This window comes from Odocoileus virginianus, chromosome 9 (assembly GCF_023699985.2).
Source record: "Odocoileus virginianus isolate 20LAN1187 ecotype Illinois chromosome 9, Ovbor_1.2, whole genome shotgun sequence".
NCBI lineage: Eukaryota > Metazoa > Chordata > Mammalia > Artiodactyla > Cervidae > Odocoileus > Odocoileus virginianus.
The window spans coordinates 47,333,225-47,621,582 of NC_069682.1; the positions used below are offsets into that span (position 1 = coordinate 47,333,225).

Below are 288,358 nucleotides of genomic sequence, written 5' to 3' on the forward strand. Positions count from 1 at the left end.
CATTAAAGGGTTGGCACATGGCAGACTTTTGCTGAGCATTGGCTCTTTCCTTTTTGCCCTAAACACTGCACAGAGGGGACTGGTTGCCCCTCACTACCTGTAGGATTTTGGACAAATGGGTCACCTTCTTGGGGCCCCACTTTCCTCCTCTACCAAATGAGGAGCTAGTGCTTATCCTAGACTATCCCTGCTGGATAATTCATATCTAGTGCTAGTAGGTGCTCAATAAATGTTGATGTACCCTCCATAAGAATATTAACAATATGAATGACAATTATATAATGATGTCAACATAACATTTATAGTCAGTGCTTACTGTGTGTTGGCACTGTACGTTGATTAACCCTTTCGTACCTCACAAGTCCAGGTAAATAATAGTGCTGACCTCATTTTATAGACAAGGCACAGAGAGGTGATGCAACTGATGGTAGGGTCACACAGCTAATAAGTGACGCTGCTGAGACAAACTCCAGCTGCCAGCTTCAGAGACCAACTTCTAGCCACTGAGTTAATAGCATCACATTACATATTAGCACTGACTATGCGAAAGTATTAGCAATTATAAAAGCCAATACCTGCTATGGTAAGTAATATGCCAATGCTTTGTAATTATTAACTCATTTAATCCCCCAACAACCATGTGAGGTAGAAACTCTTTTTATCCCTATGTTACAGATGAGTAAGCCAAGGCACAGAGAAGTGAAGTCCTTTCCCTAATGCCCCGCAACAGAGCACTAGGAGTCTGGCCCTTCCCCATCAAGTTTAATTCTCTTAATTGCCCAATAGCAGTGGCAGCTGTGTGCCCATTTTGCAGAGAGAGAAAGTTGAGGCTCAGAAGTACCCATGACCTGGCCAATCTCACACAATGAATCTTTAGTGGAGTTCGGACTTGTACTTGAATCCATAAGCCCACTGAGGATCAGTCCTGAGATCCTGGTCTGGTCCATGTGGTCACGCAACGAACTTCCTGCGGGGCTCGGAGAGGTTGCTTGCCTCACATGCCAAGACCTTGGCAGGTGGTAGAGAATTTAGATCCCCTTCCTCAGCCCCAACCTGTGAAATTATGTGTGCCCATCGTGGGATGAGGTGTTCCAGGCAGGAATCCAGGCCCAATGGGCGGGGAAATGCCTTTGTTCTCTGGGAAGGTGGGGGCGGAGGACTGCAGGTCCAGGCAAGAGAGGTGGGGATAGAATTCATGCAGCACCTGGGCCTTGCTTCTCCACAGCCCAGATCTCTGGGGCTTAGGTTGGTGGGCAACCTCTAGTTGATGGGAGCCAAGTGACCCTCTCCCTCCTGCCAGCATTCGGCATTTATCAGGCATCTCCTCTGTGTTCCTTGAGCAAAGCAGAGTGATAACCCCCCAACCCTGCCCCACCCATGAGGACCCATTGGCCTTGATTTCTGTAGCCCCTACCCACTTTACATTATAATCAGGAAAATCTCTGCTCCTTCTCAATCCTTGACCTGGTGGCTCAACTGGTAAAGAATCTGCCTGCGATGCAGGCGACCTGGGTTCAATCCCTGGGTTGGGAAGATCCCCTGGAGAAGGACCCACTCCACTATTCTGGTCTGGAGAATTCCATGGATTGTATAGTCCCTGGGGTCGCAAAGAGTTGGACACGACTGAGCGACTTTCACTTCACTCTCAAGATTCTAATGCTCAACAGTAAAAAACCCTGCATCTTCCAGCATGTTCCCACCAGCCAAGATTCGATCTAGATTTCTTTATTTAGTTTTAACATAAGCCCTTACTGCATATTACAAAGTCTCCTAAACTCTGTCCAAATATTAACTTATTTAATATCAGTTCATCTGTCCTCTTAACAAAGCTTTAAGGTAGGTCCTATGATTTATCCCCCATTTAACAGAAAGATTAGGAGTCTTGTTCAAGGGCCAACATCTGCCTGGGCAGTGGTGCTGCTGTGGGTATGGGTGGGCACCAGATAGGCATGTTGGGGGCTGGGGGTTGCTGGTGAGACAGTGGGGACCACAGACAATGATGGGGTACACTGGGCTCTACTGGGAGCCAGGAAACACAATGTGGTCTCACCCCCAAAGTGCCAGGGTGGTCTTGCTCTCCTGCCTGGTCAACAGCCAGCCCAGGCAACTTTGGGCCTCCCCAGGGTTCAGCCTGTCACCACTGGGGTCCCCACTGTGGCCCCCTTAACCATTACACTGTGTTTGATTAGGGGCTGGATTTGTTTTCTGAATACAGGATTATGAAACTTAAAGCATTTTCCAAAAAGATATGGGTCCCAGATGTTCAGAAACAGGCAAAAGCTTGGTGACAGAGGTCAGTGGAGGCTACCCTTGGAGGAAGCAGCGGAGGGGAGGGGGCTGAGGGCCCTCTGAGGTGAGAGGAAGCTGCTCCCCACCCAAGTGGTGGTTACATGAGGACTTGCAAATGTGAAAAGCCATCAAGTACACACTCAAGGTCTGCATTTCTCTACATACAAGTCACACCTCAGAGTCTTAAAGAGACTAGTGCCCTAGGGATTCAACCCCACCCCCAAATTGATGCCTGCCCCAACCTGACACTTTCTTGGGATGGTATCAGTTCTTTATCTTTGGTCCAGGAGTCCAGCCCTGGGCCTTGCCCAGGTGAGGGCTTAGAGAGCATTGCTAGATTCCTTTGAAAAAAAACATCCAGGTGACGAAAAGAGCAGGGCTTCCCAGATGGCTCAGTGGTAAAGAATCCACCTACCAATGCAGGAGACACAGGAAATGCAGGTTTGATCCCTGGGTCGGAAGATCCTCTGGAGAAGGAAATCGTAACCCACTCCAGTATTCTTGGCTGGGAAATTCCATGATGAGAGGAGCCTGGCAGGCTCCAGGCCATGGAGTCACAGAGTCGGACACCACTGATCGTCTGAGCAGACACAACCAAAATAGCAGACAAAACAGTGATAAACCATTTATCATCTCTTGGTCTAGTGAGACTCCCTTAATTACCCCCCATCACCCTTCGCCCACACCCCTCCTCTCTCCACCTAAGGGTGTCGAGACAGCTGCTCAGAGCCCTCACCCTGTGACCCTGGACAAAGGGCTTCACCTCTGAGCCTCCATTTGGTCACCTGTGAAATGGAGCGGGGGGTGGTAGCCTTCACTTCAGGGGGTTCTGTGATGTGCTGCGCTCAGTCGATTCAGTCGTGTCCGATTCTTTGTGACCCCATGGACTGTAGCCCTCCAGACTCCTCTGTCCATGGGATTCTCCAGGCAAGAGTACTGGAGTGGGTTGCCATGCCCTCCTCCAGGGGATCTTCCTGACCCAGGAATTGAACCTGTATCTCTGGTGTCTCCTGTGTTGCAGGCAGGTTCTTTACCCACTGAGCCACCTGGAAAGCCCAGGGGTCTCTTGTGAAGGTTAAATAGAGAATAGATCAGCCCTGTGCAACCGTGTGGCACAGACAGCAGTCCACACACACACACATTCACGCTCTCACACCCACACTCACATATTTGCATATACCTTCACACACATTCATACCCACACACATTCACACCTCTACACTCACACACCACATACACAGATTCATACACACAATCACACACAAACACACATGCACACACCAAGATCAGATTCTCAGAGGAACTCAATGATGGTGGCTCTCCTCTCCTGGCTGAAATGATTTCATCAAGCCCCTCCCGCTGTCCGCCTAGGATGTCCCACTCTTACCAACTCTGGGGACTCCAACATGCCAGCCTGGTTTCCGGTGTCTCTCCCTTATACCCCACCTGGTCTACTTAAGGGCACTCCCTGATCCTCCCCAGCCCAGAATTGACTCTCCAGCCAGGCTGATGTCCCTATCCCACCAAACACCAGGCTGCCTTTGGCTGCCCTGACCCCACAGAGTTACCCTTCCTTCCTCCAGTGACTAAGTGTCCCCCCAACCATGAGCTCCCCACATCATATCTTCATTTCCTATCTTTGGAATCCAGCCCTGGGAGAAGGGGTACTGAAGCCCACAGGATCACAGGGAACTGACTTCTGTATTTCACTGAACCTTTACTCCTTCTGCAGATGGGTGCTATGATATCCATTTAACAGATAAGAAAATTGAGGCTCAGAGACATGAAGAGGTAAGGTCAAGATCACTCATTCAGCCAATAATTATTTCTCAGGCTCCTGCTGTGAAGCTGGCTGGCCCTATGCAAAAATCTGAGGATAAAATGTTGACAGAAGATAGCCACACCCTTGTGAGCTCCTGGGGGTGTGAGGGAGCCAGAGCACCTGTGGTAATCCCTACGTTGCCAGAGCACCACTAGAACAAGAGGATGTCAACTTGTAATTTCAGGAAATGATAAAACATGATGCAAATACAGAATGACAAAGTTAAACTCAGATGTATTCCCCACAGAATTAACTAATCCTTTCACGGGCCTTTTAAACAATGGTAATGAAAGGAAATACCACCTTCTAAGTTTTGGACACTTTTTCCTATAGGAGAAAGTCGCAGGCCTCTCAGCCTGCATAGAGCAGAGAGGCTTCCTGGAGGGGAAATTCCTGAGCTGAGCACTAAAGGATGAGTAAGAATGAGCCAGAGAAAGAGGGTGTGGAGGCGCTGGGCAAGGCTCTGCCTTCCCCGTGTGGGCTGGCCCTGTGTTACTCTCCCCATCTCGCCCTGCTCTGGCAACACCAGTCACCTGATAGTTCCTGGCAGGAACCACAGGGCCTTTGCACATGCTGTTCCTGTGCCAGGAACACTTGCGGGCTCTTTCCTGCTAGTCCTCTAAATCAAAGATGGCTTGGGTTCCTTTGCTGACACTACAGTAACAATCCTGTCCACAGCTTCTGCTTTGCAGCCCTGGTCACAGTTTGTAGTATACACTGACCTTGTGATGGCTTAACACCCCTCTTCTCACTGCCCTGGGAGCCGCCTCAGGGCAAGGGGCGGTCACCTTTGCTTACTAATGTAACTCCTGCACTCAGTCCACAGGGTGCATCCAATATATATTTATGAAATGAGTGAGTAGAAGGATGGGGGGATGGAGGCCTGGAGAGGAAGGAAAGGAAGAAGGAAGGAAGAGACAGAGGGAGGGAAGAAGGTTAGGGAAAGAAGAGCGTGCACAAAGACCCAGAAGTTGGAGACATCACGGCATCATAAGAGAACTGAAACCTGCACCAACTGGCAGGTTTGGAACTAGGACTCAAACCCCAGTCCGTCTGACTTTCCCTACTGAGTCTCTCTGCCTTTCATCGTGATCCTGGGTTCAGAGTAATCACTTTTTAAAAAATTGATGCACGCTTCCCAACAGACAAGGAGCCATTGACCCTTCTCTGAGCCTTTGATGTCTCATCTGGGGAAACGGGAACCGCACTTAGAAAACAGAATGAGAGATTGCAAGATCTTTCTCTCCCCCGAAATCGCACCACCCAGGCACAGCTGGCCAATGGCCCGGCTTGGAGAGCTGGCAGGGCTCGGCCACTCAGCAGACGTGTCCTCCTGGCCGCACTTCAAGGACAACAGGGCAAACCCTCGTGGTGGAGGGGCCGTTCCCAGGCGCCCAGGCCTTCTGCCCCCGCAGGCCCGCTTGGGGCAGGGTCAGCTGGTGCGGCAGCCGGCTGCGTGGATCTGGGACACAGACCTGCCTCCAGAGTGAGGCCGGGTGAGAGTTTAATGGTGAGAAGGCGGTGGCCTGACTGAGGCCATCAGCTCCGTTCTGCCCCAGCTCTCTCATGCCAGTAAATGGACCCTATGCACATGCAGATGAAGGCATTACCGCTAATATTATGTGCGCAATGCGAAAGCGCTCAGGCGGCCAGGCTGGAAGCTGCCATTACCGCAAGACCTTTCACTGGAAAATTTTTCTTGGGGCAATTAAATCTTCAGCTGTCTCCTCGCAGGGAGTGCCAGCTTGCATTTTAATTATCCTTAAAAGAGAGAAGTAGGGGAAAGGACACAAGGCAAAGAATTAAAAAATAACAATCTGCTTTATAAACATGGCCATCATCTCGCAGCTGTGCATCTATTCAGAAGGTCCTCCCCCGTCAACCCTTCGGGCTCCAGGCTCCCTGTGACATTGGAAGGGCCCCTCTCTGGGGTCCAGGGGCGGCGATGGGAGAGCTTGGTTGGGCCCAGGATGCAGGGTCCTCCATCTGGGAATCGGTGATGCGGCTATACCACTCAGTCTCGTTTCTCCTTCACCACATTCTATGAGGTGGAAATTATTAACCTCATTTCCCAGAAGAGGAAACCAAGATTGAGAAAATCACTGGCAATAGCATGAGTTACAACAGCAAAGAGGAACAAACTACTGATACATGCAACATGGACAAAAACATGATGAGAAAAAGGAACCAGGGACTACTGCAAATGGTATAAGATTCCATTTATATAAAGCTCCAGAACCATCAAACTGAGCTATGGAGACAGAGAGCAGACCAGTGGGCCGGGGGAGAGGAGGGGGTTGACTGAAGGGCAGAGGGAACATTTGTGGAGGTGGGACTGTCCTTTGATCGAGGTGGTGCTTCCATGGGTGTATATATCTATCAGAGCTCATCTAACCATATTCTTAAGATCAGTGCATTTTATTGTTTGTAAGTTACCCTTTAATAAAGTTGATTTAATAATAATAATAATAAAAGAATACGAGTTAATATTTATCTAGACTTTACTCTGTGCCTGGCCTTGTTGTAAGCACTTGCCATGCGCTGAGCCATTTATCCTTCATGCCAATCTGTGATGAAGGCCCTGCAAGGGCCCCATTTTCCAGAGGAGGAAACTGAGGCACGGAGAAGTTCAGAAACTTTCCTAAGTTGACATGGCTAGTAAGAAGCAGAGCCTGGGTTCAAACCCAGGCAGCCTCACTCCAGAGACTTTCAGCCTTGAAAGCAAAGTTCAAAGTTACCCAACTAGTCCCAGAAGCAGGATTAAATTCCAAGGCCTTCTAACATGATGAAACTGGCAGAAGGGGCAATCCATTCATTTGAGGAGTACTTACTCAGCATTTACTGTGGACACACAGAAAGCAACCGACAAGGTCCCAGACCTCTGGGGGAAGGGGAGGAGACAACGGGATATCAGCAAATATCCCAAAAATAGATGTGAATTTGAGGCTTGGGGGGAGGTGCAGGAACCCAAATGCGCAATCCACACTGGGAGCCGCCCAGAACACTCCCTCACCCACTTGTGTGGAGGCTGTGCTGCCCCGCAGATACCAAAGGCCTGGGCCGCCTGCTCCTGATTTGACTTCCTTTCCAAGCTGAGTATTCTGCTGAAGCAGGACAAGTTTTAGAGTCTCATCTTTCAAGAAAGATGCAGCAAAGGCCCTTTGAAATCGCCTGCCCTGCCCGCTCTTCACACCTTGTGCCCAGAGCTCAGCTATGTCAAGAATGATCACTGTGCGTGGTCCCCTGGCTGGGCCGTCCAAGGAGTCGCATTCCAGTACAGTGGCAACAGATGGAAGCCCTGGGACCCCACAGGACAGTGACCTTGAATCAAACACCCGAGCCCTGGGGAGATCCTCTGTGGCACTGGCTCCAAAAAATGGAGCAAGTCTTTCAGGCTGCCAAGGTCAAGTCTGCTTTCCCAAACGTTCACAGCCTTTGTGGGTGGCTACCACGTGTTGAGGGGCTTCCCTGGTGGCTCAGAGTTTAAGTGCCTGCCTGCAATGCGGGAGACCTGGGTTCGATCCCTGGGTCGGGAAGATACCACGTGTTGAGGGCCTATGCTGTGCACGCTGCCTACATTGTCCAACTCATTCTTTTCAGTGGCTCTGGACCACCAGCCTGGGTTCCCCGGTGAGCACAGAGAAGAGAGCTGACTTGCCTGAGGTCACACAGTGTTCACTCTACACCCATTTAGTGAGTATATTTTTGGAAGTCAGACTCTGGATCCATTCTATGGCTCTCAACTTTCCAGCTGTGTGACTTTGGGTGAGTTTCTTAACCTCTCTGTGCCAGTTTCCCCCCTCTTTTAGAAAGGTGCCTAAAACTGTGCGTACCCCAACGTTTCTGTGAAGATCAAATGAGATAAGACAATCAATATAAAAGTGGTTACAACTGGGCCTGAATGATCATTAAGCCCTCAAAACCTGGGAGCTATTCTTACTGTATGAAATGTTTAAAAAAAAAAAGTCTATGTAATAGACTTGCCGACCCAGGGACTGAACCCACATCTCCTGCATTACAAGCATATTCTTTACTATCTGAACCACCGGGAATGCCCTTCTATGTTTATACATTTGTTCATTTATTCATCCACTTGCCAAACATGCGTATAGTGGCAGTTTCTAGGCACCAGCTGAGGGCACACAACACATTAAGTCCTTGCTGTCAGTTCTGGTGGAAGAGACAGTTAACAGGCATACAAATTACAGATCAGTTCATCTTATGCTGAGTACTATGAAGAAAGCAAGATGGGACAAAGTGATGGAGAGAGCCTGGATTGGGGGGGGGGGGGGGAAACTAGACTCGGTGCTCTAACTCCCTAAAGGATATGGCATTTTAAATGCCAGCAGTAGAAGAAGAAAAAGGTAAGGTAAGAACCTAGTCTCAAACATTCCAGGCAGAGGGAACAGCAAGAGCAAAGACAGTGAGACTGGACTGAACTCAGTGTGGTTTGGCTGGAGAAAGTGAGCATTTTGAAATGGTGGAAAGGGAGGCTGGGCCCCAGGACGTGGGCCCTGTAGGCCTGGTGGGGAGCCAGGATTTTATCCTGAGGGAAATAGGAAGCCAGGAGAGCAGAGGAGCAGCCTGCTCTGATACGCATTTATACACACCATTCTGGCTGCTGGAAAGGAATGAGTCTCGGAGAAGTAGTAATAAAGGAAGAAGGTCTCAGATTCCCTGCTGATGGAGACTTGGGTAGTTTCTTTTCTTTCCCTACTTCCAAACAATTTTGCACAGAACGTCATTGTACAGAAACTCCTAGAAGTGGGATGGCTGGATTTAACACATGGACACTTGTTATCATATCCAGATTGCCACATCGCCTTCCATTTCACTCCTTTTGGACACAGGAGCCCCAGGTTCCAGTGGAGCTAACTTTCTCTACCTGCTTTGCTCCTGGGAACACGTCTCCCAACCTCTCCAGCCCTGGCACAAACCCAGCAGTCTCAGGTGCAGTTATATTTCTTGTTGCAATCTGGAATTACAAGCTGCTAAGAAGAAAACCTCAGAATCAGGCAAAGTGGCTAAAAAGACTGCCCAGGGGGCGGAGAGCGGTCTTTACACCCCAAAGAAGACCAATTTACCTCTATTTTTTCAACCACAGAGAATTTTCCAGCTTTTTTATATTCTGCTCAGCTGTGAAAATGAGGCACAGCACCAAGATGGCTATGGAAGCAGGCCCCGAGTTACAAATGATGAAGGGCCAGTTGGAAAACCGTTCTCCCCACCACTCTCTGGGCACCAAGAATGGAAACAGCTGAGATCCTCAGAGCCTTCTGCCGCTCACCCTCCCCGGCCCCACCCTTCTTCCCTGGCTCACACCTCATCGTGTCCCCTGGACACACCACCTGCTGGCCGGACTCCTGCCTTCTGTTCCATGCCGGCTCTATTGCCAAACTTTTCCTTCTCATAAGTGGCCTTTACAAAGAAAGTACCTTCTTCTTACAAGCAGTCACAGCATCTGCAGCAGTGTTGAAGCATAATTTTACTCTCTTCTCATCACTTAGGGCTTAAGTGCGTGGTTTATTCGGGGGATGGGGAAGGGCTGCTAGGATCTCAAAGATTCATAACTGGTGCACATGTGGTGTCTGATTTTACCCTTGGCATTTGGAAATGCTTTTGAAGGTGGTTTATGTTATCTTTCCAAGGCTGATCTAGTGAGTTAATTAAGAGAGGATTTTGGCAGCAGAATGTTTCTTAATATTTTAAGACACATGATTGCTTTTTTCATAGTGAAATAGATGGATAGCAAACTCATTGACACAAAAGGTCATTATTATTCACTAACTGATTAGAAGGTGCCAGCTGTGAGACTGGTCACCTTGTCTCACTTTATCTTCTCAGCAGCTCTATAAGGGAGGTATGAGTTTTGTATACATTTTACAGGTGAGGAAATTGAGGCATCAAGAAGTTAACCTACCCAAGATTACAGAGCTAGTCAAGGGTAGAACTGAATGCAAATCCAGTACTCCCTTCCTTTGTAATCATGATTTTCGCTGGCCAGGGGGACTTGAACTATGGAATGCTAGCAAAGCTGAACCTTCGTGTCCCAGAATTCATCTCCTGTATGGTTCTGGTTTGACACTGGTCACATTCCACATCCTGTTCAAGGTTTCTAAGGCACAGGTGAAGACGTCACCGTCATATGATGCTCTGGAGTGGGTGCACAACGCCATGCAGAGTGGCCGCCCCGCATGTTGTTGCTCATCTGCTGCTCATCTTTAGGTGTGGGGGGGGTCGAGGGCAGACCCTACAGCTCCCACCAGACCTCCCTGAGTGGCTGAAGGCTGGGCATGGTGCTTGTGTAGCCCTGAGGGCAAGAGCACCGGGTTCCCCTACCGATCACTGAGGCATCAAGGTTGGGGATGGGGGCAAACAGGTTCCTGTCTGTCCCTGCTCTCCTCTCCTCTCCACTGAGCTCCTTCCTGACCACTGGTCCATACAAACCTCAGCTCACACTAGATGCAGAGGTGGCAGGCTGCAGAGATGCCATGCCATCTGCCCTCCTATATGAGGGCGCCGTCCTATGAGGGCTCACGCCCTTGATCACTTGTAAAGGCCCTTCTTCTCTGATGAGACCCTGACTGAAGCACGGGGGGGTTGAATTTTATTTGGAAAGTGGCTTGCTCCCCCTCCCCCGTTAATTTGACAAATTTAACAAATAAAAATACAGGGTGTCAAATTAAATCTGAAATTCACACACAGATTGAATACCTTTTTTACTATGTAAGTATTTATAGCTCATGCAATACTGAGAATATGTTTTAATGAAACTCATATTTGTTGTTTATCTGAAATTTGAATTTAACTGGGCATGGGTATCCTGTATCTTCATTTGATAATAGATGCACTTCCAGGGAGACCCACATAGCTGAGCCTCTTTCACTTGCCAGAGATGACAAGAAGAACATTCAACATATTCTTCAGCTGTGAAGAACTCAGTCAGCACTCAATCAGCATGCGAGAGCCCTGGAGGATGGAGTAGGTGGAGGGCAGGCTGAGGTTGGTCCTGGAGGGCTGTTTCCCCCTCTTAGGCTACACTGTGAAGCTGGGAAGACCCCACGGAACCTCAAGTGTACACATTGATAATCACCACCTACAGAACAAAGTCTTGGCTGCTTAATGGTACATCCAAGGGCCTGGCCTATCCCCCCACCTCATTCCTGCCCAATTCACGCAACCACCTAGGACCTGATATTCCCCGAAGATGATCTCTTCTCACCTGGCTTTACCTCTACTCTGCTCCTTGCCTGAAATGCCTCTCCCTCCCTTGAATGCCATTTAAACTCCTATTGACCCTCTGCCATCTCCTCCCAGAAGCTTTCCTGACCGCCGCAGGCAGAGAGGTGCTGGCCTTCACTTCTCTGGTCCTTCTAGCTTCTTTCATACCTTGATTACACTGCAGCCGCCACTTATGCAGGATATATTTAATATGTTCTTAAGACAAAAGGAAAAAGAAAGACAAATCATTAAATAAGGCACCAGTGGCCCGGTGGACATACATATGTCCTGAGTGGATGGGAGATGAAGGTGGGTAGCTGCTCTCTGGGGCTCAGTTCCCCAGGCCTCTCATCCTACCACCATCTGAGGATTAACTTAGACTTTAAAGATAAGTGTGTTCTGTTTCTTTTTAAACCAGCAATGTATAATGAGAAATCAGGCAGACCAGATTTGCCTAAATGTAGACTCCAACTCCGGTTTACTAACCTTGAGCAAGTTGCTGATCCCTCTTGAGCCTCAGGCTCCTCATTTACAATATGGGTGTAAGAAGAGCACCAACTTCACAATGTTGTTGAGAGAATGAAACGAGCTTACAATATGTGACATGCTCACAGCATTACCACTTCATCCTACACCTGGCCCGTGAGCTCTAGGGAAGTAAAAGCAACTTCTCCGGGACTGTGGGAAAACCTGATTGCTCTGAGACCCACCGGGAGATGATGGATCCACAGGGGGATGACATGTCGGCTCCAAACTGGTGTCTCCTGAGGACATGTCGAGTGTCGTGTTGATGATGCTTGATCCTGCTTTCCAGGCTGACTCCACTGACTAACACCCTCAAAGGAGTATGACCAGCAGATAGTCCTGGGCTAGAATCCCTATTCTGCTGTTTCTAAGTGTGTGACCTTGCGCAAGTCATGTCAGTCTTGCTCATTTCACATGTCAGTAAATGCTGATGACCTATAGATATAGAGAACAGACTTGTGGACACAGGGATGAGAAGGAGAGGGTGGGATGAATTGAGAGAAAAGCGTGGAAACATAAAAATTACCATATGTAAAATAGATAGCCAGTGGGAATTTTCTCTGTGACCCAGGGAGCTCAACTCAGTGCTCCATGACAGACGAGAGAGAGGAGATGGGGTGGGAGATAGGAGAGGGATTCAGGAGAGAGGAGACATATGTATGCCTGTGGCTGGTTCACTTTAAAATATGGCAGAGGCCAAAGCAACACTATAAAGCAATTATCCTCCAATTAAAAAAAAGAGAGAGAAAAATAAATAAATTCTAATGCCCACTTTGCAGAGCTATGAGGAGTCAACACCTGGGCTAATACATTAAATACTTGGCTGTTTTGCTATTTTACTATGAGTAGTAAATGGTTGTTATCACACAGGGTTGCATTTTCAGTTTGCATATGGTTTCCTACCTCTCCCCCATCACCTTCCCTGATAAACTGGGAACGTTTCAGGAGGAGCTTCAGCTCCAGTCAGCCCAGGTTTCCAAAGTCAAGTCTGTACTCAGAATCAAGGAAGCATCCACATGCGTGGAATGAAAGAGGGAGGAAAGAAAAAGAATTGACTCCTTTCTCCTTCAGCCCCAGGCTTATCTGACAAGACTCTGATCAGAGGAATGGATCAACAGCCCCTGTTCATTCTCATATCACTTTCTGGAATCACAACTTAGGTTCGTAGCTGTCTAATTTATTATTATATGGTGCAGTGCAGGGTAATTATACGCTGTGGCATAATTTGTTATAACTTGGGCTGAGGCCTATAACTGTATAATTTATTATTATACAGTACAGTGCTGAATAATACGAAGAGTATATAATTTATTTCAGGCTTACGAGCCTAACCTGTAATCCAAATGCGGCACGCAGCCTCTGTGGATGAGTTAATGTTTCTACGGAAACCTCAACTTGGAGATTTCTTCATTCCTAGCTGCTTTCCTTGACTTCTCAGAACAATCCTGGCCAGGAGTTGCCAAGTTCCTGGGACTCTCTGTCTAGAGTCAGGCTGAAATTTCACTGGGCCAGCCTGAGTGGGACTGAGACATCAGGTCTAGACAAGGAGGCCCAGGGCTGTCTCTCTGCCCAGTGAACATGAGGAGGCCACAGCTTGCCCAGGAGGGTTCCAGCAGCAGGCACAGCTACTGCTGCCACCGTCGCTTCAGTCGTGTCTGACTCTGTGCAACCCCATGGACAGCAGCCCACCAGGCTCCTCTGTCCACGGGATTCTCCAGGCAAGAATACTAGAGTGGGTTGCCATTTCCTTCTCCAAGCAGGCACAGAACCATGGTCAAAACCCAGTTTCCGGGATCCCCAGCAGGATCCCTGGACTTGAGATTCCTCCATATGTTTATTCTTTGTCTGTTCTCAGCACTGGAAATACATCATTGACCCAGAAAAGGCTTCCCCTCATGGAGCTTGCATTCTGGGAGTTGAGGGCTCACATTTCAGTTTCTCAAAGTGTGGTTGGTCCCTGGACCTGCATCATCTGGGAGTTGGATGGAAATCCAGAACCTCAGCCACCTAGACCTGCTGAACCAGAGTCTGTGTTTTAACAAGAAGCCTTGCTGATTCATACATGATCAAGAAGCACAGCTTAAGTTTCTACATGACTTAGGAAAACTATTTCCTTTTGTACATCCCCCTACCCTGCAAATATGTACCCACTTGCTGAGGTTTAAAGGCGGGTTCCTTCTCCCTGGGGATATTTCTTCTTCTTTATTTTAAGAATTTTTTTTTCCTGTTCATAAGTGTTCATTGTGAAACTTTTGAAAATAACAAACTAATAACAACAAAGAAAACCTCCAGAAAAATCAAAATCACCCAGAATGCCATCATCCAGAGATGATGCTGTTGATACTTTAGTGACTAATTCATCAGACACTTTTTAAAATCCAAACTGCAAGAAAAAGTGCAATAGGGTAGATCCTGATAGGCTTGTTCAAACACACATCGCTGGGCCTCACCTCCAGAACTTCTGATCGGACAGCCTGGGAATTAGCATTTCTAACAAGTTCCACGTGATACTGAGCTCCTGGCCCAAGGACCACATTTTGAGAATTGACGCTGGGATCTGGTGTCAGGGGTTGAATTCCTTCACCAGCCTCCTGCCTGCAGGGAAGTCAATCAGTCTCCTCATGCTCCAGCTTTTACAAGCCACAAGGATAGCACCTCCCTCAGAAGATTACTGTAAGAACCAAATGGGTTAATTAATTAAGTAAAGCATGTGGGAAGAATTAATTATGATGGATATGCATATACTTTTATAATTAAGTTTTCTTAACTCGGCAATTGTTCATAAACATTTTTCAAGTCATTCTTCTGCATATTTGTTTTTAAAGGCTGTGGCATTGTCTTTTGAATGGATGCATTTATCAAGTCCCCAGTTTTCAACTAATATAATATAAACGGAGCTGCAATGAGCATTCTCCTGGATAAATCATGGTGCACCTGTCCGATTATCACCTTAGGATAGAATGTTCTAGTTGTGAAATTGCTGAGTCAATGGGATGAACATATTTAAGGCTTTTGATAAGCTTTGCTAAATGACTTTCTGGAAAAATAGTACTGATTTATAATGTCATCAGCAGCATATGAGAGCACCTTCTCCTTGTACTTTCATCAATGCCTGTGTTGTTTTCTTAATTATGCTAATATTTTGTTTGTTAATTTGAATTTTTTTTATGACTACTGAAGTTGAATAGCCCCTCTGCAATATCCTAGGACTTAAAATTTTTTTTAATCCCTCAAAGATCTTGTTTACATGATGTCAACCACCTCTTTTCCTCTCTAATGAACCGATTCCATCTTGGTATCACTCCATGCTCCTCACCCCTCTGGTAGCAGAGGCCTCATCTCACTGTTAACAGCTGCCTGATTTAAATCCCACCTGAGCTGCTGATAGCTCACCTCCCACTTAATAGACAGGTGTGGACTAGAGAAGGCATGAAACATTAAGAATGCAAACAAAAGGAGAAAAGTCATTTGTTCCACAAAAATTTCCTCACTTTTACCCATAGATCAGGTTCTCTGCTAAATATGAAGAGACGTGGATGAAAAGACAGGAGTTTCAAAGTCAGAAGGGGAAGGGAAGAAGTATACAGGAAAGACACAGAAAACGCCACAAAATACAGCAGTGCAAACAGGGACAAAACGGCAAGAAATGACACTGGCTTTGAAGTCAGAGAGGAACTGGGTTCAAATACTGTTCTGTCCAACTCCTCACTTCGGGTAGGTTGCCTAACCTCTCTGAGTCTTAATTTCTGCACCTGTAAAATGTGAAGACTATTTTGAGGCTTAAACTAGTTAGAATAATAAGTAAAAAAAAAAATCTAGAAACATGTAGGTTGAGTCTCAAAATGGCTACCCAAGGGCAAAATACAGCCTGTGAAATGTCCTGTTTCATTCATCCAGTGTATAAAAAAAAAAATTACAGAGGTTCTCCATCCTAGTTGCCCAATAGAAACAACTGGATCTCTATATTGATTCCTTGAGAAGAGATCTGAGCTCATTCATTGACTTTATTTCTGGCTAAGAAGGAGTTATAAGTGGAGTTTGTCCTCTCACTTGAAATCAAAAACTGGGCAAAATACATGAAACAACAGTTTTCAACACCTCGGACATCAGACAAAGAAGGCAGTGATCCTAGAGGAAGAGAAAACAACAGATAGGTGCCCCCAGCCTCATATCTGGAGGGGGCTTTCAGACCACTGTGCAGGAGCAGGAATCTAGGTGGAGGCCCGTGGTCTCCTTGAGGATGGAGCCGGGAGGCCAAGGTGGTTGCCGTTCATAGGGCAGAGTGTCACTGAGGAGAGAGCGGTACAGAAAGGGAGACGGACTGAGAGGAAAGAAAGAGCGAGAGCGGGCCTTGGATATCTGCAGAGGAGCCCGCGAGTCTTCTGAGTACCAAGGAACACATCTGCATTAGCCAGAGAATCAGAAACAACAGGATACATGTAGGGAGATATACAAGTGACCCTTGAACAACGCAGATTTGAACTGCCTTCATGCTATACTGTTTCAGTCATGTTTGACTCTTTACAACCATATGGACCATAGCCTGCCGGGCTCCTCTGTCCATGGGATTCTCCAGGCAAGAATACTGCAGTGGGTTGCCGTGCCTTCCACCAGGGGTTGAACTTCCTGGGTCTACTTACACACAGATTTTTGACTGTGCAGGGAGTTTGCACCAAAGGTCAACCATACACAAAAAGATGTGCATTTAAGATTTAACTTCTATGCAGAGTACATCATGTGAAATGCCAGGCTGGATGAAGCACACGCCAAAATCAAGATTGCCTGGAAAAATATCAAAAACCTCAAATATGCAGATGACACCATCCTTATGGCAGAAAGCAAAGAGGAACTAAAGAACCTTTTGATGAAGGTGAAAGTGGAGAGTGAAAAAGCTGGCTTAAAACTCAACATTCAAAAAACAAAGATTATGGCATCTGGTCCCATCACTTCATGGTGAATACATGGGGAAACAATGGAAACAGTGTCAGACTTTATTTTATTGGGCTCCCAAATCACTGCAGACAGTAACTGCAGTCATGAATTAAAAGATACTTGCTCCTTGGAAGAAACGTTATGACCAACCTAGACAGCATATTAAAAAGCAGAGACATTACTCTGCCAACAAAGGTCCATCTAGTCAAAGCAATGGTTTTTCCAGTAGTCATGTATGAATGTGAAAGTTGGACCATAAAGAGGGCTGAACATTGAAGAATTGATGCTTTTGAACTGTGGTGTCAGAGAAGACTCTTGAGAGTCCCTTGGACTGCAAGGAGATCAAACCAGTCCATCCTAAAGGAGATCAGTCCTGGGTGTTCATTGGAAGGACTGATGCTGAAGCTGAAGCTCTAATACTTTGGCCACCTCATGAGAAGAGTTGACTCATCGGAAAAGACCCTAATGCTGGGAAGGATTGGGGGCAGGAGGAGAAGGGGACAACAGAGGATGAGTTGGTTGGATGGCATCACTGACTTGATGGACATGAGTTTGAGCAAGATCTGGGAGATGGTGAAGGACAGGGCAGCCTGGCATGCTGCAGTCCATGGGGTCGCAAAGAGTCGGACATGATTGAGCAACTGAACAACAACAAGAACAACACATAAAGATGAGAGGAGATTTGTATAGTAATTGACTCACATGGTTGTGGAGGCCAAGAAGTCTCACAATTTGCCATGTGTGAGCTGTGGAACCAGGAGAGCCAAGGAGTAATTCAGAGTTTGAAGCCCTGAGAAGCTGGAGAGCCAACTGAGCAAAACATAACCCAAGTCCAAAAGCTCGGGGAAAAAAATGCCAAGAAGAAAACCAGGAACGCTGAAGTCTAATGTCCCAGGGCAGAAGAAGATGGAAGTCTCAGCTCAAGCAAAGAGCAACTCACCCTTCTGTCCTAGTCAGAAGGATTGGATGAGGTGCACCTGCATTGTGAGGCCATCTTCTTCACTTAGTTCAACAATTCAAATGCTAACCTCTTCCAGAAACAGCCTCACAGGCACACCAAGAAATGTTTTACCAGCTCTCTGGGCATCCATCAGCAAGTCAGGTTGACTAAAAACTAACCATCACAACATGCATGTGTGGAAATTATCTGAGGTTGTAAGTCTACCCCTTGTCAATTTGGCATACATACAGTTAATCCTCAGATAAAGACAATAAAAGATCAAAATTCTTTGTAACATAAAATAACCCTGTATAGAACCAAAAATGCATTCATCTCTTCTTCAAAAGAGGAAATGAAGTTCTTGAGTCAGTTTTACTTGTCTCTTGGTATCCCATAACTTAAATACTTTGATATAAAATAGCAATACTGAAACACTGTATAAAGTCAATACATCTTATGTTACATGATAAGGTAATAAGAAAAGAAAAAAAAAGGTATTTACTTAATACATGTGCATATACACACAAACACATTCATAATAAAAGAAGAAGGAAATATGACAACTGAAGTCCTCATTCTGTAACTGGATCTGCTGGACCACATGGCCTAAGTAACCTGGCAGCTTGCACAGCAGCCTGGACCCACAGCAGAGTGTTCTCCTGTTCAGGGCCTCACTCAAAACTAACAGCCTTTCAGGTCACCTAGTAAATGAGCTAGAGTAACAGCCCCCAAAGAGAAATATGTTTCCTTCAAAATTTAAAGACATGAGGTAGGAATGTGCCCCTTTCTTGGCTGTAGGAGAGGCAAAATGCAACAACTTATCCTTTTCCTTAGAAAGGCTATCTTGACATACTACTAGACCCCTAGAAATTTCACTGAGGTCAAAGACCCTAAATTTTTGTCAGTTACTTCCCACCCTCTGATACACAAATGTCTTACCAGTAAATCTAGAGTAGTTGCTACTTCCTCCTCACTAGGTCCTATTAGCATGTGATCGATGTAATGGACCAATGTGACATCTTGTGGAGGAGAAGGGCAATCAAGATCCCTGCAGGCTAAACTATGACACAGGGCTGGAGAGGTAATATACCCCTGAGTTAAGACAGTAAAGGTGTATTGCTAGCCTTGCCAGCTGAAAGCAAACTCTTCTGGGGACACTTTTAGGTATGTACAAATAAAAAGGCCTTTGAAAAACCAATAGCTGCATGCCAGGTACCAGGGGGTATGTTAATTTGCCTAAGGAATGAAACCACATCTGGTACAGCAGCTGCAACTGGAGTCACCCCTTGGTTAAACTGATGATAATCCACTGTCATTCTCCAAGAACCATCTGTCTTCTACACAAGCCAAATAGGGGAGTTGAAGGAGGACACAGTGGGAATCACCACCCCTGCATCTTTCAGTTCTGTGATGGTGGCACTAATCTCTGCAATCCCTCCAGGAATGTGGTACTGCTTTTGATTGACTGTTTTCCTAAGTAGAGGCAGTTCTAATGGCTTCCACTTGGCCTTGTCCACCATAATAGCCCTCACTCCACAGGCCAGGGAGCCAATGTGGGGATTCTACAAGCTGCTAAGTAGGTCTATCCCAGTTTTGCATTCTAGCACTAGGGAGATAACCACAGGATGGTTTGGGGGACCCATTGAGAGATGTATCTAATCTAAAACTCCATTGATCACCTGACCTCCATAAATCCCTACCCTGACTAGTGAACCACTGTGATATTTTGGGTCCCTTGGAATTACTGTCAGTTTAGAACCGGTGTCCAGCTGTCCCCAAAAGGTCTGGTTATTTCCTTTTCCCTAATGAACAGTTACCCTGGTAAAAGGCTGTAGGTCTCTTTGGGGAAGCAGAGAGAAAGATTAACAGTATAAAATTTCAGTAGTGTACTAGGATCCTTCCTCAAGGGGGCCTGGCCTTCTTTTCATTCAAAGAGTTCTGAGTCTGTTCATTGACTCATCTGGAGATTAACTGAGAGGTCATGACTCTGTTTCTTTGATTCAAGTTTGAATTTGGTTCACTTGACTTAGAACTCTTCTGCTTATATGGATACACCAAGAATTTAGTAGGTTCCCTATCTATTTCACTTCTAGGGACACCATTATTAACTAACCTGGTATTGGCTAGGTGTACTTGAGTCACTGGGCTTCCCAGGTGGTTCAGTGGTAAAGAATCTGCCTGCAATGCAAAAGACATGGGTTCAATCCCTGGGTCAGGAAGACCCCCTGGAGAAGGAAATGGCAACCCACTCCAGTATTCTTGCCTGGGAGATCCCATGAACAGGGGAGCCTGGCAGGTTACAGTCCATGAGATCACAAAGGAGTTGGACACAACTTAGAGACTAATCAACAACAACACAAGTCACACTATTTTGATTGCTTTGATTCTGCTTAGGGTAAGGTGGGTAACCACACCCGCCTTGCCTTTGGTGGTTGAGTGTCACCACTTGGCCCTAGCCACTCCAGGATTCAGTTGTTCCTATTGCATCCAGGTTTTCCAATTGGTTGGCTTCAGTTCCACCATAAGGTCCAGCCTACAGAGAAGCGTGATCATGGAGCTCTTCAAGGATGCTGGGACTTGTCTTACAAATTTCTTTCTCAAAGCACTGATGAAAGTTATGTCTTCTGGACCCCCCTCCCCAGTGTGAGCGAGTGGCTATTAACTGACAAATCCACTCTAACATTCCAATATCCCTAGGCCTCTGAACCCCTTCCTCTGTGCTGTACCGTGCTTAGTCGCTCAGTCATGTCCAACTCTTTGGAACCCCATGGACTGTAGCCCGCAGGCTCCTCTGTCCATGGGGATTCTCCAGGCAAGAATACTGGAGTGGGTTGCCATGCCCTGCTCCAGAGGATCTTCCCAACCCAGGACTCGAGCTCAGGTCTCCCACATTGCAGGAGGATTCTTTATCATCTGAGCCACGAGGGAAGCCCTCTGAACCCCTTCCTCTACATTAAATCAATTCACCTACCACTTTTTCATCCATGTTTCAGCTGACCAACCAAACCAATTATCTGAGGTCTTTCTGCCTCCCCAGACTGCAACATTAAATGCAGAATCTCCGCTTGTCATTGTTTTTCAGTTGCTCAGTCATGTCTGACTCTTTGCAACCCCATGGACTGCAACACGCCAGGTTTCCCTGTCCTTCACCATCTTCTGGAGCTTGCTCAGACTCATGTCTATCGAGTCGGTGATGCCTTTCAACCATCTCATCCTGTCATCCCCTTCTCCTCCTGCCTTCAGTCTTTCCCAGCATCAGGGTCTTTTCTAATGAGTTGGTTCTTTGCATCAAGTGGCCAAAGTATTGGAGCTTCAGCTTCAGAATCAGTCCTTCCAACGAATATTGAAGGTTGATTTCCTTTAGGATTGACTGATCTCCTTATCATCCCAGGGACTCTCAACAGTCTTCTCCAGCACTCTGGAGAAACTGCAACATTAAATGCAGAATCTCCACTTAGTGAGTCCATGTCAGTATATTCCACCCGGTCCAGCTTTACATTCCTTCCATCATTATCCCACTCCTTAAACAACCATTTCTACACATGTTTCCAGGGTTTTTGTTTTTATGTATAAATCAGAGAATTCAATTAGTTCTTTTGAAGTATGGCTCACCTCCTCAGTGGATCCACACTTTGTACCCCACTTTTGGGGGCCTGGTGGAACTTTAGTCTGTTTATAGGTCTAGAAGCAAAGAGGGGTCATGGGGGTGGGTCCTGAGGAGAATCAGCATCAACTTGCATGAAGACTGCCTCCTGGAAGGCCGTTATAGTTTTCTCAGGCAGTATGGAGTTAATCTCCTTAGCTGGTGGTTCACATGGTAAAGAATCTGCCTGCAATGTGGGAGTCCTGGGTTGGAACCCTGGATTAAGATCCCCTGGGGAAAGAAATGGCAACCCACTCCAGTTGCCTGGAGAATTCCATGGACAGAGGAGACTGGCGGTCTACAGCCCATGGGGTCACAAGGAGTTGGACATGACTGAGCAATTAACACTTTCATTTTCACGGGGTTAATCCCCCCAGTTGGAGATGGAAAGGCCTATACCAAGGGGGTGGAGAGGCCACTTCCTCCACTGGAGGTGGGGTGATGTCATCCACTGGCAAAAAGACCCATTAAAATTTAGGGGTTTAATGTCCCCCCTCCGTTTATCAGGGTCTTCCCACACATCCCCAAACCAATTTACAGGATCCTGCTCTTTCCCAATCAATGCCCTCACATTAATAGCACTTACTGGGTGAGGCTGAGTTCAACTTGCATTATAATTCATCCAACCATAGGATGATGTTCTGCATTTGATTTTCAGCAATTTCAGACCACTGGCTACAGGAGATAAGGCTCTCCTTCAAGTCACACATAGATGCTCTTAGGCCATTTATGCAATGCTTGAGCTGGGAATCTGAAACCCTGAGCTCATCCTTTTTCTCCACTACCTTGACCAACAGCGTTAGAAGCAACCAACCAGCATTATTATATTCTTAGTTTTACAAAAATATTTGAAAATATAATAATCAGAGTCACCTAGCTTTTTGATCCTTAGAAATGGTTGTTTAGAAGTATCCAATACAGATATTTTGTATATCTCTATAAGCTATTCACATCAAAACTACTACTGCTATAAAGAGAGCAGTACATGAGCAATACATGAGCATTGCCATACTCATGCAATCACTTCTGACTCTTTGCAACCCCATGGACTATAGCCCACCAGGCTCCTATGTCCCTGAGATTTTTCAGGCAAGAATACTGGAGTGGGTTGCCATCTACTATGAGATACAGTCATTAGTATATATAAATCTAATCATATTAGAGAATCAATTCCAGAAACCTCAGAACCGATTCACAAAACTTAAAACTCTGTTCCTATAGAACCACTCTTGGTATCAAAATCTGTATTAGTAAGGGTTCTCCAGAGAAATAGAATCAATAGAATATACAGATACACACACACACACACACACACACACACACACACACACATATATATATGAGATTTATTGGGTTGGCCAAAAAGTTTGTTTGAATTTTCTCAAACAAACTTTTTGGTCAACTCAACAGTGTAAGAATTGGCTCATGCAATTATGGAGGCCAAGAAGTTCCACTATTGCTGGCAAGCCAGAGAACTAGGAAAGCTGGTGATCTAATTCAGTCTGAGTTCAAAGATCCGAGAACCAGGAGCACCAATTTCTGAGAGCCAGAGAAGATGCTCTCAGCTCAAGTGAAGAGCAAATTTGCCCTTCCTCTGCATTTTGTCCTATTCTGCCCCTCGAGTAGTTGGGTGATGTCCATCCACCTTGGTGAAAGTGCTCTTCTTTACTCAATCTACTTACTGATCAGATGCTAATTTTTTCCAAAACCACCCTCACATACACATGCAGATATAATGTTTTACCAGTTTTCTGGGCATCCCTTAGCCAGTCAAGTTGACACACAAAATTAACCATCACAACACACATGTATGGAAACTACCTGAAGCCACCAAAAAACTACTCTAAAAGATTAAAGAGAAAGATCTCAGGAGCCCACACATAACTGGGACTTAATTTCTGTTCCCAGGAGACTGGGTGAAAAATCTCGTAATTCACAGGGCAATAAGCAGAGTATTTACAAGGTTTATGTCTCAGTCAAAGAAAGAAAGTGTTTGTCACTCAGTCATGTCCAACTCTTTGTGACCCCATGGACTGTAGCCCAACAGGCTCCTCTGTCCATGGAATTCTTCAGGCAAGAATACTGGAGTGGGTTGCCATTTCCTTCTCCACGGTATCTTCCCCACCCAGGGATTGAACCCACGTCTCCCACATTGCAGGCTGAATCTTTACTGACTAAGCCACCAGAAAGGACCTATGTCTCAATAGTGGGATAAAATTAGCTCTAAACTAAACATCACTTTGGTCCTATTTTCCAAAGCTTGAAAACAAAGATTAAACTTATTCCAAGTGACTACATGCTATGGATTTGGGGTGATAATAAGATGTCAGTGTAGGTTCGTCAATTGAAACAGATGTATCACTCTGGTGGGACACGTTAGTCGCGGCGGACGCTAAGTATGTGTGAGAGCAGAGGGCTGTGGGAAATCTCTGTACTTTCCTCTCAATTTTGCTGTGAACCTAAAACTGCTCTAAAAAATTAAGATTTTAAATATGAAAAAATAAAGTTATAGCTAAAAAGACAACAAAACAGATAAAAATAGAATAATAGGAAACATCCCATCCAAAAGAAAACAGAGGGGAAAAAGGAGAAAGGAGACAAACAACAAATGGGGCAAATAGAAAACAAATAGCAAGATGGTGTATTTAAATCCAATTATATCAATTATATAACATTAAATGTAAATGGTCTAAATGCCCCAATTAAGGAAAAGAAATTGTTAGATTAAAAATCAAGACCCCATAATATGCTTGGCTCTTTGAGGCACTGAGTTTTTCTCTCGTAACAAAGACTCAGGAAATGATAAAAGCTAACCCTTATTGAACAGCTCCAGGGTGTGTCTTGTAGGTTTTTAGGGCTTGAGATGTATTATCTCATCTAATCCTCACAAGAGCCCCAGGAGGCAGGTACTAATGTCACCCCTGCATTATGACTGAGGTTACAAACTGAGGCTTAAAGAAGTGAAGGAACGTGTCAAGGTCACCTCCTAACCCGAGGTGGACCCAGGCAGCCCCAGCAGCTGCTCTAACACCACTCGCTGCCACCTGTTGGATGTATGGGCCCTTCCCTGTGGGGCCAAAGCAGAAGGCAGGACCATTTGTGCAAGGCTGAGAAGGGAGAAGACTTCCCAGCATGTGCTACAGGAATGTCAGTATAGAATAGCAATGAGTTAGCCTTGAGAAGCAGCTGCGGGCACACCCGCATGAATCTCCCTCTGCCTCCATCTTCTTCCTGCAAGGCCTTGGTTCTGCTTCCAGAGTTCAACTGACTGACCACCCAATACCTGGGTAATCTCTCGGTGGCCTGTCCCACCCTCAGGTGTTATTCTGCCAGGCAGAGACAGGATCTTTCTGGAAAGACAAGTCCTTGGAAACCATTTCCAAATGCCACAAGCAACCAGATTGTCCTAGCAACCCCAGGTGACTCAGAATGGGTCTTTATCAAAGGTCTGCAGAACCGCTCCAGTGGCAGGAGAGACGGTCCTCGGAGGACCCAGGAAGAATATAAGGTTATTTTGTTCATTCTTTGTTTGGTGAAAAATTTGTTGAGGACCTTCTATGTGCCAGACACTGTTCTTGGCTCAAGAACACAGTGAGAACTGTGAAAAACGCTTTGCCTGCCAGGGCCTCACAGGCTAGTGGAGGGAGAAAGACAGATGGAAAATAAATATTGGCAATAAAGCATTATGACTGATGAAACAGCCATCATGACAAGGTACAATGAACACACCCAGTCACAGTTTGAAGGGTGAGCAGGAGTCTTCGGGGGAGACAGGGCAAGGAAAGCTGTCACAGCCAGAGGGCTGGCAGCTGCAGAAGCAGGGGCTTAGGACTGGGACATGGTGGGGAGCTTCTGAGGCTTCTGTAGGCGTGGAAGGTACAAGTGAGGAGGTGCAGCCAGGCAAGCCTGGAGAAATGAGAGGCGCCAGGTGAGAAAGGACTCTGAAAGCCTGGCCAGAGAGTTTGAACTTGCCCTCCTGGTGTGGAACAAGATGCCTTGAAGGGTTTCAGCAAATGAGTGCTATGAGGCTATTGGCGGTTCGGAGAGGCCACTCCGGAGGCAGAAGAATGGCCATGCAGGGGCTGAGGGAAGGCACTAAAGGCAGAGAGAGAGGAGGCTGGTAAGAAGATGCTGGCAAGAGATAACATGGGCCTGAACCTGGGAAATGTCAGTCTGGCTAAGGAGGGTGTGAATGGAGTGAAGAGGCGGAATAAGCAGGGACTAGAGGCTTATCAGATGCAGGGAGCAAAGCGGAAGCTGGCAGGGGTGGAGGTCTGTTCTGGGGTTGATCTAAAAGATATTTCTGCAGAGGCAACACTGCCCAGAGTGTGATCACAAGCAGACGGAACAGCTAAACATGACTCTTAACCACTGGCTCTGACACTGATCAGGAGAGGTGGGTGTCACTGAGGACACTGCAGGAGCCTGAGTTTCTCATAGTCTTCCAGGGCTGATAAGAGCTAATGGAGACCAGAAGCTGCTGAGGGCAGACAGAGCTCCAAACATGGCCATCCTCCCAAGCTTAAAAGCCAAAAGTCACCTGGGAGAGACGGGAGTGCTTCCAGGCAGTCGGACCCACTCTTCACTGCCTGCCTATCTTTCTCTAGGTTTATTTCTAATTTCCAGTCACACTGACAGGTCCCCTTTCACAATGCCTGCTCTGCCTTCAAGCCTGTGTACATGCTATTCCCTCTGCCTGAAATTTCGACTGCCTCTCGGATTTCTTAAACCCCACTCCAGATGACAGGATTCCTTCTGTGCACTACCATGCCCTTGTCAGAGTTCTAATCACAGTAAAGTGGTGACCTTTCTTTTATTCACTGGATTAAACTGGATTTTGTCTACTTCTCAATTTTCAGAGTCAACATGAGGCCTGAAAGGATGGAGGTTGATAGAGGCATGGATGAATAGAAGGAGGAAGTGATGGAAGAATGGTTGGAGGAATTAGTAGATAAAAAAAGTAGCTGGATGGATGAGTGGATGGATAAATGGAGATAACAGATGGAGGAAGGGATGAATGGATACATACGGGAAAGGCAAAGCAATGAATGGATAGACAGAGAGCTATATAATTAAGCGAATGTATGAATCAGCTAAAAGACCAGTAAATGAGTGAGTGAACAATAGAGTAAGAGAAAGAGCAAATAATGAGTAGGCAAATAAGTGAACAATCATAAAAATAAATGAGTGAGTAAATTGATGAGTGGGTGAATGAATAAGTAAATGGGGAAATAAGTGAAAGAATGAGTGAATAAATAAACTCTTTGCCTGAATAAAATAAAAAACAAGTAAATGGGTAAATGAGTTGATGAATGAAAGTGGTGAATGAGGAAATGCCATGGGTATCTGGGCCCCCAAGCAATGTACCTTAGGACTGTGTCAGGTGCATAGTATGTACTCAATTAAGCATCCGTTGAATGAAAAAAAGAATGTTGGTAGACCAGTTGACCAAGTGCCATGGCAAACATTGAGGCTAATTTAAAAGGTTTGGATTCTAATTCCAATTTTTTACTCTTCAATTATGTTATTTTGAATTCATCATTTTCCTTCTCTAAGCTTCTGTTTCCCCATCTGTAAAATGGGGTGATCATTTTTTTTGTCAAGGCTGTTACGAAAATGTAATAATAAAAGCCATCTGGCAATGATAGGGGTTTAACAAAAGCTACTCCAGTACCCCCACTTTTTTTGTTGGAGAAGACTCTTGAGAGTCCCTTGAGCTGCAAGGAGATCCAACCAGTCCATCCTAAAGGAGATCAGTCCTGGGTGTTCATTGGAAGGACTGATGCTGAAGCTGAAACTTCAATACTTTGGCCACCTCATGCGAAGAGTTGACTCGTTGGAAAAGACCCTGATGCTGGGAGGGATCGGGGGCAGAAGAAGAAGGGGACAACAGAGGACGAGATGCCTGGATGGACCAACTCGATGGACACGAGTTTGAGTAAACTCCGGGAGTTGGTGATGGACAGGGAGGACTGGTGTGCTGCAATTCATGGGGTCGCAAAGAGTCGGACACGACTGAGCGACTGAACTGAACTGAACTGACTGAAATATCTACTGGATATTTTTTAATATTACAAAGCCCCCAACATGTCTCGTCTCACAGAAACATACTTTCTAGCTTATACATCTGAGCAGCTGAATTTAACCCTTAGCAACTTCCAGGATATCGATCTGTACTCATGAATGCTCATCCACTCAGACGTTTCAATCTCAGTTGAGAGTCCTCAGCATTTACAGTTTATTATTGTTGCTTTTATCATCATCATTATTATCTAAAATTTCCCCCCGAGCTTTAGGTAAGGATAGATCGACAAAATTAATTGGGTCTGTTTTTATCTTATTTTAAACTTTGAGTGGAGGAAAAAATGGAACAGGTGGAGAAAGAAAAATGCTTTGTTCTCAAGTGAGGCTTAAATTTCTGAAGCCAGTTGCCCAAGCTCACTCTTTACCCTTGCAGATGGGTGCTCTGGCAAGCCTTATATCCTTTATTTTGCAGTAAGGAAATTGCTTAATCATTTGCAGCCAAAGAGAAAAGACGGCGCCTAAAAACAGCCTATTTTAATAGGAAGCACAGAGACCTCTCATCTTAATGCTAATGACTGCCCATTTATATTAAATAGGCCTCTGAGCTCCGATCTTAAATCCTCATTTTCTTCTTGTCTCCTGGAGTTTGAACCACAAGACCACCAGGACGGTGGGGGAAAAAACCCAACTCCCTCAACATGTATTGCTCTGTCTCACCACCAGGGGGCACTCCCAGATCAGACACAGGTGGATGCTGGCCACCTGCCTCTCTGCCGCCACCTTCTGTGGATGTAGCATCTTTGCAGACTTACCCAGAAGAGGTGAACCAGAGAGCTCCTGCCTTCTCAAGATGACCATGAAGGCCAGATGCTGCTTTGAAGACTGGAAGTCACTACAGAGGAACCAGATGTTCCTTGAGGCTTCTCTGGATCACTGTGAAACATACCGGGCCTCAAGAGGAGGCGATGGGAACTAAACTGAGGCCCTATTATGTGCCAGGGCTTTACACAACTCAAGTTATTCACTCCACAAACACTGAGGGCGTATGGGAGGAAGTTGAGGGTCGAGGCAGAAACTTGCCCCTCGGATGAGTTTCGTTGGCAGCCACTACCACTCCCCACCTAAGTTATTAAGCAAGAAAGCAGTCTCGGCTGCGGACTAGCCTCAGCCTAATTCCAGGTAAGCTCTGGAGCGCAAAGTGCACCACACAAGGTGAGGGGTTGGCCTTTTGCACCCCAGGCCAGGGAAGGGAAGGGTAGACTTGCCGGGGAGAGGGCAGTTTTATGGAGAAGAGGGCGCAGTGGTGAGCAATGGACTCGAAGCACTGAAAGAGGGGTGCAGCAGCCTGAAGTGTGTGGCGCGCGCAGCACTGACTGCGGAAGTCAGCGTGATCGCTCTCAGGTTATTATCACGCCCTGGATTCATCCCTTCCCAGCCACAGAGTGCGGAGGTGGCTCTCAGAGAAGCCTCTCTTTCAGAGCTCCTCTGAGGACCTCGCTGGCAGCCCAACACTTGCCCAAGCATCTCCCATGACCTTTTTCCTTGCTCCAAAGGGAAGCTTTCAGGGAGATCAGTGTGTCTGACCTCAGGAAGTTGAGATGAGTGAGATGGGGCAGTGGGGACCTGAGTGGGCTCCCTGAGCTCACACACCTGTGCTGACCTGAAAACAATTCATTCTTGATGCCTTTTCTCTTGCCTCCCCTCATCCAGTCAGTTGCCATGTCCTGCCCATTCCATCCTCTTCATGCTCCCCACCCAGCTGGCATCACTAGGTAGCCAACAGTGACTTTGAGATCACCCAAAAAATCCTCAGCTTAGCTCCTGAGTAAGCCTGGGAATTTCAGTGTCAGAAAGATTTTTTTTATATATAGAAAAGTTTGCCTATGAGTGCTTATTATTTAATTAATATTCATTGTATTACAGTAACTTAAATAAAAACTAGTCATTCTTAAGTTTGAAGTTCAATTTACAAACCATTATTCTATTTTTATGCAGTCACTTTTAAGGGGCTTTTGATTAATGACCAATCCACTCATAGTCAGTTAAATGATCCATCCCATTTGCAAACTTGGTTAATTAAATTATCTTCAACATTTTTCATAGGACTTACTACTTTAACACATTCAATTTCCTTTTTTAAACACTTTCATTGCCTGACCTGACAAGCATAACTTTCCAAAGTACTTAAACTACTTTGGAAAATCTAATTTAAAAACTTATACATACAGTTAATCTCAAGATCGTGTATACATTCTGGTATCATTTATAAATTTAGTATAAGAAGATTTGTATGCTTTTCTGCAGAAGAATCACGAGTCTAAAATCAATTATACATTTTTAAATTGGAGTCATAAGGCTAATTTGTTCATACTCTAATATGAAAAAAAAAAGTCTCTTCAATGTTATGAATACTTTAAACACCAAATACATAATGATATGGGTTTGACTTCTAACCTTTGCTGGGTTACAGGCATTTGCATAGTGAAGGGACAGCTTCCTTCCTCGATGAATTGCAGGTGACTTCCTTCAGTGTGCGAGGCCATCTCAGAGGAAAATGTTTCATGTGGCAGAAACTGCTGGGCCCCCACATCCATACTCTCCTTCCTCTTTAGAAATAGAACTTCAGTTTCTGAACTGGCATTTGGCCATCTGAAATAAAGAATGTCCCAGCCTCCCTTGCAGCTCAGTGTGACCATGTAATAAAGATCTGGCCGGTGAGAGAGAAGCAGAAATATTAAGTGGCAACTTTAAGAAACCTTTCTGAAAAGACAAATGGTGTGTGTCCTTTCACTCTTTTGTCCTTTCCTCCATCTTGCCACCCGGACTGTGGGTGTGATGGTTAGAACCTAGCTACTTTTGGACCCAAAGGACCAGGGTCTCCCTGGGGATGGTGGAGGGGTGAGCTGGAAGGATCTCCTGGGATTGGAGGACTTCATGGAGCAGAAGGTCCATCTCAGCCTGTGGTAGATTGTTGGGAAGACCCCTGCTGTCCCAATACCTCTGGGCCATGTGACTTTGCCCTCTCTCTGTCAAGAGACAAAGTCTGTTTCCCTGACCTGAATCTGGACTGGTCCTGTGACTTGCTTTGATCAGTAACATGTGGCAGAATTGGCATTGGGTGACCACAGGGGCCGCACAGCTTCCACATGCGCTGTCTCGAAGGGCTGACCGAGAACCCAAGAGAGGATGGAGGGTCTCAGCTGGGAGCTCCAGCTGCAGGGACAAGAGTGAAGCTGCCCTCCAGCTGAGGCCCGGAGAAGCCCAGGGGGAGGAATTCCAACACCACCCAGAATGGAAGAAATAAACTGTCGTTGTTTTCAGCCACTAAGTTTTAAGATAATTTGTTTATGCAGAAAAGGCTGGATAAAAGAGCCCTAGGCTGCCCACCTCTGACCTTTTCAGGAGAAAGAAACCTTGTTCTTGTTGAAGCCATTCTTGTTGCAGGTCTCAGGTGAGCCAGGTCCTGATGCACCTGTGGACCAGAGGCGTACCCTGGGATGGATGTGACACCGCATAGGCTGGGGTGATGCTCTGTGGTCGCTGACTGACAGGCCGAGCCATTTTTGAATTGGTTGCCATGACAACAAAGGACTCCATTTCCTCTAAAGAGATTGGTCTCCTAGACAATTAGATTCTAGCCATACCCATTACCTAATTCTTCTGACTGATCTGAAACTACAAACCCCCCTCACACTCTGCGCCTTGCCCGGGAGGTCAAAGCCGACTTCCTCTGCTAATCTCCTTACAACCTAATTGAATTCTTACCCTTGCTGTCTGCCCAGGCTAAACTCTGATAGATATTCAGAGGCTGCCTTTTGGATTCTGTGTCTCTTTCTGTGCTCTCTGCTACATCACCCCTGAAGCTGAGTTAGACAGGTTCGGCGCGCCTTCTCCTGCACTGAGCCTCAGTTTCTTGATCTGTAGGCAGAGACTGGATCCGACCTTATGCAGCTGCTGGGAGATCCCTCAGAAAACATCTCCAGACAGCTTGCAGCCCTCAGTCCCTTTCTCTGCATCCCTGAATGATGCCCCAGGGCACTGGCACATCTCAGGGCTCGCCAAGGCCTGGAGGACTGGGCGGCTGTCCACCTCTGCCACTGCAAGCCCCTCCCACCCTCTCCCCCCTCACCCCAGCCCCCCAGCTGGCCTCATGCCCTTCCTCAAGCCCCTGTGTGTTCCCACCTCCGGGCCTTGGCCCTTGCTGTTCCCTCTGCCAGGGATGCTCTCCCCTTGGTTCTCTGCCTGGCTCCTTCCCCACCCTTCAGGCCTTATTGTGAAAGTCATTTCCCCAGAGAGGCCTTCCCTGATCATATTGTCAAAAGGTCCAGCCTGTCCCATCTTACCCCGACCTAAGAAAATAACCTAACAATTAAATTATAACTTTAATAAAAAGTAAACCTCTTAGTTGAAAACATGTCCACACAAAAACCTGAACACAGATATTTATAGCTTTATTCATAATTGATCAAACTAAGATGTACTTTGGTAGGTGAATGAATAAATAAACTGTGGTACATCTGACAATGGAATACTACCCAGCACTAAAAGGAAATGATCTATTAAGCCATGAAAAGACACGAAGAGCTCTTAAATGCCTATGAGTAAGTGAAAAAAGCCAGTCTGAAAAGACTACCCACTGTGTAAGTCCAACTACATAACATTCTGGAAAAGGGAAAACTATGGAGACAATGAAAGATCAGTGGTTGTACAAGCTAGAAGAGAGAAAGACGGAAAGATGGACAGGAGATTTGGGGGAGTGAAACTGTCATTCCATGCAACACTGTAGTGGTGGATACACATTATTACACATTTGTAAAAACCCAAATACAGCACCAAGAGTGAGCCCAAATAATAATGTATCAGTATTAGCTCATTGTTTGTAACAAATGCATCACACTAATGTAAGACATTAATAACAGGAAACTGTGTATTGGGAGAGGTGAAGGAGTATATGGGAACTCTATATTTTGTTCATTTTTCTCTGTGAACTTAAAACTAAAAAAATAAAATATATTAATTTTTAATATATTTTTAAACTGCACTTTTAAATATATTTTTTTAACTGCACTTAATGCGTGCAGTTAAAATGGGGTTTTATTGTCACTGTTTCATCCTCTAGAGCATGAACCCCAGAAGAACAGGAGCTGGCCTTGAACCATAGGAGGGATGAGCAATGACCAAGTGAAGTGATTGACAGCTTAGGGCAGCATCCATCCCGTGGAAAGGGCCTAACCACGCTGCTTCCACACTTAAAACCCTTGGAGTAAATTCCAAACTCATTGCCAAGTGCATGAAGCCATCATCTCAGGCCACCCTAGACCTCAATGAAAATCATTCCTTCAGGTTACAATGGGCCCAGCTTTCCACCAGGAACCCAAAGGAAAAGTTTTATTTGAAACCTTCTGATTCTGTAAAGTGAAACATTCTGTCATGTGTTAGAATCATTAACATCCCTCAATGTTTGCAAAGCTGCCTTCTCACTGCAGGCTTGGCCCAGAGCTTGTCCTTCATAATATTGTTCTTTGAACGATTGTTATACCATTTTATTTCTATTAATAGAATACAATACTGGCTTTCCACTCTTGCTAGTAACATAACATTTCCTCCTTTAATCAATTCATTCACAGAAGTTTTTAAAAACTAAATTGAATTGAAGGAAAGTATTAAGTACAGGCCAGTGTTGGCAGTAGGTGGCTGAGCAGATGGCATGTGAATGTTTGAAGTTTGAGAAACACAACTAGAGAAGTTCTAAGCATCCTTTTAACAAGGATTGTTTGTGAGTATATGGTTTGTTGAAGCTGATCGGCTGAAATATATCCATCACTGGGTTATTCACAACAGCAATAACATTACTATTAATAATAATGTAAGCAACTCAAATATTCATCCCATAGGAAGGATGGCCATATAATTGTTCATCCAAGGCTCTCTTAAAAATGAAAGAAGTGCTATTAATGACAACAGAGCAAATGTACCTCGGGAAGATCAGATGTGATGTTCAGTCCCTTTATTATCAGGAAATACTTGAGTAAATTATAGTGTATCCAATTTGCGAACTATTATGATTAGGTAGATTTATAAATGACACTTATGAAGGGTATGTAAAAAATGCTTAAGACAAAAAAAAAAGAAAACCCAAAAAAAAAAAAAAAATGCTTAAGACATATAATTCTAATTGACAAAAGCATATCATTCAGTGTTCAGGGAAAAGCAGAGACCCAGCCTGGGAGGAGACATGCTGCAGTCAATTGCAACTATCGCTAAGAGATGGGATCAAAGGTGGTATTTTTTTCTTTGTTGGAGGTTTATGTAGAAATACATATGCCTGATCATGTTCCAGAAAACTCTGATTTAGTACATTTGACCATGTCACTTCTTTGCTTAAAATCCCCTACTTACTCCCTTGTTCTTAAATTAAAGCCCACCCATCCCAGCATGGCCTACAGATCTTGCATGATCAAGCTTCCGCTCCGTGTCCTTGCTCAGCACCCTGGCTTTCCTCTAGACTCTTCTGTGCACAGTGCTCCTTTCACCTCTGCCCATGCTACCCTTTCCACTGAAAACCCTCCCAGTCCCCACCCACACACCCACCTGGCCAACCCCTGCTCCTCTGTCAGATCTCAGCTTCAAAGAGGTATCTTCAGGCCCCTGTCCTCCACCTCTGCTGCTTCTTCATTACACACTCATCCCTGGAGTAACTCTTCATTTGTTTTTCATAAATGCTTGCTTTACAAGTTCTTCCCTGCTGAAATGTACACTCCTTGTTGTTCAGTCACTCAGTCATATCCGACTCTTTGCAATCTCATGGACTGCAGCACACCAGGCTTCCCTGTCCTTCACCATCTCCCAAAGCTTGCTCAAACTTGTGTCCATTGAGTCAGTGATGCCATCTAACCATCTCATCCCCTGTCATCCCCTTTCTCCTGCCTTCTATCTTTCCCAGCATCAAGGCCTTTTCCAATGAGTCAGCTCTTCACATTATGTGGCCAAAAGATTGAAGCTTCAACATCAGTCCTTCCAATGAATATTCAGGACTGTTTTCCTTTAGAATTGACTGGTTTGATTTCCTTGCAGTCCAAGGGACTCTCAAGAGTCTTCTCCAACACCGTAGTTCAAAAGCATCAATTCTTTGGCACTCAGCCTTCTTTAAGGTCCAATTCTCACATCCATACATGACTACTGGAAAACCATAGCTTTCACTACACAGACCTTTGTTGGCAAGGTGATGTCTCTGCCTTTTAATACGCTGTCTAGATTTCTCATAGCTTTTCTTCCAAGGAGCAAGCGTCCTTTCATTTCATGTCTGCAGTCACCATCTGCAGTGATTTTGAAGCCCAAGAAAATAAAATGTGCCACTGTTTCCACTTTTTCCCCATCTGTGTGCTGTGAAATGATGGGACCATATGCCAACATTAGTTCTTTGAATCTTGCATTTTAACCCAGCTTATTCACTCTCCCCTTTCACCTTCATCAAGAGGCTCTTCAGTTCCTCTTCACTTTCTGCAATTAGGGTAGTATCAGCTACATATCTGAGGTTGTTGATATTTCTCCCAGCAATCTTGATTCCAGCTTGTGATTCATCTAGCCAGGCATTTCACTCTGCATATAAGTTAAACAAACAGGATGACAACCCAGCTGTTGCTCCACGTCTGGTTCTGTTATCTCTTGACCAGCATACAGGTTTTGCAGGAGGCAGGTAAGGTGGTCTGGTATTCCCATTTCTTTAAGCATTTCCAATTTGTCGTGATCCACACAGTCAAAGGCTTTACTGTAGTCAGTGAAGCAGAAATAGATGTTTTTCTGGAATTCTCATGCTTTTCCCATGATTTACCAAATGTTGACAATTTGATCTTGGTTTCTCTGCCTTTTCTAAAACCAGCTTGTAAATCTGGGAGTTCTCGGTTCATGTACTGTTGAAGCCTAGCTTGAAAGATTTTGAGCATTACTTTGCTAGCATGTGAAATGAAGGCAATTATGCAGCAGTTTCAATACTGTTTGGCATTGCCCTTCTTTAGGATTGGAATGAACACTGATGTTTTCCAGTCCTGTGGCCACTGCTGAGTTTTCCAAATTTCTGGCATAATGAATGCAGCACTTTCACAGCATCATCTTTTGGGATTTGAAATAACTCAGCTGGAATTCCGTCACCGCCACTAGCTTTGCTCATAGTAATGTTTCCTAAGGCCCACTTGACTTTGCATTCCAGAATGTCTGGCTCTGGATGAATAATCACACCATCATGGTTATCAGGGTCATTAAGATGTTTTTAATACAGTTCTTCTGTATATTCTTGCCACCTCTTTTTAATATCTTCTGCTTCTGTTAGGTGCATACTGTTTCTGCCATTTATTGTCCCCATCTTTGCCCATCTTTGAAATGTTCCTTGGTATCTCTAACATTCTTGAAGAGATCACTAGTCTTTCCCATTCTATTGCTTTCCTCTATTTCTATGCATTGTTCACTTAGGAAGGCTTTCTTATCTCCCCTTGATATTCTTTTGAACTCTGCATTCAGATGGGTATATCTTTCTTTTTCTCCTTTGCCTTTCACTTCTCTTCCTTTCTCAGCTATTTGTAAGGCCTCCTGAGACAACCATTTTGCCCTTTTGCATTTCTTTTTCTTGGGCATGGTTTTGGTCACCACCTGCTGTGCCATGTTACAAACCTCTGCCCATAGTTCTTCAGGCACTCTGTCTATCAGATCTAATCCCTTGAATCTATTTGTCACTTTCACTGTACAATCATGAGGGATTTGATTTAGGTCATACCTGAATGGTCTAGTGGTTTTCCCTACTTTCTTCAAGTCTGAATTTTGCAATAAGGAGTTCATGATCTGAGCCACAGTCAGCTCCAGGTCTTGTTTTTGCTGACTATATAGAGCTTCTCCATCTTCGGCTGCAAAGAATATAATCAGTCTGATTTTGTTGTTGATCATCTGGTGATGTCCATGTGTAGAGTCATCTCTTGGGTTGTTGGAAGAGGATGTTTGCTATGACCAGTGCATTCTCTTGGCAAAACTCTGTTAGCCTTTGCTTGCTTCATTTTGTACTCCAAGACCAAACTTGCCTGTTACTCCAGGTATCTCTTGACTTCCTACTTTTGCATTCCAGTACCCTTTAATGAAAAAGACATCTTTTTTTTTGGTGTTAGTTCTAGAAGGTCTTTAGGTCTTCATAGAAGCATTCAACTTCAACTTCTTCAGCATTAGTGATTTGGGCATAGACTTGGATTACTCTCATGTAATCTCAATGGATTGCCTTGGAAATGAACCTAGATCATTCCGTCATTTTTGAGACTGCACCCATGTACTGCATTTCAGACTATTTTGTTAACTATGAAGGCTACTCCATTTCTTCTAAGGGATACTTGCCCACAGTAGTAGATATAATGGTCATCTGAATTAAATTCACTCATTCCAGTCCATTTTAGTTCACTGATTCCTAAGATGTCAATGTTCACTCTTGCCATCTCCTGATTGACCAATTCCAATGTACCTTGATTCATGGATCTAACATCCCAGTTTCCTATGCAGTATAGTTCTTTACTGCATCAGACTTACTTTCATCACCAGCTACATCCACAAATGGGCGTTGTTTTCTCTTTGGCTCAGTCTCTTCATTCTTTCTGGAGCTATCTCTCCATTCTTCTCCAGTAGCATATTGGACACCTATCAACCTGGGGTGGGGGTTCATCTTTCAGTGTCATATCTTTTTGCCTTTTCATACTGTTCATGGGGTTCTCAAGGCAAGAATGCTGAAGTGGTATGCCATTCCCTTCTCCAGTGGACCACATTCTGTCAGAACTCTCCACCATGACCTGTCCGTTTTGGGTGGCCCTACAGCACATGGCTCATGATTTCATTGAGTTACACCAGGATGTGATCCATGTGATCATTTTGATTGGTTTTCTGTGATTATGGTTTTCATTCTGTCTGCCCTCTGATACAGGAGTATAAGCAGCTTATGCAAACTTCCTGATGGGAGGGACTGGCTATGGGAAAAACTGGGTCTTGCTCTGGTGGGCAGGGCCATGCTCAGTAAATCTTTAATCCAATTTTCTGTTGATGGGTGAGGCTGTGCTCGCTTCCTAGAATTTGGGCTGAGGTGGCCCAGATCTAGAGTCTGCAGTCTCTATGGCAGGGCTGTAGGCTCTAGGGTAGAGGTAATGGTGACCTCCTCCAAGAAGACTTATGTTAGCATGCTGGACCTCCCAGGACTGCTGTTGCCAGTGCCCCTGGCCCTGCGGTAGGCCACTCTTGACCCACGCCTCTGCCAGAGACTCCCAAACACTCACAGGCAGTCTGGCTCAGTCTCTTGGGGGATCACTGCTCCTTTCTCCTGGATCCTGCTGCAAACAAGTCCTTGTTAGTACCCTCCAAAAGTCTCTGTTTCCCCAGTCCTGTGGAAGTTCTGTAATCAAATCCGGCTGAATTCAAATTCAGATTCCCTGGGGATTCCCAGTCCCTTTGCCAGAGTCCGCAAGTTGGGAAGTCTATCGTGGGCCCTAAAACTTTTACAACAGTAGGAGAACTTCTTTCGTATAATGGTTCTTCAGTTTGTGGATCACACACCCATTGGCTCTATGGTGGGGCTAATGATGACCTTCTCCAAGAGGACTTATGCCACACACACACAAACTCCTTGAGGCAAAGATTATTCACATTTCGATCCCCACTGGGCCTTGACACCTTGGCTGAGTAAACACCTTGATATCTGAACCCTGATGCTTTTGTGAGTTTTACAAATGTTCCTAAGTGGGCAAGGAACCCTGTTGTAATCTATAAAGTAAATAAGAAAGTTAAACGGCAATATTCCCTAGTGTATTAAAATTTGATTGCAAAAATTTGATTTATGTACTTTCCAAGAGCCATCTTTTATTTAAAGCAAGTCTCAATTCAAGGACTTTTCTCCCCGCAAAGTTCAAAGCTCAAACCACTGAGCCTATATTTTTCATGGTTGAGATGGTCAGGGGGTGGGGAGTGTTCACTGGAAGCTGGCTTCTGCAGACTGATTTCTTAAGTGCAACCCACCACCACTTCCATGATGATGGGCCTGATGCCCATCACTGTCTGTTAAGGAGAGAATGCTGTGCCTAGAGCCTTGGTCCCAAGACAGGAAAGCTACTAAGTCATTCCTGGCACCCTGTGTCCCTCGAGTTCACTTTAGAGGGTACCATTTGCCAACAGGATATTCCCTCGTGATCCCTGCAACCTGCTGTCCACCCAGAAATCAGCCCGATCCCCCTAAATCCACATCAGATAATGTCTCTCAGTCATTCTCAAAACTTTCAGAGTTCTCTCTCATCCAAGGCAGAAACTCAGGGTTCTTTCCATGGCCCATGAGTTGGACAAGAGTATAATAGATTGCCCAGAACAGGGCACTCTGAGAACAGACAGGGCTCTGTTAATCCCACGAGGTAACAGTGTAAACCAGGATGCTGTCCTGGGATCTGGGAAGCCCTAAAAGATTGGTGTCTGTCTGCTCTACAATCTGTTTCCTCCCCTCTGCCTTCACCAGACCCCGTTGCTTCCTGACTTCATACAACCACAGACCAACCCCTGGGTCTTTGCACTTGCTGTTCCCTTGCCTGGAATGCTACTCACCCACTGACACCCACAAGACTCCCCAACCTCTCACACATCTCTGATCAAGTTCTCCCCCATTCAGACAAGCCTCTGTGACCCCTCTGAGTCATCACTGGCGTCTTCCTACCCTTTTATTTTCCCGCACAGCCCTCGTGCCCACCAGAGATATTGACCCATTCCTTCGTTTATAGGCAATTGGTTTCCCCAGGAGAAAGTTAGCCTCATGAAGTATGGACTCCACTACCCCAGGGCAGGGTATACCACAGGTGCTCAATAAACATTCATCAGGTTCTGGGATGAATTTGAATGGGAAGGGCATTAGTACTAATTACCCAACAACTGTGGGCCACAGTCCCTGAGTCTTCTCATGCATCCTCTGCGCTACCTGCCAGGGTAGGACTCATTACCCTCATTTTCAGACAAGGAAGTTGAGGGTCCTTTGCTTTGTTCATCAATTGCTCAGTCAGTGCCTGAAGCAGAGCAGGTATTACATGTCAGTTCTCAAAAAGGCAGAAGTCCTTATGAAATCATCCACGTGGTTTTACAGATGAGAAACCTGTATCCTGCAGGATTCAAAACCCACCTCCCACAGCAAGTTAGCAAGGCTGGGACCACTCTCAGACCCCAGGTCCCCAGACTCTCAGCCCAGTGCTTCTTCTGCAGGTCTAATCGCAACGTGTATCTCACCTGGAACAGGAAACTGCTCCTGTCTCCCTCAGCACCATGGCAGGTTGCTCAGGAGTTATGCTGGTGCAATGGGGGTTAAAAGTGAGACAGGAGGGCATTTTCAGATGGCAAAACTCAAAGGTGATTAAGGATGAGGGGAGCCCTGGAGAAAAAGAATAATGGGGTTTGGCTTAAGTTAAACAGAGATAAGACAAACAGCATAGAAGTGAAACTCATGTAAATTTACATATTAGAAGAGTAATTATAAGTCTTTCTTATAAATCTCTTGCTTCTATAATGGGAGGCGACAGGGACTCAGCACATGAATCAGAAATGCCAAAATGACATCTATTAGGGCACCATTGTTTCTGACACTGTCATGGGGATTTTGTTGTCTTCAGCTTTGGGGCCTTTAATTAACAGACAAGGCCCATTGGCTGGGCTCTTAGTGTGAAAGATCTGGAGTTGAGTGGGGGAGGGGCGATCCAAACACGCAGGATCATTAGGATTGTCATGATCATTATGACAAGACTCTCCTCCCTGGCGTTGGTGTATGGCGTTGTCGTGGAAACGCCAAGCTTATTAGGAATACACTCTTTTAAGGCCACTGGGATGTTGGCATCCCTTAACCCATGCCTGCTCTGTGATCACTGCCCAGTGTGACCTTGGTGATGTGGACAAAGAACCAGAACTCCACAAGGCCTGTGATGTCTTTATTCCAATTCTTCCTCTGGCTTGCTCTCCACTGCCGCAAATAGCTCATGAAAAAAGATCACCCCCCAGGGATGTTAGAAATGTTCTACATTGCGATCTGAGTGGTGGTCACACGAGAGTGTACATATGTAAGAATCCGTTGAGTCACACACTTAAGATTAAGGACACTTTACAGCAAGTATAGCTTGATTTAAAAAAAAAAATTTTTTTTTAATATTCTTTTCTTACCACCAGGAGAATTTTGTCCTTTCAATAGGTGTGTGCCTTGCTCAGGTGACATCTGAAATACCATAATCAGAGTCACTGCCCCTCAAGAGGAGGCAGCAACCAGTGTCACATACCCTGGGGCATCAGGTGAGTCAGCTGTTACTAACCCCTCACCTCTGTCCAGAGAAGTCAGGATTTCTCTCCCCATTTGACGGATTGGAAACTGAGGCTCAGTGAAGCACAGTGGCTTTCCCAGAGTGAAAAGGGATCTGAGCCCAGGTCTCTGTGACCCCTTCCTAGCCACACTCTTTTCACCTTATTTGGGCAACCCTCCTTGACCAAAAGAAATCCATCCAAAAAAGGGAGTTCAGAACAATAGTGTTCTAGAATCCATAGCATATGAAGAAAATCTTAAAACCAAAAAAAGGAGTGTTCTCATTTTTTAAAAAATATCGCAAAATAGTGAGAGTAATGAACATATTATTGCTTGCTCTGCTCAGTACCTTTAAAAAATGTTACTTGACTACATTGAAAAAACCCACAACCCATATTTCTAGTCCTAAAAATAAAATCTGACTACTCCAGGCCCATGTTCCCGTGGCATGCACTCTTCAGTTTACCGTAGTCCCCACCCAGTCACCCTCACTCATTTGGGTGATGACCATCCTATTTGGTGGGCTGGCATTCATTCACTGTCCTACTGGGAATCATGCTCCAGTTTTTCTCTGAAGAACCACCCCTTTCTCCCTCCTTGTTCAGCTGCTTTGAATTGGGTTGAATGCAGCTCTGTCTTTGATGGTGATCATGTGATTCAGTTCTGACCAATCAAGGCATCATGTCCATAATGATTGGCATTAGCTCAGAATTGGACATTTGACCCATTCACAGCCTATGGGTGCAATGAAACTTTGGTTGTGATTTTCTGTGAAAACAGCGTGCTAGATTTGAACCTTGCCTGGATAGCCTGGAGCTGCTGTCACCCATCTTAGAGGCATGTTCAGTCTTAGAACTGAGTCCAAGACAGAGGAGAAAAGAGCCTAGTGATAGAGAGGTGCTAGTGTCGTTATTGAACACTTGGATCAAGCTCTACCTAAAGCTAAATATCCTGGCTCTTTCTTTTGTGTGCGTCAACAAAGTACCCTTTTTTTCTTTGCTTTTATAATCTATTTGAGATGGTTAGGCACCATTTGCTTGCAAGTAACAGAAAAGTCTGAATGGCTTCCCTGGTTGCTTAGACAGTCAAGAATCTGCTTGCAGGAGACTCGGGTTCTGTCCCTGTGTTGGGAAGATCCCCTGAAGAAGGAAATGGTAATCCACTCCAGTATTCTTGTCTGGAGAATTTCATGGATAGAGAAGCCTGGTGGGCTATAGTCCATGGGATCCCAAAGAGTTGGACACCACTGAGCGACTAACACTTCCATTTTTCAGGCATCATTTGTTTGCATGTAACAGAAAAGTCTCCCTTAGAGAATCTCCTAGGCCAGCAGACAGCAGGATCAGGACCCAATGGGTAAAAATAACAGAAATCTAAATTTTAACCCAACATAAAGATGGAAATTTCCAGTATGGAATTATTAATTATATGTTGTGAAATCTAAGTAAGTGTTCAAGCAGATCAAAATTTCTTAGCCTGTCAATTTGGGCAGAGGGTAGGTGGTTGGAGGAGATAATCTCAACCTTATGTTCTTTCCAACTTGTTAATCCTATGAATATCAAGAATGGAATATTCCTTGAGCAGGATTTCCTGTATACCTTAGGGAGATTCTTCTCCTACCACAGTTTTCCATTATCACCAAGTCCCAGTTGTCTCCTTCACAGCAATTATCAATGTTTTAAATTTTATTTAAATTTATTTTTAATTTTAGCTTTATACTAATACTTGCCTACTTGTTTATTTCTGTCTCCCCCCTGGGCTATAAATTCCATAAGATATTGTAAAATAATTAGCCTCCAACTAATAAAAGTAAATGGGAAAAAAACATTCCATAGGAGCTGAGACCTTATCCATCTTGTTTTCTTGTACCTCTAGCACCTGGCAAAATGCCTTCAGTTGCTACTTTGTTGAATAATTGAAGAAATGAATGAGATCTCCCTGACTCTGCATTTTCTTTGGATTTACTCAGAAAAGCAGTATCCAAGCAGAACCCATAGGTCGGTAGCCACTGAATCTTCTAGTCTTAATTAAAGACATCTCATCTATGCTGTTTAATGAAAGATACCATTTTAGTAAAGGACACTGTGCCCGCATTTCCTAGAGTAGTCTTCATCCCTAGGATACCCCCTCTTGGCTAGATACATTTCCCCTCCTGCCTGGTCATGCAGCACAGGAGACAGCACCCCTCTTTTCTCTCCCCACTGTGTTGCCATAAGTCTGAGCTTTGCCACTATTCCTTAAGGCAATATAAGAAAGAAACCATCATTTACTGAGTGCCTACTATGTTCTAGGAGCTTTGCATATTTGATCACATCTGACCCTCACAGCCACCTTACAAAATTGGCATTGTTCATCTTTATTCTACAGAGGAAGGGACAAAGGCTCAGAGAGGTCACATGACTTACCTAAGGTCAAACAGATTTTAAAATTAGGACTAGGGTAGTCTGAAGTTTGTGCTCTTTCTGTTATCCTACATTTAGTTCTTAAACTTGAATATATGTGTGTATGTGTATATGTGTATATATATATATATATATGTATATATATATATATATATATATATAATTTCCCCCCCTTTCCCCAGCACTCTTTTCTGAAAAGGGTCTTATCATTCTTGGGGACTAAGGTAACCCCCCCCACAACCACACACACACATATATACACACAGAGCCCAAGTTATCAGCATCTTTTTTTTATTTATTGTACTGAAGGAGTTGGAAATAACACAAGCCTGTTAAGAACTAAGGAAATTCCAAGTAAATTGAAAAAAATGGGATGTTGAAAAGCACACGAAATAATTCTGTAACAATCTATACATTTCAGAACATCATGAGAGAGGCCGGAGGGTTGTGCATGAACAAGTGTGCTCAGTAGCATCTTATACAAAATAACCAAACTCAAGTTCATTTCCTCCCTATCTAGACCAGCCTCCTGGATCCACAAACCAAACCATATTGCCTGGGTACAGTGAAGAGAGAGAGAGAGAGGTTTGAGAGACAGACAGAGACAGGGAGACAGGGAGAGAGAGAGGAGAGGAGAGGAGAGGACTTAGGTTAAGGTCACTTCCTCTGCTTCTGGGTTATTTGAATCAAGGAACTCATTTGGCCTCAAGCACTTAATCATTTCATTCCTCTTTCTAGTTACATTTTGAGACATTAAGAGGAAAGAATAGCCATGAGAGCTAAAGAGGACTTTTCCCCCTTTCTAGCTGTTGCTTCTGGATTCCCTTACCCAAGGCCCAATGCATATGCTTGGCCAGATGGCTTGGACTCTTGGCGGCGGATTCAGCTGCTCAAGAACATGGTTGTGCTTAACCTCATCAACTTGACTCAGCGTCAGTTCATCCTGGGGTTGGAGTGTGATACCGATCAGTTTAATTAGTTTAATGAGGGCTGAGGGAACCAGTCCACAGTTTGAATCTGTTGCACAGAACAAATCAGTTTGCCTCACTCCTGCTTGATTGTTTCAGCATTCAGAAGGCGAGTGGCTCTCATTAACCATTTTGGAAAGAGATTTTTCACTCCCGTCCTCTCCTGTGAGAAGTTGGGTGCTGTCCAGGGTATCAACATGGACTGGAGTCCAGGAACCAGGTTCTTCAAAAGGTGTGTTTCTGAACAGCACAAACTCAGAGTACACTGAAGGTTTAACCCACTGGGAGACCGAACTCGGTAGTGTAGGAATTCCTGCTCCGATAAAAAGCAGTGTTTGAGCTTTTTGCCTAAAGCATGGTCTCTATAGTAGGGAGAGCTTTTGAGGTTTGAGAATAAACTGTTAGGATTTTTATATATCTATTTTGTCTTAAATTTCTACCTTTTATATGTTTTATGCTATATATATATGTGTGTATATATATATATATCTGCATGGGGGGGGGGAATGTTCATTTTTCTTCTGAGGGGCATTGATCAGAATACTTGATCATAGATCCAGAGGGATCAAGGGGTCAGTCTGGATTCCTGGGACGGGGGAGTCATATAAAGTGAATTGATAGCAAAGCTGCTGCTGCTGGTAGTTTTAGAGATGTAGGGTGAAGGCAAGCACTAATCTACTGGAGAGGGAAACCTCCCTCCTCCCTTCTCACTGACCTGGACAAACACGGCATCTGGGCAGAAGAGAGGCAGACTAGGTTTGGAAGTCTTGTAGACAATGCTGAACTGAGCATGGGGATGGGGACCACAGGGGCGGATGAATGAGTTCACTCCAATCTCCAGGGCATTATGGGAAGCTCCTGACTCAACTCCATGATGGGGAGGTGTTTACTCATCAAAAAGCTCTTCGTAATAGGCACTGGGGTCTTCCTGAGACCGAGTGACCACCTTGAACTGGCGCCGGAGGAAGCCACCATAGCGCTTCTGGTTGTCCCACTTGAGCTTGGGACGGATGCGCCGTAAGAATCCCCCGTAGCGCTTGTACAGGTCCTCATGGCCCACCTCATCCCCCTCCCCTTCCTCAGCTCCCTTCCCAGTCACCTCTGAGCTCCTCTTGGGGTATTTGCGCAAAAAGCCCCCATAGCGTTTGACCTGCTCCTTGGGTTCCTCCTCATCGGAATCCCGCGCTCCAGCCTCCAGGGCACCATCGTTCAGCTGAGCATCTCCATTCAACTCAGACTCTGCACCCTCCCCCAGCCTGCCAGAGAGACCCCTGAGCTTCTCTGCCAGGTTGCTGCTTAGAGCATTCTCCTCTGCTGGAGTGCTGAGAAGGAATCTGTTTTTTTCTAGTTCCTTCAAGTAGGGCCTGATGTGCTTGGCCGGCTCACTGCTGGACTCTTCCAAAACTGCCTTGCTTTCCAAGTCTTCCTTGCCATTGAGCCCAACAGTGAAGGGAGTGAGGAAAGACAGAAGGCCCTGGCACCTCTCCCACTCCTGAGCAGGCTGCAGGGCAGCCTGGCATTCCAGGGAGCAAACCTGCAAGAGACCCCAGAAGACCACAGTGGTAACGCCACCTCCATCAAACTGTCAAGCCACAAGCTCCTGCTCCAGAGAGTCCCCTGTCTAGTGTCTGAGAAAATTAAAAAACCATTGCTAAGTCCCGGGCCACCCACTTTCATCCTCCCAATACTGCCTAAAGGTAAGTGACTTTATACCCATGTGGAGGATGAGGAGAGATGAAACAGCTTTTCCAAGGGCCCAGGGCTACAGATGACACTGTGAAAATTGGAAGGAAGATCTTCCCATACTGCTCTGCTGGGCTCATCCATAATCTTCTGCTTCTGACTCCAGAGGGACTACTTGGTTCCCCCAACCTTCCCTGGGTATAAAGGATGCTGCAAACATTTTATACAGTGGAATAGAAGCAATGCAGAATGGTGGAAAGAACACATATAAGGAGTTGTTTAAGGGTTCATTAAACCTGGGATGACAGTATCTACTTCAAAAAAGTAGGGAGGACTCAAACATGATGATGATGATATTGTTAATAACAGTGACCACAATGACAATACTAGACAGTACTGGAACTTGAACTCACGTTCTAATGCCATGAGTCATCATACTTAAGCACTGGGCACTTCTGAGATCAAACCAATACATGATGCGCTGCGTGCATCTCAGTGAAGAGTGGCTAGAGTTAATACTTTGCATCATCAGCTCATGGAATCACTCCCATTTTGCATGCAAGGAAACTAAGGCTCAGAGAGGGGGTTCCAGGGTCATGGAACTAGAAATTGGCAGAACCAAAGCCCATGTCCTGTCCACCAGAGCCTTGAACCTTTATTACAGCTATCTGTTGTTATGGGAGAGGCACAGGGAGGAGCTTGATTCAAACTAAAGCCAGCAAGGCCAGCCAAGCAGTGGTGTAAAGAGCTCCTTCCAGGAGAATGACTAGATTTGGGAATGCCCATCCACCTAGTTGTGAGAAGCCCGGAAAAGTTCATCTTGGGCTGCCAACACCCAAAGTCAACACCACCTCATGAACGACATTCCTTGTTATCAGGCAACAGGCTCCCTGGAAACCTGAGCTTTGCTCCCAGATCTGAGTGAGCCTCTGGAGGTAAGGTCTGGGGAGGGAACAGGAGTCTAGAAAACAGCTGTCCATAGCTGCCCAGACTGACCACAGTGTAGGACGTATTCTGCACAGTCTGGGATGAGTCTACAAAACAGGCTCACAGCTCCCCAGGCCTGCTACCTTCTCTCTCTGGGCTCCACACACGGACTGTCCCTTCCATGGACTCTGGCATTGAGGAGCCTTGCCTGAAACTCACCAGGGGGTTGATGGGTTGGGGTCCATCCTGGGTCTTCACAGCACACAAGGAGCACTGGGCCCGGCAGTCCGCTGAGACAGAGGGGAGTGCGAGCAGGCAAGCAGCCAGTACCAGCCCTTTCCACACCATTCTGTCTTGGCTCTTCCTGCTGGAGAGGGAGAAAGAGGAAATGAAATCTGTGATCGCCTACTCTGTGGGTTGTGTCCTTAGCCTGCAAAGCCAACTCTTGCTGGCAGCACTGCACTGCAAGGAAGCCATTCTTGTTCCCATTCTACAGCCAAGAAAACAGGCCTATGGGGGAACAGTGGGTGCCCAAGGCCAGTGGTCAAGGAAGGGAACTAACACGCTGAGTGCCAGCAGTGTACTAGGAGCTTTCCTACATGCTCACATTCAACCTGCACAATAGTTCTTAATGTGGGTTGTACTGTTAGACAGATAGGAAAGTGGAGGCTCAGAGAGGATAAGTGATTGCTTACACAGCTAGGAAGTGGACAAGAATCGAAACCCATTCTGATCATTCACCAAGCCAGAAGACGTGGCTATCTGTTTTTCTGCATTCTCTGAAGCTTCTACCCCCTGCCCGTCTCCCCCGTTCCCCAGGCTGGCCCCAGCCCAGTCCTTTCTGCTATGGACATTTCCCACGCCAGCACTCCTCCTTGCCCCAGCCATGGCTGCACCTTCACCGATCTCCATGCTGGTCCCTCCTGCTGACCTTGAAATGCCCTTCTTGGTATATCAATTCCAGGATCAGAACCATTGGATTGGGTCAGGCTGGGCCCTTCTCCTAAATGTCAGAAAAGTGAAGTCGCTTAGTCGTGTCCGACTCTTTGTGACCCCAAGGACTGTAGCCTACCAGTCTCCTCCGTCCATGGGATTTTCCAGGCAAGAATACTGGAGTGGATTGCCATTTCCTTCTCCAGGAGATCTTCCCAACCCAGGGATTGAACCCGGGTCTCCTGCATTGTAGGCAGACGCTTTACCATCTGAGCCACCAGGGAAGTAATAAATGTCAGAGACACCCTCAATTCTAACCCTATAGCCAGTTCTTCAACTCTGCATTCTGACCACATTAGCTACTTGTAAATCCCCTAATGAATGGAGCAGTGCCTGTCCCACCTGTGGCCCCTTGCACATGCTAGGGCCAGAGAATCCTCCTAGAAAATCCTCCTCCTAGAAACCCCTCCTGTCCTCTCCTGTTATCTGTCATTTTGGTCCTAGAGTAGATGTCATCTCCTCCAGGCAGCTTCCTCTGATCTCTTAGGTGGAAGGGATGTTCCCCTTTGTATTTTTCCAGAGATTTGTGCCTCCTCCTTTAAACTATTCCACTACTTGGTAACTACCTATGTGAGTCTTTAAACTTTGGTTCCACGAAGGCAGGAGCTGTGACTTGTTTTCATCTCTGAAACACTTTTTCTGTGTTCCCCACACATGCCAGGTTTGCACCTACCTCAGGGCCTTTAATTCCCTTTTTCTCCATCTGTGGTACTGTGGCCTCAGATTTTTTACTGGCTTACTCCTTGTAACTAAATGAATACAGTGTCACATCACCTGGGAGATGTTTGCTGACCCCAGGGTTTAACATGGCTTCCTGGTTTCTCTTGCATTCTTGTGCTTTTGTTTTCATCGGAACACTCACCATCTCAGACTATCCTACTGTTCGATGCTTGTCATTGTTTATTACATTTCTCCCCTAGAATATTAGCTCCCCGCAGGCACAGACCTTAACTGGCATGTTCCCCACTATAACCCAGCACACATAACTCTAACCAGCAGATAGTAGGCCCTCAATAAATCCTAAGCAGATGAATTAATGCTTCGCAAAGAGTCTATTGAAAGTTGTTCCTTTCATAGTTAACTCCTTATAAACCAAATACCAAGATGCAAAGCTGCCAAGTAGGAGCACAGAGCTGGAAATAGGCAGGGCTGCAACACACTCTCCAGCCTGGTCCCTGTAATCTGCTGCCTCTGTCGCTGCTCTGAGACAGCTGTCCTCCCTCCCTGCTCCATCCCCCAGATCCTCCTGCACAATGCCCTGTTTGCTCAGGTGAGGAGGGGGAGTTATGAGATTCCACCTGTGGCTCCAGGGCTCCATGCCATAGCCCAGAACTGGTCTCAGAGCACACAGGAGGTTTCCCTCTAAAGCATGCCTGATGAGGAGCCCAGCCACCATCGATGTGCTTCAGGCCTTGACTCAGCCCCTATGTCCGTTGTCTCATCTATCCATGCCCAGTGAGAAGGACACTTCCGGTTCTGTGAGTTCCCCGTGCTCTCCAGTGAGTGGTGAAAGTGGGGAGCAGGCCCATTCCCTTTGACTTACCACATGTGTGCTTGTAATGACTACAGTTTCTAGAACCACTTTGATTTATTAACAGCTGAAACCTCCACGAGGTCCAGAAGGCCCTATGCACAAGGCTTTTTCTTGTATATTATTCCCAACCCACCTGCCAGTTGTAAGAGGTGGGCATGCTTATCCCTACTTTGTAGATGAGAAAGTTGGTGCTCAGAGAGGCTTGGCAAATCTCCTGAGGCCACACAGCGATCAAAGGTGAGAACTCAGGCTCATCTGCCTCTCTGGAGGCTGGGCTATTTCTGTTCTCCTAGGTCCAGAAGCTCAGAGAAAAAACCTCACGTAGGCAGGCCTGTGTCCATCCCACGCCGCTCTCCTTCCTTGAGTTTTTCTCACGCTCTATCAACTGCTGAGCGGATTTGGGTTCCAGGTCAGTGAGCTGTGCTGTTTATGTGCAGATATAAAGCAGCAGCTCATGTTTTCCTCCTATCAGCGATGGCTGGGCTGGCCTGGTACAAGATTAGCAAGGTCTTGCTCATCCACTGGGGATGGGCAGCAGCAACGCCCTCTTACTCCTGGCTGGAAGCTCCCTTCTCGGTGGCTACAGCAGGAAGCTGGATTTGAGATCTCACTGTCCCACGCAAATACAGTGACAGCATCCCTTCCTTTCATCCATTTCCTTTATGTTCAGCAAGGATCATTCTAGCCGATCTGATGGTTAGTGAGCACTCATATTCTGAGTAACTTTCATGAATGAACTCATTTATGCTCACAGCAAATGTGTGCGGTGGGTACTATTGTCATGCCCACTTCACAGACGAGAAAACTGAGTTAAGACACCTGCAAAGACTCTACAGCTAGTTAGCAGAAAAGCTGGAATTTGCACCCAGTCAGTCTGGCTCCAGAGCCCACCTTCCTAACCACCAGGTATAGCCCCAGCTCCTTCAAGGCACCCCAGCCTCCAGCTCCTTCCTCCTGCTTCCAGAACGGCCTCTAATCTTGTCCCCCGAGAACCCGCCACAGGCAACCAGAGGACAATTCTGAATCCAGTCTGACTGCACCCTGCCCTGCATTTGGCTTCTCCATCACCTTTGAGAGGACCTGCCCCTTAGCCAGGCTGTCCAGGGCTTTCCTGGCAAGGAGAGCCACCATTGACCCGGCTTACCACGTGCTGGGCCCTCTGCTGAGTCCTGTATGTGTCTCAGTATAAGGGGTGCTCTTAATAGCCCCCTAAGGCTGGAACTGATATTCTCCCCATTCTACAGTGAGGAAGTAGGGGCACAGAGAGATCACATCTAAGCAAGCAACCCCAGCAAGGACACGCAGGCAGGCTGGGTGTGCGCGCCATCTGACCTGGGCCTGACCACATCACCTGCAGCTCTATGAGAAATGCCCTCTGTGCCCTGTCCCCCAAACTTTTGCACATGGAGCACCTTTATCACCACCTCCACACTCCTGTCTCCCTCTGACCTGCCTGCCTCCCATTGTTCTTAAAACTCAAACTTAGTTACCTCCTTCAGGAAGTCTGTCTAGGTTAGGCTTCTCCTTTGACTGCTCACAGCTCTCCGTGTATCACACAACTGCCTCCTTCTGAGTTCCCTGCCAGGGCAGACTCTATAAGTGCAAAGGCCCTGAGGTGAGAGAGGCCGTGTGTGAGGATGACAAGGAACAGCATAAGGGAGGAGACAGGAGACGTGGGCAGAGGCCGCATGGTGTCAGCCCTTGCAGGCCAACGTGCAGCTTGCATTTCATTCTAATGTGATGGGAAAACTAAGGAAGTTAGACTGTTAAATGAATGAATGAACGGATGATGTCCCCTGTGCCGAATGCAGAGCTAGAACAGGAACAAGAAGAGCACACATGTGTAGAATGAATAACAGGCAACCCTGGATCTCTCAGAAACCCAGTTTGAATTTTTCTGACTCACACTTCTGTGCCCCCAGAGAAACCTCACGGGTCCACAGGATGTCTAAAATCAATACCTGCTAAACAAATTCAGCAGATGTTAATGAAACTATGGGGAGAGGTGGGGGCAGGCTGGAGGAAGAGAGAGGCAGGTAGGAAAGGGGAGAGAGGAAGAAGGGAAATGAGACCAAGGGAGTGAAGAAAGGGAAGGAGGGGACAGGGAGGAAGTGAAAACCAGTCAAAGACAGAAAACAGGGAGGGAGAGAGGGGGAAGTGACTAGAGACACAGGAGCAGAGGAGAGAGAGGCAAGGCTGTCGAGGGGAAGACACAGAAAGAGCGGATGGGGGTAGAGGAGGAAACAGGGGGAGAATGAAGGATCCATTCCAACTTCACTCGGGCTACAGCAGATGGAAAAGAAAAAGGCAAAAAGGGGTAATAACATAGGACCTCGAACATTGGAGAAACAAACAAAAAAGAGGTGTTGAGTGAATTAACTGCCACGTGTAGAGACCCTACTATGTACTGATGGGTTAAGAGTGCATGGTCACATCGATCCTCAGTGCCAGGCCATGTGTTACCACTTTACACGCGTTATTCTCACCCTCACAACACTCAACGCTTGCATACCCACTGTATGTGGGACAAGACTGAGGCTGGGAGAGAAGTTCCCTGCCCAAGTTTCCTTGGCTTGTAAGGGGGAGAGTTAGGTCTCCGAATGGATCTCTCTGGTGTCTAACAGCAACACATCAGCCCTGAGGTTTTCCTAAACAATCCTGCTTCCTTCCTTGTGTAGGATAAACAAATTATTGAGCAACGTCAGTTGAGTCCCCCCCGGGGAGCCTTTTCGCCTTTGCTGTGAGGATTAGCTTGGAAGCCATACATCAGAGACAGCCCTGCCGGCTCATTCCTGACTTGGGAGGAGGCAGGAGAAAAGGAACTTGGCTGTTCACCTCTGTGTGAGATGCGGAAGTGAGTCTGCTGAATGAGGGGCAGTGAGTCAGCGCACAGACCCCGGGGAGGGGGCTGAGGTAGGGAGCTTGCGTAGTCTATGGTGAAGGAGCCTCGTAAGGGTCTCCCAAAGGGAAACCTCTGCACTTGCTAGTTTAGGAAGCATTTCCTCAGCCACCACCTCCAGGCACAGTGTGACAGCCCAGCCAGGAAAGCAGGGGCTGGCGGGGGAGGAAGGTGACTCTCCCCTAAGGGAAAAGGACATTTTGGACTCATCAGCCTCCATAATCACATGATCCAGTCCTAATAAATTTTTCACTATATGTATACATCCCACCATTTCCATTTCTCTGGAGAACCCTGATTCATACACCATCCCCTTTGTTTACAGCGTGTCTTGTGACAAAAGCACAGCTGAGCATTGAAACAGATGCCAGACTGCCCATAAGTGTAACTGTCTGGTCTTTAACAGACAAAGCTTGCTGACCCCTGCTTTCATTATTTTATAGCCATTTTATAAATCTAATTATTCTAATAGTTTTGAAGCTGATATTCTTGGGGAAATCAGAGAGGAATCGTCCCCTTCTCCAAGCCCCCGTCTTCTCATCTGTCAGTGGGTTGCATGTCACCTCCCCGTCGTGGCTCCATTCAGGCCCCTGGATGGTCCCAACAAAGGCCAGCGCACCATAGATCTTTCTTCATCAAGGGCCCAGAGTTCCTTCAAAGGGAAGGGACTGCTTGCCCTCTTCTCCCCTCTCAATATTTCTACCTTATAGTCAGAGGGCTCTGAGGAGCAGCGAGCATTTTCATTTAAAAAGCCAGCAAGGAATAATAATGGCTTGATTTAACATCGCAATTATCTCTCTGAGCACTTTATCGCATATGATTATCCCTATTTGATAGAAGAGGAAATGGGAAAAGGTAGAAATGAAGTCACTTGTTTAAGGTCACATCATGAGTTAGGAGGGAAATGGAGACAGAATTGGAGCCTCCCACACCCAGGCCATGACTCCAGCAAGCACTGTGCTGCCACTTTGGGCCAGACCCCAGTCTCCCATGGACCCTCCAGGGCAGGTGCTAGTATTATAGGCTCGGGTTCCTGGTGGAAGAGTGAGGACCCTGTGACCGAGCCCCCCACACCCCACCCCAAGGCCCAAGCAGGTGCGTAGCTGAGACAGGATTCTGAGTCCTCCTCATGCCCTTCTGAGGGCACAGCAAGGGGCCTGTATCTCAACAACAACATCCTTTAGCAGGATCTGGTAGCCTGGGCACTATTAGCCCATCTACTTGGTGGAAAAACAGAGACTTGGAGAAGCAAAATGACTGGGCCAAGAGGCCAGGCCACAGGGAGCAGGCTTGCTTAGCGTCAGCCTGAGGCTCTGCTCCACAAACCACCTGAACTCTAGGCATGATCACGGTCCTGAAGACCAGACTGTTCCAGGAGTTCGACCCTACTTGAAAATACATAAAGTTCACCTTTGTGGGTCTCCAGTGGGCTGGCTAACAGAATCCCCCCAAACTGGAAAATAGCACTTTTGTTAGGCCTTTAGAGTCATTTACAAAGAATGGCTCATCAACCTAGAGGTTGGACAGGGGGACCACCCTGCAAACCATGGTCATAACTGGATCATCAAGTATAGTTTTGAAAGAACGCTTTTTGAGAGCAGGATTCCTATGGAATTCTGACCCTTTGTTATCGGATGCAATTAAGAGATGGGGAGAAAAGCAGTGGAGGGTGGACAGAGAGATGGAGGTGAAAAGACAGACAGATGGAAGAGAGGATGAGAAGCAAAGAGAGTGGCCAAGGGTTTCATATGAAAAGAAAGAGATGAAGAGCCTAGAGAAGCAGAGAGTAAGATGACAGGCCATGAGGGAAAAGAAAATACAGAGAAGAAGCAGAGATGGGGAGAAGGTGAATGGAAATGAGAGGGAGAAAGTATAAAGAAGAGGAAGGCGGAGGAGAGGGGACGAGAGGTGGGATGGAGAGAAAGCAGAGAGCCTTGATCAGGAGGTTGGCCTCCTATGTGAATCACAAACACCAATTCCCTTCTCCCTCAACCCTCTGTTCTGCCCTGTATTTCTAGTGGCCAGTGGACCAGAGGTCCAATCACACAATGATTGCTCTGTAAGATCTTGTCAGGTTAAATCAAACTGTCCAATAATAGGCCAAGGGACCCAATGCTGATGAACACATTGCCCCTGGTGAGCAAGCCTGTGGCCTGCCGTAACCACTCCGGCCAAGGGGATGGCTGGAAAGATCCAGGGAAAGGCCTCCTGAGCCAAGAGATGTGCCTCATGGCCCTGGGCCATTGCCCTGCCCCCAGGAGCATCCATCTGGACCCAGGCTGGAGGGATTAATGACATCTAACTTCATAGCAACCAGGGACACTTCTCCATCTCCAGGGCCTGATCCTGGGCTTACCTGAGTGCCTCCAACGATGTTTACTGCCTGTCACAAAGGCCAACTCTGTCGCAGTGAAATCATTTTAGCCCTTTGTCAGATCCAGTGAGATTAGCCAACATTTATGGGCTTGGATGAGGGGAAATGGTGAAAGATATTAGCTAGCTGACTGCACTTTCTCAGACATGCGATGGAATCAAATCACCAACTATTGATCCTGCTTGGAAGATGGAAGACATCTAATAAATACAATAATTGTGCAAGAATGACTCAAGAGGTGGGCAGTGGGGGATGGTGGGGGGGGCGGTGTGGAGAGAGGATCAATCAAGAAGACACTTCAAACCTAAGGCAGGAGCTGAAGACATAATGTCTTCTGTTGGTGTGGAGAGAAGGGGAGGGCAGGGAGAGGAGTGCTGGCCCCGCAAACAGAAGTATTAGACACTACATCATATTTCCTGGATGTAACACACAGCGTGATGGAGTGGGATGATAGGTTGGGGGGAGGGGATGGCTCCATTTCTGAAACTTTGAACAGTGAAAACTTGAGGAGTCACACTAGCATTTACTGAGTACCTAAATGCCGGGCATCTTACTGTATCCCATGAGAATCTCACAATAACCTCAGGAGCTAAAATCACTGTCCTTATTGCTCAGAGGAGCAATTGCTCAGTAGGGAGTGCTCCTGTGCCCAGTCACACAGCAAATGAGTGGTGGATCTGGGACTTGAACCCAACACGGTCTTGGGTGTTGTGAGATGCCCATTTAGATGTCAAATGAAAAATTCCTGGCTCCTGAAGACCCTAATTCTTCTCCATATGCTTAAGGGGACCAGCCTCAGAGCTGGTCCATTTGCCTACTCTACTAAACAACGTGCTAGATTCTGCTAAGAAGTCTCTGTGGTATCCCTCCCAGCTATAGTGGAAACATGGGATTCACCTGCCACCCATCACACCTCTAGCTCCTCTGGGGCAAAGCAGTGGGCTTGAGATCCCTTCAGCAACCTCCCCCAGGCGGCACAGCTCACCCGGCTAGGGCTGCTGCAACAGCTCCCCCACGCAGATCTCAAAGCCTGGAGATAAATGACCTGTAAAAATAGAACAAAAGACAAGGTGGGGTGGGACTGAGGTGGGGGGGAGAAGGTGAGGGAAAGGAGATGGAAGGTGCAGCGGTGGCACCGGGGCGCAGGGGGAGAAAATGCAGAGAAGAGGATTGACATTCTGTAACGTTTGGCAACAGATCTTCACTGGAAAGCCTGTCAAATTAGAAAGACAAGACTTGTATATTTTCCCAACCCTTGGGAAAAAAATGGTAATGAAGACTTTTGGTCTGTGGGAAGGGAACTGAAATCAAATCCAATAACCTGAAGAGGTTGTTTCTCTTGGGAAGCTTGGAGGCTTAATTAAGGAATGTTTGTAAAGCTTGGAGATTCTACACAAAAGATACCCAGGAAAAAGTCTGAGGTCACAGAATTTACTATTCAATCTGGGAGTCATCAGCAGGTTCCCACCACCACCCCTGAAGTTCACCAGCCTTTTTTGCAAACCAGACTTTGAGATTCAATAATATTTTCTTTGAATGCAGATATCTTTTTTCCAGAGCAAATGTCTTTCCCATCCGAGTTTCCTCCCCACCTAGCCTTGACTCCTCTGCCTATAATTTACAAGAAAGCAACAAGTCCTCTCAAAGTAAGACTGACAAGAAACATCCTGCTAAGCCTATGTCTCCTGGCATGCTATCATTCTCTATGCCTGTTCCCTCCCAACAAAACAACCCCAAACTTCACTTCTGTGTAAAATCACATCATAGGAAGCCACTCAAGCCAGCACCCTGTCAGCAATTAAACACGATCCAAAAAGAATGAAAAGGCTGAACTTGGTTGTACGTTGATGTACATGATACATGGTAAATGCCAGAGCTCTGACATCTCATTAATGTCCCCAGGCTCTTGTTCTGTAAGTCCAGCAAGAATCACTGACCTTTAAAATTACCCTGATGAGCTAAACCTTTCATTTCCTTCACCCAGGGCATCCTGCTCTCACATGGACGCTGCTGTGGGGAGGCAGCCTGCCAGAAGAAGAAGCACCCCGCAGACAAAATCAAGGGGTGGTCCTTTTGGGAAGGAGCAACCCACCTGTTCAAGACAGGGCTATACAGAGAAAGAAATTCTGAAGAGCAGTCTGTCTCGAACTGATCTGGCTTTTGTAAACTAACTGCACAACTCTTACTACCTCTGCCGGACAGTCAGATCCAAACCTGAAATTCCCCAGCCCAAGCTCCCACCTTCTCCAGGTTGAGAGAGTCAGGAAAAGAATAAATAAAACCAAGAGAGAGGGTTGCAGCACCCTCTGGATGTTACCTGTGTTCCTCTTTGTCCCTGGGCAGCTTCAGGCCCAGCAGGTCGGAGGGTGGTGGCAGCAGGTGACTGGTCCAAGACTCAGGCGTTATCTTGACTCCGGCTCAGAAGGAGGTGCCAAAGAGGCAGCTGTGCGCTCAGCCAAAGCCCCTTAGAATGGCAGTTCTGGTGCCTCGGCCCCCCTTTTATGGACTAGAGCCTCCCCCTGTCACTCAGCCCTCGCTCAGCGCACGCTGCTCATAGCCAATGGGGAAGTAGCTCAGAGCAGTCAGAGGCGCAGACCCCCGGGCCCTTCAGCTCGAACTCCCTGGGCCCCACACAATAGGCTTCTCTTCGTGACAGGGGGTGTGGGGGAGGAAGGCAGCCGCCGTGGGAGGGGGGTGGATCCTGTGTGTAGTGCTGTTTGTCACTTGAAATCCGGCCACTTCAGTCTCTGATGCATTTCCAGGAGAGTGTCACAGAAAAAAAGAGAGAGAGAGGTGGGGAAGGACAGAGCCAGGAAGAGTTAGAGAGACAGAGAGAGACTCAGAGAGAGAGAGACGGGGATATAGAGACCGATGAGACCGAGAGAGAGACAAAAAGACAAACAGATATGAAGACAGAAAGAGACAAGAGACAGAGACAGAGAGAGACAGAGAGATAGAGAGACAGATGGATACACAGAGAGAGTCAGACAGAGATAGAGAGGCAGATGAAGACCGAGAGAAACAGACAGAGAAACAGATATGGAGACAAAGAGATCAAGAGACAGAGAAACAGAGAGATAAAGAGACAGATGGGCACAGAGTCAGACAAACAGATAAGAGACAGAGAGAATCAGACAGACGCAGAGACAGAAGGAGACAGAGGGAGAGAGTCAGAGAAACAGAGAACAAAACAAAGATTCAGAGAGAATCAGTGACAGAGAGAGACCGTGTCGGAAGACAGACAAAGCAGAGAAGAAAGAGTCCGAGAAACACGGAGACACAAGGAGAGTGTCGACGGTCAGAGAGAGGAAACCCGGAGAGACAGTCAGAGGGAGAGAGAGAAAGCGGCCAGGACAGAAGACAAACTCAGAAGCCACACGAGGAACAGACGCAGAGACGGAGGCTATGAGAGCCCTGTGAGGGGAAAGGCAAGAGGCAGAGGAAGCCAGCAGGGGCGTGAGTGGCCCTGCGCTGCGTGCTGTGGTAGCTCCGTGCCTGGCTGGTGCATGGGTGTGCTGGAATGCTTTTTGTGTGTACATTTGCCTGCCACTGACAGTCGACTCTGGTACATGCCTGAGCTGGTGCCAGGCGCAACCCGCCCTGGCAGACGCACAGCCCTTCCCCAGCAGCCAGGAGCCGCGGTTTATTTTTCTCTGTCGGCAACACAGAAGGAATATCATGAAATCCTCCTCAAAATCTGGGCTACAGGGTGCCTTTGCATGCACTATGGGCGCGGAGCAAACCCACCTCGTGTGCATCCTCAGCCTGTGCGGGGAGCAGTTTGAAGACTGCACCCTTCGTGGCTCCAGATACCTTCCAGCATGTGGGGGGAGTCTCTAAGTTTGGAGGAGAACATGCTTCTCCCCTCAGTCAGCTGCAGACAAGCAGTTGATGGTGGGCAGCACCGTTGTTTCAGAGGTCAGGAGGGGGCTGCCCATTTCACAAGAACCTATGCTGTATGGGGCAGTTAGCCGGTGTTGCTCAGTTTAGTCTCCATGACCTGGCCAGGTAGTGAATATTATTTCCATTTTGCAGATGAGGAAAAGGAAGCTTGAGGGCTGAGAAACTTGCTCAAAGACACACAGCAAGTAAGTCACCAAGCAAGGATCCAAACCCAGGTTCATCTGACCCCTTCCTTGGACATGAAGCCTTGACTCTGCCTCCCCTGGAGAGCGAGGGGCAGGAGCTTCCTTCCGTGGGACTGTCCCTCCATCTGCACAGTGTAGCAGAGTCTGTGCCTAATACTATTTAGGTTGTGGATTTGACTCCCAGCTCTTGCTCACGAGGGGAGAGACCCTAGACAAGTTTCCAGCCTCAGCTTCAGTTTGCTCACCTATGAAATGGAGATAGCAGCATCTAGATATTGTGAGATGCTGCCACAGAGCGCATGATGAGTGTTCCATGACCATGGGTCCTGATGATCAATAACGTCATTCCTGCTCTGACACCCCACGGTTCTCCAGGGTATCATCTCTCAGCACCTGGTTCATTACAAGCTGGAAGATGCAAGGGGCTGTTCTCTGGGCACCGACTATGTTTCAGACACTTCTGCATGGTTCATTGTATCCTCACAACAAGCAAACAGGTGGTGTGGATACCACAGTGCATCCTTGAACCCCTTAGGCAGCTGAAGTTCAGGGAGGCCCCAAACACACAGGGAGGGGGGAGGAATTGAACCCAGTCCCTCAGCCCCCAAGCTCAGATCCCTCACATCCCCCTCCAGCTTGGAGAGGAGGCTTCCCTCCTCCCTTCCAGAGAGGACTCTTTGGGATCTGATCTTGTCCTCCTTTCTGTCCTCGTCCCTTTTCCCAAACAGCGTGTTGGAGCTGACAGGCAGATGCAAAGACCCGGGGTACCCCGGTTGAGTGAGTGAGTTAGTGGCCGCACCTCAGGCCGCTTCCCTGCCTGGCAACCCAGAGGGATTGGCTGGAGGCTGTTCACTGACACCTGAGTATTTGGGACCTGCAGTAGCTTCTTTACCCTCAAGGCCAAGTCCTCACCCCAGTGGCTCTCTGTCTTCTTACTGCTCACCATCACCTCCTCCCCCTCGACCCTACCTCTAGAAGCTCTTGGTAATAACCTTGAATAGACAAAGGCCCTAAGACATGGATACCATTCCTGAAAGCCAGCAGGCACTGGAAGAATAGAGGCATAGGGCCTCTCTTGATTTTTGTTCATCATAAAGAGAAGTAAAAACAGCAGGCATGGAGATGCTGTGAATAGCCCTGCTTTAAGTCATTAATGTTTCATATCCTTCCCCCTCAGAGTCTGTTGTCAGCCTTGAGAGCAAACAGTTCATTCACTTGCTTTTCTTTTCCTTCCTTACGCACATACAGGACAAGGCCAGGAACAGCCTTTTCCCCTATCCTAGAGGAGCTTGTTACAAAACTCCCCCGCTCTGGGCTCAGCGATGCTCCATCACATCACAGACCCCACAGCAGCAGCACGTGGGATGGGAAACCATAGAACTGGAACAAGCTAACTTGGGCTCGAATCCCAACGCCCCCGCTTACTCTGGTGGTGACTGGTGGATACCTGGCCTCCTTCAGTCCCTGAGTCTCCTGGAGACCGGGGACAGCACCTACCTTGTGCAGGGTCAGGAGTACCCCCAATCTCTGCCGTGTCTTCAGGGCACACATCTCTGATTCAGATCTTGACATGAACCAAAAACAAAGGCGGAAGAGAAGAAGGCATTTGTAACCACCAGCCCTCAAACCATTCTGTTAGGAAGGAATAAGGAAGAACTTGGCAGGAGATAGAAAAGTGAAAATATAAAGACAGCTTCTGAAGGCCACCCTACATGCCAGGCCCTGTTGTCAACTGTTCACGTTATTATCACACTTGATTTTTCCCAACAGCCCTGCAATTAGAATATGATCCCCACCCTGCTTTAAGGAACAGAGGCTGTGTGAAGCTTCAAAGTTGTGCAGATAGAACATAGTAGAGCCCCATCTGCATGGCCTCAAGCCAGGCCGTGGACTTCAGACCTGTGCCCTGACCCAGGCTGGACCACTTCCGAGCCTTTCCCCACCCTGGCTCCGTCTCATTCACGGAGATCTGTGTCTTTCCTTTATCCACCTGTTGCCCTGGAAAGTGGGAGCAGCTGACCATGGGTCACTCAGGAGGATTCCAGGGAACTGAGTCCCCACCCTCTGCTCAGCTTCCGGTCTTCACTCTGCAGTGTGCCTGGCACGGCTCTCGGAGGACCCACACCAGCTGCTGGCTGCATGGCCACCATGGGACAGACAAAGTCAGAGCCTGTGTTTGAGATGGAGCAATGCTCAGTCTCTCTCTCTCTTACTCTCATATCGAAACACACTCATATAACAGTGTGTTTGGCCCTAGAAGTGCAATGCATAGCGTGCAATTCTGCCTTCTCTGTGCTCGTGATCCAGATTGGGGGCTGGATGTAGGAACAGGCCACTCTTAGAGGTGTGACGAGTACAGGGTTGGAAGGAGATCAGGATCTCTGTGGGGAGACAGAAGAGCCTGGTGGGGGGGTGGGGAGGAGCAGAGTCTGGGAGGTGAGAGCCAGGTGAGCTGATGCGGGAGTGGGAAATGTCCAGCAAAGGGAAGGAAGGGCATTGTGGGCAGAGGCCTGGAAGCAAGGAGAGTTGAGGAGAAGCCATCCTTGACTTCTCTCTTTCTCTGGCCCCACACCCAAGTCATTGGATGTCTTCACTGTTTGTGGCTCCGTTGCCCTGGTCTGGCCCCCATCACTTCTGTCGTGGATGACAGCTCCAGCCCCACTGGCCCCTCATTCCAGCATTAGCCCCTACCTATTACTTGAGTCTTCAGCAACCTGAGAGATACTTTCCCAAATGTAACTCAGATTATGCTATACTCCTGTTTAAAACACTCCGGTGGTCTTCATCTGACTTGGAATATGATCCACACTCCTCACCCGCAAGGCCTTCTCTCTGCCGACCTCCCGCTTCCTGCCCGCTCACTGCTCAGCAGACACCCCGGCTCCCGGCTGCTCCTCAGACACCCGAACACGTTCCTGCTGCGGAGACTTTGCTTGTGCTGCGCCTTCCATCTGGAACACTTCTTGCCTTCCTGTTCACTCCGTCACTTCATCTAGGTTTTGGCTTAAACTTCACATCCTCCAACAGGCCCCTTGCCCACCCTTTGCCCCATCAATCCTGATCCTTTGCCCAGCTCTATTTCTCTTCATAGTGTTTGTCCCTGGCTGATAAGAGATGTCAGTTTGTCTGATTGTTACCTGCATACATGCTGGTGGAGTGTAGACTATGAAGGCAGACATATTGTGGTAGGGGGTGTAAAACAGTACAGCTGCTGTGGAAAAAGTGTTGGTGGTTCCTCAAAATATTAAATATAGAATCGCCATATGGCCTCACAATTCTTCCCCTAGGTGTATACCAAAAAGAGCTGAAAAAAGGGACTCAAACAAATACTGGTACACCAATGTTCACAGCAGCATTATTCACAGGAGCCAAACCAGCATCAATCAGCAGATAAGTGGAGTAGTCTCTACATGTCGTAGACTATTATTCAGCCATAAAAAGGACTGAAGTTCTGATACTTTCTGCAACATGGATGAACACTGAAACATTATAAGTAAAATAAGCCTGCAACAAAAAAGACAAATACAGTACATGTCTATGTCTATATTTAGAGGTATTTAGAATAGGCAAACTCATAGTGACAGAAAATACAATAGAAGTTACTAAGGGCTGGGAGGAGGTGTAAATAGTGTTTAAACATCAGAGTTTTTGTTTGGGATGAAAAAGTTTTGGAAATGGATAGCGATGATTGTTACACAGCATTATGAATGTACTTATAAGTTGTACACTTAAAAACGCTTAAAATGGAGGGATCAGGAAAGGGCTGGGGAAGCAGGTGGCTGCTTTCCTGAGGAGGAAAGCTCTGCAGTAGCAATGAGAAGGCAGAGGGAAAGCTGCGCTGCCTTCCCTCAGCCAAGAGTGCAGACAGATGCCAGCAGCCGAGCTGAACTGGAACTGGAGAGAATGTCCCTTTCCCAACGGGCCAAACCTCCCGTTTCCTCCTGCTTCGCCTCAGCTGGGCGTGGAAGTTTATCATTCCAGCTAGTAGTTGTCATGCATCTGCTGATGCCCCAATGAGTTGTCTCCACGTGTGACGTCATCTTATTATCCTCATAGCATACCCCCGGGGTGGGTGCCATTACCGTCTTCCTCCGTCAGAGGAAGCGGCACTCAGAGAGGCAGTGACTCAGCTAAGGGCACACAGCTCTCAGATGGATGAGAACCAAGCTCAAGTTAATCTGATGCCAAAGCCCATGCTGTGAGCTCCTTCCTCACTGATGCCCATAAGCAGCATGTGCATAGATGCCATTATTCACTGTGCCAGGCACGATGCCAGGATCAGGTATAAATTATCTTTGATAAGCTCCCAGCAGCCCTGTGAGGGAAGCGCTGTAAGTTCCACTTTGCAAGTAAAGAAAATGAGGCCCAGAGAGGTGAAGTGGCACAGGTGCTACTTCAGGGAGCACAGCGGGTCAGGTGTGGAGCCAGGACTCACACTGAGGTTGGCACCTCCCCAAAGCGTGACCCTCCCCGCTGCGCCATTTCCCATGATGCCCCTCTGTCACTCCCAACCACCTGGGAACAGGTCCTGAGCCAGAATCCAGTCAGCGCTTAGGAAGAATGCACCACCCTTTTCCTGTGTTCTGAATCCAGAACCGTAGGCCTCACACTCATAACCACACGCAGGGACCCCTTGACCTCAGCTACAGTCCAACAAGAGGTCAGTGGTGGGAACCGTTTTTGCCCAAATGAAAACGGAAAATCCTGAAATCTCAAGTCACTGAAATCTTATCCCAGCCACCATGTATCAGGTGATGGCTCAGTCATAGGTGCTTCTTCTAAACCACATTTGCCCCTCACAACAACCCTACCATGTAGGTGTCACCAGCACACTCTGCAGATGGGGACTGGACTCGGGCAGTGCTGTCACTTGCCCAAGGCCACAGTACCAGTGAGTGGCAGAGCCAGGACTTTCTGCCTCAAAAACCAGAGCTGTTTTCCATCATCAATCTGGCCATCAGTTCTGAAATTCCTCCAGGGTAGCCTGGACACCAGCAGGAGGACAGGTCCATGAAGTGATCCCAGATATTAGACCTGAAATGAGACCCTTGATCTGAGAGCTGCCCCTCATCAGCAGTGAGCTCCACCAGGTACATTGCTCTTAATAAAAGCTCTTAATAAGAAGTGAATTTCTTTTTGCCAAAGGGGAAGGTTAAATTGCTTTTTTTCTCAATCTATGAATCTTACAGTTTCTCCTAAATCCTTTTGAACTGACAAGTTGCTACCTTCTCTGCATTCATTCCATAAAATGTTCCCAGAGTGCCTGCCAGAGGCAAGATTCTCTGCTAAACACTCAGATGCATGGCTGAGAAGACCCAGTCCCTACCTCTGGGGGTCACAGTCCAGTGGGGATGACAGAACGTAAACAGGAAATGTCACTGTCGTGTGGGAAAGTCTAAGATGGGGTGACTGTGGAGGAGTTGGGTCCCTCTGGCCAAGAGGAGAGGTACCCATGTCAGCCTGGCAGAGGAGGTCAGTCATCCTGGAGCTGGAGACTGAAGCCGGGTTTTGGAGCCTGAGTAGGGGTGTACCACGGTGATTGGTCAGGTTCCGTGAAGAAGGAAACATCCAGGCTTTTACAAGCACAAACAGATTCAACATAGGGAATTGGGGAATTTTAAAAGGTGTTGACAGGGACTGGGGGTGGGGGATAGGTGGAGCAGGACTACTGGAAGAGAAGACTGGGTCTCCCAGAGCACTGCAAGGCCTCCAGCCACATGACAGAAAGCAAGCCAACAGGATGCTATCCCCACGCGGCATGAGCTGAAGAACCACAGTGACCTTACAACCCAGGGGTCCCGAAGCTGGGACCAGGGAGCCACCACTACAGCCTCTCACACCCCTGGGGTGGACACTGGGCTCTGAGATGCTGCTGCAGAACCCCACTCCATGTCTGCTCTGGCTGCAGGAAGCGACCAAAGCAGTGGGAAGGCGGCCTCCATTTCATTCCATCGTGTCGGCCTCACACAAGTCTAGCTATTGGCAGAACATAATCTGCAGCCGGAACCCTAGCTTCACAGGCATCTGAGTAAAACAGTTTTCAGCTCTGCAGTCCAGGAAGGTGCACGATAAAGAAGCAGAAGGAGGGGGATTGGGAGCTGAGGGCCAAGCAGGCATGCACATTGCACATGGGAAAGAAAGAAGAGAGTGTCATAGGCCAGGTAGACACACGTCTTCATTCTTCTTCTGCCTCCCGCCCCCACTTTCCCTGCCCCACATCCCCTGCCTCAAGCCCTTTGTCCAGGTCAACACTCCCCAGGTGGTATGGGAGCCACCCACAAGCCCTGCCTTGTGGCCCACACAGTCGAAGAACCTATCAGACCAGTGAATCCAAACTGTCATTTTAGTGATGGGGATACTGAGGTCCAGGGAGGAGGAGCTACTGTCTTAAGGTTGCACAGCCGACTGAGCCCAGAACTCAGCTGTTCCCACTCTGTTCTGCCTGCCAGCTCACCCTACCTCCACTTCACATTCTGGGGCTCACCCTTCCAGGTCTGGGGCTTGGCGGGAGCTGGGGGGTGGCACTTGCAGATGGGACAAGTTCAGTCTCTGGAGTCAGATAGACCAGAGTTCTCTTCCTGGCTCTGCTCCTCCAACAGCATGGCCCTGGGCAAGTTACTTGAGCCCAGCTCCCTCTTCTATGAAATGGGTGTGAGGATAGTATAGAGCTGTGTTGAGAACACAGCTATAACATATAAGAGGGCATAGAGTTAAGTAGTCTCTAAATGGACCTAGTATGACTAGTTCTACAATACTATTCATTTTTAAACTGCTATCATCATTATTATTACTAGTAGATTATCTTCCCCACTTCAAGATGAAAAAAAATTTTAAGGTTTGATAGTGATTTAACCTGCATTTCTTTTTCTTCTCCTACATCATGGCAGGATCAAAACACCTGCCCTGGAACAGCTTCCATCATCCTAGCCAACTGACACTTATCATTTTCTAACCAAACATCTAGATTCCTCCCCCAATAAAGGGACTCAGAAATCACACCCAGAGACCCACAAGTACCCTCAGGTCCCTACACACACACAGAGTCACACCAAATATATACACATTTGGATAGGAACAGACAGAGTGACATACAAGCTAACATAATCACCCCCCCCCCAGACTCCCTCTTTCTTTCTCTCTCTTTCACACACACACACACACACATACACATACAGAGTAGCCACAGCAGCATACATGCAAATAAGCCCTCCGATGCACCCCTCACACCCCCAGTCCTGTGGCACATCCAGGAATATTGAAAGTAGCAGGAAAGGCAGCTGGGAAGCCCAGTTCCTGACTTCCCTTTCAATAACCGGTTGGCAACAGCTCAAGGGTCCCCATAGCCCTTGTAGAAGGGCCTTTATCAGTCTAATTCTGGATCTTCAGTCTAGGATACATCTCAGATAAAATAATTAATTTTCTATTATAGCCTCTCCCTCTCTGAGTCATCCTTACAAGTCCCTGGAATAATGGCATTTAAGGAAGAAGCTTTCTGAACACCACAGATCAGTACAGAAAAGTTCAGCTTCCTTAGTGAAGCATTTACGTGCTAGGGAGGGTGCATGGAGCAATGTAGTTTCCACATTTGAGAAAAGTAAGTGGGAGGGAATATCACACAACTGTGCAGTGCAGATCATCATTTAAATTAAATCCCCTGGGGGCTCCTTGGCAGCTTTAAATCACTCTATGCCTCTGTGGAGGTGTCTCTAAACAGTTTCTCTCCTTTCTTCTGCTTACCATTGAGAAAAGCAGTGTGGAGCAGTGGAAACATTCTGGAGTTTGATCTTGGGCTCAAGTCTGATCATCATTTTTGGACTATGTAACTTACCTCTGTAAGTAACAGCTGCTTTGTCAACAGAGTACAGTGATTAAAGGTAAGAGCTCCAGAATCAGACTGCTTGGCTCTGCCTCTGACTAGCTTTGTGATCTCTGGCAAACTACTTAATCTCTCTGGACTTTAATTTTCTTACCTTTGAAATAGGAATAACAATGAGACTTACCTCACAGAGTTGTTGCAAGTAAGCTGCTGCTGAGTCACTTCAGTCGTGTCTGACTCTGTGCGACCCCATAGAAGACAGCCCACTAGGCTTCCCTGTCCCTGGGATTCTCCAGGCAAGAACACTGGAGTGGGTTGCCATTTCCTTCTCCAATGCATGAAAGTGAAAAGTGAAAGTTAAGTTGCTCAGTCATGTCTGACTCTTAGTGACCCCATGGACCGCAGCCTACCAGGCTCCTCCATCCATGGGATTTTCCAGGCAAGAGTACTGGAGTGGGGTGCCGTTGCCTTCTCCATGTTGCAAGTATAAATTAATGCAAATACTCAGTGTTCAATAAGTGCTAGCTAATATTCTTATTACTGCAACCTTCCAACATTGTTGGGAGGATTAAGAGAGATTAAGAACAAGACTGTACCATGGAAGAAGCAGAGATGTCAGGTGCTACTGTGATCAAAGATAGCTCTGTGGGGGATTGGTTATTTGGGGGAAAAAAAAGCCAAACATGAACTCCACATTTGGGATCCAAGAAAAAATTACTGCAAATGGCTTGGGGTCAGACAGATTTGGTATTGAATCCTATTTTATCTCATAAGCACTCTGTGACCATGGGTAAGTTGGTTAAACTTTCCAAGCTTTAGTTTCCCATTTGTCAGTTAAATAAACATTCTGCCAAAATCTCAAAGATGCTGATGATCCTGCAGCAACAAAGCCAAGGGTATAAAATTCCTTTGCAAACTAGGACCAGTGAGGGGGGAACTCTTCTTGTTTGACAGGATTCTGTTGGGTCTTAGGAGTCTCCATATGGAGATGATAAGGAAGTTCCAATCACCTTATGGAGCTGATTTGAAGACTGCATGAAATTCTCAGCAAAGATGCCTGGAATGCACATTTCTTTACCTATGCTGTCTGGCAGAAAGTAGTCCATACTGCTTTACTCTGGTTACTGAGCCTCAGTGGTGGGCATGCTTCCAAAGCACTTGTTTATAAGGTGCAGCCTACTCTAGACCAGTGTTGCTCCTGTCTCTCAAGAGGCCCTATTGGAGAGAAAGAGAAATCAGAGGGAAGTGGCTTTGCCTGAGTTTCTGCCATTTGGAGCTTCCTCCTTGCCTTTAAACATTCTGGTTTCATCAAGTGACTCATTCTCTCTTCTCCTCAGCTCCTAGGCTAGTACTTCTAGACAGCTCCTAGACTATGATCTTTGGGTACACAGTAGGTACTCAGAAGATGTTGGCTGAATAAACAGTACATCACTAATTCCCACTAGCCTTCATTAATTAGGTCTTTAAACATAATGAGATCTATAGACAGGAGCTCTAGTTATCCTTGTGTCCCTGGTGGCATCCAGACTGTTGTGGTTTATCCACAGCAGGTGTGGCAGTAACTGTCATTTTGTAAGTGTTTCTTCTATTCTGAGCATCTTGTTTTGTTCTCCTCAAGATAAAGAGCTGGGCTTTGTGTATTCATCCAGTCTTTTCTAATGTCCTCTTTGATAAATCTGCTCCATCTGCACTGGTCACTTTGTTCCTTGGACATGCTATCTCATTCCCTCTTTTTTTTTTTTTTTTTTTTTGGTCCTCTATGCCTTCTGCCTGGAACACTTTCTTTCCTCAATATTTATAAGTCTTATTATTTCAATTAGTTTACACTTATGCTCAAATGTCATTCCTCAAAGAGGTCTCCTGTGATAATCTTATCTAAGAGAGAATTTCCTACTATTATCTATCTTCTTGCCTGGAATTATGTTACACACTCATTTGTATATTTGCTTATTTTATGTCTCCCCTACTGGAATGTAAGTTCTATAGAGTCAGAGACCTTGTCTTTCTTGTATTTGACTGTATGTGAAGCTCCTATAACAGTGCCAGACCATGGTAGGCACTCAATAAATATTAATAGAGTGAATGAATGAACAAACATATTATCATATGAAATACTGGTCAAAATGAATTCTTGGAATATGCACCCAACTCCAAGCTATGAATCTCAGGCCCTACCTCTCTGGTTTCCCTATAGTCAGTTCTGACTCAGACCTGCCCACATTCTTGGGTGATAGACATAGATGAAATCAGCTGGGGGAGGCATTCATGACTGATACTTTTTCCTAGCCCAGTAATATGCTAGAGGAAGGAACTACCAATTTCCAACAACACTTGTAAATAAGGCTTATAAGGCTATGGGCTTCCAATATCTCTCTCATTGTAGAGATTATTGCCCAGTGTAGTTATTAAGAACACCTATCTCTTCAGGGTTTCCAGTTAGCAAGAAATGCCAAGTGAAGACAGCTGGAAAAAGAAACATCAGCTTTGAATTCCAAGATATGACAAAATGAAGATGTCACTATTAGCCAGTGAAAAGTTGGCTCATTCTTTCCCTCTCTACTCACTTCCCCTGGGCTCCATTTTCTGCCTCAGCACCTGCGCTGCCTCATACTGAGAAGCAGGAATTGCTTTTCAGCACCACGGACAGCAATCTGCAGGCAGCCAGAAGGCAGAGGGAGCCGAACTTTGGGCATCCATGAAGTCAAACAAACACTGACTGGAGCACATCCTGGGGCCAGGCATACTGAAGAATACGAAGATCTATGTGGTCCTGACCTTCAAATAACTTAATCTCTTCAAGTCATCAGCATTCCTAGGCTGATACAGCTGGGGCAAGGCCCCAAGCCTTCTGATACTTGAAAAGTGGGGGAAATCAAAGGGGAAATGCTTTCTTTCCCAACAATTGTTGAATTTCTGCTGTGCATCCACATATGTCATCTAATTTTATCAATAGACTACCATCCGTAAGGAGAACAGGTACTACAATGTCCTATGCATTGTTACATTCCAAGTGCCCAGCATGGTGCTTGGCACGTGGCAGATACTCAACAGTTCTTGAATGAACATATGAAGAAATCCTTACAAAATCCTATTTCACACCTTGTCTTTTAACCCTTATTTTGCAGATGAGAAATCTGGGGCGCAGAGAACTACCTTCTCATGACAACTATTCAGTGGCAGAGGTTGGATTTGAAACCAGGGTCCCCAGATTTCACACAAGGATGCCAATCGGAGACGATTACTATTGGATTCTAGAAAAAACTTCTAGCCACAGAAAGACTAGTTCTAGCCTTAATATAGACGTTGAGTAAATCACAGTCTTGAGTAAAAACCGTTTTTCCTCCTGGCATCAGTTTCCCCAGATGTAAAACGAGGAAAGGAGGTTGGCGCAGGCTAAGGGCTCCCCTCTCCCCGCACCTGGCTTGTAAGCTGCTCTCACCAATCCCCGGCTCTGCCCAGCTGTCCTCTCCCAAACTCGATCAGATATCTGCAGCAGTTGAGAAAGGACACCAGCAGGGGGCGTTATAAAATGAATTTGAAACGTCCTCCCCTGCCTCAGCAGGGCGTCAAATGAGAAGTACTGTATTGATATCCCCACAGACTTCGGGCTCCTTTTTCATCTTCCTGCTATAACCAGAACTTGTGCGCCAGCCGTGCAGGGTCTATTCTTTTTAGAGTGCAACAAATGAACTTCAACCCCTCTTGAGAAGTGAGTAAAGAGGCAGCCCCAGGATACAGAGACAGTGGAATGAGGCTGCGGTGACTTATCACCCAGGAACCCACTGGTTGAGTAACTTTGGACAAAGCCCCAAGCAAAGATAACTGTTTAAATGGCTGCGGCAGCGGAAAAATCAGTTTGGTTGATTGATGTCCTGGGTTTCTAGTTAGTGGGTGGCTTCCAGCCACGGCTCTGCTTCAGCTCCCGGAATTACTCCAATAAGTGATTTGCTCATCCCTAACTCTTCCCGGGAGGCAGGAGAGGGGGCTGAATCAGCTCTCTCCAAGCCTGATTGGGATTTAATGGGGGCCAATGGGTATTTGTACACTGGGTGGTGTGGGGAAAGGAGGAGCAGATTTGTCAGACTTGGCAGAAGTATCTGGCTCCTGCCTGGGGGTGTGGAGGAGAAAATAAAATCAGGAAAGAACTGATTGCACAGTGAATATCTTTCAATTATTTGAAAAGAATGTGAATCAGCTGTTTAATAAAGACTGTTTTTCTAACCACATCTGAGTCATTGAACTCTAGATTGGTCAAGGATGGTCTCCAGATTGAAGAACAGTAATGGTAGGCTTGGGAGATTTTGTTAAGGGGTCTAACTCAGCAGAAGGTATCTAGGATAACTGGAAGAGAACTAGCTATGCAATTAGCCACACCTAGGTTCAGATATTGGCTCTGCCATTGGTTACCTATATGACCTGGATTGTTTAATCTTTATGAAACTCAGTCAGCCTCATCTGTAAAATGGGAAAATAACACTTACCCATCCAGTTATCTATTCCTGTATAAAGAAATAACATGTTAACATGTTGTGGCATAACAAAACAACCATTTTATTATGCTTCACAGATTCTTAGGTCAAGAATTCAGATAGGACATAACAGGTATGGCTTGTTCCTGCTGCATGAAATCTGGGGCCTCAAATGGGAAAATCCAAAAGGCTGGCAGTTGGAATAACCTGGAAGTTATTATTCACCCACATAATTCTGGGCTGAGGTGGCTCAAAGACTAGGCTCATCTGAAACCATGACTGGAGTATTCACTGGAGTGGAGGCAAAAACCTCCTAAAAACTCAAAAATCTTGCTTAACCTGTTGAATTCCTCAAACACAACCAGCTTTTCCAGGGATCAACTTGGGATGCATATACTCTCCTTTCATGTGTCTACTCTGTGGTGTAAAGAGAAAATGATATAAGAACTCAGAAATCAAGCGTTCTCATTAGACTTGAGAAGTAATGAGTTCTTTCTCAGTAGCTCTATTTCAGTACAGGCTTCAGAGAGATGTTATGTAAGAGATTTAAGTATTGGATAAGTAATTGGATCATGTGATCTTTAAGGACCCTTAAAGCCCTGCTTTCTACTTGTAATCTTGTATCTGCTACAAAAAAAAAAAAAAATCTAAGTATCTCATTGCCTCAATTTCCTCATCCTCATAAGAGGGTATAATGTAATGATTTCAGAGGATCCTTCTAGCTTGGTAACTCCAAATGTTTTGTCAACAGCCTCCTCATTGATAGTTCCAAAGGGCCCTTTTCAGTCCTTACCTTTACTGATACCTTAAAGGATTTTACACTGCTAATTACTCTCTATCTCTTGACTCACTTTCCGGAGCTCCCAAGACAAAGAACTCTTCTCTGTCTCTGAGCACTCCTCTTATGCTCCTTCATGGGCTCCTTTTCCTTAAATGGGCTCCTTCTTTTCTTCTCTGTCTTGACATGCTCTCATGCTCCACTATCACTTCCATACCCACTAGATGCTTACATATCAATTAGAACTCTCATTTGATTGAACATAATCTAGGAAATATGGAACATAATTGGCTCACGTGATGGCTAAATCCAGAGGCTAAGCACAGATTGAGCAAGGGCTCAGTTTCCCCTGGACTCACTCATCCCCAGCATCCCTCAGTTCTGCTCCCTCCCTTGCTGGCGTGTTTTCAGGTGGCTCTTCCTTCAGTGAAGCAAGCATCTTCCTTCAGCAAGCATCTTCAGATCTTACTTCTTATTGGATTAACTCCAATTGCAAAGAAAACTATCTCTCCAAGGTAAGGGGACAGGAGTATTGGATCTCATTCTCACTGGCTAAATTCGATTAGAAATGTAACCCTGAACCAATCCCTGTGGCCAGGAGGAATGAGATGATAATTAGCTGAGTTTACCTAAGACCCACTTGTAAAGTTAAAAGTGGGTTTAGCGCCTCTCCTGTGGTCAAGAGTCAGGGATAGGTTACCAGAAGTAAACAAATGTTGAGTGGCGAGAACAACAGATGCCAACTACAACTGAAAATGTCCAAATCTATCCTTAAGCCCGAAACATTTCTGTTAACTTATGACCCATGTGATAAATTGCCATCTGACGTCACCACTTGAATGTTTCACAAATATCCCAAACTCTATGTGTTCCAAACAAAACTCTCTTCCCCCAGATACCCTCCATTTAAATTCACCTTGGTAATGAATGACATCACCTTATACCCATTCTCCTGATCCAGAAACTTCAGTGTCATTCTTAACTCTTTTATTTCCCCACTCCCACATCATCTTGATTCTAGCAAACTGTTAAAAGTATGTATAGTGGAGTCCCCAGTGGCTCAGTGGTAGAGAACCTGCCTGCCAATAGAGGAGACATGGATTGGATCCCTGGTCCAGGAAGATCCCACGTGCCTCAGCACAACTAAGCCCATATGCCACAGCTATTGAGCCTGTGCTCTAGAGCCCAGAAGCCAAAATTACTGAGCCCATGTGCTGAAACTACTGAAGCCCAAGTGCCCTAGAGCCTGTGTTCTGCCACAAGAGAAGCCCCTGCAATGAGAGCCTTATGTAACACAACTAGAGAGTAGCCCCCACTTGCCACAACTTGAGAAAATCCCATGAGCAATAATGAAGACCCAGCACAGCACAAAAATGAACAAATAAATAAAAGCAATAAAATTATGTTTTAAAAAGTATGTATAAATATTGTAGTCCTTAGAACAACCACTAAAAGCTTTATACAAAGAGATATAATAAAGTTAAAAGGAAAATGGAACACTAAAATGTATTTAAACCTTCAAAGTGAAAGTGAAGCGAAAGTCATTTAGTCATGTCCAACTCTTTGCGACCCCATGGACTATACTGTCCATGGAATTCTCTAAGCCAGAATACTAGAATGGGTAGCCTTTCTCTTCTCCAGGAGATCTTCCCAACCCAGGGATCAAACCCAGGTCTCCCGCATTATAGATGGATTCTTTACCAGCTGAGCCACAAGGGGAACCCAAGAATACTGGAATGGGTAGCCTATTCCTTCTCCAGAGGATCTTCCCAACTCAGGAATCAAACTGGGGTCTCCTGCACTGCAGGTGGATTCTTTACCAACTGAGCTATCAGGGAAGCCCTTCAAAAGAAGTCAGGAAAAAGAAAACTGAGCAAAGAAAAACAGACGTCAAAAATAGAAAAAATTTAAATAGGATAACTAAATTCAAGTTTATCAATAATTACATTAAATAAAAAGAATCTACACATATCAGTTAAAAGACAGAAGTTATAAGATTTGGATTAAAAAAGACTCAACTATAAGCTGTCTACAAGAATCCCATTTTAAATTAATGACATAGGAAGACTAAAAGCAAAAGGATGAAAAATGATATAGCATGCAAATACTAATAAAAAGAAAGCTGAAGTGGTTCTATTAATATCAGACAAAGTACACCTCAGAGAAAAGAAAATTATTAGAGATAGTTTTAGGGGGGAACTAAATAATGATAAAAGGGGCAATTCACACACACACAAAAAAATTCTAAATGTGTTTGCATCTAACAACAGAACTTCAAACTACACAAGGTAAAAATGGCTAGACCTGGAGGGAAAAATGAACAAATCCATATTATATTTGGAAATGTGAACACTATTCTCTAGATGATGTCTAGAACAAGTAAAAGAGAATAAATAAGGATAGAGAAGAGATGAACACCACCACCAAGCAATTGCATTGAATTGACATTTGCAGTACCCTCCATCTGAGAATAGCAGGATATACATTCATTGCAAGTGTTCAAGAAACATTCACCGAAATAGACCGTATTTTGCATCATGAAATAAACCTTAACAAACTTAAGGAACTGAAATCATCCAAACAATATCGCTGAGCACAATGGACCTAAATTAAAAATTAGTAACAAAAAGTTATCTGGAAAATCCTCCAAATACTTAGAAAAATTTTTTATTCTAATTTGTAAATAGGGAATTCCCCGGTGACCCAGTGGTTAGGACTCTGCTCTCTCACTGCTGAGGGTCCAGGTTTAATCACAAGTCAAGTGGCATGGCCAAAAACAAAAACAAAGCCTCAAATTGTAAACATCCATGGGTCAAAGAGGAAGTCTCAATGAAAATTAGAAAATTTTGAAATGAAGGAAAATAAATATAACATCTCAGAATTTGTGGGATAAAGCTAAAGCAGTGTTTGGGGGAAACTGAACTAAATTCAATGCATATATGAATCATTAAATACATATATGTGAAAAGAAGAAAGGTGTCAAACCAACAGTCTAAGAACTAGGGGGGAAAGGAGAAAAAAAATAAACACAAAGCAACCAGAGGGAAGGAAATAATAAAGACAGATATAAAAATAAAGAATAATCACAAATAAAGATGGAGATAATAAAGGCCAGGAATCAATGAAATTGAAAATAAGAATAATAGAGAAAATTGATCAGACCAAAAGCTGCGTCTGTAAAAATGTCAATAAAATTGACAAATCTCTAGCCAGACTAAAAGGAAGGAGACACAAATTAACAATATCCAAAGTGAAGCAGAGACTATCACTATAGACCCCGAAGGCATAAATGAATAATAAGAAAATACTGTAACAACTCTATAACTTATATTCTACAACTTAGTTGAAATAGACCAATTTCTTAAAAGCCACAAAATATCAAAACTCACCCAAGAAGAGATAGATGACCTTAATATCCTTATGTCTAAGAAGTCAAATAAGTAGTTAAAAACATCCTGAACAATATGACTCCAGGCTCATATGGTTTCAAAAAATATTAGCAAATCATATATATTCATCTATATATAATATATATGTACACACACAGAGGCACACAACCATGTAACTGATTTTAATCAAGTGGGATTTATTTTGGGAGTGCAATGCTCCTTCAACATTTGAAAATCAACATAATCTACCATATTAACATAGTAAGGAAGAAAACCACATGATCATATTAACTAATGCAGAAAAAACAGTTAGGACACATCCAGCACCCATTTGACCTTTTTAAGGCTCTCAGCAAATTAAGATTAGAAGGGAGCTTCCTTAACCTGATAAAAGGCATCTACAAAACACTGCAGCTAACGTCATACTTAATTCCCTAAGACTGGGAACAAAACAAGAAGTTCATCTTCACTATTCTTATTCAACATTGTACTGTAAGTCCTAGCCACTGCAAAAAGGCAAGTGAAAGAAATAATAGGCATGTAAATTGGAAAGGAAGGAATAAAACTATCACTGTTCACAGACAATAGAATTGTCTCTATAGGAAATTCCAAAGCATCTACAAAAAGAAAAGTTTCTAGAACTAATGGGTGAGCTTTGCAAAGTCACAATATATAAGGTCAATATGTAGATTATTATTAATCATATTTCTGGATACTATCAATAAACCATTAGAAACTGAAGTTTTAAAAATAGTACCATATACAAGTCCTCAAAAGGTAAACTATTTAGGTATAAACCTAGCAAAATATGTATAGGATCTAAATTCCAAAAACTGAAGACTTGAATAAATGAAAAGACATATCACATTTGCTGATTTTAAAACAAAATGGTTAAGATATCAAATTATTTGCAAATTAATTGCAGCAGGAATTTTTCTGTAGATAGACACAAGATGATTGTAAAATTTATATGAGTATGCAAAAGAACTAGGATAAAACAGTTTTGATAGAGAAAATGTTGGAGGGCTCACACTACCCAGTTTTAACATTTATTATAAAGCTGCAGTAACAAAGACATTGTGGTACCAACAAAAGCCCAGACAATATCAATAGAACAGAACAGAGGGTTCAGGAAAGGGAGCCAAATAAACATAGCCAACTGCTTTTCAACGAAGCTGTAAAAGCAACTCAATGGAGAAAAGATAGTCTTTTCAACAAATAGAATTGGAACAATCATTCACCTGCAAAAAAAATAATAATAATAAAACTCAACTTGTACCTCACATCTTACACAAAAATTAACTCAAAATAACCACAGAAGAATGCAAAGCATATAACACATTTAAAAAGAAACCATAGGAGAAATTTTCATGATTTTTAGTTAAGCAAAGTGTTCATTTATATGATCCCCAAGTCATGATCTATTAAAAATTACTGATAAGTTGGACTTCACGTAATTTTCAATGTTTGCTCTGCCAAGAGAATGAAGAAGCAAGATACATATGGTGAGAAAATATTTGGAAAAACATATATTTTGGAAAGGACTTGTATTCAAAATGTACAAAGAACCCTCAAAATTCAACAACAAGACAAAAAAACAGGCCAAATAGTTGAACAGCTACTTTACCAGAAAAGATCTATGCATAGTAAATAAAGCATATGAAATGATGCTCAACATCATTAGCCCTTATGGAAATGCAAATTAAAATTATATTGAGATACCATTATATACCTATTAGAATAGCTACAATGAAGGAAGGAAAAACTCAACAATACCGACTACTGATTAGGATTCAGAACTGGAACTCTCATACATTGACGGTGGGACAAAATGGTACAGCCATTCTGTTCCTCAACAACTGATAAGCAACAGTGGATCATTAACAAAATATACTGCTACTAAACAATAAAAAAGAATGAACTGTTGATACACATCACAATACAGATGCATTTCAGAAGAATTATGCTGACTGAAAAAAGTCAGTCTCAAAAGGGTATATACTGTATAATCTCATTTATATGACATCTATGTGACAAAATTATAAACACAAAGCATAGATCCACGGTTTTCAGGGGTTACTGTTGAAGGAAGGTTTGTCTATAAAGGTGCAGCATGTGGAAACTTGAGGGGAAGATGGAACTGTTCTGTATTCTGATTTTTGTTATTGTTGTCTAGTTGCTCAGTCATGTCTGACTCTTTGTGACCCCATGGACTGCAGCACACCAGGCTCCTCTGTCCTCCACTATCTCCCGGAGTTTATTTATTTATTTATTTATTTATTCATTTATTTTTATTAGTTGGAGGCTAATTACTTTACAGTATTGTAGTGGGTTTTGTCATACACTGACATGAATCAACCATGGAGTTACATGTATTCCCCATCCTGATCCCCCCTCCCACCTCCCTCTCCACCCGATCCCTCTGGGTCTTCCCAGTGTACCAGGCCCGAGCACTTGTCTCATGCATCCAACCTGGGCTGGTGATCTGTTTCACCATAGATAATATACATGTTTTGATGCTGTTCTCTCGAAACATCCCACCCTCACCTTCTCCCACAGAGTCCAAAAGTCTGTTCTATACATCTGTGTCTCTTTTTCTGTTTTGCATATAGGGTTATCGTTGCCATCTTTCTAAATTCCATATATATGTGTTAGTGTACTGTAATGTTCTTTATCTTTCTGGCTTACTTCACTCTGTATAATGGGCTCCAGTTTCATCTATCTCATTAGAACTGATTCAAATGAATTCTTTTTAACGGCTGAGTAATATTCCATGCTGTATATGTACCACAGCTTCCTCATCCATTCGTCTGCTGATGGGCATCTAGGTTGCTTCCATGTCCTGGCTATTATAAACAGCGCTGTGATGAACATTGGGGTGTTTATTCAAATTCACATCAGCTGAGTCAGTGATGCTACAGTCTGTCCCAGCATCAGGGTCTTTTCCAATGGGTTAGCTCTTCACATCAGGTGGGCAAAGTATTGGAACTTCAGCTTCAGCATCAGTCCTTCCAATGAATTTTCAGGGTTGATTTCCTTTAGGATTGGCTGGTTTGATCTCCTTGAGGTCCAAGGGACTCTCAAGAGTCTTCTTCAGCACCACAATTCAAAAGCATGAATTTTTTAGCCTTCAGCCTTCAGCTTTCTTTATGGTCCAACTCTCACATTTGTACATGACTGCTGGGAGAACCATAGCTTTGACTATATATACCTTTTGTTGGCAAGGTGATGTCTCTGTTTTTTAATGTGCTATCTAGGTTTGTCATAGCTCTCTTTCCAAGGAACAGTTCAGTTCAGTTCAGTCACTCAGTCGTGTCTCTTTGTGATCCCATGGACTGCAGCATGCTAGACTTCCCTGTCCATCACCAGCTCCTGGAGCTTACTCAAACTCATGTCCATGGAGTCAGTGATGCCATCCAACCATCTCATCCTCTGTCATCCCCTTCTCCTTCTGCCTTCAATCTTTCTCAGCATCAGGATCTTTTGCAATGAGTTAGTTCTTCACATCAGGTGGCCAAAGTATTGGAGCTTCAGCTTTAGCATCAGTTCTTCCAATGAATATTCAGGACTGATTTCCTTTCAGATTGACTGGTTTGATCTCCTTGCAGTCCAAAGGATCCTCAAGAGTCTTCTCCAACACTGCAGTTCAGAAGCATCAATTCTGCAGCTCTCAGCTTTCTTTATAGTTCAACTCTCACATCCATACATGACTACTGGAAAAAACATAGCCTTGACTAGATGGGCCTTTGTTGGCAGAGTAATGTCCCTGCTTTTTAATATGGTGTCTAGGTTGGACATAGCTTTTCTTCCAAGGAGCAAGCATCTTTTAATTTTCTGGCTGCAATCACCATCTGCAGTGATTTTGGATCCCCCCAAAATAAAATCTATCATTGCTTCCACTTCCCCCCACTTCTATGTGCCATGAAGTGATGGGACAAGATGTCATGATCTTAGTTTTTCTAATGTTGAGTTTCAGGCCAGCATTTTCATTATCCTCTTTCACCATCATCCAGATGCTCTAGTTTCTCTTCACTTTCTGCCATTAGAGTGGTATCATCTGCATATCTGAGGTTGTTGTTTCTCCTAGCAATCTTGATTCCAGCTTTGATTCACCCAACCTGGCATCCAGCCTGATTTGAGTTGTGGTTATATAAAAATTACATGTATTACATCACATATTATAAAAACAGCATATCAAAACATTGTATCTAAATTTGTTAAAGTATCAATGACAGAAAACTGTAGAGCAATATCTACAAAGTTCTGAACTATAACCTTATAATTTTATACACAGCTGTTTTAACTTGTGTGAATGAAATGGCAACACACAGACATTTTCAAGTGTGAATCCAAGAAATGCAGTAGCAATAAGATGTTGTTGGAAAAAAAGACTTATTTATTAAATCCAGCCAACCAAGAGATAAATAAAAATAAAAAATTCAGGAAACAAAAGGACTAGTGGTGAGCACAGAATTATTTAAATATGTAATTAAAATTAAATAGCTCCAGTAAATATTATGATTGCCAGGATATCAACGTTCTAAATCTTAACAATATAAAAATAACAAAAATTCGCTAGTTTGAGAAAAGAAAATGAAAAGAATTTTAAGGGTGCTAATGCTATCATATTTCATAACAGGAAGCAATTCCACACTGTCTAGGAAAATAGTAACTAAAAACTAATCTCTTGTATTTTATAACTCTTTTCTTAACCTTAAACTGATTTTTAAAATCTTTTATTTTGAAACAATTTTAGAATTACAGGAAAGTTGAAAACAATCATACAGAAAATGTGATATGCTCTTCATTAGTTTACATGGCCACAGTACAATAATCAAAACCAAGAAGTCAACACTGATACAACACGACTAGTGGAACTACAGACTTTATTAAAATATCACCAATTTTCCCACTGTTGTTATTTTTCCAGTTCAGAATCCAATCCAGGATCCCACCTTGTATTTAATTGTTCTTATAGCTCCCAAAATAATTCTCTTAGAGTAATCATTAAGAAATGATAACCCTCAGTTGAAAAATAATTACTTGAAAATCAGCAATTATTTCCATTTCATTTCAGTTTCTTTTTTTTTTTAATTCAGATAAAGTTAAATTATATTTTCATCTAAAACACCATGTAACTCTATTGTAATAGCACCAGTGTCACATGAGTTGAATGATTAATATATCAATATTCATCAGGAAAAAAACTGATCAAGGTCTGAGATGTTTTCTGAAAATCTAATCTTTACTAGCCACACAGTGCCCAGGGACAATTGTAGGTGATGGGAAAACTTTGAAAAGTTTTCAGCACAGGAGTTACTGAATTTGTATCATTCACAATATACCTGTGGCTGCTGTGTAGAGGATGAATTAGAGGGCTAATTCATGGAGAAAGCAAGTTGAGAGGCTGTTATAATAAAAATAGGTTAACTATTTAGGAATCCATTTGGCTCTAAGTAACAGAAAATCCAAATACTGGTGGCTTACACAGAAGAGAAGTTTATTCTTCTCACAAGAAAATCAAAGGACAGCAGTTACTGGTGTTAACTATTTCATCAAGGATCCAGGTGGTTTTTGTTTCTTATCCAAGTTGACTGCCATAGTTCCAAACATCACATCCATGTTAAAAAAAGAAAGAAAGAAAAATTCAGAATATATATAAGTCTCTACATCTATTTCTTTTACTCCAGGAGATGTTTGCTTTCATCTCCTTGGTCAGAACTGTCACTTTTAAGTGCAAAAGAGGCTCAGAAAGTGAGTACTTGATCTGAGATTAAGCACATTATAGATGCAAACAAAATCATGATGTTTTTAGAATGGAAGATGGAGGGAAGTATATGTTGGGTAAGCAATTAACAACGTCTATCAGATAGGTATGAGTTTAATAGCCCCAAACTATGTCAGTGAATGAGGACTGACGGTAAGCAGATACATTTGAGCTACATAGAAGACTGAAAGGGCAGACCCTGGTGACTGACTGGCTATCAGGTATGAGAAAGAAAGGAATGAAGGAAGCCTCTCAGGTTTCTGAGTTGGTGAAATAGGAGGATAGGGATGCTGGGACTGCAGGGGAAAAGGCTACCTGCTATTTACTTGGGGCTCCCAATGTATTGAACACTAAGAAAGTGTTCCTTAATTAATGTAAAAAAATCTAATAAGCACAAACAATGGACTAGGCATATTACCAAATGTTTTATATGCATTATCTCAATCTTAATAACAACTCAGTGAGTTCAGTATGTTTTAGTCATTGGAATTTCACCAGTGTCCAGAAAAGCATGAGACACATAGTAGGTGCTCTAAAAATATTGAACAAAAGGAAAAAAAAGCAGGATTATCATTATAGGTGAAAAATCTGAGGTTCAGAGAAGCTAAATGCCTTGCCTAACCTAAAGTCATACGTTTGTAGAATGGTAGAGTTAAGAATTCAGCTTAGCTCTGTGCTTTTCTATCATGGTCTATCATCTTTCTGTTAAATAAAGCTATGAAACTCCCGTTTCTTCAGAAAAAAAAATGGAGCCACTGGGAAAACTGGAACCTTTCCAGAGGCCAACTTGCTTCCATATCTTCCCACACACAGAGCTCACACTGGTGTGAGCTGGTTTCTCTCTACCTCCGAATCCAGTATCCTGTCACTCACCCCACCTTGCTGCCCTCAGGTCACTGTGCTCCATTCAGCGGTTCCCAAGCAGATGGATGGCTCTTTCTCATCCACTAGCTCTCAGAGGCTTCCCCCAACTGCAAGACTAGATCAAGTTCCCCAGATCCCCTAGGGTATCTTAACACCACCTATCCCTTTCTATAGCACTTCTCTGAGCCTATGACTAAAAAGATATTAGCATGATTATCTGTAAGCTCCATGAAGGCCAAGTATCTGACTCTTACACTCTATAAATCCCCAATCTTCAACACAGTGTCTGGCACATAGTAGATGCTCAGTACATATTTTATGCTTGAAAGGATAGATAAATGAATGTGATGGATAGGTAATTAAATGAATGGATGAATGTGATGGATGGATGGATGAGCAAATAGAAAGATGGATGTTATAGATGAGCAGCCAGATACTATGGATGGATGGATAGATGGATGGGTGGACAGACGAGAGGCTTTCTCCAGACCACTATCCTTGATGCTTCTCATCTCATATTCCCATGTTTCTTGGCAGGCTGCCTCCTGCTACAGCTTTTGATGACTCCTCCTTTCTTTGCTGGCAAAAATTGCCTGGTTGGATTTTACCTGGGCCCACACTGCTTGGCAAGTAGCCAAGAGACTCCAGATCTGACTTGATCTGATAAGACTTTGTGGGCTGGTGTGAAAATATCCTCTCCCTGGGGAGAAGGTGGGTCCAAGGCAATTATGCAACAGAAAGAACTCTCAAAGTAAATCTGTCTTGCACAAACAGGTTAGAGTTAAATTTGACCTGAGCCATGAATCATGCTGTCAGTCTCCCATTCAACTGCATCACTGAGCCAGCAACCTTTGTGAGAGCTACTATTTATATAGATACAAGTATATGTATCTATACAGAGGTATGTGCGCAACTGAAGCATTCTGATTAATTGTATCCTTGGTGAGAAAGACTTTTTTCATCACTCCTCCTTTTGTGTTTAGACAAAACTGGTTCAAGGATGTGGAGATGAAGGCCCTTGAAGGACTGGGAGTGCTAGGAGTGGGAGGAGAGATCAAGGATTCATTCAGCGAATGTTTCCTGATTCTGACTCTGGGAGGAGCACTTAGGAAAGAGAGTGGGGTGTTGGAAGGTATGAAAGTTAATACAACGTGCTTTTCGCCCCCATGTTATTCAAAGTCTGGTGGGGCTGCTGACTGACAGGAGGAAGGATGGTGGGTGGTTAAGAATTTAGACTCTGAAATCAAATAGATGGAGATTCAAATACCAGCTTCATCATGTACTTGCTGCATGACCTTGGCAAGTTATTTAAAGTTTCTGAGCCCAAGCCTTCACTTCTATGGGTAAATATATATAGGCCATGGACTCAAAAAGAGTCAGCCACGACTGAGTGACTAACACTCACTTTCTTTCATATATATATATATACTTTCTGTCTTCTGGAGTTTGTGAGTCTGGAACAAGACAGTGACTGTAAAGCCTGGCACAGAGTAAACACTCAAGAATCGTCATCATCACTATCATCATAACTAACACTTTTTCAGTTTTCAGTATGTGCCAGGGGCAAGAAGTATTTATGTGTATTAACTCACTTAATCCTCCCACAGGCCCTAGAAGAGATATTATGATTCCCCTCCCCACACTCCCCCCATTTTTCAGATGAAAAAAAGTGTGACATAAAAAGGTAAAGTGATTTGCCCAAGGTCACGCTTATACTAACTGGTGGAATCAGGCCTCAAACTCAGAATACAAACCTAGTTCCAGAAGGTTATGGATCCACCCCCAGGATTCCTTTAGTGCCCTTCTGGCACCCTTTTCTTAACTGCGATGATCCCCCTGGCCCAACCTTGAGGATAGAGGGAAACTGCTTCCTTGATCATCAATTATTGTTGAGTGCCAAGTATTTTTTATATAGAAGGTACAGTGTTGTACAGTGTTTATGGACTGAATCCATGCTCTTCTCTTATGTAGAAGAAAAGATTCATAACAATAGAAACCAGATGAACAATCTAACTTGAGTTCATGGGGAGGGGAGGAGTCCCGAAGGGCTGGATGGAAGCTGGGAACTGCCTGATCCTGCAGGCACTCCAGGAGGAGGGGAGAGAGAGAGAAAGAGAGACGACCATAAACAGTGATGGCCAGCCTCATCACCTTTCCTGATTTACTTCAGAACCAGAATGTATTTTCCCCTTAGTCTCAGTGTCCACACCTTAGCACTCACCTCTTGACCCTAAGCCCTGGTCTGAAGGGTCCCATGTTCTATCCACCTACCCCAAGGAGCTTATCAGCTTAGTCTTTTAAACCATTACAGGGCTCTTCAGGCCCCACCACAGTCCAACAGAAACCAAACCTGTCAGGGTAGGACCCAGATGTTGGTATTTTTCTTAATCCCACCACCACAGCCACCACTACACATAACCATTTCCACTCCCCTTGAGTGGTTCACTCCCACCAGCCTTTTCAGTCTCACTTCCTCCAGGAAGCCTCCCTGCTGTTGTTCCACAACTCCTCGTTGGGTACATCTCCTCTGAACTCCCAGAGCACGTTCTGTGTCTACTACACTCACACTCATGATCTTGGTGAAGCTGTACATTTACTTTCCCTTTCACTCTGAACCTTGAGTGATATATCCATATTGTATCTTACTGCGGGCATCTCCCCATACATTTCCTGAGTCTAGTACAAAAGTCTACCCCATTGTAAAAGAGCTGTAGTAACTGTGGAATAAATGAGTGATTGAACAGTGAGGATGCTTCTGGCTTTCTGCTTTTAAAAATAATAGCGAATATATCCATAAATATGTTCATTATTGTGTTTCAGAATATTTCCCTTAAAGTAGGGCTACTGGAACAAGGGCATAAAGATTCTTGTGTCTATTTCTGTAGGTATATGTGTCTCACCAACAATACCCAGAGTGTGTCACTCATAGAGTTTAGATGGGATTGACCCAAGCCTAATCCCCTGAGTAAATCTGTGGTTTAGTTCAATCAGGATAACCTATCACTCCCTACAGCCATGCACTGCCACACAGTGATGGAGTGTGTGGCACCCCATAGGGATCATCACCAGATCTGATTTTTTTCCCCCCACTATTAGGAAAATGTACTCTTCTGACAGGAGCCAAAAAGCATATAATAACCCTGGTGTTGGTGACTTCAATCCTGTGGCCAAAAAGGGAAATCTAAGGATTAGCACATACCCCTGCCTCCTACAAAGAAGCAGAGGAGAAAAAGTCAGTAAAACAAATGGCTGTGCTCACATTGCTGCTGGATTAAGCCTCACCTGAAACTTACCTCTCAGGTTTTGAGTTATGTGAGTCAATAAATTTCCTTTCTTGTCTAAGACACTTTAAATTGAATTTTTTGTTGTTTGTACTTATTTTCAGATTTACTTTCAAAGGCATCTTAACTCATGTACTACACTGCTGCCAAACTGTTTTTCAAAGAGTTGTCAACATTTGCAACTAGGCTGAAATTGTCTTTATCTTACTAGATAAGACAGCTGCTTCTAAGAATTCAGTAATTCAGGATATCAGGGGTCACAAAGACTCTAGGAGTGATTCAATCACACTGCCACCCCCTTCCTATACCCCAGTGAGCAGTAGAGTATAAAGTCAAGTGATGTCTGTCACCCCTAACCTGGAGGAACAAGTAGATGAAAGACAAATTTCTGTTCCCAGATGATGCTGTGAATGTTTCTTAATGCCTAAAAATGTTAAGAATAACCTTTTCTGTTTTTCTTTTAAAAACATAAAACAACCCTTGCTCATTACAGAAAAATCAGAAAATACTATATTTCAACTATCTACTGCTTTGGAAGGAACCATTCCAAAATTTAGCAGCTTAAAATAACAATTTTTTTAAGCTACCACATTTTGTGGGTCAAGAATCTGGAAAAGGCAGAGTAGGGATGGCATGTATTTGATCCACCATGTATTTATTCAACTGGAAAGACCAGATGTTGGGACTAACATGACTGCTTGGGCAGAAGTATGCATGCGTGTGTGCTAAGTCACTTCAGTCATGTCTGACTGTTTGAGACGCCAGGGACTGTAGCCCACCAGGCTCCTTGGTCTATGGGATTCTCCAGGCAAGAATATTGGAGTGGGTTGCCATGCCCTCATCTTCCTGACCTGGATTGAATCTGCGTCTCTTATGTATCCTGCATTGGCAGGCAGGTTCTTTACCACTAGCACCACCTGGGAAGCCCTAGGCAGACGTGTATCTAGAGGTAACTAGACTTACATGTCTACCTTTGATGCGGCTGTTAGCTGGGACCTCAGTTGGGGCTGGAATACATACATATGGACTGTCTGTGTGGCCTGGGCTTCTTTGTAGCATGACTGCCTCAGAATTCTTACATGCAAGCTCAAGGCTTTTGTCCCAAAAGAACTAGACCAAAACTTTATGGCCTTTTCTGACTCAGCATTGGAAGTCACATAGCATCACTTCTACCACATTCCGATGGACATTCAGTCACTAGTGTCACTCCAGATTCAGTGGGAGGGGACAGAGACCCCATCTTTTGCCAGCAAGGGAATCAAAGAATTTGCAGACATATTTAAAACTACCATAATATTCATGTAAAAAGACCATAGCAACAACTCAACTATGCCCACTCAGGGAAAATCACAATCAACATCTTGGTGGCTACCTTTACGGATACTTTTCTGTTATTGATTTTATAACACTGGTTTAGTTTTAAGTCAATACTCTTCACCTTAAAAGTGGGAGAAATCCAGTTAAACTAATATAAGCAATAAAGAATTGATGCTTTTGAACTGTGGTGCTGGAGAAGACTCTTGAGAGTCCCTTGGGTTTCAAGGAGATAAAACCATTCAATCCTAAAGGAAATCAACCCTGAGTATTCATTGGAAGGACTGATGTTGATGCTGAAGCTCCAATAATTTGGCCACCTGATGCGAAGACCTGACTCACTGGAAAAGACCCTGATCCTGGGAAAGATTGAAGGCAGGATGAGAAGGGGCGACAGAGGACGAGATGGTTGGATGGCATCATGGACTCAATGGACATGAGTTGAGCAAGCTCCAGGAGATGGTGAAGGACAGGGAAGCCTAGTGTGCTGCAGTCCATGGGGTAGTAAAGAGTGGACATGACTGAGCAACTGAACAACAACAAAGCAATAAAGAAATGTATTGGCTCCTAGAGGTGAAAATCCCACAGAGCTGACTTCAAGAGATGGTGGATCCTGAGGCTTGATGAGTGTCACCAGAATCTATCTTACTGCACCTCCTGGTTCTTCTTTCTCGTAGTTGGTTTCATCTCAGGCAAGCTCTCCCACATGGTGCCAAAAGGGACACTACAGCTCTTGGCATGCATGGTCCTTAGTCTTTATGCTTGTAGAAAGAGAGTTGCTTCTCTCCTGAGAGATTTATCATCATTCTAGGGATGACCTTCATTTGGCCCAGCTTGAGGTATGAGCCCAGGGCATCCTTTAATGAGTAGCCTGCCCAAGAGTATCCTGGGGAGATGAAAAGCTCATGTCCACCACAGGCAGCTTTGTTCTCTGCTTTTTTCCTGATTAACTTTATATTCATGCCTATGAATATGCTTTCAATAACATCATTTAGAAAAACTGCTTTGTAGCCCTATGAGGGGATGCACCATTATTTAATTTAGTTCCCTGCTGTTGAGCATTCTGATATTTCCAATTTTTCACTGCAACCATCAGTACAGTATGCCTTTTAACTAAATCTGTGCAAACATCCACTAAACATTATTTCTAGATGTGGAATTGCTAAGTCAAAAGACATGCATGTTGTTAATGCTCTTGATGCTTTTTCATCAAATCATCTTCACAAAATGTAACAACTTATACTCCCACCTACATGATTTAAGATCACTGATTTCCCCCACTGATACTGGGTACTAACACTTCAGCAACAAAATCTTTGCCAAACAGACAAAATAATATTTTGTGGTTTTAATTTGCATTTCTTTTATTGCTAGTGAGGCTCAGTGAATTTCAATTCCTCTTGTACAAATTGCGTTTCCTGGTAGAGAAGCAAAATGCCTGTCAGAGTGGTCGGTCTCAGAACCCAGGGCCCCCAACCCCTGAGAGGCAGTGGGGAGTAACAAGACCACTAATTGTAATGATAATTGAAATAACCATAAAGACTGTCAGAGACCATATACTAGGATCAAGCTTTGTGCCCAACACTCTCCAGTCACCATCATGGTTCGCCTCCTCAGATATTGTTGGTTACCACATCCATTAGGGTCTTGAAGACCTAGAGCTTTGCTCAGAGACCCCAATTTCATGGTTATCAAATCTCCCTCAAATTTTCTGCAAAGGGATTTTCTTTAGTGTGCCCTCTGCAGAAGAGTCGAGGCTTCATCCTCTGTTTACTCTGCTTTTTCACTTATTTGCCCAAGATCTCTATTCACACAGAGCACTTTTTAAGTTTTGTCAACATGAATAAAGACTGGAGCCACAGGAAGCAGTCAAGAGGCTTATTGCACACTGTCTGGGCAACCTCATCGGTACTTATTTTCTCTCTCCCTCTGAGGAGCAGAATACATTCCTGTCTCTGTCTGTACAGCAGCATAGAACCGCCTTAGTGGTTCAAATATGCCCTGTTGAGGGTGACTATGTGTCTATCATCCTCCATAGACTTATCGAAGTATTTATTTCCATACAAATAACAGGGGGGAAATGGAAAATAAAATTTCCTCCCAGGCTTTTAACATCTATAAGGTAGAGGGCTGGTGCTGCTTCATTTTATAGGTGAAAAAAACTGAGGTTAGAAGAACTGCAATAATTTCTTTGCAGTCCTACCCTTTCACCATCTCAGAAACTCTAAAAGATGTTGCCCTGCAGCAGGAACTACCTACTGACCCTGAACTTGCAGCACATCTTCCTGCCCCATGCCTTCCCTCCTGCTGATTTCTGTGCTTCTCACTGACTGTATGTACCACATTCTCTCATTCCCCCAGTATTTGCTGCACAAACAGACCCTATCACATCCTCCAACCTGCAGAACAGTGCTCAGCCTGTAAGGGTTGGAGAGCTCCAGCACCGACACACACCCACGTCAGCTTGAAAGGTAGGAAAACGTGACCCTGAGACCTGTTTCTCCAGCCCTCCCAGAGCTCAGCCTTGAGAACAAGGAGGCTTGAGCACCCTCGAGTGAGGCACAGCTCCCTGGGGCCAAGGAGCAGTCTGTACCAAGGCTGATGACTGACTCATCCACCCAGATCTCTCCCATTTTCTCAAGGCAGGCAGTTTCTGATGCAGAGCTGAAAATTCTCCGCTACCTCATTGTGTGCCTGTTCTTGAGGGCGGGGGCTTTGGGTAGATTTCTGAAAAGCAATTATGCTTATTACTGGTTAGGATTTCAGAAACCTTCTCTGTTTGCTGAATGCATTAATTTGCAGCCCTTTCCTTCACTCATGCTTCCTGACAGCTCCATTTTGCAGGTGGGAAAAGATGCAGATGGAGAGTGGTAGAGAAAGGCTGTAACAAGAAACCAAAAATGGAAGAGAAATTCAAAGATGGAAAGAGAGCAGGCTAATGACATTATCAGTGACTGGAGAGTTCCCAGGACTTCACCTTGGGCATTTCGGCTATGTAAGTCAATAAATCCTCCCCTTTACTTAAACCAGCTTGAGCTGAATTTCTCTCACTTGAAATTACAAGTCTTCTGATTATTATGCCCCTTATATATGGTGTCTTTAAAAAGAAGAAAAAAGGCTTCTCAGATGGCTCAGTGGTAAAGAATTTGCCTGCCAACCAGGAGACACCGGTTTGATCCCTGGGTCAGGAAGATCCCCTGGAGAAGGAAAGGGCAACCCACTGCCGTATTCTTGCCTGGGATATCCTGTGGACAGAGGAGACTGGCAGGCTATAGTCCATGGGGTTGCAAAGAATCAGACACGACTGAGAAACTAAACTCTACATATATATATATATATACACACACACACACACACACACATACATACACACACATTTTTTTACATATATATACGCTAAATGTTATATATATAACATTTTAGTTCTTGTTTTACAAATTTCTCATTTAAAAATCTGAAATCATACAGAACTATTTAAAGTATAGAGTTGGGGTTAAGCAACTCTATGGTTATATGCACATAACCAGTGAAACACATGGGTTTCCTCTGACCCTCCTAAATTCCCACTACAATTAAAAAGGTAAAAGATGTGGCCCACAAGCTGGGGAGAATGAGGATGAAGATGACAGCAATAAAACTTAGACATTATGTAGCAATGGGCAAATGGTGACTAACTCAGCCAGTCTAAGAAAGTTGAACCCTGTACAAGGCAGCAGAAAAGCAGAAAACCCATCAAATTTATGCTCTGGATCCTCCCAAAGGCTCAGGAATTGGAAGTGTCATGTGCCTTTTAAAATAGGGAACAAATGGGGAAGGAAATGGCAAGTTTGCTCAAAGTCCATAAAAGAAGTGATTAGGCCTATGGGTGAGGACCCTCGGTCAAACAGATTAGATGGTGTCTTCCTGGCTTGAAGCAAGAGACTCTGGCCTTGGGATTTCCATCTGGAAATCAGGGAGGGTCTGAGTTAAGAGAGGTATAATCTGAAGGTAGAGGCCTCATTCTCCTCTCTACTCTGAGAATCAGGCTTTTACTCCACCAGGTAGGTAACTGGAAGGTTTCTAGTATGGGAAAAAAGAGCAATCCAAGAGAAAAGGCCCCCAGGTACTCAGAGCTGAGGCTTCCCCCAAATCAACAGCCCAGTCAATCAGGATTTTCCCAATCATCACCTTTCTCCTATGCATTTATTTACATATATAACACTTACAAAGTGGGGAAGGTTGTAATTATCCACATTGTTCTGTCACTTGTTTTCTTAATCTAATTATATACTTTGGACACAGCCTATGTATGTACACATAAGCATTTATGTGCAATACACTTATATATATGAATAACAGGATAGTTAAGCAGTCTCCAAATATCACTGCACAGAAGTTGCAGGTGGGGGGGTGGATCTTTTCCAATAAGAAATCTGATGAGCACTGCTTTAACCAAAGGGTCAACTTTGGCATCACTGATACCACATGTCTTTTTATGTGTTGCACTACCAAGGACATAATATTACTTCCAAGTCTTTCCTACGAAAAACGCACATCCTGAGTCTACCCGGAGGAAACAGATAAATCCAGAATGTGAGAAAGTCTCCTAGATGCTTCAAAAAAGTCAATAGTATGGGAGCAGGGGGGAAAAGAATTGGAAATCTCTTTAGCTTCTGCCTTCTAGATTAAAGGCAACTAAAGAGATTTGACAACTAAATGTAGGAGAATTTTAGACTGGGAAGAAACTAGCTAAAAAGGAACTTTGAGGGACAATTGGAGAAATTTGAATACAGAATGTAAAGTTGAATACAGAATGTATTAATGTCAAATTTTCTGAGTGTAGCATAAACACGGCAAAACATTAGCAACTGGTGAAACTATGTAAAAGATGAATGGGCATTCATTATACTTTTCTTTCAAGTCTTTAGTAGGCTTGAAAATTTTCAAAATAAAAAGCTGGTAGATAAGGGAGTTGACTCTGGAGTCTGATCTACGTGATCCATTTGGGAAGGTGACTCAACTTTTCCAAGAACTTCTCTGTCACAGGGTGATAATAATAAAACCTACTTCATGAGCCTGTTGAATTAAATGAGATGATGCCTGCAAACTGTTTATCAGAGTTCCTGACATAGTAAATGTTAACTGTCATTATCATCTGCCTCGTTTTTTTTATGGATACATAATTCCATTGTCTTGAGTTTCTCTCGATTTAGCAGGTAAGTCATCACCCAGCTAGAGTGCTGTTTTCTTGTCAGCACAAGATAAGGTGGTCACAGCTTGTGTTGTGGGCTGGAGCAGGAGGAGGTCTCACTCCAACTGTTGTAGCTGGGTGCCTGACTGGTGGACACCTGTGGTTTAGGGCCCCTTCCTCCACCTGCTTTGATTAATAAAAACCCGTTTACAGCTGGGAATCAACTTAATGTGATTTGAGCTGGGTTAACACTGCTTCCTCTACTGCTACCAGAGTTTACATAGAGCTCCTTCCTCCAAGCCACAGTGCTTACTTTAAGGATAAGAAACATCTTACCCAGGGTTCTTCCTGGGAAACCTTTGCCGCCATGATCTGGAAAATACCTACAGTGATCCAGAAATACAGAAGTGGATATATCCCAGCCCTGGCCCCAGGAGCCCCTTGAGTCTAGAAGGGGAGACTGACGAGCTGCAGGTCCAGCTCTCCAGAATCCCAAATACCCGAAAGATCAATGGCTTTCACTTCTCTGTCATTTCTTCAAATGAGGCACCTGAATTTTGAACTTCTCAGAAATGGGCTTTATTGGCAAGGCAGAGATTTAAGGTTCCCTCCAGAAGACACTGAAGGTAATTTCCTCCCAATTACCATGAGTTTCGAATCAACACCATTCCCTTGGGAGGCATTACTAAAGGGGAGATGGTACCAGATGATAATGTCAGAGAACCTGCACTATTAAATAACTTCTGAAAATTCCCAAGGTTTAATGGCAATGCTTTTCCTTTGAACGTCTTACTTCTTTTTTTTTTTAATGCACTCTTCATTTTATTGTGTTCAGGCCGTCCTTTGACGCAAGTGGAACAAATATAGTCATATCCGTTCCTCTGAAAGCAGAGAGGGTAGTGCAGTGTCACAGAGGGAAGCGTGGGCTCTGGCGTCAGACTGCCTGCAATCACTCTTGGTGCTGACAGGTAGCAGCTTTGTAATCTTGGGCCAGGGACTCTTTCTTTGAGCCTCAGTTCCCTGATCTATCAAATCAGGTGAAAAGTACTTTCTTCATAGTGTTGTCATAAGCTCAAGTGAAATAATGAATGCAATAGCAAAACCTGGCACACGGCAAGGGCTCAATAAACAATAGCTATTACTATTATTGTTATTATAGACAGTCCAGGGGTGACAGAGGTTGACAAGCAATTGGGGAGATCTGCATGTGGTGTTAAGACATGGAGACAGACACAAAGAGGCAAGAAACTGTCCTGCTCTTGAGGATCTCACCTTTAGTTTAGGGGAAGGGCAAATGCAAATTAGGGCAAAATGCAGCAGGAAGCAATACAATAATGCAAGCAATTAAAAAGGAGTCCCCTATAAAAAGATGTTTTGAGGTAGCACTGATGCTCATGCAAATAGTACAGGCATTGGAGTGAGTTCCACAGAGTAAGAATGGAAACTAATTCATCTCTAGCTGGGAATCAGCCTAGAATCAAGCTCATGCTTATGCTGAGGTGAACACAAAGACATCTGTTACAAGCAAACGTGTTTTGAGATGTGTCCTGCTGAACTCTTGCAGGAAAGTAATGTTAGAGATCATGGAATTGGCCTGGTCTAGAATTCAGATCTACCTGATGCCAAAGCTCCTAATCTTTCTATGACATCCCATTGTCTTCACTGATTTCTCTCTACATCCTCACAAGTTCTGAAGCACAATAGCTGCCCATCCTATATTGGTGGAGAGGATGGAGGATGGAGAGATGGTGTGTGGTGGGTAGATTGTGAAGAGACGGATGGAACATGAATAGGATTTAGAGGAGAGATGGAGGGATGGTAGATAGATGAATGGATGGATGGTGGCTAGATAGATGTAGAGTGGATGGATGGGTGGATAGGGACTGGAAGAATGGTAGGTAGATGAATAGTTGGGTAGTTGAAAGATAAATTAATGGTGAGATGGATAGATGGCAGATAAGTGGACAGATAGATGGTGAGATGGATGGATGGCAGATAAGTGGACAGAGGCACAGACTTGCTTTGTACTTAAAAGCTCATGACAGTGGTCCAGGGTGAAGCGCAACAAAGTGCAGCCAGGTACTTAACAGCTCTTCTGCTCCTCGTTAAAACATCATCTACTTAATGGTAGTTGATAAATACTAAAGTTCAGTACTTGCTATGTGCCAGAGCCAGTGTTAAGCTCATCTCACAAACGTCCTGAGGTCATTAATATTATTCGAAAAGGAACTAGCGCTTACAGAGCTTTCCAAGATGCACAGCAAGTAGCTGGCAGAATCAGGACTCAGACTCAGGCTGCTAAAAACTCCAAGCTCCTGTTCTTAACCTGTGTGGTCAGTTTCTGTGATATACTTTTTCTTTATAGAGGAAGCTCATAACACCGTCTAGGAGTCAGGAAATATCTACCAGGGAAGGAGACACTTGAGCTGAGTCTTAAAGGCCAGGAGAATAAGGGTTTTCAAGACAGAACAGAGGGCCTAGTGCTGAGGAGGTTATCAATTCCTTCCTACAAGTGAGAAGGAAGCAGGAAAAAAGACAAGACAGAAAAGGTAGGCTAGGACCAAGTCATGGAGGGTCTTTGAATGCCGTAGACAGAATGATTAATGGTGATATTAGCAGCAACGAATGCTATGAGTCAAGCTCTTTGCTAGCTGCTTTTACTTGCATCCTTTCATCTTAACCTCTCAAATATGTGAGACTAATTACTACTTTTACCCTAATTTGCAGCTGAGAAAGCTGAGCATGTGATTTAATAACTTATTAAAGGTTATATAGCTAAAATGGCAAAGTCAAGACTTGAACCTAGGTCTAACTATCGAGTTCATGCTTTTAACCACCGTGCTATACTGCCCTGTGTGAACTTAAACTTTATCCATTCTGTAAGAATTTGATCTTCATCTTGTCCAATGGGAAGCCATTGAAAGCTTTTAAATAGGAAACAACCTGAATAACGTATGCATTAGAAATATCCCCTCTGATGAATATGCAGGTTGGACAGAGTAAGACAAAACTGATCTCTTCTGTAAGTCCACCTTTTCTGCATGCCTGCATTTGCCTAGACCTGCATTTTACCTCCTAGGTCCCTGAGTCTGTCTGTTTACTGCCTGGATGGAAAGCCAAGACAACTAACTTGCTGTTTGACCTTAGATAGCACCTGACCTCACTGGGCCTCAGATTTCTCACAGGATAGGAAGGGGCTTGCTCATGGATTCTTAGGGCTCTCTCCAGCTCTGACATTGCACTTCCCTCTGTTCTCTGGGATTACGTGACTAAATGTGCCACATTTTCTGCACTATCTTGAAGTTCCAAAGCATAGAAGAGTTATTTTTGGTCACTGTTCAATATAAAGCTTTGTTCTCCAGGCCCTCTGGTGTCATTGCCAGCTTGTCTCTACACAATCCTCTTCAAGACTCCCTGGCCTTCCAGACCCACTAACTCCAAGGAAGAAGCTATTTATAAACTTCTGACAGGGTATAATTGCTAACTGCATCTAGCTGAGGAGTTGTCAACAAGTAGCATTAGACTGGAGATTGGCTCCCCAAATGCCCACAGAGGTGTCAATAGTCACTTCCTTGAGAATTGAGGAAAGTTCACATTCCATTTAAATGCAGTCTAAGAACTAAGCAGGGTGGGAGGATAGTTGTAAACCAAATAGTGAACATGGCCTCTGGCTTGTGCCCTGAAGAGTACTTGAGTAGGACTAACACCTGTCTTAGTGGAAAGACAGGTACTAATGAGCGTGGGACTAGAGTGTGGGCCTCATGGATGTGGACTTTGGAGTCAGAATGCCTGTATCCCAAGCTCCCTTCCAGTTCCTACAGGTGATACAACCTTGAGCAAGTTACCTAATACAGCTGTGCCTCGGTTTCCCCATGTGGAATATGTGGATGTGGTGTGTTTGAGTGAGTCATTGTGTGTGAGGTCATAAGAACAGTATCAGGTACATAGTAATTAAAATTCAACATTCAAAAACCTAAGATCATGGCATCTGGTCCCATCACTTCATGGCAAATACATGAGAAAACTATGGAAGCAGTGACAGATTTTATTCTCTTGGGCTCCAAAATCACTGCAGATGGTGATTGCAGCCATGAAATTAAAAGATGCTTGCTCCTTGGAAGAAAAGCTATGACAAACCTAGACAGCATATTAAAAAGCAGAGACATTACTTTGCCAACAAATGTCTATAGTCAAAGCTATGGTTTTTCCAGTTGTATATGGATGTGAGAGCTGGACCATAAAGAAAACACTGAAGAATTGATGCTTTTGAACTGTGGTGTTTCAGAAAACCCTTGAGAATCCCTTGGACTGTAAGGAGATCAAACCAGTCAATCCAAAAGGAAATCAACCCTGAATATTCATTGGAAGGACTGATGCTGAAGCTGAAGCTCCAATACTTTGGCCACCTGATTCGAAGAGCTGACTCATTGGAAAAGACCCTGATCCTGGGAAAGATTGAAGGCAAGAGGAGGACGAGATGGTTGGGTGTCATCACCAACTCAGTGGACATGAGTTTGAGCAAGCTCTGGGAGATGATGAAAGACAGGGAAGCCTGGTGTGCTGCAGTCCATGCGGTTGCAAAGAGTCAAACACAACTGAGCAACTGAACAATAACATAGTAATTGCTAAATAAAATGTTGGATTGTTATTATTATTGGGGTTCCAGGGGCCATGAGAGTCCCCACTAGCCTAAAGAAATAAGTATACCAAAAGACTGTGATCCTCAAGGTGTGCTCCCATCCCAGCTTTACCAGGCAACTTGTTAGAAACGCAAATTCTCAGGCTCTACCCAGACCCACTAATTAGATGCTCTGGGGTGAGGGCCACAGATTTGGGCTTTAACAGACCCTCTGGGTGACACTGATACACTGTAAAATCTGAGAGCTGTAAGCATGCCCCCAAAACACCCCTGATGGTGACCCCTCTAAGACAGATAAACATAGTAGCAGTGGCGATGGCTCAGGTGGGCCTTTCTCTTCGCCTGAGCCATTGTAAAATGTAAAATAGATGAAATGGGTGAAAATACAGGGTTGTTGTGCAGAGCCAATGAAGTTAGGGAAATGACAAGCCTGTTGGCCCATTCTACCTGCTCTGTCTTCCTGGAAGTCCTTAGGAAAATGTCCCTGGGCTGTAAGGCAGTCCCCTGCTAGTTTAACAGTTTAGTTCACTGGCTTTGGAAACATGCATATCTTTATACTAAAGGGAACTCCAACAGAGAGGAAAGGCTCTGGGTGACTCCTGCAGGTGGCTTCCTCCTCTCAGCTCCAGTTCCTCCCAGCAATTTGTCAACCTGGGAGCAGAAGACCTCCAAACCAGATGGCTGAGAGGAGAGGAATGGCTTCCACATGACCAGAACCCAAATCTTGGCTCCAGTTGAGTGACATGGGCAATTTACCATACCTCTTTGAGCTTTTCTGTAAAGTGAGTATCACCATCTTCCCCATTCAAGGCTGTGGAGACAACTAACTGAGATCTCTTGCCCAAGAGACTCTTATTAAGAACCTACTATGTGTAGGCTCTGTTCTAGCCCTTCAGATACAGTGATGATGGTGATCGTGACCGGCCCTCACAGAGCTAATGCTTTAAAGAGGGAGATGAATATTCCATGTCTAGTTACAAAGTTAATTATCTTATGATAATTGTGATGCATACATGATGACATAAAGGGACCTAGTCTGATATATGGGGTTAAGCACAGGTGAGGAAGTAATGTTTGGTCTGAGAATAAACCTGAACTTAGTTAGCAAAAATATTCTACAGCAAAAGTATAGAATATTTAAGGCCTCTTTGAGAATTTTGAGCAATAATAAGCAATAAAAGATTTCAGCAGGAGTGTGAAGTGATCAAATCAGAGTTTTTTAAAGAATCCTCTTAATAAAAAAACAATAGACCATTCTAAGAGCTGATAAGGATGTGGAGCAACTAAACTCTCATACAGCTCTGTGCAAATGATCATGATCACAACTATTAAAACTTTGAAAATCATTACATTGTACTCTTGAAATTAATATAATGGTGTATGTCAATTATACTTTAACATAAATAAATAAACAAAAAATAAGAAAAGCAGTTTGACAGTTTTATATGAAGATAAAAATACTCTTACTATGTAGCCCAGAAATCCCTCTAGGGATTTACCAGGTGAACTTAAACATATATTTACACACACCAAAAAAATAATAGAGATGAATGTTTGCAATGGTTTTATATATATATAATCACCAAACACTGGATACAATCCAGATGCCCATTTACTGATCAAGGGATTAACTAACCACAGACAGCCTTTCAATGGCATGCCCCTCAGCAGCGAAAAGAAACACATTACTGATATACACGACAACATGGATGAATCTCATAAGAATTATACTGAGTGAAACAGACTCAGAAGAGTACCTACCACATTATCTATTTACAGGATGCTTCAGAAAAGCTACAACTACATGGATAGAAAAAGGATCAGTGGCTGCCAGGGAGTAAGGAAAGAGGGTGGGGTTTACTGAAAAGGATCATGGGAGAACATATTGGCTTGACAGAACTGTTTTATATCTTGACTATAGTGGCAGTTACCTGACTGTGTGTGTCAAAATTCACAGAACTGTGCACTATTTAGTGTTCAGTGAATTCTATTTTCTACGAATGGGTGTGTGCTCAGTCACTCAGTTGTGTCTGACCCTGCAACCCCATGGACTGTAGCCCACCAGGCTCCTCTGTTCATGGAATTCTCCAGGCAAGAATACTGGAGTGGGTTGCCATTTCCTTCTCCAGGGGATCTTCCCAAGCCAGGGATCAAACCTGTGTCTCCTGCATTGGAAGGCAGATTCTTTACCACTGAGTCACAAGGGAAACCCTATTTTTTTTTTTAATGAATAATACCTTTTAAAAATAACACATTTGATACCAAGAAGGAATAGTTTGGGTTGGAGGACAATTAGAAGGCCTTTACAGGTAAAAGATAAGAGATGATGGTGCCTATTTTGGCATGTGGTGGTGAGGATAGAGAAGTAGGCAGATTTAAGAGCCAGTTTGGGCCACTCCTTCCAGGTCAGCCCACTCCCATGTCACAGGAGTGTACTATGCTCTTTTTAATAAAAGATCTATCTGCTTGAGCTGTAACTGAGCTGTAACTAGTCTGTTGTTTCGAATCCTTGCTATGATAACACAAGAGCCTAGGAATCCTGCCTAAGCTGTAATTAGTCCATCATTCCAAATCTTAGTTACAATGAGGCAAGAACCGAGGGAGAGAAATAAACTGACCTGATGATAATAATGTATCAATATTGGTTCATTGACTATAATAGATGTACCATACTAATGTTAAAAAAAAAAAAGAGTCAGTTAGAAGGGGAGGCAGCTGAAGGCTGGCATCTTGCAGGCACATTTTGGTTGCTCTCTTTGTATCATTTATATGAGCCATAAGCATACAGAGTTGTTGTTTAGTTGCTAAGTCATGTCTGACTCTTTGTAACCCCATAGACTCTAGCCCTGCCAGTCTCCTCTGTCCATGGGATTTCCCAGGCAAGAATACTGGAGCGGATTGCCTTTCCCTTCTCCAGATCTTTCTGACCCAGGGATCAAAGCCACATCTTCTACTTGGCAGGTGAATTCATTACCACTGAGCCACCAGGGAAGCCCATAAGTAAACATAGGCAACTTCCAAATGTATACTTACAATTCCTGCAATTTAGCGCATGCTAAGGCCTCACAGGTTCACAAGGGGAAGGAGGCAGGGCCAGTCAGGAGAGTGGACAGAGGCATCGTTGGGAACCCAGTGGAACAGAAATTCACATATGATCTCACTTGTATGTGGAATTGAAATGGTAATCATTTCACAATACATACAAATAGCGAATAGCTATATTGTACACAATATATGTTGTATGTCAATTATATGTTGTATGTCAGTTATACACAATATATGTTGTATGTCAATTATACCTCAATAAAATAATTATTTTTTAGAAGACACACCTAGGGTATGAACAGGGTCCTGAGTAATGGCTAGAGAGGGACAACTAGCCCCTGTCCATGAGTAAGGACCCCAAGAACGGTGAAATATAATGCCATAGTGAGCAAATTCATTGATATAGTTGATCATGATAGACTCTCCAGACATAATGTGTCATCTCATGCCCCTGGAGATGTCTCTGCTTACTTTGTGACTGATTAAAACTTGAACCAACAGTGAGTGTCATTGAATGAGACTGGGATGCCAGAGCCTGGGTTTATATGCCTGAATTATATGGAGGAGGAAATTCAAAGGCATAGGGACGTGAGAAGTTTTGGCTGGATTTACCATGTGCAGCTGTCACACCCACCCACCAACTGTGATCCACGAGAAGGCCTAGGAGACACTGCCTTGACTAAGGCCTTGACATGGGAGTACCTGTGTCCCTGAAAGCTCTGTGGTTGATTTCTTTGAATGATAGGCTGAATCATCGGGAACGTCACTATTGATACAGCCTCCTTGTTTTCAGTCAAAATGATGGAATCCTAAAGTAGCAGAAGACAAATGGCAGGACTTAACGAGGACCAGGTGGACACATCTATCTTAAAGGGAAGTAGGGAATGTCCCAGTTTTTAGAATGTCTTGGTCCACAAAGGGCTTTGATAATGTTTAATTTATCATAGAGTCCTAGGAATGAAATAGATGGGTACCCTACTAGAAAACTATTTGATTTCTGTAACTGGAAAAATTCTAGATCCAGTAGCCAAAAATCTGAGAGTCTCCACCACAAAGAATCATGGCTTTCAGTCAGTTTTGAAACCTATATCAATTTACACACCAACAGTGCTTCAATTGTAAGGGAGGCGCGGTATTACTGAAGAATTGTTCTGTGCCATCGTCTCAAGTGCACACAGTAAATCTTCCTCTAAGCATTCCCCAAAAGGACCTGCAGCCATCTGCTAGAGTGACTATGTTGGGAGGAAAAAGAAATTTTCAGAGATTACATGAGCTCTGAACTGATGCTAATTCCTGGGGTTCCAAAATGTTCCTGTGGCCTCAAATGGGGGTTGTAGTGTCAAGTGATAGCTATTCAGCTCAAGTCAGACTCGTGGCAGACCCAGCTTGTCCACATCTCCACCCTGTGAGTTATGTTCTCGGTTTCTAAATTTATTGTTTAAGTTAACACACTTGAAAACTCACAGAACCCGCATATTGGCTCTCTGAGTAATGCGATGAGGATCATTATGAAAGGGAAGACTACAAAGAAGTCCTTGCAACTTTCGGCTTTATTGCTGTGGTGAGCCTGAAGCAGTATCACATCACTGAGGAAACTGCAAAGATGAATGCCTTTGACAAAGTAGGAATACTGTTACTTATTTTATCTCCCATTCAGCTCTCCAGTTCCTCCTATGCAGAAGTCATATGGATCTGGAAAAAAATGAGTGTGAACTATTATAAACCTAATCAGGTGGTGATTCCCATTGAATTGCTGTTTCAGATATAGTATCTTTAATGGAACAAACCAACATGGCCCTGGCACTCAATAAGCAGCTACTGAATTGCCTAATGCCTCCCTACCCCTCACACCAAAGTACAAGGACAATCAGAAGCAGCTTGCTTTTACCTAGTAGGGACAACAGTTTACCTTCTCAGCCATGCTTCAAAAATACATCAGTTCTCCTGTTCTCTGCCACGATCACATAACCAACCATAGAGATCTTTATTTGCCTTGACATTGCATGAAACATTACACTGGGCTACTCCATTTTGCTCACTGGATCTGATGAGCAGAAAGTAGCAGGTACTTTAGATGTCTTAGAAAGACATATATGAATAAAGAGTGGGAGATAAAGTGTTGAAGAGTCAATAGATTATCAAGGAGTGAAGAAGATTATCTCCTCTAAAGTGAAAAACAGGTTACTCTACCTTACCACTCACAATGAAAATAGATACAATACTTAGTAGGCCTTTTTTGGATTTTGGAGGTGATATATATCATATTTCAGAGTCAGATATGACTGAGCGACTAAGCACACACAGCACATCATATATCACATTTAAGTATGAGATTAGACCCTCTAAGAGGTGTCTGTAAATCAGCTTCAAGTGAAAGCCAGAGCATGAGAAGGCTCTACAGCAAGTCTGGGGTGCAATACAAGCCACTCAACCACCTTGGCCTTGTGATCTAGCATATCCAATAATATCTGAAGTGTAAATAGGGATGCTCTGTGGAGCCTCTGGAAAGTACCAACAGGAGAATCATAGCCCAGACCCCTAGGATTATGGAGAAAATCTATGACCTTTTCCACAGATAACTATTCTCCTTTTAGAAATAGCTTCTGACTTGCCACTGAGCCTAAGTAGAGACTGAACATTTAATTGCAGGACATGAGAAGCTGAGCTTCTCATCATGAACTGGGTGTTGCCTGACCCATCTAAACATAAAATTGTGCATATGCAATATAAATCTAACATAAAATGGAAATGGCATATATGAGGCCAAACTCACACATGTCCAGAAGGTACAAGTAAGGTGCATAAGCAGATGGCTCAGACTCCTTTGACATAAACTTTTATTGCATCACCTCCCCTCTCTTAATCAATGCCTTTGGCTTCTTGGGGTGTTTTTTAATAATCAATTAACTAAGGAAGAAAAACCCAAATCTGTTTTACAGATGAGTATGAACAGAATTCTGGTACTACCTGAATGTAGACAATCACAGCACTACAGCCCTACTCATGAGTGATCCTGAACTGCAATAATAAAGAAAAATCTTCCTAATGGGCAAAATTTCAAGTAGTACATCTGGTTGTCTACTACGTCTACAGTGAGAGAAGGTAGACCATATGGTTTGGCCATATGGTCATGAACTTGGAAGGAACATAATTGGAAGATTGGTGACAAAGAAATCTGAGGAAGGAACATATGAATGGACCTCCTCAGAATTCGCACACACTATAAGGATATTCGTGCCCATAGGAATCCCTCCACAAAGAGTATCCACTGCAGAGGAGGTTCTAAATAATCAGGTAGACGATGCATTCAGTGAGTGTTACTCATCCCCTTTCCCAAAGCATCCTGTGCATGCTTAACGAGTCCATTAACAAAATTGCCATGGCAACAGAAATAGAGGCTATACATGGGATCAACAACCTGAATTTCCCCATAAGGTCAACTTGGCTAAAGATACTGCTGAGTGCCTGATCTATCAAGAGAAGAGTTCAACAATGAGTTCCCAAGAGCATCATTCCTGGGGAAACCAGCCAAATAGCTGGTAGCCGGTTGACTACATTGAGTCTCTTTGATCGCGGAGGGAGCAGAGATCCATCCTCCTTGGAAAAGGCACATTTTTTAAATACACGTGTGCCTTCTCTAGCCATACTGCATCTGCTAGAACCATCATCTGTGGACTCACTGAGGGCTTTAGCTACCATTTTGGCATTCCCTGTAATATTAATTCTGATCAAGGAACTTATTTCAAAGCAAAGAAAGTGCAGAAATGGAATCATACCCATGGACTTAATTGTTCTTGCCACACATCCTATCACCTGCAAATGGCTGGACTAATCAGAAGGTGGAATAACTTGCTGAGGGCTCAGTTACCGCACCAATTGTGAGTCAACATCCTGAAAGGACTGGGTTCTGTCTTACAGGATACTGTATGTGCTTTGAATCAGAGACCACTGATCCTGGTTATGAAGAACCATGATAATAAAGGGATAGAAAGAAATAATAATAATAAAGGGATAGATATAGAAGTGTCTCCTCGCACTGTTATACCCAATAACCCATTTCCCACCTGAGGAAACTTGAACTCTGCTGGGTTGGAGGTCTTAGTCTCCAGGTGGGAATACTTCAACCAGAGGACACAAGAACAGCTCCACTGAACTGGAAGATGAGACTGTCAACCTGGCAGTTTTGAGCTCCTTATGGCACTGAAGCAATCAACAGAAAGGAGATTATTTACAGGATGGCATGATTGATCTTGATTACCAAGAAGAAAGTAGATTGCAGCTAAAAAATGGGCACAAGAAGAACTATGTCTGCAATGCAGTGGGTTTTCCAGATCATCACTTAGTGTGTCCATGCCCAATAGTTGATGTTAAGAAAAAACTATAGCAAATGAACAAACAAAAAGTAGTATAATTGGGGGCCCAGACCCTTTGAGAGGGAAGGTTTGGGTCACTCCATTAAATAAAAGAGCTTTAATTAGCTCAGGTTCTGTCTGAGAGGACATCAACTGTGAGCTCCCGACCAAATACAGAGTGAAAGATTGTAATATATGTAACTGCATATATTCTCTTTGCTTATTACATGCCTGTGCTTATTTTTATGTGCTACTTTCTTCTTATTTTTATTCCTATGTACAAAATTTTAACTTTAATTTTACATTTGGTCTTTAGGTAACATACTTTTCAGTGGGATTGTGAAGAACAATTAATATAACTAGCAATGGACATGGAACTCTGCTCAATATTCTGTAATAATGAAAATGGGAAAAGAATTGATACATTTATATGTATAACTGAATTGTCTTGCTGAACACCTGAAACTAACACAACACTGTTAATCAACTATACTCCGATATAAAAATTTTAAAAACCAAACTAACAATGGATACCATGACCACAAGGTTGGTGCTTCTCCTCACCTTGGGGAGAAGGTGCAAACTTCTTCGCTTGTAACATGGATAACTATATCTGATTAGATGAAAAGCTTAATCCTATTGGGAATTTTTGGGAGACAGAGCAGCCCTCATGCCTCAGGGTCTTTCTGCACAAATTCCCATCATTCAGTGGTTGAAAGCTGCTGGGAAGGGGGTTGTTAATGTCCCCATCCTCCCAGACAATCAGCCTGACAGCAACAGGAAATCCTTGGGCGAAGAAATGCAGGTGCCAGCCACCAGAAGTCAGTGAGGTAGTGAGAGCAAAAGGACACAGGTGAGGCTCTGAAAGTGTCCACTACACCCAAGTTTCCCTCTCTACAAAAGGAGAGGAGAACTTCTACCTCACAGAGGTGCCCTTGTGCTGCTGAACTGCAAACTCCAGGGGTCACTGCTGGTGACTTGGGGGCCCTGAGTTGCTGTGAAGATTAAAGGAGATGGTGTAGAGCAAACAAATGCTGACACAGAGGAGGCCTTCAGTATGCGTCCACTCCTTCCCTTTTTCATTGAATAATTGTTTCACCATATCTGATTGCTCAGATGGTAAAGAATCTGCCTGCAATGTTCCCCTGGGTGGGGAACATCCCCTGAAGAAGGGAGTGGCAACCCACTCCAGTATTCTTGCCTGGAGAATTCCATGGACAGGAGAGCCCCGGGCTACAGTCCATGGGGTCACAAAGAGTCAGACATGACTTTTACCATATGGAGGACTTACTTGGTTACCCACGCCCACGATACAGTATTAAGCACTTTATACAGAAGAAGAAACAAAGGCTCAGAGAGCTTAAGTCACTTTGTCCCCTCCCTGAGCACATAAGTCTGTCTGACCAGGGTCACTGCTCCTAAGCTCTACCTTGCCCCACGCTGCCAAGGGCTGATTCCGACACGTTGCTCAGTTGCACTTATTTCAGAGCGCGGATGCCAGATGCCTCAGTCAGAACACTCCCTTGTCAGACATGACCCAGATTAGCCTCAGGAGGAGCGGCTGCCAGGAACTGGCATGTCTGCTGCTCTGCCTTCTTAATTGGTGTCCCACCAAGATAGCTCAGGTGGGTGGGAGAAAGTCTTCCTCCTTCTGCCTCGGGCTTTGCCTCTTTGGCCCACACATGTCCCAGAGGCAGGGGCATCTCGAAGCACCTCCTTGGGGGAAGGAATTTTGAATCTAGGCCTCAAGGCTTGCAGAGACGAGTGACACGGCAAGGCTCTTTGTTCTGTCGAACTAGTTCATCCAAGCACAGAAGGAATGGATATCCTGCCCACTTTCTGTGTCTCTGCCTTGGAAGACCCAAGCCACGGCTGCTCATCTTCTCCTCTTTGGGTTCTAGCGGGAGCAGATATGCTTAAGGTACCAGCAAAGCAGGGCACCAAAAAGACAGTAAATAGGTGCAAAGCATGGGAACTAAGCAGGAAAAGTGATTTCTATATTTGGTGTGTTTCTGACATCACAGTTTGGCTTACTCATCTCCACTGGTACATGCTTTACTGCAGACCAAAAAGATGGCAAATTCAAGTCTACAGACTGGGTGCTTGATACACCTATCTTCCAAAAATGGATGCACAGTTGGAAAGCCTGAAGTGCAGTAGAGAATGTATTTCCATTCTCCGCTTTGGCAAGCCTATGCTGTGAGCATTTGTTTTTTCCTGTAGTGGTGATAGCAGAAGTCCAGCAGTGGATGTTTCATTCTGTATTACTGAGAGGAAGGTCATGGACATATGTTCTCTTGTCATCAACCAAGGCAAAGGCAGTGTGGCCCTGGAAACAACAGCAGTAACACCATTTCCTGATCTGTGCCTCTCAGCTGAGGCAACATGGTCATGCAGCCAGCAATGGGGACAGGGACTTCTTGAAATCCATCCTCCTCCTAGAAGATTTAGAAGCTCCCTTGGTGCACCAATCTTGCTGATATATTCTGGGAGACATTCCTGAAAGTTCTTCCTAGAACTTGTTCATCCAGCATGTCCACCAATCCTGCAAGCACCTAATCCCCTGTATTAAGTCTCTTTCAGCTTAACCTAGTCTGAGTTATCTACAGCAGAACCTGACTAATACTGGGTGCTTGTGATATACCCCACCTGTGTGCTAAGTCTTTGCCTTTAATCTTCACAATGGCCTGAGTTCCCTGGAGTCCAGGACTTGGTGGCAAGCGCAAGAACCAACTTGGACTAATTAAAGCAGAAAATGAACTTACTAAAAAGATATTGATTAACTCAGGGAAGTCACTGGGAAGAGGAAGCCTAGAGAACAAGGCTTGGAAACTCTGCAACCAAAAATTGTGCCACAGAGCTAGTCAAATGAGAACACCGCTTCCACGTGGTTCCCAGTCCTACACACCCCTGCACCTGACAAAACTGCTTACGGGACTTGCAGACTTGGAAGTCTCACAGACACTGCAGTCTTGGAAAGCTCCGCTTCTCGGCACTGTAGTCATCGCTGCCTCTGCCCCGCAGCAAGCTCTCCACCCCTCCCTCATCTCTGGGCTCCAAGCGTAGCACACATCTTACTTCTGAGCCAGTGCAGGTGTTCAAACTCAGCTCCAAAGTGCCTGAGACCCAGACACCAGTCTTTCTGGCTTCCTAGGCTATTCACAAGGTAAGCCCTGCTCCCCTTCGCTCTCTTCCACTCTACCGTGCCTCATGTATCTTCATTCAATGAGGCCTGTTGGTTGCCATCTGGTTAAGCACTGCCCTTCCTGTTGGTTCTTTAGAAATGAAAATATGCTGGATTTCCTGTTGGCAACTCAGCACCACTCGCCCGCTTCCACGCTCTCCCCCATCGCAGGGACTAGACGCATGGAAGGGACATTCCCAGGACTCCCTGGCCAGTAGGATTGTAGGTTGGATGTGCCAACAAAAGGCACTCACAGCAGCGCTGGGAGGCGGAAGAGAAGCAGAAGGCATGAGTGGACAGACACGTGGGCTCCAGTGATGGCCACACAGGGGCCTGCAGCAGCCTCTAGACTTTCCCTCACAAGTGTGGGAGCTACGGGCAGTTGTGGAGCAACAGGCAAACAGGCAGCAAGGCCTGCACGGAAGGGGAAGGGAGTCCTGAGGAACACACACACTGCCTCATTTAATCCTCACAACAACCTGACAAGGAAAAGGCTATTCAAGAGCCCATTTTACAGGTAAGTAAGTAGGGGTTCAGAGAGGTTAAGTAGTTGCCCTAGGGCACATGCCTGGGTAACAGTAGAGCTCCTGCTCACTTTCTCATCCCTGACATTCTGCCCAGCTCACCCCCATCCCTCACTGGCAAAGCAGACGGAGGAAGGTGCAGGAAAGGCCAGTGACCAGCAGGAAGGGCGAGAGGTCTAGAGCCAGGCTGTGCTCAAAGCACCAAGTATCTTTGGAATGTTAGAAAGTTCTACTGGAAAGTCCTTCTGAGCCTGAGGCACATTCTTCTAAAGAATTTTCTTGATTGGAAAAATCCTGTGCTTTGAGGATGGAATTGAATGTTTGGGAACAGCCAAAGGTCACTGGGGACCACAGCTGCAGAGTAAGGACACAGATCAAGCTAAGGGATGCCAATGAAGATTGAGAGACAGCCGAGTCTCATACAGACATGAGCCCAAAAGGGCAGGCAGTGCTTCAGGGCCATTGCAGCTTCAGTGGAGGAGCCCAGAGAATAAGTGGTCCAAAATCTCCCATTAGCTGTGCAACTTTGGGGAAGTCACTGCCTCTCTGAGAGGTCTTCCCATCAACCTTCTGTCAGAGGCAAATAATTACAGTGATTGGATTGCTGGCTTTCAAATCAGGTTATTGAGTCCTTGGTTCTACCACCTCCTGCATGGTTTGGGGCAAGTTCTTCCATTTCTCTGTTCCTGTTCCTATATCTGTAAAAGGAGGATAAGAATACCTATGAAAAAGAGTTATTAGAACAATGAAATTAAGTGAATTGCAAAAGGATTTTGAATTGCAGTAGGCATATAGCATGCACTCAGTAAATGTTAGCTATTGTCTTTCTTACCTTGGAGGGAAATATGAGGATTAAAGGAGATAGCATGTGTAAAAGGTTTCACATATAATTTGGCTTATTAGATCAGCTCAGAAAACAATGGTATTCTGGTTATCTAATACTACATAATAAACCATTCCAAAAGGTAGCAGCTTAAAATAACAATAGTTAATTACTTTGCCCACAAATCTGTGATTTGGGCAGGGATTAGCAGAGCTGGTTCATCTCTGCTCCATGAAGCATGAGCTGGAGTGGTTAGAACAGAGCTGAAGGATTCACTTCCTAGATGCCTCACTCCCCTGGGTAGCAGGTTGGTGCTGGCTGATGGCGAGGAGTTCAGCTGGGGCTACAGACCAGTGGCCCACATTATCTCTCCCTGGGTCTCTCTACATGACTGCTTGGGCTTCCTCACAGCATGGCAGCTGAGTTCTGAGAGCATGTGCAAACAATTGTGGAGCTTCCCGTCTCTTGCGGTCTCGGCCCACAGACAGGCACAATTTCACTTCTACTGCATTCTGTTAGTCAAGTAATCATTGAACCTGCCAGACTCAAGGGGAGGCACATAGATCCCTCCTCTTGAATGGAAACAATGTCAAAGAATTTGCAGCCACCTTTAATTTATTACAAGTAGTTTGTGTTTTCACTCCAGTACTGGCCCCAGGCACACATACACAGACATAAACAGATGAACTCTTCTTTCCTAAACCATGCTCCAACAGAGATGGAGATGAGCAAAAGGGGAAAGAGAGAGAGAGACACACACCCCAAAAAACTGGATAAATCCTACTTGCTGTTTAGGATTCCCCAGAAGAGAGTCTGTGAGTCTCTCATTTCCCAACAACCCTGGGTGAAGAGTCTGCTCTGCATCCCCAGTATCCCTGTCTTCCAGTCCTCAGAGCTGGTCAGGGAGCTGATCATTGTATTAGGGGCTGTACGTCAGAGTAGAGAAGCTCAAGGCTTATGGAACCTCTAGGTAGCTTCCTTCACTCCCTCAGGCTTGGATGTCTCACTTGGAAAATGAGCATGATAAACTCTACCTCATAAAGTCTCCCTGAGGATTAACTGAGGTCACAAATAGTTAGAGTAGGGTAAATTAACAAGCCACCAATCAGGCTCATCAGGGCTTCCTTGGTAGCTCAGGTGGTAAAGAATCTGCCTGCAATGCAGGAGACCTGGGTTTGATCATTGATCCCTGGGTTTGGAAGATCTCCTGGAGGAGGAAATGGCAACCCACTCCAGTATTTTTGCCTGGAGAATCCCCATGGTCAGAAGAGCCTGGCAGCCTATGGTCCCTGGGGTCACAAAAAGTAGGGTACGTCTGAGCGACTAAGCACAATCAGGCTCATTATTTTAAATGTGGCATATTGTTCATTTCAGAAACAGATCTCTCCAGGGATTTCTGAAATCCAGAGATTTCAGAAACTCTCCAGGCCCTCAACCTACTAGGTGGTGGTGAGTGGACAGGAGTCAAGAGACTTTTGATAGAAGACTAAGATAGAAACTGAATATGTATGATCTCATCAAACATGGTTTGATCTCAACTATGTAAAAAGATAGAGACTAGAAGGAAATAAGGCAAAGTGTTCACAGTGGTTGATGCTGGAGGGTAGGATTATAGATGATTTTTTTCCTGCTATTTCTTTATAATCTTGTTGCATGTATGTCCTCATATCTTAGAGCACCTTTCTTGGTGGCTCAGACCATAAAGAATCTGTCTGCAATGCAGGATACCCAGGTTCGATCCCTGGGTTGGGAGGGTCCCCTGGAGAAGGGAATGACAACCCACTCCAGTGTTCTTGCTGGAGAATTCCACGGAGAGAGGAGCCTGGAGGGCTATGGTCCATGGGGTCGCAAAGTCAGGCATTACTGAGTGACTAACACACACACAAAAAAACATACACACACACCTAATATCTTCTCTGTTTGTGGGTGACTTTAATGAATAAATATAGGATAGCACCTGTCCTACCTGCACTGCCCCTCCCACACACACACACTGCCACACAAGTGTGTCTTTCTCTGGAGCAGGCTTTCCACAAGATGATGCTGTCAGAGCTTTGGGCACACAATTCTTCCCTGAGCTGAGGTGAACCCAGCACTGTCCCTCACCCATGTTGCCTCCAGGAGCATTCCCCACTGTCATCCAAAAATACCCCCGCATTATGCAGAAAAATGTTCTTATTTTTCAGAGATGTATTTGGGGTGAAATGTCAGACTGTTTGTAATTTACTGTAAATTACTTCAGAGAAAACAGATAAAACAACTATGGCCAAAAAAATCCCCATAACAATTGAGAGATCTAAGTGATGGATGTATGTGTATTTGTTCAATTATTCTTTTTACATTTCTGTTTGAAAATTTTCAGGACAAAAAGTTGTAGTGGGTGGGAATGCCCCACCTATTTCCAAATGTCCCTTATTGGTGTGTTAACACCTCTGGTTGAAAAATCTATATTTTTATTTTGTATCAGTTTCATTTTCATAAATGTTGTATCTGGTTTTTAATTTAAAACTGCCATGGGGCTGCCATTTTTTTCTTCAAATTGTTTCCTCTTTGGCTTCCTTCTCCTGAAGACAACATCTGGATGTAGGGAAATGTCCCAGTGGCAAAGGGGAGAGGTGGCCCTCCTATTGCTTTTGAGTCCTTGCTGGTTTCATGAGGTACCCCTTGCCCTGCCTGCTTGTCATGAGTTGTTAAAGCCTGCAGCCACTAAAACTCGTGATCTGTTCTCACTGGCCTTGACCCAATGCCACCGCCTCTCTCCGGGGCACCCGAGCACCTCTGAGCCTCAGTTGCATCCTCCATCCAGCTCTGCCTCGGCTGGCTACCACACAGTAGCTCTTCACACTCACTGTGGCTCATGCCTCTCAGCAATCTCCCTCATTCCACACTGTGAGCACATAAGGACTTCCAGACCTCTCTCATGCTGTGTGCAACCTGAGATGATTCTTAACACAGGTGACAAAAGTGACAAAAGTGGGATGAGATAAGATGCAGTAACGGGGGAATCCAACCGTCCATCCTTACCTTACATGCATATGGCGTTTTACAGACTTCCGGTACACTCTCCTTTCAACACCAAACTCTTTCTGATGCCTACTCTATGCCAGACATTGTTCTGAGGGTCTGGGACTCCCCCACCCTACTACACATACACACCAAGTATCTGTTGATATATGAAAGGGCAAACAAGTCACAATGCAGCTGTACCAGTGAATACCAAGCAGACGTTAAAAAGAATGAAATTAACTGATATGTTCTAAGGAAAGATATCCAAGATATGTTGTTTGATGAAAAGGACATTTCAATGTAATGAGTTGGGAAGACTATGAGCCCTTTTCCATGAAAAAAATAATTATATTAATGAGAACTGAAAGCAACACACTTTTCTGTTCTACTGTTAAATAATACTAAGACCAAATAGTTTAGGGGTTTGCTCCAAGAAGTACCCATTCTTTGAAGATAAGACAGAGAAAAATTAAACACTTTACTTATCAAAACAGAAAACTTGCTCATCTAAACTCACTTTAAGGCCCTTGCCCTTCTGTGTTCAGCAATCTGAAGCTCTTATGTCACAAACTCTGCCCAATCCAAACCAGTTACTTGCCTTGTGTGACCCACCTTAAAACCATCCAGTGCAGCCTTCAAAACCCTGTATCATTCCTTAACATCTTCACTTGAAGATACTACTGAGACTTTTTGCAAGGTGTTATTCTCCCTTTCCGTGGTAAGTTTAATATACTTAGTTTTGTTCAATCATCAAGTTTTTTCTGGTGGTCTTTGAGGGAATTGGTGGTCAATAATAATAATTTAATATGTGCTGAGAACTAAGTTGATTGTTTTGTAGACCAATCCAACTCTGTAAGACTTTTAATATTATTCCCATTTTACAGATGAAGAAACTGAGGATTTGAATTCAAGCAACTTGCCAAATACTACACAGGGAATAAGTGATAGAGGTCACATTGAAACTGAGAAGTCTAGTGCCACAGCCTGAGATCATAACTTTCTAATATTGCCTCTATTCTAGTTATTATTACTATGTAACAAAGCACTCAAAATCTCAGTGGCTTAGAAAACACACACAACATTTACTGTGCTCACAAACCTTCCATCTGAGCTGGGCTTGATGGGGATACATGCCTTGGCTCCTGCAGCATCAGCTGAAATGGCTCAAAGCCTGGAAGCTGGGGTCATCTAGAGGCCCATCCTTTCACTCTTCCAGCAATTAATGCTGAATGTCAGCTGGGACCTCAGCTGGCAACCAGCCAGAATACTTGCACGTGGCATTTCATGTGCCCTGGGCTTCCTCACAACGTGGTGGTGTGTTCACGTGGTAAGCATCCCGAGAGAAAGAGATTTCCAGGCAAATCCATTTTGCCTTTTATGACCTGGGCTTGGAAGCCATGCAGCATCATTTCTGCCTCATCCCATCTGTCAAGACCATCACAAGGCCCTCCCCGGGCTCAAAGAGAAAGCATGCACATTGACTTCGTGATGGGGAGTGCCAGTATCAGAAAGACCACTCAAGATCAGAAATATTGCTGTGGTCATTTTTGGAAATACAATCTTCCACAGACCCACATATTCAGGGCACATGCTAAGTCACTTCAGTCATGTCTGACTCTTTGCGACCCCAGGGACTGTAGCCCGACAGTCTTCTCTGTCCATGGGATTCTCCAGGCAAGAGTAGTGGGGTGGGTTGCCATTCCCTTCACCAGGGGATATTCCCAACCCAGGGATTGAACCCACATCTCTTATGTCTCCTGCATTGGCAGGCAGGTTCTTTACACTAGTGCTACGTGGGAAGTGTGCATGTACATTAAGTCTGAAATGGTATATAACAAATAGTTAGCTATTGCTATTTCTCAGCATTATAAAGAAAGAGCACTAAGTCCTGCCTGACTCTTGAGATCCCATGGGCTGTAGTCTGCCAGGCTCCTCTGTCCATGGGATTCTCTAGGCAAGAATACCAGAGTGGGTTGCCATTTCCTTCTCCAGGGGAACTTCCTGACTCAGGAATTGAACCCAGATCTCTCGCATTGCAGGCAGATAGATACTTTACCAACTGAGCTACGCAGGAAGTAAGGGCCTTTTATTTTCTATGATATGTTCAGATTTTTGTTAACAGGTATATGAAAAACTATGGTAACATTATTTTTCAGTCCTTTCTCAAGAAGTTTATGCTGAAGGTGAGTATACTAATTATTATCTATTTCTTCTCCTATATCCATTCTCTGCCTCTTGCTGCTTTGTTTTATGCCCCAGGAGGCTGATCTCTACAACTATATCACCTGTACTCTTGCCTTCTCTCTCCGGTTGGGTTGACCAGAAGGGTTGAAGGAAATCGGAGGATGACAGAGGGGATGGGGTATTTATTCTCCCCTCTCTAACTGCCCATGGTTCTCCCAATGGCTATGTTCTCCTATAGCTCACAGCATCTGTCGGACAGCCCCTCCCCCATAGCTACAGATCTCACTGTGATCCAATAATACTTCCTTTATCTCAATCCTTCAGACCCAAGAATGGTAATGACTTGCCTCCGTGGCTAGTCCCTGGGGTTCCTCATCATCCTGTGTGGATTTCCTTAATCCTGTCTATTCCTCTATAATTGTCCCTTCATTAAACTCTCTTCAGTTAAGCCCTTCAGGGAACCCTCTGTCCCTTCATTAGTAAGGTACTGATGAGACAAGTATGCAAACAATGATATCACAGTGTACTGATTGCTTTGAAAGGCATGCATAGAAAAAAAATATCTAAGTTTACTGGAAGAATCAGAAGAGACATCCCAAAGAAAATGATACTTGAATTGAGACAAAAAATATGAGTCAGAGTTCACTAGTTTGTGAAAAAGAGAAGAACTTTCCAACCCTATGAGATTTCCATGGGTAAGGAAATAGGCCCAGAGAGGTTAGGTGACTTACCATGGCCACATAGGGAGCAGCACTGATTCAAGCCTTCTACTTAATCAGTCCATCACACCACAGAGCAAGAATGTTATATCACTTGGGATGTTTTTAGCTGCAAGTAACCAGAAAAAATGCCTTAAGCAGTAATGAAAATATATATATTACATTTATATAATCTTGTTTATAATAACAAGAAAAAGGTACGGTAACTCCATGGTTGAGTAAACAAAATCAGATGTTCAAGAAAGCCATCAAGATATAAATAAATGGATTGGAAGACAATATTGTTAGATCAATCCTCCTTATATTGACTTACAGATTTATTACAATCACAATCAAATTTCCTAAGTTTACGTTAGAAATTATAAAGTCAATTCTAAAACTTATATGGGAATACAAAGGACCTAGAGCAACCTATACAATCTTGAAGAAGAACATACATCACCAGATATGAATGCTTAATATCAAGCTATAATTAAACCAGGGTGGTATTGATACAAGGATAGATAAATAGACCAATGGAACAGAATTGGGAGTCCAGGAATAGAGCAAAACATGCATGTTCATTTGATTTATAGCAAGGGTGCCACTGCAATTAGTGGTGCTAGAGAAACTGGGTATCCATACAGAAAATAATATGTACTAGCAAAATTAATCTTTACCCAACACTGTGCCTAAAAATTAATGTTGTATGGATCACTAACCTAAATATAAATGTTAAAATGAATCAGGCTTGTAGAAAAAAAGAGGAAAATATCTCTATAATCTTGAGAGTAAGCAAATACCTCCGAAACAGGGCACAATAAACACCATATTAAAAACATTGATTATTTGAACTTCATTAAATATACTTATAAATAAATATACTTATAAATATACTTATAAATTAAATATACTTATAAAGGACTTATACTCATCAGAACACATTATTAAGCAACTGAAGAAGCAATCTACAGACTGAGAGAAGATACTTGCATTTCATACATATGACCAAAGACTTATAAGCAGAATGTAAACAAACTCCTACAATTGATAGCAGAAGACAAAACAACCCAATTTTAAGAAGAGGAAAAGACTTAAACAGGTACCTCTTAGGAGAGGAAATGACCAAAAGGCACTTGAAAAGGTCTTCAGGGAAATGCAAACTCAAACTATAATCAGATACTACTATTCATCCACCAGAATGGACAAAATCAAAGACTGACTATACCAAGTGTTGCTGAGATAGTAAAACAATTGGAAATCTCACACGTCTGGTGGAAATGTAAATTGGTTAAACCACTCTGGAAAACTGTTTGGCTGTATCTAACTAAAGCTAAATAAATAGCTTTTTACCCCAAGTCCTAGAAATTTCACTCCTAGGTATATGCACAAGAGAAATAAGGACATATATTCACTCAAAGACAGGTGCACAGATGTTCATAGCACCTTTAAAAAAAAAAACAACAGCCAAACCTGGAAATAAATGCCCATTAACAGGAAATGGATAAATTGTGGTACCACGGAATATCACGCAGTGGTTTGATAAGCTATTGACATACATAAAAACATGAATGAATGTCAAAGAAAACATTGAGCAAAGAAGCCTTGTACAGAATAATATGTACTGTATGAATCCATTCATGTGAAGTTCAAGAACAGTTAAATAATGTGTGAAGATAGGAATCAGTACAGTAGGTGTTGGCTATTGACTATTGGCTGGAAATGGGCAGGAGAGAGCTCTCTGAAGTACTAGAAATGTTCTATATCATGATCTTGTAGTGGTTACATGGATGTGTACAAACAAAATTTTGGTACAAACCAAACTGTACACTTAAGAGTTTTGTAATTTATTGCATGAAATTATACTTAAGGTTTAAAAATGTTACCAAGGATTTCCAGCCTGTCATCCCTAGCATGTGGACTTTGTCCCCACGTAATCATAAAATGATGGCTGCAATATCCAGGCATCATATATAGTCAAGAAAATGTTTGGGGGATGAAGAGACCCTTTTCTCCTGAGTCTTTTGAAAATTAAAGAAATATTTCCTAGAAACACACACCATACCCCCAGCTGATGCCTCCTGACATTTCATTGGCTACAACTGCATCATAGGTCCTGGCTTAACCCAATCACTGGCAAGGGAAATGAGACTGTCCAGATGAGAGTTTATTTTTCTCCTGGTCAGGTGGGAAAGAGAAGTATCCTTACTGGGTCAGTAACAATTCTAAGCTCCTAGCAACAAGTTGCTGAACAAGAAACAGGGCTTGCTCCATAGTGGTTACCCCGCAGAGAAAAAAGCAGCATTTCATTCCTTACAGTGGCTTTTTTTTTTTTTTCTTAAAAAAAAAAAAATATTTTCCCCAAAATGCATGTATCTTCATTGATTTTCTGATTGTGACTAATGTTCATGGTAAAAGTTCAACTAAGTGGAAATCAGCTATAATTAATTCTCTCCCTCATCACAAAGTGAAAGTGAAGCTACTCAGTCGTGTCCGACTCTTTGAGACCCCATGGACTGCAGCCTACCAGGTTCCTCTTTCCATGGAATTTTCCAAGCAAGAATACTGGAGTGGGTTGCCATTTCCTTCTCCAGGGGATCTTCCAACCCAGGGATCGAACCCAGGTCTCCCGCATTCCTGGCAGATGCTTTACCATCTGAACCACCAGGGAAGCCCAACTATTAAAAGTCTGATCCATGATCTTCCACAATTTTTTCCTGGCATATATGTCATATTACACATGAAATAGGAGCACACCCTAAATGTCAAACACTATCGTTTGCCTACACAACAAACAATTTCCATCATTTTCCTTGCTAACAACCTTACTATTCTCCTGGTGTCTAATGGCCATGTGCTTCAGGGAAAATAGCCCCTTCCCTAGCTCCAGAAGGTGAATTATGTTTAACATAAAAGAGTGGTTCTGACCCCTGCTGCCCATCAAAAATACCTAGGGAATTAAAAATACTAATACACACAAAGCCCAAATTCCAATCCTCAGAGATACTACTCAAAATTGGCCTACAGACACATGACCCGGTTCTTGCCATGAGCAATGACAGGAAAGCTGATAGAGGTTCTGGGGAAGTTTTCCTCAACCTCAGAGAAGGGTATGCTTAAGGGTTTTGTTGCCTCTACACACTAACAGCAGAATGACACTCCTTGAACAATGACAGTCATCCTGAGATCATGAAGGGAATGAAACTAAGAGGATGAGGCAATGACCTGGAGATGGCAGAGCAGGACTATGGAAGGATTTGAGTTCTTTACGATGTCATTTTGTGGTGCCAGCTCAGCCAACTGTGGAAATACTCTACTCAACTTAAGTGAGATAATCAGTTCAGTTCAATTCAGTTCAGTTCCTCAGTCCTGTCCAACTCTTTGCGACCCCGTGAACTGCAGCATGCCAGGCCTCCCTGTCCATCACCAACTCCCAGAGCTTACTCAAACTCATGTCCATCGAGTTGGTGATGCCATCCAACCATCTTATCCTCTGTCATCCCCTTCTCCTCCCACCCTCAATCTTTCCCAGCATCAGGGTCTTTTCAGATGAGTCAGTTCTTCACATCAGGTGGCTGAAGTATTAGAGAAACTCAACATCAGTCCTTCCAATGAATATTCAGGACTGATTTCATTTAGGACAGACTGGTGAGGTCTCCTTGCAGTCCAAGAGACTCTTCAAGAGTCATCTCCAACACCACAGTTCAAAAGCATCATTTCTTGTGCGCTCAGCTTTCTTTATAGTTCAACTCTCACATCCATACATGGCTACTGGAAAAACCATAGCCTTGACTAGACTGACCTTTGTTGGCAAAGTAATGTCTCTGCTTTTTAATATGCTGTCTAGGTTGGCCATAACTTTCCTTCCAAGGAGTAAGCATCTTTTAATTTCATGGCTGCAATCACCATCTGCAGTGATTTTGGAGCCCAAGAAAATAAAGTCAGCCACTGTTTCCACTGTTTCCCCCTCTATTTGCCATGAAGTGATGGGACTGGATGCCATGATCTTAGTTTTCTGAATGTTGAGCTTTAAGCCAACTTTTTCACTCTCCTCCTTCAGTTTCATCAAGAGGATCTTTAGTTCCTCTTCACTTTCTGCCATAAGGGTGATGTCATCAACATATCTGAGTTTACTGATATTTCTCCTGGCAATCTTGATTCCAGCTTGTGCTTCTTCCAGCCCAGCTTCTCATGATGTACTCTGCATAGAAGTTAAATAAGCAGGGTGACAATATACAGCTTTGATGTACTCCTTTTCCTATTTGGAACCAGTCTATTGTTCCTCCATGTCCAGTTCTAACTGTTGCTTCCTGACCTGCATACAGATTCCTCAAGAGGCAGGTCAGGAGGTCTGATATTTCCATCTCTTTCAGAATTTTCCAGTTTGTGGTGATCCACACAGTCAAAGGCTTTGGCATAGTCAATAAAGCAGAAATAGATGTTTTTCCTAGAGCTCTCTTGCTTTTTTGATGATCCAACGGATGTTGGCAATTTGATCTCTGGTTCCTCTGTCTTTTCTAAAACCAGTTTGAACATCTGGAAGTTCATGGTTCATGTACTGTCGAAGCCTGGCTTGGAGAATTTTGAGCATTTCTTTACTAGCGTGTGAGATGAGTGCAATTGTGCGGTAGTTTGAGCATTCTTTGGCATTGTCTTTCTTTGTGATTGGAATGAAAACTGACCTTTTCCAGTCCTATGGCACTGCTGCATTTTCCAAATTTGCTGGCATATTGAGTGCAGCACTTTCACAGCATCGTCTTCTAAGATTTGAAATAGCTCAACTGGAATTCCATCACCTCCACTAGCTCTGTTTGTAGTGATGCTTCCTAAGGCCCACCTGACTTCACATTCCAGGATATCTGGCTCTAGATGAGTGACCACACCATCATGATTGTCTGGGTCGTGAAGATCTTTTTTGTACAGTTTTTTGTATATTCTTGCCACCTCTTCTTAATATCTTCTGCTTCTGTTAGGTCCATACCATTTCTGTTCTTTATCAAGCCCATCTTTGCAGGAAATGTTCCCTTGGTATCTCTAATTTTCTTGAAGAGATCTCTGATCTTTCCCATTCTGTCATTTTCCTCTATTTCTTAGCACTGATCACTGAGGAAGGCTTGCTTACCTCTCCTTGCTATTCTTTGGAACTCTTTATTAAAATGGGTATATCTTTCCTTTTCTCCTATGCTTTTCACTTCTCTTCTCTTCACAGCTATTGGTAAGGCCTCCTCAGGCAGCCATTTTGCTTTCTTGCATTTCTTTTTCTTAGGAATGGTCTTGCTCCCTGTCTTCTGTACAATGTCACGAACCTCTATCCATAGTTCATCAGGCACTCTGTTGATCAGACCTAATCCCTTAAATCTATTTCTCACTTCCACTACATAATTGTAAGGGATTTGATTTAGGTCATACCTGAATGGTCTAGTGGCTTTCCCTACTTTCAATTTAAGTCTAAATTTGACAATAAGGGGTTCATGATCTGAGCCATAGTCAGCTCCCGGTCTTGTTTTTGCTGACTGTATAGAGCTTCTCCATCTTTGGCTGCAAAGAATATAATCAATCTGATTTCAGTGTTGACCTTCTGGTGATGTCCATGTGTAGAGTCTTCTCTTGTGTTGTTGGAAGAGGGTATTTGCTATGACCAGTGCATTCTCTTGGCAAAACTCTATTAGCCTTTGCCCTGCTTCATTCCGTACTCCAAGGCCAAATTTGCCTGTTACTCCAGGTGTTTCCTGACTTCCTACTTTTGCATTCCAGCCCCCTATAATGAAAAGGACATCTTTTTTGGGTGTTAGTTCTAGAAGGTCTTGTAGGTCTTCATAGAACTCTTCAACTTCAGCTTCTTCAGCATTACTGGTTGGGGCACATACTTGGATAACTGTGATACTAAATGGTTTGCCTTGGAAATGAACACAGGTCATTCTGTTGTTTTTGAGACTGCATCCAAGTACTGCATTTCAGACTCTTTTGTTGACTATGATGGCTATTCCATTTCTTCTAAGGGATTCTTGCCCACAATAGTAGACATAATGGTCATCTGAGTTAAATTTACCCATTCCAGTCCATTTTAGTTCGCTGACTCCTAAAATGTTGATGTTCACTCTTGCCATCTCCTGTTTGACCACTTCCAATTTGCCTTGATTCATGGACCTAACATTCCAGGTTCCTATGCAATATTGCTCTTTACAGCATCAGACTTTACTTCCGTCACCAGTCACATCCACAACTGGATGTTGTTTTGCTTTGGCTCTGCCTCTTCATTTTTTCTGGAGTTATTTCTCTACTGATCTTCAGTAGCATATTGGGCACCTCCCAACCTGGGGAGTTCATCTTTCAGTGTCCTATCTTTTTGCCTTTTCATACTGTTCATGGGGTTCTCAAGGCAAGAATATTTAAGTGGTTTGGCATTCCCTTCTTCAGTAGACCACATTTTGCCAGAATTCTCCACCATGACCTGTCCGTCTTGGGTGGCCCTACACAGCCTGACTCATAGTTTCATTGAGTTAGACAAGGCAGTGGTCCATGTGATCAGATTGGTTAGTTTTCTGTGATTGTGGTTTTCAGTCTGCCTGCCCTCTGGTGGAGAAGGATAAGAGGCTTATGGAAGCTTCCTGATGGGAGAGACTGACTGAGGGGGAAACTGGGTCTTGTTCTGATGGGTGGGGCTGTGCTCAGTAAATCTTTAATACAATTTCCTGTTGATGGGCGGGGCTGTGCTCCCTCCCTGCTATTTCATTTCAGTTCAGCTCAGTCATGTCCAACTCTTTGCTACCCCATGAATCACAACACGCCGGGCCTCCCTGTCCATCGCCAACTCCCAGAGGTTACTCAAACTCATGTCCATCAAGTTGGTGATGCCATCCAACCATCTCATCCTCTGTCATCCCCTTCTCCTCCTGCTCCCAGTCCCTCCCAGCATCAGGGTCTTTTCCAATGAGTCAACTCTTCGCATGAGGTGGCCAAAGTATTGGAGTTTCAGCTTCAGTATCAGTCCTTCCAGTGAACACCCAGGACTGATCTCCTTTAGGATGGACTGGTTGGATCTACTTGCAGTCCAAGGGATTCTCAAGAGTCTTCTCCAACACCACAGTTCAAAAGCATCAATTCTTCAGCGCTTAGGCTTCTTCACAGTCCAACTCTCACATCCATACATGACTACTGGAAAAACCACAGCCTTGACTAGACCAACCTTTGTTGTCAAAGTAATGTTTCTGCTTTTTAATATGCTATCTAGGTTGGTCATAACTTTCCTTCCAAGGAGTAAGCGTCTTTTAATTTCATGGCTGCAATCACCATCTGCAGTGATTTTGGAGCCCCAAAAAATAAAGTCTGACATTGTTTCCACATCTATTTGCCATGAAGTGATGGGACCAGATGCCATGATCTTAGTTTTCTAAATGTTGAGCCTTAAGCCAACTTTTTCACTCTCCTCCTTCAGTTTCATCAGGAGGCCTTTTAGTTCCTCTTCACTTTCTGCCATAAGGGTGGTGTCATCGGCATATCTGAGGTTACTGATATTTCTCCCGGCAATCTTGATTCCAGCTTGTGCTTCTTCCAGCCCAGCATTTCTCATGAAGTACTCTGCATATAAGTTAAATAAGCAGGGTGACAAGTAAGACGGTAGGTGTTGCGAGAGGGCATCAGAGGGCAGACACACTGAAACCATAATCACAGAAAACTAGCCAGTCTGCTCACAGGACCACAGTCTTGTCTAACTCAGTGAAACCAAGCCTTGCCATGTGGGGCCACCCAAGACAGACGGGTCATGGTGGAGAGGTCTGACAGAATGTGGTCCACTGGAGAAGGGAATTGCAAACCACTTCAGTATTCTTGCCTTGAGAACCCCATGAACAGTAGGAAAAGGCAAAATGATAGGATACTGAAAGAGGAACTCCCCAGGTTGGTAGGTGCCCAATATGCGACTGGAGATCAGTGGAGAAATCTCTAGAAAGAATGAAGGGATGGAGCCAAAGCAAAAACAATACCCAGTTGTGGATGTGACTGGTGATAGAAGCAAGGTCCGATGCTGTAAAGAGCAGTATTGCATAGGAACCCTGTTATTTACCTGGGGCCAAACTAGGGTGGAAGTAATGAAGATAACCTCATTCAAAAGATCCCATGCACATACTGCTACACTCAGCGCCCCAACCCTGCAACAGGCCACCACCAACCACACCTCTGCTGCGAAGTGAGATAATAAGATTTCATTAATGTTTCTACCATTTTAAGTTACATACAGCCAGAAGTCCATACAGCCATACATCTGCTGGATCATTTAAAAAGCAAGAGAGTTCCAGAAAAACATCTATTTCTGCTTTATTGACTATGCCAAAGCCTTTGACTGTGTGGATCACCACAAACTGTAGAAATTTCTGAAAGGGATGGGAATACCAGACCTCCTGACCTGCCTCTTAAGAAATCTGTAGGCAGGTCAGGAAGCAACAGTTAGAACTGGACGTGGAACAGACTGGTTCCAAATAGGAAAAGGAGCACATCAAAGCTGTGTTTTGTCACCCTGCTTATTTAACTTCTATGCAGAGTGCATCATGAGAAGCTGGGCTGGAAGAAGCACAAGATGGAGTCAAGATTGCCAGGAGAAATATCAGTAAACTCAGATATGCTGATGACATCACCCTTATGGCAGAAAGTGAAGAGAAACTAAAGATCCTCTTGATGTAAGTGAAAGAGGAGAGTGAAAAAGTTGGCTTAAGGCTCAACATTCAGAAAACTAAGATCATGGCATCCAGTCCCATCACTTCATGGCAAATAGAGGGGGAAACAGTGGAAACAGTGGCTGACTTTATTTTCTTGGGCTCCAAAATCACTGCAGATGGTGATTGCAGCCATGAAATTAAAAGACGCTTACTCCTTGGAAGGAAAGTTATGACCAACCTAGACAGCATATTAAAAAGCAGAGACATTACTTTGCCAGCAAATGTCGGTCTAGTCAAGGCTATGGTTTTTTCAGTAGTCATGTATGGATGTGAGAGCTGGACTATAAAGAAAGCTGAGCGCACAAGAAATGATGCTTTTGAACTGTGGTGTTGGAGATGACTCTTGAGAGTCTCTTGGACTGCAAGGAGATCCAACCAGTCCATCCTAAAGGAAATCAGTCCTGAATATTCATTGGAAGGACTGATGTTGAAGCTGAAACTCCAATACTTCAGCCACCTGATGTGAAGAACTGACTCATCTGAAAAGACCCTGATGCTGGGAAAGATTGAGGGTGGGAGGAGAAGGGGATGACAGAGGATGAGATGGTTGGATGGCATCACCGACTAGATGGACATGAGTTCAGGTAAACTCCGGAAGTTGGTGATGGACAGGGAGGCCTGGCATACTGTGGTTCATGGGGTCGCAAAGTCAGACACAACTGAGCAACTGGACCGAACTGAACTGAACATCCAAAAGCTTCCTGACTAGTACAGGATAAAAGTTGTTTATAACCTGCTTTTTAACTTAGTTTTTAAAAAACTGTCATTGCAGTTTTGCATTTCTTGCTCATTTGCTCCCAGCCCCCCATTCTGGGGATCATCCATTAGAAGGGAGGATCAATAACTGGTCAGGTAGGGACTTCCCTGGGTTCCAGTGACTAAAACTCCACACTCCCAATGCAGGAAGCCTCGGTCCATCCCTGGTCAGGGAACTACATCCCACATGGTGCAACTAAAGATCCTGCATACTACAACTAAGGCCTGGCACACCCAAATAAATTTATTAATTAAAAAAAAAAAAAACTGGCCAGGCAATTGCCGGGCTCCAGCAGGGAATCTGGAAAGTAGCTACTCTCCCCAGATTAGGGCCACTGGAGGGCAGAAGGGAGAGAGATCCTAGAAAGGGGAAGTCTCCCTGCACCACAGCTTCAGGAGCAAGTGCCAGCTGCGGTCAGGGTCTAGAGAGCACCTGCAAAGACCAGCAGGTAGACAGATTCAGGGCCCTGAGGGAGAGGAAAGGGTGAAACTGGAACTGGGGACAGGAGAGCCTATGCAGATAGGAATTGGCTGCAGGCCAGCAGGGTCCCCTCCAGACCTGGCATGTCTCACTCAGTATCAGTGATCAGGTCCTAAAAAAAAGGGTATTCTTAGTGAAAATGCTGAAAGGAAACCTATTTCCATTATATGGAATAGGAAAAATCGTACACATATTAGCTCAAAAACCTCAACCAATTGCCTGAAATTTTACTAAAACTCAGTAAAATGTATACACACACACACACACCACACATACATTTTTTTGAACCTTTTATTTCACCGTACAGCCACACACACACACACACACACACACACACACCCCACATACATTTTTTTGAAACTTTTGTTTCAGGTGAACGGTGACACATGTTTTTTTAAAACTATACACATTAGGTTGTAAGATGCTTAGCATTACTTCCAGATCATCAACAAACTTGTTGTTAGACATTTGCTAAGGGTACGGTAACATGGCCTCTCTCTCTGCTAGTGACAGCCAAGGTGCACAAATGCTTTGTTATCACTCCGTTGACTTTTTAAATTATATCTCCTTTTATTTCATTAGCCAGATATATTTATTGGTACATGATTTTTATCATCTGTTGTTAGAAAGAGAAAGAGGGAACTGAAAACAATTGTATCGGGATTGTGTTTGGAAGTATATGATAGAAGGTAAGAAAAAAGAGGAACGGGGACTTCCTTGGTGGTCCACTGGCTAAGACTCTTGGCTCCCAATGCAGGGGGCTGGAGTTCAATCCTTGGTCAGGGAACTAGAAGCCACATGCCACAACTAAGACCCGGCTCAACCAAATAAATAAATATTAGAAAGTAAATAAATAAAGGTGAATTTTTTTCAAAAGAAAAAAAGAGGGATGAATGACTGCAGGCTTGTATGTCTCACGTAACAAGGAGCCCTGGGTATGCCTCCTCTTTCCTTCTTTCCTCTGTCAGAGTGCAAAGACTTTCATCTTCAGCACTGTAGCCGCAGAATTATTCGATGTTTGCTGTACCTCTAGGGATCATGTCAGTGTTCCAGGCAGGAAGAATGGCCAAAGGGCTCAAGAAAGTGGGGTCTGTTCCTCTACAAAGGCCTTCCTGGGAGTCTCACCCAGTGACCTCTGCACTCATCAATCACAGTCTCTCAGTACTAGAGGTTCTGGGTCACTTGCTTAATTTTTCAATACTTCTACATGTAATTCTGAGCTATCAATTTTAGTTGGGATAAAACATGAGACATTTTTCTCCCAAGTAATTTGGTTTAAAATGCTCTATTGAGTTGAGGGATGTCAGTAGATATGCTTTCTTATAAAAACATTTGCCAAAAAAAGTTGCTATGAAGAGACACATATACACTAAGTTTGTGTGCTATAAATGAACAGTCATTCTACTGGGCAAACATTAACCAGGAAAATGTTCTGCAGGATAAGCCTTAATACTGTGGAGGTTTCCCCTTACATACAACTCTACCTCAACTTTGGCAACAGTTCCAGACTAAATATGTCATTGTTTATGCCATAATGGATATAAACTGTTCCCTATTGCTGGACATTTAGAATGTTTCCAATTTTTTACAATTATAAACACAACCTCATTTGAACATCTTTGTGCAAACACCCTTACCCATTTATCCAATTACTTTTTTGAGATAAATTAAATCCTTGAAATGAAATGGCTGGGCCCAAGTTTCCGCAAATTAATAATTTTGATCCATATTGCCAAACTGTCCTCCAGAAAGGTTGTACCAACTCCACTACATCTCCATTGTTGAAGCAATGAACATGCATCACAGTGGCAGGCTGGCCCACCTAGATGGGCAAGAGGATGGATGACTCTGTTAACATAGCATTTGGAAGCAGGGAGCTTCCTAGTTACTTGTCAATTACATTTGGAAATGAGATTAGTTCATGGAACCTTCCCTCATCTCTCTGGAGTTGCAAGTTTCCATTCCTGGGCAGATGAAACAATAAAATAAAACTGCTGATATGAAGTCTGTGTGAACCTACTACATTTACACTGATAAATGTTTCTATTTAGGCCAGACTTTCAGGGCAGTTTCCTCAGCTCTGACTTGAAGACGCATCAACATCACACTCAGTTCCCAGTTTCTCCTGATCACTGACCCTTCCTTCTTAAAACGTGTTGATCCCATCAGCTCCCTTCAAAAAGCATGTTATGGTCAGTTCAGTTCAGCTCAGTGTCTCAGTCATGTCCAACTCTTGTCGACCCCAAGGACTACAGCACGCCAGGCTTCCCTGACCATCACCAAATCCCAGAGATTGCTCAAACTCATGTCCATCAAGTTAGTGATGCCATCCAACCATCTCATCCTCTGTTGTCCCCTTCTTCTCCCACCTTCAATCTTTCCCAGCATCAGGGTCTTTTCCAATGAGTCAGATCTTCACATCAGGTGGCCAAAGAATTGGAGCTTCAGCTTCAGCATCAGTCCTTCCAATGAATATTCAGGGTTGATTTCCTTTAGGACTGACTGGTTTGATCTGCTTGCAGTCCAAGGGAATCTCAAGAGTCTTCTCCAACACCACAGTTCAAAAGTGAGCAATTCTTTCTTTGGTGCTCAGCTTTCTTTATGGTCCAACTCTCACATCCATACTAGATGGACCTTTGTTGGTAATGTCATGTCTCTGCTTTCTAATATGCTGTCTAGGTTTGTCATAGCTTTTCCTTCCAGCTTTTCCATAAAGTGATGGGACCGGATGCCATGATCTCAGTTTTCTGAATGTTGAGCTCTAAGCCAGCTTTTTCACTCTCCTCTTTCACTTTCATCAAGAGGCTCTTTAGTTTCTCTTTGCTTTCTGCCATAAGAGTGGTGTCATCTGCATATCTGAGATTATTGATATTTCTCCCTGCAAACTTGATTCCAGCTTGTGCTTCATCTAGCCCAGCATTTCTCATGATGTACTCTACATATAAGTTAAATAAGCAGGGTGACAATATACAGCCTTGACGTACTCCTTTCTCTATTTGGAACCAGTCTGTTGTTCCATGTCTGATTCTAAATGTTGCTTCTTGACCTGTATACAGATTTCTCAGGAGGCAGGTAAGGTGGTTTGGTATTCCCATCTCTTTAGGTTATGATGCCCCACTCTAAATGTTCTTGAGAACGATGCCTAACAACCTAATAGAACAACTGCAGTTTCACTACATAATCTGATGAAGGTGAAAGAGGAGAGTGAAAAGGCTGGCTTAGAGCTCAACATTCAAAAAACTAAGATCATGGCATCTGGTCCCATCACTTGGTGGCAAATAAATGGGGAAACAGTGGAAAGAGTGACAGACTCTATCCGTTGGAGCTCCAAAATCTCTGAAGGTGGTGACTGCAGCTATGAAATTAGAAGACGCTTGCTCCTTGGAAGAAAACTTACGCCCTAACCTAGACAGCATGTTAAAAAGCAGAGACATTGCTGACAAGGGTCTATATAGTCAAAGCTATGGATTTTTCAGTAGTCATGTATGGATGTGAGAGTTGGACCATGAAAAAGGCTGAGTGGTGGAAAATTGATGCTTTTGAACTGTGGTGTTGGAGAAGACACTTGAGAGTCCCTCGGACTGCAAGGAGATCAAACCAGTTAATCCCAAAGGAAATCAACCCTAAATATTCTTGGAAGCACTGTTGCTGAAGCTGAAGCTCCAATACTTTGGCCACCTGATGCAAAGAGCTGACTCATTGGAAAAGACCCTGATGCTGGGAAAGATTGAAGGTAGGAGGGGAGGGGGGTGACAGAGAACCAGATGGTTGGATGGCATCAACGACTTGATGGACATGAGTTTGAGCAAGTTCCAGGAGATGGTGATGAACAGGGAAGCCTGGCATGCTGCAGTCCATGGGGTCACAAAGATCACACTCAGACACCACTAAGCAACTGAACAACAACACCACTACATAATAACAACAATGGCATCAAGAATAATACAAAAGCTAGCACTTTACATAACAGGGAGTTATTGCTTAATGAAAACAGGGTTTCAGTTTGGGATGATGATAAAGTTCTGAGGATGAATGGTGGTGATGGCTGCACAACACTGTGAATGTACTGAATGCCTCTGAATCGTTCACTTGAGAATAGTTCAAATGATAAATTTTATGCTATGTGTTTTTTACCACAATGAAAAAAATGTAAAAATAAAATCACTGACTTCCAGTTTCAAGTCTAGCACATAAGAACCTCAGAAGTTGTCACTATGCCAACAGAAAGTAAAAAGCAAAAAAATCAACATCTCTTCTCAGGACTGTAAGAGAAATGAGGTCACAGGGAAAATTTCAGCCCTCAGAATTGAAGAGACAGGCAGATACAGAAAGTTAGACTTACTGGAGCAGAAACCGCCGCAGAAACCTTAGGTAGGAAAACATGAACTATAATCGACAGATAGAGACTCCACCTGGATAAGACTGACAGATACAAACTCCAGTGGAATCTAGTCATCAGGGGACCCCTCACTTTTGTGAACTTCACCTCTGGGAGCTTGACCAAGCTTTCCCAGTAAATACTGGAATTTCAGTGAATGTGAGAGAGAAATTCCTTAATGCATCTGACAGGGCAAGAGGAAATATATGGTATTTTTAAATATGCTAGAGCATTCTGTTCTTCTTAAAAAGACCTGCCTTCAAGAGAAACTGTTTTACCAGAGCCTAACCTATTGGGGTTTTGTCAGAGCCTAATTGGCCTGGGGGAAGGAAAATACCCAACTCCAGTCCTCTCTACCCATTCTGCCCCATCTAAGGTAGGGAAAAACTGAGACATGCTTATGAAGCTCACAGCCCAGAGATGCAGGCTCACTAGAAGACTGAGACCCATTCATAAGACTGTGGAATGCTTCCCCTCATCCTATACCTTATCACTACTTCACTAAAAACCTGTTTACCAGAGTTCCTTTTATGCAGGTTGGCTTTCAACCAAAAAAACTACAAGGCATACTAAAAGGCAAAAACACAGTTTGATGAGACAGACAAAACATCAGAACCAGACTCAGAAAGAGCAGGGATGTTGGTAAGACCAGACTGGGAACACAAAATAACTTTGATTAATATGCTAAGGGTTCTAATGGGAAAAGTAGACAATCTGCGAGAATAGATGGGCAATGTAAGCAAAGAGATGGAAATTCTAAGAAAGAATGAAACAGAAATGTTAGAGATTAAAAAGTCTGTAACAGAGAAATGCAAATCAAAACCACAATGAGGGACCATTACACGCCAGTCAGGATGGCTGCTATCCAAAAGTCTACAAGCAATAAATGCTGGAGAGGGTGTGGAGAAAAGGGAACCCTCTTACACTGTTGGTGGGAATGCAAACTAGTACAGCCGCTATGGAAAACAGTGTGGAGATTCCTTAAAAAACTGGAAATAGAACTGCCATATGACCCAGCAATCCCACTTCTGGGCATACACACCGAGGAAACCAGATCTGAAAGAGACACGTGCACCCCAATGTTCATCGCAGCACTGTTTATCATAGCCAGGACATGGAAGCAACCTAGATGCCCATCAGCAGACGAATGAATAAGGAAGCTGTGGTACACATACACCATGGAATATTACTCAGCCATTAAAAAGAATTCATTTGAATCAGTTCTAATGAGATGGATGAAACTGGAGCCCATTATACAGAGTGAAGTAAGCCAGAAAGATAAAGACCATTACAGTATACTAACACATATATATGGAATTTAGAAAGATGGCAACGATAACCCTATATGCAAAACAGAAAAAGAGACACAGATGTATAGAACAGACTTTTGGACTCTGTGGGAGAAGGTGAGGGTGGGATGTTTCAAGAGAACAGCATCAAAACATGTATATTATCTAGGGTGAAACAGATCACCAGCCCAGGTTGGATGCATGAGACAAGTGCTCGGACCTGGTACACTGGGAAGACCCAGAGGGATCAGGTGGAGAGGGAGGTGGGAGGGGGGATCGGGATGGGGAATACATGTATATCCATGGCTGATTCATGTCAATGTATGACAAAAACCACTACAATATTGTGAAGTAATTAGCCTCCAACTAATTAAAAAAAAAAAAGTCTGTAACAGAAATCAAGTGGCCTCGGCCCTCCATGAAGACTCACAACATGAGAAACTTCCCAAATACAGCAAAAGGGTTCAGATAGAGGGCAACCCGAAATAAAATGTCTGTTCCACATATCATGTGGGTTCAGGCTGGACCAACTCAGACACTTCTCACCCTTCTCCTGACAGATGCTAGAAGGGCTGAATCAGAAGATGGAGGTATTGCCTTGACCTTGATTTTCCTTCACCCAGTTTAAGTTCATGTTCACAGTGTTCAGAAGAGGCTCAGTAAGCCCAGCCTAGTAGGTAACCTAAGGACAGAGGCAAAAAGAGTTTTAATAATTGCCCTATCTTTCCCTGTTCCTTTTTCCAGTCAGCTCACTCTGCCTTCTGCTGAGCTTTGAAGTGTATCACAAAGGCCAGAGCTGATTTACTCCTGAGCATCCATCCAGTCCAGCTCTCAACCCAATTAACAAGTGCTTTGCCCTGGGACTGGGCAGGCGGGTGCTGCTAGGATATTATTACTCAGATCTCCAGCCAGGCTCTTAAGAGAAGAGCGGCCTTTGCATCCAGAGGCAGCAGACACATCTTTCTAAGGGAGATGAGGATGGTGTATAGAGGTCTGAGGAAACCCAAGGGGTCATCCAACCCAGAAGGGAGGCTGAGGTCAAGGAAGACTTCCTAATCAGAAAACCCAACATGTCTGATGACTCTAGAAGAAAGAGTAGGAATTAACTCCATTGTGAAGGAAAACGTATTCCAGTCAAAGTACCTGTGTGTGCAGAGTTCCTGAGGTGTGAGAGGGCAAAATATACTCAAGGAATAAGCCCTGGGAGAGAGCTCAGAAATCGAGTCAATAAGTGGCTTATCACTTCGTAGTGCATCTCAGACCCCATGGGGACCTGGTGAGTGCTACCTTAGATTTGAGCTCATATGCACACACACAGAAACTGACATCCACTGTCCCAGGATCTCCAGTTAAGAATTCTTTATGTAAAGTCAATTCTTCATTCACAGATGCCCAAACAGGCCAAGAGAATGTCAAGGTGGCAGTCACAGCAAAGCATTGCCCCTGCAGCAGTATTTTCTTTGGTCTCTCTTGTTCAGACTGGAAACTCACCTTAAGTGACTAATGATCTTTATTTCAAAGCAAAGCAGGTGAAAGCTGACTACAAGCTTGGCAAGCATGGAGACAGCTTGACAACTGATGTGCTTCACTGCGGGGTAATTAAGTGCCAAGTCAGATTTTTCTGAGAAGCCCCAAACACCACAATAGCCAGTCTCTTCTCTGAGGCAATTGGTTTTCTTCATATAGGGAAGCTCAAATCCCCTCCTTATGGCAAGGGGTTGGGGGTAGGCAGGGCATGTTGCTGAATAAGCTTAGATATAAATATTCTGGAGCTTGTCTGGGAATGAACTCAGGGTGTCATCATTCAAGGTGCAGATTTTCAGTCAATCCATAAGCCCCAGTCTAGCCACTACCATGCCCTCACTTTTTCCTATACTGTGGCCACTAAATCTGGCCCTCTCAGATTCAGTTTCTGTAGAGTATTCGATCCCGGGTATCCTCTGAGGGGTAAGTGCCTGACTGCAATGGGTCAAAATACCCCACAAGCAGAGACTTTGGGTCAATCCTCTGCCTCATCTCCACTCCCTCCACTACCTGGTTCTCCCAGCTCCTGAGCCTTCCGGGGTTCCAGGGTGAATGGGCTGTTCCTGGATACACGCCCCTGCTTAGGTAGGATGGTTGACTCTTCTCCATTTTGCTAAATCATTTGCCACTCCCCAACCAAGTTACTGTCTCCAATATGCTGTCTCAGGGTTGGAACTGTCTCCTGGGTTCATCAAAGATAGACAGGGTGCTTGCACGTGCTCCCTGTGGTCTGGAATGGCTTTTATATTTTATAAAAAGAGCATAGACACAAGGCTCAGCTACTCTTAAATATGCTTAACAATACTGAACTGCACACTGAAGAATGGGTGAAGATGCTAAATTTAATGTTATGTGTTCTTTTGCCAAAATTAAAACCAAAACAAAACTCAGCCATCTTAAAAACAGAAGTCTCCTGTTCAGTTTTCTATGAATTTTGAAAAACAAAAACAACAAGCCATTTCCTTGAATATCTACTTACGTGTAGAATGTGGATATTTTTATTCCTTCTATACAATTTATTCCCTGTAGGGAATATCTAAAGCTGTGGTTCTCAAAGTGTGGTCTTCAGACCAGCTACATCAGCACCACCCAGAAATTTGTTGAAATGCAAATTCTCTGGTTCTACCATGGACAGAAACTCTACAGTCTGTGTTTTAAAAGCCTCTCCACAACTAAATACTGAGTGTTAGCTTTGTGACTGTTGATACATAGTTAAATTGTAAGAATCACTCATCTAGAGCAATATGGGGGGAAAGAATAAAATTAAGCATAGGTTGAACATCAAAGGGAGGATCTAACTCCATCACATGGAGAAAAGGTAAAGGAAATCCTGAAAGTGGGGTAGCAGGTAATTCATAGAGTGGCAACCATGTGTCAGGTACCATGCTTGCCCATTTACACACTTATTTAATCTTCAGCTTCCTTGAAAAGAAAGAATAATTCCCCCATTTTGCAGATAAGAAAACTGAGGCTTAAGGAAGGTAACTTAGGTACTCAAAAAGAAATCTTCCTGATTTCTTTGGTCTTTCTCTTTATTTTCCACATCTCCCTCTTTTAAAATTAACCCCAACAATGAGAATATCTCTGGATATGGGAGACAGAGAAAACCAATAACCCTATCCATCCTTCAAGGCAGAACTCAAATGTCACCTCTTTTGGGAAGTCTTCCAGGACTACTTTGCTCAAAGTTAACCTTCCCATAGCTCTTTGCACTTACTTATTTCAGAGTATCTTATATACCTTATTGTAGAAGTTCTCAAATCTTTGGTCCCAGGATCCCTTAGGAATTATTGACATTCATAGCAAATGAACCTTCACCTAAACCCCACAACTTACACAAAAATTAACTCAAAATGTATGAAAGATTGGATATAAAATATTACACTACAAAACTTTTAGAGAGAAAAAAAAGAAAATCTTGAGGACCTAGGGTTGAGTAAAGAGTTCTTAGATTTAACACCAAAAACATGATCCACAAAGAAAAAAAAAAAGATAAATTGGATCATTCAAAATGAAAACCTTTTGTTCTAAGAAAGAGACTGTGAAGGGGATAAAAACACTAGAAGAAAATATTTGCTGATCACATAACTGACAAGGGCCTGGTATGTAGAATACATAAAAGAACTCTTGAAACTCCAAAGTGAAAACAAACAATCCAACCAATTAGAAAATGGGCAAAAGACATGAACAGATATAGCAATGAAAAGGATATACAGGCATGTGAAAAGCTCCTTCGTGGATCATAGCCTTGTCGTGGCAAAGGGGCTTGCATAACTCAATGAAGCTATGAGCCATGCCATGCGGGGCCACCCAAGACAGTACCAGACTACCTTACCTGTGTCCTGAGAAACCTGTATGCAGGACAAGAAGCAACAGTTAGAATCAGACATGGAACAACAGACTAGTTCAAAACTGAGAAAGAAGCATGAGAAGGGTATATATTGTCACTCTGATTATTTAACTTATATGCAGAGTATATCATTTGAAATGCTGGACTGGATGAATCACAAACTGGAATCAAGATTGCCAGGAGAAATATCAACAACCTCAGATATGCAGATGATACCACTCTATGGAAGAAAGTGAAGAGTAACTGGAGCCTCTTGATGAAGGTGAAAGAGGAGAGAAAAAGCTGGCTTAAAACTCAACATTCAAAAATTTAAGATCATGGCATCCGGTCCTACCATTTCATGGCAAATAGAAAGGGGAAAAGTGGAAGCAGTGACATTTTATTTTCTTGGGCTCCAAAATCATTGTGATCAGGGATTGCAGGCATGAAAAATAACGCTTGCTCCTTGGAAGAAAAGCAATGACCAACCTAGACAGGGTATTAAAAAGCAGAGACATCACTTTGCTGACAAAGATGCCTGTAGTCAAAGCTATGATTTTTCCAGTAGTCACGTATGGATGTAAGAACTGAATGTAAAGGCTGAAAGCTAAAGAATTGATGTTTTTGAATTGTGGTGCTGGAGAAGACTCTTGAGAGTCCTTTGGACAGCAAGGAGATAAAGCCAGTCAATCCTAAAAGAAATCAACCCTGAATATTCATTGGAAAGAGTGATGCTGAAGCTGAAGCTCCAATACTTTGGCCACCTGATGCGAAGAGCAGCCTCATTGGAAAAGACCCTGATGCTGTTGCCAAAATCTTGGGTCCCTGTCCACCAATGCCAAATTGAAATATGGAGACAGAGTTTGGAGGAAATAGAAAAGAATAGCTTTATTATTTTTACCAGGCAAAAGGGAAACATCTCAGGCTAACACCTCAAGAACTGTGCCCTCCTTTCTCAGGAAAAGGAAGAGGTTTTATATCCTCTTGAAGGTCTGGCTTAATTTTCTCTCCTGCAAAATTTCTAAATGGCCACAGCTGGCATCAGGCAACTCAGCAACTAGGTCTTGTGTCCCTGAGGCTATTGGCCCATGACCTTCTTTCCAAAATGCAGAATGCTACAAGAGAGTGTAGGGGAAAAGTATGCCAGGGGCAGAGTATAATCTATATGGAGTCAGAGAGTAATTAGCTCTGTGAAGGACAAGTCCAGCTACAAGTATTTGTTTGTAGTAACAGTTAAAGAATAACCAAGATTGTTTAACTCTTGTAGGCCTGATTGAAAGGTATGTGCCAAAGATTGTTCACTCATTTATGTTTTGCTGCAAAAAATTTCCCCCGTTAGTTATTGCCTCTGTACCAATGGAGGAAAGGAAACAGGCATTGTTCTTGTCTGGCTGCAGACAAAAGCCAGCTTTGCTCCATTTGACAAACATCAGCTGCCTGGCCCATCTATCTCCTACATCAATGCTGAGAAAGATTGGAGGCAAAAGGAGAAAGGGGCAGCAGAGAATGAGATGGTTGGATGGCATCACTGACTCAATGGACATGAATTTGCACAAATTCTGGAAGATAGTGAAGGACAGGAAAGCCTGGTGTGCTGCAATCTATGGGGTGGCAACGAGTCGGACATAACTTAGGGAAGGAACAACAACATGTGAAGGTATTTTCAACATTATTACCATCAGGAAATACAACTTAATATCACAATGAAATATCCCTACACAACTATCAGAATGGCTAAAATAAAAAATACTGATGACACTATATGCTGGTAAGGGATGCAGAGAAATCAGATCACTCATAAATTCCCGGTAGGAATGTAAATGGTACAGCCACTCAGGAAAAGTTGCAGTGACTTGTTACAAAATTAAGCATGTGCTTACCATACCACCCAGTAACTGTACTTTGGGGCATTTATTCATACAAAAGTTTGTACATGAATTATGAACATTCAGGTACTTTATTCATAATAAAGTAGCTTTATTCATCAAGCAACTTTATTCATAATAGCCAGAAATCAGAAACAACCCTAATGTAGAACAATTAAACAAATGGTGGCACATCTGTGCCTGGAACAGTCCTAGGCTGTAGCAGGAAACACACTATTAACACTTGCAACTACATGGATAGGTTGCAAAGGAATTATACTGAGAAGACCAACCTCAAAATGTTACATAATATAAATGAAATTTTCCATTTATATAATATTCTTGAACTGACAAAATTATAGAGTCGGAGAATAGGGGTTAGGGAGGGGAGGGAAGGAGGTGGCTGTGTCTACAAAAGGGCACTGAGGCACCCTTGTCATGGAACTGTTCTGTATCTTGACTCTGGGGGTGGTTACACAAATCTACACACATGACAGAGCTGCACAGTATTGAACACACTCACAAATACAAGGAAAATGGGTGAAATCTGGAAAAGAGGGGTGCTGGGGCCAGTTTCCTGTTTGTGATATTGTACTAAAGTTATGCAAGACATTACCATTCAGGGAAACTGGAAGAAGGGTACTCAGATCTCGCCATATTATTTCCTATGATTGCATGTGAACCTACAATGACCTCAAAATGAAAAGTTTAAAAAAAGAACTGAAGGCCATAGGAGACTTTTATTTAGGCTCTGCGGTGCTGTGCTTAATCGTGTCTGACTTTGTGTGACCCCGTGGACTATAGCCCGCCAGGCTTCTCTATCCATGGGGATTCTCCAGGCAAGAATACTGGAGTGGGTTGCCATTTCCTCCTCCAGGGGATTTTCCCAACCCAGGGATCCAACCCAGGTCTCTTACATTGCAGGCAGATTCTTTACCATCTTGAGCCACCAGGGAAACACTATTTAGGTTGTATTACCAAATTTGAAATTAAAATGGGGACATTTTAACAGTATTTATTTAGTGACTTATCTTTGAAACAATAATATGCATAAATTTAAAATGTATAAATACTTAACAAAACATTTTTGTAAAAAACAGGTATATTTTCATTGAGAAGAATGACCATATTTTACAAGTTGGCAAACTTCTTAAAAGTCTAACTTAACAGACAACTGGATTCTCATGTCCATTTCTATATGCTGTAATATCACACATCATGCAGCTTCTGGAAAATTCCACGGTACACACATGGAAAATTGAGAGTAAAAGGGGCAAACAGAGTCAGTATTCTTATGAAAATAATACAGATCCCCTAAAAGGGTCTCAGGGACCACAGCTGAGAGACTCCTGCACTAGTGCGACACATGTGTTCCTGCGTGGAAAGAGGACCAGAGAAACGTCTTCATCTCTCTGTCCAAGCACCTTGCACGGCGACTGGCACAAGGCTGACACTGAATGACTATTTGATGAACCAATGGAATGGTAACAATTTATTAGCCCTGCAGGGCGGGGGATGGCGGGGTGGGGAAGAGAGGAGGGGAAGGAGAGAGGAGGAGGGCAGGCGGCAGATAGCACCAATCTGGTTGACGGTGCATTACTGCAGACTTTCAGCTGAGTCAGAGTAAAGGTCAGCATGTCCTGGTGTCGCTTGGCCCCACGGAACAAACATTGCTCTGAGAAATCAGTTGGCTCCCGGAGCATGAAACCTGGGTCTGCAGTGACTGACTGGTCTTTTGAGAAAGGTCTCGCAGTGTCAGTCTTGAACTTGACGTCTCTCCACGCGGCTCAGCCCCAGCATGGTGAGGAGATGGCTGAGTGGGCTGGGCAGAGACACAGTGAACGCTTCTCTCGACTTCTTTCTTCCCCTTGTGTCCCTGACTCCCTAGGTCACCCCCCAGCACCCTCAGTGGCCGGTCTCTGCCCACTCGGACCACAGCTGCTCTGGGGAGAGGAAATCAGCTTCTAGTCACCAGGCTGCCAATTGTTCTCAGTCTCATCCAAGGTATTCACCAAAGCACAGTTTATCAGGGAACATAGAAAAGGCAGAGGCTGGCTTAAAACTGCCTTTGAAAAATGGTTTTTGGTATCTGCTTTGTGCCAGACACTCAATCAGATGGTGGGATGGTTTCGGATGATGACACTTGCCCCCACTTCAAGGAGCCCCTGCTCTAGTGGGGAAATGACTTGACTCCACACTGGCTGGGAACAGGGACTCTGAAGTGAGACGAGTTCCTGGTGAGGAGGTTATCACCTCTCATAGGATCAGGGAGAGAGGTGGATTGTGTCCTTGAAAGGAAAGAGAAGATTGTTGCCGGGCAGGTGGAGGAATAGCACACCAGAAGGCACTGTATTAGGGAAGATGGTCAACGGAGATCAAGCCAACCTCAGGGAACAGTGGAATAAGTAAAATGAAAGTCTATCTCTTTCTATCATCACAATCTAGGCTGAAGTGGTCTTCTGGCCCCAACAGTGACCCCACAGGGTCAGGGACCCAGGCCTATCCCTCCTGATGTCCCCCACACCTGAGGCCTGGCCCTCATCTGTTTTGTGGTTCAGAACCATCAAGTCAGCCACTGGGAGTGCCCAAGCAGAAGGCTAGGCATGCTCCTTCCTTCTGAAGGCACAATTTGGAAGTTGCCCACTTTACTTCCCATTTGCCAGAGCATAGTTGCAAGGGAGGCTGGGAAATGCAATTTTAAAATGCAAGCGTCTATTGCTCTATAAGAAATTGGGAGATAACTAGAGGTTCCTGCCCCAAGCACAGAGGTGAGAAAGTGGAGGGAGGTTTGAGAAGCCAATAACTAGGTGTGTTTAGAAGTTTCAGGACAGAGCAGGAAACACAGTAGGAAAGGTAGGTTTGAGTCACAAGTTGGAAAGAGGCCACTTCATTCTGCAAGTCAGGGGTTTCAAACTTGAGCTCACAGCAGCATCACCCTTGTTGGAGCTTAGCCCCTCTTCCAGGGTGTCTGATTTAGTAGGTCTGCAGAGGAGTCTGAAAATGTACATTTCCAACCAGTTCAAGGGGATGCTGGCACTGCTGGTTCAAGAACTTTGGTAAATGTGGAGCCACGGTAAGTCTAAAGAGAAGAAGAGCAAAAGAAGAGCAGGAAGAGCAAGTCTGTATTTCAGAAAGCTGATTCTGTTACAGTGACAGGGAACAAGCTGTACCAGAACTTCCCAGAGCACTCGAGCTTCTCACCCTCTTGATCCTTAATGTTCCTGAGAAATTTCACTCAAGAAAAATGGAGATGATAAAGAGCCTGCAAAGCAGAGTTCATGGAACTCCAGTGCCCAAGGGCCACTCCCACACCTAAGTTTTTCCATCAATAATAATAATGAGGACCATTTACGTACCCAGGTTGCCAGATGAGACAGATCAAACAGTTGGACAATATCCCAAGGCGGTAGGGATTCGCTCTCACCTATTCCATAGCTTGAAGAGAAAATTGATACAACTCTTGAAAGGCAGTTAACAATCAAACCAGAATTCTAAATGCCTGTACTCTTTGACCCAATGGTTCCATTTCCAGGAATTGAGCATATAGATATACTCATGTCTATGTGCAAAAGACAGGTTATTTAACGCTCATTGTACTGGCAAGAGATGGGAAACAATCTGAATATCACTCACAGAAGGCTGGTTAAATAACCCATGGAGCATCTAAAAATGGAATAATGGCAACCCTTAAAAGTAACAAGTTAGGGCTTTCCTGGTGGCTCAGTGGCAAAGAATCCACCTATCAATGCAGGAGACATGGGTTCAATCCCTGCTCTGGGAAGACCCCACAAGCCATGCGGCAACTAAGCCTGTGTGCCATAACTACTGACCCTGTGGTCTAGAGCCTGTGAGCTGAAACAAGAGAAGCCACCACAACGAGGAGCCCATGCATTGCAACTAGAGAGTAGTCTCCCCTACTCGACAAAACTATAGAAAAGCCGGGGCAGCAATGAAGACCCAAATAAAAAAATAATTAAAAAAATAACAGATCTTAGAAGCCAGTTTAGAATAATCACATAGACAGAGATAAAATATATGTCTCAGTGTGTGTGTCAAGGGGCAGAACACACACACTGAGACATATATTTTATCTCTGTCTACCTGTGATTATTCTAAACTGGCTTATAGATCTACATTTGTATACGTGTCTATATGCTATGGGCTTCCCTGGTGGCTCAGATGGTAAAGTATCTGCCTGCAATGCAGGAGACCTGGGTTTGATCCCTGGGTCAGAAAGATCCCCTGGAGAAGGAAATGGCAACCCACTCCAGTACTCTTGCCTGGAAAATTCCACAGATGGAGGAACCTGGTAGGCTACAGTCCATGGGGTTGCGAAGAATTGGACACAACTGAGGGACTTCACTTTCCTTTTTCACTACAAGCTTATATATGCAGAGGACGTTTCTGAAAGGCTTTCAAGAAACAGTCTGCCTCTCAGGATAGGAATTGGAATGCAAGTCCAGGTTGGGAAGGAAACTTACTTTTCACTGTAACCTTTTTTGTTTGACTATTTCAACCCTGCATATGCATTATTTATCTAAGTAAATAAACATAGAAGAATTGCCATGTTTTATTTCACTAAATCTTCAGAAAACCTGGAAAGAAAGTACTCTCATTATTCACAAGGTATAGGGAGGTTACAACATTTGGGGAAGGGGCAGAGGGGGAATGGAAGGACTTCCTTTGTAAGGTTTACCAATTTCCATGGTGTAAATACTTCCCCTGGCTGATTTCCAGCTGCCACCCTGACATTACTGAGCAGAGCTTGGGAGAAATGTGCACGAACAGCTCTCATGAGCCTTGAGAAAATAGCTCCAGAACAGCCTTGTGGGGGAACCTGCACCCCCAAATCAGGCACCATTGACTCTTCCCACTTCATACCTGAAGGGATTATTTTACAACAAAACAAATGTAAGCAAGTAAGTCATTTCAGGACCTAAGAGCAGCTTCCAGGGATCTTTATAGACACTAGGGCATTTACTTACAGTATAAACAACCTGCCTTGCACTAAATTTGAAACAGAAACCCAGAAATTAAAATTAAGCATCTGGGTTTTATATTTGCAAATTGCTTTGCCATTCTCTTTATGAAATACTGCACACAGCTATACAAACATAAGGCAGTAAGAGAACAATAAATAAATCAGTGTTAGTATTCTGTCAACACAGCCCTACATTCTTACCAGGGCCAGCCATCTAAATTAGGAAGGCAGTTTAAAAACTTTCCCAGTGGCTTTAACGGGAGAGGGTGAGTGAGAGGATCAGATAGACTCTGGTTTGTGTTGTGTTCCAGTTCTGCCATTTGTGAGGTGCCTCAGGCAAGTCACCTCACCTCTGAGTCTCAGATTACTCATGTGTTAAGTGAGGATAGGGCCCACTATACAGATTTGTGGAGGAAAGTTTGCCAAGTTTAATAGATAAGGTTAATGTGTGGTCTACACCTGGATATAAGGCAGGGTGGTTTTCCCCATAAATTATCCCTCGGAGAAAAGTGGGAATTGCTTTGTATTTCAGTTCTTACAAAGCCTCACAGAGTCTTTTGTATTACCTAAACTATCTCAATTATTATATTTTTAAAGTTATTTTCTATGTATTTGTTTGTTCAGCTTCACCAGGTCTTAGTTGTGGCATGCGAATCTTTAGCTGCAGCATGCGAACTCCTAGCTGTGGCAGGTGGGATCTGTTTCCCTGACCAGCAGAGTCTTAGCCATTGGACCATCAAGGAAGTCCCTCTTCAATTACTTTAAACAACAAAGTATTGTTTGCAAAAGACCGATTTACAGAAGTCACCTGAAGGAAGGGGTTTAAAAAGTTTTTGACACAGATGTAGTCATTATACAAGGTGTTGACTTCATACCCCGTGTAAAGATGCAAGCCCCGTAAAAAGGACTTTAAAAAGGATGTTGTGATCACAAATATAAACCAATAGGACACGCAAAAAAAAATACTGTCCTAAGATTAAGTGAACTGGGACTTTAAGTATAAAATATCTCAGTGACAACATCATATAAAGCTCAGAAAGTTCTGGATAACAAATAAATTATATAGGAGTGAAATGTATGTCATCTAGAAAGTGAGTTGGGTGATTCAGAAACCATCTGCCCATGAAATTGTCCAGGTAAGAATACTGGAGTGGGTTGCCATTTCCTATTCCAGGGGTGATAAAGATATGAGGTCAAAGATGCACAGGATGAGATGGAATAAAGATGTTTTGTAAAGTGTCAGATTAGGGGGAAAAAACAGTATTTTTAAATTAATATATTAGTCATTAATACATAATATATTTAAATATTGTTTAAACATATTGATAATATTTAAAACATGTACATACCTAAAATAATAAATATTATACATAGACATTTGACAATTTCATCGACAGCCTTAAGAGTTTATACATTCAAGATGGGCCTCCAAATATTTTCTTTTTTGCAAGCTTCTCATTGTGAAAAATGGGAGGATCATTTTATACTAGGACTCACCTATCATGGAGACATGTATTCACAAGCACTTAAAACTCCCAAAGCTCCGTGTGGTTGTGACAGGTGCTGTTAGGGTTGTTAACACAATTTTTTATCATGACTGTTCTCCCACACACTGGGTTCTTTAGTTGTGCTCTTCTAAGCACATACCCGGATTGGAACTTCCTGGTCTTCAGCGGAATTTCTTAGTTGTGTGATCTTGGGCAAGTTGCCTAAACTCTCTCTGCCTCAGTTTCCTCATCTGTAAAATAGAGATAAAGACAGAATCTCAGAGGGTTAAGAATTCAACAAATTAGTATATGTAAGAAATGTGTGGGGAGTGAGGAGTATAGGTGCAAGTTATTACATATAAAATGGATGGACAACAAGGTCCTACAGAGAATTATATTTAGTGTCCTGGGACAAACCATAATGGAAAAGACTACAAAAAAGAATGTATATATAGCTGAGCCACTGTGCTATACAACAGAAATTAGCACAACATTGTAAACCAACCATACTTCTACAATAAAAAAAACACCTAAAAATGTATATGAACCAGTGTCTAGTGAGTACTTCTTAAGTATTAGTTATTATCATTATTTTCACCAGTGGGGAACTGTAACTATTTAGAAAAATAGCAGTTTTCCTCACAGTACCAGATCTTGCCAGCAGAAAGTGTGCCTTATTCATAACGAGATCGTGAAAGTGCATTATGTTCAGGTCTCCACACAGCACCTGGTACCATAAGTTGAAAGAGGCAACACTTTGAATGTGGATACCAACGCCGCAACCTCATTTCTCTCTGGCCAACCAAAATCTCCAGGAGGGTCACAGTGCGATACAGCCGGAAAAGACTGAGGACTCAGAGGTGCTTTCTGGCCCTCACGAGATCCTATGTTCCACTTTGACAGGAACTGGGTTTCATTCATCTCAGTCCCTAATTCAGCAGCCATTAGGAGCTTAATCAATACTCACTAAGCAAGTGAGCAAGGAAGTGCAGTCTACATTATTGAACATTCTTGTAAACTGAGTTTTATTTCTTTTTATATCTACAAAAAAGTACTTAAAAACTAATATCAAACATTAAATCCATAAAAAGTTCAAATAATACACAAATGTTGAAAGAATCACCTAGAGGGAATTTTTTTTGGCATGTAGAGTATTATTTATCCATGTGTTTCCTCTATGTATGTAGAAACTAACATGAGTACATATAAGTACCACCAGCTTTGAAATCAGATATACCTCAGTTTGAAACCAAGCTCAATCACTTCTTAGTGCTATGGCTTTGAGAAAGTAACCTAACCTCTCTGAGCCTCAGTTCCTATGGAAAATGGAGATAACAATGAAAAAACCTATAGGTGTATTGGAATAAATTAGTATTTATTTATTTATTTAGTATTTACTTATAGTACCTAGAACATTCCCAAATACAGAGAAACAACTCAGTGAAGGCTAGCAGCTATGTACACATATTTCAACAAAATTTGAGGTTATGCTAATTTCCAGTTTATATTTGCATTTTACTTAATAATATGTTCAGTTCCCTGATAGCTCAGTTGGTAAAGAATCTGCCTGCAATGTGGGAGACCTGGGTTCTATCCCTGGGATGGGAAGATCCCCTGGAGAAGGGAAAGGTGACCCACCCCAGTATTCTGGCCTGCAGAATTCCATGGACTGTATAGTGCAAGGGGTCGCAAAGAGTCAGATACGACTCACCGACTTTTCTTCTATGTTCAGTTCAGCCTCTCAGTCGTGTCCAACTCTTTGTGACCCCATGGACTGCAGCACACCAGGCCTCCCTGTCCATCACCAACTCCCAGAGTTTACTCAAACTCATGCCCATCGAATCGGTGATGCCATCTAACCATCTCATACTCTGTCGCCCCCTTCTCCTGCTTTCAATCTTTCCCAGCATCAGGTGAGTCAGTTCTTCACATCAGGTGGCCCAAGTATTGGAGTTTCAGCTTCAGCATCAGTCCTTCCAGTGAATATTCAGGGTTGATTTCCTTTAGGATTGACTGCTTGGATCTCCTTGCAGTCCAAGGGACTCTCAAGAGTCTTCTCCAATATCACATTTCAAAAGCATCAGTTCTTCAGCACTCAACTTTCTTTATTGTCTAACTCTCACATCCATACATGACTACTGGAAAAACCATAGCTTTGATTAGATGGACCTTCGTAGGCAAAGTAATGTGTCTGTTCTTCAATATGTTGTCTAGGTTGGTCATAGCTTTTCTTCCAAGGAGCAAGTGTCTTTTAATTTCATGCCTGCAGTCACCATATGCAGTGATTGTGGAGCCCACGAGAATAAAGTCTCTTACTGTTCCCATTGTTCCCCCATTTATTTGGCATGAAGTGATGGGACCAGATGCTATGATCTTAGTTTTCTGAATGGTGAGTTTTAAGCCAGCTTTTTCACTCTTCTTTCACTTTCATCAAGAGGCTATTTAGTCCCTCTTCACTTTCTGCCATAAGGGTGGTGTCATCTGCATATCTGAGGTTATTCCCAGCAGTCTTGATTCCGGCTTATGCTTTATCCAGCCCAGCATTTTGCATGATGTACTCTGCATAGAAGTTAAATAAGCAGGGTGACAATATATAGCCTTGACATACTCCTTTCCCAATTTGGAAGCAGTCTGTTGTTCCATGTCCAGTTCTAACTGTTGCTTCCTGACCTGCATACAGGTTTCTCAGGAGGCAGGGAAGGTGGTCTGGTATTTCCATCTCTTGAAGAATGTTCCACAGTTTGTTGTGATCCACATAGTCAAAGGCTTTGCCTTAGTCAATAAAAGTAGAAGTAGATGTTTTTCTGGAACTCTTTTGCTTTTGCTATGATCTATTGAATGTTAGCAATTTGATCTCTGGGGTCCTCTGCCTTTTCTAAATCTAGCTTGAACATCTGGAAGTTCTCAGTTCATGTACTATTGAAGCCTGGCTTGGAGAATTTTGAGCATTACTTTGCTAGTGTGTGAGATGAGTGCAACTGTGCAGTAGTTTGAACATTCCTTGGCATTGCCTTTCTTTGGAATTGGAATGAAAACTGACCTTTTCCAGTCCTGTGGCCACTGCTGCGTTTTCCAAATTTGCTAGCATATTGAGTGCAGCACTTTCACAGAATCATCTTTTAGGATTTGAAATAGTTCAGCTATTTGTTGTGAATTCTTATTCTGTGGTAGCATACAAGAGATAACTCCTTCATTTTGGGCTACATTATATTCAAATGTGTGGCTATATGTAACTAATCCCCTGTCTCTGGCCCTTGAATATTTCTAATATTTTACTATTACAAATGACCAGAATAAAAATCCTTGTAGTATACACACTCTTCCATGCATGGGCATGTATTTCTATAGGATAAATCCTAGAAATGAAATCCCTGGTTCAAAGTATATGAATTTTTAAATATATTAATAAACAATGAATTTTCCAATTCCCATCCTAAAAGGGTGTATGCTTCACACTTTGATCATTTTGTGTACTTTGGTGCCTTCCAGTCATGAACATTTTGATGGACTCCTCAATAGTTTATTCTGAATGTCCCATAGTAGTTATAGAATCAAGGACTCTGCCCTGCTAGATCATTGTATTCCTTTACCTTTCGAAGAATCAAAAACAACTCCTGAGAAATTAGCCAGCAAATTTTCTGCAGCAAATACTCAGCTGAGAGCTGAACAAAGAATTTCTATGCCATTCCCAGAAGAGAGAGGTAGAAATTCTGAGCACTGAAGTGGCTCATAGGAAGAACATTTGAAATGAGAACAATCCATTAAGTTTGGGAAACAGAGTGGCTGCATCTGCTTCCATCTTTGTTTTCTGACTCAGGTCCTCAATAAACAGACAAGAGGCCTCCTCTGTTGAGTCTCACTGGATGTAAAGTCTCCAGTGTAGCATCCCCAGGGCATGATTTGGGTACTACTACTTGTAGCCCTCCAGAAGCTTCTAGGCAATTCAAGGACAAGAGGTGGGTATTGTGGCCAGAAGCTGAACAGCGCCACCAAGCTGACAGGCTGTTTCAGCGGTGGCTAAATCCACTTTTATTTTAATTTCAAGTTTAATCATGGTAATAAATATATATTATGTTTAAGAGTCAGTGACTGCTACAAGTTAGATAGTACTACAAGTCTTAAAACAAAAATCCCTGTCTTGACCCATCTTTATGCAGCAACAACTCATTCTGTGGTTACTTTCTGGAGGTGAGGAGCTACACTCGGTAGCTGTGGTGCTCGGGAGTAGTATCTTGTGTTGAGGTGCACAGACTCTCCAGTCAAGGTGCGCGGGCTCAGGAGTCTCAGTGCTCAGCTTAGTTGCCCCGTGACATCTGGGATCTTAGTTCCCTGACCAGGGATCAAACCCAAGTCCCCTGCATTGCAGGGTATCCACCTGCTACCTGGGAAGTCCCTGCTTACTTCTTTATACCTGATTATGGTGTCACGTTAAGATGTTAAAATTTTAGACTTTTTCTATTTCTTATAGCTATAAAGAATAGAGATACAGTTTTTCTCTTTCTCTCCACACACACACACACACACACACACACACACACACACACGAACACTCGAACATACACATGATCCCACTCCAATTTTCCCCAAATAATTATATCATAATTTCTGGTTAAATCAATGTACTGTTTTTACATTATAATGACAATGTAATATTATTTCCAGCTGAGTGTTATAGTTTATGATGATTACAATGTTTTTCTTAAAAATTGTTTTTATTTTCTTGGCTTTAATAATCACCTCGTGACTTATTTGCTTAAGTTTTCAATGTAATAGCTCCAATCCATCTCCAAATTCTTTGCCAGAACTCTGGTCCTCTACAACTGCATCATTGTTGTGCTCAGTCCAGGGGCAGTATAGTGTGTGTATTAGTTTTCAAAGTGTGGTTCCTGGACCAGCAACATCAACATCAGCATCATCTGGGACCAGTAAGATGTAAATAATCAAGCTCAATCTAGGACTCACTGGTTAGTGGCTCTGGGGGTGGGGCCCAGCAATCTAGGTGATATTGAGGTGCACTCAAGCTGGAGAACCTTGGTTTGTATAACAGTTAAGAGTTTAGATAGCGACAGTGACAGACTTTATTTTCCTGGGCTCCAAAATCACTAGAGATGGTGACTGCAGCCATGAAATGAGAAGACTCTTGCTCTTTGGAAAAAAAGCTTTGACCAACCTAGACAGCGTATTAAAAAGCAGAGACATTACTCTGCCTACAAAAGTCTGTTTAGTCAAAGTCATGGTTTTTCCAGTAGTCATGTATGGATGTGAGAGTTGGACCATAAGGAAAGCTGAGCATCAAAGAATTGATGCTTTTAAACTGTGGTGTTAAAGAAGGGACTCTCGAGAGTCCCTTGGACTGCAAGCAAATCAAACCAGTTAATCCTAAAGGAAATCAACCCTGAATATTCACTGGAAGGACTGATCCTAAAGCTGAAGCTCCAATAGGGCCACCTGATACAAAGAGCCAACTCATTGGAAAATACCCTGATGCTGGGAAAGATTGAAGGCAGGAGAAGGGGACGACAGAGGATGAAATGGTTGGATGGCATCACCGACTCAATGGACATGAGTTTGAGAATGTTCCAGGAGTTGGTGATGGACAGGAAAGCCTGGTATGCTGCAGTTCATGGGGTCGCAAAGAGTTGGACAGGACTGAGCAACTAAACTAACTAAGAGTTTGGATACCAAAACACAAGACTGCTGGGAATCAGATTTCAGCCATTCAGCTTGTTTGTGATGTGACAGCTTCTGAGGCTCTGTCTTCCCATTCATAAAATGGAGTCAACCGTCTCTCCCTGTAGTTGCGAGAGGCTAGTTAGAAAGCATGACAGGCTCCAGTTTTTTTTGGAGACAGAGCTCCTGGTGCCTCAGAAATCCAGTTCCGTCAAGGGAGGGGAATTCAAGCCAACAGCATAGCCTTCCCCCAGCTCTTCCCAGTGTCTCTGGCTCAGAGTACACCGTCTACCTGAGGCATCCACCTCAAGCTTCTGTCCTTCAGCACCTCCACGGTCCCCCTCCCATACCCTGTATCAGCTTCTCCCCCTTGAGGAACCCAACTGAGCTGCCCCGTTACAATTGCCATTTCAGATAATTCTCCACCATGGCCCCCTGCCACCTCCTGCCCCCAACCCTCCACCTCCAAGCTTCCTCCTCATTCTTACTACCCTCTCGTACAGCCCACTGGAGCAGCCTTAGCCTTTGGTCAGCTCCCATCCCTTCTACACTTCTCCACTCACCCAGCCTTTCCCTCTCAGGCTAGAACCTAAGGCTTTTCTCGCAGAATCTCTCCCCACCCACCCAGGGTCGGCTTCCCCTTGGGTATTCTCACCCCCTGAAGTACCAGGGACGAGAAGGGAGCATCATTCTGCTTCCCACTACTCTTCTCTATTCCCTGTGCTCCAGTCACACCAGCCTCTTCACCTGCTACAATCTCAGGGCCTTTGCACCTGCTCTTCCCCCTGACACGGAATGTTCTTCCAGTCACTATGCATTTGGCTGATTCTTTGGCTTCCACTAGGACTCTGCTCAATAGTCAACGCCTCTCCTGAACCCTCCATTCTAACATAGAACCTACGCCACCCTTTGCTCTTCTTTCACCTGCTTTATTGTCCTTTGTAGGGCCTATGTTATTTGGAATCACATAATCCCACTATGTCTTATTTTCTATGTCAGCCCGTCAAAGGCAGGGGTCTACTGGAAGGACCCAAAGCCTCCCTGCGTCTCCTCTTCCTTCATCTCTTCTGTCACTAAATATTGAGCTCTAGTCATGTCTGGCACTGTGCGAGGCTCCAGGGAACTGGAGGTAGGGCTGTTTGTCGACAGAGAAAGGCATGGAAGAAGGTTTGCTTAATTGTTCTAGTAAATGCTTACCTTGGGGAGGCTGAGCAGGGTAAGGTGGGATGAAGAGCCTGAGGTGTCAGTTCAAATTCCAGTTAATCAAACTCCTCTCTCAGTCTCTTCATCTGTAACATGGGGTTAATGATAGTAACTACCTCACAGGATGGGCATAAGAATTCTCTGTTAATTTCTGTGCTGGACAGAAAACTTTAATAAATATTGGCTATTGGTCATAATAATAAATAATAGGTTATTTCTATAACTTAAAAAAACCAAAGTGCAGAGAAAAAACATCAAGCCATCAACAGTTTTTTCAAGTAGGCTGGCCCTTCTCACAGCATGAAAAAGAGTTTACACTCATTATGGTTCTCCCAGAGCTTCAGATCTGATCTCTCCTAAAGTTCAGGTAGGAAAACTACAGGAAGGGAGACTCCACCGGGCTTGCTCAACACATGAGGCCAGTGAGGACAGGAGTGGAGCCAGGGCTGTGCCTGAGCGCGATGCAGCTGTCTGCCCTTAGAAACTCTAAGTAGGACCTTCCTGGTGGTCCAGTGGTTAAGAGTTTGCCAGCCAGTGCAGGGGACTCAGGTTCAGTCCCTGGTCCAGGAAGACCCCACATGCTGCAGGGCAACCTAGCCTGGGCATCACAACTACTGAGGCATCACGACACGTGCTGCAACTATTGAAGCCAGCATGCCCTAGAGCCCAGGCTCTGCAACGAGAAGCCGCTGCAGTGAGAATCCTGTATACCGCAACTAGAGAAAGCCTGCCTGGAGCAACCAGGAACCAGTGCAGCCAAAAATAAAATAATTTTAAAAATAATAATAAATCATCTAATAAAAAAGAAGCTCTAAGTAAAGATATGGGTGTTCATGGTGGCACAGTATGGTTTGTTTTCTCATCTTTTAAATCAACTTTACTGCAATATAATTTACATACAGTAAAACTCCATCACCCAGAAAATTCCCTTGTGCCCCTAAGCAGTCAATTCCCACCCAAAGATGACCATTGATACGATTTCTGCTACCATAGATCAGTGCAGCTTGCATTTACATTAACGGAATTACACAGTATGTATTCTTCCCCTCTGCCCCCATTTATAAAGTAGCTTTATTTAGGTAAAGCTGTAAACTTGATGTTCAAAAATTGCACTTACTTAAAGCAGTTTTTTTTTTTTAACATATTCCCCTCTTGAAAGTATAGTAAGATAATTTCATGGTCAGGAACATATCCACCCCCTCAAAAAGCTTATCAAGTCCCTTTATATTCCATCTCCTCCTCCCTACCCCAACCACTAATCTGCTTTCTTAGTCACCATAAATTAGCTTGCACTTTCAAGAATCATATATAGAATTATCCAGTATATACACTTCTGTACCTGACTTCTTTCACTTGGCATAATTATTTTGATTCAGCCATGTTGTTGTATCAATATTTCATTCCTTTTTTTCACCCAATGAACAGCATTTCTTGGTACAAGAATACAACAATCTGGTTATTCATTCAAATATTGTTGAACACTGCAGTGTTTTCCAATTTGGGACTCTTAAAGAAAAAGTCACTATAAACATTCTTATGTAAGTGTATTAATGAATTCTTACTTGGCTATAGTGTAAATATAAGAAACTGCTAAACTTTTTTCTCCAAAGTGGTTGTACTATTTCACATTCTCACCCACTGGCTTACATTTGACATCAATCATGTTCCTGTCTCACAGCTTCCGTACTTATTCCCTCTTCCTGAAATGCCTTTCCACTAACACAGCTAGCTTGAGGTTCCAGTTCATGTCACTGTTAAAGACTTAATTGTGTCACTCTCCCCTCCACACCCTTGCCAAACTCATATATGGAATTTACAGTCTTCCAGTACCTTTATTGTTCAGTCATTCAGTCGTGTCCAACTCTTTGCAACCCCATAGACTGCAGCATGCCAGGTTTCCCTGTACTTCACCATGGAATTCACAATCCCCCAGTACCTTAGGATTTTGGAGATAAAGTCTTTAATGGGGTGATTAAGCTAAATGAGCCAGTTAGGGTAGGCCCAAACACAGTATGACTGTGTCCTTTCTAGAGGAGGAAAAGATAACCAACATAGAGGAATGGTCTTATGCCTTATAGCCAGAAGGCAACATCTACAAACTAAGGACAGAGGTTTCAGGAGAAACCAAAATGCCAACACTTTGATCTTGGACTTCTAGTTTCCACAACTGTGAGAAAATAAATTTATTAAGCCACCCAGTCAGTGGTATTTTGTTATGGAAGCCCTAGCAAACTAAATTAGAGGCTCTCCAACCACCATTTTGTAATCATCGGAAAAACTGATTCAGGCAAGAATCATCAATGAATGGTAAAAAACAGTGGGTGAGGGTCTGAGGCAGAACAGGATAGTCTCAGAATATCTTCCCATGAGATACTTAATAACTAAAAGGTGAAAACAGTAACTTTCCAGTGGAGTACCTTGGCAGACACCAAGTGATCAAAGTGAACATCATCAGTACTGGGATAAAACAACGTCACATGCCTCCTGATTCGGTCCATGGAGGACTCGACTTCTTTTGGTGCCATTCCTACCAAAAATGCGTAGCCTGATTCTAATAGAGAAAATATCAGACATATCTAAATTTAGGGACATCTAGAAAATAACTCACCAATACTCTTCAAAAATGTTAAGGTCACAAAGACAAAGAAAAGCTGAGTAATTAACTGCTTTTCTAAGGAAACTGAAGAGGCATGGGGAATCTCTGGTGGCTCAGCGGTAATCTGCCAACAATGTAGGAGTTCGATCCCTGGGTTGGGAAGATCCACAGGAGGAGGAAATGGAAATCCACTCCAATATTCTTGCCTGGGAAATTTCATGGACAGAAAAGCCTGGTAGGCTACAGTCCATGCGGGTCACAAAGAGTCTAATATGACTTAGCAACTAAACCACCACCACCAAAGAGGCATGACAACTAAATGTAAATATGTGATCCTGATTGGATCGTGGGAATAGCTACATTATTGGGACAAGTGGCAACATTTAAGTATGGAAGATGTATTAAAAATCATTTTATTGTCAAAATCCTTGATTTTGATAGTTGTACCAAGGTTTTGCAAGACAATATTCCTGTTCTTAGGAAATACACACAGAAGTACTTGGGATTAAAAGGGCATGATGTCTGAAACACAAAGTGGTGTGGGGGGGAAAGTACACCCACATCTATATATAAAACATACACAAATACACAAGAGAATAGGACAATGCAAATATAGTAAAATATAGCAAATTATTATTCTGGTTAAAAAATGTATGAGAATCTTTACCATGCTTGCAATTTATATGTAAATTTGAAATCTTATCCCCAAAATTTATTTTAGTGATCACCCCCAAAAAAAGTGGCCAGTCCCCAGGCACTCTTTAGCTCATTCTTTTCGTCTATCGCACTTACATTGTCAAAATGATTCTGTGTGTTTATTTAATATCTAACATTTAATGAGTGCAAAGGCCCTGTCCTAAGTGCTTTAACCTTCTAAACTCACTGACTTCTCACATACTGCTCTTCCCATTTTACAGATAAGGATGAGAGACAAAAGAAAGTGTGTTAACTAATTTGCAGTCACCCATATGATTTGATGAGGCACAGAACCTCAACTAAGGTAGAGACTGTCTTGTTCAGTGCTCTTTCCCCAGCAAGAATGCGGTGCTAAGTCGCTTCAGTCTTGTTGCACTCTCTGACCCTATGGACCCTAGACCACCAGCTCCTCTGTCCGTGGGCTTTTCCAGGCAAGAATACTGGAGTGGGTTGCCATGCCCTCCTCAATGAACTCTTCCCCACCCAGGGATCAAACCAGCATCTCTTATGTCTCCTGCATTGGCAGGCGGATTCTTTATCTTAGCTACCTGGGAAGCTTGAGCATCTGGAAGTTCACGGTTTAATATTGCTGAAGGCTGGCTTGGAGAATTTTGAGCAATACTTTACTAGCGTGTGAGATGAGTGCAATTGTGCAGTAGTTTGACCATTCTTTGGGATTGGAATGAAAACTGACCTATTCCAGTCCTGTGGCCACTGCTGAGTTTTCCAAATTTGTTGGCATATTGTGTGCAGTACTTTCACAGCATCCTCTTTTAGGATTTGAAATAGCTCAACTGGAATTCCATCACCTCCACTAGCTTCGTTTGTAGTGATGCTTTCTAAGGCCCAGCATCACCGACTCGATGGATGAGTTTGAGTAAACTCTGGGAGTTTGTGATGGACAGGGTGGCCTGCCATGCTGCGATTCATGGGGTCGCAAAGAGTCGTACAAGACTGAGCAACTGAACCAAACAGAACCTGGGAAGCAACTTAAAACTTAAGTGCCTCACACATTATAGGCACTCCATAAATATCTGTAGATTCAGTTTACAAATACGGAACTATTAGGCACCACTAGTGAACAAGATATTTTAAAATTCCTGCCTAAAAGGAGCTTACATTCAGCGCTCTCAGCCCCGCATCCAATTAGCCACTTTCTATTTACATATAAATATTTACACATTAACATTTTATATAAAATATACTTATTTAATTTGGGGCTATCAATCCTGGGAGGTAAGGCCCAGTCTACCCATTTTGCAGAAGAGGAAACTGAGGCTCCAAGTGGAAGCAATGGTTTGCCCAAGATCAACAGATTTAATAGGAGACAGGGTATGGAGTCCAGCCCAGTCCGGGCGGTTCCCAGGCAAGACCCATGAATCAATTAAACCGACCAATCCAATCGACCAATCAGTATTTATTAGAGCCTACTGCGTGCAACTCTTCTCGCAGCGCGGGCCAAGAGAGGAGGTTGCGGTGCACAGGCGGCTGCGGAGACCAGAGACCACAGCCGAATCGCGGGAATTTGGCGCCTATTTTTTGTTGGTTGGGTGTTCTCGCCTGTGATTGGGCCCCCGCCCCGCGTGGGTGCGTCGGACTGCGGCTGCTTCGCCGACCCTGGCAGGACCCCGGCGGCGCAGCACTCAGCCGGCCTTCCGGGGGATGGGCCACCAGGAGCCTCCGCTGGCCCGACAGAGGGCCGGACGTGCGGCTTATATAAAAAGGTTACGTAAAGGGCTCAGCTGGCGCGAACACGTGGAGAGCCGCGGGAGCCCGGACGCCCAGCTGTACCCCGAGAGCACTGCTGCCGTCACTCGGACAGTAGCAGGCGCCGTCGCACGCCCGACTCGGGCCGCGGCCTCCCGCGCGGCTCCGTACCCGAGGCAGCCCTGTCCAGGGGCGGACCATCCCCAGCCGGGGGCCTTAGGAGGGAAACGCGCTGCCCGGAAGTGGAAGGGCGCCGGCCAGGTAAGCGCGCTGTCCGCGGCGTAAAAGCTAGCACCGAAGATGAAACTACGCCTGCCGCCTCGGGCGTCTGTGAGGGCAGCTGGGCCCCGGGTTGGGCGCGCTCAAGGACGCCGAACTTTTAAGCCAACCCCTTACACCCGCAGTCCGGCGGGACTTGGGTCGGTCCGCGGGGCTCCGCTCGGGCTTAATTCAATGGACTGTTTACACCCGGGAGAACTCAGGGCGGGACGCGGGGAGGGGCATCCCAAAGGGAGCCAGGCGGCGGAAAAAGATTTTCACAGTCCGAATTGCTTCTGAAGGCGATTTTCATCAGTCGTGAAAACTGCGGGTCCTTGTTTTTCGTACTGCTACACGATAAATTAACTGAAAAGGCGGGTACTTTCTGCTCTCTTTCCCGGCTCTCCCCTCTGAGCCAGTGCCCCGTGGTTTCGTCTTTCCCGCTTTCCCCTCCCCTCCCCCGTTCGCTCTGCAGCCGTGGCTTCCGTCTTAAAGGGGCCGCAACGGCCAGAGGAGGAGGTGGGACGCCCTGAGGCCTACGCTCCAGGCTTCCCCGCCTCGGCCTGGTCGTTTAACCGATTTTTTCGCCTGCAGGTCACAATCCAAGGTCCCGCTCTTCCGCGTCCCGGGGCCGGACGGAGGGATGAGGCAGGGGGGTCCCGGGCAGCGCCGTTGCTGCTCCCCCCGCCGCCCGCAGCCATGGAAACGGGGGAGGAGGACGGCGCTCGCAGAGGTACACAAAGCCCCGAGCGGAAAAGGCGAAGCCCAGTGCCGCGGGCGCTCAGCGCGAAGCTGAGGCCGGCGGCGGCGGCCCAGGCCATGGATCCGGTGGCGGCCGAGGCCCCGGGCGAGGCCTACCTGGCGCGGCGGCGGCCGGAGGGCGGCGGCGGGTCGACGCGGCCGCGCTACAGCCTGTTGGCGGAGATCGGGCGCGGCAGCTACGGCGTGGTGTACGAGGCAGTGGCCGGGCGCAGCGGGGCCCGGGTGGCGGTCAAGAAGATCCGCTGCGACGCCCCCGAGAACGTGGAGCTGGCGCTGGCCGAATTCTGGGCCCTGACCAGCCTCAAACGGCGCCACCAGAATGTTGTTCAGTTTGAAGAGTGCGTCCTGCAGCGCAACGGGCTCGCCCAGCGCATGAGCCACGGCAACAAGAGCTCCCAGCTTTACCTGCGCCTGGTGGAGACCTCGCTCAAAGGTAGGGGCGCCGAGGGCCGCCCTGGCTACGCCGGTCCTGGGCCCAAGAGTCTGGTGGCCAGACCCAAACTGACCCCTCGACCCCTAGAACCTGGTCCCAGTCCTGTCACCCTGGACCCGACACACCCTCCTTTCTGCGCCAGGCAAAAAGTCCGCCCTCCCCTCTCCTGAACCGGAATCAGTTTCCAGCCCTAACGTTAGCTGGTATTTTCATAACAAGGGCTTATTAAGTGCTAACCATTGTGGTAGTAGTGCTCCTTAAGTGCGAGCCATTATTAGGAAACGTCTAGCACTTTGGAAGTCGGATTTGGAAGTGGAGGGGGTTGGGTTCAGAGTTAGTGGAAGAACTACCGAGCCCCCTCACAGGCTTGGGCCCCTTCTCTTTCCCTCCCAAAGCAAACAAAAAGAAAAAAACTCAGCTGGACCCACCCACACCCACTCCTTGTCTGGTTCCAAAAATCCCCGCACCATGGGGCTCCACCCTGCAGACTCTGGTTGGTCTTTTTCCTGTGAGACCCCCAGCTCTTCTTCCCAGGGCACTCAAGCTAACTGGCGGGTTTTAGGCTAGGTCCTCTTGGGACCTGCAGCATAATAACCCCACAGGTGGGCCAGAACTGTCACACAACAACATCGAATATCTTTTTCCTCTTGTCTTACACGTTCTTAACTTTCTGAGGCTGGCTTGTAAGTTTTTTTATTTCTAGAGAAGGTAGGGCTCAGTGAGGCAAAGGGGTTTTGCAGTCCTATGGAGGGCAAGTCCTGGTTTGGGGGTTTTAACTGCAGTTAGGGGGCTGTGTGCATCCTGAGTGCTCACGTGTCTTGTTCAGACTACAAGTAGCCCAGGGTCTGTTCCTAGCCAGTGGTCTAGGAAGGCCTGAGAAGTGTTCTCAGGGGAAAGCTTGCTAATCTGAGTGCCAGCTCTGCCCTAGATCTCTTACAGTGACTGGAGGTAATAACTTTAAAAGTAAATCCTCTCTTCTTTCTATAAACAGAGAAACTAAGGATTAGAGATGAACTTGAAGGTAAGTTGATGAAGGTTAATCAGCTTGTAAGGGAAGTAGGGTTGTCCTCCTGTTTTCTTTACAATTTTTCATAGCTTAAGGGATGTGTCCGCAGATTTGTCTTGATTCAAGGTCTCAATCCTTTTAAGAGGGGTAACAATGTACTCTTATCCCCTGAAGATGAACTAGATCTGACCTTAGTAAGAATGGGTAGGATCTGGGGTGGGGGTGGGGGTCAGCTAGTGCATTTTGTTTCAGGATTTGCCTGATTTTAAGATCCTACAGGCCCATCTCCAGAGAACTCCTTGGCCTACTTCAGATCAGTTTGATAGAGGATTGAGAACATGCTCAATGTTACCTGGGGTTCTTTTTCAAAATAGGCTTCTACTTTTATGCCCATCTCTGCCCCATCTGTCTTGAAAAGGCCACCCTCTCTCCACGCTGAATATATTTGTTTTGAAAAGACTTTCCAGGAGATTCTTCCAGTTTCTCTCTATTCTACAAGCTCTTCAGTTCACTCTTAGACTATCTCCTCTGTGGTTAATGAATGGTCTGGACTTCATCTTACACCACTCCTTGAGATGTAGCAGTTTGTTTTGCCAAAGGGTCCCCTTCACCCTCAGCTCATCTATGTCAGTCTTGAACCTTCAACCTGGGTTGGAAGTCTTGGCTTTGTCTCCCTACATGTACTGTTTTGTCCTCACTTGTAGAATTTGTCAAGTCCACAGTAAACAGTGGCAGCCTAGCATGGGCTGTGGGGTTTAGATTTGCTTTTAGACATGGCTTGTCTAAGCTGACTGCATGAAACAGGGGACAAGTCGTTTCAAACCTGTGGGGAGCAGTCCTTTATTCCTAGGGTGAGGGTTCCTCTGTCATAGGGTTGCTGTGTGGCCTGGGAATGTCCACAAGTGCTCCAGATGAGTCGCTGCTTAAATAGATTCAGGCTACGTTGTGAACCTTCCAGTGTCATCCCCTTCAAGATTCACAGTTCCTGTACCAGTTTCCCAAACTTGACCCTGGAACACTTTCTGTTTCCTGTGTTGTCTGCAGCACCAAGTTGACAGAAACAGTGATATCTTCTTCCTCCCTTTGTGACTAAAACTGAGACCTAAAAGAAATGAAATATTTTGCTTTTAGGCCACATACTTAATACATCCCTTTCAGTTATTTGAAGTCTTAAATATATGAGCCTCTGCTACGGATCAGTTAATGTTCTGGGCCCAGGGAAAGAACAGCAAAGGCAGTGTATGTTGCCTCTGCTTATAGGCTGATGCTCAGAGTGTTAATTTAACAAGCAGTTAATAAGCTTGTTTTTTACTGTCAGTGTTAAAGTGGAGAACAATAAGTATCCAGATTACCCCAAATTAACTTTCCCTGATTTCAACTTCCAAAATTTAGCAGTCCTGCTATACCTCGGGGCAGATTCCTTCAGTTTGCAGATAATCTGGTTCAGCTTTGTCTGTAAACAGAATGTCCTTTGTGGTCACCTCTTGACCAGTCTCCTGTAATTTAGAATAAATAACAGACTAAAAAGTGTTAATCTGCCTTAAAGTCTCAATGAACCAAACCCACAAACTTACTGAGGTCCTATAGTGGTATTTGCAGAGAAGAAAAAAAGCACAACTCTTAGCCCCAAGGGAACTTAATTTGAAAAGTTTGAGAAGCTGTAGAAAACTCAAATGCTAATCAGGGTCACAGGAGGAAAAGGCAGGTTGGCTCATTAACAACAGCTTTGTACTGTGTTGTACAGATTAGCAAGAATGAGAACCTGGAGTTAGCAGGGAAGGTGGGCTTTAAAAGAAGGGAACCTGATAACACACGGATAGGTAGAGAGAAAGTGCATTTTATTTCATAATTCGGCAGAATAGAGAATGGTTCGTCCCTGTCCCCAAGCCCCACTTCAGTGTCAACTCTACCCGAAGACATTTCTGTAGTTTTAAAAAGTTATGTATGAATAAACCAGTGTCAGAGAAAGGGTAGAGGACTTCTTAATGCAGTTCTTCATCTTGTCCAACTTTGGTAGACTTCTGTGTTTTATGGCCTTCCTTTCTCTCTGAACATAGACCAAAAGGTCCTACCCAGAGCATTGTATAGAGAACAGAAGCTTGACAGTCAGTAGTGAGCCATCTTAGACGTCTCATCTGGCCTTCTGTTTCACAGGGGAGGAAACTGAAGCCTGGAAAAGGGACAGGACTTACCCCAAGTGAGTTAGTGGTAGTATTCAAACCAGCCTGTCGGGCTTTTTTAAAAAACAAAAACCAAAAACAAATAGTCTCGTAAATTACTTGGTTGATGGGTTGGTGGCTTTGTTTAACTTTTAAGAACTTTTCATTAAAAAGGAGTTTACAGTTTGCTTTTTATCCCCTTGTTTTCATTGCCAAAGCACCCTGTCTTTTGCACCTAAAACTAAATTCAAGGTTACTGCCACTTAAAAGATGTCAGGCAAGCCTGAGCTCACTGTCAAGCTCAGAAATTCTGATGCTCTCTCTAAGGTACACACTGATGCTTCTAAGAAATAGCAACAAAAAGGACCAAAAAGAAAACCCAGGACAAACCCTCAAGGTTCATAAAACTGAATAATTAGAAGTTTGGAAAAGCTAGGAAACTAGCTCATCCCAGCTTGGTAAAACTTGTTCTGTTTGACAATTATTTGATGTTTATTGTACTCAAGATACCTTGAGGGTCTTCAGGTGGGTGGGAATCTTGGCCCCTGGGAGGTAGTCTTGTCTGCACACTGATGCCTAGTGATGACCGCGAGCCACATATTGTTGTAGAAGAAGCTATGCAAAGTTTCTTCCAGGAGGCCTACGGAAGACTTCCCCATAAGATCTTATCCTTAAGGGTGAAAGGTCACAAGTGGTGGGTTTCCTGGAAAATAGGAGAGGTTCCCTATGGGAGCAGAGAGGCCTGAGGAAGCAGGGAAAGGAGGTGGACCTCAGCAAGCTGAGGGGCAGCCCTTGTGGGGAGGGCCCAGGATCTTAGTGGATGTGCTGTCGGCCTGCAGGCTCCTCTCAGCCGCTGAGAACCCAGGGAAACCTTGGGTTCAGAGCTGGGTTTTTCCCTTCCAGGCCCCTAGAAAGCAACTCTGAACTCTCTACTGCAACTTTGGGGCCTCTTTGGAGTGTAGAGAATCCCCCAGGTGGAGGCAGAGCTGACTGGTAGTCTTTGGCTACCCTGACACAGATAAAAAGGCGGCATTAGGGGCCCTGGAAATAAATGGGATACAGTAGAACATTGGTTTTGTCAGTTGTTAGTCCCAGTTTCACCCTGTTCAACAAAATGCTAAACCTCACTGATTGCTGTGTGCCCTGAGCTGTTCTGGAGGCTTGATATTGATTAACTGATTTAGTCCTCATAACTACCTTTTGAAGTGTAGACTATAATTATCCCTATTTTACAGGTAGAACAGTTGAGGCACTGAGGTTAGTGAAATTGCCTGATAGAAAGCAGATAGCCAAGTCAGGCTCAAAGCCCTGGCGTTCTGGATCAAGTCTGCTTTCCTTCACAACGCTGTGCTGCACTTTGAGACGGGTGGCTTACGTCTGAGCTCTCCCATTTCTCTTGGTTGTTAATGGGTGTAATGATACTTGACTCAAAAACTAATGACTGCTATATATTTTCGATTCTGTATAAACCAGTACTTGTGGCACTGCTGACTTCTGCTGGTGCCTCCCCTATGCTTCAACTGCCAGGGACCCTCTGCTTCCTTTCTGTTCTCTTGATTGTCTTGGGACCGCCACGCAGACTTTTCTTTTCTCTTGCTACCGGCAGACTGCTTTCCTTCTGTGTGCAGTGGGGGTTTTAGATACCAGCCCCAGGAGATAGAAGCAGCCCTTACTTGAGAGCTTTGATTAATTGGGATCGTGTTGGGTGGGGCTTTTTATGGCATAAATAAGCTGTCAGGGAGAGCTTAGGGTCCCAATAGAACTTCAGTTTATTTTCAGCTTGAACTTGGCTTTCAGTGGTATTTAACCAGTGGCCCTCCTTTCAGACTCACAAATTCTGGATGCTTACTTAGTTGTCTTAATCTACATATTCTGCAGGCCCTATACTAGAACATTTTGTTATTTCTCTGTTTTACGCCTTTTCAGCTAACAGCTCTCATCTTGATTCATTTCACCCAGTTATTGATCACCTACTCAGTGTGTGTGAGGTACATCGCAGGAGCCCAGAGGCTTGGCCTTGTTCCACTGTGGTGCCCAGTCTAAGGGAGGAGATACAGAGGCACAGCGCAGCTGGTGACACTTACTGCAGCCTGTGAGAGGCGCTCTAGGGGGACAGCTGGCAGGACTGTGGACTAAGTTGAGAGGGGGAAGGATGAGCTATAAAAGGGCAAATCAGAAGTCGGCCTGGGAAGGCCCATTGCACCTGGAGAGAAACAACCAGGACTGCCCTGGGTTACTGGCCTGTCTGCCTGGCCAGTGGGATCTGCATTTTTAACAAGATCCTTGGAATGTTCCAAGTCCTAATAACGAACCTTAGATTTTCATGGTTCATCCTCTCATTTAATCCTCTCCACTTTAGGTTAGAGTTTCTGTTACCTAGTTTTACATACAAGAAAATCAGGATCCGTCCAGTTGAGTAACTTGTAGTGTTGTAGCGTTACTTGAGTAACTTGTCGGACCAGTAGTAACTTGTAGCGGTGTAGGGTCAGGGTCTCGGTTTATGTCCAGATGTTCTTTCCAGTTCTTGACCTGCTGCTTTATGACACATTAACATGATTAATGTCGGATAGTTATCTGCTCTGGTGTCCAGGCACCTTGCAAGATGCTTTGTGAGTCACAGTTAAGCCTTATACCCGCCTTCCCAGTTCATGAGAAATGAACCATTCATGGGGTCTTTTTTAGAAGTTGGCCTAGGGTGACATAGCCATGAAAGTGTCGGAGTGGGTGATCTTGACCCCAGGAGGGCCACTGGGCCAGAGACTTCCAACATTGGCCTCTTGGCCTCTGTTGGACACTGTATCTTGCTCTGGCAGCCACTCGGAGGGGGTCTGTTCTCTAGCGCACAGTGACATTTGATCAATGAAGTACTTTGAATTGAACGCAGCCTGTGGTGTTGACACTGGACCCAGCCTCTTTAAGTGACACAGCTCAAGGTCATTGAGACCGGAACCAGTGCTCGGTCTGTGAGCTCATCTGGGGAGAACGTGCTGGGGGGTCCTCCTCACCTTCAGCATCTTCTTGGGACTGATCTTCTGAGCCACTTCTTCAGTTAAAAGTTATAAAATTTTTTATTTAATCCAAAATAGGGATGGCTAGGGTCATAACATTTTCAAACCTCAATTCTGGCTTCCTTTATAATGTTTTTTGAACATAACTTAAAAATTGTGTACCTTATTTCCTATTTCACATTAACTATGCTTATGATGTGTTACATGACTTTTCTCTTTTGGCTAAGTAAATTTTGTTGAAGTAAGGCATGACCCTCTAAGCGTTCAACTAAGTTGGCAATGCCATTACTAATCATTACCTACTCGTGGGCAGTCTTCTGCCTCCACACTTTCACTGTTCTGTGTGGAGACAGCTCTGCATGTTTGAGTGCTTGGTGTGCTTTTTTGATGCTGGTAGATTTTTGTTTTGTCTTTTTGGTTTTCTTCCCTTAGAATAAATTCCTGGAATGGGATTTTTATGTCACATTGAGCATTTTGAAGACTTGTGATAAATGTTGCTGAATTATCTCAGCATACTTATCAAAATCATAATTAATCCTTTATGAAAAATGCATCGGCATATTGTGTGGTTGGCCTTGATGAATATTAAACTCCTTGGGGGCATACGTAAGAGTACTTACTTAAGGAGCTGCGGCCAAGTGGGAAATGAAGTTAACATCCAGGTGTTAACTTCTGCTGCTGGCAGCAAGAGGCGGCAGGAAAGCATCACAGTTAGAAACCTGTGAAACTGTCTCCACAGTTAGGCTGTGGAGACTCTGAAGTCTGCCTCTGTGAGACTGTAGTCTCCGTTTCCTCACTTGTGAAAGGGTCCTGTGAGTAGATGCGAGTTTGGAGTGAGGAGAGGATTGACTTCTTCCTTCCTATCACATGTGACAGACACATGGTACATTGCTAAGTGCTATTGATTCTAAATCTCCAAGACCTTTTCCCATCCCCTTCTTGCCTCCTCCCTTGCTCTCTCTTCTTCTGATGCATCTCTTGGCCCCTAGTCTGTCTTCCATTTCTAACTCCTGCCTCCAGAGGGAACCTGGTTCTCAGATGTGTTCTTCCACATGTTGACATCTCTGAAATCAGCACTTAGTGGCAAGCCACAGTGTTGTCAGCTTGGCTATCTTATCTGAATGGTATGGCTTACTTAACATTAGTGACTTCTTAATTTCAATAAGCAGCTTATGTTTCTAAAATACTTCAAGAACTTTTAGTCACTTGCCATTTCTTAGAGTTCACATTCTTTGTCTGCCAGACGCCATTTCTTTTGACCTGACTCCAGACCATCTCCAGCCTCATTTCTCCCCGTCTCCTACCACATCTCTTCTGTGATTACCCCCAGATTACGTGAGTCCCTCGCTGCAAGCATGCAGCCCCCTGAGCTGGGTGCGCTCATCCCCTTCACCCTGGGAGACACAGTACATGAGCCACTTACTCTCAGCCTGTCTATTTCTTATCCTGACCACCTTTCCCTACTCCTCAGATAGAACTGCCTCCTATCCTTTATTCTCATAGCTGCAGTCATTCTGTTTCTAGGGACTAGAAGCCTTCATAAGGGCAGAAACTGCTACTTATCACATCTCTGGTGTCTGACAAGCAGTGTGTGCTCTAGTATGCCCATGTACTTATACTAGAGCATAGCAGGTGCAAATAAATTATTATATATAGGATGGATAAACAAGTCCCTACTGTATAGAACAGGGAATTATATTCAATATCCTGTGATAAACTATAATGGAAAGGAATATTAAAAGAATGTGTATAACTGAGTTACTTTGCTGTATAGCAGAGATTGGCACACATTGTAAATCAACTATATTTCAATTTTAAAAAAGTCTAATTTCTGGAGGATGCTTGGAGACAGGCTTATAAAATTCTGGGTATTTTGTATCCCTTTCCAAGAAGTGCCTGCCTTTCCATAGCTCATATCAATTTATCCTTAGGCCGAGTCTGCTGGCCTCAAGTTTCCCAATAGAGCCCATTTTGTTGGATGACTTCAACACTACTTATGCCTATGAGTAATGAGATGCGAGACACCTGCTTAATTTTTTTTTTTTTAATTATATCCCCTGTGAACTCTAGCACAGGTTATGTTCTGAAGTACAAAGTTTATCTTGTGGTCTTCTGGCTTCTGGACTTAGAGAAGGTAATGAAATGCCTATGAAAGTGGCCTGCTCTAGGTAGAACATGAGTTTTAGCTGTTATAGCCTGAGAAATGTGATGTAATCACCCACTTCATTCTTTGGTTTCTGTTTCATCTTTGCCTGACATGTGAGGTGAATTCTCTGGCCTCCAACACTTGGGAGTACTGAAATCAGTGACTTGCTGGGCCTTGGCTGAGGTCCGCTGGGAAAGATGGTGTAGGAGATGGCGAGGATGTGATTCCCCCAAAGCACCTTACACTCTGCTGACTGTGACTTACCTCAGGAATATGTGGTGTGTCCTTCTCATCTAATGGATGAGAAGATGGAGGCTGAGCGGTTCAGGGACTCACCCCACGTTCTAGCTAACCTCCCATCATACGCAGTCTCAAAGTCACCCAGTAAACCAGGGAGCAGAGTTGGGGTCTAAACCTGGACCTGACTTCTGGCCCTCTATTACTCTTCTGCTGCTGGCTTCCCGACAGAAATGCACCCAGTGCGTCCTCTGCCCTCCCTCCATCTTGCTGTGATGTGAGGTCTCTGAAAAGAGGCTCAGGGAGGCAATCTGCCTTGAAGGAAAGGACCAGAATTCTGACACGCCTCTCCTATTTTTTGTGGGCAGCTGGGATTCCTGCATGAAAACACATGCTGCAGCTTCTCATAAAATAAGCCCACGGCCCTTGCCTGTGCAGAAAAGTGTTTTGTCCCTGGGACAAGTCGCTGTGTCCCCCCACTTTCCATTCCGTCATGTTCACTGATGATGTGTCTGCTTCCTGTCCAGCACTGTCATCTTAACAGACAGCCCCCCCCCAGGTGTCTCCTGACCTTAGCTATTCTCCAGAACAAGTCCCTCAGTCTTGGGTGTTTCTACCCACCCACTCACTGACTGAGGGCACTTTTTCACCTTTTTTTTTTTTTTCTTTCCCTGGATTCTCATAACCTGAACTTAACAGTTATGTAGTCATTTTTGCAGAGTTGTTTTCTTTTTACTTCAGTTGCCATAGTTACCAACTTTGTATATAAAATAATCATCCCCACCCTGTGTTACCCCACCAGAAGTCTCACTGTTTTCTGATGTGGCCTTTGCTGAAGGAATCTGATGGCTTTTTAATAGTTTCCTTTCTGGCTCTACCATCAGCAAACATTTCGTGGTCTCCTTTTTATGGATCTTTACTCTGGAGTCTAGATTGATTGGGGCTCAGATCATAGCTTTATTTTGCAGTCTTTTTAGATAGAGCCTCAACCCGCTAGAGCTGATGACCTAGAAAGAGGATTAGGAGATGTGAAACAACTGGTTTTTTTAAAAAAAAAAAATCCATCTGCCCTAAACTGGTTCTACCTGTATTGCTTTTGATTGTGAGCAATATAAACAAATTATATAATTACAGGGGCAATGAGGTCTGTGAGATGATGGTCAAAAACCTAAATCTTTTGCTTTGTCCATCTAGTCATCTTCTTGCATCAACCTAGAACTCCCAAACCACTGGCTTTTTATAGACTGCGTGCCTTGGTGATTTGGGGGCTTAGTGGAGTCTCATCTGAATCACCTGTTCTCCTTGTAATAAAGTAAATGGTAAAAGGCACCTTCTGGCAGAGACTTGTTGACGGGGTGCAGCCTTGAATTTTGGTGGAATGAAGACACCGTGTGAGGGGTCAGACTTGTCATGAAGGAGCTGTGTGACCACCCAGGGCAGGCCCAGTCTCCTCATCAGGAGGATGAGACACCTGCCTACTTAGGCCCGAGCTATTTGGGCGCTTGCAGTCATCAGATAGCTTCTTGCTAAGGTTTCAGTAAACTGTTATTGCTTTAATAAAGGATATTGGGATTTGTTTGGGTGCCAGTCACCGGCTTTCCTGGAGTTTCTGTGCTTCAAAAGGAAGACTTTCTGGAGAAGGCAGAGCTAGAATTTCAAGCACACAACTTGATTATATCTTATATCCACTTCAGACTTCTGTTACACCTCTCTGGTCCTTTTGTTTCTGGGCTTCATTATCCATCCCATCTCAACCTAGAGTTCCCTTCTGGCTGTTCCCTGCTGATGTACACTGCCTGTCTCTTAGGGTCACTCAAGTCCTGCCCCTTTAGACTTTTTTAGATCTGGTGACTCCTGCCCACTCTTCACTGTTCATAAAATTTGACCTTGATGCCGATGCACAACTTTAGGATGCTTGCTGTTTTAAAGACCTGTTCTCTTCTTCAAACTAAACTTCATAAAGATGGGCCTATCACATATCTTAACTGGTGCTTGGCATGGGGGGGTGCTACCAGAAACACACTGAGTGAAAGATGTCTGAAATAAAATTGTAGTGCCATTCTAGATACGTCGATGACGAGAATCCTGTACAAAGCAGGGAGGGATGGAGGGAAGGTCTCTGGCCTTGCGTGGGGTGACAGACATTTGACAGTCTTCTCACGTGTTTTCACTTGTCGCAGCAGCAGCCCTGGGAGGGATGCTACCTATTTGGACATAGTATAACAAAACACAGTGGCTCTGCAGTCGTAGATTTGAGTCTGTGAACTCTTAAGTCTCCATGAGCCTTGGGTTCATTTCATTAGATGGGGCTGGTTTTTTTTCCTGTGGTGCTGGTAAGTGTTAAATGAATGTCAGGTGCCTGTATTGGTACTCTGTCTCACACATGGCCATCGACAGGCAAAGAAGCAGAAGTGGAAACTGGGCAGGGCGAACTCCTCCTGGCTAATCAGCAGTAAGCCAGGGTTCCCTTCTCATGTTACCTCTTTGACTCCCCTGTGTGAGTAGAGTTGGGTCTTCTTGTGTAGTTAGCTCCGTGCAGTTTTGCTGGTCCTCTTAGATGGGAGCAGTTGTCAGCACTGTGATTCCTACTTTCATGTGCCACGTCTCTGTAGTCTGTAAGTGGTGTGACTGCATCCATCTCACTCAGGCTCTTTCTGGTCTTCCCTTGATTTAGGAGAAAGGATCCTGGGTTATGCTGAGGAACCCTGCTATCTCTGGTTTGTCATGGAGTTCTGTGAAGGTGGAGACCTGAATCAGTATGTCCTATCCCGGAGGCCGGACCCAGCCACCAACAAGAGCTTCATGCTGCAGCTCACAAGCGCCATTGCCTTCCTGCACAAAAACCACATCGTGCACAGGGACCTAAAGCCAGACAACATCCTCATCACAGAGCGGTCTGGCACCCCCATCCTCAAGGTGGCAGATTTTGGACTAAGCAAGGTCTGTGCTGGTCTGGCCCCCCGAGGTAAAGAGGGCAATCCAGACAACAAAAATGTGAATGTGAATAAATACTGGCTGTCCTCAGCCTGTGGCTCAGACTTCTACATGGCCCCTGAAGTCTGGGAGGGACACTACACAGCCAAGGCTGACATCTTTGCCCTGGGCATTATCATCTGGGCAATGATAGAGAGAATCACTTTCATTGACTCTGAGACCAAGAAGGAGCTCCTGGGGACCTATATCAAACAGGGGACTGAGATCGTCCCTGTTGGTGAGGCGCTGCTAGAAAACCCAAAGATGGAGTTGCACATCCCCCAGAAACGCAGGACTTCCATGTCTGAGGGGATCAAGCAGCTCTTGAAAGATATGTTAGCTGCTAACCCACAGGACCGGCCTGATGCCTTTGAACTTGAAACCAGAATGGACCAGGTCACATGTGCTGCTTAAAATTCAGGGCAAAGCATCTTGGGTGTTTTTCAACTAGGTGAGTGTACCTCTTTTTGCTCTGCATGTGCTCTTCCTGGACTGCTGGATTCCTCAGACTTGGCCCCGGGGGATGGGAGGGGAGATGGGGAATGGAGTTGGGGGGATATGCAGGGTGGAAGAGAAATAAAAGTGCTCGTTACCACAGATTCCTCCCAAGCCTCGATGAGGAGGCATGGGATTATCTGAGTACGAATTAGAAAGTCTAGAGAAGTTTTGAGTGGACAGTGCATTTGAACTGAGTCTCTTTTAAGATTTTTAGAAACACTTTTTCTCAATAAATACTTAGTGTAGAAAATGTGCAAAAGTACAGACAATTTTTTTCAGAATAAACACTGTCCCCAATTTGTATCCTTCCTGTATACATATCCAATTCTGCGCAGTTTAGATCATACTGTTTTAGGTTTAGTTTCCTGTTCTTCCATTCAGTTCTAACCTGAACATTTCCCCATGTCATACCTTGAAAGCATCAGTTCAGTTCAGTCAGTCGTGTCCAACTCTGCAACCCCATGGACTGCAGCACACCAGGCTTCCCTATCCATCACCAAATCCCGGAGCTTGCTCAAACTCATGTCCATCTAATCGGTTATGCCATCCAACCATCTCATCCTCTTCTCCTGCCGTCAGTCTTTCCCAGCATCAGGGTCTTTTCCAGTGAGTCAGTTCTTCATGTCAGGTGGCCAAAGTTTTGGAGCTTCAGCTTCAGTCCTTCCAATGAATATTCAGGACTGATTTCCTTTAGGATTGACTGGTTTGATCTCCTTGCAATCTAAGGAACTCTCAAGAGTCTTCTTCAATACCACAGTTCAAAAGCATCAATCCTTCAGCACTCAGCTTTCTTTTAGTCCAGCTCTCACATCCATACATGACTACTGGAAGGTAATTGATGTTCCATTATAGGTGCCATAATATAATTACTCTCCCACTTCAGAGAGCAAATGGTTTCTCCATTTTAGATACTATAAACAGTGGGTGAGTGAATTCTTATAGAGAAGTCTTTGCTTATTTAACAGATTGGTGGCAGGCTTTAATTTGTCAAGTACTGTGTTAGGCTTTGGAAAAATGATAAGCAAAATCAGAAACATGTGCCATCCTTGGGACTTCTGCAGCTTAGTCAAGGAGAGAATCATTAAATCATTAACTATTTGTCATAGTTGCTTTACAATGTAAGGAAATTGACCTTCCAAAGAATGGTGCCGAGACAAGAGTAGGGAACTGGAAGCAGAGGGGAGCATTCGGGTAAAAGGCCTAGTCTCTGCAAGGGAGCTGAAGCCAGAGGCAGCGTAGCAGTTTGGGGTAGTGAAAGATGAGGACAGGTAGTAGTTGAGGAGGACAGTGACCTGCAAGAGTATGAATGGAGCTGAGGTAAAAGCGTACGAAAGTGTATACCAGGAACAGCAGTGGTAGTGCAGCTGGACCGGAGTCTGAGATGTGAGCAAAGAAAAAGGGTTAGAAATAAGATGAAATAGGCGACCCTGGAATCTGACCTTGACTTAGTAGGCATTTGGGAGCCATCTGTAAGCTGGGCCAGAACAGTGCATTAAGAACTTCAGCATGTGCATGCTGATTTGAGCTGGAGTTTAGAGGACCAGTTGGACCAGTTGTTTGATTCATACTAGTAAGAAGATGTTGAACCTAAATGGATAGCACTGACGGTAGAGAAATGCCCTGGATCTTTGGGGCACAGTTAGCAAGGCAGCTGGCCAGTGTGGAAATAATGAGATACTGGGAGATTGATACACTTGCTGGCTACTGTATTGGTCAGATTTGATTTATTTTCCTTAAAGGGAAAAGAAAAGGACATTGATCACCTTGAATGCTAGGTATTTTCACATGTACCATTTTGTTTCATCTTTGCAGCCCTGCAAAAGGTTAAGTCATTTACCCAAGATCCTACTAACTTAAGGATAGGGGCTTCTTTGGTGTCTCAGTGGTACAGAGCCCACCTGCCAATGTAGGAGATGCAGGTTTGAACCCTGAGTCGGAGAAGGAAATGGCAACCCACTCCAGTATTCCTGCCTGGGAAAGCCCATGGACAGAAGAGCCTGGTGGGTTACAGTCCATGGTGGGTTACAAAAAGTGTCAGAGACTACTTAGCGACTAAACAGCAACAGCAATATCTTACTCATGCCCCCTCCTCCCCAGCATGTTTTTTCTTAGTATCAAGATGGCAAGCTGAAAATAAGCTAGTCTTAAATTTTGCTGAAGCCTTGAGAGGAGCTGATAGGTAGAAGCTGATCCCTGTGGTCATGAGCAAGGAACCTCAGCACCTGGGACACAGAACTCTCCCTTACCTGGGTGGGTTCTTAGTCCCTTCTTTCCCTTTGTCACCCTTACATTTCTGGTTGGAGTTGGTTAATGCTGGTTAATGCTGAGTCAGTGAACTTCTCATATGAGTCACTCCAGGTTTAATTCTTCCATTCCACAAACATTTATTATTTTCCAAGTGCCAGGCCACTTTGTCCTACTACCCAGTAAGAGAACATCATTCTTAAAGCTAGGTTTGGGGTAGTACTATGTTCAAGCCTAAAAAGCATTGGCTGGACAGTATTTTAATTGTATTTCATGCTGGCAATTCCCATCTCATCTTTTCCACTTTTCAAAAACCTCTTAGAATTCAGGTTTGCCCTGAGGTACGAAGAACGTCATCATTGGAAGAGGGACCTGGATTTGGGTTAGGATTATGGGGTTGTCCTAACTAGTGAAATTGTGGCTCCCATTTGGACACCCACCCTTGAGATCTGTGCTGTGTTGCAGGGCAAAGTTAAAGCTAAATAAGAGTATTGTTTCAGGTTGGAGAAATAAGTGAACTTGAGAAAAGATCGGGAACATAGTTATGGCCAAATGTCCCAGACTCTGACAGCTAATGAGGACAGTGGTTGGTCAGTGGTGCCTGACCTGCTCTGTTCTAGCTGAACACTTAGAATTTGGGCCAGGTCCAGGGCCCAAGTCTTTGTGACCAGGAGCTGAACCTTGTTGTGCCAAAGGTTCAAATCACTTGTGGTATAAATGAGTATCTGGCTGGTTAGAGAATCAGAGACTTGGGCTGGGAAGATCTGTGGAGTCCAAACTCCCCTTTCTGCCAATCAAGCTTTATATATAAATGGAGAAACTAGTTCCATATATTCATTCATATTTATTAAGAAACTATTTGCCAGGGACTGTTTCAGACACAAAAGATACATTAGTGAACAAAACCAACAAATTCTTGCAACTGTAGAATTTATATTTCCTGGAGAGATGAACAAACATAACTGTTAGCTATGGGTTGGCAGGGCAGGGTGGGGGTGGAGGTGGTGTAGACCAGGATAAGGGAAATTAGAATGCAGAGAGGTGAGGGATGGGGTTGTACTTCCAAGTAGAAGAGGTTGGGGTGGGTCTCCTTAAAGATGGTGACTTTTGATCAAAGATTAGAAGGAGTTGAGGGAGTGAGGCACTGAGATTTCTGGAGGAAGAAAATCTCAGAGGCAATAACCATTATAACAGCTTGAAGGCTAGACAGAGTAAACAGGGAGGTGAATATAGGAAAAGAAGCTAGAGAGGTAATTAGGAGTCAACTGAGAGTCCTTGGACTGCAAGGAGATCAAACCAGTCAATCCTAAAGAAATCAACCCTGAATATTCACTGGAAGGATTGATGCTGAAGCTTCAATTCTTTGGCCACCTGATGCAAAGAGCTGAATCATTAGAAAAGACCTTGATGCTGGAAAAGATTGAAGGCAAGAAGAGAAAGGGACAACAGAGGATGAAATGGTTGGATGGCATCACTACTGACTCAGTGGGCATGAGTTTGAGCAAGCTCCAGGACAGGGAAGCCTGGTTTGTTGCAGTCTGTGGGGTCACAAAGACTCAGACACGACTGAGCAACTGAACAACAGAAGAGGCCTTTTATCTTCAGTAAGATGAAAGGTCACTGATGTGTTTTCAGCTGTGTGATATCTGATCTTTTGAAAGGATCACTGTAACTACTGTGCTAAAAGTAAACTGGAGGGGGCAAGTGAGGGGATATGATGGGAGGTTACTCTGATAACCCAGGTGAGAGATAAAGATGGCTTTGAACAGTGGAGCAGGGAAGATAATGATTGGATTTGGGGTGAATTTTGAAGTCAACCGATAGGATTTCATGCTAGATTGAACAAAAGATGTGAGAGAAAGGAATTAAGGATGACTCCAATTTCTTGGCTTTGTAAACCATTGGAAGGATAGAGAGGATCAAATGAGATGGGGAAGAACAGGTTTTAACTGGAGGAATTTAGGTCTTGGTCATCTGAAAGTTTGGAATGCCTATTCAGAAACCAAGTACAGAAGTTGAGTAGGCAGGTGGAGGAGTCTGAAGTTCAGGGGAGAGAATGGTCTAGAGGTACAAATGTGGAGATAGTCAAGGATGTTTTAAATGTTTCTTTCAAATGAATAGTTACATGCTATCGTACATAATTTATGAAAACTTTCCAAAAACATATTTAGTGAGTTGTTCAGTTGCTAAATTCTGTCCAACTTTGGTGACCCCGGGGACTGTAGCCCACCAAGCTCCTCTGTTCATGGGATTTTCCAGGCGAGAATATTGGAGTGGGTTGCCATTTCTTTCTTCAGAGGATCTTCCCAACCCAGGGATCTAACCCGCATCTCCTGCATTGCAGGTGGATTCTTTATCGCTGAGCCACTGGGGAAAGCCCATGTTTAGTCAGTAGAGTGGCATTGTTTTATATTTTTGCAAATCAACATCTGCTTTGATAGTCAGCTGAATTCTCATTTGCTTCCGCTTTGTACCCTGGTGCTACATCACTCATCATGTAACTTCTGGAAAACTTCACCATACACTTATAGGAGAATGAAAGTGGAAAAGACAGATAACTGATAAGTTTTGTCTTTGTGTATTGCCAAGCAGCAGACCACATTTTGGTGCCTCTTCCTGTTTCCATGATGGGGAGCTGAGAAGTAGGAGAGACCTAGAAGGAATTATTCAAAGTCCCAAATGAATGGGCAGAACTTGTGTGACCTGATTCCTGACCAGCTTTCTTACCAAACCTGTGGTCATGGATCACATTCTTGCTGCATAAGGAAACCCAGTTGTCCCCAGTATCAGCATGATGAAAGAATGCCTCAGCAATCTAGGACTGTAGATTTCAGAGTAATGTTTAAATTGGGGCTAAATGGTTTTAGTTTTTTGCAAACCTTGAATAGAAATGCACTTTGGATTGGAAACACGGGATTCCTCTTAGAGGAGTGTTGCCTCGTGGACTGTCTAGAATTGAGTCCCATTTGTGCTTTTTTAGGCTGTGTGACCTCAGGCAAGTCATTTTACCTCTGTGGGTTTTATTGTCTGTGAAATCATGTTTATCTGAGTGAGGCTGTTGGGGGAATTGCAAGAGGCTGTGAAAGTGCCTTGTATAAACTGTCTAAATGAAATACTAAACGGTAGAGTTTTAGATACACACTTGGGCTTGAGGTGGAAGCCTTGTCTTGTCTCTGAAGACAGTGGTCTTTAGTTGCCTTGCTTCTGAGGATTACCAAATAAATAGCTTTCTTTTTTGAAGCAAAGCTGTAGTCAAGGCAACTCTGTCCAATAGCTTATTCCAGAAAAATATATCTATTTTTTTATTTTTTTAAATTTTTTTAAAGGTTATTCAATGATGGGTCCTACTACTCCCTTATTTGTCACATTTTGAAGATATTTAATAATTCCTAATGGTCCCTACCAGCCAGCCAAAAGCCTTACCCAAAGCAGGAAGCCAGCCAAACTAATGTCCCAGGTGCTACCGCCCACATGTTGCCAGGGAGCGTGTTGAGGGATAAGGGACTCTGCATACACCGCCAAGTTTGCCGTCTGATACACAGACCTCAGTTACTAGGGCCTTTTGAAGCTAGAGCCTTGAATGATGTAATGTGGAGTGGGCAGTTCAGTCCTGAAGAAGGAACTCAGATGTTGGTAGATCTGAGGGGGTCATAGAAAATGTTCTTTGTACCATATGCTATCTTGGTAGCTGCTCCACATCAGAAAGAAATTGAGCCTCATTTCTTGAAGTAATGTGTACGCATGCTAAGTCTTTTCAGTCATGTCCTACTCTTTGTAACCCTGTGGACTATAGTCCGCCAGGCTCCTCTGTCCATGGGATTCTCCAGGCAAGAATACTGGAATAGATTGCCCATTTCCTCCTCCAGGGGATCTTCCCCACCCGGGGATTGAACCTGGGTCTCTGACATCTCGGGCATTGGCAGGTGGGTTCTTTACCACTAGTGCCACCTGAGAAGAGTAATGTTGAAATAATAAATGATGTATTTTTCACTGGCCTGAAGTCCTAAGATGTGGCTCTGGGCTACCATGCTGGGTATCTGGTTGGCCACTTACCTGGGCTTCAGGTTTCGTTTCTGTTTTATGAATTTGAGGTTTTTTAACACGGCGCTCTAGTTGAGCCCCTTAGCTGGAGATTCAAAAGCTTTTTCTGCTCATCTCACAGGCAGCAGCATGTGCTTACACTAAAGCTGTAGAAACCCATTCAGATTATTTGCTTCCTCTTGGCTGTAATTAAACCAAATTGTGTCACCTTATAGGTATCAAGTTCATCAAAAATAAGACTAAATACTTTAAAATGGGGGGGTGGTATTTAACATGGTTTATTTTAAATGACAGAGTCTTCAAAACAGAGTTCTAGGGTAGGAGTGGGGCTGTAAACTTTTAAAAGCTTTGAAGTGTGTGGTTGAGAACCCAAGACTAGATTAGTGTCCACACTGCACCTGAGAGCAACTTCCTGACCCAGCCATCAGAACTAACCAGGAATTGACAGGCCTTTCTCTCACAGGACTGCCCTTGCTGTGGGAAGAGGCAGGAGGAGACCGTGGACGAGACTTAGCTGCTGGGGGTGTGAGACCTCCACTCAGAGCGTTGCTTCCCGAGTCTAGAAGGCTCAGGCTCTGATGGAGGGTAACAGTGCCAAAGATGATGATAATTAATGACCATCCCTGGGCTGGGTGCTTTATGACCATTATTTCATTTACTTCTTTTCAAGTAACTTTCTGAAGCCCACAGAGCTTGTAAAGGTCAAAGCCTAGATTTGAAGTGAAGTGAAGTCACTCAGTCGTGTCCGACTCTTTGCAACCCCATGGACTGTAGCCTGCCAGGATCCTCAGTCCATGGGATTTTCCAGGCAAGAATACTGCAGTGGGTTGCCATTTCCTTCTCCGCCTAGATTTGAACCTAGGTCTGAATCCATAGCTTTAGCCAATGTGTATTGCCTCATGGAATTGTGTATAAATCTCAAATGTTTTCAAAATTCAACAAACTGAGCATCATGTAGATTGCACTTCTGCCTCCCCAGCACCACACATCCCGAGATGAGTAACCTGGTCCTGAGGTGCCTGGCACTTAGTCAGTTTCCAGTTGGGAAGTGTTTTCTTCTACTCTGAGAAAGTTTGGAGTGTGCTGGTAAACAACTGGGCAGCCCAGAGGACAGTGAGCAAGGAAGGTTTCTCCAAGTCAGTGCAACCGCTGAAGAGACCAAGGTCAGAAGTTTGAGTTTCATACCCCAGAGGCTCATCCCTTTTAGTGTCTGGGAGGATCTTGAACAGCCCAGAGAGAAGATGGGAGGAATAGAAGAGGAAAGTGCCAACCTCACTCTGAAGTAGATGGTTGAAAGAGAAAGTGAAGTCGCTCAGTCGTGTCCGACTCTTTGCGACCCCATGGACTGTAGCCCACCACGCTCCTCCGTCCATGGGATTCTCCAGGCAAGAATACTGGAGTGGGTTGCCATTTCCTTCTCCAGGGGATCTTCCCGACCCAGGGATTGAACCCGGGTCTCTCGCATTGTAGGCAGACGCTTTACCATCTGAGCCACCGGAAAGTTGAAGTAGATGATTAGGTCCTTGGAAAGAATGGAAGCTTTAGTTAAAGTAGAGAGATGGAGGCAAAGGTATTTAGACAGTGACTGTTAATCTTAGATCCAAGCAGAACTAGAACCGCTGAGCGTCTTCTGAGTCCCTGTCTATCAGTGGGGGCCCCAGCCTTATTCTGCCCTGTCTCACCAGACTTTGCAGAGCTGTGAGGGCAGAGGGGTGTTGGGTTTGCTTCTTTTCCCCAGGAACGCAAAGCTCGGTGTTCACTGAAGACCCAGTAGCTCCAGGTACCGCCAGTATGCAGTGCGCAGGCTGTCCCTTGCTTCTGGGTCTCTCTACTGGTATTTCCTGGGAGTTTCAGTTGGGGAAGACTGGTAGTAGTGAGGCCAGGCCGCTCCCTGGGTGCCAGCGTTTGCCCCCACTGTTGCCCTCTCTGTCGCTCCTGCTGTATCAACATGAGGAAGCTGAGCTGTCTGTTACATAACGGGATTGGTTGCCCCCAAGGATAATCTGTCCCTGGAAGCTCTGCAGGACATCAAAGCATCCATGAGGGGACAGGCCTGCCCCAGGGCTGTTGTTGCTCACATTCTCCTCCTCCCTGGCATCCTTGGCTCCTCCTCGGCTAGGCAGCATCTCTGTGGGCAAATCAAAATAGCTCTTATAATCCTCCAGCTGTGAGCCACGTTCCTGATGGTTGAGGTCCTTTCAACTCCCATTTCCTCTTACCCCAGGGACACAGATACTCCCCCAGCAATAGCAGCTCCTGGTTATAAAACCTGTTTTTCAGGGACCTTCTGACTTGTGCAGGGCAGAGGCCCCATCCTTTTATCTCCAGCCCTGAATTAAGCACTTTACGTACAGTATCTTATTTATCACATCATCTGGGCAACTGTTCTGTTCTCTGCCATCATTCTGCAGATGAGGAAGCTGAGAATTCACTACAGTTCTGAGAGTCAGGATTTGAAACCTGACTAGAAATTCCACTGTTCAATCGTGCCTCCTAGAGCCTCTTTAAAAGCAGCTTTAGTGCGTTTATATTTTGAGGCAGATGCTGGGTCCCCCTCCTGTTAGCGCCACGCGAGAGGCCCCCAGGTATTAATGTCAGTGCTGCCCGTGGGCATCCTTCATAGTCTGACAGTCTTGGCACAGCACTCTGCAGCAGGGCCACCTTCTCCTTCAGGTGAGACACCTGCGTGTTGATTCCTCTTATGTCACACTGACCCAGCCTCAAACATGGGCAGGTGAGGCAAGACTGGGATGGTGAGGCGCCCATATAGCCAGGGGCCCGGCAACAGTAGGCAGAAGCCACACAAGCAGACAGAGGTTAAAATTGGAAAGCAGGGGACCCAAAGTGCACCCCAGGTGGGGGCAGCAGGAAAGCACCCACAGGGGTGCTGACGGGGCAATCTACACACCAGGACAAGGAAAGGCTCTGACGTGACTTGCAGGCAGCCTGTTGTCTCTGATCCCCGTGGCCTGGAGGAAGCCCATTCTAAGTGAGCTTAGCTAAAGGTTGATGAGGATCTGAAGCAAAGCGGCAGGAGTTGCTGGGTTTCTCCCTGACCCATCTTCCAGCTCATTTACTGACCAGAGCGGAGGGCTTCCATGATTTCGTCCCTGTTGTTGATACAGCTGTCTGCAGCCCTGTGTTGAGTGATTCTGAGGCCAAGTCAGATTGGTGAGCAAGAGCCCTCTTATGGCAGACACTTGCCTAGCAATGTCTTGATAGCGCAGACCCCACTGTTATCCTCTAAGACTCCCAAGTTAGCCACAGACTTGGGAACACTTAATTGTAGTAGGCGTGGCTGGGGAGAAATAGAGGAAGCCTGCAGAGAGTGGAGGGAAAGCTTGCTGGAGAAGGTGGTGCTTTGGGCTGGTTCTTGAAGGTAGGTTTAGGGGTGCTTTGTAAGCCAGGTGTTAAGTGAAGTGATCACATCTCAGGGTTTGTCTGAAACTCACCCTGGCATACGGTGGCCTTGTTGAGTATAGGAACTTGGCTGGTGAGGGGAGAGAGGACTGTTGTAGTAAAATCCCCAACTGGAGGGGCATTCGAGACCAGGGCCTGGAGAGAATGCCCAAGGTTTGTCTTGATAAACTAGGGCAGTAGCATATAAGCTCTCAGCCCCTCTTGTCATTTCCGCTAGTGAGTCTTCTGTAATTTTACAGAATCAAAGGAAATGGAGACCTCCTCCAGCATTTCTAGGATTCAGAGGCATGGCAGGCCTTAAAACTGCCAGCTGAGTTTAAAATAAATCAATACCATAAAATACTGCAATGAATTTCCTAACTTTAAAGGAATTTCGCTTTCAGTTAGAGGTGCCAGGGGAAAGCTATAACTCAGCCTGCATCATACACAGGTCAGAATTCTGTATTTTGTTTCTTTGTAAAAGAAAGTGATGTCTGGGGACTCAGGAGGAATGGATTAGAGCCACCCAGGCACACCTTAGGGCATAATGAGGAAGATGAAAATGCTTCTGTTTTCCCAGACTGCACACAGGAGCCAGATGTGGGGCCTGGGCAGGTAATCTTATGAATGGTAGATAACCTTGACTTTTCGTCATTCTGAGAACTGAGCCTGGAGAAGTAGTGGAAAACAGGTGGGGTATATATATGGTATATCATGTTGTATTTGGGTATTAACCTTCTATTCCAATGGAAGAGTCACAGATGATGTGAGCCGGTTGACTCATTCTGTGTTTACTTCCATCGATTTGCAAAAAGGAAGCTCTTAAATGTGTACAGCACCCTTTTGTGTTTTCCCTTTCTGCTTTTTTCAGACATGTCTAAGACATGTCCTCCCGGAGAGTTCCAGTCTAGGGCAGAGCTAAGGCATGGGCAGAAAGAGGGGAGGGCTGTCAGATCTTGGCAGAATGCTTGGCCTTTCCAGCCCAGCCCAGCCTTGTACCAGACGTAAGGAGAGCTGGAAGTCACAACCAAAGACTCATTTGTTGTTAGTAACCAGATTGCAGGCTTGGATGTGATGAATGTTTGGATGGAATCGTCGGTTTGCATGGGACAGCAGAAATGAGTGTGAATATACCACACCCAAGACCAAACAACAGGGTGACTTTTACCTTCCCCCCGCAAAAAAAAAAAAAATTGCTTGGGAGTTTAGGCCAGTTGCCTAACCTGAAATCCAGATGTCACCACTGACGTGATCCAGAGATCATCCTCCCTCCCCCCACCCTGAGCATCTCGGGGCCTGGGCACCTACCAGGTGTATCACAGAGAGCCCTCGGAAGCTCGTCAATCCAGCCTAGTGTTTTGGAAGTCCTATAGTGGGAAGACAGCAGTCCCCAGAACTCCAGTTTCCCACCTCCTCTTAGAATTTCACTGAGATGAGATGAAATGCTCTTAACAGTAGTAACAGCATAGGCAGACCCAGGTGTGTCTTCAGAATCCGCAGCCTCATTCTGCACGGCCGGGGTAGAGTTCAGTGGAAGGAACTGAGAGTGTTGGGGGTAAGAAGTTTCCTACTTAGCAGATCCAGAGTCTATCCTGTGACACCTCGCTGCTCCTCCCGGCCCGCCCGCCACTGCCAGGGCCCTCCAGGAAGCTTGGATGGCGGCCTGAGAACTAGGAGTGGCTGCTGGGTTCTAATCCGGGCTCCACGTAATATACTTAACTAGCGTGGGGCTTTGGACAGGTCACACACAGTGGGTCCTGGCTGCCTCATCCGGAAAACTAGTAGTATGAAAGGACCACTCGGCCCAGCCCTCTTCCCCTCCTGCCTCAGCCCCGGCATGTTCCGAGCTCCACGTCGGGTGTGGTCCTAGGAGGGGGACTCCAGATTCTTGCATAGTTTCTTCCTTGTGTGTGTGTGTCTTGAGACTGAGGTGAGGCCCTGCGGCCTTCTGTCGGCTGGGGGGAAGAAAGTAACTTCTCAGGCTTCCCAGGCCCTGGGAGAATGGGCTTCTAACGCCTTAGTAACAGTGAGCGAGAGTCCTTCGGGGGAATAACAGATCCTGTGAGGCCACTGTGGTGGGACAGAAGGCCTCTCTTAGACGAGGAAGGGGAAGTTGAGGGCCAGCAGGCACAGGAAAGGGAGAAGTGATGGGATTGGAGACGGGCTTCTGTCTCTTGAGTGGTATCTTAGACACAGCTTCGAACCAGACTAGGAAATTTCACTTACTCCTTCCACAGGCATGTATTAAGCACCTGCTGTGTGCCTGGCATGGGCCATGGAGATGAAAATTAGATATCTGAGTCTGGGAGTCCTCACTTTAAAAGGGAGGTTGCCAGCACTTGCCCATAGGCTTTTCAGGAGGAGTAAATTGAAAAGTTCATGTAAAACTAGCCTAGGGGTGCTGGGCCGACAGTAGGTACTCCACAGCTGTTGAGTCCTGCTGTTCTCTCATACCAGCTCTTGGCATGCATAATAGAGTAACGGAGAAGCATCTCAGAATGTGTGCAGATTCTCGTCCCCCTCTCCGCCCCCCACCAAAAAAAACACTGAAAATGAAACAGCTTCTTGGGCTCAAGGTGACCTCCATAGACCCAGGGCCGCCTTCACAGCCTTCATTTGATGGCTGAGTCCTGCTGTATTGTGTTCTTCCTCTTTGTAATCAGCTTCTGATTAGATGACTGATGGGTCTGGCTCTTCTGGGTCTTTATTTGCATTTTCACTCTGCTGTAATTATGTCTGAAGAACATAGCATTTTGTTTTTGTATTTACTTTTGCTTTTTAGAGCTGAAAACTTGTCCAGTGTCCTGTCCCCTGGGTAGGCTGGTTGTTCTGACAAAGAGCATCTTTCTAGCTCTGGCATCACTTTTGTTTGTTTTTTTTTTTTAATAGTTACACATCAGAATCATGATTGTTGGCTATGAAATTGATTTTGAGAGCCACCCGATTTGTAAATTGGGAAATACTTTATATTGAGGGCTAAGGAAAGGAATACTGAGGAAGGAGGTGAGGAGAGAAGGTCTGTAGTCTGTTGCCTTCAGGTTTCTAAGCACAAATGCCAGAAGCAGAGGGGTAGCCCTTCCCGTAAGTTCAGCCCTTCGACCGTCCTGTCACACCTTGGTTTGAACTCTGTTTAGGCCTTGGGGTGGAGAATGGCCCCACCTGCCTTCCACAGATCTTCTTTCTGGAACCCAAGAGAGCCTGGGTCCTTTTTTGCACTTGTTTAGCAGATGCTTAAGAAGAGATTTTGCAGCTTGCTGGTGGTCTTGTATGCACTGTGTTTCTGTATAGCATCAGGCCTGCTGCAGCCTGGAACCTTTATCATCTGTCAGGCGTGGTGGGTGAGGTGCCAGGGAGCACCTTCTCTCACCTAAACTTACTGAGCACAGGCTGTTTGCCAGATTCATCCCCTCCCCATTTACTGTCTTGTTAAATCCTCACATGGGTGGCTTCCCTAGGTACTGTGTCCACCCTGCTCCCACAGGGCACATGGCTAGTGCCCGCCAGCTCCAGGCTACAGCTCGGGCATCCATGCCCTTTTCCATCGGGCTTCCAAAGATCTGGCAACACAGTGGTGTCTCAGTGCTCCCAGGAATTCAGAGCACCATGTGCTGGCTTTTTGTTGAAGAAGTAGTGGCAGCAGTAGGGTGTGTGACTTCAGATGGCCCTTGGAGAAAGGAGAGCAGACAAAGTCTTCTGAACAGGAGTGTGAGCAAAGACAGAACACTGGGGATCTGTGGAGGGAGCACATCTCTGGGCTGGTTCAACCAGAGGCTCCAGTTGGAGAGGAAAGTAATTCCAGTTTGCCAAGAGCCTTGGATGTTGGTCTAAGGAGAGTGAACTTCATCCTACAGAAAAGGTGGCAGTGGTGGGCAGTGCTCGGGTTTTGACAGATGAGTCTGTCGCAGAGATAGAGAGGGAGATGGGATGCTGCACCCAAAAGTGCCTCTCTTCAGAAGGTACAAGGCCTGCCATGCGAGTAGAGACCCGGTGCTCCCTTTCTTGCTTTTGAATCTGATACGCTGATACACCTAGGTTTGAGTCACAGCTCTGCCTCTTATCAGTGGAGTGCTTTGGGCAAGTCACCTGACTTCTCTGGGCCCCTATTTCCTTATCCATTAAATGATGCCCATTTAATACTGATGCTTACTGTATACTGTTAGGAGGACTAAATGCACAAGAAACATAAAGTGCCCAGTGCAGTTCCTTGCTCACAGCAGGAGTTCAGTAAGTGGTGGCTGCCTCTGTATAGTTCCTCCTTCTGTTTGGTTTTGCCAAATCTCTTAAGCTAATCATTCGTTTTTGCTTCGTTTCCCACTAACAATTTGCAGTGCCCTTCTTTTCCCTAAGAGAGTGCCAAGCCTTTAGCAAGTGCCCCTCGTGAGTTCCCCTCGACACACTGGGCTTCAGACTTCTTGCTGTAACCAGAGTCCATATGGTCTCCTTTGGCCCAGACCACTCTGGGTATGACCTTGTTCGAGCTGTGCCGTTCACAACCACAAATTGTTCCAGCCCCATATGGTGGAGCCTCCTCTCCCCTTTAGCTCTGACAGCTCCTTGGACATCTTCCTCCTGGCTGAGGGCCCAAGAGGCGAGGAGAACTCTCCTGGGAGCCCACCCTCTCCCCGAGCCCTTTCTCTGCTAATCACAGCAGCCACAGCTGAACCCCAGTCTCTTTAGGGGCCAATTGAGGCTGTCGGCAACTTTCATTTCATCCTCACACTTATTTAATAAGTTGAGGGGGGCGGAATTAGGGTATCTCCCTAGCTGACTGCCAATTAACCAGGGCTGTTTCTGCAAACAAAAAGTTCCCCTTAGTTTGTCTTGAATGAGTTCCACCTGGACCTGTTCACCACCTGAGCTGGTTTAGGAAAATCCCCAGCCCCCAGACCCTGACAGCCCAGTGACTTCTCCAGGCCAAAAAGACCAGGTTTCATTGGATCTGCGTCCTCAGACCCAGGTGGGTGACTCAGCACGCAGATCCCCAGAGACCTCCAAACCGCAGCATCTTAGGTCTTGCCCCATGGTTCTTCTTTTCATGCATTTGGCAAACTTTTAAATACTAGCAGCATGCTTCAGGGAATGAGCAGGTTTAAGACAGTATTGAGCAGGTCAGCAGTGCTGACACCACAGTCACTGCTGTGATGTGACCGAGTCTCCTTTATCTAGGAGCGTCACAGGACCCTCGTGCTGCAGTTGCATGGTACTGACTGAACTTGGGACGTTCTTGAGATAAAGCTGCCTTGTGTTTGCATGCACACACCATCCTGGTTTTAAGCTCTGCTCACTCCCTGTCTCCCTGTAGCTGAGCCCTGCTGTATCCGGGGCCTGCCACTTGCTGCCATGAGAGCATGTGCCCTTGTTGTGCTGCATGGGGCACAACTTGGGCTCAGCTGACATGCATAGAACCCACCTCCTCTTAGTGACATTTGTCCACTTTAAGGGCATCTTGGGTTCCACTTGTAAGCCTGTAGGAGACGGGCCTCACCATCCCACTGCTCTGTGCGGAAGGGCCCCGGTGCAGGAGCTGGAGTCACCCTCCCACCCTGACCCCCAGTGCACAGTGCCCCGTCCTCTTTTGCCTGAGACACCCCCATGCTGCCTTCTAGCTAGAGGGTTTCCTCGCTGGAGACGGAGCCTACAAAGCTCATCTTGGTTATCAGTACTCCTTGGGTCCTGGACTCTGAATGTTGAGGATATTTCCCCGGAAAAACTCACGTGACTCACACACATTGAGACATGACCTGTGCCTTCAGGAGGGTTTCTGCCCATCCTCGAGGTTAGAAGGACCCCTGGTCCCAAGCCCCTCGGCACATGGAGAAACTGGGTCCCGAGAGAAGAGTAGGGGGAGCTTGATGAGACTGGGAGCCAGGTTCCCCGCCTGTGCTCCCGCCAGCAGGCGGGTCAGCGTCTCGATGGACCACTGCATGGGCGTACACTCCTCCGGTCGTGTCTGTGCTGTCCCAGCCTGGGTGGCGGCCTGCCTTTCAGAGAACTCACGGGGCACTTGCGCTGGATGTGCATCAGTAGGTGAGGAGGATGTGAAAACGGGAGGGATGGCTTCTCAGGCAAAGCGAAGACCTCTGGCAGCCCAGGGGCTGCTGCTCAGTTCCTCACGGGGCTGCCCTGTCCCGCCGCCTGGTTCCGCAGTCCATGTCCTCCCAGTGTGGAGAGTGGGAGGCGATAGGTATGAACCTACTGCCTCTTGAGCCACTTGTCAGCTAAGGGGACTTGATGGACATCTTTTGGCAAATGGCTGGGCCTGTAAGGAGGCTACAGCGGGACTTTAAGATCTGGGAAGTCTGCAGAGTTGAGGCCAAATCCAAGTCTTCCAGTCCTTCTCATTAACCTTTTACCGTGACCGACTTAGACCGGGGACATTCTCTGAAGCCAGGCTGCTCCAGCTAGCCAGAGCCAGGTTTCAAGCTCCCTCTCAGTTGAAGCAGACTGGTGTGCAGACTGTGGACTGTCTTCTTCCCCATGAGAGCTGGTGTTCTGTGGCGAAGTCAGTAAGAGGGGTGGTCGTGGAGGAGCCTCCTGGTTCCGTCACTGATAGGCTGTTGTCGTGTCAGGAAAACCCTTCCTCCCCGTGTGCCCATTTCTCTCCCTTGGTTCTGAGTGTGTGGGGGTACCAGGCTGGGGGGACACAGTGTAGCATGGGAGAGAAACAGCACTAGCAAAACCCCAACTTGTCCCTTTGTGGCCACTGGAGTCTGGAGAGGTGGCCAGCCTCCTGGGGTGGGGTGAGCGTCCGTCTTTGCACCTGGCTTGTTGGCTGTTTGAGTTGGAACTCAACCGAAGGCAGGGGTTTCAAAGCCATATTTATATTTTTATGTTAAGCTCCTGTTGTGTTGAATGAATGATTCTATGAAGTTCATAAATGAATTTTTTATTGCCATGTGCTAGCTCCCAGTTCCTATCAATCACACAGTATTCCAGCTCCTTCTGCACTTGGCAACCTGAGAGACTCCAGGGAAGCACTGTCCCTGTCCCCCAGGAAACTTGTTGTTAGGGGGTGATGAGAAGATGTGGAGCATGGTTAGTTGGGGGGGTGGTCTCTGGTCATCCTGTGCCTGCCTACCAGAGAACAGAGAAGAGTCCCTGAGGTGGCTGGGCCCCTGGGAATACTTCCCGGATGAGGCGTGCACCATCTGACCTGACAGCAAGGGGCAGGGAAGGGAGCGGTGCAATCAGACCCGCAGTTCTTGAGGCCCAAAGGAAGATGGATCCTCAAAGCAGGACGACACTGTCGCCTCCAGAGAAGACTGACACGAGGCCATTTCGTCTTGTCTGGAGTTTTTGCTTGAGTGGATAAGAGGTGTTGGTTTGGGGGATGTCTTTGAAGCTTCATTAGGTATCTCCTGTGTGTCACACTAAGCCCATCACTGGGCTTCACACCTGCAAAATAGACGTTTCCACATTGTAAGTTGAGAAAACTGAGGCTTGACTGAGCTGGGCTGTAAACTTTAGATCTTCCTGCTCTAAAACCAAGGCCCTGGGCAGAACACTGACTGTGCCCTTCTGTAACTAACCTGTGCTCTCTGAATGGTGCTGCTGCCGCGGTGGGGACCTGCTCCTGGGCTTCTGCCTTGTTAGGTCCCCTGGTCAGGACTCAGACCACGGAGCACAGCCCCAGGTTGTCTGAACCTGCTGTGAAGCTCCTGCTGGGTAAGCTTATGTGCTCTCTGCACTTTCCCTTTCCTTGACACCGTGCCCTTTCTGGATACCTGGAGACATCATTTTCCCATTTGTAGTGTCTGCTCCATTTTCTTTTACCCTGATGATAGGACCTCATATGCTGAGCTGTGAGGTGTCCACAGCACTGCTGTCCCTGGTTTTGCCCTACGCTGAACACCAGTATTGGCTTAGCCGAGCCTTAGAGAAGTGATACGCCAGAAAGCTTGGCTCCCTGCCTCAGTCCCTCTGACAGATTAGACAGTAGTCCCTGAGCCGCTGACAGTTCCCCATAATCCCCCTCCCCACTCCCCCCTGCCCCAGCCAGGGCTGGCGTGTTGATATCTTTAATGAAAAGCCAGCTGTCTAATATATAAAACAAATGAAAATGACTCATTTTGAAGCTAATCCTGCTTAGAACGAGAGGCTAGCCCTCTGTGACCCTGAGATTACCTTGCCTCTGAGCTTCCCCAGAATGATATGCTGGAAATGAATAACCTGAGCCTCGATGTGCTCATCCATAAAATGGGGATAACTCCTACATGGTCCTTTGCCTGAACAAAAGGAAGCTTTGTATATCAGGCCTTGCACGATGTCTGGTTTTTTCGCAAGCATCATTAACTGCAGTGCTAAGACCACCAGCTAGGATGCTGGGTGAATTCTTGGCTTCCCACTCAGTGACACCACAATTTGAGTACACCAATCAGGTGGCTATATTCTGATCAATACATGAGAGGCAGAGAGGAATAGAGAGAACCAGAGTTTCAGTTTGAATCCCAGTCAGCCCTTTACATCTTTTTAGATTATTTCAGATCCTAAAAGGTGATTCTGTTAAAGTGCTATACTCAATATGCCAGCAAGTTTTGGAAAGCTCAGCATTGGCCACAGGACTGGAAAAGGTCAGTTTTCTTTCCAATCCCAAAGAAGGGCAGTGCCAAAGAATGCTCAAACTACTGCACAATTGCACTCACTTCACATGCTAGCAAAGTGTTCACAATCCTTCAGGCTAGGCTTTAGTAGTATGTGAACCGAGAACTTGCAGATGGATTTAGAAAAGGCAGAGGAACCAGAGATCAAATTGCCAACATCTATTGGATCATAGAAAAAGCTAGAGAATTCCAGAAAAAACATCTACTTCTGCTTCATTGACTACATTAAAGCCTTTGACTATGTAGATCACAACCAACTGTGAAAAATTCTTAAAAAGATGGGAATACCAGACCACCTTACCTGCCTCCTGCGAAGCCTGTATGCAGGTCAAGAAAAAACAATTAGGACTGGACATGGAACAACACACTGGTTCAGAAATGGGGAAGGAGTATGTCAAGGCTGTATATTGTCACCCTGCTTATTAACTATATGCAGAGTACATCATGCGAAATGCTGGGCTAGATGAAGCACAAGCTAGAATCAAGATTGCCAGAAGAAATATCAATAACCTTAGATAGGCAGATGACACCACCCTTCTGGCAGAAAGCGAAGAGGAACTAAAGAGTCTTGATGAAAGTGAAAGAGAAGAATGAAAAAGCTGGCTTAAAACTCAACATTCAAAAAATGAAGATCACAGCATCCGGTCCCATCACTTCATGGTAAATAGATGGAGAAAAAATGAAAGCAGTGACAGACTTTATTTTCTTGGGCTCCAGAATCACTGTGGACAGTGACTACAGCCATGAAATTAAAAGACACTTGTTCCTTGGAAGAAATGCAATGACAAACCTAGACAGCATATTAAAATGCAGAGACATTACTTTGCCTACAAAGGTCCATATAGTCAAAGCTATGGTTTTCCAGGAGCCATGTACGGGTGTGAGAGCTGGCCATTAATAAAGACTGAGCACAGAAGAATTGATGCCTTCGAACTGTGGTGCTGGAGAAGACTCTTGAGAGTCCCTTAGACAGCAAAAAGATCAAATCAGTCAACCTTGAAGGAAATCAACTCTGAATATTCATTGCAAGGGCTGATGCTGAAGCTGAAGCTCCAACACTTTGGCCATCTGATGGAAGAGCTAACTCATTGGAAAAGACCCTGATGCTGGGAAACATTAAAGGCAGGAGGCAAAGGGGACGACAGGATGAGATGGTTGGATGGCCTCACCGACTCGATGGACGTGAGTTTGATCAAACTCTGGGAATGGTGGAGGACAGGGAAGCCTGGTGTGCTGCTGTCCTTGGGGTCACAAAGAGTTGGACACAACTGAGCAACTGAACAACAACCACCCTTTCCCAACCATTTAACCTTCTACAACTTGATATGGACCCTCTTGAGACTAAAATCCCTCATCTGTAAGGAGAGCCTTTTTCATGGATAGATGTGTCTGTAAAGTGGAGTATTGTGAGGACTGTGGCTCAGTGTTCCCCGCTCACCTTAGCAGCACAGAGCAAGGACTCTTGTGTTTCAGATTTCTAGGTCCCTGGACTTCAAAAATCCACCTTTAGGCCTGAGCAGGTTGAAAGGTGCTGAGGATACCTTTGCGACCATCTGGCTGCCCTTGGGGCAAAGGCGTGGCCATGGAAAGCTACCCTTCCACCTCCACCACCACCCTGCCTGCCCTTATTCTTAAATCTCCGTTTTGAAAACATAGAAAGTTCCCAATTAAGCTTTGACTCCAGATGAGTTATAGAGAGAAAGATAACTAATAAGGTAGAGAGCTTCCTCCATGCCCCACTGCTGGGAATCCTCACCCCTCACAGCTGACCCCAGAAGGCAAATAGCTTGCCCGTTTGTTAGGAAGGAAGAAGAGGTTTGGATAATGTAAATGGCTATGGTAAAAGTGCTGAGTTAAAGTGTAGCTGTGGCTCCCAGATAGTTTTCAGTCCTGTGATTGCCAGACTTACATGTTTTGAAGGACAGCAGAGTTTAAAAGCTGAGAAGTGGAGGTAGGAGGTGGAAGACAACTTTTTAAACCACTCCCATTTACTTTTCATTATCATTTCATCCAAGAAGTGACATTTTGACTGTAAGAGGAAGGCCATACCTTTAGGATGAAGGGTAATCGTCTGCTCACCTGGCCGTTCCCAGTCTGTGAGCTGAGGCCTAGGGGAGGGAGTTGGCTGTGTGAGCCCGTTCTGTCCCCAGCCCCATGGCTGCCTGCTCCCACCTCTGCTTTCCCCAGCTTTTGTTCTCCAGCCCGCTGATGGCCTTAGTGGGAGCAGTTTGGTTCCTTGGCTTGCTTGGACAGACCAGACCACTGCTTGGCTGGCAAAGAAACCTGCCAGAAGGCTGCTCACTGCCTGGTTGGCACCACATCCCCATTGTGCTGTGGACCCCAGACCCATGCAGAGGTACTTCAGCCAAGCCTTTTCTGAGTGCGTCTGTTTATAGGTGAAGGGATTAAGTGGGTTTTAAACTCTACTTAAGCTCTTCTTGTCTCTCTAGGGAGGGATTTTACATGTAATAAAAGCAGGAGCTTTGGAGTGAGACAGACCTAGGTTCAACCCTTTTCTCTGCCACTTACTAGCCATGCAGATATTCTGTCTGAACTTTGATTTCCTTGTCTCTGAAACTGGGGCCACAGCAGCTCCTACGTAGTATGGTTGAGTGAGAGGAGGCAATAGAAGTAAAACATGTGTCCAGTGAGTGGAAAGCAGTGTAAGAGGGTTGACAGCCTTACTAAGTTGTTACCTATGAAAGTGGCCTACATTTATATGTCGTAGAACTTGCCTGGTACATAATCAGTGCTGACCAAGTGATTGCTGTTACGATCATTATAGAGAAATAAGGAAGTCAGATGTGCTGAGGGAAATTAGTTCTAGAGCTAACATAAAAAAGGGAAGAATTGGCCATCACCTTCCTGGGCACCTTCCCCCCAGGAGACATCTCAAATGTGTGCTGTTAGAGCCACTGACGGAGGCGGCTCGGGAAGCACTAAACGGAGGCTCGTAGTAGAAAGGCTCTGGGCTGTGAGGCTGGAGAAGAGGGGCTGAGTGCTGGTCCGGCTGCTGTGCTGTGGGGCAAGTGGTGAGCTCATCGGGCAGGTGGGAGACGGGAGTGCACTGCTGATGGCACCTCACCTGCAGGCCAGCCATGTCACCCATTTTCACTGTGCTCAGAGGGCTGGCTTCGCCTACTTGGAGGGCTCTACTGTGGCCAGAAGTCAGTGTTCCAATTGAAACGGACAAGGCAAACCGTGACTGAAGCCGAGCACCAGGCAGTCAGGCTGCAGTCCACGCAGTTAGGGAGCGGAGGTGTGGCACCCGCTAGGAAGAATGCCGAGGGCCCCCTGGGCTGGGGCCCAAACCACTCATTGTTCGGGAGGGCCTGCTGCTGCGATACCTCAAACCCTGTGCTCTGAGCCCTTCCTACTGAAGGCTGTAGGAAGCCCCACCCCCACCCTTGCTCTCTTCCGGGGAGGTTGCAGCCGTGGGCTCCCTGGGAAGGTGCACCTTCTCTCATGGGAGATGGAGAAGAATGCAAAGCCAGCGTTCTCTCTATGGAAGAAAGGGTCGTCTTTTTCTTGTCCCTGCCCCCTGGGCAGAGGCAGGCAGACCTGTGGGTTGTCCTGAGATGTCCTACCAAGAGGGCCTGTGCGAACGCTGGAGGGAGTATGGAGGAGCCTGAGGGAAATGTCAGCCGTGTCCTGGCAAGGGACCCAGTGGTTACAGCAGTCATTACGCTGGTGTCTCCAGCCCTCTCACAAGGTGCTGGGCGCATGTTTTGACCTTCTTCAGGCACACTCTGTTCTGCTAGTTTATCATGTAAAAGAGACTTCTGGCTTCTGAATTTCCTTGCCGGCACTGCTTTTCAGCTGCCGTGGGCCACCTTCCTGTTGTGACTGACAGTCATCCATTTGAGTTTGTCCTCAGCTTGGGTCCAGCCAGGGGAGGGAGGAAAGCAGTGTTGAAAAGGACATCACTGATTCCAAACATTATCTCAGCATGACCATGCCACTTCCCGGGCCTTTCTTGTATCTCACAAGGACTTGATGTCTTAGACGGTGAGGTTCACCCCAGGCCTTCCCTCTCTCCGTCTTCTGGTTGCTCTGCTTCATTCACTGGAGGCAGCAGGGAGAAGGCGCCCGGCCTGCTGAATGAAGCTAGGCTTGGGGATGGCTGCAGGACCATCCCAGGATGTGCTCGTGATGACTGTCTTTTTCCAAGTCAAAAACTGGCATACAAGACCCACCAGTGGAGGTTTGTTGAGGGGGCACTAATAGGCAGGGCAACAGAAGCAGCAGAAAAGAAGGCTGGGGCTAAGAGGTCCCAGCTTCTCCTTCCGAGATCAGATACTTCTCCAATGCCTTTATCATCCACTCGCGCTTGACTCCGCACAGGGACCCCAGGTCATGCCTCCCCTGTGCAGTGGAGGAATGTCGCACGGTCTAGTCTCTCATCTGAGGGTGTGGAAGATCCTCCACCATCCACTGTGTGTGGAGGAGCCCAGAGAAGAGCCTGGGTCTGGGCTCTGGGATCCGTCACTTCTCTAGGTACCTTTCCCAGGGACCTTTCTTATTCATCAAAGGACATGGTTTTTCCCATTAAAAAGTACAGTGTGACAATGTGATGTGTACTCAGTATTAAAAATACAGAGGCAGAGAGGAGGAAGAGGAAAATCCACCCATGACAAGTCCATTTTGATGTATTTTCTTGCTAGATTTCGTATACTTGGAGGTTTTTATTTTTTACATAGTTAAGATCATACTGTATGTCACAGAACTTCATAGCCTTTTTTTTTCCCACTTAACCCATGGAAATGCTTCTGCCACACTTTGTTCAGAATGCCACACAGTTTTCTCCTTTCCTCTGTAATATATCATTGAGTAGATGGATCGTTTGCTTCAATCTCTCATTTTTGGATTTGCAGTTATTGCTTCAATTTAAATACTGCTTCTGTGGACATCTTTATTCATAAAGTCTTTTTCATATTTAGTATACTCAGTTAAACTAGATTTCCAGAAGTGAAATTATAGGATCTAAATACATTTGAAGCTCTGAAAAAGTTGCCAAGTTGCTCTCTAGAAGGTTTGTCATACTCTTCCAGTGGAGTGCGTGTCCTTGCCGTGGTTCGCCCAGCTGGAGAGCTAGGATGGTTCAGTGGCTGAGGACTGTGGCCTCTTAAGCCTGACACATTTGTAATTTCTGGTTGGGGACAAATGGCTAGGGGAGGATGGACTTGTCAGGGAGTCGGGTCCTGCCGTAGGCCAGGTACTTCACAGTCGTTACTCCACTCAAATCTCAAAAAAGAGCCCCCATTTCACAGAAGAGGAGAGGAGGGCTGACCTGGAGAAGTAAATTGTCCAATATCACCATATCCTGCTGCCTCCAGTGAGGACTAGCCAGGCATCTCCCCGGGACCTGAGGATTACAGTGTGTTCTGAGTGTACAGATGTCAGGTAATGGGGGGAGGAGACACCATGTTGTCAGCCTGCAGCAGCTCACGGAGCCTTGAAGCCAGTGGGGGATTCAAGCACCCTGGGTAAGGCTGGTCTGATTCAGTCATTCAGATGGGCATTTAGAAACTGATGAGACCATGGGTTGCAACAGAACACTACTGACCTGGGTGGCCTGCCTGCCAGGCTTAGGCTGTGCTTAACTCTGTTCAGGCTCAGGCTGGGAAAGTAGGGCTGGGCAGGGTGGGGACCGCCCAGAGATAATCTCTGCAGGTTGTTGTATTCTAGGCCTCCACTAGAACCGGTTCCTGAAGCATAGGCCACTGGTCTTGCCATTCCCAGATAGCTAGTAACAGTACAGCTAGGCACTGTTGTAAGCTTGCCACATATTAGTTTATTTGGACCTCATAGTAACCTGTGATGTGGTGCAGTGACCAGACCAAAGAACCAGAGGACTCCAATTTGCTCACAGTCAAGCGGCAGAGCCTGTGGACTGGGCCGCCGTTCTGGCTCCAGCCTCCTTCCTTAGCACGGCAGTGTCCTGAGCACAGGGCCCAGCGGCTGGCTGGGAGACGAACACTGCCGCTGCCTGTGGGACTCCGGCCTTCCTCATGACCCGGGCGGGTAGCCTAGTGCAGGTTCTCAGAGCCCTGAGCCTCACTTTCCTTGTCTCTGAAATGGGATGAGAGGGTTGCTGCGAACGCTCAGGGCAGCCTGATTAGTCACAGAGGGGAGGGAGTGAGTGGGCGATGAAGGCACTCTGGCTGCCATGGCTCGGGGACAGATGACTAGGATCCTGTTCATCTTCTCTGGACAGGGTGGGGAAGCCAGGAGAGAGGGACTCAAAATTTGTAGCCAGGGCCTCACATGTGGATTTCCAGCCGGAGCCTGCGCCTCAGGCAGTGAGGTGACCTGACATGCGGTGCTTAGCCTGCATCACAGCTGGAAAGGTGGGGATAGCATGTCTGGGACCTGGTGGCTGTAGTGAGGCTGGATTCACTCTGGAGAGTGAAACCAACTCCCCCGCCCCGCCCCTGCACAGCTCCTGAATTCATCTGGGTTGGGTGCTGGCACCTAGGGAGGCATCTGGAGCTTGGAGGCACCCACACCCACTGACCCACGTCCACTCTCCCTGCCTTCTGTCTTTCAGGTTGACCCTCGGGACCCACAATCTCATCGTGTCTCGCACAGAATTCAGCAGAGGGCACAGGTGGTGGCTTGGCCGGTTGGTGATCTCCTGACAGCCGGGTCTCCAGCAATGTGAAACTTCCGTTTGGGTTTTCCCCCTTCTCTTACTTTTGCTTTATTTTTTATTTTTTTCCCTCCCCCTTCTTTTTTTTTTTTTTTAATTTAAACGATTAAGACTTCAGAAGAGCAGGAAGTTATGCTGTGGACAGGCACCACTTTCTTTAAAGAAACTCAATACGGACAAAGCATATGTATAAATTTCATTTTTAATTTTTTATAAGGGGTTAGGGAGCTATTTTGTTTTTGTCCTTTATTTTCCCTGTCTTCTTTCTTTTATCCATCTCTTAGTTCTGCTTATAACTCCTCACTTCCCCAGAGAAGGCCTGCCCCTCTGTGGAGAATTTAGGGACCTCTCCTGGATCAGGGGGCTTGAGGACAGAAGGAGGCCTCTGTGCTGCCTCCCCACCAGGTGCGGGAACTGCTAGACTCCCTGGTGGGCGCTGGCCCTTGGGCCTTGGAGATGATCAGAGGCCAAGAACCACCTAGAAGGGGAAGACCCAAGCTTGGCCAGGAGAACTCAAGAAAGAAGATCCCCATTTGGAGTTTGTCTTCTGTAAGCGGTTGGAAACCCAGAGTCACACCAGGACTTACAGAGGGAATCCTTTCCCTCTCCTGCCCTTCATGACCAGGGGTTCTGATGGGGGAGGGCCAGAACATGACCATCTCTTACTCCCCGGTAATTGAGCAGCAGCCCACCCCAGCTTTACAAACCGACCTTTCTGTTAGTGATCTTCCTCCCAGACGATGATTCCCCAGGAAAAAATGTCGTGCCAAACCTCTGCCTAGGATACAGCAGGGTCTTCAGCGGGCCTCTGTCACTCCTGTGAAGTCAGCACCTACCACCTCCTGCCTCCAGGATCACCATCTTCCCAGATGTGCCTGCCGGATGCCCAGGGTGTCCGAGCCATCTGGGACCCAGCTGTGACCATTGCCATGAGAACAGGGTGTCCTAATCAGGCTGTTACCCCTCACAGCGCGGCGTGTGCGCTGCGAGCCAGGCCCCGTGCTGTCGTATGTGGTGGCAATGCCAAGCGTCCTCTCCCTCCCTGCAGAGACTTACTGCTAGGGGCCCACCCTCAGTGTAAATGTATCTGATGGGAAAGGATGGACCTGGCTGAGCGGGTGGACCACAGCCATCAGGTGCCTCTGGGCTTGGTGGCCGTGACTCCCGACCCCACCTCCAGTGTCTGTGTAGCCTTCCTTCAGCTCTTCGACGACACTCTCGCAGCCTCCCTCTTGTGCTTTGGAAGAGGCGTGTCCTCTCCCCTTGCCAGGAGGAGAGCTATTCCTCTTGCCGCGTACCCGGAAGCCCCTTCAGCTGCTCCACAGGCTTCTCACCCCAGAACAGCAAGGCAAGGAAGGGAAAAGGAATTCTTCTTTGGTGTTTATCCTTGTTGTTTTCTCTAAACCAGCATAGAGTGGATAGGGGGAGATGTGGAGGGCATTTAAGTTGGTATGTGACCAAGGGGGTCTTCCCCCCCCAAAGCCACAGTCCTTCCACCCTGGGAGTTTGGAAGAGACCAGCACAGCATCAGCCCAGATGCTGTGCAAACTCAGCAGTATGTTTGCTCACATTCTTTCCACCTTTTCTCAAGGCTTCTTCCTCCTCCTGGGCAGATGGCTGGCTGTGGTTAGCAGGATCCGGCAAGGCAGCAGGTGGTGACCAGGCCCCTCACTCCCCTCCCTCAGCTGAAATCCTTTGTCATCGCTTGGCTCTGCTCCTCTCTGACTTCTCAGACGACCTGGGTATACGCTGAGCTACAGCGGGAATCGCGCATCCCCTAATTGCAGTCGATGCCCCTTCTCCGCCCCACCTCCCTGCCCTCCCTTGGGGGCAGCTGTCTGTCTGCGAGCATGTGGGGAAGCAGTCCCTGGACTCAGCAACCCCACCTCTCCCTGGCCACAACCCACACTCTGAAATCCTAGTGAGGGTTCAAGTCTAACAGGATATTTACCTTTTGCTCATCGTTCCCTTCCACCCTCCCCCGGTGTCTTAGCTCTGAGTAAGGTCCCAGGTGGCCATACCTTTCGGGCGAGGTGGGTAGCCTCGGTCAGGTAGCAGCATCCACGTACCTTTGTCTGGCAGGACTCCCAGCCTATCCTCGCTTAGTGGCAGGTCCTCCTTCCCTGGCTCCTGAGGCCCAGCTTGTTAGCCCCAAGTGCCTGTCTCCACCTCCCCCGTCTCCACTTCGTCTGCCTCGGGCACCTAGCAGCCAGTGGAAGGCAGCCCGAAGTCAAGGCTGGCTCTGCCCGGGCAGCTGCCTGTCCTTCAGCCACTCTGCATCTCTTCCCGATGGGGTCAGCCACCTCGTCTCTTCCTGCCTTTTCACCTGGGTCTCGGGCCTGGTAGCAGCCCTGGGGCACATCATCTCAGCACCACCAATTTGTTAGTCCTGTGCAAGTTCTAGAAATTTCCAGCCCTTAAAACAACAGTCGGTTATTCTCCTGGGATCTGTGGAAAGGAGAGTCTTTGGAGGGAGGATCTGAACTTCATTCTCCCTCAGTGAGAGGAATCAACAAGACAGATCATAGTGCCTTATTCCATTGCCCTCCCCGCCAGACTGTCTGGCTTAGTACATGGCTTCTGTCTCCCTATCCGTGTCCATCTGTCACTTAAACTCACTCCCATATAGAGATAGCCACATGGGAGGATGGCTTCCCCCTGACCTCCCCGTCCCTTCCTCAGCTGTGCTGCGGACAGGTGTGCATTCTGCCCTCCTCCCCAGCAGGTCCCCGCCTCTTCCCTGCAGCCAGGAGGATGCACGTCTCTTTCTTCTAGGCCTTCAAGGCCAGCTCCATCTGACCCCCTCCTGGGCACCGGGACTAAGGCCACGAACCTTAGCCTCCTCTCATCCAGAGGCACTGGGTCAAGAGCGGAATTCTGTCCCCTAACCTGCTGTGATTCGTGCACCCATGGCTGCCTTTCTGAGGGAGTGTATTCAATGTTTACTTAAGAAATACCCTGTTTACAGCTGGAGGAGAAATGTGCCCGTTGCTGGGTGGAGATCTGACTCTCTGTACGGCTCCTGGCCTCCTTTGTGGCACTGCCCGTGGTGACCCCAGAGCGAATGAAGGCGAGGGGCAGGGCTGGGGCACAGGCCCCACAACCCCTCTGCCCCTGACCCTGCGGTGCTAAGACCACTTGCCATCTTCCTCACAGCCTTCATTCCTCGCCTCTCATTCCCTTCCTCCAAGATCTCTCTCCTTAACATATCAGTTATTTCCTAGAAAACCAGTGTTTGGAGCAATAAGATAATTTTCTTTTTTTGGCTTGAGTCTTTTTCTAAAAAAAGGAAAAGAGCAGACATTGTGGGATTCTTCTTTCTTTTTCTGCTGTTGCTGTTTACCTTTTTAGAAGACAGATCTAACTTGGATGCTTAGCTGGGTTTCAGCCTCAGGGTATCCTTAGGAAGCTTGGAGAGGTAGGATCAGGCCTCCACCCCCTAACCCTCTGCTCCTGCCACCCAGGCTCCCAGCCCTGCCCACCAAGTGCGCGCCCACCTTTGCTCCTCTGTGCCAACCTCTCCCTGCCTGTCTTGGCTCTGCCTCTAAGTGGGGCTCTTAGGTTCTTGCCGCTTCCCCATCCTGGGCCTGGGCAAGGGGCCCAGCCGCTGGAGTCGTCAAGACCTGGTGACCTGAGAAGACCTGAGTTGTGCTGCTCCAGGCTCCAGACCCCTGGCTTGGGGCTGAGGTGCAGCCTTTGGGACAGTGTGGGCCATTTCTGACCCGGCCCTACCAGGCTTTGATGGCCAGGCCTCCTGTTTGGAGAGGAGGCGCTGGGAATGGAGCACCAGAACGTGTCATGAGGTTGGCTAATGTCAGCACACATAGTTGAGGGCTGAGTCCACTGCCAGTGGCTCCTGGAGTCCCTAAGACGGGAGGGGGGGACGGTAAACAGGAAGGAGACCCCTGCATCTTTTTCCCTGAGAGGCTACAGGAGGAAGGGAGTCCATTTAGGGACATTTTAAAGAAGTCTTTGTTCTCCAGGTGCCTCTTTCCATCAGAGCAGGGGAGGATGTTGGAGTGATTTGACATTCGTGTGGGGCCAGCTTGGGTGCGAGGGAGGTTTTAACCCAGGCACAAGGTTAGTTTCAAAGACTAGTTAATCTATTTTCTTTATTTTCTTTTTTTTGCACAGAAGCTGGTAATCTAGGACCTACGTGTGAACAACTTTATATATGAATATTTTTTGTACTTGGTTTACTTGGGTTGGTATGATACATTATATTTAAGTTCCTTGAACACTGTGGATCCCCCTAATGTGTATGAATGACTGAGGCTTTGTAAATTAAGGGACGTTTGTGTGAATAAAGTTATTTGATGGGGTCAAAGAAGCCATATGTGATTTTAAAAGGAGTGCTTTGTGGTTTTGTCATCTCCTGTGCAGAGGAGCTTGTGTTGGTCCTGGTGGGTGAGCGGCAAGAGAAAGGATGCTCGGCTGCTTGGTGAGAAAATGCCTGGTGGCCTTGAGTGGTCTTCCTCCCACTCCACACCTGGGGCCGGAAGCCACACCAGGCTAGCTCTTCTCTCCCCAGGGGTCCAAGGCCCAGCCAGCGTTGCCAGCTGCCCAGATATCCCGGGGCCCTTCCTTACAGCCCCCAGCTCTGTGCTTCCGCGAGTTCTGCCCCTAGGGACTTTCAGTCTAGAAATGAGAGGAGTCTGCAAACCCTGGCTACAAGGGGAAGAGGACTTTCTTGGAAAGCTCAGCCAGGAGGTGGCCGCTCAGAGGAGCAGGGCGGAACAGCCCTGTGGGGGTAGCACCGCTGTGTGGAGAACATTGGTTGGCCTTGGGGGTTCAGGGGAGGGAAGAAAGCATACAGCCCATCGCCTTCTGCCTGGCCAGCGAAGAGCATGTTCCACGAAGAGTGAGGACTGGCTTTAAAAGTCAGGTGCTTAACTCCATGGCTGATTCATGTCAATGTATGACAAAACCCACTACAATGTTGTAGAGTAATTAGCCTCCAACTAATAAAAATAAATGGAAAAAAAAAAAAAAGTCAGGTGCTTAGTTACCTGCATGGTGTGGTATGTGCCCGTCTGATGAGGAGAAAATAAAAACCCAGAGAGGCTGTGGGGTGAATACCTGGTGAACAGGAAAAGCCATATTCCACATGTTGGCTGGAACAGGTGTCAGCTGGGCTGCATGTCCCTTCCTCTACAGTGACAGTGGTGATAGCTACCTTCAGAGCAGCTGAGGGCTCCGTAAGAACATAGTCCTGGGCCTGGCACCCTAGAAGGCTCTCATTCCTTTTCCCAAAGAGAGAGTTGGGATTCTCTGGGAGTCTGCTGAGCTCTGGACCCTGACTCCTGGTACCGCACAGCACCCATAAAGCTTAAAAATCTGGAAAGAATTGGTGTTTGACATGGGACCCACCACTCAGACTTTTCCTGAGGAGATCTGGTGAGCCCAGGGGTCATAGAGCTGCAGGAGGACAGAGTCAGGACTCTGGAATGTGGGTTTAGAGGAAGAGATAAGGCAGGCTCCCCACCTAATCTGAAAGTGAGCGGGCTGCATTCCAGGCCCAAGCCTTGGTGTCCAGCAGCTGCTGGGGATGAAGCTTCTAGCAAAGGACTCTTCTGTGCTTAACCTGGAGCTGGAAGAAGAACAACCCGCAAACATTCTGGGTTTTTTTGTTTGTTCTTTTTTAAATAACTTCTGAGATAATTGACCCTTTTGAAGGGTACATGGCTGTGGTTTTTAGTATATTCAGTTGTGCAGCCATCACCTCTTAATTCCAGAACATTTTTATCACCTCAAAAAAGAAACCCATGCCCACCTACTCATCCCTTCCCAAACATGCTCCTCACACCGCCCCGCCCCACCTGCCCCCCCACACACACTTTCCAGCCCTAAGCAACCACCTATCTGCCTTTGTGTTTGGATTTACCTCTTTAGATATTCCATATAAATGGGATCACTTAGTAGGTGTCCTTTTGTGTCTGGCTTCTTTCACTTCATAATGTTTTCAAGGCTCATCCCTGTCATTTGCATGTACCAGGGTTTCCTTCCTTTTTATTGCTCAATAGTATCCCATTGTATGGAAATACCACATTTTAGATTTTGTCTATCCACTCACCAATTGGTTGACATTTGAGTTGTTTCCAGTATCTTGGCTATTACATATAATGCTACAATGAAGATTAGTGTACAAGTTTTTACATGGACCTGTGTTTTTAATGCTCTTGGGCACATACATATCTGGCAATGGACTGCATCCAATGGTAACGGCACAGTTTTTGAGGATCTGGCAAACTGTTCTCCGAAAGGATATACCAACACAACACTAAATTTTTTTAAAAAGAGGATGTACCATTTTACATTCCCACCAGTGACAGAGGGTTTCATTTTCTTCAATTCCTTTCCCACACTTGTTACTGTCTTTTTTGCAGTCGTCCTCGTGGGTGTTAAGAAATGTCTACACCCCTATACCGCTAATGGTGGACAAGGGAGAATAGTGAATAGCTACTTTAGATTCCCATCCAGTCACCGCTCCAGCAGGCATGGGAGGCAGAGTTCAGAGAACACAAACTGGCTCTGCTGTGTGTTGGCTCCTTGACCCTGAGGCAGATCACCTTTCTGACTTGATTTTCTTATCTACAAAGTAGTAAACACCCCCTTCATGTGAGAGGTGGCAAGCCTGAAAATGTTCATGCCACATCCATGGTGGGCACTCCAGAGCGTTTCTTTCTCTACCCGTCTCCCAGGCACGGTGGGTTCATTAGAACTGGGATCAAAGTGGAGGGGCTTTGAGAGGCTCACTGTGTGTCGGGTGTGGGCGTGAGTGATGAACCTGGGGCACATCACTGGGACATGGGGTCCCTGGAGTGGGGGGATCTGGGTGCCCTTCACTCATGGAAGGAGAGGTCACACATCCAGGCCTGCACTGCCCATCCCCTCTCACCCTGCTTCCACATGTCCCTCCAACTCCAGCCTCTGGCTCAGTCATTCAGTAAATAGCTGCTCCAGCCACCAACTCGTTGCTTGTGAACCAAGTGGGGCCTGTGGGCCAGAAACTCCACATCCAGGGGAGGAAGGACTCAGAGAAGACAGGTGCATCGTGGCATGCCTGGCCTGAGACAGATGGACATTCTGGGGCTGTGGAGTGGTTGTGGTGGAGACATGCTAGACGAGGTAAGGCCTGATGCCACACTTGGTCCAACCTGCGGTCTAACCCGAGCCCCCAGCTCTCTCCAGGCCACACTGCAGTCCCCAGTCCACAGTGCCCTAAGAGGCTGCAGTGGGCACAGCACCCAGCCTTTATTAGCCTATCAACTTGGAGAGGCAGCATCTTCCTGCTACCCAGGAGGTCTTTGCATGGTATCCCACCCTGAGGACCCAAAGGAGAGCTTGTGGCATTGAGACCCACCGCTTGATCCAGCCTTTGCGTGGCAGATTTCCCTTTAAATCATTGAACTAGGTCATGGCACAAACCCTCAGCTCCCACCGCACTCATGGGATCACCCAGACTCTCCTTGGCCTGTCAAGCCCTTCTCGATCATCCTCCCTAGACCCTTTTGCTGGTGCTGGTAAGCACCCCTCAGGCTCTACTGTCTAGCCGTCTCAACCTCACTGCTCTCCTAGAAGCACACTCAGGACATTTCCTTTTCAGGGCCTTTAACTTGGTATTCCTGCTGCCTGGAAGGCATCGCTTCATTGCTCTAGTTAGGTCTCTGCTCATGCCCTTGAGAGAGCTCTCCTGGTTCCCTTATTTAAAGAAACACCCCATCACTATCTCAAGCCCTTTAACGTGCTTCCTTTTCCTTATAGCACTTAACCACTAGCAGAAAGCTTTATGTGTTACACATGTGTGTAATATACAAGCGTATGTGTGAATGTATGCTGCTGCTGCTGCTAAGTCACTTCAGTCGTGTCCAACTCTGTGCGGCCCCATAAGACGGCAGCCCACCAGGCTCCTCCGTCCACGGGATTCTTCAGGCAAGAATACTGGAGTGGGTTGCCATTTTCTTTTCCATGTGAATGTATATAAATACATTAAACAGTACCCAACATGGCCCATAGTTGGTGTTCACTACATGTTTATTAGGCTTCCCAGGTGGCACTAGTGGCAAAGAACCCAGTTCGCCAATGCAAGAGACATAAGAGAAGTTCGATCCCTGGGTCAGGAAGATCCCCTGGAGGAGGGTATGGCAACCCACTCCAGTACTCTTGAGGAACCAAGAATACTGTCTTGGTCCTCTGTCTGGGGAACCCATAGACAGAGAAGCCTGGTGGGCTACAGTCCACGGGGTCACAAAGAGTAGGACATGACTGAAGCAACTTAGCATGCACGTGTTTATGAAGTAGATGGATGAGGGCACATCGTACCTGCAGGAACGTGGCCCCAGGGGAGGAACCTGCTGAGGGGCCTGCGGTGTAGGTCAGGCCCCAGCACATGAACCAGGGCTCCTGAGCCTGGCCATCCTTGAGGCTTGGCCTGCAACTCCTGTCTGCTCCTGAGGTTTAGTCGCAGTCCATCCATTCCCATCAGCACCTGAATAGTAGGAACAAAACAAGCTATTTGAGAAGGAATCACCAGTTGTGGATGATGATACTAATTTAATCTTTAAGCTTTTTCTGTCCAAGGCCAAGAGGCAGGTACTTTAGGCTTTGCAGGCCCTGGGCCCTGTCGCTGCCACTCAGCTCCACCATGTTCCCGCACAGGCAGCCACACACAGTATGTAATCAGGTGAGTGTGGCTCCGAATCAATCAGACTTGGGTCATGGACACTAAAATTTGGATTTCTCATGATTTCTACTGCAGTGTCACAAAATAGTATTTTTCTTCAACTATTTAAAAGTGTAAAACCGCATATCCAGAGCAGTCTATAGCTGGACTTGTGGTAGACTGCATGGCCTGGAACTGATGGGTCCAGCTCAGACTTGTGTCCCTGGGTCACGTGTTATGTCCGCAGGCATGAGTGAGAGGTCATGTAGGGTGATGGGGGAGAGCCAGGCCCAGAGGCTCTGTTTCATCTCTAGCTGGCCTATTGGCTGCAGCTCTGGGTGTGGGGGAGGAAAGCACAGTGCAGGGACATGGACATATGTTCTTGAATCTAGAAAAGTATGAAATACAATTGGAACAGGAGTCCAGAAACCTGCATCCACATCCAGCGTGGCCTCTTGCCAGCTGCAGGATGTGGCAAATTCTCTCTGGGTTGAATAGTATGGTGGATTCTGGGGCCAAACAGAAAAATGTTAGGATAATCACTTTACCACTGACAGTCTTGTGACCATGATGTATCATCCTTTGAGCCTCTGTTTTCTCATCTGTAAAATGGCAACAGTATCATTATCCACTTCATAGATTTTTCTGAGGATTAATGATAGTGCATGTATATTCCATAGTATAGTGCCCGGCATGCAGTAAATTAGCCATAAATAATATATATTGATAATATTTTTTAAAGAGGAGAAACATCCTCTAAGGTGCTTCTCAAAAAAAGGGAGGGGGCTCAAAGTTCAAATACCAGTAAGCAATGCTCCCCTCCATGTCCTAATACACCGTAAAGGCTCTTGAGAAGTCCTATTTCTCAAGCTTCGTGGACCATCAGTGCTTCCACATCGAATGCCGATAACATCTCCTGACACCAGTGTTCTGGGAAAACTCTTTGAAGCCCACTTTGAGAGATGCTCCAATACTTTGGCCACCTCATACGAAGAGTTGACTAATTGGAAAAGACCCTGATGCTGGGAGGGATTGGGGGAAGGAGGAGAAGAGGATGACAGAGGATGAGATGGCTGGATGCCATCACCGACTCAATGGACATGAGTTTGAGTAAACTCTGGGAGTTGGTGATGGACAGGGAGGCCTTGGCGTGCTACGATTCATGGGGTCACAAAGAGTCGGACATGACTGAGCGACTGAACTGAACTGAACTGAACTGAAACAAGAGCATCTTTGCAGCTTAGATCCTAATTCCTGTCCAGGGACTTTAGCCGTCCCATCCTGTTTCACATGGGGCCAGAATCACTTCCCTCTTGCAAAAGACTCCAATAATTGCTTCTGCTTGGTCTACTGGTTCCTTGAGGGCAGATCAGAATATGAGGAATTTAATAACCATGGTCTGGGTACCCTGCCAAAATGCTGCAGGGCCCCAGCTCAGACAACTCAAATGTGGTGAGAACACAGAGAGCAGTTCCCCTCGCCAGCAGACCAAAGCCACTGCCAAAGCCCTCAGATTCCTGCTCCCCATGTTGGCAGAGCCCCGCCGCCCTCCAGCTAGTGTTTACCCAACTTGATGAGCAATTAGCGTTCTGCTGGGAGGCACCTGTAGTTAGTGGGGCCACACACAGGCCCTGCCCTGAGACCAGCTAGTTCAAACCAGCTGGCTCTGCCTCCTAAAGGACTCAGTTTCCCCACATGTAAAATGGAGGCGACAGCCGCACCTATGTCTCTGAGGTTTCAGTGTGGCTGCCTAAACTGGAGACCCCAAAGAACAGCAGCTGAAACAAACAGAACGGGAGACGTGCAGTCCAGGGCTATGGTGCTGATGATATGAAGTCATCAGGGTTCCCATCTCCTCTTGACTTCCTGCTGCAACACCTTCCACAAGTAGCTTCCCAGTCTAGTTCATCTTTAAGGTCACTTCCCAGTCCAGGAAGCCGGCTGGAGCTTCAGGCATTGTCTCCTCATCCCAAGCGATAACAAAAGAGGGAGGGAGGAAAAGAGCTTGCCCCTCCTTCTCTGGAGGCTTCCCTGAAGTCCCATGTCATCTCCCCACTTACATCTCACTGACTAGGCAACTTAGCACAGGGCCACATTGCTGCCAAGGAGGCTGGGACAAAAAGGGGGCAGTGGGCCTGTCACTAAGGTTGAGGGAAGACTGGGTACTAGGTAGGCAAGTACTGAGGATGCCTCTGGCTCATCTAATAAAGGTGAGGTATTATCATTATTGGGCTTCCCTGGTGCCTCAGATGGCAAAGAATTCACCTGAAATGCAGGAGACACAAGATGACATGGGTTCAGTCCCTGGGTGGGGAAGATCTTCTGGAGAAGGAAATGGCAGCCCACTCCAGTATTCTCACCTGGAGAATTCCACGGACAGGGGAGCCTGGTGAGTTACAGTCCATGGGGTTGCAAAGAGTCAGACTGACTGAGCGACTAACACACACACACACACACACACATACATTATCATTGTTAATAACAGTGCTGCAGATCTGGGCTCAAAAAGAAGAGAAAAAGACAAATTAGCCAGAAGAGATACAGGGCACCTTATTCAGAGCTGGGAGAGTGGCCACCTATGTGGTGCAATCAGGGGAACTACCCAGTGCTGGGTATTTAGTCAATACTTATGTATCCACTGCTATTCTGGGACTAAGGATAGAGAAGAGAAGGCTGAAGAGGCAGTATTTTATGATAATTAAGAGTGGGGTCTGAAATACACTTTCTGGGTAGAGTCCCAGGTCTGCCACTTCCTGTGTGATCCTGGGCAACTTACTTAACCTCTCTGAGCTTCATTGTCTTCAGCTCTAAGTTAGAGAATATAATGAACACCATCACAAGATTATTCTGAGAGTTCAATGAATTAATACAAATAAAGTGCCTTGAACATTGAATAAAAAAGCACTGGGATCTCTTGAGTGGATCATGGAGCTCCTCAATACCTTCTTGGCTTTCTTCCTGCCGCCTAGATCAGATCATTCATTGAGCAGCCACTCTGCTGGCACTGCAGATTCAAAGATGAAATCCATCTCAACCTGATTCCCTCATCACAGGGATGTTCCTGTGCTTCCAACTGTGCACCATGCTGACCTCCTGAAGGTGGCTAGGCAGAGGTGTGGGGTCAGGTGAGGGGCACACAGAGGACATATTCTGAGAACTTTGGTCCAGGCAAGATAGATCCGAGGCGCTAAGAGACTTTGGGTTGGCCCCAGGCCCAGGTGGGATGCAGCCTGTCCACATCTGTGTCTCACAGTTCCGGGCAGGCAGTCAGGCCTGTGGACAGGACCCAGGGGACAAGATCACCCAATTCCAACATGGAAAAGTAATCCTCTGTTTTCCTAGGTTATCAGATGAGCAGTGATCTGAGGACAAAGGGTGATCAGCCATGGATGCTGTGGAGCTGAGCTAGTTGCCTTCACCTCAGAGCCCTGCCAGTTTTCTTTTCTCAGGGCCCCAGACTTCCCAGGGCAGTTTCTATGACCATTTCCCTCCACCCAACCCTATTCTTGAGACCATCACACACGCTCCCCAGCCAGCTTTGGGGAGTGGTTAAAACAGTGAGCTCTGACCACCTTTGTCAGGTATTAATTAATTGCCTCTCAGTTCTAAATATTCCTTCACTATGTGCTCAATGGTAAGCAACAGAATTCCTTTAAGCACTTCTTTTTTAAGGTGACCATGAATTTAAGCTCTCAGTAGAAGACTCTGGAGGGACATGGTAGGAGGAAAAGTCTTCCTGTAATTTCCAGCTCAGGGCTGGAGATTAATTCCAACTCCAGCCGAGGGCACAGAACGCGGTCCACATGAGACTGCAGCCTCGGCCCATTGATAACCTGTCCAGAGCCCTCTTGAAACCACAGCCCCTTCATAGTCTGTGCACACTTGCCCGTAGCCTGGAGTTTACAGGCCCAGTAGTGGCCCCTCCGCAAGCCTATGTGCAGCCCAGGTGGTCTGAAGGCCACCTGCCCTGCTGGTGCCCACTCTCCCACGGCCCCGATACGGTTGGCTAAAGGCCTGATGTCCACCCGTTTGATTCCTGAGTCAGGAAGATCTGCTGGAGAAGGGATAGGCTACCCACTCCAGTCTTCTTGGGCTTCCCTGGTGGCTAAGCTCGTAAAGAATCTGCCTGCAATGCAGAGACCTGGGTTCGATCCCTGAGTTGGGAAGATCCCCTGGAAGAGGAAAAGGCTACCCACTCCAGCATTCTGGGCTGGAGAATTCCATGGACTGTATAGGCCATGGGGTCGCAAAGAGTCAGACACAACCGAGCAACTTGACTTTTCCCTTCCCCCACATGTATCCACTCTGGAGCGATGCCTATGACTTGCTCAGAAATTTCAGACCAGCTCCAGCTGGCTAAATCATCAAACTTCTCTGCTCTCTGGTGACTGAACTACACCTTTTCCAACACGGTCTAAACACCATCCAAGTTTGTCCTTCCTTGGGAATTTATGAAAAAACTACCACTAACATCACTCTTAATGGTAAAAGACAGAACGCTTTCCCCCTAAGATCAGAACAAGAAAGGATATCCACTCTTACCATTCAACACTGTACTGGAGTTTTTAGCCAGTGCAGAGAGGTTCTTTAAAACTTAAAAAAAAAGGCATAAGATTAGAAAGAAGTAAAACTCTTAGTTAGCATGTGACATTTGTATAGAAAATCCAATGGAACCTAAAATTGAGTTTAGCAAAGTTCCAGGATACAAAATCAATATACAACAATCAATTGTATGTCTGTATACTAGCAATGAATAATTGAAAATTGAAATAGAAAAATATGCCATCTACAGTGTCATCAAAAAATATGAATGACTTAGGGATAAAACACAGGAAAGACTTGTACAGTGAACACTATAAAACATTGCCGAAAGAAGTGAAAGAAAATCTACAAATGGAGAGATATAGGTGGCTTTTCTTTATTTGTAGATTCTGCATTTGTGGACTCACATACTCTTTAGGTTCACTTGTGAGCCCAAGTCAGTGATGCCGGTGCGGCTGCAGATTTGCAGGCTGCCCAGGACAGCAGGACACACGTGTTCCCAGCTGAGCCCAACACGGTGACGCTCTGCCTTCTTGTTTCAGACCCTTAGCAAGTGTCCTTTTCACAGCCTATCTGAGGCTATGTTTTCACATTTGTACTTTTTGTTGGTAATTTTAAAATGACCCCCCAAGCATAGTGGAGAAAGGCTGCCTGGTGCTTTTCTGTGCAAGAAGTCTGGGAGGTGCCTTTTTGCAAAAACTTGTTATGTCAGATAAACTTCAGGCCTGAGTTATAATGTTGTTGGCTGTGAATTCATTCTTAATAAATCACCGGAAGATATGACAAAAGACGTCTTTTAACAGAAACACACATACAGCAAGTTTACTTATTGATCAGTTGACAAAAATGTGATTAGACGCTCACAGGACCTAACCCTGTATTTCCCCTGGGAGCAATGGCTCAGATTCACCAACTTAGTATTCATGGAGACTGTATAGGCAATAACTACTGGGAATAAAGAGACTCAACTGTATTGGTTGGTACATGGGTCAGAGCACTCAATATTAAGATGGCAATTTGCCCCAGATTGATTTATAGATTCAAGGCAATTCCAATAAAAACCCAAGCAGAATTTTCTATAGAAACTGACAAGCTGATTTTAAAATTCATATGGAAATATGAAAGACATAAAATGGTCAAAAGAGCTTTGACAAAAACAAAGTTAGAAGGCTAACACTATATGATTTCAAGAATTATTATGAAGCTACAGTAATCAGAATGGTATGGTACTGGCAAAAATATAGACATGTAGATGAGTATAACAGAATAGAGTCCAAACATAGGCCCACACATATTTGAACAACTGATTTCTGACAAAGTTATGAAGTCAGTGCTATGGAGAAAGGATAGCCTTTTAAACAAATGGTGCTGGAAGAACTGGATAAACATCAAAAACAAACAAAAAAAACTTTGGGTTTTTTTGTGTCTATGCCTCACACTATGTACAAAATTTCACTCGAAATGAATCATAACCTTAAAGGTGAAATGTGAAATGATAAAACTTCTGGAAGAAAACAGGAATATCTTTGTGATCTACAGTAGGCTAGGGAAGTATCTCTTAAAAGACATGCCACCAACTATATACGGAATCTAGAAAAATGGTACTGATGAACCTATTTGAAGGACAGGTTTAGAGACTGGGGGTGGCTGCTGTGGCTGACTGCTACAAGTCCATGGACGTAGAGAGTGAGATGAATTGAGAAAGTAGCATTGAAACCTATACACTACCACGTGTAAAATAGAAAGCTAGCGGAAAGTTGCCGTATAACACAGGGAGCTCAGCCCGTGTTCTGTGATGACCTAAGGGGTGGGACGGAGGGGTCGGAGGGAGGCTCAAGAGAGAGGGGGTATAAGGATATTCATGGCTGATTTGCCTTATTGTACGGCAGAAGCCAACACAATATTGTAAAGCAATTATCCTCCAATTAAAAAAAAATGCCTCCAAAAGCACAATTTGTAAAAGAACAAATGGATGGGTTGAACTATTTCAAAAGATAAAACTTCTGCATTTTAAGAGATACACGAGAAAGAAGACAAAACAGACTGGGGAGAAAATTTTTACAAAGCATATATTTAATAAAGGACTGGAATCTGGAATACTTCAAGAACTGTCAAAACTGAACAATAAGAAAGTAAACAGTCTAATAAAAAATTGGCCAGAGATTTGAAAAGACATTTAATAAGAGAAAATAAATGACAAATAGCACATGAAAAGATACACATCACTTGTCATTAATAGAGTTCCAATGAGATAATCACTACACATCTAACACAGTGGCTAAAATTAAAGACTGACCATAGCAATCTTAGTGGGTATGTGGAGGAACTGGAAGTCGTACACACTGCTGAAAGGAATGGAAAATGGTATCACCTTCTTGGAAACACTTTTGATAGTTTCTTAAGAATTAAACATAAACCTCCTATATGATCAAGCTATTCCACTCCTAGATATTAACCCAAGAGAAGAAGAAATACATGTATGTATGAAGACTTATGTGAATGTTCATAAACATTTTTATTTGTAATAGACACAAACTAGAAACAACCCAAATCCCCATCAACATTATTAACTTAGATAAGCGAATTTTGATATATCCATGCAATGGGGTACTACTCAGCAACAAAAACAAATGAGTTCAATACACACAATAACATGAATGAATCTCACAGTACCTTGCTGAGTAAAAGGAACTAGCCATAAAAACAACCAGACATTTTTTTAAAAAGTCATACAAAAGAGTGATTTTCTATATATTGTGGATTGAAAAAATACACAACCTAAAAATTGAGAGTTATGTTTTATTCGGCAGACTCTCTGAAGACTTAAGCCCAGGACCCAGCATCTCAGATAACGCTGAGAAAACTGTTCCAGAGAGGCTAGGTGGGGAGTCGGGAGATACAGAGGTTTTTGCAACAAAAGACCAGGTAGTCAGAACATCAAAGAATTATTGTTTAATAAGAGAAAAACAGACATCTCAAGTTAAGGGATGTAGTGCTTTTTTATGTATGAGTAGATGCAAGAGTCTGGGCTCACTGAAATCACTCCTTTGATGTACACCTCAGCTGTTGCCGGATAGCTCAGTTGGTAAAGAATCCACCTGCAATGTAGGAGACCCTGATTAGATTCCTGGGTCAGAAAGATCCCCTGGAGAAGGGATAGGCTACCCACTCCAGTATCCCTCTTGGCTTAACTGGTAAAGAATCTGCCTGCAAAGTGGGAAACCTGGGTTCGATCCCTGGGTTGGAAAGATTCCCTGGAGAAGGGAAAGGCTACCCACTCCAGTATCCCTCTTGGTTTAGCTGGTAAAGAATCTGCCTGCAAAGTGGGAGACCTGGGTTTGATCCGTGGGTTGGAAAGATCCCCTGGAGAAGGGAAAGGCTACCCACTCCAGTATCCCTCTTGGCTTAGCTGGTAAAGAATCTGCCTGCAAAGTGGGAGACCTGGGTTTGATCCCTGGGTTGGAAAGATCCCCTGGAGAAGGGAAAGTCTACTCACTCCAGTATTCTGGCCTGGAGAATTCCATGGACTGTATAGTCCATGGGGTTGCAAAGAGTCAGGCAGGACTGAGCGACTCACTTTCGCTTCAGCTGTCTGGGGCTGTCACCCTGTGTTTTCTCATCCTGAGTTTCCTCTGGGTGCACCACCAGGTGTGGCTTCTGTGACTGACTGCCAGCCGGGCTTGGCAGTGGGAAGCCCCTGTTTTTCTCCATTCTGAGTTCCCTCAGGGCTCACTGCTTGGGCAGCTGTAATGTGATAGCTCCAATGGCTGCAACATCCTTTATTTTCTGATATGGCAGGCAGTATTTTATTTCTCATATATAAAGCTCTCAATTCAGTTCAGTCTCTCAGTCATGTCTGACTCTTTGCAACCCCATGGACTGCAGCATGCCAGGCTTCCCTGTCCTTCACCTTCTCCCACAGCTTGTTCAAACTCGTGTCCATCAAGTTGGTGATGCCATCCAACCATCTCATCCTCCGTTGTCCCCTTCTGCTCCTGCCTTCAATCTTCCCCAGCATCAGGGTCTTTTCCAATGAGTTGGTTCTTTGCATCAGGTGGCCAAAATATTGGAATTTCAGCTTCAGCATCAGTCCTTCCAATGAATATTCAATCCCTTTAGGACTGACTGGTTTGATCTCCTTGCCGTCCAAGGGACTCTCAAGAGTCTTCTCCAACACCACATTTCAAAAGCATCAATTCTTCGGCCCTCAGCTTTCTTTATGGTCCAAGTCTCACTTTCATACATGACTACTGGAAAAACCAAAGCTTTGACTAGATGGACTTTTGTTGGCAAAGTAATGTCTCTGCTTTTTAATATGCTGTCTAGGTTTGTCAAAGCTTTTCTTCCAAGGAGCAAGTGTCTTTTAGTTTCATGGCTGCAGTCACCATCTACAGTGATTTTGGAGCCCCCAAAAATAGTCTGTCACTGTTTCCACTGTTTCCCCATCTATTTGCCATGAAGTGATGGGATCAGATGCCATGATCTTCATTTTTTGAATGTTTAGTTTTAAGCCAGCTTTTTCACTCTCCCCTTTCACCTTCATCAAGAGGCTCTTTAGTTCTTCTTCGCTTTCTGCCATAAGGGTGGTGTCATCTGCCTATCTGAGGTTATTGATATTTCTCCTGGCAATCTTGACTCCAACTTGTGCTTCATCCAGCCCTGCATTTCACATGATGTACTCTGCATATAAGTTAAATATACATGGTGACCATATACAGCCTTGAAGTACTCCTTTCCCAATTTGGAACCAGTCTATTGCTCCTTGTCCAGTTCTAACTGTTGCTTCTTGACCTACATACAGATTTCCCAGGTGGCAAGTAAGGTGGTCTGGTATTCCCATCTCTTTCAGAATTTTTCACAGTTTGTTATGATCCACACAGTCAAAGGCTTTGGTGTAGTCAATAAAGCAGAAGTAGAGGTTTTTCTGGGACTGTCTTGCTTTTTCTATGATCCAAAGGATCTATACAGGTCTAGATAATGGAAACTCAGCAATAGTAACTGAAAGCAGGATCAGTGGTTGCCTGGGCATGGTGGAGAGCTGGAGGGACCGCTATGAAATGAGAATGGGACTGCAGCAGGTGGCTTTGGGAGTGGTATATGCGCTGTCTACCTTGACTATAAACATGGCTTCATGGCTGTGTACATACATCAACAATTATTAAATTGTACATTTTGAATATGTGCAATTTACTCTGTGTCAACTATGCCTCAATAAAATTGCTATTTAAAGAAGTTGGGGGATATAAGAGTCAGCTTGAAGGGACTCCCACAGGTCAAACTTGGAACAATTTGAACATCAAAGAGAATAATGATGGTAATGGATTTTTAGTACATTGAACAGTAGTAACAATAAAAGAATCCAGAAGTGTGTGGTAATACTACAAAATGTTGTTTGAAAAGAGGGAGACGAGAAGAGGGAGAGGAAAACTTTTCTTTAGAGAAAAATGTACAAAGAGCAATAGCTCAGCTCGGCGCTTTGTGCTGACTTAAATGTATAGCATGATCAGGGTGGGAGGGAAGTCCGAGAGAGGGGATATCTGTATATATATAGCTGGTTCGCTTAGTTGTACAGCAGAAACTAACACTGTAAAGTAATTATACTCCAATATAGGGGAATTCCCATGTTGCAGCCACCAATGCAATAATTGATTCAGGCAAGATATCGATAGCTGCTGAAATCACTGGGTGAACATTTGGGGAAAATTTGCACAGGATATTCACAGTATCAAATATCATCATCCATTACCCAGATTAATTGTTTACAAAGTAGAAAATTAACTTTACAGTGCAGAGATCTACATTTAACATCACTGATGACAGGACAACTGGCGTGACTCCATCCTTACATAACATGCTGGGGAGGACACGACCTCACCTCTGTAGTGTTATTGCCCAAAATGTTCCACCCGAATCTAATCACGAGGAAACAATCAGATGCACTCAAACGGAGAGACATTCAACGTGACAACTGGGCTGTCTCTTTAAAACTATCAACGTCATGAAAGAAAAAATAGGCAGCGTGGGAGTTGAAGTGGACAGGATTCATTCTAGGTCAGGCGCTAAAGGAGATAAACAAGCAAGTGATGTTCCTAATCTTGATGGAATCTAGCATTGAAAAAAAGTCCAAATAAAACAGCTATAAAGGATATTATCAAGACATTTGGGGAATTCAGAATTGGGCTCTATGAAGTTATCATACATGCTGATTTTATTGTAACAATGGATGGTGACAATGTATTGTAAGAACATGAAACGTTTTGGTTATTTTGGTGTTTGGTGTTTTGGTTGTACAGAAGAATGCCCTTGTTTCTGGGCTATACATGGGTACAAGCTGAAGTATTTAGAGGTGAAATGGTATATAGCTCCACCTATATACCTCCTTCCTAGGTCTCAGCCCCCTTCAGGGAGAGAAGGAAGAAGGAAGGGAAGCAAAGAGGAGAGAGGGAGAGAGGGTGTGTGTGTTGTGGCAAATACTAACTGGTGAGTTTAGCTGAAGGGTATGTGGGTGTTTATAGCATGTTTCTTAACTTTGCTGTCAGTGTAAAGTTGAAGCTAATATTAAAAGTTGAAGGAGAATGGGCAGGTTAGGGGTAGCTGGCCCAGAGGGGTCTTTCCAGCTGGGCGAGTCAGCTTAGGGCTCAGACCCCTGAGTGCCAGGGGTCACTGGCACTTTTTTCTCTTCTCAGCCACAGCCCCACCTGGCCTGTCCGGCCTGGGCCGCTGGTGGCAGGGTGCTTGTCACTTCCTGCTCAGCACCTCTTGCTGCCCCTGTCCTGGAGCCCCCCACCCCCGGTGGAGCTCAGAATAAAGCATCGGTGAGTCTCAGGAAGGGGCAGGTGTGGAGAAGCAGCCCAGTGGTTGAAGACGTCCTCTCCGGCCCCAGCCATGGCCTCAAGAGGCACGAGGCCATCAGTTCTTCTTGAAGTTGGGAAATCGTGTGCCTACAGCTCAGCTCGCCCTCAGAAACCCTGCATGCCAGCTCAGGTCCTACCATGGCACACAGGCCCTGGGTCTACCACTGTGCCCACCCTGCCAGTCTCTTCTCCTCCTGGCCTCACTCACACTGCTCCAGCCCCACCAGCCTCTAGGCTGTTTTGAGAACACATATCAGGGCCACGCCCCCTCAGGGCTTTGCGCTGTTTCTCTCTGGAAATGTCTCCCCACTCCACTCTGGACCAGCTCCCAGGGTCCTCCCTCCCCTCCCCTCCCATCTGGCTTTATCTTGTCTTTCTCCTGATCGCATCTTACCACCTCACCTGCCATCTGTTGGTCCTGTTTTTTGCCCATCTCTCCCACCAGAATGCCACTTCCCCAGGGAAGTCAGTTTGTCTGTCCCACCACTGCTATATTCTCAGCACCTAGACGGGTGCCTGCGACATAGCAGGTGCTCAGTAAAGACTTCTGGAGTCGCTGATGCCAAAGCCAGTCCCTGCTTCCCTCTGGACAGTGGCGTGTGCGTGCCTGTTGGGCCAGCTGGGTACCCTCCTGAGACCCATCTCCTGGGTGTAGGCAGAGTTCTCAGAGGGTTGGGTGGGTGCCACCTGCGGCATCAACACATTACATAATCTGGCACCAGGCAGGGCGAGAGGGGCAGGCAGGGCCTTTGTCAGGCATTTGCCCGGAGAAGCTTCCCCGGCCACATCCCGAGCTGCCAACCCTTCAGCTTTGTGCTCCCTAATCGCACCGACAGGCCCCACCGCCCATTCACCGTGCCCACTGGCCCTGAAGGGAAGCTGCATAGACACCCGGGGCCTGGGAGGAACTGGAGCACTGGTATGTCCAGACCTCGCCCAACCCGGACAGTGGGGACCCTGGGAGGTCGCCTATAACCCCTGCCCACATACTCCTGGACTGCAGGCCTCACTTGAGACTCTGCCTGTCTGCCCACTGACCTTTCCTGCACTGGGGCTCACAGCCTGAGCTGCTGGGAGAAGCACAGCCCAGGCCCAGGCCTCTGTTGCCCACAGTGTGACCTGGGCCAGGCAGGGGCTCTGCCAGCCTTGTCATCCTCTTCTGCTACTAGGGAATGGTAGTGGTGACTGGCCTCACAGCACCATGCATGCATGTCAAGGGCCGGGCTCCCTCTCAGAGTCAGCGAGTGAGGGTCGTGGTCTTGGAGGGGCCACTCTGAATCGGGCCAGGCCAGCTGCTGGGGACCAGAGTCATTTGTACATCCCACCCTCATCTGCTTTCTTGGCTCTTAGAGCCCCGCTCAGGGAGACAGATATAAATGAACAATCACAAGCAGGCAGCAGGTGGTGAGCTAAGGAGAGCAATCAGAGCAATGAGGTGGAGGGGTCAGGGCAGCAGGACAGGTTCCGTGCAGAGGGGATCGTTGAGCAGAGGCCTGGCTGGAGTGAGGGGCGAGCCAGGTGGGTGGCTAGGGAGGGGAGTAGCAAGTGCCAAGGCCCTGAGTGGGGTGTCTGGGTAGGTGGGAGGCTGGTGCTGCAGTGGAGCCAATGCCCTCTCCCGCCCATCCTCTTCCCATCCCCGGGGCGAGGAGCCAGTCTCTGCCTCAGCACTTGCCAGGTATTAGCTGACTTGCTCCCCCACACGTCTGCTCTTTAAGGCTGGCACCGCTACTGTACAGATAAGAAAATCAAAGCAAAGATTGAAATGACTTGCCTAAAATCTGCCAGCTGGTGAGGGATTTGAACCCAAGCAGTTCTGCTCCAGAGCCTAAACCTAGCCTCAACAACAGTCAGGGAGGCTGAGGCCACAGAAAGTGCTTAACTAATGTTGTGCCCTCCTCTGTGCCTCCGTACAGGGTACCGCCACCTGGAAGACCCCTTAAGACACTGTTGTCCCTGACTCTGAGATCTGCTCTTATTGTGCCCATATTACAGATGAGAAAACCACGGTCAAGAGCTCTTAAGTCATTAGCCAATTTCAAACAATTAGAGGCAGGACAGGGATCAGACTTGCATCTGTCCAACTGCAGAGCTCATGCAGACCCAGAGGACCAGTAAGTGTGTGCAGAGGGGAGAGGGAAGGGGCAGCCGACCAGGCAGAGGGAGGGGAACCAAACCGAAGGCTTATTTTACACTTTGGGGTTTTCATCTGGATGGAAAAAGTAGTTCATTGTTGAGGGGACCACTGCGTTCTGCCACCTGAAACATCAATAGCCAAGGTAATTGGGGACCTCTGTCTGGCCACTCAGTCTCTGAAAAGAATTTTCAGGTAGGTTTCAGCCGGGAGCGCTGGATTCTACTTAGAATGTAAAATTCATGTGTGAAGTGTTTTATCTGAAGTGGGAATAGGTAATTGATTCTTTAAGGAAAGTGACCTTTCTGGGCCCTGGAAAGCGGTATTCAGGTCCCTTTCTGATTTTTCTGTGCATAAAGGCAATTATCCCAAGTCAGCTCTCCACACAGGAAATGGGACTCACTAATTTTGCACAACAGATGTCTTACTGTAGCCTTTCTTTATTGCAAGAAGGATTATTGTATCAGCTTGTTTCACGTCAGAGAGAAAAAAGCAGGCACTGCCTTTACCAGTGGATCTAGGTGAGAGATTCCAGGAGGCTGAGAAATCCTTGCTCTGCCTATTCCCAGGGTGGCTGAGCGTCACTTTCCTGCTCTGTGCCTTGGTTTCCTCCTCTGGACAATGGCGATCACCACCACTAACAATCCTCACCGGCAGTGGATTCTGAGAATGGAAACGCGGTGCCCCTCCCTCTGTCCGTGCTCACCATGTGGCTTGCTATGACCAGCAGGACAACTGCAGACACAACACAAGCAGAGGCTTCACTCTCTTTTGAGACTCTGAGACCACCCTGTGAAGAGCCTGAGCTAGCCCACTGGAGGGGACAGAACCAGGCCAGACCAGCTGAAGCCCCAGGTGAGGGAGGCCATTCTAGACCAATGAGCCCCAAGGAGCTGGTTCAGATCAGAACTCTCCAGCAGACCCACAGGATTGTGAGAAATAAATACTTGTTTTAATCTACTCAATTCGGGAACTGTTTTGTTCCACAACAACAGCTAACTGATAGATCTCCTCTTGGTCTTGAATCTGTTAAGTTTTTTGGTGCTTGGGTTAAAAGTGAATCTATTGGGAGATTATTGGGGATCACAGAATTGAAGTGAAGCCTGAAGAGCCAGGTTTGGAATCAGGAAGGGACCATTCCACCAAAGCCTTCATCCTTGCATGCCGGGACGCAAAGAGTTAAAAGCCCTGCACAATGATCATGTGTCCAACTTTGGCTGTACCATGAAGCAGGTAAGAAGCAGGGCCAGAGGGAAAGACACACACAGGGAAGTAGAAAGCAAGAAGCCTCTGGAGCAAGCCTATCTTAATTCATTCCCCAGTCTGCTGTGTCTGAGCAAGTTACTCTTTGAGCTTACTTTGGCCATGTGTAAATGTGCTGGGAGCTGCCTCTGCATACTGGGTTTGCTGCACACATGAAATGAAGTGATATGTGCAAACCAATTAGAATAGGACCTGACATTCAGAAAGCACTCAGCAAGGGCTAGTTGCCATTTTTATAATTATATTCTGCAGTGGGAGGGGAGAATTCAGCAATGATCTTCCATGACTTGTCAAATCACTAGGACTCCACACAGGGTGGGGAAGGTAATTCCCCCAAAGGAAACTGAGGTTCCGCTGGGAAGGATACTGGGTGACCAAAAATGACAGATGTCCCTCTTGAGGTGTTGTGAGGACTTGACTTCATCATTTCTGGTAACTGAGCCAAGCCCTGCACAGGGAGGTGGACCTTGTCCCTGTCCCCAGGACCCACCTCTGGTGGTGGAGAGGTTGTACTGAGTAAGTGAGCCGATTGATAACAGGATGACTCCTGAGGACACCAAATACCAAGGTGAATGGGAAAGAAACGGACAAAGGCTGCTTAGGTAATGTGATGGGGTGAAAGAAAATACTTGTGTCCTGGTGTAAAGAGAGTATTTAGTGTCTTATTAGCTGCTGCTTGGTGTATACAAAGACCCTTTGTACACCATCTGTGTCATTTCCTGTCCCCGGCCTCCAGGAAGCCCCTGGCTGGGGGCTCAGTAACCCTGGCTCCTGCTCTGCGCCATGGACAAATCCCCTTCCCCTCCGTGAGCCTTGGTCTTCACATTGATGTGATTAAGGTGCTGAATCAGTCAGCCATTTATCAAAAACTTTAGCCTTCCTGCATTCCTTGTGACACCCCCAAAAAATAGATGAAATTGAGAGAGGAGTTCAACTTATGAGTCAGCTTCTCTGCCACCTCCCTCCCACCCCGAGGGCCCAAGACACTTCTGCAGACACCTGAGATGCTAAGGAGTCCCAGCTGCAAACCACAAGGTATATAGATGATATCTTGGAACAGATGAGGGTGGTGGGAATCCTCGCTGTGCTCCTTACTTGCTGTGTGATCTTGGGTTGGTCACTTGACCTCTCTGAACCACCTACATCATCTCTCCAGTAGGGATGGAAGTTAGGAGATAGCTCTGGGTTCTAGAACCCATGCTTCACCACTGACTTGCTCTGTATCTTGGCGAGCTCCTTCTCTTTGGTGGGGCCCAAATGTGATGGGATTCCTTATTCTCCAGCACACCTACCTGAGTTTGCCTCTCAAGAGGCATGGCGACTCCCCAAGAGCACAGCTTGCCGTCTCCTCCCTCCTAGGCTCGGCAGAGGAGAGAGCTCTAGCAGAACACTGACAGCCCTATAGCCCGGAAAGAGCAGACCAGTCAGTGGGCAGCTGACCCCGTGACACAGAACCTGAGCTGAGGCCTGTTGCCTGGCAACAGGCACCGTCACACACTGTGGGTGGCCATGGGTTCCAGTGGTGGTCCACATCACCAGCCCAGACCAGACCTGCTGGGCGCTGGAGAGGGCAGGTGGAGTGTCTGTGGAGGCTTGGCTGCAAAGCTTCCATCTGCTGGGCCTTTGCGTGTGGCCCTCCTAGAAGCACACAGATACTCCTGTTATTATTATCATCCTAAATCCTGATCAGAACCAGCAAATGGGGATTGTCATCCCCTCCACACAGGTGAGCAAACAAACAGCCTGGCTGAGGGTGCTGTCCGGGAGCTTGTGGTGGGTCAGCAGGCAGCATCCCCCTGCCCCACCCCACCCCGACTATGACCTGGGAGACAGAGGACAGGGCGGCCACAGGTCATGGGGCGGTTTCAGACTGGGTTTTGTGGGAGAGGCAGAAGATGGGGAGTGCTTGTGGGCCTAATGCAGGTCAAGAAGCAACAGTTAGAACTGGACATGGAACAACAGACTGGTTCCAAATCGGGAAAGGAGTACGTCAAGGCTGTATATTGTCGCCCTGCTTTATTTAACTTCTATGCAGAGTACATATGCAAGATGATGGGCTGGATGAAGCACAAGCTGGAATCAAGGTTGCTGGGAGAAATATCAATAACCTCACATACACAGATGACGAAACACTTATGGCAGAAAATGAAGAACTAAAGAGCCTCTTGATGAAAGTGAAAGAGGAGAGTGAAAAAGTTGGCTTAAAACTCAACATTCAGATAACTAAGATCATGGCATCTGGTCCCATCACTTCATGGCCAATAGATGGGGAAACAATGGAAACAGTGACAGACTTTATTTTTGGGGGCTCCAAAATCACTGCAGATGGTGACTGCAGCCATGAAATTAAAAGAAGCTTGCTCCTTGGAAGAAAAGCTATGACCAACTTAGACAGTGTATTAAAAAGCAGAGATACTACTTTACCAACAAAGGTCTGTCTAGTCAAAGATATGGTTTTTCCAGTAGTCATATATGGATGTCGGAGTTGGACTATAAAGTAGGCTGAGTGCTGAAGAATTGATGATTTTAAACTGTGGTGTTGGAGGAGACTCTTGAGAGTCCCTTGGACTGCAAGATCAAACCAGTCAATCCTAAAGGAAATCAGTTCTGAATATTCATTGGAAGGACTGATGCTGAAGCTGAAAGTCCAATACTTTGGCCACCTGATGCGAAGAATCAACTCATTGGAAAAGATCCTGATGCTGGGAAAGATTGAAGGCAGGAGGAGAAGGGGACAACTGAGGATGAGATGGTTGGATGGCATCATTGACACTATGGACATGAGTTTGAATAAGTTCTGAGTGTTGGTGACGGACAGGGAAGCCTGGCGTGCTGCAGTCCATGGGGTCACAGGGAGTCAGACACGACTGAGCAACTGAACCGAACTGTGGGCCTAATACCACCCAAGCCCTGATGATGTAAGGTCCAGCATTACTGCAGCCTAAGTGAAGGCTCCAGAGGTCAAGTGGTCAAGGCCCTAGACTACCTGGAGTGGGAGGGGCCTGTGTGGCACCTGAGCAGTGGCTCCAGCAGGCATGCCCCTCTGTGGACACACTCAAGTCATGGACCTCGAGGCGCTGAGTCTCTGGATGCTGACCCTTCTTCAGACACCACCTCGCTCCTTCAGTGGCCAGCCCAGCTTGGGTCTCTAGGGGTTGCTTCAGGGTGCGGCACAGAAACCCAGCAGTACATGTGGCACGGGCCTCGGGCCAGGCGTCCTCGTCTCTGCTTACTGTCTGTGTGACCCTCCACAGATGAGGGTCACATGAGGTGTTATGCGATGAGGGTCACGTGAGATATCTGAGGGTCACGTGAGGTATCTGAGGGTCACGTGAGGTGTCATGTGACGAGGGTCACGTGAGGTGTTATGATACCTCTGGGTGTCATGAGGATTTCTTCTGGGGATACCTCATAATGTGTGTTATGCGGTATCATAACACCTCAGTTTTCAGTCAAAAACTGAGACTCAGAGAGGTTAAGCTTTTGCCCAAGCCCACACAGCTAGTGGGCAGGGCTGGGATTCCAGGTTATTTATTCAGGTATCTGAATATCTATGTTTGCTGTGTGAAAAACTACTGCACAACGTAATGACTTAAAACAGCAACCTTCTTGTGTACCTGAATGTGCAGTTTGGCAGGGCCTGGCAGAGACCACTCAGCTCTCTCCTGTAGGCATTAGATGAGTAACTTGGGGTCTGGGCGCCAGTCTCCCAAAGGTGTCTTCACTCCTGGGCTGGGTGGGCTGAGACTAGTTGAGTGGCTCTCCATGGGGCCTTGGAGCAAGAGTCCTGGGAGGGCCTATTTCCAAAGCCTATTCTGAGCTGACGCCCCCTCTCCCCTGCCCCCAGTGGTTGGAGTGTGTGGGTAATAAAGCATAGCAGGGAGGCGGGGGATCTGCCTGGAGCTGGCAGGTCCCTCCACACAGGATCCAAGTGGAGTGCTGTGTCCTGGAGCCTGGGTGAGCCTGGAGGGCAGGGAAGGAGAAGAGGAGGCAGGAGGGACTGGCCCCAGGGGGTCTGAGCTGGTCAAACAGGCCAGGGAGCCAGACACAGAGGCAGCAGGCAGAAACAGGCCTTTAAAATACAAAGTGGGTTTCCCCGATAGCTCAGTGGGTCAAGAATCTGCCTGCTGTGCAGGAGATGCGGGTTTGATCCCTAGGTCAGGAAGAGTCCCTGGAGAAGGAAATGGAAACCTACTCCAGTATTCTTGCCTGAAGAATACTACGGACTGAGGAGTCTGGCGGGCTACTTCCATGGGGTTGCAAAGAGTCGGACACAGCTGAGTGTCTAAGCACGCATGCATGCAAAATGCAAAGCAGCCCCTGACACAGCTGCTCCCACTTAGAAGCCCAGCCGTTCAGGCCCAGAGCCCAGGGGTGCCCTTGCTTCCTCTTCTCACCCACCATCAGGTCGCCTCCATAATGTGGAGTCCACATCTGTCCCCCCAGCTCCACAGTCACACTGGGGTGCAGCCACTGTCCGCTCATGCCTGGATCCTTGCAGGAGGCTCCTCACTGTCTACCCTGTCCAGTTTTCAACCATTTTCTACTCAAAAACCAGAGAGTTTTTAAAACTGTAAATCAACATCACATCACCCCCAGTTTAAAAAGTCCGAGGACTTTCCTTAGAATAAAGTTCAAGCTCTTCAAGCTCAGCTTTCTACAGACACTGTCAACCCTTTACCCTCTTCACTCCCTCTGCCAGAACGATCTCCCACTTCTTTGCTTGGCTGATTCCTTCTGGTCCTTCTAGTTTCAGCTCCAATGTTACCTCCTTGGAGAGGTGCTCTCTGCCCAGCTGGCCTGAGGTCATCTTTCCCACCCTGTGACGTCACTGATTTGTTGGCTCGCTTTCTTCCTTGTCTCCTCTCTGCCCAGCCCTGGCTTCCTGAGGGCAGGGACCACATTCATTGCGCTCACTGCTGTGTCCTAGACATCTGAGCAGGGCTTGGGGAGGAGTGGACACTTAATAAACACTTGTGAATGAGCGACAGAGTTGAATGAATAAATGCACTCATGACACATATTCGCGGTCACAGCACTCAGTCGCACGCTTGGACCCTCTCCCACACTTGCAAACACATGCACTCCTCCAAGCCTGGCTCACATAATTCAGATCTTCCCCGCTGCATCATACTCAGAAGCTAGGGGTGGCTTTTGTACCTGTAACCAGGGACACTGCCGCCCCCTCCTGGCCGAATCTGGGAAGTGGAGCCAGGTTCACGGCGCCCACTAGAGGCTCACTTGCAGATCCCTGGAACTCCTGTCAGCCTTCTTCCAGGCGGGATCTATCATTCTGGGCTTTCCCTCTCTACCCAGACTTTTGACCCTGGGCCTGAACCTTAAAATGTTCTAACCAGCTGTGCAGAAGGAAGGAGGAGAGGAGAAGTGGGAAAAAGACAAGTCAGCTCACCTCCTCTCCAAGCCCCGTTCCAGGATCTTTGTCACAGGCCTGGAATAGTAGGATGTAAGCATTGTTTATACTTCATAAACTTGGAATCAGTTGTGAAAGGCTTTGAATGCCAGAATGAAACCCTGGGTTTTATCCTGTGTTCATAGGGAGGCACCACAAGTTTTCAAGCAAGGAAGGGACAGGATCTAAAGAATAGACCGGAGCACGTGTGTCCATTTGTTCCTTCATCCATTCATCCAACAGCCTGTGGGAATCCAGCAGCGACAAGATGGAGGTGATGTTGGCCTTTGTGAAGCATGGTCTTGGGTGACGGGTAGAATGGGGATTTGGGCTCAGAAGGGTCACCTTGGTCTTAGGCGTGTTGAGTCCTGGGATGAGAAAAGACTCAGGATAGAGCTCCAGCTCCTGCCAAGGTAGCCTTGTGGGCAGAACAGAGGCGAGGGTCTGCTCAGCCCCTGATTAGTGCAGCCCCAGGCACAGCCCCTTTCCAGCCTACCTGACTCAAGAGCTACATCTGTTGATTTTTTTCCAATCCAATCAAATAGATGCAAATAGCATGCAAATATATGCAAGAGGTCCTAATTCAAGGTATGTTAAATAAATGTATTATGGTCTGCCTGCTGCAATTATAGTCAAACTCAGCATTCAGGATGTGACTGACCTGAAACGGTGAGCTGATTTTAGTATCAGGCAGCAGAATCATGTGGGAGACAAGATGAGGCAGAGCTCAGAGACCCAGACACGCCATGTGGGGAGAGGCACACACAGGCAGGTGTTTGTGGAAGATCCACTGTTCTAAGGAGGTAAGAAAAGAGGAAGGGACAAATTCCATTTCTCACCTGGGGCTGGAGTTTCCCTCCTTCCTTTGAAGGAATGTGGATGAGGAGTTAGAAGTCCCGGGCATTCGTCCCTGCCTGGACCCCCTGGTAGCTCTGTAACTTCCAGCTCCTTCGCCAATCTGTTCTCTCCTGCGTATAATGGGTACAATGACAAGGAAACTATGGCAGGTGACCCTGAGACAAGGATTCCAGAGAGAATAAAGATTCCATATAAAAGAAGGTGATATGATATAGAATGATGACTGTGAAGCATTCCTAGGAAAGAGGATGGGAAGTCAAGAGAGAGGATGGACAGAAGCCAAGCAAGGACGTGTCATCTCAAGTCCCACTTTGGATCGATCCTGCAACAAAGGTCTGGAAATACTACTGGTGGCATCTCAGAGCTGTTGCATTTGGGGAGCAAGGGAGCTGGAGTATTTATTCTCCTGTACTCATCAGTGATTGGAGGAAGTAAATTCCTTGGGGGAGGACATACTTCTCCAGGCACTTCCCTCTCCTTAAGTGCTGGCTAAGGGCTGTCCTCTGAAAGACACGGGTGCTGGCTGCTGGGCGTGAAATCACACTGGGAGTTGGCACCAAGGGACCATCTGCTATAGGAGGGAAGTGCTCTGGAAACCATGGAGTGCTGCACCAGGTCCTCATCTCATTCTCATCTGCACTGGCTGATCACCTGCAGGCAAGTCAGCTCACCTCTTCTGGGCAAGTGAGAGCAACAAACCATGTGCATTGTTGTGAAGGTAGGAGGACTTGGGAGATGCTAACTGTGGTAATGAGACTGGGTGGAAGGAGCTCCCTCATATGCTGCTGGTGAGAGAGTAAATTGGCATAACTGCTGTGGAGGGCTATGTCGCAGGATCCATCAAAATTACAAATATAGCACCCTTCGACCCAGCAATTTTGTACCTAGAATGTTGTCCAGTGTATATCCTCACCCATACATAAAACAACATATCCACAAGGTCATCTATTGCAGCTCTATTTGTAACAGCAAAGAAATTAAAATAACCTTATATGCACACCCATATAATGAAATAGCCTGCCAACAAACAAACAAAAAAGAGAACGGATAAGTCCCATCTGTACTATTACTGGATGATTCTTAAGCCTTAATAGTTAAGTTATTAAAAAATATGATAAGTAAAAATCAGAATAAAGAGCTATCTGTATGTTTATTTAATAAACTCTTGTATAGCCAGTTGTCTTGTATGCTTTTTAAATTATGAATTCACTTAGTCTTCCTAAGAATTCTATGAGATGGGGTATTGTTATACCCATTTTGCAGATGAGGAAACTGGAAAACAGAGAGGTTAAGTAACTTGACCAAGGTCATAGAATGAGTAAACGGCAGAGCCAGGATTTGGAGGGTGGAGGAGCCAGAGAATCTGTACTTTTTATTATATTTCTTTTCTGTAGCTGGCGATTACCCCTAACCAATCATAAGAGTTCTGTTTTCTTGATCAGTGATTGGTGTGAGAATGACATGCTGCACTTCTGGCCCATGAGATGTGAGAGAACGTCTGGCAGGGGCAAGTGTGTGTGTGTGTGTTGAGGGGTAAGGATAGGTTTTCTTATTAATTAAAACAGATGTCCAGGGAGTTCCCTGGTGGCCTAGTGGTTAGGATTCTGAGTTTTCATTGCTGTGGCTGGGGTTCAATCACTGCCTGGGGAACTGAGATCCCAGAAGCCCCATGGCATGGCAAAAAATAAAGGCGGGGGGGGGGGGATGTCCAGAGAATATGGTCTCTGCTCTTCCCGATGTTTTCGTTGTGAAGCTGTCAGTGGAAGCAGCCACTAAGCGACTAGGAGGGGCCAAGTCTGATGCACTGATGGCCATCAAGATACTGAAATAACCAGCCCTGGGCCTCCAGCTGTGAGTTAACAAACATTTTTACTGCTTTAGGTTCTGAAACTCAAAAGGCACTAACATCACAGTTAAATCACAGATGGCTGGACCCCACCCCTAACATTTCTGAGTCAGTAGGCAAAGCCAAAACTTTGCATTTCTAACAAGTGCGTCCCAGTGATGCTGATGCTGGCTGGTCTGAGGACCACACTTTGAGAACCACTCTTTAAAGCTTTTGAGTTAAGCTTTCTGTTCCATAAAACCAAAAGCATCTTGAGGCATTCTGTGACTGGAGCTTTGTGCCTCTCAAATCCTCTGGGTGGGGCAGGGGTCATGGGTCCAGGAGGCAACACAGATGATGGCATGAGCACCAGATGGCAGTCAGGAGCCTGGGATACTCCATCCCTCCCTTGTGGCCTTGAGCGATTGGTCTCTTCTCTGCAGGGTCTGTTTCCCCATCTATTTAATGGGAAGGAGTTTGGATGAGATTATGGCTAACCTTCCTTCTGGCTTTGATACTCTGTTTCAGAATTCACTAATCTCAGGGACTCAAGCCACTGATGTTGGTATCAAGCCAGGCCCCTCACACCATCAGTTCCTCTCTCCTCCTCTCCCCCGGGAGTCTGTGGCTTCGGCAGCATCAGGTGCTGGGAGGCAAAGTCATTTTTAACATATTAAAGTTCCAGGCAGAAAGCTCATTTGGAGCCTGTGTCAGAGCTGGGAGGAGAGGCCGGAGCCAAGTCTCCCCACTCAGGGCCTCCCCCTGCTCTCTGTCCTGCTTGAGCTGCGATGTGTCACAAACCAGCATCTGAAGGGCGCAATGCCCGGGCCCGTGGGAGCCTCTCCCCAGGGACTCTCACTTTGAAAGTTTTGGGTAAACACACACTGGCACAGTTTCTCCCTCCATATCCAATCATCACTGAGAACTGGCTTCCACCTTCTAAACATCATTCAAATCTGCCATGTTCTCCTTGTCTCTCTGGCCCAGATCCTTGGAAGCAGCTCCAGCTGGGCTCTCTGCCTCTGGTCCTGCCCCCAAGCCCTCCTGACCCAATGAACACCTCTGGATAAAGTCTCCGCGCCTGAGCATGGAACACCCACATGGCCTTTCACATCTGGCTCCCGCCACCTTCTCTGGCATCCCTGTGCCCTCTATACACCAGCTGGACTAAAGTTTCCAGAATGTTTTGGGCTCCCTCTCACCTCTGAGCCTAGAACATGACCTTTGCAGTCCCCCTTACCCCCACTCTCCATGCACCCTCTCAGGTCTCAGGGTGGATCCCACACCAGCAAGTACTGCATATGTGATTGCCTATTGTTCAGTTGCTCAGTTGTGTCTGACTCTTTGTGACCCCATGGACTGCAGCACGCCAGGCTTCCCTGTCCTTCACCTTCTCTCGGAGCTTGCTCAAACCCATGTCCATTGAGTCAGTGATGCCATCCAACCATCTCATCCTCTGTCGTCATCTTCCCCTCCTGCCCTCAATCTTTCCCAGCATCAGGGTCTTTTCCGATGAGTCCTGGGCCTGATGCAAAATGAAAACATGGGGGTTCCTCTTCAACATATATTCAGAATTTCAAGATGCAACAGCAAAGCATTAAACCATGTTTGTGGCCCCATGTACAATGGTACATGCTGCAGATCACTGAAGCCCACTCTGCTGCAGGCTGGAACCCCAGTGTCTTCACTTGGTGTCTCCTCTGTACCCCACAGCCCTCTGTATGTCCCGTCTTGGTCATGACCCCTCATAGTGACTCTGTTTTTCTCTTCCCACTAGACTGTGAGCACCAGGGGGCAGGATTTGCATCTATCTTACTCCTGTAATGTCCCAGAGGCCTGGTGCCGAGCTTGGCAGAGTAGGCGCTCCTTAAAGATCTGTTGAATTTCATTCAATGTATAAACAATCTATTCAACAAATATTTTGGCAGAGCCTCTGATGTGTCAGGCATGATTCTAGGTGCGGGAGCTGAATTCCTAAGTCAAAGAGACCCTTGCTCTTGTAGAGTTTGCATTCTAGCATTTAAGATACATACTGTCCTAGGTCAGTCCAGGCAAGCGCAGACCCTGAGCTAGGATCTGAGTCCTAACGGGATGTTTGTGAGGGACAGAAAGCTCCTGGAGGGGACCAGGGAAGTGAAACAGGAAACAGAGAGAAGCCACACAAGGAAGCGAAACAGCAGGTGACTGCGGCAGAGGGGCTCACCTCCAACAGGACTCTGGGAAGTGGTCTCCCACCCGAGGGGCAAGGACAATGCGGGGACTGGTCCACCACCTCCCGTATTCGAGCATCACTAGGATGCCCCTGGCCTGGCCTGGGTGCAGGCTGAGCTGCTCCTGTTGGGGGGTTCTTCAGGCTGAGTCTTCAGTGTTGCAGCCACTGGCAGGGAGCTGGCTGGGAGAGCAGAGAGGGAGATGGGCAGGTTGGACACGCAATAAGCAATGACAGAGAGATAAGTAAACATGTCATCAGTGAGACACAGGTGAGTGGAGCAGAGTAAGGGGGTGGGGTGTGCATGTGGGGAGAGGCTACAGAACCCACTGTATCTTGAACTGAACCCTCCACACCACCAGTCCTCCCTCAGCCTCAGCTCCAACTGGTGACCTCTCCTCCTTTCCCCTTCCCCAGTGAAATGGGGTTTTTCTTTTTAGCCCTTGATTTGAACTATATATTACAATTTCATAGGCACCAGTGGCATGAGAGATGAGGCCCTAAATTGCTAGAGACTTTTAATTCGGCTTCTGACAATCCCCACACTGGCCTGCTGGCCTGGAGAGCGCTTTGTTTGGCTGTCTCCCGCCCTCTGAGAGGAACTGCTAATGAAAGGAGCGGGAGGAGGCACCCGCCCACCGCTTGGCAGCATTGCAACATCCTAACGGGCTGCAAGGGAGGGAGACTGAGGCCGGTGTGTCTGCGCGGCAGTCTCCACAGACTCCCCACCCCCCACAATAGTTCAAGAAAGGAAAACTGTGATCCCGGCGTGGAAAGCACATAACTCATATATCCCATTGTCTTCAAAGTTTGTTCACACCCATGATCTCATTTGCCCCAGTGAAATCTTATGGATTCAGCACGTATGACTCTCCCTCTTTCAGAAAGAGGGCAGTGGACCCTGAGGCAGGTTAAGACAAAGTGACGAGCTAGTCTAGAGCCTCAGTGCCTGAGCCCTGACCCTGCGCCTTGTCCATCATACCAGGTTTTGTCCACCTTCCATGAGCTTCTGGTGAGGATGAGATCTGGGAGAAATGGTTTTTGTTTGATGTTTTGTTTTTTTTTTTTCATTGAAATTTACAGATTTAAAAACAAACAAACATGGGTCATACCTGCACATCTCAAACTCAGTGAATTTCACAAAATTTTACCATAGATCTAATTCAGATCAAGAAACAGAACATTTCCCCAGGCTCTTCAAGCTTTGGTGTCACTGCCCACTCACAATCCCTGGGGGACACTTTCACTTTCAGCTGGACCTTTAGTGGCTGTTTTACCCTCGGGGCTCCCCTGGTGGCTCAGATGGTAAAGCATCTGCCCACAATGCGGAAGACCTAAGTTCAATCCCTAGATTGGGAAGATCCCCTGCAGGAGGGAATGGCAACCCACTCCAGTATTCTTGCCTGGGGAATCCCATGGACAGAGGAGCCTGGCGGGCTACAGTCCACGGGGTCACAAAGAGTCAGACACAACTGAATGACTTTCACTTTCACTTTACCCTCAGGGCAAATTTCCATTCTTGATGGGGAACACCTCACTGTTTCCAGGAAGACAAAATTTAATGACATAAGAGCCCTGGGCTGGCGTCTGGAGGTTCGGGTTCTCTGACTTCGGCTGTGTCACTTCTTTTCCCTGGACTTCAGATTCCCCATGTGAAAAATTTAATGATTTCCCTTAACCCTAACCCCTCTCTGTGAGCCTGAAGTTACCAGCATCCTTGACTTTAGGTTCTCTATGGGACACCCAGAGAAGGCAATGGCACCCCACTCCAGTACTCTTGCCTGGAAAATCCCATGGACAGAGGAGCCTGGTAGGCTGCAGTCCATGGGGTCACTAAGAGTTGGACACGACTGAGCGACTTCACTTTCACTTTTCACTTTCACGCATTGGAGAAGGAAATGGCAACCCACTCCAGTGTTCTTGCCTGGAGAATCCCAGGGACGGGGGAGCCTAGTGGGCTGCCGTCTCTGGGGTCGCACAGAGTCAGACACGACTGAAGCAACTTACCAGCAGCAGGAGCATGGGACACCAGCTCTCTAAAGTAGCTGGCAGCTGATAGCCATACTGACCCCTAGTAACTGGCCGGTGGAGCCCGGGCTCAGCATATGTGTTTCCCCTTTGGTGGCTGCTAATAAAAGCCCATAATGCGAGCAACTTGTGTTTAGGAATGTACACCGAGAATGGTTTTTAATTGCAATACCTTCTAACTCATACTGCATGCTTACGGTACCCTATTACCTCCGCCAAGTGCTTTATGTGCATACAGACCTCATTTCATCTCCCAGCAGTCCAATGAGTATATATTCTTCTTCCTTCTAATATATAAGCTAGAGGTTCCTTTGGCTGCAAGAAAAAGGCTGCCTTTTTTTAAAAAAGGAAATCGCTCCCCCACCCCCAAAAAAGGAAATCTCTCTATTTCATATAGTCAAGTCATATAGGCAGTTCTACATTGGTGAGCAGCTCACAGGCATTGTCTCTGACCAGACCTGTTCTGTCTTTCATCCTTGTCTATTCCAATCAATTGCAAACGACCCTGTGAAGAGTTGGAGGGTTTTCGAAGCCCTTAAATCTGGGCCAGCCTTGTTACTGTCTTTGATCCCTAGAATACAATGAAAGTGAGGGTGTGAGAGTTCTAAGCCTAGGCCCCAGGGGACCTTGAGCTCTTGTTCTCATCCCCTTAAAATGCAGCTGCCATGTGAACAAGCTTGGACTAACCTCCACTTCATGGTGAGAGACTCAGCCATCCCCGTGGAGACCCTGGTCATAAAGATGATCCCAGGCAATACCATGTGGGGCAGACACAAACCATCCCTGCTGAGCCCAGCCACATTTTGACCCACAAGTAAATGATTGTTGTTTTGAGCCGCTACATTTGAGGGTTGTTTTTTTTTTCCAGTCATTAAAAGCTAACTGATCCAGCTGTGTTGGTTCTCTGTCCTTAGTTTGTCATCACTCTCATGGTTACAAAATAGCTGCATAAAACCAAATCAAGGCAGGAGGAAGGGGATGGATCAAAAAGGGACAATTTTCTCTAAATGTTCTTTTTTCCTGGGACAAAAATCTTACTAAAAGCCCCCATGGTTCCCAGGCACCTCATTAGAGCTTGGTCTTACATTCATTCCACTAGTCATTTGTAAAGGGACACAAACACCATGATAAATATTGCCACCCATGTGGCGGCAGGTCCCACACTCAGGGAGCTCAGTCTCAGAAAAGTCAGCTCACAGCACAAGGCAGCTAGCAAATACAGATGAAAAGCCCAGATGGGCAAGGCTGCAGGAGCTCAGAGGAGAAGGGGCCCCATGAGTAATCCAGGAAAGCTTCCTGGAGGAGGCAACTCCAGAGTCTGGATCTGAAAGATTATGTATAGGTCAGTTTCAGGGTACGGAATTGCTCTTACTAAACCAGGTGACACTAGTGGTAAAAAACCTGCCTGCCAATGCAGGAGATAGAAGAGACACAGGTTCAGTCCCTGGGTCAGGAAGATCCCCTGGAGAAGGGAATGGCAACCCACTCCAGCATTCTTGCCTGGGGAATCCCATGGACAGAGGAGCCTGGTGGACTACCGTCCATAGGGTAGCAAAGAGTCAGACACGATTGAAGTGACTTAACTCACATGCACAACTTGTATAGAAAGGAATCTACACCAGAGTAGTGAGTGGCTTACAGAATGTTGTGAGGATTGAAGAATCGACCTCTATGCTCACCTTCCAGAAGTGACTCCTAGAGTCACACTGCAGAACTGGGCCACCAAGCGAGCGACTGTCCCTACCACAGTGAGTGAGCTGCCCGCAGAAGTGAGGAACAGCTACTCTGCTTCCTGACTCCAGAACCACATTGCCTTTTCTGTGATCCACATGGGCAAAGTAAATGCCTGTGTCCTGCTCCCCTCCCCGCCTCATTCAGTTCTACATTTAAAATGCATCTGATTGGTCAGATGAAATTATATCCAAGCCCCTAGCTGCACAGGAATCTGAGATATGTATTCCTAGTTTTCCATTCACTGCAGTAGAGAAAGTCACACTGGAGGTAGACTCAACTAGATATTGTTAAAATTCACCAGAGAAACTACTTAAGGCATAATACTCTTTGTGGGAAGATCTGTGGTGACAAACTCAAGGTCTTTAACAGCTATGGAGCTACTCATATCTTCTGTTTCACCTTGTGTCAGTTTTGCTGTATTTGTTCATTTTGGGATTTGTTCATGTCATCCAAATTGTTAAATTTGCTAGCAAGTTTTGATTATAATCAAGCCAATCCCCTGTGTCCACCACAGATGAATAAACTTTGCTCTCCTTAAAACTGGGAGATGTGGGGATGGTTTTCACATGTTTGGACTGGAGCTAAGTCAGCTGCTTAGATGTTGATGAGGTGGAGAGGGGTAAGGGGACACACCAGAAGCATCTCTGTGGCCAGGCTGGCTCCTTAGGTGGAGATGGAAAGTCCCATGTCTGTCCATCCACAACTATAGAAGGTTAAAGGTCTGATGTGTTGGGGATGGGGAAGACGAGAGGCTTTGTGTTTCTTGAGTACAGAGGACACTTCTGAGAACACATTGATTAACTTTCTCTGGACACTGTTCACTCAAACCATAGGATAGGACCCAGGCTGTCATGTTTAAAGCAGTGTGACCCAGACAACCCCCATAACTGATTGGACCAAGGGTAGACTCTCGATCCTGGATGAACCAATCTCTTTTTTGGAAACAGAGATTTGGAACCGAGAGTTTAGTTTGGACCAATGTCTTGAATGGAGGAGTTCTAAAAACATTATGGTTCTTGATGGCCATGGCAGAGAAGAACAAGTATAGCAGAGACACATTAAGTAACATGGGGACAAAGTTTCTGGAGGGACTGGAACCCAAATCTGTGCCATGCCTTTGCCCTGGGAGCTCCAGGAGAAAGGTCTTTATCTCTGTAATTCTTTTCCCTTAAGCTCTGTTGGAGAGGAGCAGGGTCACTCTTATTTACAGCCAAGAATCCTAACTACTGTCACTGGATTCTCTAAGATTGAGGGTTGGAACTCAAAGACACGTGGGCCCCCAAACCATCCTCATCCTCTTCCTTAGTTCAGCTGATTAGAACAAAGTGGTATGAGGACATTAGCAGAGAGAGGAGAACTATATTTGAAATATATGTGTGTGGGTGGGTGTAGGTACACACAAATTAGTGTGCTTATTTATTCAAGCTCATTGCATATAAGCAAAAAGAAGATGAAAACCCTCTATAATCTCATCCTGAATAGGTATATTCATAAAGAACATTTTGACAAAAGGGGCATGGTAAGCCTTTACGATTAGCTGAGCTTTGCCATAAATATCAGCAAAGAGAACTTAGTGAGTGATGTGGACTAGGGTAAACCACTCCTTTCTTAAAGTGGTCAGAACAAAATAGCTTCAAACTGGTGTATTCTGACCTGGTCTCGCCTGATCCCCATTAACAGGGAGCATGTAACAAAATAAAGTTGTATTCATATTTGGCATCAGAATTTCTCTGGTGGGGAGTAGGAGGGTGGAAAATACCTCAGGAAGTCACCAAGGGTAGAAAGTGAGGGCTTAGGTGATAACCCTTGGTGATGGGAGACCAGGTAGCTTTGGAGGACAATGTTGGATACCAAAGATGCGATGTTGCTTTTGGAACGGTGTACAGTGCCCCATGTACAGCTCCTCGTGACTCCTGCTGTTTATTAAAGTCTGCTATTTTCAACAGATGCTTTGTGTGGGTTGGCTTTCTTTTCTTTGGCAGGGGATGGTGGTGGTGGTAGACAGGATGGAGCAGTTATGGGAACATTTGAAGGGACCCAGAGTGAAATAGAGACAACGCTTTGGGAAGCAAGAATCCAAAGCTGGAATTGACATTGAGGGCATCAGCCATATTCCTACCTTGCCCTGGAAATTCACAGATACCATAAGGACATCTTTAACAGGGCTCAGAGCCAAGGTTTCCAGCTGATTTTATTACTATCTCAAGAGGGAAGGAGGTCCAGCTAATACAGGATTTCAATAAAAGCATTAAAAATCGCAACCACAAGCACCATCCCCCAAATACAACAGCAGTAGCATCTGAAGGCTGAGGTAACCACAGCCAGGAAGACCCATGGCTTGGATCACAAGTGATCTAAGCCAATTACAACAGTCCTGTTCCCCACTTTCCCAATTAAGGGTGGCTTCGTGTCCCAATTCTGGTGAATGAGACCTGAGCAAAATTCTGCTGACTTGAGTGTAATGTGGGTTTGGGGTTCTTAAAGCTTTTGCTTTCCTTTTCTGCCTTGAACATAGACATAATGGTTGATGTAGAGGCAGCCATCTTGTTACTATGAGGCGAAAGTGAAGAGAATCACAAAAGCAGGTGTCCTGACATAGTTGAGCTACTGAACCAAAAGCGACAGCCACCTATCTCTGGTCTCATTATATTAGAAAAACAAACCTCTGTTGGATTATAGCCTCTAGAGTCAGATTTTCTGTTTCTTGTACTAAACACATTTCTAACTGGTACAGAGGTGGCTGAAGGAAACTGCTCCCCAAATGACTCGATTTAACTCATGTTTGAGAATTAAAGACAAATTCAGAGGACAATTTAATCAGATGCCTGGAACCAAAAGGCACAGCTCCAGCTCCAGTGAGAACAGACGAGAGCTGCCAAATCTCATTACCGAAGGCACAGAACAGCCCTCCAGTGAAGCATCAAAGTTAATAGTGTATCTCAGACTCATCCAGAAGCAAAGCCAAGGCAGCAAGATGAAGCCAGTGATGGATGCTGCCGTATCAGCTGTTCACTTGCTATGGTTTTAGTCCCTTCATCATCAGCAGCGTCAGGATCCCACTGGAGAAAGACATGATCAAACAGGAGAGCTGGGAAAGGGAATGTCACGTCTAGCTTGCAGGAATAGGCGCAGGCACACATGGGCAGGAAAAATCAACCAACAATAGGCAGCTATTGTCACTATTTTATTTATGAGAAAGCAGATAGGATGAGAGTTTTAAGAGCTCTGTTTGGACATAAACTAATTGATTTATTCATGAAGTACTTATTAAGTACCTCCTGCATACCAGCTCCCAGGCTGCTTGTCAGCAAGATACTCTTGAGTGTAGTGAAGTTAATAAACCAAGGACACAAATAATTACAAAATAATACAAAGGGATCTCTGGAGTCTTGGTGAAGGAATGAAATGTGTTAGAATCCTGGGAAGTGAGGTAACTGTATCCAGCAGACAGGAGGAAGAGATTCAGTTCAACTGCACAGTTACTGTTGGAGGTACATATGATATGAGCATATGCATACGATATGAGCATACAAAAATAAAAGGGAAAGGAAGAAAAGGAACAGACTTATCCACGATGCAGAGGCTCTGCATTGATCCCCAGCAAATACAGCATGTTAAATGAGCATACTTCTTAGTCACCTGCAGTGTCTGAGAGGCACTATGCTGGAAACCTTTGGTATGTAGGTAGAGGGGTTACTGCCACTTTTCAAAAGGTGACTGAGACTCAGAAAAGTATTGTCTGTGGATGCTATGTCAAGGTTTGAACCCAGATATACTTGAATCAGCTTCCCAGGTGGTGCTGGTGGTAAAGAACCTGCCTGCCAATGCAGGAGACCCAGGTTCGACCCCTGGATCGGGAAGATCCGCTGGAGGAAGGCATGACAATCCACTCCAGTATTCTTCTGGAGAATCCCATGGACAGAGGAGCCTGGTGGGCTACAGTCCATAGGGTTGCTAAGAGTTGGATACAATTGAAGCGCCTTAGCACACACTCATACTTGAATCCAAATCCAGGCTCAATACACAAGATTATACTGACTCATTTTACTGTTAGGGCACCTTCAGAAAATCCAACTGAATCTGTCTTTGATGGAAAAGGAGATTTACAGGACCATGTAACCAGAGTCTAGTGTGGATTCAGGTTAAGTGTTGATCTAGTAGTTCAAATAAATTCACCAAAGGCCTAATTTCTTTTGATCTCAAAGTGCTTTGTTTCTTAGCTTTTTCCTCTGGCTCCACATTTGCCCCATCACAAAATAGGTCTAGCTTCTTCTGTGTGCACCATGGTCCCATTGTTCCGTATTTCATATCATCTACACTATTAACTGAAGAAAGAGAGAAGATATATCCTGGTACCCCTTGTTGAAAGGAGAGGAAAACAGCTTCACCTTTCCAGAAATTTTAGCAAGCATTTTCTTACATATCGTTGGCTCTGGTGGGTCATGTGTCTGCTCCCAAAAATATCAGTGTGGGCTCCCTGAGGATGAATTTTATAAACAGAAAAGACTATTTTTTATTACATTAACTTTACATTTAACATTAAACACATTAAGCTTAGCAATTAAAAACCTAGTTCTCTAAACTGTTAAGTTCATAAATCTCATAAATCTTTATTCTACCTCTAGATCTAGGATAATCAATTTCAGGGGGCCTTTTCAATTAACAAATATATCAAATTGCACTATTAAATTTAATATAGTTGATTTTATTTTTGAGTCCTTTAATTGCTTGTTTAATAAATAAAAACTTTGAAATATTTAAGTAACACTTGCAATATGGTGACTTTTAAGTCTTCTTACATATTTCAAATCAGTTTACAAACTTAATAAAATCACATACTATTTAATGTAAAATCATAAATCTAAATCAATTACTCAATTACACTTTTAATTGGAATCATAAATTGATCTCTTATATACTCAAATATGCCAAATAACTTTAAACATTACAAGTACTTTAAAAAATATAAAACATATATAAATTTTCCTAAAGTAAACACACAAAAATATATTCAAACTGTGAGTATAGTTTGTGTCATTCTTTCTGTTAACAATGCTAAAACTTCTTCGGGTTAAAAGACTCTTACCTGCTTAGGAAACATGGCTTTCCAAGCGAGGCAGATCCCTGTTTCAGAGCAAAGGGTACAGATGGACTTGCAAAGATGCGGCTGAGGTCTAAGCAGGCCACTCATCAGGCCTGAGCTCTGATGGGGTGTGCTAAAATTCCATAATTTCTAGAGAGGCTGTAGTAGAGCAGTAATGATTGGGCGAGGAGGAGGATATCCTCCAGAATATTTTGGACCATCATAAGGACTTTGACTCTCTCAGGGGAAACAAAGAGTTTTGAGTGGAGAAGTGGTAGTCTCTTTATTTTATTGGTGAACCTGAGATCCAGTTTGTGCCGATGGGTTGTGAGAGGAAGTCTGCCTGAGTGTTTCTGGGAAAGCTTTCCCAGATCTTGAAAGAAAGCATGAGAAAGAATACCACCACCCCCAACCCCCACAGACAAACACACACATTTTTATTATCTTCTAGATATTGTCCCATGAAAATGTGATGCCTGGAGCCATGGCAGTCATTTTGTGATGATTAAGAAGCTACTTGAAAACAATTCATTCTAAACATGGCAAAGATGAAACTTCTTTTTTAACAGCAGATATAATTCAGGTACCATACAATTAGCTCATTTAAATTCAGTGGTTTTAAATATATTCACAGCATTGTGCAACCATCCACTCAAATAATTTGGGACCTTTCACCACCACAAATATAAACCCTTTACCCATTAGCACTCTTCATTTCCTCATATCACTCTTCATTTCCTCTCAACCTCCTCAACTCTAACCAACCATTAAGTTACTTTCTGTCTCTATAGATTTGCCTATTCTGGACACTGTATAAATGGAATCATAGAGTATGTGGTCTTTGGTGACTGGCTTCTTTAAGTTAGCATGTTTTAAATGTTCATACATGTTGGGACCTGCATAAATATTTCACTCCTTTTTATCGCTGAGTTTTATTCCATTATATAGCTGTACTACATTTTAAAAATCCATTTATTAGGTGATGGACATTTGGCTTTTGACTACTATGAATAAGGCTGCTGTGAACATTTGTGCACAATTTTTGTGTGTGTGAGGACATGTTTTAGTCTCTCTTGGATATATATATGGGTCATATGCCAACTTTGTTTAATCTTTTGAGGAGCTGCTTGACTGCTTTGCAAAGTGACAGCACATTTTACATTCAAACTGCCAATATATGAGAGTAACAATTTCACCACCTCCTTACTAGTTCTTGCTATTCTCTGTCTTTTTATTATAGCCAACCTGATGGTGGGAAGTGATATCTCATGGTTTTGATTTGTAGTTTCCTAATGTGAATGATGTGATAGTGACCGTTTGTTTATCTTCTTTAGAGAAATGTCTGTTCATTCATATCCTTAGCCCGTTTTTAAATTGGGTTATTTATCTTTTATTTCTGAGTGGAAGAGTTCTTTATAATATATTCTGGATATAAGTCCTTTTTATTATATATACGTGATTTGCAAATACTTTCTTCATTCCTTGTATTGTCTCTTTCACTTTCTTAATGATGTCCTTTGTAGCACAAAAGTTGTTAATTTTAGTGAAATCCTACTTATCTTTTTTTTCCTCTACCAAATATTTTTGGTGTTATGTATAAGAAGGCGTTGCCCAACTTTAAGTCATGAAGATTTACTCCTACATTTTTTCTGAGTTTTATACCCTTAACTCTTACATTTAAGTCTATTATCACGTTTGAATTAATTTTGGTAGATGATGTGAGATAGAGGTCCAACTTCATTCCTTTGCATGAGGCCACCCACTTGTCTCAGCACCATTTGTGGAAAAGACTCTTCTTCCCTATTGAGTTATCTTGGGACCATTGTTGAAAATCAATTGATGATCAGTGTCAGAGTTTATTTCTGACTTCTCGATTTTGACCTGTCTATCCTACGCCAGTACTGCCCTGTCTTGATCACTGAGGCTTTGAAGTAAATTTTGATTTTAGGAAGCACAAATCCTCAACTTTGTTTTTCTTCAAGGTTTTTTTTTGTTTTTGTTTTTTGCTATTTGGCATCCCATGAGATCCCATATGTATTTTAATATCACATTGTCAATTTCTGGAAGACAGATAACTTGGATTTGATAGGGATTGTATGTGTGTGCTGACTTAGCACACAGACGTATTGATTCTATAACTCAATTGAGGATTGTTCCCTTCTTAACAATATTAAGTCTTCTAGTTCAGCAACATGAAATATTGTTGCATTTATTTAAGAATTTAGAGCAAAAGTCTTGTAAAATTTACTTCTAAGTATTTCTCCATTTGACATGATCGTAAATGAAATTGTTTTATTAACTTTATCTCATATTGTTCATTGCTAGCGTATATAGAAATACAATTGATTTATATACCTTGTATCTTGCAAAGCTGCCAAAATCATTCATTTGTTGTAATTGGTTTTAATGGGTTTCTTAGGATTTTCTTTATACAAAATTATGTCATGTACAAATATAGTTTTACTTGATACAGAATTCTCTTTTTAACCCCCAGCACTTTAAGTATGCCATCCCACTGTTTTCTGAATTTCATAGTTTCTGATGAAAAATCAACTATTTATATTATTGAAGTTTCCATATAAGTGATGAATTGCTTTTTTGTTGCTGCTTTCAAGGTTCCTTGTCTTCACTGTTCAACAGTTTGATTATTGTGTGTCTAATGTAAATCTTTTTGAGTATCCTATTTGGAATTTACTAATATTTTTACACATTTTTTTTAAAACAAATTTGGAAAGTTTTTGGCAACTCTTTCTTTAGATATTCTTCTGGCTTTTGTGTTCCCTTTTTATCTCTCTTATCCTTCTAGAACTCCCATTATGTGTACATTCATAGACTTGGTGGTATTTCATATGTCTCTGAGCAACTCTTCATTTTTATTAATTTTTTTCTGTTTGTTCTTCATTGTATAGTCTCTATCAATCTATATTCAAATTCACTAATTGTTTTTTTTCTGCCAGCACAAATATACTGCTGAGTCCCGCTAGTAGGTTTTTTCAATTCAGTTATTGTATTTTAAACTCTAGAATTTCACTTGTCTTTTTTTTCCATTTATTTTTATTAGTTGGACTTTTTTTTTTTGCTAATTCCTATGCTCTGTTCAATGAGACATTATCATTATACCTTCCTTTTTCTTTTTTAAAATAAAGCCAAAACATACTTATCTAGAGCTGTTATTAAATTACAACTTCAATATTTTTTTAATATCCAATATATCTCTGATCTCATTTTTTATTGTTTATAAGGAGACCCTTCCCCTATGACTGTTGCATGCAAAAACAGTCAGTGGTGAAAGAAAGTTGTCTTGTTTTTAAACAACACTTTTTTTTTTTTAATGTTTTTGCTCAAAATCCAGCAGCCAAATGAGGAAACTCCTAGAGAGCTTGGTTATCAAAATATTGGGGCACATAAAGTGCTTTCCACATCTTGAGAATTGGGAGCAAACCTTTCATTTGAAACAGCAAAATGTTCTTGATGGATTTATGTATGTACTTTTAATGTTGATTGTATCTAATGTATTAAATAGTAAGATTAGCAAGAGTAGGCATACACTTAGGGAAATTCACATTTTCCTATTATAATACACATCTTTAATACTGTCATGGAAAATGCAACCAGTATTCCTCACTTAGCTAGAAGCACTTAGAAAAGATATCTACTGCCTGTGTGAACTTCCTAGATAGTTGTCTTACACATTAACTGATGAAATCCGTCTAAAATACATTATGTTTTCTTGTCTCTGAGACAACACCAAACATATTTAGACTTAAAAAAAATGATAACTGTTGCAAAGAATACCTGTTTATGAAAAGAGCCATGCAATGCATTTGAACTCTGGTGTTGGAGAAGACTCTCGAGAGTCCCTTGGACTGCAAAGAGATCTAACCAGTCAATCCTAAAGGAAATCAGTTTTGACTGTTCATTGGAAGGACTGATGCTGAAGCTGAAGCTCCAATTCTTTGGCCACCTGATGCGGAGTACTGACTCATTGGAAAAGACCCTGATGCTGGGAAAGACTGAGGGCAGGAGGAGAAGGGAGCAACAGAGAATGAGATGTTTGGATGGCATCACCGACTCGATGGACATGGGTTTGAGCAAGCATTGGGAGTTGGTGATGGACAGGGAGGCCTGGCATGCTGCAGTCCACGGGGTGGCAAAGAGTCAGACACAACTGAGTGACCGAACTGAAGTGAATGTGAAGAAGGCAGATAGTTGTTGAGAGCAGTTGTCCTATTCTCTCAGCAGCCCCAAATTTTCATGCTCTTTTGTCTGGTTTTAAGAATTTCTCTTCCTCAATTAGGTTCCCAGTTTTTACTCTAGCTTCTGCTAATGAGCCTTAACCTAATCCTTTATTTCTGAAAGTATGGTCTCCTTTAGTTCTTTGAGCATGTGTATTACAACTACTATGAACTCTTTGTTTGGATCCTCTCAAATGCAGTTTCTGTTTCCTACTTCTCTTCTTGATTGATGGTACTTTTTGCTTCTTTGCATTAGTTTTAATTTTTTTTGAAAACTGGACATTTTAGATAATTATTGCTGTTTTTCAGTTGCTAAGTTATGTCTCTTTGTGACCTCATGGACTGCACCACACCAGTCTTCCCTGTCCTTCACTATCTCCCAGAATTTGCTCATGTCCGTTAAATCAGTGCTGCTGTCTAACCATCTCTTGCTCTGTCGCTCCTTTCTCCTTTTGCCATCAGTCTTTCCCAGCGTCAGGGTCTTTTCCAATGAGTTTGCTCTTTGCATCAGGTGGCCAAAGCACTGGAGCTTCAGCTTCAGCATCAGTCCTTCCAATGAATATTCAGGGTTGATTTCCTTTAGGGTTGACTGATTTGATCTCCTTACAGTCCAAGGGACTCGCAAGAGTCTTCTCCAGCACCGAAACTTGAAGGCATCAATTCTTCGGCGCTCAGCCTTCTTTATGGTCCCCTTCTCATATCCATACATGACTACTGGAAAATATCATAGCTTTGACTATACGGACCTTTGACAGCTTTTTAACGTGCTATTTGGGTTGGTCACAGCTTCCCTTCCAAGGAGCAAGTGTCTTTTAATCATGACTGCAGTTATCATCCTCAGTGATTTTGGAGCCCAAGGAAATAAAATCTGTCACTGCTTCTGCTTTTTTCCCTTCTATTTGCCACAAATTGATGGGACCAGATGCTATGATCTTAGTTTTTTGAATGCTGAATTTCAAGTCAGTTTTTTCATTCTTCTCTTGCACCCACATCAAGAGGCTCTTTTGTTCCTCTTCACTTTCTGCCATTAGAGTGGTATCATTTGCAGCTGAAGATGGAGAAGCTCTGTACAGTCAGCAAAAATAAGACCTGGAGCTCAGATCATGAGCTCCTTATTGCAAAATTCAGGCTTAAATCAAAGAATGTAAGGGAAACCACAAGGCCATTCAGGTATGATCTAAATCAAATCCCTTATGATTATACAGTGGAGGGGATGAATAGATTCAGAGGGTAGACAAAATACCTGAAGAACTATGGACAGTGCTTTGTAACACTGTACAGGAGGCAGTGACCACAATTTTAGATAATATAGCAACTTTAGATATATTGCCCTAACTTTCCCCAGAGTTGTTTTCTTATTTATTTGGTTAGTGACTTTGCTGGAATATTTCAGTAAAATCCAGCCAGTCCTATTTATCTTGGCTGCTGGGATGTCTGATAATGTGGGGGTGAGACAGAGTTTGAATTATGTTTCTGTCACTTGCTGAACAACCTTGAATGTACCGTACAAGTTCTTTGTGCTGCAGTTTTTCATCTGTTTGATGGGGTCAATAATAATAACTAGCATTATAAATGCATATTATGAAGTACTATGTTTTGTGTGGTGCTCAGCAGTTCAGTCCTGTTCAACTCTTTGAGGTCGCATGGATTATAGCTCCAGACACCAGGGACAGTAGCCCGCCAGGTTCCTCTGTCTGTAGGATTTTCTAGGCAAGAATACTGGCGTGGGTTGCCCTTCCCTACTCCAGGGTATCTTCCTGACCCGGAGATCAAACTAGTGTCTCTTGCACCTCCTGCACTGGCTGGTGGCTTCTTTACCACTAGCGCCACCTGGGAAGCCGTGGCTGCTGGGATGTCTGATAATGTGGGGGTTAGACAGAGTTTGAATTGTTACTGTCACTTTGCTGAACAATCTTGAATGTATGGTTTAAATTCTTTGTGCTGCAGATTTTAATCTGTTCCATGGAGACACCAATAACTAGTACTATAAATGCATGTTGTGAAGTATACACTTGTTATATGTTTTAGCTAATTTAATCTTCACAACAACCCTATGAAGTAAGTACTTACTATTATCCCCATTTTACACATAACAGAACTAAGGCAGAGAGATTGAGTAATTTTCCCAAGAATACACAGGTAATCAGTGATAATTCTGGGATCTGAATCCAAGTGCCCAGTCCCACAGTTCTTACCCACCACTTATTTTATATATATATATATATATATATATATATATATATATATATATATCTAATATATATATATATATAAGATATATATATTAGATATATATAGAATTTTGAGTTCAATATACGTATTCAAGTGGATTGCTAGAGAGATCTTTTTTTTTTAAACAAAAAATCTGCTTATTCCACTCATCTACACCCTCTTACCCAGTTTAAAATGTGTTGGTGGGTCTACATCACTCTTAGGATCAAGGCAAAATCCCTTATTGCATCTCTAAACCCCCACCCCACAGCAGGCACTCCAAGGTCATCTCCTCATCATTCTCTCTGCTCCTGAAACCCTGGCCTCCTTCTGTTCCCTCACACTCACCAGGCTTCCCTTCCTGCCACAGGACCTTTGCCCATGCTGCTCCCACTGTCTAGAATGTTCTCCCCATCATCTTTCCTTCTCTCAACCTCCTAACTCCTGCTCATCCTATAATCCCTCATGGAAACTCTCCCCATCAAGCTAAAGTAGATCAGTTACCTCTCCTTGAAGCACATTTATATTTTATTTGTGTGATTATTTTGTAGTATTTGAATTGTAAGTTCTAGGATATCAAAGGTACTGCTTCATTTGGTAATCAGTATTGCTAGCATCTACCTTAGAGCTTTATACTTAGCAAGGCCTTACTTATGTATTTTGGAATATTAACAAACGAATGAATAATTAACAGGTGCCTCTGACCTAGACTGTAGCCCAGGGCTCATCCTTGGCTCAAAGGCAAGAATCCCAGAGTTGTGTCTATATTGCCCAGTGCAGCTGCTTACCTTAGCCAAGGACATCTACAAAGACATCATACATTTTTTTCATCCAACAAAGATTTATTTAGTCCTCGTGTACTTGGTATTGTTCTAACAGCTGGGGTTTTAGTGGTAGACAAAAAATATCTTTGCTTTCATGGAACTAATATTCTGGTTGAGGTGGGTGGTATATAATAAATAAATAGTCAAATAATGTCCAGTGGAAGAAAACCAAAACAGGGAAAGTGGAATCAAGTGGGGAATGGATGACCACTTTTGCTAGAGTGGCTAGGGAGCCTCTCTGATGCGGCGGCATCAAAACAGAGACTTGTAGATGGTGACAGAGCCTAGAGTAAAGCGTTCTAGGCAGAGGGAAGGGCAGGGGCCACGATCCTGAGTAAGGAGCAGCCTCCCCTCATCCGCCCACGGGCAGGAGGCCCGTACGGCTGGAGCAGTGAGTCAGGGGACTGGGCCAGGATGGCACAGAGAGCTGGGGGTCACCCCCAGGACATAATGCTGAGGAGGCTGACAGCTACAAGCAGTTGTCACTGTGCTTAACCTGTTTGAGGTCCTGCTGGAAGCCCGCGCTTATAGACAATGGAGCGGGAAATGAGTCTGCTGAAGAGGCCACTTGTGCCCGCTCGCCAGTACCCTTGGATGGGTCAAGCAGGTCCCTGCAGCCCTCATTTAGGGTACCTTTCTGTGGAAGGTCTTCTGGCTTCAGAATCATTGTTTACATAACGGAAGCACTTTCTGGACCCAGCCTTCCTCCCTCTCCACTCTCCTGTGCCAACCGCATGATTATGTGTGTGGAGTGAACCGGAGAAGGCAACCAGGAGACTAAGAGAAATCCCCAGAAACTATGCGGCCCCAAGGACGAACCCTCTCCAGATGCTCTAGCTCAGAAACACCTCGTGATCAAGTGAGCATCGGCATCACCCGGAGCACATGTGGAAGCCCAGGGGCCGGCCCCACCCCCAGAGTTTCAGATCAGCAGGCTCTCCTCCATCCCCACCGGTGGCCTCTCCCTTCTACACCCATGCACGTGTTTCACGACCCACGGAGGACACCCCTCCGCCTGCCCAGGTCTTTTGCAAGTTATCTTATCTCGGTCCACAGCGCCCTCTCCTGAGCTCTCTGTGGGTCTGCTTCTGCACTTGGGAGTCCTCACTTGTGCGTCTGCCCAGAGTTCTCTCTGACTGCCCTCTTCCCAGCCAGCATCTGGGGAATTGCTGGTCACTCCCTCGTGGGCCTTTTCAGCACGTGTTTCAAGAGGCTGTTTAGCATGGAAATTCAGAGACCTGGTCCCAGATGGCCAGACTCAGGCTTGCATATCAAAAGTTCTGTGGCATTGACCTCAATTTCCTCATTTGTAACATGTCAGAGAGGTCCTCCCCAGCCTCAATTTCTATTGCTCCTTTGCCTCAGTTAGAATAATTTAATATTATTTATTTACAATATTATTATAATATAATATAATGCGAGATGGAGATAAAGATAGCTCCCTCTTCATGGATTTGCTAGAGGATTCAGTGAGTAAATCTGCCTTCAGAACAGTGCCTGATGCATAGTAAATTTTGAGTTAATCTTAGCTCTAGCTATTCTGGGGCCATTCTGGTGAATGTTCCAACTGTTAAACCCTCCTTATTTGTACCCGAGGTGCTCTGGACAGTTCTTAACAGAATCACCTGGGTACTTGTTAAAGGAACATTCCTTCTTTACTTCATAACTCTTGGATCATAATCTGAGGGGGTGAGTGAGGCTCTGGATTCTGCAGTTTTTACCAGCATCTCTGGGTGACTTTTACTCTGCTAGGTAATTCTGATGCACAGCATGGCTTGAGAACAAGAGCTTGAATTGGCCAAGCCTGGGTCTGAATCCACTTGAAGCCCCTGTTGTGGAGTGGCCTTGAGCAAGGCACTTCCCTGGGACCCTAGGAACCTCGTATATTAAAGTGGTACAAAGGCTGCAGCCACCAGACTCTCGTGACTAGCACATGGAGCCCTCAGCCTGGGCCTGGAATGCCAGGAGTGCTCTGTGATTTCCCGTGGGGTCTCCTGGCTTTTCTGACTCCTCCAGAAGACTGACTTCTGACCCAGCTGGCACCAGACCCGGCCCCTTGTCAGCACAGTCAGAACTGGCCTCAGACGCACCCAGGTTCTAACGGGTTTGCTCCTCCCTGGGTTCCCATCTGTCATCATGGCCCTGTTCTTTCTCTTCCGTCCTTCAGTCCAGGGTTATAGGCATCCTCTCTGTAAGGACCCAAGAGGGGAGCCAGGATGGATAGGGGCAGAACTGATTTCATAGAGGAAACAGAACTACTCAGAAATTCTATACATATAACCTCCCATTATAAGTGCCTTCTTAAGAAAAAGCACGCTTTTTTCATGTTTGAATGATACTTATTCTTTTTAAATTGTGTGAGAGTGTAAACCATTAATGCCAAGTGATGGGTATAAGGAAATGAAGGAGTGAATGAAGCCATACACAGGCGGAAGTCCTCACCGCGGGAGGGAAGGCATTCTCGCAGAGAGTGGGCGGCAGCAAAGCTCTGCTTGGAAGCCACATGTGGGACTGGGGAGAGAAGCGCTCTTCCTCCCACCTTCACTGATGCTTCGTCTACATAGTCACCCACCAGTCTCAAAGGGCTTTAGAACATGAGACCTGAAATCTCTCTCTTTCCCCATGCTTTTGGAGGGTGTATGTTTCTTTAGTTTCCTAGTTGATGCTCTATTTGAAAATTTTAGTTTCCTAGTTGATGCTCTATTTGAAAATGTTCAACCTAGTCTCAGGCTGCTCTAAGAAAAGGAAACTTCCCCATATTTCAATAAAGAGCAATATTCACTTAATATTGACTTTTTCTCCTATGGTGCTTTAGAGATCACAAAACTGAGGCAAGAAACAGATGGGCCCCATTCCAAGCAGCTGGGGTCTGTCCCCTGTGAACAGATACTCAAAGATGAAGATAATAGTAGGAGTGAGGAAGAGTGGAGCCCTGTCTAGATAAGAGACAAAGAGATCACATATTTCTCATTCTCCAGGTCAAAGAGACCTATCCAACTACACATGCACAAAAAAGGAGGAGTGTCACCCCCATAGTAGGTGATGTCAACCTACCCACAGGCCTCACTGCTAGAATCCATCTGACTAAGAGACGCACATGCACAGGGGAGGACCCTGAGAAAAACCAAATGTGGACTCAGAGCCAGGCAAAGCAAGATGATTGGCCAGAGGAAACCTGGAAGAAATACCCCATATTAGTGATTCAAACTACCATGAGGGTGCAACCCTCTGAACCTGTCTGTGTGAGTCTATCTGTGATCTTTTCTCCTCCTAACAAATACTTTACTTGTTTCACCACTTTCCATCTCTTTGTGAAAATTCATTTCTACAAAGCCAATGCGCCAGTGTGATTACAATTGTGTGATCACTCACCTAGAGCCAGACATCATGAAGTACGAAGTCAAGTGGACCTTAGGAAGGATCATTTCAAACAAAGCTAATGGAGGTGATGGAATTCCAGCTGAGCTATTTCAAATCCTAGAAGATGATGCTATGAAAGTGCTGCACTCAATATGTCAGCAAATTTGGAAAACTCAGCAGTGGCCACAGGACTGGAAAAGGTCAGTTTTCATCCCAATCCCAAAGAAAGGTAATGCCAAAGAATGTTCAAAGTATCGCACAATTGCACTCATTTCACGTGCTAGCAAAGTAATGCTTAAAATTCTCCAATCTAGGCTTCAACAGTTAACTGAGGACTTCCAGATGTTCAAGCTGGATTTAGAAAAGGCAGAGGAATCAGAAATCAAATTGCCAACATCTGTTGGGTCATAGAAAAAGCTAGAAAATTCCAGAAAAGCATTTACTTCTGCTTCATTGACTATGCTAAAACCTTTGACTGTGTGGATCACAACAAACTGGAAAATACTTAAAGAGATGGGAATACCAGACCACCTCACCTGTCTCCTGAGAAACCTGTATGCAGGTCAAGAAGCAACAATTAGGACCTTACATGAAACAAAGGACTGGTTCCAAACTGGGAAAGGAGTATGTCAAGGTTGTATATTGTCACCCTGCTTATTTAATTTCTATGCAGAGTACATCATGTGAAATGTCAGGCTGGATGAAGCACAAGCTGGCATCAAGAGTGCTGGGAGAATTATCAATAATCTCAGATATGCAGATGACACCAGCCCTGTGGCAGAAAGCGAAGAGGAACTAAAGAGCCTCTTGATGGGGGTAAAAGGGGAAAGTGAGAAAGCTGGTTTAAAACTCAATATTCGAAAAATGAAGATCATGGCATCCAGTCCCATTCCTTCATGGCAAATAGATAGGGAAACAATGGAAACAGTGAGAGACTATTTCCTTGGGCTCCAAAATCACTGCAGATGGTGACTACAGCCATGAAATTAAAGACACTTGCTCCTTGGAAGAAAAGCTATGACCAACCTATATAGCATATTAAAAAGCAGAGACATTACTTTGCCAACAAAGGTCCGTCTAGTCAGAGCTATGGTTTTTCCATTAGTCATGTATGGATGTGAGAGTTGGACCATAAAGAAGGCTGTTGAGCGCTGAAGAATTGATGCTTTTGAACAGTGGTGTTGGAGAAGATTCTTGAGAGTCCCTTGGGCTACAAGGAGATCAAACCAGTCAATCCTAAAGGCAATTAGTCCTGAATATTCATTGGAAAGACTGATGCTGAAGCTGAAGCTCCAACACTTTGGCCTCCTGATGCGAAGCACTGAACTCATTGGAAAAGACTCTGATGCTGGGAAAGGTTGAAGGAAGGAGGATAAGGGCACAACAGAGGTCGAGATGGTTGGATGGCATCACCGACTTAATGGATTTAAGTTTGAGCAAGCTCTGACAGATGGTGAAGGACAGTAAAGACTGGCATGCTGTAGTCTATGGGGTCACAGAGAGTCGGACAACTGAGCGACTGAATGATCACAACAGGCCAGGGTCTTGTTACTGGCCCTTGAATCTAGTGGCTAGGATTCGTCAATCTCATTGCTGCAGCCTGACTTCGGTCTCTGGCAGGGGAACTGAAATCCTGCTTCAAGGTGCTGCAGGCCAAGGCCACCCAAGATCAAAGCCTGCCTCCACTAGCCATCCCTATACCCAGGTATAAGATACCCCTAGGACCCACTCCCAGCACTGACTCCCAGCCCAAACTCCAGCAGCAGTGCTGAAGGATCTGATTTGAGACTGTTATGATAGTCATCCTAGCTTTATCATCAGAAATTGAGGTGAACAGGAAGGAAGTGGCCTGTCCATCCTGCCCAGCCAGACCCTGGCACAGCCTAGACCAGAACTCAGGTGTAGAAGTCACGTCTCTGATGATCCACCATAGTGAAGGGTCTGGGGGAGAGGTCTGGTACCTGGAACACCAAGAGGGGGAATTTGAAGAGACGAGAATTTCAAGGGGCTTGCTCTGAGTCCAGGATCTGGCTCCTGGCTAAAACTTGTGACCTTCAAGCCACAGTTTCCATTCTGTAAAATGGGAAGAGGAGGGTTATAGCTGCTTAGCAGCATTGTTGGGATTAGGTAGGACCACATGTCCCACAGCAGGGACTAGGAAATGTTTGTGCCCCTTGTCCCCTACTCCCAAACCAGGGATGGCCCCCGTGCTCACCGTCCTCCACCTCTGCCCCCTACAGCCTGGCCGCTTTGGCTGCAAGAAGATCATTCTGTACTGAAGGGAGAACATGAATCAAAGAGCCCAAAACAGCTTCTTTGTCCCCCAAATTTTGCGAAAAACAAACGTCTTAAGTTCTCAATTGCCTTCTCCCTGGCGCACCCTGAGTGCTTCCTGAAGAGTGAATGACAAAGCTGATTGCTGCTTCACAGAGAGGAGGCAGAAAAAGAAAACAGGACGCACACTCAAAGGCTTTTCATGTGTCAGTGACTTAGCAGAGGGAGCTGTAAGCTAAGAGCCTACTGGGATTCTGCTTCCGGAGCTTCTGGGTCTTCATTTTGCTCGTTTAAATTCTGCATTTCAGCCCACTCTGCCTCTATTGATCGGCTTCAGTCTGACTTTTCTAATCTGAGTAGTACTAATTGGCCCAGAAGGACTGCTGCAAGTTAGGTACTCTCCAGGGCTGCTATACTTCGGGGACTTCAACCAAAGATGGTGCAGAAAGACCACAGTTTTGGAGACAGGCAGGCATGGGTCCCTCTCTGCATGACCTTGGGCAGTACCATGCTCCTCTGTACTTCAGGTTCCCTACCTACAAGATAAGATGTTTGTGACTTTCTAAGATCATTGTAGGGGTAAACAAGGTGAGATGTGATGGCACAAGGAGGCAGAGATTCTTGTATACAAGCCCCTGCATTCTCACAAAAAAATTTTATTATGCCAAAGAAAATATATGAGGGCTGAAATACTAGGTATCACCAATGGCTCCGTGAGCAACACTACACGGGTGACATCTGTTGTCAAATTCCAGAGATTCACTGCTTCCTCTAGGTCATTACAAATCCAGCCCTTGTTCCTGCAGTCTAAATTGAGAAAATAAAATATGAACACAATGTCTGGAAAATGACTTTGAATTTCAGCACTTAGATTAGAAGGCAGGTTTAATTCTCTGGCTTTAAATGTTGGTGTTTCTCTTGGTTATAACAAATAAATATGCGGAGACAAAACTGATCAACCGTTTCATTGCTTTAAGAAAACGACGAGATGAACGGCTGCCCTAAATCAGTGTGTTACCGCATTTAATTTGATGATGTTGTTTAGAAGCTCTATGTACTGTTTTCTGGGCCAAAACATATCAACCATTCATGAGAAGAAAACCAAAAGACAAATGACCAATTCCCTGTAAAGAGGGAAATTATGGTGGTGGTTGATTGTAAGCACAGACTCCATTCCCAGGGGAGGGGCCTGGACTCCAGCGGAATACGGAGAAAGGCCGGTGGTGCTCAGAGGCTGAGCCTGGATCCAGAGACCGGGGACAGGAGACCTCCTGCTGTCTGGGTTCCTTGGCCTGGGGCGGGTCACTCCGCTGCCTGTGGCGTCTATAGTCTCTCCTATTTCACCTGCTCCTGGGTGCCCCGAGGCTCCACTGAGGGATACCTGTCAAAACTGGGACTTTACTCCTCAGATGCCATTTAATCTTCACAAACCTCATGAGCTTGTGACCTGGGCATATGCCCAAGTTCTCAGGGCTAAGAAGAGAGGCCGAGATTAGAACTCTAGTCTGCTGTCACTATGAATTGTAAGGAAACATGACAAGCGCTATTATAAATGTTATGGTTGTCAGGAGGTTGTAGCCAACATAGAAAGGCATTAATTAATTAATTAACAGATATGTATTGTACAGTATGATCTGGGCACTGTTCCAGGCATCAGTAAAAAAGCAGCCAAGGAGATGGACAATAGCAAGTAAATAAATTCATTTTGGATGGTGCTAATTGCTGTGAAGACAGTAGCAGGTGGATTTTCAGTAATGGGAGGTGAGGGTTAGCAAATTTAAGCTGAGGTCAAGGAAGACATCTCTGAGCAAGTGACTTCTGAATAGAGACCACAGGGAGTGGGCTGTGGAGGGCTATTGGGAGGTCCAGGTATCAGAATTAGTAAGAGCGAAAGCCCAGGGAGGGACTGTCTTGTCCTGCTGAGGTTCAAGAAGAGGCAGAGTGACTGGAACTTGGTAAGAAAGTGCTGGAAGACAAGAGCAGAGTTGGAGCAGGTCCCATTATGAGGCTTTGTAGAGAAGGATGAGGATGAGAGGGACAGAGCAAAGCGACAAAGTAGGTGATTAAATGGTTAATCCCATTAGGGGATCGTAAGTAGAAGTGGGAGACCCCTGTAAGTTAATGATTACTCAAGAAAACAGGTTTGCTTAACCACAAAACTAAGCAGGCTTGCTTAGCAACAAAACCATGCAACAGAAGCATGCCCCAAAACAATAAAACAATGATGGTATGACGCATATCCTGCTTGGTGAGCTCAGTAAGTTAATGAGCTCTATACACATGCTCTCTATACACATAAAAAACAATAAATTTGTGGACCTAGCTTGACCATGTAGGGACAAGGAAACTCTCTTGCCCAACCTGGAGGGGGAGTTGATGATGGAAGCGTGACATCTCCCTTCCCCACTTTTCCTTTGATTATACAACTGTAGCCCAATAAGTTCTTGGGCTGTGGCATCCTTTCATTTGTCCAACTTATAAACCTCACAGATGTCCTATTCTAATAAATCACTTCTCACTATCAATTTGCCTCTCGCTAAAGTCTTTCTATGCTGAGACATAAAGGATTGCAGTGCCAGAGCTCTTCAGAGACCCCTAAAATTATATCCAATGGTTTCAGGGAGACTAGATTTTATAAGTGAGATGAGAGAGCTAATTATTCAACTCATGTAAACATTTTAATTGATTTATTGTTGAGCAAGTAATATGATCATTTGACTCAAAATGCAGAAGTTACCAAAAGATAAACTATCTCCCCAAGCCCTACACCCTACCTGACCAGATCATCTCTGTGGAAGCCATTTAGGAGCTGATTTCTTGTGTTTGCTTAATGTCTCTGCAAGTTATCACAGGCATGTACAATCACACACACACATGCACACTCTCCCCTCATCCTTACAAATGGTGGCTTAATAAATTGTTCTTTTCATTTCCCGTCCTGGTGATCATTTGGATCAGCACTGATAGAGTGTTCTCGTTATCATTTTTGGATATGTCTGCAAGTATTTCATTCTGTGGGTGTACCATTATTTATTTACCTGGTTCCCTAGTGATAGTTATTAGAATATTTCACTTGAGTGCTTTTTTTTTTTTTTTTTACTTGAGTGCTTTAAGGGGAAGGAATATTCAGATTTATATTTTAGACAGAGCCCTGCTGCATGGAGGATGTATCAAAGGAGAGAGATAGCGGAAGCCGCAGACTAACTGCCCAGTTAAGGAGAGCTATCTAATGAGGGGTAAATAAAATGGGATCAAGGACAACTTTGAGCTCCAGGAATTAGGGGAATGGTGAGAGTACCCCTTCAAGGATCACAGCCGTGCCATGGAGAAGGGGCTTGTGTAACTCAATGAAGCTATGAGTCATGCCATGCAGGGCCACCCAAGATGGATGGGTCAGAGTGGAGAATTCTGACAAAACATGGTCCACTGGAGGAGAGAATGGCAAACCACTCCAATATTTTGCTGCAAGAACACCATGAACAGTATGAAAAGTCAGAAACATATGATGCTGGAAGATGAGCCCCTCAGGTAAGAAGGTATCCAATATGCTACCGGGGAAGAGCAGAGCTCAATTACTAATAGCTCCAGTAAGAATGAAACAGCTGGGCCAAAACAGAAATGGCGCTTCATTGTGACTGTGTCTGCTGGTGAAAGTCTGATACTGTAAAGAATAATATAGAATAGGAACCTGGGATGTTAGGTCCATGAATCAAGGTAAATTGGACATGGCAAGCAGGAGTTGGCAAGAGTGAACATCGACACTTTATGAATCAGTGAACTAAAATGGATAGGAATGGGTGAATTTAATTCAGATGACCATTATATGTACTACTGTGGGCAAGAATTCCTTAGAAGAGATGGAGTAGCCCTCGTAGTCAAAAAGACAATTCAAAATGCAGTACTTGGGTGCAGTCTCAAAAATGACAGAACGATCTCTTGTTTGTTTCCAGGGCAAATCATCCATTATCACAGTAACCCAAGTCTATGCCCCAACCCCTGATGACAAAGAAGCTGAAGTTGACCAGTTCTATGAAGATCTATAAGACCTTCTAGAACTAACACCAAAAAAATGAGATGTCCTTTTCGTCAAGGGGATTGGAATGCAAAAGTAGGAAGTCAAGAGATCCCTGGAGTAATAGGCAAGTTTGGCCTTGGAGTACAAAATGAAGCAGGGCAAAGGCTAACAGAGTTTTGCCAAGAGAACACACTGGTAGTAGCAAACACCCTCCTGAAACAAGACAAGAGACGACTCTACACATGGACATCATCAAATGGTCAGTAATGAGATCAGATTGATTATAGTCTTTGCAAGAAGGAGAAGCTCTATACAGTCAGCAAAAATAAGATTGGGAGCTGACTGTAGTTCAGATCATGAGCTTCTTATTGCAAAATTCAGCCTTAAATTGAAGAAAGTATGGAAAATCACTAGGCCATTCAGGTATGACCTAGATCAAGTTCCTTATGATTATATAGTGGAGATAATGAATAGATTTAAGGGACTAGATCTGGTAGAGAACCTGAAGAACTGTGGATGGAAGTTTGGAACATTGTACAGGAGGCAGTGACCAAAACCATCCCAAAGAAGTGGAATGCAAGAAGGCAAAATAACGGAGAAAAGGAAGGATATACCCAACGAAATGCAGAGACAACCAAGGGGAGATAAGGTGGCCTTCTTCAATGAACAATGCAAAGAAGCAGAGGAAAACAATAGAATGGGAAAGACTGTTTCTGTTCAAGAAAATTGGAGGTATCAAGGGAACATTTCATGCAAAGATGGGGACAATAAAGGACAGAAGCAGTATGGACCTAACAGAGGGAGAAGATATTAAGAAAAGGTAGGAAAAAAAAAAAAAGAAAAGGTAGCAAGAATACACAGAACTATACAAACAAGGTCTTAATGACTCAGATAACCACGATGGTGTGGTCACTCACCTAGAGCCAAACATCCTGGAATGTGAAGTCAAGTGGGCCTCAGGAAGCTTTACTATGAACAAAGCTAGTGGAGGTGATGGAAATCCAGCTGAGCTATTTCAAATGCTAGAATATGTTAAAGTGCTGTACTCAATATGTCAGCAAATTTGGAAAACTCAGCAGTGGCCACAGGACTGGAAAAGTTCAGTTTTCATCCAAATCCCAAATAGGGGCAGTGCCAAAGAAAGTTTAAACTACCAGACAACTGCACTCATTTCACATGCTAGTAAAGTTTGCTCAAAATTCTTCTAGCGGGTCTTCAGCAGTATGTGCATGAACTGAGACCTTCCAGGTGTACAAACTGGATTTAGAAAAGGCAAAGGAACCAGAGATCAAATTGCCAACATTTGTTGGATCATAGGCAAGGCAAGGGAATTCCAGAAAAACATCTACTTTTGCTTCATTTTCTACACTAAAGCCTTTGATTGTGTGGATCACAAAACAAACTTTGGGAAATTCTTGAAGAGATGGGAATACCAGGCCACCTTACCTGCCTGAGAAACCTGTATGTGGGTCAAGAAGCAACATATAGGACCTTACCTGGAACAATGGACTGGTTCCAAATTGGAAAAGGAATACGACAAGGCTATATATTGTCACCCTGTTTATTTAACTTATATGCAGAGTACATCATGAAAAATGCCAGACTGGATGAACCCCAAGCTGGAATCTAGATTGCCAAGAGAAATATCATCAACCTCAGATATGCAGATGATAAACACTCTAATGGCAGAAAGTGAAGAGGAACTAAAGAGCCTCTTGATGAAGGTGAAAGAGGAGAGTGAAAAAGCTGGTTTAACACTCAACATTCAAAAAACAAAGATCATGGCATCTGGTCCCATCACTTCTTGGCAAATAGAAGGGGAAAAAGTGGAAGCAGTGACAAATTTTATTTTCTTGGTCTCTGAGGACAGTCACTGCAACCATGAAATGAAAAGATGCTTGCTCCTTGGAAGAAAAGTCATGGCAAACCTAGACAGCATATTAGAAAGCAAAGACACCACTTTACTAACTGTACATCAAAGCCATGTCTGTGTAGTCAAAGCTATAGTCTTTGTATTCAAAGTTTGTTGTTTTTTTTTTTCAGTAGTCACGTATGGATGTAAGAGTTGGACCATAAAAAAGGCTGAGCACAGAATTGATGCTTTCAAATTGTGGTGCTAGTGAAAACCCTTGGGAGTCCCTTGGACAGCAATGAGATCAAACCAGTCAATCTTATAGGAAATTAACCCTGAGTATTCATAGAAGGACTCACACTGAAGCTGAAATTCCAATACTTTGGCCACTTGATGTGAAGAGCCGACTCACTGGAAAAGACCCTGATGCTGGGAAAGATTGAGGACAGGAGGAAAAGGAGGAGACAGAAGATGAGATGGTTAGATAGCCTCACCAACTCAATGGAGAAGACTTTGAGCAAATTCCAGGAGATGGTGAAGGACAGGGGAGCCTGGTGTGCTGCGGTCCATGGGGTTGCAAAGAGTCAGACATGACTAAGTGACTGAACGTGAGACTCCATTATTCTCTCAACAGTATCTCATGTCTTCTGCAAATGGGACCAGCGGTAAATGTAGAACTGGCAGTAAAGAATGGATCCTAAAAAAAAAAAGAAAAAAAATTAAAAAAAAAAAAAGAATGGATCCTCACATGAGACTTAGATTTTTCTCTTGTGACCAAGAACAGCAAAAAAAAAAAAAAAAAAAAAAGCATGCATTATATGCACTAAATGTAACAAAACCATTATTTGGAAATTTCCACCTCCCATGTCTGAGCAGAATCTGTCCCAAGAAATTTCCTCTGATTTCATAGCTGCTCTTTCTCTGTCTTTTTTGCAGGGCTTCCTTTATCAGCTGTCTGAACACTCACCAGCCCTCCTCAAGCAGCAGCCCTGAGCAGCGCCCCTCCTCCCCTTTCCCTGCCTACATTTCCCTCTCTCCTTGGAGGATCTCATTCTGCTCTGTGGTTTTTTAACTTTATAAAAATTATTTATTTATTTATTTTTGGCTGCACTGGGTCTTTGTTGCTGTATGAGGGCTTTCTCTAGTTGCAGTGTGCAAGCTTCTCATTGTGATGTCTTCGCTTGTTTTGGGGCACAGGCTCTACGGTCACAAGCTTAAGTAGTTTTGTGGCACACGGGCTCAGTAGTTGCAGCTTGAGTGCTCTAGAATTTGGGCTCAGTAGTACACTGGCTTAGTTCCTCCATGGCATGTGAAATCTTTCCAGAGCAGGGACAGAACCTGTGTCTCCTGCATTGGCAGGCAGATTCTTATCCACTGCACCACCAGGGAAGTAGTTCTGCCCTGTAGTTTTTAATGCATCTGTATGCTGAGTCACAGATGCCTGTCTTCAGCTCTGGCCTCCTCCCTGAGTTGCCCCTGGAGGTTTGGATACCCAGCTGCTTACTTGACATGGTCACCTGGATGTTTAATAGATGCCTCATACTTCACATGTTCCATCCAGAACCCTTGACACTCTGCTCACAGCTCTGTCTTCCCAGGTCTGCCACAGAGCAGTAAATGGCCATCCCATCCAGCAGCCACCCAGGTGGACAAATCCTAGGAGTCCTATTCAATGTCTCTCTTCTCTTCACCAAACCTCATCAGTGCTAACTAGAAGCATCATCATTTCCCTTCATCCCACCATTCCTATCTCTTGCCTTCATCATCGTTCACTGGATAATGCTAGTTATCTACTCTCTCTCCATTCTTGTCTTCCAGGAGTCTTTCTCCAAGCAAGTCAGCTCATGCCAGACCCCTGTTGAACATTTCAGTGTGTTTCCATCACAGCTGAAATAGTGTTAAAATTCTTTCCCAAGGTTCCGGACCACCTCCTTGGGCTCTCTATGCTTCAGGCATGGCAGCCTCCTTTCTCCCTCCTGAAACCCTGGGACCAGAGTGTTTTCACTCACTGTCCCTCTGCCTGGACTTACCTGCCTGGTGGTTCAGATGGTAAAGAATCTGCCCACAGTGCAGGAGACCCTGGGCCAGAAAGATCCCCTGTAGAAGGGAATGGCAACCCATTCCAGTAGAATTCCATGGACAGAAGAGACTGACAGTCTACAGTCTGCAGGGTTGCAAAGAGTTGGACAAGACTGAGTGATTCACACTTTCACTTCACTTTCCCTCTGCCTGGAACACCCTTCTCTTGGTTCCCTCATGGTTGGCTCCTTCTTTACCTTCAGTAATCCTAGCTTGAAAGTTCCCTTCCAATTTGGTCTAAAGCCCCCTCACGTCCAGCTCATGCTGCGTGTATCAGTGGCAGTGGGACCACTTAACAACTTTCGAACTCTGAAAGAATCCTGTGTGAAATTGACAAGCAACTGACACCATGTTCCCATTTGTCCCCTTGGTGTTTTAGTGATGCTTAAGCATCAGTGCTTTGGGCACCTGTGCAAATAATTCACCCTTTGATCTGGCTCAGCCTGTCACACAGCACAATAAATGTCATGATAAAAGTCAGCCAGCATTACTGTGCTTCCTCCACCGATCCTAGCACAGAAAATTTCAATAAAGATTGTTCTATTGATTCATTAACTTTCCCAAGTTCACTGCCATTTTGATTATTTGTACACTTTTTGCTTAAAGTTTTATGAATTTCATTTTGATAAACTAAACAATTTCTCAAAAATCCAAACAATCAGTTTGGCAATGTGTAACTTTCATTTCTCCACTTGGTAACAGCACTTAGCATTTAGCTTAAGCTTCTTTCTCCATCTCCAATAGAAGTAGTTAGAAGCCTGAAAACCAATATTTTATTTTATTTTATTTTTCCATTTATTTTTATTAGTTGGAGGCTAATTACTTTACAACATTGCAGTGGTTTTTGTCATACATTGAAATGAATTAGCCATGGATTTTCATGTATTCCCCATCCCGGTCCCCCCTCCCACCTCCCTCTCCACCCGATCCCTCTGGGTCTTCCCAGTGCACCAGGCCCGAGCACTTGTCTCATGCATCCAACCTGGGCTGGTGATCTGTTTCACCCTAGATAATATACATGTTTCGATGCTGTTCTCTTGAAACATCCCACCCTCGCCTTTTCCCACAGAGTCCAAAAGTCTGTTCTATACATCTGAGTCTCTTTTTCTGTTTTGCATATAGGGTTATCGTTACCATCTTTCTAAATTCCATATATATGTGTTAGTATACTGTAATGGTCTTTATCTTTCTGGCTTACTTCGCTCTGTATAATGGGCTCCAGTTTCATCCATCTCATTAGAACTGATTCAAATGAATTCTTTTTAATTGCTGAGTAATATTCCATTGTGTATATGTACCACAGCTTCCTTATCCATTCGTCTGCTGATGGGCATCTAGGTTGTTTCCATGTCCTGGCTATGATAAACAGTGCTGCGATGAACATTGGGGTGCATGTATCTCTTTCAGATCTGGTTTCCTTGGTGTGTATGCCCAGAAGTGGGATTGCTGGGTCATATGGCAGTTCTATTTCCAGCTTTTTAAGAAATCTCCACACTGTTTTCCATAGTGGCTGTACTAATTTGCATTCCCACCAACAGTGTAAGAGGGTTCCCTTTTCTCCACACCCTCTCCAGCATTTACTGCTTGTAGACTTTTGGATAGCAGCCATCCTGACTGGCGTGTAATGGCACCTCATTGTGGTTTTGATTTGCATTTCTCTGATAATGAATGATGTTGAGCATCTTTTCATGTGTTTTTTAGCCATCTGTATGTCTTCCTTGGAGAAATGTCTGTTGAGTTCTTTGGCCCATATTTTGATTGGGTCATTTATTTTTCTGGAGTTGAGCTGGAGGAGTTGCTTGTATATTTTTGAGATTAATCCTTTGTCTGTTGCTTCGTTTGCTATTATTTTCTCCCAATCTGAGGGCTGTCTTTTCACCTTGCTTATAGTTTCCTTTGTTGTGCAAAAGCTTTTAAGTTTCATTAGGTCCCATTTGTTTATTTTTGCTTTTGTTTCTAAAATTCTGGGATGTGGGTCATAGAGGATCCTGCTGTGATTTATGTCGGAGAGTATTTTGCCTATGTTCTCCTCTAGGAGTTTTATAGTTTCTGGTCTTACATTTAGATCTTTAATCCATTTTGAGTTTATTTTTGTGTATGGTGTTAGAAAGTGTTCTAGTTTCATTCTTTTACCGGTGGTTGACCAGTTTTCCCAGCACCACTTGTTAAAGAGGTTGTCTTTTTTCCATTGTATATCCTTGCCTCCTTTGTCGAAGATAAGGTGACCATAGGTTCGTGGATTTATCTCTGGGCTTTCTATTCTGTTCCATTGATCTATATTTCTGTCTTTGTGCCAGTACCATACTGTCTTGATGACTGTGGCTTTGTAGTATAGTCTGAAGTCAGGCAGGTTGATTCCTCCAGTTCCATTCTTCTTTCTCAAGGTTACTTTGGCTATTCGAGGTTTCTTGTATTTCCATACAAATTGTGAAATTATTTGTTCTAGTTCTGTGAAAAATACCGTTGGTAGTTTGATAGGGATTGCATTGAATCTATAGATTGCTTTGGGTAGTATAGCCATTTTGACAATATTGATTCTTCCAATCCATGAATATGGTCTATTTCTCCATGTGTTTGTATCCTCTTTGATTTCTTTCATCAGTGTTTTATAGTGAAAACCAATATTTTAATGTGTTGCAAGAGAATAGTTATATAATTCTTTTATTAAATTCAAGTTTTATAAAACAGATCATCTTCAAGGAGGAATCACACTAAATCACATGAAATGACTTTTTGTGAAATATATGACCTTTATTTCAAAGTCTGCCACATATCACTCAGTTGAATGGTCATCCTGGACATTATTTCCTTCAAGGAACCATACTAATCAGTGGCTTAGAGAAGGCCAGTGGTGTCAGAAAGTCAGTGTGAAGCCTTCTGAGAGCGCATTTGTGTTTTTTTTTTTTTTTTTTTTTTTTTTGAGGGCACATTGAAGTCCATCTTCTTCAAGGAAGAAAATAAATACCAACTAACTGCCTCTTTTTTAAGAACAGCTGTGTTCTCTGAATCATACATAGTGGATGCTATATACACAAAATTGCGTTCTAACTACATCACCATGCTGTTCTAAAGAATCACCATCTGTATAGTTAGAAAAACACGGAGAGTTTCCCTGATGGCTCAGTTGGTAAAGAATCTGCCTGCAAAGCAGGAAACCTGGGCTTGATCTCTGGGATGGGAAGATACCCTGGAGAAGGGAATGGCAAACCACCTCAGTATTCTTGCCTGGAGAATTCCATGGACAGAGGAGTCTGGCAGGCTACGATCCATGGAGTTGCACAGAATTGGACATGACTTAGTGACTAACACTTTCACTTTATCTCTTAAGCAGCATATGCAGGTTACACAAGGTGGTCCACTGGGCAAGAGAAGAGAATATTAGGATTTATACTTGTGTTTACTTTAAAATGAGATGAGCATTAAGCTTTATTTAGTATTTACTATGTGGTTTGACCCCAGAGGCTACCCTCAGTCACGTATCACGGGCAGTAAGCATGGGAGTTCCAGCGTGAGGAGCTGAGACTCTTGGTCAATTACTAGCCATCAGCATATTACCATGGACCACAGTTTCCCTGCTACAGGAAGTCACAAACAGGATTCACTTGACAGAACTCAGATCTTTAAATGGAAGAATTTTTACACTACTTTTAAAGTTTGCCACATACAGTTCCAAATTTTTTTCCTAAGCATTCGCTAACAAATGGTTCTATTAAAAAAGCAAGAATAGGTTCACAATCCTGCATACATTTTCCCACAACTCTTCATGTCGGTATTTATAGCTTTAGTGTTGGTCCTTTATTGGACCAGAATCTGGTGGTCCAGAGTCCACGATGAGAGAGTGAAAGAAGAAAAGAGGCTAATATTCCCTGGGTTACACAGCCAGCTTTCCCGCTCCAGGGAATCAGCCAGAAATAGAGAGAGAGACAGAGACAGAGAGAAAGAGAGAGAAAGAAAGAAAGAAAGAAAGACACAGGGACCCAAGCTCTGATGGAGCAAAGGTGTTTTAATCAACATGGTGTGGGCATATATACTCTTACAAGGTAGTTATTCTCAGCAAAGATGAAGATTAAAATTCCAGACTTACAAAACATAAGGCGATCCATATTAAAGAGAGAGAGTTGTAAACAATCACTTTTACCATACGGCTCATAAGAAGGAAAAGGGTACTTATCACCGTATTGAAAAACTAACGAAGGAAATGCCTGGATTCCTCAGCCCCTGGGAGAGGCTTGCCCCTCCTCTTAATTCCTGAATATTCAGGAATTAATAAGGAACAGGGGATTCATGACAGATCCAAAACAGCACACAGGAAGCCTCCTGTTAAATGCTTCCTGACACTTTAGCTCATTTTTTCCTACCTTATTCTTTTTAATATTTGCATGGAATAAAGTCCTCCCTCTCATTATAAGACTAATTGTTCCTAAAAAATTTATAGGGTGAAGTTTCATAAATGGAAAAGATAATTACTATTTAAAATGATGGTATACAGCAATTACTACAAGAGTTCATTAACAAAACATATGTTTGATTCTCACAGCCATGAAATTAAAAAAAAAAAAAAACTCCATAAAAAAAGAGACAAAGGAGAGCAAGGGAAGCAATATGAGCGATGCCTGAGATTGTCACTGCAATAAAGAAGCAAATTTAACTGCAGCCTGCACCAACCAGGCCACTGTAGACCAGGAGCTGCTCCTGAAGTTCTGCATTAGTCCTTGTAAATGCGCTGGAATTCCTCCAAGTCAAAGAAAGGATGTTCAGTGAAGCTCTTCATGAGTCAAAATCTTGAACTTGCATGGGCATATCTCGGGGTGAGACTCTTTTCCATGATAAGATGCACCATAATTTATTTCCCCACTCCCCTATTATTTGGGCAATTGGGTTTGCATTAGTCTGTAAGAGCTTCCATAACAAACTATCACAGACTGGGTGACTGAAACAACAGAAATCGATTTTCTCATGACTCTAGATGGTAGAAGTTCAAGACAAGGAGATGGGCTGGTTTGGTTTCTCCTAAGGCTTCCCTCTTGGGCTTGCAGACAGCCGCTTTCTCACCTGGCTTTGTCTCTGCATTCCCGGTATCTCTTCCTCTTCCAATAAGGATGCCAGTCAAGTCATGCTGGGTTAGGACTCCTAACATGGTGCTGGGGAGCACCATGTAACCTTAATTACTCCCTCAGAGTTCGTATCTCCAAATACAGGCACATTCTAAGGGACTGGAAATTAGGACCTTGACATATAAATTTGAGGGGGACACAACTCAGTTCACAACAGGGTGATTTCCACAGTTTTTATTAGATATTCCCTCACCTGGTGCATTCCTCAATCCACTCCAAATCTCATTCTATCCTCAAAGCTCCATGGAACCCTTCCTTCCTCTGAGTATCACCCAGTCCAGTTACCATTATCACTTCCTTGGTCAACTGCAAATCTCTTCTTAATTGATTTCATGGCATTTCTAATCCTCCCCCTCCAATCCATTCTCCATACAGACATTGTCAAAATTTATATCTAATATAATCATATCGCAACCCCTCAGTACTCTTCCCTGGCTTGTTGCTGATTTAAGTCAAAAATGCAAACTACTTAGTGTAGTGGACAAAGCCTTGCAGGACCAGATACCTTGCAGGACCAGATACCTTCATCCTCAACAACGTCCCCCAGTCTACTTTATTCCAGCCACACTTACTACTTCCATGCCCTCAAAATAGCCAAGCGTTTTCTCACTTCAGAGCATGAGTTGTCTCCTTGGACAGGAGCACCCTTCCAATTCAATCTTTCTCATCTCAGATGAACAATCACCCTCTCAAAGAAGACTTCCCCAAACCCCACTGGTGGATGCTGTCGCCCCTGCCTCCCACAGAACCCAAGTTTTCTTTGCAACAGTTATCACTCACCGTTGTCATTGGTATGATTATTTAAAATGCATCTCTCCCACTGGACTGAAAGCTCTGGAAGAGCTGGGGCCCCATGGAACTGTTCATCTCTGCATCCTCAATGCCCAGCCCAGGTCCTGACACAGAGTATGCATTACTCAATAAATGTTTTTTGAACAAATCCATTGGATCATAGAAAAAGCAAGAGAATTCCAGAAAAACATCTACCCTTGCTTCATTGACTACACTAAAAGCCTTTGATTGGATCACAAAGAACTGTGGAAGATTCTTAAAGAGATGGGAACACTAGACTACCTTACCTGCCTCCTGAGAAACCTGTATGCAGGTCAAGAAACAACATTTAGAACCAGACATGGAATAATGGACTGGCTCCAAATTGAAAAAGGAGTATGTCAAGGCTGTATATTATCACCCTGTTTAACTTATACGCAAAGTACATCATGCAAAATGCCAGGCTGAATGAATCCCAAGCTGGAATCAAGATTGCTGGGAGAAATATCAACAACCTCAGATATGCAGATGACACCACCCTTATGGCAGAAAATGAAGAGGAACTAAAGAACCTCTTGATAAAGTAAAAGAGGAGAGTGAAAAAGCTAGTTTAAAACTCAACATTCAAAAAAATGAAGATCATGGCATTCAGTCCCATCACTCCATGGTAAATAGAGAGGGAAACAGTTGAAACAGAGACAGACTTTATTTTATTGGGCTCCAAAATCCCTGCAGATGGTGACTGCAGCCATGAAATTAAAAGACACTTGCTCCTTGAAAGAAAAACTATGACCAACCTAGACAGCATATTAAAAAGCAGAGACATTGCTTTGCCAACAAAGGTCCATCTAGTCAAAGCTATGGTTTTTCCATTAGTCATGTATTGATGTGAGAGTTGGACCATAGAGAAGGCTGAGCACCGAATTGATGCTTTTGAACTGTGGTGTTGGAGAAGACTCTTGAGAGTCCTTTGGACAGTGAGGAGATCAAACCAGTCCATCCTGAAGAAAACCAGTCCTGAATATTCATTGGAAGAACTGATGCTGAAGCTGAAGCTCCAATACTTTTGTCACCTGATGTGATGAGCTGACTCATTAGAAAAGACCCTGATGTTGGGAAAAATTGAAGGCAGGAAGAGACGGGGATGACAGAGGTCGAGACGGTTGGATGGCATCACCGACTCAATGGACATGAGTTTGAGCAAGCTCCGGGAGATGGTGAAGGACAGGGAAGCCTGGCGTGCTGTAGTGCATGGGATGGTAAAGAGTCGGACATGACTGAGTGATTAAATGACAGCATTTGGCTGCTCCCTCCAACTAGAAGGGCTTTTTAATTCTCATCCAACTGGCAAATTGAGCCCAGCCAGGTCTTCTGTCTCTCCGATTAGGCTCTGAATTTCTTCACGCCAAGGTCTGTGTTCCCCTGTGCCACATAAGGGCATGGTAGCATATTATAAACCTGCCAATTAAAGCAAAACATGGGTTTTTTTTGCTGTGTATCCAAGTCCTACATCATTACCCTACTGATAGTTCTTAAGTTAAGTAGATACCAATTACCAATCTTCAGTCTGATTCACAATAACGATTACTGGTAGAAATAATTGATAATGTTTAAGATGCACCTGCTGCAAAATTATTTTTAAAAAACTCAGAAGACTCATATCTTGAGGGTAACATTGAAAATTGCAAAAGTTGGGAAAAATCAGTCCACATGAAACTTGTTCCATATTAAACATTTATGGAAGACTGCCACCGACAAATTTTAGACCTGGAAAGTTCTACCAAAGAAAATTGAGCTTGCTAGTGGTGATGCCTTCTAGTCAAAGACCCCCAGGAACACACATGTAATTGACCACGTTGAGTTTATTAATTGTTGCAGCCAGGGAGAACACACACCACAGGGGAAATATTGAGTATCTCAGAAAAAGTGTTAGAAAGAAACTCATAGGATTTGAACTTTGGTTGGTTGATTTGGGGAGGATTTATGAAAGCGGGGTTTGCTTTAGATTGGCTGCTTTAAAAAAGCAGGTGCAACTCTGTGACTGGGTATCTCAATAAATCTAATCTCTTGGGAAGGTGAACTACAGGAGGATAAAACTAATTTTTAAAACAATATTTTATTGAAGTATAGTTGATTTACAATGCTGTTAGTTTCAGGTGTACGGCCAAGTGAATCTGTTATACATATACATATACCCATTCTTTTTAGATTCTTTTCCCACATAGACCTTTACAGAGTATTGTTAGTTGTCAGTTTTATATAGAGTAGTGTGTATATGCAACCCCAATCTTCCAGTTTGTCTCTCCTCTCTATACCCCATGGAAACTGTAAGTTTATTTTCTACATCTGTGACTCTATTTCTGTTTTGTTGCTGTTGTTCAGTCACTAAGTTATGTCTGACTCTTCGAGACCATGAACTGCAGCATGCCAGGCTCCCCTGTCCTTCACTATCTCCCAGGGTTTTCTCAGATTCGAATTTCTCTCTCCCATCCGTAAGCTTATTTTCTACATAATTTTCTACATTCATTCATTGAGTCAGTGATGCTATCTAACAATCTCATCCTCTGCCTCCCCTTTCTCCTTTTGCCTTCAATCTTTCCCAGCATCAGGGTCTTTTCCAATGAGTTAGCTCTTCAAATCAGGTAGCCAAAGTATTGGAGCTTCAGCTTAGTTCATTTGTATCCTATTTTAGATTCCACATATAAATGATATCATATGATATTTGTCTTTCTCTGACTTCACTCAGTAGAAACTCCACTTGGTAAAGAAGTCGCAGTCACTCATTTTGGCCAAGAGAGGGGGATGTTTGGTATTTTGTCATTGAGACAGTGACCATCTTTTTGTCTGTGCTGGGACAAAATTGTGTGATAGCCTAGCTCTGTTTCATTTTAGCATGCTTCCAGAGGATGCTTGTCTGAGGTTAGTATTCTGTAATATTGCTTATGTTCAGTAGGAGAATAACATGGCCAAATTATGTCAAGTCAGCTTCTGAATGTCTAAGACTGGTTTTTTGTCTTTGTTTTCAGTAAAAGGATGTTGACATAAAAAACTTCACTATGAGAAAAACTAAAATGCTTTACACAATTAAACAAGCAAAATGTTTATTATTTTGAAATCTAGATGTAAAAGAATCACCCAGAGATAATTTCCATAAAATGAGATTGAATACTATTTGACTATATTGTGTTAAAAAACAACTGATCAAAGAATTAAGTTGGCTTAATGGCATTGGTTCTGGAAAAATTCTTTCGCAGCAGTTTATCACTGTTGATATAATTCCGATTAAAATTATTGGATTCCAGTTTTGTTGGCGGTGTTAATTTGCTAGTGTCTTTGGAGGGCAATTTGGCCATAACCATGAAGATTAAAATTGCATTTGGTTTTTGACACAGCAATTTTATTTTTGGAAATTTATTCTACAGAGAAAACTGCACATGTACACAGAGGTATAGTCGAAGCTATTACTACGGCACTGTTTGCAGTAATAAAAGACTGGATATAAATCTCTTCCAGAAGGGGACTGGTTACACTTTCATGGCACATTCATGCCACCCAAAACTGTTGTTGTTTAGTCGCTAAGCTGTGTCAGACTCTTTGCACCCCCATGGACTGTAGTCCAGCAGGCTCCTCCGTCCATAGGATTTCCCAGGCAAGAATTCTGGAGTGGGTAGCCATTTCCTTCTCCATGGGATCTTCCCCACCCAGGGATGGAAACTGCGTCTCCTGAATCCGCAGGAGGATTCTTTACCACTGAGCCACCAGGGAAGCCCCACCGAAATCTAGGCGGCCTCTAAGAGGTCAGGCGGTCCTGCGACAACAGGTATCAGTCCACTCTTTTGCACCCTCAACCGCGATGAGAAGCCAAGAGGCCCCCAGAAGCGTGTCCATTTCCCCAACACCGCTCTCCACTTCACAATCTTGAGAATCTTGCTGGGGCTTTGGTCGCCGTCTACCACTCATAGCAGAAGAGTCGGGGGAAGCGGAGAGGGAACCTCCAGTCACTTGTGGCCCGAAGCGCCTCGGTTCCCGCATTACCATGGCAACCGCGGGCTAAGCAGCACTGACAGAGGGAAAAGGAGGCCCGGAGCTGAGCGGCTTCGGCCCCAACCAACCCTGCAATCCGGAGATCCAGGGAGAGTCTGCGACCCCAGCCCCCGCTTTCCTTGCAGATGGCTGACTGGAGCCCGGCAGTGAGAGCCGCAAGGAACTTCCCCCTATTACCCGGAGACAAGAGTGCCTGGGTCGGGGTGGAGGAAGGACCTCCGCCTCGGCGATCTCTGGCTAGCTCAGTCAGCCAACGGATCCGGCCCCTAGCTACCCTTCTCCAGAGCTCCACATCACCATGGCAACCGAGGGCGGTCTGCCAACTTTAAGGTCCTAGGCGCTCTCCAACGGCTCCAGGACGCCGCCTCTTCGGGCTTTTATCGGCTGCGCCACATCACCATGGCAACTCGGGGTTGGATGCTGTGGGCTCGCGCGGGTTCCAGGAGAGGCAGCCAGGCACGGCCTGGTGTCCCAGGGGAAAGGGAGTGGCAGACCGGAGGAGTGGGAAGGGAAGTGAGGGCGGAGAGAAGCGTGCGGAAAGTGCAGGGCAGTCGAGGTCTTTTTTCTCTGGGTACGAGGAGCGGCGGGGCCGGGTGTGGTGGTCGCTGCTGCGACGGGCCAGGACCCGGGTCTCAGCCGTCAGCTCCAGACCAATTTCTCCCCGGAGGACCGAGATGGGCGGGGCCTGCCTGGGCTTCAGGTCTGACCGGCGGCAGGGGGCAGTAGCGGCTAGCAGTGATCGCAGCATCCCGGTGCGGAAATCTCCAAGTTGCGGCGTGGAGATCTGAGGACGCTCCTCGCACTCAGATCGGACCCCAGGCGGCCCAGGTTGAGGACTCCATCGTGACGCTCCATCTCCTGGAGCGGACAGGTCTCTCGCCCAGCGCCCGGTCCGCTCAAGCCCAGGCTGTGTCGACTCTTCGGCTCTGCACGCTTCGACTTAGCCTCGTGGTTAAAACCACGTGCGCTGAGCTCAGAACTAGTTACCTTCCCCACTCCCACGATCTTCATCTCCAAGTGGTAGTAATAACAGTAATTACTCAGGCTTACTATGAGTGTTAAACGAGATAATAGAACTTGTACAGTTTTTGGACTCAGTTTCTGCCACAAGGCAAGTGTTCAATAAATGCTAGTTACTTATTCGGTGACCTTGGGCAAGTTACTGTCTGTAACTATCCCAACCTCACTAAAAAAATGAAGTCTGTAATAGCGCCCAACTAACACAATGGTGAGGATTCTAAGCATGAATATTTGTCAAGTCCTCGAAGAGTGACAGGCACACAGTATGTGCTATATAAATACTCCCCATTATCACCATGAGGATAGTATTGTCATCACTGGGGCTCATCTGTCCCCCCTGTTGCTTGTGAATTGGAAAGGATCTATTTGTCCTGCTACTACAAGGATTTTTAGTTTCTGGCTAGATTACAGATACGCCTTCCCTGGTGGCTCAGTAGTAAAGAATCTGCTTGCAATGCAAGAGATGCAGGAGATGCGGGTTCAATCCCTCGGTCAGGAAGCTCCCCAGAAGGAGGAAATGGCAACCAACTCCAGTACTCTTGCCTGGAGAATCCCATGGACAGAGGAGCCTGGTGGACTGCAGTCCATGGGCTCACAAAGAGTTGGACACTACTGAACACACACAAGCACATTACAGATATATTTGTCCACATTTCTCTGTCCTTAGTAATATATTCAATAAAAATTAATTAGTACCTTCTGTGTCAGCCAGTCTCTGGAATAGTAAAATAGAAATTAGCGAGTGCTGTGAGGAAGTTACAGCTGAGATACTATGGGCATTGTAAGAAAGGGTAGTAAATTTCTCAATTTGTACTTTGTATTTCTAATAAAAATGCCAAGTCCTTTGAGGGTAAAATAAGAATGGTTTCATCCTGCCACCCAATAAAATGTCTAGAACATGAGATCTCCCTCCCCCATCTGTGTTGGGAACTATGTAGCTAAATGCATTCCTGCCCCACAGTCTAATCTGGCCACTGCTACAGATTCCCAGCCTTGAACTCCTGGGCTGACCTCCTCTGCCAGCTGGAGCAGGAGCATCTGATAATAGTAGTTTTCTTCTTTTGTTCTCCGAAACCCTCCCTTAACTCCTCTTAAATGTTAATCCACTAGGGCAGATGGTAAACCCTGTTCCATGGAGGTCACAGATAATTGACTTTGAAAGTTGGAGGGAATTTGAGCCCCTGTGTGACCTTGGATAAGTATCTGAGCCTCAATTTCCACAACTTTGAACAAGAATGGTGATACCCATGTGAGATACCACACTGAAAGAATCCAATAGTACTTGGTGCACAGCAAATGCTCAAAAAATGCTAGCTGCTCTTTTCATCACCACCATCATTTTTATCATATTGTTAGCTTACAAAAGGTGGCCAATTTTTATAGCCTTTTTCCCTCTCTTTATTGTCTAGCACATAGCAGGAGCCCAGCAAATGTTTGTGAAATGAATTAGTAAATCCACACAGGAAACTCTAGTAACAGTCAATTTCACATAGCTGGCTATTAGCAATTAATATTTGTTGGGCATTTGTTCCAGGAATTGTATTATGTCCCATTAGTTCATCTAATAGTCAAGTGCAATGACCTTGTTTAGCTTCTAATTTGACTGAAGCATTAGTGTCATTGATTCACAGTCCAGAGCTGACAGTGACATCTATTGTAGACTTCTGTACTATTTTCATAATGAGTTTGACAGCAGCATCATTTCTGTGACGTAGGCTCTGCTAAGATAAGAGTCTCGTGTTATACTGACGTCAGGCCCTGTGTTCTCATTTACCCAAGAGTGAGCTGGCTTCCTTGATGCAATTTCCTCATCTCTTATTAGTGGATTGCTTGACATTATACTCCCGAGACAGCAGGGCTCGATGAGAGTTTATCACTGCAGCCCTTCAGCTTGCACAGGCCCTGTTTACCAGGACAACATCACATGGCATCAGCTTCCTCCTTCTCCCTCTCTGGTCACTTTCAGAGCAGTGCAGCAGTCCTAGGGAAGGTCTTTTTGCTCCTGATTCCCTCACTGTGTTGGACTGTTGTGTTAGAGAATCCTTTAGGAATCACCTAATCCAGTGCTTTTAGTACTCTTCTGTAGGGGTTTGGGGGCTCAGAGGGCCCCTTCCCCCAAGGAGTTTTTTGGGGAGAAGAACTTCCCAGACAAGGAAAGCTTGGAGCACCCTACCTCTGGTTCAACCACAGTGAGCTCTGTAATATCTATGAAATATTGAGGAACAAGTCTGTTTCCATGATTCGGTAGAAACTTTAGCAGCAAGTCTGTACAGTCATCAGACAGAGGCTTTGAGCAAGCTACTTACACACTTGGTTGTTCATTAAACTCATTCCCGGACTCTGTGCAAGGGTGCTGGAGACCCAGCAGTGGGTCCCTGCCATCAAGTAGCTTATACTCTAGTAGGAGGAGACAGACAATAAGGTATGTGCCATGAATAACCTCTCCAAGGAGGAGACATGTGAGCAGAGACCTGAAGGAAGTGATTGATAAATGGTGGAAGAACATTCCAAGCAGAGGGGTGGCTGTGCAAAGTCGCTGAGGTGGGAGATCAGAGTTTCTGGCGAGGGGGGATGATAGAGCCAGTGGAGGGAGCAGGGAGGGCTTGAGTCTGCACTACGACCTAGAGACAATGGAAAGGACTTTAGGTTTTCTTTCCAAAGGGATGGGGAAGATGTAGGAGGAAAGAGCAGTGGAACACCATTCTGGTGACTGGGTAATGAGATTTCGGGAGGAAGAGACAAGTTAGGAGGCTTTTCAAAGATCCCAGGTGTGAGGTGATGATAGCTTTGATAAGAGAGTAGAGAGGAAAGGTAGGAGGCATTGCATTTGGATGCATTTGGAAAGGTAGAGCTTAAAAGTTATGTTAAGAGTTCCATGTCCAGTGGGAGAGAAAAAGGAATCAAGGAAGACTCCGAGGTTTGGGGCTGAGCACCTGGAGGAAAGGTACTGTTTACTGAGGGAGTGAAGAGGGAGGGGTGAAACAGACATTGGTCACAGTTTGCCAGTTCAGCTGCTTTCATGATGCAGGAAGGACGCTGTACAGTGATGCTCTAAGGTCTGAGACCAGAAGTGGGTGTGAGCTGAGGTTTTCCCATAATCGTGGTTTTTCCCGAGGGCGCACAAGCTGAATCTAGAAGCTGGGTCAACAGATCTCCAGTGTGGAGGCCGCCTGGTGTCTGTCAGTGTCAGTACACTTTCATTTCTGTTGGCTCCACTTCAGGGGCAACAACTGTGACCTGAGGCAGCTGGCTGCCCACAGTGCATTCTGGTGCCCCAAAGGCTCAGGCTGTGAAGAGCTCAAGCGTGGCAGATCAAGGCGTGGTTTTTCTTTTCTCCCAGGGGCACACTTGAAGGAGAATCAGGCAAACCATGGGACAATCAGGAGAGGATGTTCAGAACACCATGCCCTGACCAGGGACAGCCCAGAGAACCTGGGTATTGCCTGGAGACGAGTCACTGGGACTTGAGCATTTCCTCTGAGAGCGTGCTTCCTGCTACTGTGTTTGCTGGTTCTGATTATATATAATTTGTGGTTTTCATTATTTAAAGCATTCATTCATTAAAGCATTATTCGTTAATTAAAGTATTACCCTTTCGCTCCTGTTGGGTTGACTACTTCCACGTGGATTGGAGGTGTGTGAGCTGCAGGTGAGGGCTGCATTCCTGTCCCCACAGCTATGCCAGCATCTAAGCCACGTGTGTCTCCAGTCTGAGCATTGGCACAGCCTCGGGGCTGTAAGGTATTGAACTGGGTTTTTTGAGGTCTGAACCTGGAAGGAGATGAGATTGTTCCCTTATGGGCCTGAGATAAAGTGGGGGCCTCACCAAAGCTGGAGGACAGCCAAGGGAAAAGAGAGCCAGATTGGGCTGGTGGCTGAGGTGGGCCATGTAGGCTGCACACAGACTGGCTGAGGGCAGAGGATTGTTCTTTGGAAGCTTCGCTGTCAGCTAGGAATATGGGCAAGTAAGAGACCACCTCAGGTGTCTTTAACAGTAAAAATCAGCATCTGGGACAAGAGATGTGGATCGGGTGGTTGTCAGCACTGGCTCCGTTGCAGATCTCAGCTCTTGGGCCTCCAGGGCCTTGCTCCCTCTTTCTGGCAAGTGGGCTGGCATTTGTTATCAAGGCCCAAATCTTCCACACTTGTTCCTGGCATTGAACCTTCATTCAAGGGAGACCAAAATGGAAAAGGAGGGAAAGGGGCAGAACCAGCTGGGTCTGTCTCTTTTTATCAGGAAAGCAAAAGCTTTCTCAGAATGCCGTCCTTCAATTCAGCTCAGTTCAGGAGCTCAGTCATGCCTGACTCTTTGTGACCCCAAGGACTGCTGCCTGCTAGGCTACCCTGTCCATCACCAACTCCCAAAGCTTGCTCATACTCGTGTCCATCAAGTCAGTGTTCACATCCAACCATCTCATCCTCTGTCATACCCTTCTCCTCCCACCTTCAATCTTTCCCAGAATCAGGGTCTTTGCCAATGAATCAGTTCTTTGCATCCGGTGGCCAAAGTATTGGAGCTTCAGCTTCAGCATTAGTCCTTCCAATGAAGATTCAGGACTGATTTCCTTTAGGATTGACTGGTTTGATCTCCTTGCAGTCCAAGGGACTCTCAAGAGTCTTCTCCAACACCACAGTCCAAAAGCATCAATTCTTTGGTGCTCAGCCTTCTTTATAGTCCAACTCTCACATCCATACATAACTACTGGAAAAACCATAGCTTTGACTAGACGGACCTTTGTTGGCAAAGCAATGTCTCTGCTTTTTAATATGCTGTCTAGGTTAGCAAGCATCTTTTAATTTCATGGCTACAGTCACCATCTGCAGTGATTTTGGAGCCCAAGAAGATAAAATCTGTCACTGTTTCCATTGTTTCCCCATATATTTGCCATGGAGTGATGGGATTGGATGCCATGATCTTTGTTTTTTTAATGTTGAGTTTTGAATGTTGAGAATTTTGAGCATTACTTTGCTAGCGTGTGAGATGAGTGCAATTGTGTGGTAGTTTGAACATTCTTTGGCATTGCCTTTCTTTGGGATCGGAATGAAAACTGACCTTTTCCAGTCCTGTGGCCACTGCTGAGTTTTCCACATTTGCTGGCATATTGAGTGCAGCACTTTCACAGCATCATCTTTTAGGATGCCATCCTTGCCAGATCCCTGTAGTCCCCCTTGGCCAAGACTGAGTCTCATGACTCCCCCCATATGAAATTGAGGCCGGAAAGTGTTTTGCTTTGTAGCCTTTCCTGTAAATACAGACAAGGGACACACGGGTAGGGCAGTACTACCCTCAAACTTGAGCCATTATGTAATTTATTTTATTAAGATTTATTTATTAATGGCTGCACCGGGCCATTGTTGCTGTGCATGGGCTTCCACTAATTGGGGTGAGCAGGGGCTACTCTCTAGCTGCAGTGCATGGGCTTCTCTGGGTTTGGTGGGATCAGTAGTTAATGGCTCGCATGCTTTAGGGCGCTGGCTCAGGAGTAGTTGCTCCATGGCCTGTGAGATCTTCCTGAACTAGGGATCGAACCCATACTCCCTGCATTGGCGGGTGAATTCTTAACTACGAGACCACCAGGGAAGTCTGCCATTATGTAATTTTAAATTATCTAGTAGCACACTTTTTAAAAGGTGTTACAAAAACCCCAGCTGAAATAGATGTTTAAAATATGTTATATTTAACGTGGAAAAGTGAAAGTGTTAGTCACTCAGTTGTGTTTGACTCTTTGGGACTGCTGCCCACCAGGCTCCTCTGTGCATGGAATTCTCCAGGCAAGAATACTGGAGATCCCTAAATCACTTTAGCATATAATCATTACACAAATGATTAATGAGATAATTAGGACTTTTTTATATGACATCTTCCAAACCTGGTGTCTATTTGGAACATCTCGCTTTGGACCAGAGACTCTTGCACAGGTGACCAGGTAACACAGGTGTGGAGAGTATGCTAGTGAGCAGACCAACTGTGTCTCATCATAAACGTTTTGTTCCTACCAGCTTTTTCTATAGTTATTTTCCTCTTTTATTGACTTAATTGAATTTGGAAAATGCCATCTTGCCATGGCCTGCTAAAGAGAAAGAAAAAAGAGGATTTTGGTTTGTGTTAGAACTAAAGTAAATGCAAAAGGGCTTCCCAAGTGGCTCCAGTGGTAAAGAACTCACATGCCAATACAGGAGACATAAGAGATGCAGGTTTGAATCCCTGGGTCAGGAAGATCCCCTGAAGGAGGGCATGGCAACCCATTCCAGTATTCTTGCCTGGAGAATCCAGTGGACAGAGGAGCCTGTGGGCTACAGTCCATAGGGTTGAAAGAATTGGAGACAACTGAAGCGACTTAGCATGCACAATGCAAAAGGGAGGAGGTGTAGGTTAAACTTTGAGAACCATAGGGATAGAGTCAGTGATGGTGGAAAGGGACAGCAAGGGGCAGGCTGACTGCCATAGTGATAAAGGTAAAAGTTCTTATCAAAATCAAAACTTAACTTGAATATATTCTGATTATCAGTCAGTCAGTTCAGTCTCTCAGTCCTGTCCGACTCTTTGCGACCCCATGGACTGCAGCCCACCAGGCCTCCCTGTCCATCACCAACTCCCAGAGCTTACCCAAACTCATGTCCATTAAGTCAGTGATGCCATCCAACCATCTCATCCTCTGTCGTCCCCTTTTCCTGCCGCCTTCAATCTTTCCCAGCATCAAGGTCTTTTCAAATGAGTCAGTTCTTCGAATCAGGTGGCCAGAGTATTGGAGTTTCAGCTTCAGCATCAGTCCTTCCAATGAATATTCAGGACTGATTTCCTTTAGGATGGACTGCTTATAGAAGTAAACATTTTATAAACTGTTAAAGAATTTCAGTCTGAAATGGGGCCAGAGCTTGCAAAATTGACAATCTCACACATCTGCTCTCAGGAAAACAAAACTTAACTGAGAAATTGACTTCTTGTAAATGCCTGGTTACAGCAAGTTGACATTATTGGCATTTTCTTAAATGGTAGGGGACTTGGTCATGGTTACCTCATATCAGCCTTGGGAAGTTTTACTTATGGTTTCCAGAGGCATGAATAAGAAATAACCCAGGTCAGGTTGGTCTCGAAAAACAAGCTGAACTGAACTTTGTATGACTGGACTGGTTCTGTGTGCTCGAGGAATTTTCAAGCTGGTCTCTGTTTTTATTTTAACTGACTCTGTGTGAACTGTCCCTTCTTTGCTTTCTTGCCCATCACTACAGCCTTCCCCCAACCCTCAGCACCTGTTGCTTGCTGCAGTTTGTGTCCTGAATTGCATTTCCTCTTCTATTCCTGCATGAGCTCATCTTTTTGATAATTTTGAGCTTGCCTCAGTTAACTGCCTTACTTACACCAACAAGACTATGAGGAAAACAAAAGTGCCAAAAATAAAAAGGTGCCATAGCAACTTGGGAAGATCCCTTGGAGAAGGGAAAGGCTACCCACTCCAGTATTCTGGCATGGAGAATTCTGTGGACTGTATATTTCATGGGGTCGCAAAGAGTCGGACACAACTGAGTGACCTTCACTTTCACTTTCATACATGTATAAGTAAGTAAGTAAGTGTTAGTCGCTCAGTCATGTCCATCTCTTTGTGACCCCACGAAATGCAGCCCACAAGGCTCCTCTGTCCATGGGATTCTCCAGGCAAGAATACTGGAGTGGGGCCATTCCCTTTTCCAGGGGATCTTCCTAATCCATAGGTAGAACCCAGGTCTCCTGCACTGCAGGCAGATTCTATATGTATATTGTCTTCTCAAGATTTTGTGCTAACTGGGACTGCTGATGACATTGAAGGAGAGTGCTTATTTTATGAGGAAGAACTTTCCAACAGGGCTGTCAAAGAAAGAATGGGATGCCATGAGCTCTCTAGTAAGAAGACTGTTGGAACATAAGCTAAAGTTGTGATCTCAACTCTTTTTTTCCTAATACTGAGCATGAATTAAAACAGCTTCTAAAAAGATGAGTCTTTCTCTTGCCCCATAGTTGGACATCACTGAGCTAGATTACTTGGTAGAGGAAATGTTGTAGAAAGAAGTACTACATGAGATGTATAGAGAGATGGTATAAATTATCTTAAGATTTCTTTCAAGTTTAATGACCTAAGTATGATGCTTATCACTTTCTGACCAGTTGTCTGTATAAAGTTTCTTTGCTGATTCTGCAATGTGGTCCATATACTGCTTGACTGTGCTCTCCGGAGGCAGGGATATGGTGATTTCCTCAAGGACTTTTCTCAAAGTATGAATAATCCTTTTGAGGTAGAACCAGTTCTCCCAGAGGATAGAAATCATATCCTAAAATCAGCATTGTGTTCGTCAGCTCTTATATATCCTTACTGATCTTCTTATAGCTCTGTTAGTTGCTGACAGGAAGTATTAATTTAAAGTCCTCAATTGTAACTGGATTTTTCTGTGTCTCCTGCCAGCTCTCTCAGTTTTTGCTTCGTATGTTTTGACACCTTGTTGTTTGGTGCATACACATTTGGGATTGTTATGTCTTGGTAAAGTGATTCTTTATCACTGTGTAATGTCTCTGTTTGTCTCCAGTGACTTTCTTTGCTAAAAATCTACCTTATCAGATATTAATATAGTTACTCTTGATTTTTTTTTGTTTTTAATGTTTGCATGGTGTATCTTTTTACATTCTACCTATGGTTAAACTACCTATGTTTTGAATTTGAAATGAGATTCTTGCAAGCAACATTTATTTTTTATCTACCACTTTTAAAAATAATCCATTTTATTATTCATTTTTTATTTGATTCCTCTGATCATTTTCTTTTCTTGACTTCCTATGAGTTTCTTGAACATTTTTTTTAGGATTCCATCTTGATTTATTTCTAGTGTTTTTGAGTGTATCTTGGTATAATTTTCTTAATGAATGCTTTCAGTGTTATATTATAAGTATGTGACTTTATCACTTCAAGTAGAGTATGTAAACCTTACTTTCATTTAGGTCCCTTTACCATCCCTGTTTTTAAATACTATCTACATGGGTATCAGATAGTGTCTTATTTTTGTTTCAATCATCAAAAATGTTTAAAAACCTCATTAGGAGAATAGTCTATTTTATGTACTCATATTTCTGTTTTATCCATTCTTCTTTCTTCTTTCCTGATGCTCTGAGATTCCTTTTATTTAAAAAAAGCATTTTATTTCTACTTGAAGAGCATTCTATAGTAGGTCTGCTGGCATTGAATTCTTCTTTCTTTGTCTGAGGATGACTTCATTTCTCCTTTATTCAGAGGGATAATTTCACTGGACATAGAGTTTACCACTGACAGTTTTTCTTTCAGCACTTGAAACAATGTGGTACAATTTCCAGCTGGCCTTCCTGGGTTCAGATGAGAAATCTGTCATTCAAATTGGTGTTCTCCTATAGGTAAATGTATTATTCCTCCCTGGCACATTCAAAATTTTGTGTTTGTCTTTAAAAGTTTTTAAAAGTTTAATTATCGTGTGTCTTAGGGTGGATTTCTCTAGATTTATCCTCTTTGGAGTCACTCAGCTTCTTGAATCTTGAATCTATAGGTTGTGTCTATAAAACTCGAAAAACTTTTGTTTTTTATTATTATTTTTTTGAATACTATTCTAGCTCTTCTTCTTCTGGGATTCCAGTGATGAATGTTGCCTTTTTTGTTATTATCCCACCAGAGTCTGAGGCTCTGTTCATTTTTTTTTTTTTTTCTATTTTTCTCTGTTGTTCAACTGTTAAAATTCTATTGGTCTCCTTAAGTCCACTGATTCTATCCTGTCTTTTCCTCTCTAATATTAAGACCATCTGGCAAGATTTTTATTTTTGTTTTTGCAGCTGTACCATTTTCATTGGTTATTCTTTGTAATTTCTTTTCTTGCTGAAAATTTCTGTTTTTTCTTTTGTTGCAAGAGGATTTATAATTGGCTATTGATGCATTTTTATGACAACTGCTTTTAAATCCATATCAGGTAATTCTCAGCATCGAATTCATCTTTATTGGTATTAGTTGATTGTCTTTTCTCATTCAAGTTGTGATTTTCTTTGTTCTTGATGTAATGAGTTTTAAAAATATTTGCTTTTGGTTGTGCTGACTCTTTGTTGCTGCAAGAGAGCTTTCTCTAGTTGCAATGTGCAATGTGCAGGGGCAACTCTTTGTTGCCAGGCACGGGCTTCTCATTGTGTTGGATTCTCTTGTGGAGCACAGGCTCTAGGCACACAGGCTTCAGTAGTGGTAGCACATAGGCTCACTAGTTATGGTGCGTGGGCTTTAGTTGCTCCTCAGCATATGGACTCTTCTTGGACCAGGGATTGAACCCATGTTCCTTTCATTGGCAGGTGGTTTCCCATCCACTGTGCCACCAGGGAAGTCTGATGCAATATATTTTTAAAAATTATTTCCTGGACATACTGTCTATTGTGTTAGGATACTTGAGGTCCTATTTACATTTTTTTTTTTTTTTTAATTTAGGAGGCATTCATTGTGCTTAGGTTTAGCACACAGGTCCTGGCTTACTTTGGTGGGCTGTAGTGTCACTGGCAGTTTAATTTTCAGAGCCGTTGCAATGTTATTTGGCTCTGCTTGGTTTATCTGATGCTGTTCCCATAGGCTCCTGCTGGTGCTGCCTATAGGTGAGGGAAAGGCTGTAATGTTTCTTAGGGAAGGGACAAGGCCCAAAGGGGCAAAAAGGCTTCTTAGGCCATACTCTTGCTGTGGCAGAATTCCTCTTGTCGATATCACCTGCCTACCCCCATCTTTGGATAGGGGAATGGAGTTTGAGGTCCACGGGGACAAAGATACTTCCTGGACAGTCTGCTTGTGATGTCAGAGTTCCTCCTGTCAGCACCACCCACCATCCCAGTAATCCCTTGATGGGCTTGGATGTCTAGGCCAGTAGATAAACAGAGCACTTTCCCTGGCTGAGCTTTTTGCCCAGCAGGGCTCCAAATCTGTCCTACTTGCTAGTGCTTCCAGGCTACCCTGGTGTTGGTGGAGGGACTCTTGCTAGATCCGGGGAAGGAAGGAGCTTACCTGGCTGCCTTCTGTGGCTTGGTTGGGGATTAGAAATGCTGGGTCTAGGTCACCTTCCATTTGGTGGGGGAACATTTAGCAAAAACTCTTCTGTTACTTCTCATAAGAGCACCCTGGCCTCCTCCCCCCTTTTCTTCTTGCTTTGGTCCTTGTGCAGTAATTGCTTGTTGAGTGACCCTCACAGGTGACGCAGTATTGTGCCTGGCACTTTATGTGGCTCTGAAGTGCTCTGAAATTGTACCCTTGTATGATGACTTTAGGAGTAAAGCTCCACTAATCTTTTCAGAACACACGGCTAATGCTGCGTCATGTTCAACTACAAGCCTGTGTTTAATGACTGGGCAGATCCCTCTTAGCAGGTGCCAAGAATGCTAGGGGGTGGCGGAAGGAATGGAAAGTTCTTCCTTATTGCTTCACAGGTTTGCAAAGGTGCTGGGCTGCCCTCTAAGCAGAATTTCTTTTTCCTCTCTAGTGTGGACATTTCATTAAGAGTCAAGAGGCTTAACATATTTTGAGTTCTTGTGGAAACGATTATATCAGACAGTATCTTGCAAATTTCCTGAAATTTTTGGCATATTTTTTAGTCTCCAATAAAAGTCTAGTTGTCCATTATTAACACAGAAGTTTCTTCCTTTAAAATATTTATTTGTAATAGTAAGGTTTTGGTTTTGATTTTGTTAAAGAAAGTGCTGTGACAAAATAGGTGTCCTCCTCCCAGAGTGGCCTTCCTTATCTTTGGTGTGAATCCCACCTTCCTTGTTGCCCACCTTGCTGATTACTGTGTATACGAAGCCTTCCTCTCTCTTCTGCCCAGGGCCCTTGCCCTTCTCACTGTGACATCTGAACCAAACAATTATATGCTGTTTGGCTCTCTCTCCCGCAAGGGCTTTTAACTCTTGCTTTGTTTAAACCTGTTTAGAGTAAAGTCCCAAATCTTTTCATGTTCTAAAGGTCCTACAGGATACCACTACCCTATAATCTCCTCCCCTACCCTCCCCGGCCCCTCACCCAATGCTCCCCCTTCCTTCCTCTGCCTTTGCCAAGCAGACCTTCCTGATCCTTGCAATGTCATGCCAAACACACACTATTGAATGCCAGAGCCTAGAACCATGCCTGGTACAAGAGGCACTCAGTGAGAATCTGAGTGCATTAATTAAAGGATTTAAATAAAGTTTACTTTTCTTGCCATCAAAAATGTAGTCTGTGTTTATTTTCGAACTTTAGGAAATGCAAAAATTAGGAAAACCCTTATATAATTTCACATTTAAAAGGCAAAATGTAATTTACACTCTTTTTTAAGACTATTTCTCCCCTGTCCTTTTACTATTTATGGTATTTTGGTTGGTTTGTTTCATATGGTTATATTCGTAATATATTTTGTGTAGAATTTGATCTTTTTATGTGTGTATGCCTTGCATTTTCCAAGTGTTATGTTTATTTATACTGCTTCTTATTTCAAAAAGGATTTGAAGCCCTGTGAGATATGGAAGAACAGTATTTCTTTCAACTGCCTGCAGCAGGCAAGCCTGTGCCTTACCCCTGCTCAGAGCTCACGGAGGCTTGCTTTCCAGCAGAGAGCAGATGCACGATTGTATCTGACTCCAGAAAGCAGCCAGGACCTCCCAGCTGTGCCCACGGCATAGTCCTTTGAACATGAGTTTGTCTCTGGTCATCTGTACCCATCTGAATTTGTCTCTCCTATCTGGAGAAGGAGTGGCCTCCCTCCAGGCCAGATTAGACTCGTTCCCTCCTGCAGATGTGTATCTCCAAAGGTGCCATTTGCAGGCGAAGCATGCTAAGCCCCCGCCCAGGAACTGGAGGTATCTGCACCTGCTTCCCTGCCAACCTCTAGAGGCATATACTCCAGACTCGGGCAAAAACACCATCACCCTCCACCCTACCCAGCGCCATCATTCTCTGGTTAGGAGAAAATAGGGTGACATGCATAGGTTTCTCAGAAGCCAGGGCCTTAAAATAGCATTTATAGTTACTGGTATAAGTGTTTACACCACACTCCCTCCTGTCACAGGATCATTACAAAGTTGTTCTCTGCATGCACACAGACACACACACACCCTTACCTGCCCCAGCCTACTACTGCTTCATCAGATCTCAGCTCTGATGTGACTTCCTCAGGGAAGCCTTCCCAGAACCCTGGGCTCATCGTGTGACCTATTTGCACTCATTGCAGTCAAGCTTTTGTATGTCTTTCCCCACCCCGCCCCCATTAGACTGTAAGCTCAGTGAAGGTAGGGACCATATTTACTTTTTTCACTGTCTCCAGTGCCTAGCCTAGAGTAGTGCTCAAGAAATGTTTTTGAATGAATGAATGAATGTGTCATAGACATTTGGGTTGAGGCAGTGAGGAGGACTGGGGCTTCCCAGGTGGTACTAGTAGTAAAGAACCTGTCTGCCAATGCAAGAGACATAGGAGACACCGGTTCGATCCCTGTGTCAGGAAGATCCCCTGGAGGAGGGCATGGCAACCCACTCCAGTATTCTTGCCTGGAGAATCCCATGGACAGAGGAGCCTGGTGGGCTACAGTCCATGGGGTCGCAAAGAATTGGACACTACTGAAGTGACATAACACGCATGCACACACAGTGAGAAGTACAGCTTAAAAGCATGAGCTTTGGAGTCAAATATCTAGAGTCAAATCAGCTATGTGACCCCACCCCCACTCCCACTTTCAGTGCCACCATTTCCCTGTCTGTAAAATAGAACCAATAATCCCACTTCTCTGGTCAGGATGTTCAGTTCAGTTCAGTCACTCAGTCGTGTCCAACTCTTTGCAATCCCATGAGCCACAGCATGCTGGGCCTCCCTGTCCATTACCAACTCCCAGAGTCCACCCAAACCCCTGTCCATTGAGTAGGTGATGCCATCCAACCATCTCATTCTCTGTCGTCCCTTTCTCCTTCTGCCCCCAATCCCTCCCAGCATCAGGGTCTTTTCCAATGAGTCAGCTCTTCGCATCAGGTGGCCAAAGTATTGAAGTTTCAGCTTCAACATCAGTCCTTCCAATGAACACCCAGGACTGATCTCCTTTAGGACAGACTGGTTGGATCTTCTTGAAGTCCAAGGGACTCTCAAGAGTCTTCTCCAACACCACAGTTGAAAAGCATCAATTCTTCAGCTCTCACATCTATACATGACCATTGGAAAAACCATAGCCTTGACTAGAAGGACCTTTGTTGGCAAAGTGATGTCTCTGCTTTTTAATATGCTATCTAGGTTGGTCATAACTTTCCTTCCAATGAATAAGCGTCTTTTAATTTCATGACTGCAATCACCATCTGCAGTGATTTTGGAGCCCAGAAAAATAAAGTCAGCCACTGTTTCTCCATCTATTTGCCATGAAGTGACGGGACCAGATGCCATGATCTTAGTTTTCTGAATGTTGAGTTTTAAGCCAACTTTTTCACCCTCCTCTTTCACTTTCATCAAGAGGCTCTTTAGTTCTTCACTTTCTGCCATAAGGGTGGTGTTATCTGCATATCTGAGGTTATCGATGTTTCTCCCGGCAATTTTGATTCCAGCTTGTGCTTCCTCCAGCCCAGTGTTTCTCATGATGTACTCTGCATCTAAGTTTAAAAAGTAGAGTGACAATATACAGCCTTGACATACTCTTTTCTTGTTTGGAACCAGTCTGTTGTTCCATGTCCAGTTCTAACTGTTGCTTCCTGACCTACATAGAGATTTCTCAGGAGGCAGGTCAGGTGGTCTAGTATTCCCATCTCTTTAAGAATTTCCACAGTTTATTGTGATCCACACAGTCAAAGGCTTTGGCATAGTCAATAAAGCAGAAATGGATGTTTTTCTGGAACTCTCTTGCTTTTTTGATGATCCAGCGGATGTTGGCAATTTGACCTCTGGTTCCTCTGCCTTTTCTAAAATCATCTTGAACATTTGGAAGTTCATGGTTCACGTATTGCTGAAGCCTGGCTTGGAGAATTTTGAGCATTACTTTACTAGTGTGTGAGATGAGTGCAGTTGTGTGGTAGTTTGAGCATTCTTTGGCATTGCCTTTCTTTGTGATTGGAATGAAAACTGACCTTTTCCAGTCCTGTGGCCACTGCTGAGTTTTCCAAATTTGCTGGCATATTGAGTGCAGCACTTTCACAGCATTATCTGGATGTGGCACGGGTCAAATGAGGGCCTCGGTAAAGACTTCAAGCAAAGCCAGACTCACAGTAAGTCCTCAGTATCTGTTAGCTATTATCAGGACTACTATTTTCCACTTTTTGAGCCAATAGAAGCTTTGCAGTAATGAATATTCCTTTATGTATGTCTTGATATACTTTTAAGAGCATTGCTATAGGTGAGATTCCTAGAGTTGAATTGTTGCATCAGAAGTTTAATTTATCTGGAATTAATCTTTGTGAACAGATTAAGGGAGGGATCAACTTTTCCAAATGGAGACTTGTGAGAGGCCAAGGCTCCTGTTTGTTTCTAGGTACATAAAAATTAGACATTCGGATGTAGAGTCAGTGAGGGCAAGTGCTTACTGAACCCAGGTGAAGGGTTTCTTGATGGAAATCTCTCACAGTTCCTCACAGCCCACCTTCTGTCTCTGAGGCTACCTAGGGTGGCAGAGATTAGGATTTGGGGAAACCTCTGTATCTCCTCTGCTTGAGTTATTATTCCCAGTATTGTGGGCAGGCATGTTATTAATACACTAGCTCCCAACCCTGCCTTAAATAGCAATGTAACTACTCTGTCCCTGCCAACGTAGATTCCATGTCTAGATGTCCTGATGTCTGGGTTCCTGTTCTCAGATTAGCTTAGCTGTGTCACAGACGTAGGACTTTTTAATCTGACCTGAGGGCTTTCCCTGCTCTGGAGAACTTCTCCAGCCTTGCGCTGTCCCAGGAGCAGGCCAGCTGTGGCTTCTCACACTAGGCAGCCGTCCCAACACCATTTACAAATTTCTTACACATATGAGGGTCTGTGTCTGGACTCTCTTCTGCTCCTCTAATTCTGTAGCTATTCTTTTATCCCACTCTCATTGTTCCTATTTTTAAAAAAACTCTTGGCTCTAGTCTCATCCAAGAAATGTTGAGAATCAAGTTGTCCAAACTGTGCCCCTGCTAAAGGGCTTGTTGCACACACTACATGCATGCCCACTGGTGCACACACCCAAAAACATTCACACACACCCTTGCTTCCACTAGAAATTTCACTGGAATTTTCCTGAACCTCCAGAATAGCTTAGAGGGGATTGGTTTCTTTTCAGTACTGAATCCTCACATACTGGTACATGGAATATTTATTGTTCCTTTTATTGAGATCTTTTTTATTCTCCAGTAAAATTTTATAATTCCTCTCTAAGTCTCATGCATTTTGTATTCCTTGTTGCCAGTGTCAATAGATCTTTATTATATTTATATTATATTACAAAATAAATATACTTGTTTTTATGTTTTATACAATTATTTTATTTTTGGTTATTACTAAATATGGGAACATCATCTTTTACTTTTGCTACTCATGGTAAGAGGTGAGCTGAGACTCTGAGGCAGATGGCAAAGCTGATTTGGTTGCCATGTAACAGGCAGAGCACTGTCAGACACTGAAACAACTCCCAGGCAGGGCCTAGAATAACCTGGGAGTTGTCTGAGGGTGTGGAGTACACAATGGCCAATAACATCTTTATTTGGTTTGGTTGCCACGTAGCATTTCATATAGGTTTAGCTTTTACCTCATAATTACTATCCTGAGCAATCCAGATTGGCTTACAAGGCTTAAAGGAGCCAAGGGAAACTGACATTAAAATATCTTTTTAGATGATCCACTTTTATCCAGTTTTGAAGGTTTGGTTTTCTCACTGTGCCTTTCTTACAGCATTTTGCACTGATTTCCCATTTTGCACTGATGATTAGGTTCACTTAGAGGTTAAAGACCTTTAGTCTTTAGTCTTTATTATCAAGATAAGATTCTTTCTTGCTTGTTTATTTATCTATTTATAGTATAACTATTTTATTGAGATGTATTTTACTGAGATGTTGACACACTACACAATCCACTCAGTTAAAGTGTACAATTCAGTGTTTTTTCAGTATTTCACAGAGTTGAGCAACCATCACCACAATCAATTTTAGAACATATTCATCACTCTATAAGGAAGTTCTATACTCATGAGCAGTCACTCCCAATTCCCTCTAACACTCCTCAGCCCTAAGCAACTACTAATCTGCTTTCTGTGGATTTGTCTATTCTGCACATTTCATATAAAAGGAATCATGCAACATGTAATCTTTTGTGACCAGCTTCTTTCACGTAGCACACTGTTGTCAAAGTTCATCCTTATTTTAGCATCTACCAGTATTTATTCCTTTTTATTGTCAAGTAACATCCCACTATTGGACATAGGTGGGTGTGTGTGCTCAGTCATGTCTGAGTCTTTGCAACCCCATGAACTTTAGCCTGCCAGGCTCCTCTTTCCATGGGATTTCCCAGGCAAGAATACTGGAGTGGGTTGCCGTTTCCTTCTCCAGGGGATCTTCCTGACCCAGAGATCAAACCTGCATCTCCTGCATAGGCAGTTAGATTCTCTACCACTGTGACATACCACATCTTATTTATCCATTCATGAGTTCGTGGACATCTGGCTTATTTCTGATTTCTGGCTATTCTGAATAATGCGGCTATGACTATTCATACAATTTTTGTGCACATATACGTTTCATTTCTCTTAGATACGTACCTAGGAGTGAAATTGTTAGATTATATATATATATATACACACACACACATATATATGATAAATCTATGTTTAATATTTTCATTTTAAGAAACTGCCAAACTGTTTTCCAAAGCAATTCCACCATTTTACATTCCCACCAGCTCTGTATAAGGCTTCCAAATTCTCTTTCCTTGTTATTATCTGTCTTTTTGATTATAGCCATTATATAATGGTAGGTGTGGTTGTATCTCATTATGGGTTTGATTTACATTTCACTGACGTCTAAACCTATTCTGCCTCTTGAATCTGATATTTAAATGCCCTCTTTTGCTTCTTCTTGAAGCTACTCTGGCTAGATTTGTGATGGGGTTTCACACCTACTTTTTCCCTGCCGATTCCAGAAATCCACACAACTAGTCAATTGTTGTGTGGCCATTGTTATTCTGGCAGAAAGGTTGGGACATTGCTAGACCCTTAGGAGGAAAGAAGCATCTAGAATGCATGTGACTCATGAAAAAAGAAAACTGGTTATTTAGATATCTCAATCAACCATAAAATCTTTGTTATAGGTAATACAAAACAGAGATAAATCAGGAAACAAACTTTTTCTAGTAGCTCTTATTAATTATTAACTCCAAGTGTCTTGACTGAAGAAAAATGTAATGTGTCCTATCTGCCATGAAAATGTTGTCATTGTCTGGAAAGTTCTCTGTGAACACCTGCTAAGTGACTGAGACCCTAATGCTGGGAAAGACTGAAGGCAGGAGGAGAAGGGGACGACAGAGGACAAGATGGTTGCATGGCATCACTCACTAAATGGACATGAATCTGAGCAAGCTCCGGGAGATGGTGAAGGACAGGGAAGACTTACATGCTGCAGTCCATGGGGTTGAGAGTCGGACAAGACTGAGTGACTGAACAACAAAAAAATGGACTAAGATGGGCATGTTGAGAGTTGTGAGGAAGAAGCACCAGTAGTGTACTTATGACGAAGATTGCTAATCAAGGGGAAAATTCTTAAAGAGATGGAAATACCAGACCACCTGACCTGCCTCTTGAGAAACCTATATTCAGGTCCAAAAACAACAGTTAGAATTAGACAAGGAAGAAGGGACTGGTACCAAATTGGGAAAGGAGTACATTAAGGCTGTATATTGTCATCCTGCTTATTTAACTTATATGCAGAGTGCATCATATGAAATACTAGGCCGGATGAAGCACAAGCTCATATTAAGATTTTGGGAAGAAATATCAATAACCTCAGATATGCAGATGATACCACCTTTATGCGCAAAGTGAAGAATTAAAGTGTCTCTTGATGAAGGTCAAAGAGGAGAGTGAAAAAAACTGGCTTAACACTCAACATTCAAACAACAAAGATCATGGCATCCAATCCCATCACTTCATGGCAAATAAATGGGGAAACAGTGGAAACAGTGACAGACTTCATTTTCTTGCACCCCAAAATCACTGCAGATTGTGACTGCAGCCATGAAATTAAAAGACACTTGCCCCTCAGAAGAAAAGCTATGACCAACCTAGACAGCATATTAAAAAACAGAGACATTATTTTGCCAGCAAAGGTCCATCTAGTCAAAGCTATGGTTTTTCCAGTAGTCATGTATGGATGGGAGAGTTGGACCATAAAGAAGGCTGAGCACCAAAGAATTGATGCCTTTGCACTGTGGTATTGGAGAAGACTCTTGAGAGTCCCTTAGATGGCAAGGAGATCCAACCAGTCCATCCTAAAGGAAATCAGTCCTGAATCTTCATTGGAAGGACTGATGTTGAAGCTGAAACTCCAATAATTTTGTCACCTAATGGGAAGAGCTGACTCATTGGAAAAGACCCTGATGCTGGAAAAGATTGAAGGCAGGAGGAAAAGGGGACAACAGAGAATGAGATAGTTGGATGGCAACACTGACTGAATGAACATGAGTTTGAGCAAACTCTGGGAGATGGTGAAGGACAGGGAAGCCTGGTGTGCTGCTGTCCATGGGGTTACAAAGAATTGAACACAACAGAGCGACTGAACAACAACAAATGGGGGGGGGGGGGTCAAAGAGCCCACGGGATTCAGATATCAGAGAGTAATCCATAAAGAGTAAGAGGAGAGAAAATAAATCGGGAGTTAAAAAAAGATGAGAGAGAAATAGGAAAAAAAGTCAGTACTTTTGTCTGCAGGTAGTCCTCTAAAATCTGAGGTTAAGGAGGCTTGGAGAAAGTCTTTACTGTAGCAAATAATATAATAACAACCATGTTTTATTCCAGGCTTGCTGTGTGAAGAGCACAAGGCTAAGCGTGTGTCATGTGGACTATTGCATTTGCTCCTATTTTACAGGTGAGAAAACCGAGGCCCAGAGAGATTATGGAACCTGCCAAAGTCCACAGGTGGCATTTCTAACCAAGCCCTTTTGGATCTTAACTCAGAACTCTGGTTGTTTCTACAAGGTAATAGATTACAGAAGGAATATTCTAGTTTGGGGGAAAATAGAATTTGGGTGCAACTAAGAAGAAAATAGAAATTTCTTAGTGAACTACCAAAAGGAAAATCTAGGTTAGGCAAGGCTAGCCTCAGATGACTACATCAAAGAATGAAGACTAAGGACTCTGGGGAAAAAAAAAAGGACTACATCTTACAAAGACTCAAATGGTCTTCATGGTTGTATAGGAAAATCAGGTACCTGCCTTCACATATTGGTATGGAAGTGTGTGAGAGGCACTTTGTGCCCTAGTGAAAGTGAAAGTGAAAGTGAAAGTGAAGTCGTGTCCAACTCTCCGCAATCCCATGGGCTATAGCCTACCAGGCTCCTCTGTCCATGGGATTTTCCAGGCAAGAGTACTGGAGTGGGGTGCCATTGCCTTCTCCAAATTGTGCCCTTAGCAACCCTATAAATTCTTCCATCTGCAGTTAAATAGGTTGCTACTTTCAAGATTGGTGGTGTTCTATTTTCCTGGAAGAAATGAGGAGTATTTCTGGAAAGAATAAAAAGAAAACGTCTCTATTGCCAATGTTGAAGCTCTAGGAAGAAAGTCAGTCCCTTGGGGGATGGGGAACTGACAGTGAAGGGCTTACTAGAATTCTTTTTTTTTTTTTTTTACCCCAGCTCATATCTTAAAAGGTGTGGCAGCAACAAAAGCTATGACTTGCAGCACAAAAAGGCCACCAACCCTCCCCCTCCCAGCTCTCCACCCTCAGCTCCCTACCCCCATTTCTCAGGCAAGCATGGCTTAGTATTGGGGACCTTGGTGATTTTCAGAGCAGAGCCCGTGCGAGGAACCAGGGTTTGTCCTGACAGCTCCTCCCTGAGACACACCTTTATGACTGAGACCCCTGGAGCCAGGGCCTGGCTGGGAGTACATGCAGATTCCTGAACTTGGGGACAAGAAAGATCAGAGGTCCTGGGTGCATCACCCTTCACTCATCACGTTAATTGGGGCTACTTTGGATTCTGACCGGGCGTGGAAGTTTCGCCCTGCACCTCCTTTTACAAGCTTTGTGACCATCAGCCTTTGTCTCCTCTGTTGGGATCTGTCTCAGGAGAATCCCGGACCATTCCAGGATGGAGTATTCACGCAGTCCCAGGCCACTGGCGTGAACAGGCACCCAGAGAACACATGGTTGGTCCATGTGTGTCACTAAGCCTCCCAGAGACGAACGCCAGGCCTGGGCGCTATCTGGCTGGTGCTCTGGATGCAGTCGTGGGACAGGTGTCTGGAGGAACACATGTTGTTACCCACACCCTACCTTTATCTGAGCAGCTCTAGGCTTATTTTAAAGAAATACATGATGCTCTGTATTCCTTTGGAACTGCGACAGAGAGCGATGGGAGGATAGCCAGGGCCACAGAGAGGCCATGCAGGTTTAGCATGTCCCACCCAGCCCACCACCACCTGAGGGGAAATGTGCAGGGGTCCTGCAACCACCTCCAGGCTTGATCATTTACTAGGAGGACTCACAGGACTCAGCATGTACTTGTGGCTGAGATTTATTTCAGAGAAAGGACCTAAACAGCATCAGCGAAGAGAAAAGCTTCATGGGGTGAAACCCAAAGGAAACCAGGCCCAAGCTCCCCAGAGTCTTCTCCCAGTAGAATCATGCAAGCTGTGCTTAATTCCTCAGCAACACACAGTGACAACACATGTCAAATGTTGTCAACCTGGGGAACTCATTAGAGAGTTCATCCCCAAGGTTGTCACCCAGGGCTGGTCACATAGACACCCTCTGCCTAACACATGCCAAAATTCCAGACTTCCAGGAAGAAAATGGTTTTCAGCA

The 288,358-nt window shown here is 44.9% G+C and overlaps 2 protein-coding genes, 1 long non-coding RNA gene and 1 other non-coding gene across 14 annotated transcripts; 1 reads left to right on the plus strand and 3 right to left on the minus strand.

The window, feature by feature from the left end:
• Positions 1 to 43,396: 43,396 nt before the first annotated feature.
• On the minus strand, positions 43,397 to 154,882 carry PDYN (prodynorphin). Of its 11 annotated transcripts, XM_070472327.1 has the most exons (6): positions 56,818 to 58,817; positions 55,486 to 55,545; positions 50,718 to 50,820; positions 47,597 to 47,703; positions 46,920 to 47,067; positions 43,397 to 45,624 (listed from the first exon to the last, which is right to left on the minus strand). In XM_070472327.1, exons 5-6 carry the CDS (start codon positions 47,046 to 47,048, stop codon positions 44,977 to 44,979), a joined length of 777 nt encoding a protein of 258 aa, XP_070328428.1. In that variant the 5' UTR covers positions 47,049 to 47,067; positions 47,597 to 47,703; positions 50,718 to 50,820; positions 55,486 to 55,545; positions 56,818 to 58,817; the 3' UTR covers positions 43,397 to 44,976. The 11 variants fall into 11 exon arrangements, with proteins under 11 accessions (XP_070328428.1, XP_020761980.1, XP_070328426.1 ...); XM_020906321.2 differs by lacking the exon at positions 47,597 to 47,703; XM_070472325.1 differs by lacking the exons at positions 47,597 to 47,703; positions 50,718 to 50,820; positions 55,486 to 55,545; positions 56,818 to 58,817 and adding exons at positions 113,925 to 114,021; positions 154,681 to 154,882.
• On the minus strand, positions 47,846 to 47,917 carry TRNAC-ACA (transfer RNA cysteine (anticodon ACA)). Its single transcript has one exon. It is a non-coding gene; the product is annotated as a tRNA-Cys (tRNA).
• Positions 100,653 to 113,395, minus strand: LOC110145847 (uncharacterized). The gene is made up of 4 exons (XR_011489519.1): positions 113,295 to 113,395; positions 104,902 to 107,878; positions 103,185 to 103,320; positions 100,653 to 100,812 (listed from the first exon to the last, which is right to left on the minus strand). It is a non-coding gene; the product is annotated as an uncharacterized lncRNA (long non-coding RNA).
• STK35 (serine/threonine kinase 35) lies at positions 153,340 to 196,329 on the plus strand. Its single transcript, XM_020906319.2, has 4 exons — positions 153,340 to 153,825; positions 154,417 to 155,017; positions 166,248 to 166,997; positions 191,879 to 196,329. Exons 1-3 carry the CDS (start codon positions 153,520 to 153,522, stop codon positions 166,958 to 166,960), a joined length of 1,620 nt encoding a protein of 539 aa, XP_020761978.2. The 5' UTR covers positions 153,340 to 153,519; the 3' UTR covers positions 166,961 to 166,997; positions 191,879 to 196,329.
• Positions 196,330 to 288,358: the final 92,029 nt, after the last annotated feature.

What these genes read in the sequence shown, in the direction of transcription:
- PDYN (XM_070472325.1), bottom strand. An exon ending in CCCAACCCATCAACCCCCTG is followed by an intron (nt 45,625 to 46,919) that starts GTGAGTTTCAGG and finishes GGTCTCTTGCAG; the next exon opens with GTTTGCTCCCTGGAATGCCA.
- STK35 (XM_020906319.2), top strand. Translation starts at nt 153,520, where the DNA reads ATGGGCCACCAGGAGCCTCCGCTGGCCCGACAGAGGGCCGGACGTGCG. An exon ending in AGTGGAAGGGCGCCGGCCAG is followed by an intron (nt 153,826 to 154,416) that starts GTAAGCGCGCTG and finishes TTTCGCCTGCAG; the next exon opens with GTCACAATCCAAGGTCCCGC. An exon ending in GGTGGAGACCTCGCTCAAAG is followed by an intron (nt 155,018 to 166,247) that starts GTAGGGGCGCCG and finishes CCCTTGATTTAG; the next exon opens with GAGAAAGGATCCTGGGTTAT.